The following is a 225,381-nucleotide window of genomic DNA, read 5'->3' on the forward strand; positions in this document are numbered from 1 at the left end:
ATTTATGTTATACCCCAGTTAATGTGCAGGTTAGTAATTAGGCCAGCGAGGAGAGTTGCTGTTTGAGTATAAAGAACCTGGCTTGATGGCTGTGTCTAGTAGGCTGAAATACTGTCTAATTTAAGGATAGTCTACAGAACTACTGTTCTCAATGGCCATCGTTAATCGGAGCATCCTTGCTAAAGATGTGGAACTTAAGAGTGGATGGACTGGAGCTGAATCTTCCACTATAAATTATTGTGAATCCTGCTCCCTTTTTAAAGAAAAATAGCTTTTGCTGAATATGAGCTAGACCTTTCAAACTGTGACATCTGCAATTCCATTTTGAGGCAGGTCTCAGATCAAGAACAAAGTATTCTCTATCTGTGAGGGTGACCAGATAGCTGAGAAATCTATGCCTCAGATAGGAAGGACCCAATTCTCTCTAGGGACATAAGCGTTTCACATCACTACAGTAGCATAAAGTGGGTAGAAGTGGCCCTGAGAGAATATCTATTGTGTAAGGGAGTGCCTCTGCTGTCAGAGCAGCTCAACACTCTTCCCCTTCCAAGCCTCTGGGTAAGGACCAGAGAATATTGGACCTTGGGAGGGGGGAAGAGAAGGGGTCATAGCACACTGCACTCCAACTATTCTTGGCTGCCTCTGGCCATTGAGGGTGTTCTAATTTACACTGGGGGCTGGGTAGGCTCTTGCACAGCCTTAGAACAGACTAAGTCACATTTGCTTCCCACTTCCCTATTGAATCAGAACTTCTGAGAATCAGGGTAAAATAGCCAAGCTTCCTGGAACCAGATCTTAGCAAGGTGAGTTCAGCCCTTCCAGAAATGGGCCTGGATTAATGCAAAGTTACTGTAATTCCAAAATATGGACAATACCTAACCAAAGACTTCATAGTAAGTACTCCCTCAACTTTCTCCACTAAGCCACAAAATGCTTCAGCAACCGAAATGTGCAAATGGAGGAAGCTGCTGCAGTTTAGCAACTACACAAATGCGTCTTACACATGGCTTCCAGAAAAGCAGGAGAGTAAAACTCCATCAAGTGGCATTCTTCAGACCTCCTCACACAAGTGGTATTACCTTATTTCCAAACACCTCCAAACATATTAAAATGCTCAAAACAGCAGCCTGTCACCAAGTTTAGTATTAAAGAAAAGAATCAGGACAGCTAAAAGCAACTAACACAAAACTCCAAACACTGCAATGAGCTTTTTAATTACCTTCTTTAATGAACTAGAGATAATGACTTATTTTAAAAACAAAAATAGCATTAACAATAACATTTGTTTGTAGTAAATTGCTGGACCAGTCAGGGCTGGATCAAAATTCTTAACTTTGTCCTATGGGACTGGATGAATGCAAAGTTGCTGTAATTCCAGAATATTCAACACTTAACTACGTTCATTAATACAACACTATATGAGTCTGGGCTGCCACCTTAAACCCATTTATAAAAGGAAAGTTGGGACAGATGCACCTGCTGAGCAGGTACCTGGGCTGGCTTCTTTTGGTTTCTGCCCCAGACCTGATGTGTTGTATTTCTATGGCATGGACTCATGCCACCAGGAGCCACTGGTGCACAGGCTAAGAAGCCACTGTACGCTGATGAAGTAAAACGGACAAGCAACAGCATTTGCACACGATGGAGCCTTACTGCAGTGGCAAACCACCACCAAAATCCAAAGCCAAGTGATAGGCATGTGGAAACAAATTAGGAAACAGGCCTTTGAAAAAGGGACAGGCCAGACTGAAAGAGGTTGGATCCAGGATAAGTGCAACAACCTGAAATAAATGCCTTTGAGTATGCAGAAGTGGTGCCATATTTCCCAGGGTGGGTGAGAAGTCCTAGAATGTGCTTCCTGAGAGGAGCTCCCCTCTGGCTGAATGCTGGGCCCATACCATTGAGAGCATTTCAGTCTGAGGGCTTTGAAGTAAAGGAAAAGCACTGCATTGCTCAGAGACAAGGCAACACTGTCAGGTCAGTAAAACAGTCTCCCTTTAGATACACCCCCATCCATCGAACTTACAATCTTCCTTTGCAGTTCTGATCCCGGAAAGCTCTAATAGCAGCTGAAGAGACCCAAGATCAGCATCTCTCTGAAATATACTAAGAGTTCTTTCTGGGGTGGTGGATACAGAGGAGAGGGCAGAGAACATGCAACCAGCACTGAAATGGTGGACAATTCCAGGGATGCTGCATTTAGTGACAGCTTCTGTTCAAAAGGAATTAAGTTATCCAAATCTGAACGTTAGCCCCCACCATCAGCCCTGACTCTCCCAGCCCCAATGAGAGAGAGAGAGAATGAATGACAGGGATAGTTTGTGAAGCTCAGTAGTCTGTGGTTAGGACATAGGACAAACAGCTGGGGCAGGGAAGTGGGGGAGGTTCTTTGATTGTACATGAAGATTTTCACATGTTGGTGCTCATTCGGGATTGGCTGTTAGCTGGAGTGAGCTCGCCTTGGCTACCTTCTCGTGGAGGAGACTGCAATAAGAAAACCAAAATACAGCCCTGGTTAATGATGGCCTGGAACTGCCCCTGCACCAGGGCTCTAAACACAGAACACTCCCAAAGAGGGTATGCTCAGCACAAGTAAACCATACAGCAGGGTAGTGACATTCTCAGCTCAGCCTTCCCTCTTTCCCAGCAAGTACTGGGTGGAGGGAGTGAGTCCTACACACCAGGAGCACAAAGCTTGTTTATTTAGTTACAAATAAATCTTACGTTTCAATCATTTTTCTGTTAATAAATCTTTCACTATTTTTACAAAAAAATTTGTTATTCACAAATATTTGCACTACAGTTTACAGATTATGGGTGTTTGCAAACTATTCACTTCAGCTATTCAAGGTGTGTGATTGGTCACCTAACTTGAATCAAATACCCATTCAGAACTTGAATGCCATTTGGCATTTAGCCACAGGGATGAGCGTACTATGGCAGCATCAACAGAATCCCATGAACACTTTATACAGCAGTCAGCCTGCTCTCTCCAGGGCACTGTCCTGCGGAACCATCTCTTGGGCAGGATTGCTCCAGTCAACGTATGTATTTCAATTTCCCTCATGAAAATAAAAAAGTTATGAATAATTAAATCCCTTGTTGTAATTTAACCAGCCACTCAACTACTGACTGGAGTAAATAGTAACCAGGATCTGTCCTGCTAGCTGCAAGCTCCATTCTCTAACATTCTCAGAATCCATCCTCTTGTGGGTAAAGAAAACCTCTTTCCCCAGAGTCCCTAGTCACCAGCTTTTACCCCTCTGTACCACATCATCCAAATGGTTACCATTTACCTCAGATTCCATCACAAAGGGGCCCTTTGCTCACCTTGACGTGTATCTGGTTGCGCAGGACTGCTGCCCGCAGGATCATGGCTTTGGCACGTCGCTGGAACTCTTTGCCCATTAATAAGGACTTTTCAAAGGTGGTGCTGCGCTGATCTACATCCCGAGCATAAAGAATCTGTAAACAACAAGAAGAACTCAACACGGGAACTGGAAATGGACTCAATTACTAGGAAGCTCCTTCCACACAACAGACTGGAAGGAATCTACAGGACTCAAACCCTTGACATATCAGCTAGACAAACACACCCTCACTACAGGCAAATGCAACTTCAACCAGTATTCCAGGGGCAAAGAGAGGGAGAGTGAAGCTGAGTTCTTCAGGAGCTCATCATTAAAAAGTAATGCTCCTGCTGTATTAACCAAGATGGTGGTACAGGAAAGGTGATCAGAGATCTTTAATACTGCATCCCTAGCCAGCTGTTAGCGTCAATCCGCAGCCTAGCACTTGCCATCAGAAACAAACTGAGGTGTGGGGACACTCACTTTGCTATGAGAATCTATTCTGGCATTGATCAGTCCTTCCAGGATCAGCTGGGTCAGCTCATCCTCCAGCGCTGCCACCGTGGTGTTAAATGCTGTAGCCATCTTGCGCATGTCTGCTGACACATAGGGGCTGAAATACTAAGAACCAGAAAATACAGTCAGTTTCCAGGTTCATCCACCCCCACCCCCACTCCTTTGAAACTTTATGGTGAAAGATAGGTCCTACCTCTAACCCTTACCCATTCCTCAGGTTTGCATGGAAATGTTACCTGGATAAGGGCACGATTTCGGATCTGCGTGTAGAGTGTCCTCACATGAGGTGCCAGGTACATATCCAGCAGCAGGTTATCCTACGCAAAAGAAAGAGCAAAATATTAGAAGCTAGAGCAGGAAGCAGGCTGGATAAAAATAATGATTTTTTTTAAATAAATTTTTAAAATTTTGACTAACAAAAAAAACTCTTAAAATTTAAAATAATTATTTTACACATTGCTAGTCCTTTATTTTGTTCCCATTTTATAATCTTAACTTGCTACAATGAATGTTTTGACCTTGTTCCTTAGAAGATCTGGAAAAAGGGGTAAACAGTGAGGTGGCAAAATTTGCAGATGATACAGAATTACTAAAGATAGTTAAGACTGAGGCAGACTGCGAAGAGCTACAAAAGGATCTCTCAAAACTGGGTGACTGGGCAACAAAATGGCAGATGAAATTTAATGTTAATAAATGCAAAGTAATGCACATTGGAAAGCATAATCCCAACTATACATATAAAACGATGGGGTCTAAATTAGCTGTTACCACTCAAGAAAGATCTTGGAGTCACAGTGGATAGTTCTCTGAAAACATCCGCTCAGTGTGCAGCGACAGTCAAAAAAGCTAACAGAATGTTGGGAATAATTAAGAAAGGGATAGATAATAGGACAGAAAATATCATGTTGCCTCTGTATAAATCCATGGTATGCCCACATCTTGAATACTGTGTGCAGATGTGGTCGCCCCATCTCAAAAAAGATATATTGGAATTAGAAAAGGTTCAAAAAAGGGCAACAAAAATGATTAGGGGTATGGAACGGCTTCCATAGGAGGAGAGATTAATAAGACTGGGACTTTTCAGCTTGGAAAAGAGACCGCTAAGGGGAGATACGACTGAGGTCTACAAAATCATGACAGGTGTAGAGAAAGTAGATAAGGAAGTGTTGTTTACTGCTTCTCATAACACAAGAGCTAGGGGTCACCAAATGAAATTAATAGGCAGCAGGTTTAAAACAAATAAAAAGGAAGTATTTCTTCACACAACACACAGTCAACCTGTGGAACTCCTTGCGATATGGTCTTGGCCTTCACAACATCCTAACAGGGTTCAAAAAAGAACCCGATTAATTCATGGAGGATAGGTCCATCAATGGCTATTAGCCAGGATGGGCAGTAATGGTGTCCCTAGCCTCTGTTTGCCAGAAGCTGGAATGAGTGACAGGGGATGGATCACTTGATGATTACCTGTTCTGTTCATTCCCTCTGGGGCACCTGGCATTGGCCACTGTTGGCAGACAGGATCCTGGGCTAGATGGACCTTTGATCTGACCCAGTAGGGCCATTCTTATGTTCTTAAGAGTTACAGATTTTACAAACATTTTTTCCTTTCTATAAAAAGAACACCACAAATTCACACATGAAATTAATGATCAAGTAGACCATGTTATTTTTGGAGCCAGCACCACCTTCCCATATATTGAAACTTCCATAAGGCAAGAAAGCTGAAATGCTTTGACCAGGCTAGACTCCATCAGAGTTTTCTGTCTAAAATCAATAAGATTTGTGCTCTTATGCCCCTTGGATGTTGTTGAAAATCCCACCATTAGCTACTGAGATATGTTCTCATACTGCAGTTGTTGATGAGGCCACGGACTTGGATTTTCAGTATAATTGTGCATTTTCTTGGCAGAAAAATAGTCAATGCAAAGTCTGAAATTTTAGTAACAGTCCAGCAACTAATTAAAGGAACAAGGACAAAACATCCACTGTAAGAATTTAAGTCTATAGAATGGGAAGTAAAGAACTAGCAACATATAAATAAAGATCAATTTAAAAAAATTAAATCCTGATTTTTATTCACTGCCACCTAGAACCAAGAAGCAGAGCAGAAGAGTCCAACATGAAACACCTACAACTTCAGACAAATGTGAACGTACGTTGCTTTTCTTAAGACAAAAGAGAAGAACCCTCAGGCCCTGTGTCACCGTCTCCCCGACGCATCACATGGAAACCTGAGCTCCCACATCCCCCTGCTTCCTCCCCTCCCAGGACTTACTTTCATCTCATCCAGCATCTTCAGGCATGAAGCATATTTGGATTCATAAAACTTGAAGATGATGTCACGCACCTGAGGCTCCAGCTCCAAGAACAGTTTGAAGGAGCTGTAGACACACAGCAGTAGTCAGATGCTGGGACCTGACATTGACACACCCCACCCCACAAACACTACCACCCCAATGCCTGGCTACGAACACTCTCCTCACTGCCCTATGATGCTCCAAGTGTTAACACTCTAGCAGCCTGGACAGCCCGTTTTCTCAGGGGCTAGGATGGACTCAGCATAGCAAAGGTGCCAGGGTCAGTGAAAGCCAAGAGCCTCCTGCCAAAGCCTGTACTGGAGGTCCCCTTCCATAAAATATAGGAAAGTATGTGGAGTGGGGCAGATCAGGACCAAAATAGCATCAGTACTATCAGGGTTGGGCAGCACCAGGCTGCAGCACTATGCTAACCAGCGCTCAGCATCCCTTTTGGGAACACGACCTTTACTCACAGTATGCTGAGAAGCAGGGTAGGGCTGAGCATAACAGATTTTAATCCACAGAGGACACAGATCTCTCCAGGGAGTCCAGCACCTCCAAAGTCCCTCCCACAAATCTCTGCATGCTGTGGACCTCCCCCTGCAAGCCACCTGCCTGTCATGCCAGGGAAGCTGGTTGGTTAGCAGAGAGAGGACAACTCTTTTACCCCCTCAATTTAGGATTGACGCACCCTTATCAGTTAGGGGGTTATTATATTGGATAGTTGAATGGCTGTCATGAATATTTTGGAAGGGATATTAAACATCCCACTTCAAGGTTTAAGCCAATCTTTAACTACTAATGTGGGTGTAGATTATCCCACAACTACTACCGAGAAGTTCTTACACCATCCTTTGAAGCATCTGGTGCTGGCCACTGTCAAGAGAAAGACTGAGCGAGATGGACCTTTGTACGATCCATTCTGACAGTTCCTAGGTTGCTATTATGGAAGTCTCATCTGTGACTAAACTGGTGCCTTTTCATAGAGAAATCCCAACTATCATTTAAGGTTTAGATACCTAACTAAGTGGGGTTCTGGAACTCAGGCCTCACTTCCAACCAGAGACCATTCTTGAGCAAAGCTCCAGTATCCATCCCACAAACTCCTCCCCAGGCATCACTCACCTGCTAGAGATGACATTGCGTTGCAGTTCCTGACGGTCAAAAGTGGCCAGTGCACAGAGGCCACCATACACAGCCACGTTACTAGGAGATAACAACTAGAGAGGGACAGAGATCGAGACCAGAACTGAAGTATTATTGAATGCTGTAACATGGAGCAAGGCAGAGCTAAGCCCCCAGACCCATCCCTCCCACAGCAAGAATACAGGTTGACCCTTGACAAATACAGTGGGACCAAGTGAAAAACATGGACACTCCCCAAATCAGGCTTCACTCAGACCCCAAAAGCTGGAATAATGCCCAGCAGCCAGCCTTTCAATTCCGTTATCTGAACTCCCCTAAATTCAGTTCCCTGCTCCACCACAGACTTCCTGTGTGACCTTGGGCAGATTCCTTTATAACTCAGTTCCCCCATCTGTAAAATGGGGATAATCCTGTTTGCCAAATACATTACAGATTGTGGGCTCGGATACTACCATGATGGGGGCCCATAAGTACCTTACACAGACAGATACTGTACATAGCTTCCCCTCTGACCCCTGCACACAGCCCCCTCTTAGTCCTCTTACCTCAGGGAAGTCACAGTGATCAAATGAGGCCAACAAGAAGCACTTTGCTGCCTGCTTGTATTTCCGAGCTGCTAGTTCAGCTAAGCCTATGAATAAGACTTAGTTAGTTCTTTGTCCACTACCATACATGTACTAGTTAGGACATAAATAAGAAATATGGAAAAGTGGAGTGGGCACCAGGATCCCGAGGAGTTGCTAGAGCCCCACAGTTTCAGGGAAGCAGACACTGTCAGTTAAGTAAGTGACATTCTAGAGACTGAAATGAACTGCCCTAAGGACCCTGGGCTTGGAAAGTTTGGGGAGGGGCAGGAACCAGTCAGGGATGGGAACTCCAGGATGGTTCCCTGCTCAAAACTTGTCAACTGTGTTTGCATCCTGCCAAGAGAACATGAAGTACAGAGACCAGTGAGAACATTCTGAGCACTCCTTGGCTGGGTGAGAGGCATTCTCGACTTCACTGAAGCCCCAGGAATGGCAAACGGGCGAGAAGACTGCCCGGTGGCATCCAGGAAGCAGAGGAACTCACTCACCTGCTGCACACTTCAGCTTGGTGAGAATCGCCTGTGTCTGGCTGTCCCTCTCTCCTCTTTGCTAGAGGGTGAAAGGAGCAGGAGTGAGTGACTTATACAGATCCCTTAACCATACTGGGGGAAGCCGATCTGCTCTGGGAGCTCCCTTTCATCTCAGCAGCAGGATCCCCAGATAGCCCTAGGGATATTAAAACCCAGGAACCCATTTGGGAAGGTAGGCAGCATTCTCAATAGGAAGGTAGTTTCACCCCACTCCCTTAGGGAAGGCCACAAGAACACCATTCACACAGTGCCCAGCCTTTGGCTAATGGCAAACACGGGACAGAGGTGGTCAAATGAGAGGTAAAGTGCTCCAGGCACAAGTCATTGTGGAGATAAAAGGGGCGGTGGAGCCCAGAGAGGAGAGTATACCAAGCAGCGGGATGGGACTGACAGTCTGATTAGCTGGAGAACACTGGCTTGTGTGTGAATTTGAGCAATGAGGAAAGGAAACATGCATGGAGCAAGTCCAATAGAGAGTGAGGAAAGGAAGAGGGGAGGTCTGGCCAACCCTGACTGAAGAGGTACAGAGCAGACAGAGGAAACATCTGAGAACTGTAAGGGAAAGAAACCTCTTACCTCTGCAATTTCTGGGGTGGACTCCGCCTTGCTTACGTAGCTCAGAACGTGGGACCAATTCTGAAGGTAAACGCTAACCTGCGAGGAGGCAATCAGACAAACAACAGTGCAATGGAAACAAATCAGAGCACAAGCAAATAGTGCTACCTGCTGGCTGACCAATGTCATTTCAGAGATAGAAAGGTGTAACTCATCTATGTGAGAGGGACTCCTCTGTGGATTGTACGATTCCCTCGCTGCATGGCTCCCTACCTTGATGACATTGAGGCACATGTTAATGACGTGCTTAGCGCTGGTACAGTAATCACGGGCTCGTGAGTAACACTTGAGGGCATTGCTGAGGTCCCCACAGTCAAGGTAGTGATCACCCAGGTCATCGTGGCCTCTCCTGGAGAGAAGGATGAGAAGAGCAGTGAGCTGCATACTCAGGCAGAAAATCTCAAAAAAGTGCAGGGTTCCGTTTGACTGTGGGAAAGAGAGGCACAAAGCTTGTCTGTGCCACTCAAACGGACATTGCACCCAGCCCCATCTAATGCAGCCCAGGCCCTGAGCTATATTCTCCCAGGGAAGCAGAATGCTCTTTCCCACTCCAGTCGAGCCTTTCCCTCCTCACCTGATGCTCTCCTTGATTGAATTTCCTTTGTAGTTTTTCAGATCCGTATCCAGCTTTTCCAGTTTGAGAAGGGCTTTCTTCCGTGTGGCCTCAACCCATGCTGTATCAAGAGGAGGGGGCTCAATCCCACCATCAGGGACAGCATCAGGGGTGTTCTGCAGCTCTCTGAAAGTCAAGCCAATAAGAGTCTGAATTGGGCTGTTAAACTATAACCTCTCCAATGCAGGGACCTGCTATTTATGTGGCACAGTTCCCCTGGCATACAGCACCATGCATTACAAGAGAAACCATCTAAACAATAAGTAGGCAAGAGGAAACGGAAAGCCCATAATCAGTAGTGAAAATCTGCATTCTAATTGGATTTTAAAAGTTGCCTTGTTTTTTGTCACAGCCAGTTAAAAAACCCTCTTCCTCCAAAAAAGTGTTCCTTTTACAGATATGCTCTGAACAAGCGGGTTCCTGACTAATTGAAAAATAGAGTGAGCCTATTCCATAAATCCGATTCTAGCGAGTCAGTAATGGTGCTGTGAGCCACTAACCCACTTCGCAAGCATCAAGAGTCACCAAACCTACTTCAAGCACCTCCATACAAGATACAAAGCGTGCACACTTTCCTACACTTTGCTATCTTCCTAACTGGTTTCAACCAGTTAGACAGCAACATGCAAATGACTTCAGGACCAGGCTAAAGAAGGAAGGCCACAATACCCCCAGTCTTTAAATGAAGTGCCCATAGGTCAGCCACATATGGAAAAGCAGCTCCAGAGAATGGCCTAATTCCACCTCTCTCAGATCAGTGCTTCCTGCTTGAATTGAATTCCCCTCTCCCAAGATTTATGTTAACTGAGGTAGACACACAACTTAACCAGTTTAAAACCCATTCTGTTCCACTGACATTTCCTCCCAAACCCACAAGAAACCAATAAGCATCAATACATTGCCATGCAAGGTAGTAAGATTCTACACACAATAGAAGGGTCCCATCCAATGCAGATCAATCAAGAAATCATGTCATGTGCATCATAACTGCACTGTAAAGATCAAGATGGGAACTGTGGATAAATAAGGAAAGTATCAAGGCTAATCACTAACAACCAAAGCTCATCAGCCAGGCTGCAATTTGTGAAAGGCTAAGTCAGAGAAGTGAACATTTAAACAGGGGTTTTTGATGTAGAGAATGCAGAACACCCAATAGAAGCTGAATTTCCAAACCTCCCCAAGGCACAGATCTCTCTGTGTGTCAGAGCAAAAGCAACCCTATCCCTTTCTTCCCAGCCAGAGGTGGCTTTGCATGCCGCTGAATGCATGGCTGCAGTGGGGAAGGGGTGTAAGCAGTCTGCCAGATATTAAACTCTGAATTTAACTCTGTTTTTACAGAAGGCATCTATGTACATAAGGCATTTGAGAACAGCTACAAGTTCTAGCCTGTCTTCAACATCCATGTTTAACCTTTACTAATGTGAAAGATCAGAGAGAGAACAGACCCTTCTGTGTATTTCATCTCTAAGAAAGCACTAAGCCCAAGGTGTAGGCAGGGTCAATTCACTGGAATGTGATGTCAGATTCCCATCTAATCTCCACGAGGAGTATTTTGCCGTTACACACAATCTCCTCTTTCACAGAGGTTTTCCTGTGCTGCATTTGCCCTGATATGGTCAAAGAAGCACTCCAGATTCCCACCACCTCCTGGTACCTGGTGGCCTCAGACAGTTTTCGGTGGATTTCCTCATACACATCAACATTGAAAGTTCTTTGGACGAATGACAGCGCCATCTTGAGGGCCTCCACCCGCAGCTGCGGACAGTGGTCAGCAATGAACTGCAACCGCTCAATCCGCATCAAGCCGCTGTAACTAGATGCATACTGCTCCAAATCCTGCAAACAAAACCCAGGCCCAGAGAGAGCATCACTAATACAAATACCAGAGTGGCCCACAAGCCCCCAACCTCCTCTTGTCCTGCAGAGTCTGTTCCTGCAGCCCAACCCCACTTGAAAACATTAAACCACTCAGCAGAACATGAAAATTACTCATTCTCCATTTCTGCCTCCCTCCAGGTTTTAGAGAGACAAGTGTGGGGGGTGAGGTCATATCTTTTATTGGACCAACTTCTGTTGGTGAGACAGACAGAAGCTTTTGAGCTTGAACAGAGCTCTTCTTCAGGTCCCAGAGCCTGGGCTCCATGCTGAGCTTGAACAGCTACACTGCAATTAAAGAGCTCCATAGCCCAACCCCTGAAAGTCCAAGTCAACTGACATGGGCCACCCATGGGTGTTTAACTGCAGTGTAGACATACCCTAGAATACCCTGTTTTCAATTACTAATTACTTTGTTGATTTTAACCATTCAAACTTCCAAGACATGTTTGCCTCAGGCTGAATTATTATTTTAAATTTCAGCCATTTCTGAAAACAAAGGTAAGGGAAAGGACATTCTTTAACATGGGCAAAACAATTCTTGGGGCTCTTCAACTGAGAATCTCCAGCGCCCCCATGCTTTGGAGGAGGGAATTTATATATGGCAGGAAGATGACTTTTGTATACTTGTGAAAATCTGCCCAAATTTGGCTAAGATTTGAACCTTTTGGGGGGAGTGGGGGGAGAGGGAGAGCAGAGTTGCAGTTTGCACATGCTCAGAAGACTTGCCAGAACTTCACAGCTATTGTCCCAAAAAATTCTGTCTGCACTGAGTATGCTCTAGCCAAGACTGAGCAGGACTTTCTGTGACAGGTTGGACCCCCAGTTCATGATGCCACCTGATATACTGGGGTCCCACTAAGCCCGCCTGTTCCACCAGCCTAGGCTTCCTCACCCTGTCTTTGGTGGGCCAGGCCCTCAAGTCTTCTCTAGCACACACACAGGGAAGGCCACACCCAGCTGCAGACACAGACTGAAATCAGCTCTCTGGGGGAGGATTCAGCTCAGGGATTTACCCAGCACTCACGTGTACACCTCCTTTGGGGTGCAAACCCAAAATAATATGGTCTTGCACTGTACAGCACAAGCTCATAAAAAAATCACCCCCTCTCAATGTGGAGGGAGATATGCACATGTTTTTGCACATCCTCCCACCCCCCCCGATATGAATTGTACAAACCGGTTTACAGAAAACAAAGACAAGTTTATTAACTACAAAATACGTATTTTAAGTGATAAGGGATAGCAAACAGATCAAAGCAGATTACTGAGCAAACAAAACAAAAACACACAAACTAGACTTAGTACATTAAAGAAATTGACTACAAATAGTAATTTCTCACCCTAAATGTTTTATGCAGGTTGCAGAGTTTCTCAAACTGCATTGCTTGCAGCTTAAATCTCCAGGTATACCCTTCCCAGGCTGACCTCTCTCAGCCTGGGTCCCAGTACTGCTCCCCAGATCAGTCTTAGGTGTTTCCAGCAGTCATCCTGGGCAGGGATTCAGTGAAGAATCGGCAACCTTGATTGACTCATTTCCCAGCCATAAACAGGATTTACATACGGTGGGAAACTCTTGTTTCCTAGTCTGCTCCCCATCCCCCATTCAGTGGAAAATCATCAGCTCAAGATGTCCTGTACCAGGTGACATGGTCACATGACCTTGCAGTGTCAAAGCAACCATGAGACAAGATTTATTTGTAATGTCCACAGGAAAGAATCCCAGGAAGATGGGAGATCAGCATCTTCAGAGACCCATTCCATTGTCTTTCCTAATGGCCCATTCAGCCTGATTGCCTACTGTCTGGTCGGCATTTCCCAGATGCAAACACTTTTGCAATTGATACACAGCTTATATTCCTAACTTCAGATACAGCAATGATACATGCATACAAATAGGATAATCATATTCAGTAAATCAACCTTTCCAATTATATGTTTTATGCAAGATAGGTCTTGTGAAATATCTTAGTTATGCATTCATATTATAAACAATATTTTTATGAAGAATATGGGGTCCAGTGTCACACTTTCCCTGAAACAGTTGCAGCTCTGGGATACTGCAGGGCAGGTACGGTTCAAGTCTGGGTTCAGGCACCGGAAGAGAAACTGTCTCTCCTTACGCTTTCAGTGCTCCCACTGCTGACACCCAGGCAGTTGAAAGCTGCCTGAACCAAAAAATGAGGAGAGGAGGAGAGGCCAGGGGAGGGGAGGAGGCCTGGGAGCCAAGGAGGGAAATGAGTAGATGGCTAGGGATAGCAGCGCTAAGGAACTGGGAATCAGTGGAGAGAGATTTGACATGGAATCAGTATGCAGAGGAGAACTGGGACAGAGAGGAGAAGCTGGAGTACTAAAGACAGACATTGCCTAGGACCAGTGAAGAGAATGGGACTTGGGAAGAAACAAGACTGGGACAGGGCTGAAAGAGTCAAGCCAGCAACAGAACAAACGGAAAGGTCTTTGACTCCTGGAACACACTCCCCTCCAGAGCCTGGAATTGAACGCATCATTCTGTTGCCGTCTGCAATTACCTGTGAAACCCATTGCCAAAGTGCGCCTCACTGCCTTCTAGTGCCAATACATACAGAGCAGGACAACCTACTACTGCTACCTGTTACTCCATTAGTTCAAGTGGTAGACATTTGTGCAGTGGCTCTCCAAAGGTTCAAATCCATCTGATTACCTGTGTGGGTGTGTCAATATGTTATCACAGATAGGGATTGCTTTTTCTCAAATCTAGGAAATTACACAAACCAAAATGGCATTAAAAGAACACTATTAAGGTTGCGAAGTGAAGCACTCAAACATCCTGAAATGCCAAAGTTAAGGTTTCCCTTGTGTTTATGTGTTATGATACAGGCTTAATTACATGATCACATCTATTTTTTTCCCCCACAGGACCCTTGCCTAATAAATGCACAGGATGAATCTGCTCTAGGTTGTGTAAGATGACTCCCACTTCATTTTCTGCATAAGTTGGAAGTAGTACTTGTGGTTGCCAGGAGAGCTAAAAGCCCTCTCCCTCAACTGAGTGGGAGGGGCCATGGACCCAGGCCACATTGGAAGACCTGTACCTAGTGCAGTTCTGGGAAAACAGCAGACCTAAGCCTGCCCATAGCTAATGGAAGAAGCACAGCGAATAAGTCAGAGGACTGCAGGAAGAAAAGGATGGTCTCATGGTAAAGACAGCAGAATACTGCCCTGGAGAATTGCATTCTATCAGTGCCTCTTCACCAGAGAGCCTATGTGATGCCAGACAAGTCACTTAAAGCAAACTTTTCACAGCTGGCTAGTAATTGTGTGTTCTTCATTTTACAGATGCCAGTCTTGGTCTGATTTTGCAGAAGAGCTGAGCACTCACATTTGCAACTGAAACCAATGGGAGATGTGCTCTGAACATATATAATGCTACATACACTGAAAAATCAGGTCCTAGATCTCTCAAATTGGGCACTCAAAGTTAGTGGACATGTTTGACCTTAATCTCTCTGTCTCGTTCCCTATAAAATGAGGATAATACTTCCCCCTCATCTCACAGAGGTGTTGAAAAAAAACATTTGTGAAGCATTGAGGTATTGGAGTGAGAATATCAAATTCATGAGGAAATTATTAATTCTGTCTTCGGAGCAGGGTTTGAACAGTGTGCAGACAATAAGGGCAGGGGCCACACACTGAAGAATGAGGAACAAACAAAATATTGAATAGCTGTTCATTAAGTGAGCACTATCCATTTTGTGCCTTGAATGAGGCTGGGGGGGCCTGTGGGGAAAAAATGGATGTGATCATGTAATTAAAGACTACCATAATGCACACTCACAAGAGCAACCTTAATTTTGGCATTTCCAGATGTTTGAGTGCTTGACTTCGCAACCTTAATAGTGTTCTTTTAATGCCATTTTTGTTTAGAGTGCTTGATGCCATTTTCTAACTTTGGAGTGCTTGACTTTACAATCTTCATTTTTTGTAATATTATATTTTGACTGTTTATTTGTATCCTCTTCAGAGGCTGGGCCTTATCCACCATCCTTGCAAAGTTAATAAAATAAACTGAAGTTGGTCAATATCTCAGAAAAAAAGAGGAGTGGCTGTTGAAGGCTGTACCGGAAATGGTACAGGATCAGAATGTTCTGCCTTCTGACATGCGGCGAATGCAGCCCTTCCAAACTCTTTAGCTTTGACAATTCCAGCCAGTTTCAGCTGGAAGGCTTGAGACCCAAGAATAAAAACCCCATTATAATTATACCCTTAAAGAAACATGGCTAACACCACCTCAAAGTAAAGAGTAAGCCTGAGAAGAAAGGCAGATTCACCTACTGGTATCAGAGGGATTCACTAAGCCAGCGTTCCTCAAATGAAGCCACTGTGGCCATTCACGGCTACCAGGGGTTTTCCTACGGCCACAACAGTCTCCTGGGCAGAGATGGGGAAGAGGGCAAAGCAGCACCCCCTCCCTGCAGTGCTCAGAAGCAGGCTTCTCCCTCCCTCCCCCACTTCAGCCACACACACACCCCCCCCTCAGCCACAGGGTCTGGGGGTGGGCTTAACTCTCCTCCCCCGGCTGTGGGGCTCTTGCTTCAGCCTCCCCCCAAGCTTCAGCTGTGGGGCTTTGCCACCCCCCACCCCACACACACACACCCTGAATCCAGCTGTAGGGCTCTGGCTCTTGGCTTCAGCCCAGAGCAGTGGGGCTTCCGAAGGGCCAGCCTTACAGGGTGCAGTGGTCAAGAGGCAAGGAGCAGGGTACGAGGCTATGGATAGGCACTTGGGGCAATGGGGATCCATGGGAGGGGGGGAGGCAGCAGCGGCCAAAGGCACCAAAATACAACTCTACATTATTTTTATGACTGGATCTGAAAAAAACCTACATTAGTAAATTACAATGATTTGGACATGTATATGTACATATATATTTGTTTTTCCTAAAGTTAACTAGGTCTTTCAGGAAAGTTTGTCAGAATGGCCACCAGCAAGAGTTGGTGGCTGCACTCCGAGGCCACCAAAAAATTTGTTGTGAGAACACGTGCACTAAGCCATTTCAGAATAGAAGTTACATCAAGGCTAATAATACAGTGCACCACCAATATGACCCAGGAGATGCAAGAAAGATTAGCATAGGAAAAGAGGCTATGGGAGAGCTCATTGTTATCTATCACCTCCCACACAGGAGTTGCTGTCAGACTGCTGTTTAAAGATTTACAGGAGGGAAATGAGAGTAGAGTATTCTATAGAGCCTTCAAGAGGAGAGGCCAAGCACAAACATCTCTCTGCCCCCCAATTAGTACATACCAGAGTGGGGTTTTCCACCACATAGTTGATATCAGGTGCATTCTGCTGATCCTCTTGTGGGTCTACGTCAATCTGCATAGGCTCCACTGCGCCCTGCGACAGAAAATATGGGGTCAAATATGGTTCATTCACATCCCCACAGGAAACAGCTTGCTCAAAGATGGGTTCACAATCAAGACAGATTCCACTTAAACACACATGTAATGGAGAAATGAAGACATTGCTCTTGAAAAATCTTCTCTTTAGGATCTTACCCCACACACAATCCCATTCCTCAGAATTAAAGGCTCCTCCAGAGTGAGAACTGCTCACTACCATTCACACACAACAACACTTTTCCTCTTTCAGTAACTTTTCAAACAAGAAAATGCAAGAGCATGAGAATATTTTCTAAACATGTTGCAGCATCACACAGATGCATGGCATATTCCAAAAGACATCCTGCTGCTCTCTTCTGAGCAGGGTCAGGCAGGTCATCCACTGAGGGACAGCACTACAAATGGGGCTTGGAAATACCCAATGCGCACCCATACACCACACCAGCAACTCTCTGAAACTAATACCTTTCTCTCTGGGATCTTGTTTGTTTGTTTTTTTTAAAAAGTCTCTAGCTGTTCTGGTTCGGGGGTGGGGGCGGGGTGAACCATAAATACCATGAACAAAGTAAGAGCTGCAGACAGGGTCTGCAGAAAACCTGGAACAGTAGCTGTCGGAGGTGTGAACTGCCCCATTCATCTCTATGAAGAATTAACACATGCTTCAGGTAAAGTTTTGTCTACGCACGGAAATTTATTGCTATATAGTTACAATGCCCTGTGTGCAAATTTATTCTGGAATAAGAGTGCCTTTTTCCAGCATAGCATGTCACTTTGAAAGCAACATAAACTATACTGGAAAAAGGCATACTTATTCCAGAATAAGCGTGTCCAGCTGAGGTGTTATACTGATGTAACTATACAGTGGTATAATTATACTGCTATAGTTCTACTTGTCAATTTCCCTGTGTAGACAAGCCCTTGGACTGGAAAGAGTCAAAAGATGCACAGAAGGAATTGCAAGCAACGACCCTTTTTGATGCCATAAATCAGTAGTGCTTTGGAGATAACCACCATATTCCCCCCACCCCATGGTCATATTCAAGCCTCACCCAGGGGACCCAAACTGAAGGATGCCAGCAAAAGCAAAAAGCACCGAGAATCGTATTTTACATAAAAACGGCCACACTGGGTCTGACCAAAAGTCCATCTATCCCAGTGTCCTGTCTTCCAACAAAAAGAAAAAGAGGACTTGTGGTATCTTAGAGACTAACAAATTTATTTGAGCATAAGCTTTCGTGAGCTACAGCTCACTCCATCGGATGCATCAAAAGCTTATGCTCAAATACATTTGTTAGTCTCTAAGGTGCCACAAGTCCTCCTTTTCTTTTTGCGGATACAGACTAACACGGCTGCTACTCTGAAACCTGTCTTCCAACAGTAGCCAATGCCAGGTGCCCCAGAGGCAATGAACAGAACAGATAATCACTTAAGTGATCCATCACCTGTCGCCAGTTCCCAGTTTCTGGCAAACAAACAAACAGGTGCACAATCTACTGCAAGCAAGGTCTGATTTTGGCGATTCACATGGGCAGAGCCTAGCGTACCACCAACTTTTCTTCCCACCAATCTGACCTGACTAGAAATTTATCCCATATTTTCATAGACTCTCCTCTTCCCCAGGAATGAAGGGTAAAAAGTGAAAAAATTTTAAAGGGGGTCAGGGACGTTCCAGAATTCCTAGTTCTAAAAAACCCATTGGTTTTCCCCCATTTGCTCTGACATACTGCACAACTCCAAAGTACACAACGCTGACATGATTTGAGTGACAAGAAGATTGAAGTGAACTCTCCCAAGGCCCAAAGTAAAAGCAAGCCAAGATAAGTATACAGAGGAGTGTTTTTCAGTTGCCATAGAAGAGAGAGACTGCCAGGGATTATATACACCAGTGCTCAGGACAACAATATGTACAAATCAAGCTGGGAAAAGCCTATGTACAGAACCGAAACAGTCCTCTTCCATCACTATAAGGGGCAATACCCTGCATCACCCCCACCCATGAGATTCCTCTTTCCCCTGCTACTCCGAGACAGGGAGAAGTGCCTTTACCACAGTAACTTTGCATTAGGATTCTGAAGAGAATGCACACAATCGGTTGTTGTTCTAAAATTGGTTATTCATTTTTCAGAGAGTCATAGTTTTTGTACAAACATTCACCATCACAGAGTAGTTAAAACTCAATTCACTCTCACTCACTCCCCAAGTTTTTCTGAACCCACATGAGTGCCCTCTTTTTTAAGGTACCTCATAAAGCAGTGTACAAGCTGACAAGCTGGCACTCAAGCTGAAGTCTCCTGCTGTACTCGGAAGGAAGAGGTCTGACCTACTGCTGTGGGGAGTGCAGTATAGATCTGTCACTGATGAAGAAGCTGAGCTGGGAGCTGAGCTATCCCTCATCCTGTCCTGACTCTCTGCACCCCCTCTCCCTGACACAGAACTTGCCGGCTGCTAAAGGGAAGAAAGACAGTTAACTTGCAGAGGGATCCACTGGGCAGTCCCTAGACAGTCCTATGATTAGCATTCCTACTCCCTTTGGGGTTTGAACAGTGGCTTATGGGTTCTTACATTCTTACCTCTTCACTGCAAGCCTTCACTTCCTCTCTACCTGCTGATTTACTGGGCCACATTCCCTTACCTCAGGAACTTACATGTAACTGGCACACAATGAATATTGCTTTAGAAATAAATAGACTTGAAAGAAGCCCAGCAAAGCTGCTATAATTACTGGGAATATTGTCCCTTCCCTCAACATACTTGTTTGCATGTTGTTCATGTAATGAGTGGTATAAGCAAGCTAGATTAATCTCCCTGAATTTTCTGCTAACCAGCTGTTTCAAAAGACCAGGTCCAGCTCTGTTGGCAGGTATGTTCAACTCCTATAGAAAGATCAGCAGTCAGGAGAAGTTTAGCATCATAGTCCAATAAAATAAAAGATAGCTAAAGCATAGTTCTCAGAAAGTAGAATAAAGTAACCAGCAGCTACTGTAACGTACATGTTATATTGCAGAGTGGCGCTAGCAAGAACTATTGTCGTATATAACAGGGGTGGCCAAACTGTAGGAGCCACATGTGGCTTTTACCATTAAAGCGCAGTTCCCCCCCCCCCCCGCGTTCTCCACCAACCAGACTGGCAGAAGGGGGAGCTCAGGACCTCTGCCTTGCAGCAGAGCGGTGGGGTAGGGGCTTCTGCCCAGCGGGGAGGGGAGTCTCAGGGGTTTTGCCCCATATGGTGCACCTGCTAGGGCAAGGGGCTTCAACAGGAGTAGGGCTGAAGCTGCCGGGGCAAGCGGCTCCCACAGAGATGAAGCCCCAAGCTCCAGCAGAGGAGCCCCAGCTCTCGAACTTCGGGGGATTGTCATATGGGGCTGGGAAGGTCAGTAAGTTTGCCCCCGCCCCACGTACAGAAAGTCACTAGAATGGGACCAGAATATTCTGCAACTACTTTCATTTGGGGACCGTAGAAGCCAGCAGCTACACATCCTGAAGGGAGACGGCAGGAGGCGAAACAGCTCCAGGAAATATTAGAAGACAGAGTTTTCAACAGGCCGAGCCAATGCATCCCGAGGCAGGGCTGCGAAGGCGCCTGCACCCAAGGGCCACGGTGAAACACAGCCGCGAGCCACCGGCCAAGCCGAACAGCTCCGGGCGGCGGCCCCGCGCTCCCCCGCCGGAGAGCCGCCCCAGGCCAGGCCGCGCCGCGGGCCCCTGAGGACGGAACAGGCGGCGGCCCAGGGGCTGCGCCAGCCCGAGGCCTGCAGGCGCCTCTCGCGCAGAGCCCCGGGAGCGAGCGCTCCCCGCCGCGGGCCCCAGCGGCCGCCGCACGGACACCGTGGGCCCGCCCGAGCCGGGCAAGGGGCCGCGCCGCCGGCACCAATGTTTACCCCTCGCCGCCGCCCCGGAGCGTCCCAGGCCGGGGGGCTCGGAGCGGATCCCGGGGGGCCGGGCCGGGCCCGCGCCACAGGACAGCGAGCGGCAGCGCGGCCCCCGCAACCCCGACCCAGCCCTCGGGGGACTTTTTACCTGTAAATTAAAGACCTGGACGGGCAGCGGCATCCTCCCCTCAGAGCCTTCACTTCCGGGTCACGCCTGCTCCGGCCTTCCGGTTAACGTTCACTTCCGGGTCACACAGCCCAGCCTGGGCTCCGGCAGGTGAAGCCCTTAAAGGGCCCGCGGCCCCTCTGCCGCTCGGGAGCTTTCGGACTCCGAGCCGGCCGACGGGGGGAGGAAGGGCGGGGGGGGACACCCCTCCCTGCGGAGAGCGCGGCGGGCAGCTGCTGGGAGAAGCCACGGTCTGGCCGGAGTGACCACCGGGGTGTCCCGAAGCCTGCAGTGCCCCCCTGGGTACCCACGAGACCCACCGAGCGCGGTGCCCCCCGGGCCGTCCCCCGCCCAACGTGAAGTGCCCCCCCGCCCAGGATATTCCCCCACCCCGTGTGATCCCCCACCCGCGGTGCCCCCGGGACATCCCCCACCCAACGTGCAGTGCCCCCCACCCCCACGTCCACCTGAGCCCGCAGCGCCTTCTCCAGGACGCTGAGGGTGACCCGCATTACTGTTCCATGTTCTGTCTGTCTGGGTGCTTGCTGTGCCCATCCTGGACAGCGAGAGCACGGGGAGCACCCTGCAATGCACAGGCCAGCGCCGCAGCCCCAAGGAGCCCATGGGTTCTCAGGGACACAGATCTGACCCGACAGAAGAGGACGCTTGTGCCAAGGCAAATGTCCCAAGCCACCCAAACAGATGAAAGGTAAAATGCATCCAGCTCAGCCTCTTCTGTAATATTTATAGATCAAGCAAAAAGTGAAACAAAAAGATTGACACAACCTGAATGTGTTTAATATGGGGGTTGACACTTTTGGGGAAGTCCCAGGTTGGCATAACAACAAGCTGAAGTATTATAGAAATAGAAGAAAAGTGGAGGAAAACAGTTTCTAGTTGGAATCACTGTATGTGTGTTTTAATTGAGTAATTTTAATGAGGAAAGGTTGCTGCACCTTTCTGGATGGTGCTTTTCCAGGGTCACTCGACAACTTGTTTAGGAGCCTGTGGACAGAACAGTTTGCTGGTGAAGAACAAGGTTTACAGTCATGGCTGTTGCCACCTGCTTGGAGCTCTAACATAGACCCTGAAAAAGAGGAAATCGGTGACCTCAGCACCTACATCTGGTTCTGCTGAATCCTGAACTCCACATGGGATGTGAAACAGAACTGCCTATGACCACACCATTTCTTGGGTGACATCTTCCTTCTTCTTCTTTTTTCTTTCCTATCATTTCCTACTGGTCTTCTATCTAATCACAGTCTGGTTTAGCCAGCCAAGACAAATCCATCTTTTGCAACACTGTTGTAATAAAAAGGCAAGCTGTAAACAATGGTTTTAGCCCAACTAGTAAAAGTTTGCTAAATCTGAGCGTCTAATAAGACCGCATGACTATAACTTTGCAGCAACTGATTTACACACAGAAAACTCCACTGAATAGAAGGTGCTCTTTCTACCTTTGCTAGTTTTTCTTTCTCCCTTCATCTGTGTTTTGTCTTGAAGGAAACAGCAACAGCTTTAAGTGAAGACTGGATGTCTTTCTGAAAGATGTGCTATGGCTCAAATAAAAGCTATGATCTTGATGCAGAGATTAGTAGGTGTGGTTCTTGTGCCTGTGTGCAGATCAGACTAGACGCAGAGGATTATCATGGTTCCTTCTGGCCTTAAAATGTTTGACTGGGAACAAGTCAAGACAGTCTAAACTATTTTTTTCACTTGTCCCCAACGTGGACAGTTAAAATCATCTTTAATACCACTTAAAAAGAAGATCAAACAAGGGACTTCCCCCTTTTAAACTATACAAAGAAAGAGAATAAGGGAAGTTCTTTAAATACAGATTTTACTTAGCTCCTTAAATTTCAAATGCTTTAACTGTTTTTCCTTTTTCTGTGTGTTTAATAAAAAGTTAAGTTTTTAATGGCAGCTGTTACAGTGGAAGTGAATAATAACTTGATAAAAGCCCCCAAAACACAATTAATGGTCTACTGTTGTAGCAACAAGCAAGGGATTTGAAACAAGGTCAGGGAGCGACAGAGATACAATTATCAATACAGCAGTACCTATAACTGAGAATTGGTGTTGGTGTTCGTATGACTGGGATAGTGCTGAGGCTATGGTGACTAGGGACAGCAATGTATGTGCACTGGGGAAAGGATGGCTAGAGAAAAAGAAGTGTCTTGAGGTAGGATGTAAAAGAGGAAAGTGAGGTTTCATGGGGCAGAGGCAAGTAGATGTTCCAGGCATAGAACACACCTAGCTCTGTTGGTTCAGTGGTTTGTAAACAAAATTATACCAAGACTGTGTTGCAAGTCTGTCTCACAGATCCCTCAACCTCTCTTATTCTCTCCTGCAGAGCTGTGATCCATTCTATGTGACGTAATGTCCCAACTGTGCAACATGGCAGGGGCCCTGGGGGCTGAAGAATGACACTTTCCTGCATTGGACTCAATAAGATCTGCTTCCTGCTGTCCGTGACCTTCTGTGCTTTCCTTCTCCTGCTAATCCCCAAATTCCAGACTAACTGGAGACATAGGGGATATCCACAACCCCGTCCACCACCTCCTTTTAATGCTTCCTGCAAAAGTGAGTTCCACCACCATCAGGCAGATCCCAGCTCAACAGACAATTTGGACAGTGAGGGAACTGATAATGCACACAGTGTGAAAGATGAAACTGTAGAAAAATGGGGGGATTACAGCCTACATGCTGGGGGAGCCAGCCTGAAACTTGAGGAGCAGGATGGGAGCCCTACCAGTTCTCTTCACACTATGTTGAAGGACCACCATGGACCTGCAGGTGATTCCATTAAGGAGAATTTGGAGCTGAAGGATATTTTTATTGCTGTGAAAACGACAAGAAAGTATCATAAAACTAGGCTGGACTTGCTCTTCCAAACCTGGATTTCGCAGGTCAAAAGACAGGTGAGAGAGCTTCCTCACAGGGATAGGACAGTTATAGTGGGAAACCCCCTCTCTGTGACTGCAGGTTCAAGATCTGCCATAATCCCACTGCCCTCCATGGTCATGCTGCAATTTCACTCTGTGTATTCCCTACCAGTTCATTAAACCTGTTCTTCCTGCAGGATTAGGAACTGAGTTTCTGTAAATAGTCCATCGGACCAAAAGCCTAAAATGAGCTGCTACTGGATGGTAGAACATTAGTCTGGATGCACAATCTGTCTTCTTGCAGCCTGGGGTCTGTAACTTGTGCAGGAGTGTTCTTGGGATTGATATATGCTTGGATTATTATAACCTTGCGTGTGACTAATAAAACTTTCAAGGCAGACTCTGTTGAGCTTGAAACTAGCAACCAGAGCGGAATCCACAGTGGTGTAAGATAGCATCCCTAAATTCACTTAAAATAAAAGGCTACAGGTCACAGGTCCAGAGAGAAGCTGCAGCTGGAGAAAATGTGCCAAGCTTGGAGGGAGCCATTGCATAGTCATCCACAATTCCTGATGCTAGTGCTGATGTGTCTGAGCCAATAGTTTCAGACTATACGCTCCTCAGTACAGTGACTGGGTCTTCGTATGAGATGTAGCACAGAATCTGTCCCTTAACGTAGAAGTTTCAATGCATTTGTGGAGATTAATAAAATCCTATCCAGATGTTATGAGTCTTCTCCATCTGTCTGGGGCAGGATATTGCTACCAACTGGATCTTTTCACCCTTACTTTCATTCTTCCCCAGAATTCTGTTGATTTCTCTAGGCCCACTGACTATCTGGGGAAATATCCAGTCAAGCGGGTGTGCTATCTTTTAGGATGGGGTGGAAGAGGAGATTGCAGAGGAAGAAAATTCTGAAAAACAGCTTATTCCTGAACTTGGGATGCCTCAGCCCTGCCCTGAGACAGGAGGGTACTTCTGTCTTGGATTCTCTGCTGAAATTGCCAGTGAGGGATCAGTGAATACCGAATATGCTGGTGGTTTTTGTGATGTAGAAACCAATCCAATAGGCAACGGACCAAGTTAACACCAGTTCTTTTCACAATGGCCACTGAAAAATAACTAGATAAATTACTGGCAGTTCTAACTGGGGACTGGGTGAAGCTAAAATTAATCTGTCCATTTCTGAAATCTTTGGAAAGGGAAGCCCCTTTTTTCCTAATGTCTTTGTGTCTCCCACAGACGTTTATATTCACAGATTGGGAGGACCGTGAACTGCGCCTAAGAGCAGGTAAGCCATGTAGTTCAAATGCACACTTGGTCTTTTGACTATGGATGCTGACTTGCTGCCATCCTCTCCCTCGAGGGACCTCATTCTGTGCTGTGCGTGTGATTGATGTTTTCTTCTTTCCTAATTTGGATTTGTAGGAACTTCATCATTCACTGGGTTAATCTTCACATTCACTTTTTTCCTTTCTGTTTGTAAGTTTCAGTGTAACTGTTTGAGGGTTAATGTTCACAATCCCCCTTGTGCACTGTCCCTGTACATGATTCACTTTCCCTGCGGTCTAGCTCCATATTCACGTGCTCTTCACCCTATGTGCTACATGCTCACTCTCTAAGCACCACACACCCTACATGCAGCTCTCTACATGTATATTGCATGTGCACCATGTCCATGTTTCAGGTTTGTGCTCAAGATGTGCACATGCTCTCTCTCCCAGATTATGCATTCACCCCAATCTTGACCATTTTGACCTTCATTTTCTTAGGAGATCACATGATCAACACCAACTGCTCTGCTGTTCACACCCGCCAGGCACTCTGCTGCAAGATGTCTGTGGAATACGATAAATTCCTCGAATCTGGGAGAAAGTATGTGAGACTCATTGTTCCAACTATAGCTTTGTTCACTCCAATGCGGAGTTCAAGGGAAGTCCCAACATTCTTCTTTCTAATTCCAGTAGTGAGTGAGCATGATCCAGGCTGTGATCCCAGAGGGTGGTGGTGATGAGCATAGGGAAGGGGTAGCAGCAGGAAGAGAAGCACTTATACACAAGAGTCAGGTGAAAGGCTATAGGGAAGAAGAGCTCACAAGCGGGCTACTGACTTCAACCTCTCTCCTAGAGTTGGGAAGTATTGGCAACTTTGGCTTCTAACTTCTGCGTTTTCAGTCTGAGGGCTTCTTTTTTCCAGTCGCTTTATCCCAAATCTGAGAGACTAAGATCTTCACTGGAGAGAACTCAGTACATAGAAACTTTACATCGCTTCCTCAGTGCCTCGGCTGAGTGACTGTGTCTGCCCTGCTTTGTCCACAGATGGTTTTGCCATGTGGATGATGACAACTATGTGAATCCACAGAATCTCCTGCGTCTCTTGTCTGCCTTCTCACACAGCCAGGATGTATATGTGGGGAGGCCAAGCCTGGACCACCCCATTGAGGCAGCTGACCATGTCCGGAGTGATGGATCAGTAAGCATGCTCTGTAACTGTCCATTCTATCCCCCTCCCCCCGCCTCCGAGCTGTTAAGAAGGCGAACAGTTCACAACATCCCATGTACAAAACCTCTGAGTTAATTTGCAATTTACAAATGGTCTTGTGAGCTGAACAGGGATTCTTCTCCCTTTACGGGTCGCTGGGGGAGAACAGGCTCTCCCTACTTCAACCTTTGGGCGTGAGGAATGCTCCCTTAGCACCCCTCAGCCAGGTCAGTTTCTTCAGGTATCTCCACTCAGTTCTGGGAGCTACCATCTTGATCCTCCTTTACTTATGATTATTAATCATGTTTTTACAGTAATGCCTAAATACCAACCAAGAATAGGTTTCAGAGTAGCAGCCGTGTTAGTCTGTATTCGCAAAAAGAAAAGGAGTACTTGTGGCACCTTAGAGACTAACATTTATTTGAGCATAAGCTTTCCTGAACTACAGCTCACTTCATTGGATGCATTCAGTGGAAAAACTGAATTTCCACTGAATGCATCCAATGAAGTGAGCTGTAGCTCACGAAAGCTTATGCTCAAATAAATTTGTTAGTCTCTAAGGTGCCACAAGTACTCCTTTTCTTTTAACCAAGAATAGGACTCCATTGTATTAGGCACTGTACAAACACAGCAGTAGTAGCCAGTCCCTGCCCCCAAAGACCTTACAATCAAAACAGACAAGACAGACAGAGGGAAGGGGAAGGGGTAGAACACAGAAGTAGAGTGAACAATGTGATGGCAGCAAACATCATGTTAGTTCCATAGCTTTTGGTGGAGGGAGGTAGTTAGGAGGGGATCTGTGAAATTGAAATAAAGGTGAAGGGAAAGGGGACACTGAAGGGCAGGGAAGAGGAAGGGAACAAGTCACGGGAGAAGAGGGTAAGAGGGACAAGTGTGGTATGAAGCTAATGTGAGGAGATTAAGGGAGAAGCGAGGAGGGAGAGGGCCGGAGCAGACAGCCAATCAGTATAGGCAGGAAAAGTCCAGTCAAAACTGTAGAGTCCTCTGAATGTCAGGCTTACTTTCTAGAAGAGAAACATCCCAGTACTTCGTCTGCTGCCATCCTGAGCTAACCTCCGGGGATTATACCAACGCTCTGTGACTTGGCTGGGAATGGTCACTTCCAGTATTGAGCAGTCATTTCCCTGGAGTCCCAGTGTGTCTCAGTCACAAGATACATGAGCATCTCTATCTTGGGCAGCTGCAAGGTGATAAGAGTTGCCTGATGAGAGAATGTCTAGCTTCCAGGAGTTCAAAGAGGCAGGGGTAGCCCAAAGTCCAGATATTTGCTCAGAGAATGTGTCCAATGTGCTGCAGAGCAGAAGATCGTTTTCCCTACCCAGGCAGATGGGAAAAGCTGAGTATCATTAACAAGTCTCTTTTTTTCTTGTTGCTTTTGCTGTTCACTAGACAACTGTGAAGTTCTGGTTTGCCACAGGTGGAGCAGGGTTCTGTGTCAGCAGGGGCCTTGCCCTGAAGATGAGTCCCTGGGCCAGGTAAATGCACCTCTGTAGCAGAGACCCCATGGCTTTGATAGGATTAAGGGTGCATTTGACTCTCCATCTCCATCCTCTCTCCTGACAGCTTGGGTAACTTCATCAGCACTGCAGAGAGGGTCCGTCTTCCTGATGACTGCACCATCGGTTACATCATCGAGGGGCTGCTAGAAGTGAAGCTGCTGCACAGCCCCTTGTTCCATTCCCATCTGGAGAATCTGCAGCGACTACAAGGCGAGACAGTGCTGCAGCAGGTAAGGGTAAGCCTCATGCCTTGCTCAAAGCAGGCCCTGGCCTTTGAGATGCTCCTCAGTCTGATCAAAAGAAACCATCTCTGCAGGTGCAGCTACCTTCTCCCTGGTTTCCAGGAAAGGCAGATGGTATCAGGCCTGTAATCTCACCATTACTCCAAGCTGCTTATGTAGTTGACCAGGGCAGTCCCATGTCCACCACCTGCATTTGGATAACAGGCACATTTCCATCCTGGCCAGCTGGGTCACCTTTAGTTCTCCCCTTCTCTGACTGTCCCTTCCAGCCCCAAGCATGCTGTTACCTTACCACCTCTGTCTTCTTCCTTTCCATTCCTGAGGCACACGAATGTACACTACACCTATGAAAGCAAGAGATGTGCATTTTCTTCTGGCAAAGTGATTCAGCCTCAGCTTTAATTCATACCAGTAATGGGGACATCATTAAATGTCTGTCTGATCATATATTAAATTATATGGACTCTCTTAAGAGAGTGACTTGTCTGCATATCAAGTGTTAAGTTGCTAAAGAGGTTTCTTCAGTATTGGTTGTGAGTATTGAAATAATTACTTCTACAGCATCTTCTTTGATGGACAATAGGTGGTGCTGTAAAGTGCCTCAAACTAAAATTCCTCCTCTACTTATCTACGTACGCCCTAAACAAGAACACAGTTGCCCACCCACAGAACACTCATTTGAATTGTTCTAACAGTTTTATTAGGCAAACACAGTCAGGGCCACATTCAGGTCTGCTGTAATCACACCAGAAGTAAGCTGTGATGAATCTTGCCCTCCCTTTGTGATTGCCCTTTCTCCTGAGACTAACTTTAACAGCTAATCAGAAAATCTTGTTGTTCGTAAAGATTATCAGAAAACTGAACTCCTAGGTTTTAGACTTAGGAAATGTGTAATGCAGCCTCAGTATGGAAGAATGGTTTTATTGTTAAGACACTGGACTCAGGCTTCAGAGATTTGTTGCCAGCTCTGCCATACTCACAGTGTGATCCTGCACAAGTCATTTAACTTCTCTGTGCCTCCATTTTCCCACTGTGTAAAATGAGGATAATATGACTGATCTAACAGGAGTGTCTGTGAGGATGAATTTATTACTGTTTTGTTAGGCATTCAGACATTATGGTAATGGATGCCACTCTAAAGCTTACACATATAGTTGGTTAGGTGGTATCTTCTCCTCCAAGGCTGCTTATCTAAGCTTTTCTTGTCTCCCTCACTCTGATTTCTTCTTCCTGTTCTGCTTTGGATGGTCAGCAGGTTCTCTCAAAAGGCTTCTATCCTAAGTGAACCATTATGACAATCACCTTTTATGTGTAACTTCTGACACCCAGAGCACCTAGGACATCTCTTTCCCTTTAGATCCTCCTCCTTATCCCTCATTAAGACCTCTTCCACTCAGTCACTCTCCGTTATGTTTCAGGTTCTGACTTTACATTTGCTTTTTCAGGTCACCCTGAGTTATGGGGGCCCTGAGAACAAACACAATGTTGTGAGTGTGGCAGGAGTGTTTGGCTTGCAGCAAGATCCAACCCGGTGAGTACCTGCTTCCAAAACAAATTCCGCTTGCTCTGTCCATACCTACAGACTCCAGAAAACTCAAGCACACAGGCTGGGTCAGCATTTCTTGTATTGCCTCCACACTCCAATTGGGTTATGGCCAATTTCCCTGCAGTTTTGGGACGTATGAACGTTCCAAGAGTTTTAGCTGATGTGTCCCCAAACTGATGAACTCATATCTCATGTTGTCTTCTCATCTTTCTCTTTTCACAGATTCAGATCTGTCCATTGTCTTCTCTACCCTGACACTACCTGGTGTCCCACTAAAAATATACTGTGACCTCAGACCTAACCTTGACATTTGGTATCTTACCTGCACAAGATTGGACAGGATGCTTTTCTTGGAGATGAACAAGAAAAATCTACAAAAGTAAGATCCCCCGATCACTTCATTCCCATGGCAGGAGTGTGAGCCTCATCAGCTGCTGTCTGAAATATCCCAAGGAAGAAACTCTCTTACGCTTTGCTCTCTGATCTTGCAGCTTTTCTTATAATGTCTCGAAGGTTAAGCGCCCCCTCCTACTTCCTGTCTGGTTTTATCCATGCTTTGCTAGTTAAAAGCCCTGTGGCTATCACATGTATGTTTGTACCTTAAAATTAGAGTGGAATGCAGTGCCTGGAATCATAGCACTGGAACTAGTGTTCTGAATAGGGCTTCTAGGGATCAGTCTTTGTGCTGCTGAGATGCCAGGGCAGAATGTAGAGCCCATGGTGGGGAGCGAGGGATTTTTAATTTGGCTCCCTTGGAAGCAGAATGATTCAGGAACAACTTGTTATTTTTTCTTCTCCCAATGTCTGAGCTGTGTGGGAATTTAGCTGAAACATCTGCACTTCCAGTGAGGCAGAGATGTGTTTACCAAGAACAAAATTATGCCAGTCTGCCCTGCATGACAGGCTGAGGACCACATCAGAACCTCTTAAGCATATGTTCTCTCCTTTAGCCCCCCTGGTCTCTTGAGTCTGGCTTCCATGAGGAGAGCACACTTGGATCTCTTTCTGGTTGGAAGATGGTGGTGGTTTTCCATGATGGGCTACAGATCCAAAGGTGCTTGGTCTTGGCTCATACTATTTCCTGGCAGTTTGATACTGAGAGAGATGTTTGTGGGAATACTATTAGGTCCCTCCTCCCAGTGTAATCCACAGCATGGTGCCTGGTTGGCATCTGATCCTGGGTCGCTAAAACAGCCTGCAGCCTCCTTCCTGCTTCTGCAGTCTTGCTGGATCCCAAAGCCTATGTGGGAGGAGAAACCTGGGTTAGCTGCAGTGCCCTCAGGTGCTGTCATCTGCGGCCTTTGACTGGACTTGTGTGATCACCCAGGCCAGTTACATAAATGGACCTTTGAGCTCCAGGCCTGGGGAAGATCTGTGTTCACTTTTCCTCCGCAAGCCAGCCAGGAAGAGGTGCGCTAGAAGAAAGGCCTGCACACTCCCTCCAAATGCGGGGCTCAGCCCCTTGTCTGCAGAGCTTCTGCTGTAGGATTTACCAGTGCTCTGCAAAGGAAAAGGAGTTTGGTTTTGGCGTGGGGAAAGAAGGGACTCCAAAAGTCTGTTGTTTTTCTCTTAGTCCACACTGAGGCTTGCACACTCCATTGCTGGCATGGTTAGGAAGAGCAGTGTCAAAAATTACTTTGCAAGACCCTCCCTTAGTCTCATGGGCCTTTCACAGGCTCTTCACTGGTTCCTGGTCCTAATGACTAACACTGAAATGGGGGGGAAAGCAGCAGAATTACATATTGGCAAATTGTAATTCCAAGCACTGTGACCTGAGCATGGAGCTGTCAGGAAGGAACTCTTGGTTTCTAATTCTGTCTCTGCCACCAATGCACTGTGTGGCCGTGGTTGAGTCATGTGACCTCTCTCATTTGTAAAGTGGGTAGAGTGTATAGGCACACCTCTCAGGTATGCAGTCATGAGGCTTCATGGAGTCGTGTAACTCTTTCTGAAGAGGATTATTCCCATCTCTCCCTAACAAAGACCCTTTAGGGTTTAGCCATGCGTGTTTTGCTGCTTTCTAGAGAGACTAATTCTACTGAGGGATAAGGTCCCGGCCTTCTAGCTGTCACAATCCTGAATCTGTCTCTCTGACTTCTCAGATGTTGTGACCCTTCTTTGCCCTCCTTCATGCTTCCTGATGTGGCACTAACTCCATTCTTTGGCCAAGAGGCCAGGCTGGGAACACTGGAATTGCCAGACTGCATCGGCTCAGTGGTCCATCTAGCCCAGCCTCCTTTCTCAGACAGTGGCCAGAACCAAATGCTACAGGAGATGCCATAATGCGGAATAATCGGTCTGCACCTTAGGTCTCCTCCTGATCCCTTAAGCCTGAATAATATCCCTTCCAAAAATTTTGTCATTAATTACAACTGGATATTCTTGATAGCCATATAAATATCCAGTCCTTTTTGAATCTTAAGTAGTTGGCCACAATGCCTGTCTTCCTGTGGCAAAGAATTCCATAAATTAACGAGTCATTAATGGGACTCTGTGCCTCCAAATGCTGATTAACTGCTTCTTTACTGCAGCATCTGTTCTTGGTCCATGGACTGCCCTGGAATTGCCAGATATACCACATGTGACAGATCAGTTAAGACTAAGGCCTGATCCTACTACTATTGAAATCAATGGCAAAACTCATATTGATTTCAGTAGCACCAGGACGGAGTTTTAAAAGTTTGGTCCAATACTCTTCCTGATTCCCAGGGCTGAGCATGCTACCTCTTTGGCATGCCCACAACGGAAAGGCCTATAGGCTGGACTTCGAAAAGAAATGCATGCCTCCTATATGGCAGTGCAGAGCACTGACCTTTAACAAGTTGTTGTTTGGGCTCCTTTTAAGGTTTTTCATAAATGTTTCTACTAAGGTAGCCGCTGCTGCCATAAGATGGGAGTGTTCCAGACTATCTGGTATGTCTCATCTAAAGTGTTTTCTTTTAATTAAATAAATATTTAAAGGTGGGCCAGGTTTTCAGTGTCCTCTGTTAAGTTCCCTGACATCAGTAGCAATATATGAAGTAAATCTCTAACACTCTACACCAGCAACCTGCCCTGAGCCTCACACACCCTGCAACTATTGCCTTGCGTCAAACTTAGTCCCTACCCAACATCCACCAGCCCCCAAACTTCTGCCAAATCAAAAGCCACCTATGATTTCTTGCTTCAGCCTCCAAAGGGCTGCAAAGAATTGTGGGATTTAGGCAGTTTTGGGGTCCTGGGAGGGAGAAATAGGGTTGAGAAGCAGTGCACTAAATGGTGTTGCCAGACCTGCACTCTCATTACTGCTAGATAAAAATAAACCTGAGTGAGCGGAGGGGCTTAGAAATATTAGAGCATCCTCTTGCCTTCCCATTTAGTTTGTGCAGTATTGCCAAACACCTGTTTGAAGCATTGACCAAAACGTAGAGCAGCTTTGATGCCCCTCAGGAGCCAATAGCTGAGTTAGAAATCATCAGAAATGGCCCTTTGTTTCTAGCAATAAGTTAAAGTAAAGCTAGATGCATGTGCATTAATCAGTGACCGAACAGTCCCTATGCCACAGTTTGTGCCAGAGGCAGACCCTGGACTCCTCCCTGAAATGGTTACCCCTCACCATATCGCATGAAGCAGTTCACGGTGCAGCAGCTGACAGGCTGTGGTTCTGTTACCTTCTCCCCATGAGCTCTGCTTGCTGAGGCTGTTGACCATTGGTCCAGTGTATTATATTGTCCTGTAGGTGCTGCATGATGCCTGTTGAGTCCTTGTAAGACACTGGGCTGAGGGGCTCCACCCCCACAATGGCTGCCAGGAGGCACTTGGGGCCAGCTTGGACACTTGCTGAGGGTTAAGTAGTTTCTAGATACTTCTGGCTGATTTCCTGGACTTCATCATAGCTGTCTCTGCAGCCCACACCAGTGCTGCCCTGTAGTTGGGATTGGCCACCTTAGCCCGGTAGGAATAGTTGTCTCCCTTCATTTTCAGATAAAAGTCCACACCATTGGGATCTTACTCACTGCAGTGCTTCAGCAGGGGGTTGTCAGCAGCCTCCACCCTGCCCACACTGGAGCTGCCAGCTCCTGCTTTATGGCCTCATAGTGGGCCTGTGCTTGCTCTCTGCTTCCCTTCACCCTGTGCTGTGAGTTCTTCAGCTGCTACGAGGCAGAGCGCAGATCCCTTAGCATGAGGTTGTAGGCTTCAGCCAGTAGGAGTCTCTCTCTATGGGTATGTCTACACTACGAAATTAGGTCGAATTTATAGAAGTCGGTTTTTTAGAAATTGTTTTTATATATTCGAGTGTGTGTGTCCCCACACAAAATGCTCTAAGTGCATTAACTCGGCGGAGTGCTTCCACAGTACCAAGGCTAGCGTCGACTTCCGGACTGTTGCACTGTGGGTAGCTATCCCACAGTTCCTGCAGTCTCCGCTGCCCATTGGAATTCTGGGTTGGGATCCCAGTGCTGATGGGGCAAAAAACATTGTCGCGGGTGGTTCTGGGTACATATCATCAGGCCCTCCTACCCTCCCTCCCTCCCTTCCTCTGTGAAAGCAACGGCAGACAATCGTTTTGCGCCTTTTTTCCTGAGTTACCTGTGCAGATGCCATTCCATGGCAAGCATGGACCCCGCTCAACTCACTGTCACCTTATGTCTCCTGGGTGCGGGCAGATGCGGTACTGCATTGCTACACAGCAGCAGCAACCCATTGCCTTGTGGCAGCAGACGGTGCAATAGGCCTGAAAACCATCCTCATTGTGTCCAAGATGCTCCTGGCCGCCTCGGTAAGGTTGGTCAGGAGCACCTGGGCAGACATGGGCACAGGGACTAAATTAGGAGTGACTCGACCAGGTCATTCTCTTTAGTCCTGCAGGCAGTCCTATTGTACCATCTTCTGACGAGCAGCCATGAGATGTGGATGGCTTGCAGTCCTACTGCACCGTCTGCTGCCAGCCAAAGATGTAAAAGATAGATGGAGTGGATCAAAACAAGAAATAGACCAGATTTGTTTTGTATTCATTTGCTCCTCCCTCCCTCCATGAAATCAATGGCCAACAATCGTTTTGGTGAGGTCTGTCAGGGGCACCTTGAAAACTTTAATGGAGATTCAGTCCTGCTTGACATACCAGAGGGAGGGATAGCTTAGTCGGTTGAGCATTGGCCTGCTAAACCCACGGTTTTGAGTTCAATCCTTGAGGGAGCCATTCTGCGTGATAGTTGTTTTTGTTTCTCCTTGATGTAAAGCCACCCCCTTTGTTGATTTTAATTCCCTGTAAGCCATGTCATCAGTCGCCCCTTCCTCCATCAGAGCAATGGCAGACAATCGTTCCGCGCCTTTTTTCTGTGCAGATGCCATACCACGGCAAGCATGGAGCCCGCTCAGATCACTTTGGGAATTAGGAGCACGTTAAACGCTATGCGCATTCTCCAGCAGTATATGCAGCACCAGAACCTGGCAAAGCGAAACCGGGCGAGTAGGCAACGTCAGCGCGGTGACGAGAGTGGTGAGGACATGGACACAGACTTCTCTCAAAGCATGGGCCCTGGCAATGCGGGCATCATGGTGCTAATGGGGCAGGTTCATGCGGTGGAATGCTGATTCTGGACTCGGGAAACATGCACGCTGGTGGGACCGCATAGTGTTGCAGGTCTGGGACGATTCCCAGTGACTGCAAAACTTTTGCATGCATAAGGGCACTTTCATGGAACTTTGTGACTTGCTTTCCCCTGCCCTGAGGCGCAAGAATACCAAGATGAGAGCAGCCCTCACAGTTGAGAAGCGAGTGGCAATAGCCCTGTGGAAGCTTGCAACGCCAGACAGCTACCAGTCAGTTGGGAATCAATTTGGAGTGGTTTCAGAGGAACAGCCGTGTTAGTCTGTATTCACAAAAAGAAAAGGAGTACTTGTGGCACCTTAGAGACTAACCAATTTATTTGAGCATGAGCTTTCGTGAGCTACAGCTCACTTCATCAGATGCATACCGTGGAAACTGCAGCAGACTTTATATACACACAGAGAATATGAAACAATACCTCCTCCCACCCCACTGTCCTGCTGGTAATAGCTTATCTAAAGTGATCAACAGGTGGGCCATTTCCAGCACAAATCCAGGTTTTCTCACCCTCCACCCCCCCACACAAATTCACTCTCCTGCTGGTGCTAGCCCATCCAAAGTGACAACTCTTTACATAATCAAGTCGGGCTATTTCCTGCATAGATCCAGGTTTTCTCACATCCCCTCCACCCCCATACACACACAAACTCACTCTCCTGCTGGTAATAGCTCATCTAAACTGACCACTCTCCAAGTTTAAATCCAAGTTAAACCAGAACATCTGGGGGGCGGGGGGGTAGGAAAAAACAAGAGGAAACAGGCTACCTTGCATAATGACTTAGCCACTCCCAGTCTCTATTTAAGCCTAAATTAATAGTATCCAATTTGCAAATGAATTCCAATTCAGCAGTTTCTCGCTGGAGTCTGGATTTGAAGTTTTTTTGTTTTAAGATAGCGACCTTCATGTCTGTGATTGTGTGACCAGAGAGATTGAAGTGTTCTCCGACTGGTTTATGAATGTTATAATTCTTGACATCTGATTTGTGTCCATTTATTCTTTTACGTAGAGACTGTCCAGTTTGACCAATGTACATGGCAGAGGGGCATTGCTGGCACATGATGGCATATATCACATTGGTGGATGTGCAGGTGAACGAGCCTCTGATAGTGTGGCTGATGTTATTAGGCCCTGTGATGGTATCCCCTGAATAGATATGTGGGCACAATTGGCAACGGGCTTCGTTGCAAGGATAAGTTCCTGGGTTAGTGGTTCTGTTGTGTGGTATGTGGTTGTTGGTGAGTATTTGCTTCAGGTTGCGGGGCTGTCTGTAGGCAAGGACTGGCCTGTCTCCCAAGACTTGTTCATAAACCAGTCGGAGAACACTTCAATCTCTCTGGTCACACAATCACAGACATGAAGGTCGCTATCTTAAAACAAAAAAACTTCAAATCCAGACTCCAGCGAGAAACTGCTGAATTGGAATTCATTTGCAAATTGGATACTATTAATTTAGGCTTAAATAGAGACTGGGAGTGGCTAAGTCATTATGCAAGGTAGCCTGTTTCCTCTTGTTTTTTCCTACCCCCCCGCCCCCCAGATGTTCTGGTTTAACTTGGATTTAAACTTGGAGAGTGGTCAGTTTAGATGAGCTATTACCAGCAGGAGAGTGAGTTTGTGTGTGTATGGGGGTGGAGGGGATGTGAGAAAACCTGGATCTATGCAGGAAATAGCCCGACTTGATTATGTAAAGAGTTGTCACTTTGGATGGGCTAGCACCAGCAGGAGAGTGAATTTGTGTGGGGGGGGTGGAGGGTGAGAAAACCTGGATTTGTGCTGGAAATGGCCCACCTGTTGATCACTTTAGATAAGCTATTACCAGCAGGACAGTGGGGTGGGAGGAGGTATTGTTTCATATTCTCATTCTCTGTGTGTATATAAAGTCTGCTGCAGTTTCCACGGTATGCATCTGATGAAGTGAGCTGTAGCTCACGAAAGCTCATGCTCAAATAAATTGGTTAGTCTCTAAGGTGCCACAAGTACTCCTTTTCAATTTGGAGTGGGCAAATCTACTGTGGGGGCTGCTGTGATGCAAGTAGCCAACGCTATCAAAGATCTGCTGATATCAAGGGTAGTGATCCTGGGAAATGTGCAGGTCATAGTGGATGGCTTTGCTGCAATGGGATTCCCTAACTGTGGTGGGGCCATAGACGGAACGCATATCCCTATCTTGGCACCGGAGCACCAAGCCGCCGAGTACATAAACCGCAAGGGGTACTTTTCAATAGTGCTGCAAGCACTGGTGGATCACAAGGGACGTTTCACCAACATCAATGTGGGATGGCCGGGAAAGATATGTGATGCTCGCATTTTCAGGAACTCTGGTCTGTTTCAAAAGCTGCGGGAAGGGACTTTATTCCCAGACCAGAAAATAACCGTTGGGGATGTTGAAATGCCTATACTTATCCTTGGGGACCCAGCCTACCCCTTAATGTCCTGGCTCATGAAGCCGTATACAGGCAGCCTGGACAGTAGTCAGGAGCTGTTCAACTGCAGGCTCAGCAAGTGCGGAATGGTGGTAGAATGTGCATTTGGATGTTTAAAGGTGCGCTGGTGCAGTTTACTGACTTGGTTAGACCTCAGCAAAACCAATATTCCCACTGTTATTACTGCTTGCTGTGCACTCCACAATATCTGTGAGAGTAAGGGGGAAGATGTTTATGGCGGGGTGGGCAGTTGAGGCAAATCGCCTGGCTGCTGGTTACGCGCAGCCAGACACCAGGGCGGTTAGAAGAGCACAGGAGGGTGCAGTGCGCATCAGAGAAGCTTTGAAAACCAGGCTACGGTGTGAAAGTTCTGTTTGTTTCTCCTTGATGAAACCCCCCACCTCTTAGTTCACTCTACTTCCCTGTAAGCTAACCACCTTCCCCTCCTCCCTTCGATCACCGCTTGCAGAGGCAATAAAGTCATTGTTGCTTCACATTCATGCATTCTTTATTAATTCATCACACAAATAGGGGGATAACTGCCAAGGTAGCCCGGGAGGAGTGGCGGAGGAGGGAAGGACAAGGCCACACAGCACTTTAAAAGTTTAAAACTTATTGAATGCCAGCCTTCTGTTGCTTGGGCAATCCTCTGGGGTGGAGTGGCTGGGTGGCCAGAGGCCCCCCCCACCGCGTTCTTGGGCGTCTAGGTGAGGAGGCTATGGAACTTGGGGAGCAGGGTGGTTGGTTACACAGGGGCTGTAGCAGCAGTCTGTGCTCCTGCTGCCTTTCCTGCAGCTCAGCCATACGCTGGAGCATATTAGTTTGATCCTCCAGCAGCCTCAGCATTGAATCCTGCCTCCTCTCATCACACTGCAGCCACCTTTTAGCTTCAGCCTGCCACTTACTCTCTTCAGCCCGCCACCTCTCCTCCCAGTCATTTTGTGCTTTCCTGCACTCTGACATTGTCTGCCTCCACGCATTCGTCTGTGCTCTGTCAGTGTGGGAGGACAGCATGAGCTCAGAGAACATTTCATCGCAAGTGCATTTTTTTCACCTTCTTATCTTCACCAGCCTCTGGGAAGGAGAAGATCCTGTGATCCTTGAAACACATGCAGCTGGTGGAGAAAAAAAAAGGGACAGTGAGATTTAAAAAGACATTTTATAGAACAATGGGTACACTCTTTCACGGTAAACCTTGCTGTTAACATTACATACATAGCACATGTGCTTTCGTTCCAAGGTCGCATTTTGCCTCCCCCCTCCCCGTGGCTAACAGCAGGGAACATTTCTGTTCAGCCACAGGCAAACAGCCCAGCAGGAACGGGCACCTCTGAATGTCCCCTTAAGAAAAGTACCCTATTTCAACCAGGTGACCATGAATGATATCACTCTCCTGAGGATAACACAGAGGAATAAAGAACGCCAGGAAACATACACTGCAATGCTTTGTTCTACAATGATTCCCAAGTGTGTGTTACTGGTCCGGAGTGGTAAAGTGTCCTACCATGGTGGATGGAATAAGGCTGCCCTCCCCAGAAACCTTTTGCAAAGGCTTTGGGAGTACATCCAGGAGAGCCGCGAATGCCAGGGCAAATTAATCATTAAACATGCTTGCTTTTAAACCATGGATACTATTTTAAACGGTACACTCACCAGAGGTCCCTTCTCTGCCTGGCAGGTCCGGGAGGCAGCCTTGGGTGGGTTCGGGGGGTACTGGCTCCAGGTCCAGGGTGAGAAACAGTTCCTGGCTGTCGGGAAAACTGGTTTCTCCGCGTGCTTGCTGTGAGCTATCTTCCTTGTCCCCAAAACCTGCTTCCGTGTTGCCTCAATCTCCATTGAAGGAATCAAACAACACAGCTGGGGTAGTGGTGGCTGAACCCCCTAAAATGGCATGCAGCTCATCATAGAAGCAGCATGTTTGGGGCTCTGACCCGGAGCAGCCGTTTGACTCTCTGGTTTTCTGTTAGGCTTGCCTCAGCTCCTTCAGTTTCACGCGGCACTGCTTCGGGTCCCTGTTATGGCCTCTGTCCTTCATGCCCTGGGAGATTTTGACAAATGTTTTGGCATTTCGAAAACTGGAACGGAGTTCTAATAACACGGATTCCTCTCCCCATACAGCGATCAGATCCCGTACCTCCCGTTCAGTCCATGCTGGAGCTCTTTTGCGATTCTGGGACTCCATCATGGTCACCTCTGCTGATGAGCTCCGCACTCACCTGCAGCTTGCCATGCTGGCCAAACAGGAAATTGAAATTCAAAAGTTCGCGGTCCTTTTCCTGTCTACCTGGCCAGTGCATCTGTGTTGAGAGTGCTGTCCAGAGCGGTCACAATGGAGCACTCTGGGATAGCTCCTGGAGGTCAATACCGTCTAATTGCGTCCACAATACCCCAAATTCAACCCGGCAAGGCCGATTTCAGCGCTAATCCCCTTGTCGGGGGTGGAGTAAGGAAATCGATTTTAAGAGCCCTTTAAGTCGAAAAAAAGGGCTTCATTGTGTGGACAGGTGCAGGGTTAAATCGATTTAAGGCTGCTAAATTTGACCTCAACTCCTAGTGTGGACCAAGGCTGTGGGAGAGTGGCTCCTTCCATTCTATCACCAGCAGCCATGTCCTTCTGTCTGCCACATTGCTCCATTGCTGCCTGCACCACCCGCTTACACCTCCCCAGCTACAGCAAAGGAAAGGGTCCGGCAGGAGCAATGGCCTGGACCTTGGGCCTACAGAAAGCCCTGCCTGAGTATGGCAGTGGAAGGAAACCCCAAAGATGGAAATGGGCCTCCTGTTCCAGTCCCAGTGTCCTGGTCAGGACAGCAGTGGCCTGTAAGGCCTACTTTCTGCATTCCCCACAGGTCAAGTTATCTCAAAGCAACATACTTGCACCCCTCCCTCTGCTGCCCCTCCCCCCGCCGCATGACGGGGTCTCGCCCCAGGCCAGCTGCGCCCCTCGCTCTGCCGCTCCCCCCCCAAACCCCCCATGGCGGGGTCTCGCCCCGGGCCGGCTGCGCCCCTCGCTCTGCCGCTCCCCTCCCAACCCCCCATGGCGGGGTCGCACCCTGGGCCAGCTGCGCCCCTCGCTCTGCCGCTCCCCCCACCAACCCCCCCATGGCGGGGTCTCGCCCCTCGCTCTGCCGCTCCCCCCCCAACCCCCCTATGGCGGGGTCTCGCCCCTCGCTCTCCCCCAACCCCCCATGGCGGGGTCTCGCCCCTCGCTCTGCCGCTCCCCCCCCACCCCCCCCATGGCGGGGTCTCGCCCCTCGCTCTGCCGCTCCCCCCCCAACCCCCCCATGGCGGGGTCTCGCCCCGGGCCGGCTGCGCCCCTCGCTCTGCCGCTCCCCCCCCAACCCTCCCATGGCGGGGTCTCGCCCCGGGCCGGCTGCGTGGGGCGATGGGCGGGGTGTCGCGCGGGGCGTCGCCCCGGGATGTCCCGTGTCCGGGGTGGGACCCGCGCTCGCCGCCCGCCGGGAATGGAGCCGGATCCGAGCTTCTCGGGCCGCCGGGCCCTGGTGACCGGGGCGGGCAAAGGTAAGACGGGCCCTGGCTGGGCGGGAGGCCCGGCTCGGATCGGCCCGGCTCGGCCCGGCTCTGACCGCCTCTCGCCCCGCAGGAATCGGCCGGGCCGCGGCCCTGGCGCTGAGCGGAGCCGGGGCCCAGGTGGTCGCGCTGAGCCGGACGCAGGCGGACCTGGAGAGCCTGGAGCGGGAGGTAACGGGCCGGGCCCCGCCGAGCGACTGCCCCCGGCCCGGCGCTCCCGCCTCCAACCGCGCTTCCCCCGGGGGCCCGGACACCCCCCAGCGGCCCGGACACCCCCGAGAGTCCCCCCAGCGGCCCGGAAACCCCCCCCCCCCAGGTGCCATCCTCCCCCCAGCGGCCCGGACACCCCCCACTGGCCCGGACACCCCCTAGGGTCCCCCCAGCGGCCCGGACACCCCCCCAGGTGCCATCCTCCCCCCAGCGGCCCGGACACCCCCCACTGGCCCGGACACCCCCGAGAGTCCCCCCAGCAGCCCGGACACCCCCCCCAGGTGCCATCCTCCCCCAGCGGCCCGGACACCCCCCTAGAGTCACCCCAGCCTCCCGGACACCCCTCCAGGTGTCTTCCCTCCACCTTGGTATGGATACCCCCCTTAGGGTCCCCCCAGCGGCCCGCACACCCCCCTACGGTTCCCCCAGGAGCCCAGACACCCCCTTAGGGTTTCCCCTCCAGGTGTCCCGTCCCCCGTCCCCCCCCAGCGGCCCGGACACCCCTCCAGGTCCCTGTCCTCCCCCGCCCCCCCAGTAGCATGGACACCCCTCCAGGTCCCGTCCCCCCCAGCAGCCCAGACATCCCCCAGGGTCCCTGCACTGGCCTGGGCACCCTCTCAGAATCCCCCCAGCAGCCCGGACACCCCCCCCCACTGGCACGGACAACCCCTAGGGTATCCCCAGCGGCCCGGACACCCCCCTCCCAGCGGCCCGGACACCCCCCTAGGGTCCCCCCAGTGGCCCGGATACCCCTCCAGGTGTCATTCCCCCCCCCAGCGGCCAGACACTCCCCCACTGGCCCGGACACCCCCCCTAGGGTCCCCCCAGCAGCCCGGACACCCCCCTAGGGTCCCCCCAGTGGCCCGGATACCCCTCCAGGTGTCATTCCCCCCCCAGCGGCCAGACACTCCCCCACTGGCCCGGACACCCCTCTAGGGTCCCCCAGCAACCCGGACACCCCTCCAGGTCCGTCCCCCCCAGCAGCCCGGACACCCCCGTAGGGTTCCCCCTCCAAGTGTCCCGTTCCCCCCTCCCCAGCGGCCCAGACACCCCCTCACTGGCCCGGACACTCCTCCAGGTCTCGTCCCCCCCAGCAGCCCAGACATCCCCCAGGGTCCCCCCACTGGCCTGGACACCCCCTCAGGATCCCCCCAGCAGCCCAGATACCTTCCACCCTCAGGGGACCCACCCGACCCGGACACCCCCCCTCCAGTCAGGTGGGCCTTCAACCCCCTCCTCCCAGGGGGGTCAGTCCATACACACCCTTCCCTTGTGGGGCCTCCAACCCCCCCATGACCCAGACACCCACCATTCCCTCAAGGGTCCCCCGGGCCCCAACTGTCCTGCTCCAACGACACAGCCTCCGGAGGCCTAACCAACCCACCCTGCCTCAGTGACAGGGGCCTAGATCTCCCTGAGGGCAGTCTCACACCCCAGGGGAGCCTCCTACCCTCCCTGGTGCACTATCATCTTTGGCCCCTCTGCTGTGTCCTCCAGCGTACCGGGATTGAGACACTCTGTGTGGACCTGGGTGATTGGGATGCCACCGAGGCAGCGCTGAGCAAGGTGGGCGCCGTTGACCTGCTGGTAAATAATGCAGCTGTGGCTGTGCTCCAGCCCTTCCTGGAGGTGACCAAGGAGGCCTTCGACAGGTAAGGACTGGCACAAAGCTAATAGCAGCTCCAGGAGCCTGAGCATATGGTAGGGAATGGAGGGAGGCGGGGCAGTACTAAGGGAGAGACTGGGTTCTGCTCTAATAAACACAAGGGCTGCTGGAGACAGAGCCTGTGGTTCTCTCTGGCTCTCCAGTCCCTGCAGCCTGGGGTCAGCACACAGTGGGGATCTGGCCATGTCACACAATAGCCCTCTCTCTCCCTGGTGTAGCGGACCTGCAGAGCCACTGCCCCCACCCCAGGGAGTATGTCAAGGACATTCTGGGGAGTGCCAGGGCACACTTATGCCCCAGCTGTTCTGCAGAACTGAAAGTCAAGGCAACTATCAGAACACTTCTACCCTTTGCCAGGGGCAGAGCTTGCTCATCTGACTGTAGGAAACTAGGTGATGTTCACTCCTCCCTTTGGCAGGCTGGGAGAGAAATAATTCTTTCTGGCAGCACCCAAAGTACTTTTCTCATTTTGGCACACTGGGTATATCTCCACTGGGAAAATGCATTGGGCACAAGGGTCAGTACTGACACAAGGGGAAAAAACCCTACTGAGTCACCCAGACTGCCTCTTACCACTAGGCTAGGGCAGCATAGTCAGAACCAACCCAGAGGGGAGAGTGCCCCCTACTGTTCAACCACACTATTCCCTACAGCCTCTATCCCTAGGTCTCCCATTCAGACATCAGCCTGGCTTCACTTGATGGCCAAGGTATGGAGAGGAAAGAGGATAGGGGAATTCAAGATCTTACCTGGGTGGGAAACAAATTGTTTATTCTTCAGTGCATTCCAACAGCAAAAAATTGTTCTTCAGATGATTCTCTCTGTCATCCCTCTTTCAAACTGGGTGTGAGCTCTCGCAGATGTAGAGGTACATTTCCTCCCTTCTTGGAGGAAACACTTTGGTGGGTAGTACCTTATTCCCAAAGTAAAGAAGAAAAGGTTGTGCAAATGTAGCACCCCAAATGATTAACTGATGGCTAGTAGCTGGGGTATGAAACAGCTGGTCACTTGCTAGTCCAGTTACACCGGGCAAAGAAGGTGAAATTCTGGACTGAGGAAGGAGCAGCATCTCATTGAAGCAAATACAAGGAAATGCTGTGAAATATTTTGTAGGTTTCTTTAGTATTTTGAAGCCTTGTAAAGGTTTGCAGGTGTGGTGTCGCATGCCTGTAATCCCAGCTACGTGGGAGGCAGAGGCTGGGGGATCGCTAGGGTTCTGGGCTGCAGTGCGCTACGCCTGGCCAGCAGGTGGCTGAAGGAATGGCTAACACAACACAAGCAGCGTGTTGTGATCAGTACTCTCTCTGTAAGAGCTGATGAATCGACTGGACAAGGTAAAGGTTTGACTGATCTAGGAGGGGCCACTGGCCGAGACACTTCTGTTTAAATTTTAATAAATGTACTCGGTTAGAAGAGGGTCCCATAGGAAACAACTCAAGGAAGTCCTGGTTATGTTCTTTTCTCTGCTACATGGGGGAGGTACTAACTAAACAGCTTATTTCATCTCCTGTGAATGGTCATTGCTGGGTGTATTGCACCTAGGTGCTCTGTAATGCTAATGGGTTGTGTTTAGATAAGACTAGTTCCAAGGGGGTGAACTTCTCTAGCCAGTTGGACTGGAGTTTATACCCAGTTCCTTTCACAGCTGATCAGTGTTTCTGAGGCCCTGGCAGCACCCAGCCTCCCATTTCCGCCCCCCTCCAGAGCTGCCGCGATGTTGTGTTTCTTTTTCTCTGACTTGGACAATTTTTTTTTATAGGTCTTTCGATGTGAATCTTCGGGCCGTGTTTCATGTTTCCCAGGTGAGAAGGGACTGTGAACTGGAGTGGGGTGCAGCCAGAGATAAGCTGACATTTCAGCTTCCCTGAAGCCATGTGTACAATGGAAATAAAAGTCTTCATTAGGAGCCTTGCCTGCGTCTCCGCTCCTTGTGAGGATCCACAAGAGCCTGACCTTGTTTGTGTATGTTAAACAGGCTGTGCTTGGTGTAGCTGATCCTGCTACACCCCCTAGTTCTGACCATGTCTCTTAGTTCAGAGCTGGGAGGCGATTTGGGTAACTGCTCTGGCAAGATCTTCTAATCCCCCAAGAAGGCACCAACAGTCTGGGTTGGATGAGTCCCCACCACTTGTTCTCTGGTGCTGTGTTTCAGATCATTTCCCGGCAGATGATTGCACGAGGGGTGCAAGGAGCGATAGTGAACGTCTCGAGCCAGGCATCTCAGCGGGCTCTACGGGAGCATGCTGTCTACTGTGAGTGTCTCAGCTTCAGCACACTCCACACCTGCCCATTAATCCATTCATGACCTATAGTAGCGGGAAGCCACAAGCACAGGGACCTGGGTTTGGATGCAGTGAATATGTTGACCTAGTTCAAGCCCAGGAATGGGTGCCAGAAACATGTGTGACCCAGCCCAGGTGCTGTGCACTCAGCTTCTTCCTTCTGTTGGGTTTTATTGAAGGTTCTACAAAAAGTGCCTTAGATATGCTGACCAAGGTGATGGCTCTGGAGCTGGGACCCCACAAGGTAAGACCTAGTCTATGCAAGAGAGCAGGGAAGGTGCAATCTCTGAGATGGGGTGGGAGTGAGCAAGTGGAGACAGTTTCTCTCAGGGTAGTTCAGTTACCTAATGTACTGTTGTTGATGACAGATCCGGGTGAACAGCGTGAACCCCACTGTGGTCATGACTGACATGGGGCAAATTAACTGGAGTGAGCCTCAGAAAGCTGCTGCCATGATCAGTCGAATTCCTCTGGGGAAGTTTGCAGGTCAGTGGTGGGGATTTGTTACTGGGGCTGGCTCCATATTCAGCTCATCTGCACCCTTAGTGCTTCCTTCTAATTGGCTGCTCAGCCACGTGTATCTGCCTCTCTCTGGCTAATGCCCTCCAGGCCCAGGAAGAGCAATGATACAGCTCTGCTCAAAGTTTGTGTCAGAGTCCTTGAAGCAGCTGTAGTGTTTCCACTTGGAGCAAGCAAGAACCAGTCAAGGTTCTCCCCTCCTCCAAAAACTTCCCAACGTGGGTTTGTTTTAGGGTGGGTGGGAGAAATTTTTACCCTCCTCACCAGCAATAGGATTGAGCGCTGGAGGATAACAACACTCGATGCTATGACCCTGTCATCAGCTAACCATCCATCCTGGGAACACAGCAAGGGCTTCTGAATGCCAAGGGACCGGCCACACTGTCTCATTCACTGCACCAGACACAGCCCAGTGCAGGGAGGGAGAAATCTCTCCCCTCTCAGTTATGTCTCCTTATTGGCCAAGAGGACACAACTGGAAGGCAGAATGATGGCAGGCTCTTGAAAGTGTGTAGGTTTCTTTTCCGGCTGCTAGTGCAATTTGTGGGGTGCCTCAGCTGTTGCGCTCTCTCTGTCCTATTCCAGAGGTAGATGATGTGGTGAACAGCATCCTCTTCCTGCTGAGTGACAAGAGCGCTATGACAACAGGTGTCTCGCTGCTGGTTGATGGGGGTTTTCTCGTCTCCTAGGATGATACATCTGCATTGGCATCCCAAGGAGAGAATCATTCCTTAAATGAGCTGTAGCTCACGAAAGCTCATGCTCAAATAAATGTGTTAGTCTCTAAGGTGCCACAAGTCCTCCTGTTCTTTTTGCAGATACAGACTAACCCAGCTGCTACTCTGAAACCTATTGTTACTAAGTGATTCTAAACATGATGGAGAGACAGTGAGTGACTCAGACCACAAGAGGGGAGGGGTAGACGGATATTAACAGGGTTGGGACCTGTCAGAAAAGTGTGGCAGGTCATTCCACTGTTGAAAGCATAGCTGTTCCCTCCAAAAAGCTGTGCTCTCTGCTCCGAACAAAGCCACCACACTCCTTCATGGAGAATGTTTATTGTACCAAAATAAGAGGTGTTTATCTTGTCACTCTACATGATGATTAGAAACAGGACCTGTCTTTGTTCTGACCCTCTCCCCCAAAAACCTTCAAAAGCTCTCCCTGCTCCATCCAAACCGATAAAGCCCAGCACCATACTCCCAGCAGGAAAGGGAGGGAGTAGCTACCAGACTCCTCACTGCCTCTTTTATGGGTTTTGATAGAAAAAAGAGGCAACAACCTCAGCCCTGCTCTGCAGAGACTGGATGAGGGAGGAGAGGCCCCCTGCGAAACATCCTTCTGCCATGACTGATGGGCAGGGAACAGCGCCCAAGGTAGTGCCCTAAAAGGCACTAAGTGCACAGGACTGTTGCACTCACTGAGCTTGACTAGTGATTAGTACTTAATAAAGCTAATAGTAATTCCTTCAGCCTCTGTCTTCTGCTTATTTTCACCACTCCTGGAGTTAGTTATTTGGCTCCCATAAGCCTCTGGCACATCTCCTTAGAGCACCGGTTAGTTAAGTATCACCAGCAATGTGCTGGGGTGAGGAGGCCCCGCTACCCTTCCAGCTGGTTTTGTCATTCACAAACTATCACACAATGGTCCCTACCCCCCCCTTAGGGATTCTTCCCACCTGTCTCCCCCTGTGCGTTACAAGCAGAGGTGCTTCCATCACAGAATGGGTGTCTTAGCTTCTTCAACTTGAAGTTAAGGAGAGCTGCACCTCACTATCTCAGGGAGCTACCCTGCGCCACGCCCCCTGCTCCTCCCCTAGGGGCTGCACAGCATCCACCTAACCTCCCGCCCCCACTGCCCCTTCACATCAACACTGACGTTAAATCAAAGAGACATTTAAAAAACACTGACTTCGTACATGATGAAGGGCCCCACACATCACAGCCCCCTCCAGAAGCACCCAGTGAACACTCAATCTGTTGGAGGAGGATGACAAGGACATGCTGAGTCAGCACCTCGCCAACATCCTCAGAACACAGTGCACTTCTTGCAAGGCTTCTTCACAGGTGGGGGGCACAACACAGCACGGATAGCTTCGTCAAACACTGTCTTCAAGCCCCGCTGTGTCAGGGCTGAGCACTCAAGATACTTCACTGATCCTGTGGGAAGAGAGATCTGTCTCAACCACTCCAAGCCTAGAAAGACCTGGCTTAGACTGTAAACTCTTTGGAGTGGGGACTAGCTTTTTGTTCCATATTTCTTCACTGCCTACCACAGTAGTGACCTGGTCCACAACTAGGGCTCCCAGGTGTTACGATAAAAAGTCTCCCCTTGGAAATGACAAGCCAGACCCAGTGAGGAGCTCCAGCTCTCGTCAGAATAGGTATCCAAGACTTACCAATCTCCCGTGCCATGGCCAGGCCCTGGGGATAGGTTATGGGGGCCAGTTTCTTATCACGCAACCTTTCAATGGTGTCCTTGTCATCCCTCAAGTCCAGCTTGGTGCCCACCAGGATGATGGGAGTATTAGGACAGTGGTGCCGGACCTCTGGGTACCACTAAAACAGAGTAGTTCACTGAGAACTGTCAGAGACAGTAGGGGAAAGAATCTTGCAGCATAATTAATCAGTTGCTCATTAATTAGGTATATAGTGCCCCAATGCACTATACTGAAATACTAGTAACAGTCAGCACAGAAGACAGTTTTATACGTAGCTCTTAAACCATTTTATAAAGAGAAGTCAATACAACTGGGGAAACTGAGGCACAGAGGGAATGCTGCACAGCAAGTCAGTGGCACAGCTGGGGATAGTAGACAGGTCTCCTGCCCCATTTGCTATCCCATGCTGCCTCCCTTTGCCACATGTTTGTTTCTAGGACGCTCTCTGCTTTATCTAAATCTCAGAAGGCCGGGACATAGCCAAAGGAAGTGTGGCTGATGCGGCTCAGGCACCTCCTCCACTCTGCAGCTGCCTCCTCTCCTCTGGTTTTCATAGGAGGGCTTGACAAAACTCCATTCGAGAGATTTCAGCTTTGTCTCCGAGGGGCAGGGACTGTTGCTTATGCTCATCCAACTATATTGACCTTGAGCTATGCTTGTGCCAAGACCCAGTGCTGCCAATGACAAGATTACATGGTACAGCAGTGGGTCTGTCTGCCCCTCATGAGGGCAAGGGACCTTGCCATTCCTCCTCCCCCCGAAAAAGAAGAAAGCGAGTTACCTTGGCTCGGACATTCTCAAATGAGGCTGGACTCACCAGGGAGAAGCAGATCAAGAAGACATCCTGTGAGGGGACAACAGCATTAACCACTAGGAAAGGATCCAGCAGCAACAGCCAAGGACTAGTGGGGCATCAGTCAGGGACAGTTAGCCCCTACCCCCGCAGAGCACTGGAGAGGGGTAAGGAAAGCCCTCCATTGAAAGACCAAAAATAGATGACATTTCTGTGGGGGCAGCTCCTCAGCTACCAATCAGAGCACCATGCTGTACTCCAGGGGTCGACTACCTATGGCACGCATGCCAAAGACGGCATGCGAGCCGATTTTTAATGGCACGCTGCTGCCTGCTGGGTCCCAGCCGCCGGCCCCGCTCAGCCCGCTGCTGAACCCTGGCTGGCAGCGGGCTGAGCAGGGCCGGCAGCCAGGACCCTGGCAGGCAGCAGTGTGCCATTAAAAATCTTGCCCGCCCCGGCCCGCTCTTCTCCGCCCCCCGCCCCCACGGGGGCAGGGTGAAGAAGCTTGGTCCTGCCGGCTACTGCTGCAGGGCAGGCAAGCTCCCCCCTCCCCCCGCCTCTTCCCCCAGCGTGCTGGATCCCTGCCACCGATCAGCTGATGGCCCTTGCGATGGAGGGGGAGAAGCGGAGCCGCAGCACGCTCCAGGGCAGAGGCAGAGAAGAGGTGGGAACGGGGACTTGGGGAAGGGGGGTGGAATCAGGGCATATCCCCTCCAGCCCCCTGCCGTGAGCCACTCTAGGCAGGGGGCTGGGAGCACGCCCACGACCCTAGCCCACACCCCCAGCCCTCTGCCCTGACCCCTGCACCCCACCACGATCCCAGCCCTGACTCCAGCACCCCCCACAGATACCCAGCTGCTGCCCTGACTCCTGCACCCCCCACACATACCCAGCCCCCCACAACCTATAGCTCTGACTCTTGCACCCCCCACATTCCCACCCCCATCCCTCGCACAAAACAGGAGCACCTGCACCCCTCGCACCAAATGGGAGCTGCCCAGGTAAGCACTCCACACCCAAACCTCCTGCCCCAACCCTGACCCCCTCCCTCATGCTAGCTCCTGGCCAGACCCTACATCCCAACCTGCTCCTTCACCCCCAGCCCTGTGCTCAGTGCACTCCCACCCTCAGCTCAGTGCAGAGAGAGAGAGGAAGAGAATGGCCTAGAACCAGGGAGAAGGTAGGTACCCACCCTATGTGGGCAGGGCTGGGACCCCAGACCGGCAGCGGGCTGAGCCGCTCTGCCCACTGCCAGTCTGGGGTTCTGGCTGCCGGTCCCTTGCCAGCTGGGGTCCCGGCCGCAGGCCCCGCTCAGCCTGCTGCCAGCCTAGGTGAACGGAACCCCAGGCTGGCAGCAGGCTCAGCGGGCCGGCGGCGTAAGATCAGCATTTTAATTTAATTTTAAATGAAGCTTCTTAAACATTCTGAAAACCTTGTTTACTTTACATACGACAATAGTTTAGTTATATAATATACAGACTTATCGAGAGAGACCTTCTAAAAAACGTTAATATGTATGACTGGCACGCGAAACCTTAAATTACAGTGAATAAATGAAGACTCGGCACACCACTTCTGAAAAGTTGCCGACCCCTGCTGTACTTAATTTCCCTCTCTCCTCCACATGCCCCCCAGCACATTAGTGGTCTGCAAATGCCCCAAAACAAACTGTAGGCTTTTGCACTTCAAATGGCCCCCAGAAAGCAGCAGGAATCACCTGTTCTCTTTATCATACAGGACCTCAAGGTAGCATCTCCAGTGATGCAAACACAAACTCCCAGCTTCAGAAACTGGGAACCTGTCAAAGAGAAGCAAAGGGTGTACCCAGAGACCACCCCGCCCACAATGCAGGGAGCAGAACGAGGCCAGCCCAGGCTGTTCACTCACCGTCTGAGGGTAGGAGAGGGGCCGCAGTCGGTCATAGTCCTCTTGTCCTGCTGTATCCCAGAGACCCAGGTTCACTGGCTTCCCATCCACCATGACATTGGCAGAGTAATTATCAAACCTGCCACAGGAAGAATCCCTGTTACTGACAACAAGGGAACCCATTACAAGAACACAATCCCAGGGTGGGGTAGAAGGGAATTGTCCAGGGCTTAATTTGTAATGAAAGGTGTGGGGGCTCAGGGAATAAGGTGCTGGGGCTCAAGTAATTTTTTTACATTCATAATTGATTCAGCAAGCCCAGAGGTGCCAGGGCTCTGAACTGCCAAACCCAGAGGTGCTGGGGCTCAGCCCCGGCAAGCCCTGGCACAAAATAAGCCCTGGAATCATCACATGATAATAATTCGCACCCCCACACCCCTCTTAACAACTGTGCAAAGAGCACAGTGCCAATACTCACACAGTGGGGATATACTCTCCAGGGAAGGCATTAGTGGTGTAACTGATCAGCAGGCAGGTCTTCCCTACAGCCCTGCAGAGGGGGAAAGGGCAGAGCATGATGCGGATGAATGGGAGAGTCCACGGGAGAAAAGGGTACAAGCAGCAAGTTGGAGCTTTAGTCAGTGAAAAGGCAGAAGTGTGCTGCCCAGAATCTCCAGCACTCTCGGGGTCCGGGACCAGGCCTGAACATACCAAGCGCTGTGTCCTTGCATACATCTGACCATGTTCCAACAGGGAGCTATTCCTGACTAGAGCACCACTTTCAAAGATTGCTACCTCACGCTCAAACGTGTTTATTGGCATAACCAGGGACATGTGGTGACACCAGCCTCCAAGGCTCTGGCCCAAGCAGCTACAGCATCCAGGCCCCAACCAGAATGGGGCTTTAAATCATGTGACTTCCCATTACTGCCTTCCTCAACAAAACACTTCGCGCTGGCCAAGGGTCAACTTTTCCTTGTTGCTCCTTTATGGAAAGCATTTCTGATAAGTCAAGGCAGGCACGCTGGAACAATGTGTATAATGCAGGGATGGGCAAACTTTTTGGCCCGAGGGCCACATCGGGGTATCAAAATGTACGAAGGGCGAGGTAAGGAAGGCTGTGCCTCCCTAAACAGCCTGGCCCCCGCCCCCTATCCGCCCCCTTCAGAACCCCTGACCCATCCAACCCCCCTGCTCCTTGTCCCCTGACTGCCCCCGCCTGGGACCCCCGCCCCTAACCGCCCCCTGGGACCCCACCTCCTATCTACCCCTTCCCCCCTCTTCCCTGCCCCCCCCCCAAACCTCCACCCCATCCAACCGCCACCTGCTCCCTGTCCCCTGACTTCCCCCCGGACCTCCTGCCCCTTATCCAACCCCCCGGCCCTGGCCCCCTTATCATGCTGCTCAGAGCAGCATGTCTGGGAGCCATGCCGCCCAGCCGGAGCGTGCAGCCCCACCGCCCAGAGCTCTGCCCACATGGCTGGGGGGGAGGGGGGACAGCGGGGGAGTGGCCGGGGCTAGCCTCCCTAGCTGGGAGCTTAGGGGCCAGGTAGGACAGTCCTGTGGGCCGGATGTGGCCCGCAGGCCGTAGTGTGCCCACCTCTGGTATAATGGAGGTGCTGAGAGCCACTGAACCAAAGTGTAAATCCTGCATATAATGGAAACCACTTCCAGCCAGGGGGTGTGGCAGCATGCCCAGCACCCCTAGTTCCAGCACCGATGAGTCAAGGGAATTGCCTTCTTGTCCCACTCAGTGATTTGAACACTGAAGCAGAACAGCTTTCCCCATCATAGGGATGAAATACAGGCATTATTGCATCAGATCCAGGGGACAAAGACCTGAACAGGAAGTAAGGAGACCTGGTTCTCGTCTTGGCTCTGCCACTGACCTGCTGTGGACAAGTCACTTCCCCTCTCTAGGCCTGTTTCCCTGCCAACGCTCTGTATGTCTTGTCTATTTAGACCGTCAACTCTCTGGGGCACAGCTTCCCACCTACTCTGTATTTGTACAATGGCTGGGGCCCTTGGGAGTTATTGTATTACAAATCCCAACAATAAGAATCCAGCTCCATCTCCTGTCTCCAGCAGCGGCCAGTACCAGTTGCTTCAGAGGAAGGTGCTAAATCATATTATCTTGACTAACGGCTGCTGGGGAGTAGGGACATGAAGTAAATGACAACCCCAAAGACCTCAGCCGCTCATTATTATGGCCTTTCTCAGACCATCTCACCCCAATTTCTACGGAGTTAGAGTGCCCACAACTGACGGCAAATGTTCTTCTTCAGGCCTGCCTAGCACTTTGTCCGCCCCAGATCCCTTCCATTGTTCACAGCCACATGTGAATTTGGCCAGTCTTCCTGCATTTTGCATTTCACACTGTGGCATGATATGCTCAGATGCCAGGTCTCCCACATAATTCAGATCTTGTTGTTTGGGGCAGCAATGCAGTAGGGGAAGGCCGGGGATGGGAGATACAGGACCGGGGGGCGCTGCAGGGGGAACACAGGCCTGGAGAGAGGGGGAAGGCTGGGGAGGGACAGAGCAGGGGGTGCTGCAAGGGGGGGGGAACAGAGGGCTGGAGGAGCGCTGCAGGGGAGGGAGATATAGGACCAGACGGTGAGGCGGGGGTGGGAGGGAAAGGCTGGGGAGAGGAGACACAGGGCGGGGGGGGAAGCCGGGGGGCGATGCGGGGGGGGGGGGGGAGGAGACACAGGGCCGGGGGGGGGGAAGCCGGGAGGGCGATGCGGGGGGGAAGGGGACACAGGGCTGGGGGGGGAAGCCAGGGGGGCGATGCGGGGGGGAAGGGGACACAGGGCCGGGGGAAGCCGGGGGGCGATGCGGGGGGGGGGGGGGAAGGAGACACGGGGCCGGGGGAGATAGCCGGGGGGCGATGTGCAGGGGGAAGGAGACACAGGGCCGGGGGGGGAAGCTGGGGGGCGATGCGGGGGGGGGGGGGGGGGAAAGGAGACACAGGGCCATTGGGGGAAGCCGGGGGGCGATGCGGGGGGGGAAGGAGACACAGGGCCGGGGGGGAAGCCGGGGGGCGATGCGGGGGGGGGGGAAAGGAGACACAGGGCCATTGGGGGAAGCCGGGGGGCGATGCGGGGGGGGAAGGAGACACAGGGCCGGGGGGGAAGCCGGGGGGCGATGCGGGGGGGGGGGGAGGAGACACAGGGCCGGGGGGGCGATGCAGGGGGGGGAAGGGGACACAGGGCCGGGGGGGAAGCCGGGGGGCGATGCGGGGGGGGGAAGGAGATACAGGGCCATTGGGGGAAGCCGGGGGGCAATGCGTGGGGGGGAAGGAGACACAGGGCCGGGGGGCGAAGGAGACACAGGGCCATTGGGGGAAGCCGGGGGGGCGATGCAGGGGGGGGAAGGGGACACAGGGCCGGGGGGGAAGCCGGGGGGCGATGCGGGGGGGGGAAGGAGATACAGGGCCATTGGGGGAAACCGGGGGGCAATGCGTGGGGGGGAAGGAGACACAGGGCCGGGGGGCGAAGGAGACACAGGGCCATTGGGGGAAGCCGGGGGGGCGATGCAGGGGGGGGAAGGGGACACAGGGCCGGGGGGGAAGCCGGGGGGCGATGCGGGGGGGGGGGAAGGAGATACAGGGCCATTGGGGGAAGCCGGGGGGCAATGCGTGGGGGGGAAGGAGACACAGGGCCAGGGGGGGAAGCCGGGGGGCGATGCGGGGGGGGGGGAAGGAGACACAGGGCCGGGGGGGAAGCCGGGGGGGCCATGGGGGGGAAGGAGACAAAGGGTCGGGGGAGCAGCCGGGGGGGCGATGGGGGGGGGAAGGAGACACAGGGCCGGGGGGGGAAGCCGGGGGGCGATGCGGGGGGGGGGAAGGAGACACAGGGCCGGGGGGGAAGCCGGGGGGGCGATGGGGGGGGAAGGAGACAAAGGGTCGGGGGAGCAGCCGGGGGGGCGATGCGCGGGGGGAAGGGGCCGTTCAGGGGGCGTCTGGGTCGCGGCGCGGCGCTGCCGGCGGCTGGGACCCACCCGGGGCTTTCTGGTCTCTCGGGCCCGCCTCGCCCCCTGCGCCCGGGCCCCGCTCCCCGGCCCCGGCCCCCGGCGCTCACCCGTCTCCCACCACCACACATTTGATCGCCTGCATCTGCCCCGGGATGGCGGCGCCTCCGCGATTCCGCCGCAGTGAGACCGGAGCCGGGCGGGGCCGAGGAGCCGAGCGCAGCCGAGCCCCCGGCGGGGGGAGCCGAAGCCGGGGCCGCGGCAGCCTCCGCCCCCCGAGCCCCGCGCCCGCCCCCGGCCCCGGCCCGGGGGAGCCAGCGCTGCTCCGCTGGCAGGCAGGGCTCCCTGGTCCCAGGGTGGGGGAACGCCCGGCCCCGGGCCCAGCACCCTGCCCTCATGGGGCAGGGAGTTCCGCAGGCCACCTCTCCTGTGTGCACATACGAGAAATCTGCAATCGGGACAGAGGTTGGACGTCAGCCCACACCGCCCCCCGCCCCCCCCGCAGTGAGCCGGACACGGCGCAGGGCGAAGGGCAGGGAGTCGAGGCCTAGGCGGGGAGGAGGGACAGGCACTGGCCCCTAGGGATAGTGGAGGGGTGGGGACGTGCAAAGAGGCTGAGGAGAAACTCAAGCCCGGCGGGGGAGTTCAGATGCTAGCACGGAACCAGGCCTCAGTCGCCCAGTGAAAGTGGATCCTTTCCGAAGCTAGTGCAAACTCTACCTCTGTGACTTCCTGGATCAGGCTCCGGAGCTGGGGTTGGTTCCCAGGGAGGTAGAGCAACCGGTACCTCCTCAGCACCCTAGGGGTGGGGCGACTGGCTGACGCCTCCGGCACCCACGGTTCAGAGGTCGCCGAAGGGGAACTTTTCGGCTGACTGGTGCCGGGAGCAGGACCTGCTGCGTGATGGGGATTGGCGTGAGGATCGGCGGTGTAATTGGGAGCACTGGCGCAACCTGGAGCAGTGCCCTCATTCCACCGACAGCGCTGAGTGATGGAACATCGCCGGTTTGCCTCGAGACCGTGCCACGCGTTGCAGTACCGGAGGCTTGGCTCGAAGGACCGGGGTGCTGTCATGGCGATGAGGTCCCTCTCAGCCTCAGTGGTGTCCAGGGTGGATGGCAATTCCACCACCTCAATGATCTAGCTTGGAGAGTCCAACCGCACCGGACTGGACGGTCCCCCTTGTGGGGCCGAAGTCAACAGGGCCAGCCCCACGGTTTTCGGCCCTCGGTGCTCCTCTCTGGGCCGTGCCCCATGGGCCAGCTCTAAAGGGGTGGGTCTCTGAGTCGGAGATCCACTCCTCCCCTGCTTCTGGTGCCGCTTCTGCACCAGGGAGTCGGACCAGGGCCAGGTCGATCCCGACGATTCTGGTGCTGGGGGCTGGCGGGGCAGCAGGTCTCTCCCAGAGTCCTCTCATGGTGCCACTTCTACCACTGCCACCAGGGCGCTGCGCACCGATGAGCTTGGTGCTGGCTGCGGTCTAAGCGCTGCCTCCATAAGGAGCTGCTTGAGGTGAAAGTCTCGCCCCTTTTTTGTTCTGGGGCAGAACCCTTTACAAATCCTGCACTTGGCCGCTTGGCGTGCTTCCCCCAAGTGCCATGGGGTTCACCCGTTGGCATGGGCTCGTTGCAGGACTTGCAGGCATGGACTTAGGCATGTAAGTCCCCCAAGGAGAACGCAGTCGGGGTGGAAAGTAAACGCCCCCGTCCAACATTGTCGGGCTCAACAGGTAGTGATCAATGGCTCCATATCTAGTTGGCAGCCGGTATCAAGTGGAGTACCCCAAGGGTCGGTCCTGGGGCCGGTTTTGTTCAATATCTTCATAAATGATCTGGAGGATGGTGTGGATTGCACTCTCAGCAAATTTGCGGATGATACTAAACTGGGAGGAGTGGTAGATACGCTGGAGGGGAGGGATAGGATACAGAAAGACCTGGACAAATTGGAGGATTGGGCCAAAAGAAATCTGATGAGGTTCAATAAGGATAAGTGCAGGGTCCTGCACTTAGGACGGAAGAACCCAATGCACAGCTACAGACTAGGGACCGAATGGCTAGGCAGCAGTTCTGCGGAAAAGGACCTAGGGGTGACAGGGGACGAGAAGCTGGATATGAGTCAGCAGTGTGCCCTTGTTGCCAAGAAGGCCAATGGCATTTTGGGATGTATAAGTAGGGGCATAGCGAGCAGATCGAGGGACGTGATCGTTCCCCTCTATTCGACATTGGTGAGGCCTCATCTGGAGTACTGTGTCCAGTTTTGGGCCCCACACTTCAAGAAGGATGTGGATAAATTGGAGAGAGTCCAGCGAAGGGCAACAAAAATGATTAGGGGACTGGAACACATGAGTTATGAGGAGAGGCTGAGGGAGCTGGGATTGTTTAGCCTGCAGAAGAGAAGAATGAGGGGGGATTTGATAGCTGCTTTCAACTACCTGAAAGGGGGTTCCAAAGAGGATGGCTCTAGACTGTTCTCAATGGTAGCAGATGACAGAACGAGGAGTAATGGTCTCAAGTTGCAGTGGGGGAGGTTTAGATTGGATATTAGGAAAAACTTTTTCACTAAGAGGGTGGTGAAACACTGGAATGCGTTACCTAGGGAGGTGGTAGAATCTCCTTCCTTAGAGGTTTTTAAGGTCAGGCTTGACAAAGCCCTGGCTGGGATGATTTAACTGGGAATTGGTCCTGCTTTGAGCAGGGGGTTGGACTAGATGACCTTCTGGGGTCCCTTCCAACCCTGATATTCTATGATTCTATGAACAGGTAACTAACTACTGACTAGAATTACAATAACTAAGAACTAAACAACTACAAAATACAAAGAGCCCGAATAGAAGCTACGGTAACATGGAGAGCTTGCAAAGCAAGATGCCACAGTTCCCACGGCCATCACGGGCGGTAAGAAGGAACTGAGGAGGCGACGGGTCGGCTGGGGTATATATCCAGCACCATGAAGGCGCCACTCCAGGGGGCTCCACAGCCAACCTGATAGGTGCTGCTAGGTAACGCATTCCAGTATTTCACCACCCTCTTAGTGAAAAAGTTTTTCCTAATATCCAATGTAAACCTCCCCCACTGCAACTTGAGACCATTACTCCTTGTTCTGTCATCTGCTACCATTGAGAACAGTCTAGAGCCATCCTCTTTGGAACCCCCTTTCAGGTAGTTGAAAGCAGCTATCAAATCCCCCCTCATTCTTCTCTTCTGCAGGCTAAACAATCCCAGCTCCCTCAGCCTCTCCTCATAAGTCATGTGTTCCAGTCCCCTAATCATTTTTGTTGCCCTCCGCTGGACTCTTTCCAATTTTTCCACATCCTTCTTGTAGTGTGGGGCCCAAAACTGGACACAGTACTCCAGATGAGGCCTCACCAATGTCAAATAGAGGGGAACTATCACGTCCCTCGAACTGCTAGCAATGCCCCTACTTATACATCCCAAAATGCCATTGGCCTTCTTGGCAACAAGGGCACACTGTTGACTCATATCCAGCTTCTCGTCCACTGTAATCCCTAGGTTCTTTTCTGCAGAACTGCTGCCTAGCCATTCGGTCTCTAGTCTGTAGCGGTGCATTGGATTCTTCCGTCCTAAGTGCAGGACTCTGCACTTGTCCTTGTTGAACCTCATCAGATTTCTTTTGGCCCAATCCTCCAATTTGTCTAGGTCCCTCTGTATCCTATCCCTACCCTCCAGCGTATTTACCTCTCCTCCCAGTTTAGTGTCATCTGCAACCTTGCTGGGGGTGCAATCCACACCATCCTCCAGATCATTAATGAAGATATTGAACAAAACCGGCCCCAGGACCGATGCTTGGGGCACTCCACTTGATACCGGCTGCCAACTAGACATGGAGCCATTGATAACTACCCGTTGAGCCTGACAATCTAGCCAGCTTTCTACCCACCTTATAGTGCATTCATCCAGCCCATACTTCCTTAACTTGCTGACAAGAATACTGTGGGAGACCGTGTCAAAAGCTTTGCTAAAGTCAAGAAACAACACGTCCACTGCTTTCCCTTCATCCACAGAACCAGTTATCTCGTCATAGAAGGCAATTAGATTAGTCAGGCATGACCTTCCCTTGGTCATGGGAATGGGAATTGATATGAGCAATCACTCAAAGAAGAACATTTAAAAACTAATTTAGGGTAAAATTAGTCCCAGTGGCTCTTGCCAGCTCCAGGGGTAAGGCTTACGGTTGTGGGCCAGGGCTGGTATGTACCTTAACTGTGTTTCCTGGCTTACAGAGATTGAGGTATAAGTACATTCAGTGTTTTGGAAGAGCCCAGGAAAGACTCAAGAAGCTCCAGTCCTCTACAGTGAATTTGAGCCACGCCTAGGGGGAAAAAAACCCTCTGATTGGCTGCTCGCCCCACCTGTCTGCTTCTTGCAGCAGAGCAACCAATCAGAGCTGCTGTAGGAGTTCTCTCTCTCTCTCTCTCCTGCTCCCCTCAGCAACCCAGAGCCATTCTCACCAGTGGGACAGGGAGCAGACAAAGCTTAGCACTTCAGAGTGGCTCTGCTCCCTCCTTCCCCTTCTGTGAGAAATGGGACAGCTCCTTTGCCTTTCCCCACAACATTCACCTGGGAAGAGGCAGAGGGTGGTGAAGTTCCCTTTGTCCTGTGCACTGAAGGAGGCAGGGGTCCTTTGGAAAAAACAGGACGTGATTGTGAAATTAAAGACTGTATCGTCAGGGATATGCCGAGGGGGTTGTATTCAGGTTGCACTAGGGGTCTTTTAGTGTAGTTTTTGTAAGTAATTATACAGGCATTAAAAAAAAGTAGATTTTGTTTTCTTTCCACAGACTCAGTCAAACCCCATTAAACATCAGGAGTTTTCGCAGGCTGGCACTCTGAAGCCCAAGGGCACTACCTTCATATGTGTAACTGTTTTTGCCACAGGGTGACTGTTTACAGGGCACTGATCATTGTAGACCAGAGGTTCTCAAAATGGGGGGCACACAGGTATTCTGGGGGCAGCTTGAGAAACTTTGGGGGAAAAGACATATGGTGCATTTAGAGCTGCGTGGTTGGAGCGCCGTGGCTGCTGGCCAGGCGCCCAGCTCTGAAGCCAGCGCTGATATTCTATGATTCTATGAGAGAGCAAACGAGATCACTTTGTTAGGATGCTAGTGGCCTGAGGCCAGGATACGAGAACCATTCACACAGGATTTTGAAAGAGAAAGTCAGAACATAGAGGCTGGATTAGTTTTGCCCTGCCCCATACCCCCAACACTCCAGTCCTCTCCAATACACCAATCCCCTCAAGGTTTCCATCGCTCACCAGTCACTTCTAGTAATTTAGGACAAACAGATAATGAAAAGAAAGTTACCTCTAATTCTGCTTGGGAGGACAGTGTAGGGGTGTTGCACCGCAGCTGGTCTGGTTCATTCTGTTTTTTACTAATGGCCTCCAGGGTCAGGAAGCTTTAAAAGGTAGTAACAATGCAACCTCCACTATGGAACTGCTATTGCAGTTTCCCCCTAATGCGTTTGGCTGGAGAAGTTCCAGCCATCTTGTGCTCAGCTGCAAAGATGCAGGAGTGAGAATCCGCCAGAGATGAGACTTAGATTCCCCTAAATCCAACAATATTCTGCCAAGAACTTAGGGTACATCTGCACTTCAATAAAAAACCCACGGCATCGAGTTTCAGAACCCAGGTCAATTGACTTGGGCTCACAAGGCTTGGGCTGTGAGGCTAAAACTTACAGTTTTAGACATCCAGGTTCAAGCTGGAGCCTGAGCTCTGACACCCACCCCCATCACAGGGTTTCACAACCCAGGTGGCAGCCTGAACCTGAGCATCTGCACTGAAATGTTTAACCTCGCAGCCGGAGTCCCATGAGCCCAAGTCAGCTGAGCTGGGCCAGCCATGGCCATGGATCTTTTATTACAGAGTAGACATACCTTGAGAAGCATCATGTGGGGAGGCCACCCCCAATACAAAGGGCTTCTCCTTTAATCTGCCCATCTACGAAAACTCTCAGAAACCAGTTTTTCCATTTTGAGCAGCTGAGGCTCTGGCCTCTCAGTCAATTACAGCTACTATACAGCTGCTGTCCATGGGCCTCTCCTGGGTCTCAAGGAGAGACTTGGAGCTGAGCAACCACCCTGGGGATTTAATTCCAGGCCCCTTCTGTTTTTAGCTGTGCTCAAAATCTCTAACCTCTAGATGCCCTCAGCTAGTTCTCCATACAGCTGCCCCCTGTTTATTGGCCAGCCCCAGAGGGTCTCCCTGCAGGAAGCACATTACAGAGATCAACACAACAGTTAAGAACAAACATTAGAGTTCCCAAATTTGTTAAAGCATGCAACCAATGATTGCTCAGTATTATAACAAAATGCAAAAGCTCTTTATTTTAAAATAAACCCTGCAAAACAAAGCATGAAAACAAATCAACCCCTAGACCCAGAGAGAAGGACACATACTTCACTTTCATCTTCGTTTTAAAAATGTGCATTAAAATTAATATAAAATCATTCACCATCTCCTACACATTATTTTCTGAAATACTATAGCAATGGAAAGAACAACTCACACCCTCTTCACCAGTTCAAAGCCAAGGAAATAGGCACTGCACAGCTCAGGGACCTTCTGGAGCCAGGAGTTCATTCTTTGCAGCTTGTCACTTTAGTAGGATCCACTGTGACTCCCCCCCACCATGTGGAACTAAATGCTGTTCTCTGCCACGGTCTTGTTAAAGAGGCCCCAGTTTAGGACAGTGGTTTATACTGAGCAAGGACAGGATCTTCCCTACTTTTCGGTATCAACTAGGACTGTAGGGGCTTCAGCCATAGCTAACAATTCATTATCCAGCCTGGTTCTGCAGTCACCTGCCAGCATAGCTGATTTTATTTATTACAAGTATGTCTGTGTCACCCATTACCGTAGTATCTGTGCTCACTGTACTTTGCCTAGAGTGACACAGATGGCTCCCAAGCATGGGATCTGTTTTTGACAGTTCCCCTGTCGAGTGTTGACAAGACTTTCTTTGTGAACAGCCATAGCATCCAAATTAGTGCTGCAGGCGGACACCTCTCTCCCAGGCTCCTACAACATGGTTAGTATCAGTGTGTGGGGCAGATACAGATACACTTATGTTGTGTGACAGGACATAAAAACTGTTTTCAAAGGCTGTTACAGGTTCTACTGTGGACAGAGTCTAACACGGTGAAGTGGGAGAACTCAGTCCTGGCTATCCCTAACCCCACCCTTGGCTAGTTGCTTTCTTCAGACCTCATTGCTGTCAGCAGCAGAATTTCTGAATGGCCTGAGGGATTCTGTGTCTGTGACCCCCTTGTGCTTCCGAGAGGAGTAATACCACTCTCCTAAGAAACCAGGCCTGCTCCGGAAGAAGGAGCTGCACACAGATCACGCCCCCCTATTCCTGACAGCAGGCACCTGGGATTCCTTCGGACATGCTCATTTCCTAGGGCTGAGGGCTCCAAGGGCAGAGCCCTGCACATAGGCCATGATGGCGTTTTGCAGGAAACTAGCTCGTTGGGCCTCCTCTTCCCTCATCCTGGAGATCTCAGCCTCTTTCATCCTCAGCTTCTCCTGGAGAGTAGAGATTTCACTCTCTTTATCCAGCAGGGCCTCTCGGTGGTTACTTGATAACACTGTGCAGAAAGAACCATGTTAGCATAGGGAGTGGGTGTGTCCTTTGGCTCAGGGGGTCAGTACCAGGGAATAACCTGCTGTAGTGGGAGTATGCCTGTGGAGGCAGAGTGGTAACAGACACACACAGCACAGTCTGCTGGAGGCCTTTACCTCTAGCTTTATCTAGTGGGCCCAACAAGACACTGATGGGGCATTTGTGTGCAGATGTGGTATCATGCTCATAGGACTGAGGGTCAAGAGACCTTGGTTCTATCCCCCCCCGCTGTGTGAACTTGAGCACGGCATTTCACTTCTGAGCCTCAGCCTCCCATCTGTAAAATGGGGATAAGAATCCTGAGACACTTCCAGAGGCTCCTGTGCAGTTTAATTCATCGCTATCTGTAGAGCAACTGGAAGGCAGGAAAGAAATATGAGGTGGTATCGTCAAGGGTAACAGCAGGTACCATTCGGCCCCAGACTCTCTAGACCACGGAGCGGGACTAGAGATGACATGACACCTCATACTACTCCCTGCAGTCTGTAAGAGAGATGCTGTATATAACCCCCAACCCCCATGTCCATCACCTTTCAATTGCCTCTCCAGGGCAGCAATCTTCTCTTTCAGCCCTTCCTGTGCTGTCCTTTCAGCCTGCAGGTGTCCAATCTGCTCCTGCAGCTCAACTCTCACTTTGTTCACCTCAGCCACCTTCTCCTGCTCCTTGCCACTCAGGTCCTAGCATACACAGGGCATGAGAGACCAGCAACCTCAGCACACAGTTCTGCATCAATTACTGCCCTAGTACCTGTTGTAGTTCCTCCATGCGCCTCTTGAGCCCTTCGGTTTGCAGGGTCACCTGGCTGACCTTGGCCTGTGCCTCTCCCACTGCCTGCTTCTGCCGAAGGCAGTAGTTCTGAGCTTCATCACGTGACTGTGTCATCAGCCGTAGCTTCTCTTCCAAGTGATCCAGGCGCTGTTGCTGTAAAACACAAGCATGTAGCTTCTCGGCCTCCTGTAAGAGGATTCTCCCCAGCCCAGGGTCACGAGCAGTGACTGGCCTAGCAAGTGTTTGGATGGGAAGCAGAAATTATGCAGTGTGTGGTGGCAAGGAGTCACCAAGGGACACGCCTCTCTTGAATTGAACAGGGGCCAGTGCCTCTTTCTGATGATGGAGACAATGATCTGGTGGAAGGGCTGCCTTTTGGAGGAGTTGTAAAAGCAAGGCCCTAACCACCCACTGAAGATCCCAATGGGCATTTCACAGGGTAGGACTGTTAACACCAGAGTCCTGGACGTGCCCCAGTTCTGGTATTTACATCCTATAGCCTGGGTTCATTTCAGTTTGACACAGCATTCTTCTTCACTTCCTGTCCTAAATGGCTGGGCAGCATTGCTGTATCTGGTTATTCAGCTGCTGCATCCCACCTCAGACATCACAGCACTTATGCAGTGGTGAAGTGTGAGGGGGTGTGTGTGTGTATTTATAAGCTCATAAAGCATTTTAGCTTGGGATGTAAGGTGCTAGAAGAGGTCTGGATCCTGAGGAAGACTCCTGTGCCACACAAGGGGCACCTCACCCTGCATGCTGGTCTCACTGTGGTTTCCACGGGTTTCAAGTCTAGAAAGTAACATTTCTTGTCCAACAACAATAGCCATACAAGAAAAATTCTACCGAGCCTAGAGAACTGCAGCAGCACATGAAGCCTGCAGAAACATAGCAGCGGAGGGATCCACTTGTCTGCCAGGACCTTGAGCATAAGCAGTTAGAATGACACCCTATTACACCATAACCACTAATTCTGTATGTAATGAGTTGGAAGGCGCTGGGCTGTTGGGGACAGGGGTGAGGGTTTTGAGACAACTTGGTATGGAAAGTGCTGATATAGCTTGATGCAGACATCTCAGGTTACTCCCCCTCATGAGTCAGTCAATAATTAGGATAACAAGACCAAGAAGAACAAGTTACTGAACAGATATTGGAGAAAGACACATGCTGGAAAGATAAATCTGCTCCCACCTCCACCGACAGGCCCAGCAGCTGGGTCACGGTCTTACCTCTTCCAGCCTGGCCTGGCCCCGGACTTTGATTAACTCCTCCTCTGCCTGACCTCGCTCAGCAAATGCCGCTGCTTTGACTCGGCTCAGCTCCTATCACAGACACACACGACACACACATTCCAGCCGTGATATCATGCAGCTTCAGGCCACAGATGGGACAGGGCTAAAAGTGATGCAGCCATATCCTTTCCCTTAGGGGCAGGGAGCAAAAGGCATCCCCCACCCTGAAGCTGCCTGGGTCAGTCATTTGATTCACAGATCAAGCTTCAGGTGCAGGTGGGAATGCACCAGACACATTGTTCCAGGGCCAGGGAGCTACAGCCAGGAGGGGCACGGGGGTTGAAAAACCTGATAGTCAAATCAAAATGAAAATAGAATATTTGATATAAAATCTGTGTCCCTTCTCTCTCAGTCTCCTAAGGCAGCCCTTCCCCTGAGGTGCTGTTCTCCATGGGCCTTAGCCCATAGGCAAATACATCACTGCTGTAGGCAACGTTTAATTCCCCTGACTGCGTGCCCAAGCCCTGCTATCTTACCCAGTTTCTGATCCAGGACTCTGTTTGACCTCACGCCACCACTATCCAGTAGAAAGAGTTTTTGTTTAAATGGGATATCAAATGAACAGATGCCTCAGTTCCCTTGTCTTCTCATCTCTGCCCCAGCCCCCACGCCCCACAACACAGTGAGTGTCACAGCCCAGCAGTGGCAAATTTTGTAGAAGCCCCTTGTTAAAATATTGGCAGCACATTCCTGCCACTGCAACTCCACGACAACCAATGACTCCCAGACACACATGCACCCGGACCACTCGCTCTCACCTCTTCCAGCCCAATCCGGGTGGCTTCCAGCCTCTGGATTCTCTCCTGCATGGAATGCTCACTTGCCTCCATGTGATGTGTCATGTGATCCACCTGCAAAGCAGCAGGAGCCATTCCAGTGGGTTTCTGGCACCTTGTTATTCCTGAGATACAGCAGTCACCCAGCACTGAGAATAGCACACTCCTCTCTAGCCAGCTACTGGCAAGAGCAAACAAAGCTTCCTCCTTTCCCAACACCACTCTTCTGTGAGGCTCCAACAAAACTGAGCAGCAATGCCTTTAATAGGAAGCCATAGCTTTGCATACAAATTCCCCCACATTTCTGGAGAAAGGGAGTTGGAGTCAACTCCCAGAAGCTCAGACCACCCTGTAGTTTGGTCCTGGACTGGAGCCAAACACCGGGAAAGGCCCAGGCTCCAGTTGGGATATGGGATGAGGTCTTCCTGAAACAGATCTCTCATGAGATTTCCACACACACCCAAGAACAGTTTGGAAGGTTTTAGTTTTGAGAGACCCAAATCCAATCCAGATCTGATCACAGCCTCCTCATCACTGCCTGTGCCAGTGGAGAATCAGTCCCCAAATCCCAGGGAGGAACTGCTAATAGAGCTGGGACTCTAAGCACCCTGTATTCGCACCATACACACTACTGCAATAATCTTGGTCCAAAATATATTTTGTGAAGCATCATTTGAAAATAAATAACTCACTAGTCAATATCATGGTAAAATATATGTAGCAACATTATACATAAAGTTATGAATTCCCCCTGTATGATGTTACTTGTTCAAAACCAGATAGCCCTGCCAGGGCCAAAGTTGTTAAACAGGCCTACCCTAAACAAAGCAAGGTGTGCTTACCTCAGTTTACATATAGGTAGTAAACAGAACCTTCAAGACAGCATGGGGTGGGAGGAGAGATTGGTAAAAATGCGAATTGTTTGGAGCAGGATTTTAAAACAAAACAAAACAAAACCAACAACAAAACATGGGGCCTCCTTCACCACCAGACTGCAAGCTGCATGTCACTTCCTCACCATTTAAATAAACTTTACTTTGAGGAGTAACCTTCAGAAGAATCCATTACAAAGGTTCACTGGACTATAAAAGAAAGGGGCAGAAAATTCTTCTCTCTTTCACCCAAGAAGATAAAGAAATCAGCATCTTTGGGCTTCTGGAAGAGATCCTGACTGAGAAGGTCAGCCACTGTGGAAGACTGTGGGCGAGAAAAGCTTCTTGAACAATGCCTCAAACCAAACCTTGCTAGATTCAGTTTTAGGCTTGTAGATGTGTATTTTCACTTTTATTTTCTTGTAACCATTTCTAACTTTATCTCTTACACTTGAACTCACTTAAAATCCTGTCTTCTTTTGTTAATAAACTTGTTTTACGATTACTCTAAGCCAGCTGTGTTTGTACTACAGTGAAAGTGAACTTTGGGTAATTTGACAAGCTGGTGGGTTTGATCTCAAAGGAGCAAACAGATCTTATTATTCCTCTGAATGTTGCAGGAGAGGGGTGGACATTTCAGAGCACACAGGTCTGGGGAAGTTCAGGACTGGGGGTGATGTTGGGGGTCACCTGCTAACATTAAACAAGTCTGATAAAGACAAAAGCATGTCTGTGATAACTGCAGGCAGGCTGTTCGATTCAAAATGGTTGAATCAGAGCTCCACAGCACACAGAAGACCAAATGCATGCTGGCTGTGTGCATGTCCCAGACAGGGAGCCACAAGTAGCAGAAACATTTTGAGGCACTCAGGTTATATATAATGCAACAGTGATACAACCTCTCACTGGTGTGAACTGCACCTAGAACATGACAAGAGCCGAGCACTGATCATTGGCCCTGAATTGTACAAATGGGTGTTTGAGACATTTTGTTGTTTGCTCCAGCAAAATATCTTTTTCAGGATAAAAATGACGATGCCACGAGTTCACAGTTACTGCCCTCTGGAGACAGGATCAAAGGACAAATCTCTGACACCCCAGCACACTCCTGAGGGCTGCAGAACCTTGCTGGATGGCCTAGCAGCAGGGTGCCCTGCAATTTCTCCTGCCAGGCTCAGGCCTCAGGCTGACTGGAAAGAGTTTCTATTTTTATAAATGGCCTTTTGTTCCCATGGATGAGCCAGAGGCTGCTGGATCCTCACCTGACATCAACAAACAGTCCCAGTAACTAAACCAAAGGGGTCAGTAGCCCAGAGGCCAGTGGGGAGACTTGGTTCAGTTGCTGCTCTTACCTCTTTCAGTCGAAGGGATTCCATATCTTCCAGGCCCTGTTTAAATCTCTTCTTCTCCATTTCAAGGCGTTCTGGAGGTTAAAAGGGAGCGGATTATCAACCAAGGTTTCCCCCTGGTACTCCACACCTTCCCTTCACATTACATGTCTCACTACAAATCTTTATGCTCGGACTCCAGGGTCTGGCTCCCTAATAACTCAATTCTCTGATTCCCCCCAGGCCTGGCTGCCCAGCTCCTCCACTCACCCTCTGCCTGCGCGACTCGCAGTTTCAGCTCTGCTGTTGTGTTTGTCAAATCTTGCTTCACCTGGAACAGCTGGTCCTGCTGGGCTTTGCACCTTCTCTCTAGCTCATCCACCTGAATGGAAATTACCACCATGAAGTGAAGACAAACAGAGCTTCTGCTTCCACTAGCACTGGGATGGGTGGCTGGCTGTGCACGGCCACTAGGCAGTGGGAGCACAGGAAAGGGTCTGGAAACCTTCACACACTTAGCAAAGTGAAAAGTATGTTGGGAATTCCCTATCCCCATCCCATGTTTCAGCCTAGGCTTGCTCTCCTACCTGGTTTCTTAAAAGCAGGTTTTTCTCATTGGCAGCAGATAGGTGCTGGAGAAGGTTTGTTTCCCGATCAGAAGCTTCCTGCAAACGGAGCCCAGGATTAGGAAAGCCCATCCCAGAACTCCTGAGGCCCCACACCGCCATCCAATACCACTTCAAAATAACCCAAGTGCCCAACACCATCACTTTCTCCCACCCACAGTACAGATCATTCTCCACAGTCACTACTCTGACCTTCACCGTTCACAGCAGTTCATATACGGAACCACCTGACTTCTCATCCCATCCAGCATCCCCTGATACCCCAAACCAGAATGCCACCCACAATCTAATATTGACCAGCCCCCCATCCAGCCCACCTGTTTTTGCTGCCGGAGCTCCTTCAATTGGCACTCGGTCATGCTGGCTTGCTCCTGCTTTGTGGCACTCAGAAGCTCTCCCAGGTTGTGCACTTTCTGCTCAGACAGAGCTAATGCAGCTTCAGTCATCTGCAGCCTACACAACAGAAGGCACAGATGAGATTTTAATCTTTGTCCTCCCAAAAATATATCATAGTCCCAGTGAATTCTCTACACTGGACAGTACAGGATATGCAGCAAGACACAACCTCACAGCAACATAGGAAGAGCCAGAGGATCAGCTTGGGGTCCTCCCAACTCCATCTCTTGTCTCAGACAATGGTCAGCACCAGCTGCTTCAGAGGAAGGAGCAAGAAACTCTGGAATTTGCAATTACAGAATAACTTGCTCATTGGGGCAGTTCCTTCCTACCCCTCATCAGTTAGTGGTTAGCTCAGATCTTGAAGCACAAGGACTTGTATCCCCTAATGTATCTGTATCACGTCTAATGTTACTCATTATCCAGAGATACTGGATCCTTTTTCGCAAAAAGAAAAGGAGTACTTGTGGCACCTTAGAGATTAACCAATTTATTTGAGCATAAGCTTTCGTGAGCTACAGCTCACTTCATCGGATGCATCGGGTGCCACTAGTACTCCTTTTCTTTTTGCGAATACAGACTAACACGGCTGCTACTCTAAAACCTCGATCCTTTTTGGAATCCTACTAAGCTCCTGGCTGCAATGAAAACTTGTGGCAAGAATTTGAGCAGACTAATTTTATGTTGTGTAAGAGAAAGTTACTCACCTTGCAGTAACTGAAGTTCTTCGAGATGTGTGTCCCTGTGGGTGCTCTACTCTAGGTGATGGTGAGTCCTGGCGGCGTTGATTGGAGATCTTTGGTAGCAGTGCCTGGTCGGGACGCACGTGTTCAGCTGGTGTCTCACAGTCTCGTTAGAATCTGTCTGAGTGTGTGCATCCTGCGCCCCCCTCAGTTCCTTCTCTACCATGGAGAAATCATACTAGTACTCCAAAGTAGAGGGGAGAGGGCAGGGAGTGGAGCACCCACAGGGACACACATCTAGAAGAACTTCCTTTACTGCAAGGTGAGTAACTTCCCCTTCTTCTTCGAGTGCTGTCCCTGTGGGTGCTCCACTCTAGGTGAATGTGTAGCAGTACCCACTATGGTCGACAGGACTTTGGAGATGCGGCAGTGAGTACTGTAGAGAGTACTGTATGGCCTACTATGGTGTCTGCCGTGGTATCCTGCGTGATAGCATAGTGTTTGGCAAACGTGTGTTCAGATGACCATGTAGCTGCTTTACAGATGTCAGGAATGGGTATATTATGTAGGAAGGCAACGGATGTCGACATGGCTCAAGTGGAATGAGTTTGAATGCCTTTGGGTGGCTGAATATTTTGGATGCGGTAACAGGATCTGATGCAGTCAAAGATCCACTTGGACAGGCATTGCCTAGAGATAGCCATACCTTTCGATCTTTCGGTAATGGAGACAAAGAGTTGTGGGGACTTACAAAATGGTATAGTCCTGTCTAAATAAAAGGCGATTGCTCGCCTGACGTCGAGAGCATGCAGAGTTGCCTCGTGAGGAGTCTTGTGAGGTTTGGGATAGAAAGTAGGTAAGTATATCGGTTGGTTAAGGTTGAAGGTGGACATCACCTTACGGAGAAATTTAGGATGTGGTGTCAGGGTGACTTTGTCTTTGGAGAAGATGGTGTAGGGAGGATAGGCCATCAGGGCGCTTATTTCTCCTACTCTCCTTGCTGACGTTACTGCAACTAAGAAAGCCACCTTCATGGACATATGAAGAAGAGAGGAGGTAGCCAAGGGCTCGAATGGAGGTTTCATGAGACCGCAAAGAACAAGGTTAAGATTCCATGTAGCTGCCGTTGGATAAATTTCCGGGTAGAGATTTTGTAGGCCTGTGATAAATCACTTTATGATGGGGTGGGTAAAGACTGAGTAGCCTTCTAACAAGTCACGGAAGATGGTAAGTGCCACCAGGTGTACTTTGATGGAGCTGAGCAAGAGTCCATCCTGTTTCAATTTTAGAAGGTAGTCTAGGATGTTAGGGAGGGTTACTGTATGGGGGTGTTGGGTGATTATATGAGCACCAGAAGGAGAAACGTTTCCACTTCTGCAGGCATATCAGTGAAGATAGCCAAGTCAGGTGGGGAGAGCGGCTGTTCGAAGAGTGAGCCCTGTGTATCCAGGAGCGGGGAGTTAGGCTCAGGTGTGAGGTCAGAGGTCACACTGACTGAGAAACTGCTGCTTCTGCTCCCAAGGCTGCGCGGAGCATGATCTGTGCTCAGGCGCATCATTGAGTCTGAGTTTTTCCGGTCTCGTGGGTCACTTGGAGGTGCCCTGCAGGGGGTCCACTGCTGGTGCCGGAGCGGCAGGCAGGCTCAGTGCTGACGTTCTTCCCAGCACCGGGGCAGAGCACTGTCGGCACTGCGTCTGTGTTTGGTGCCAAGTGGACCGGTGCCGAGGAGACTTTCCTGGTACAGGAGATCGGGTCCCTGCCTCTGTGCTCCGCGGAAGCTGCGGCTGAGGCGTTGTGACAGCCTGAGGCGCCTGCCTTCTGCGCTGTCAATACAGAGGGCAAGGATCTCGCAGGACACCCTTTACCCTTGTTAAAGTCTCTCCTCAGAGACTGTTGCGCTTCTTGCGTCTGCTCCTGAGAGGGTGAAACCACGCTCCCAATTGGTTCAGATCTGGCCAGGAAATGTGAAGGAGAGGGTTTCCCAGTCTCCGAAGGCGGCTGCAGAGATCTTTCCATTAATAGCATTTTAAGCCGCAGATCCCTGTCGCAACGAGCCCTGGTCTTAAGGCTCGTACAGTGGAGGCACGTTGTGGGGACGTGTGTTTCGCCAAGGCACTTTGCCGAGCGTGAGTGCCCATCAGACCTTGGCATGGAGTCCTGACAGGAAACACACTTTTTAAATCCTGAAGGCCGGGCATTATGAATTAGAAATGGCAGGGGAGAGTGTCTCAGCGGGAGACAAGCCTGAGGCGAAAAAGTTTTTTGTTTTTTTTTTTAAAACTAAGCAACTAAACTATGTAACTATTCTAAAGGAAGGGAAACAACTGGGATGTTACTAACAACTATTCCTATGTTCTTTGCAACTGTTTCTTAGAGAGACCAGGGAAGAGAATCAGCACTGCCGCGAGTCCCGTCTTCAGCCGAGGACGGTTGAGAAGGAACCGAGGGGGGCGTGGGACGCGCACGCTCAGGCAGATTCTAACGAGACCGCGAGACACCAGCTGAGCGCGTGCATCCTGACCAGGCACTGCTACCGAAGATCTCCAATCAACGGCGCTGGGACACACTGTCACCTAGAATGGAGCACCCACAGGGGCAGCACTCGAAGAACAAAATATTTATCATCAGTTATAAATTTGTTGCCTTTCAATTTTGCTCTTGTAAAAAAGGCTGAATAGAAGCATCTGATTGTGATCGCTGAGCTGTTTACAGGACACTTAGAGAACTTTTTCTTCAGTTGTTACAGTTAATTTATACACCAATAAGGGGCCTGAGTAGCTCCACTTATTCCTTCAATGTCCTGCACCATATATTGCATTTCTCAACAGTGAATTTCATGTACCCACTCACCTAGGTTGTTGGGTCCCTCTTCACTGTCTGTGACAATCATACCTCGCCACACCCCTGCTCTGCTGGCAGAAGTCTGTAGTATAGAACTGGCCTTAAACACACACAGCAAATGGGCCAACTCCCTCCCACTCTGCAAAGACAGACTGCTTGTCCTCAACCCCTGGACAGCCTAGCCCATGTCCTCTCCTCCATACCAGCCCTGCACAGCCCATCTCTTGCCTCCTGCCAGCTCTGCATGGCCGAGCTTCCCATCTACTTAACCACTCAACAGTGATACCAGCTCTTGCAGCTCGTTTCTCAGCTTCTCCCACAAATGCACAGAATGTCCGTACTGTATTCATCTGTCAGGCCACAACCCACCCTCCCTCAAAACCCTGTACAAGATCCACTTCCACAGGGATCAATGCTGATGGGAAATTGCCAATTGACAGCAGTGAGGCAGGTGGCCAGTGGGGATCACTGACATGATTGTTGGATTCCCCCATCACTTCGATAGCTGAGAGTTCAGCTGATATTGACTTAAGTTTTGGGCTTATTTGTTTTTATGGTTTCTCACGTGGGAAGCAAGTCTGATCCCTGATTTGCAAGTGTAGTTGTTGTTGGGGGGAGGGCTTCAGGCACAGGCTTTACAATGTGCTCGCTTTTCCTGTGAGACCTCACATGCCACTCCTCAAAAGTGGACACAGCCACATGGCACAGACCTCTCCATCTAGGTCTGTCCAATGCAACAAGTTCCCAGGTGCCCTGGAAACTGACATGATTAGTGTCCATTTATCTCTCCAGCCTGCAAACTGCTGGGAGCCCATCCCCACAATGGGCTGCCTTGTCACTGTCCCCCTTGACCCACTCCTAAGCCCACCTGCTTGTCTGCTACTTCTTCTAGCGTGCAAGCTCTTTGGGGCAGTCACTGTTTACTACATTTGTGCAGCACGCAGTACAATGGGCCCTGATCCTTACTCAGACCTTTAGATGCTAACAAAATACCAACTGAAATAGTGAGCCAGGTACTCCCTCCTCTCTCCATATCTCTGATCAATACAGCCTACTTCTCATACAACGGAATAACTGGGCAGATTCTTTCCTCCATACTTGGCTTTTAGTGAATTCATGACAGACTGCCGCTCATTCAGGGCTTCCTGTAACTGGCCAACTCGTGCTGCTGATGTCCTGAATTGGGAAAAGAAAAACATTAACATCCCATTCCATCTCAGACTTCCCTCTGAGAACCTGATCTTTCCCCCTATGCGAGGAGGGAGCCAAGAGATTCACTGACCTGCTGCTCCTAGTTATTTCTTCTCTCTGTTTATCAATAGTGTCCATCAAATCCAGGAACTGAGAATGAGACAAACATCAGTCACACTGTGAACTGCATAAGTTTGTGGCATTTAGACCTGCCTCTCCCTACCCTCCCTTTGGGACCGCATGGGGAGCAGCACCAGCTGATCTACTGGAAGAAGCCAAACTGGTGATCTGATGGGTGTCACCACCTGGCTTGACTAGGATCATTGATCAAAGCTAGTGTTCTGTCTCAGAGACTTTGTACCACAGGGAGGGAGAGGATGTGGAAATCACATGTATTAACAATTTCATAAACTGGTAAGTACTGAACTGTCCCAGTAAGAGAAAGAACAGGATGAATGGAAATGAAACCACTGAAATTCTTTGGCTCCCAAAGACAAGTGTGTCAACCAGAGGATGTTTCCAATGCATCTAATCTACCTACTGGTGGATCTGCTCCCAAGGGCAACCCAGCCCCAATCTGCTGTATGATGCTGTGTGCCTACTGCAAGTATGAACGCAGCACGTCAGTATGTGCAAGTGGCTCCTTGGGCCAGGATTCCTGGTACTGTGCTACTTTACAAAGACAATTCGCAGAAAAGCCAGCGTCCATGGCTGCCACATTCAAGCTGCTGAAGCATTAGGAGGCCACTCACCTGCTTAGCCTTCTCCTCCTTCAGACTAAACACCTCCTTACTGAGCACGCGTGTCCGGCTGTGGTTCTCAGCGAGAATGGTCTGGCGATCCTGGTTATGATCCATGGCTTGTTCTGACACAGAGAGAACTAGAGTAGATATGCACATTTCCATAGCAATAGAGCAGTGAGAGGTTCTACAGCAGGATGATACCCAGACCCCTGTGGGCTCCCCATGGACCCCCTTTAGGGAGACTGTTCCCACAATATGGGTGCAATGGATAGAATGAAGGAAGTGTTCTGTGTTAAAGAAATAGCCTCCAAAACCCACAATAACGCAGCTCAGTGGAGGCTGCTTTTGGCAACTTCCAAACTGTACCACAGCCACTACGGGACAATACAAAGCCCCACTGAAGGGGGAGCCCTTCCCTGTTTACATGACACTCCAAGATTGCACTCAATCAAACCCCACCATCTCCTCCCCTAGCTGGTCTCTGCAGGGCAGAACTGGAAAAATTCCAACATATCTCCCCTTAGCACAGTACAGCTCCCTGCAGTACCCGAGTTCAGCACAGCTCCTTCCTTATCAGTAGGCAGGGCCCTAAATGGCTCCTGTCATGGACTGGGAGACATGGGGCTCCTCTGAGATAGCAGCAGCCCCATCACCATCCATATCCCTGTGGTGAGAAGAAGAATGCACACATCTTGCTCACACAACATTGGCCACATACCCACAGCCTTTAGGATGTCACTGGGGACGTTGTTCCCAGCCAGCTCCAGCCTCCTCAAGGTCTTGTTGCTGTGCAGACAGCTCAGTAATGCTCGGCCCCCCAGGAGCCCAATGTTATTCCAACGCAAATCTAGAGAGGCAACAAACCATCACCCTGGCAACTGCACCAGCACCATCAGACCATATTGAATATATTCCTCACACATGGCACCCCTGCACAGTGGGTCAGCTCCCTCCAAGAGCCTCAGCATAAAGCCACCAGTGGGTGTGGTTCACCCATCTGAGAGTGATGGAATGAGAAAGTGATGGACAGTGCAAACATATAGCAAATGCAACTTCATCTACCCTCTCAGCATCCTGCAGAAGGACCTGCAATAAACGCTGCACACACTGCTAAATCTGCGCAAGTCTGCGCAGTCTGCGCATTCTAGCCAGACAAGCCTGCAGGATGTTCCCATCACGTCATTACTCAACAAACCCAACTTCCTTAGAGAGGCTGCCCAGCCCAGAAGCTTGCTTCTAGTCTGAAAGAAAAGAAACTCTCTGCAGAGAGACAACACAGCAGCAGCCTCTGCCCAGTTAGGGAGGGGAAGGGAAATTCTATCAAGGCTTCTATTTGAGGTAGCAGGGCATCTGCACAAAAAAACCTCAGGGCCTGGAATAAGATGCATGAGTCTCAAACGAACAGGACAGTCATAAGCTGGGGGGATGGCTCTTCTCATCAACCCCAAGGGTGGTGCTTCTGCACCAGGTACCCACATTTAGACTCTGTGCTTCCACTCCAGAGTTTCTGGTTAGCCCCTGCTTATCTAAGTCATGAAATCTCTAGCGGCTGCCAGGGCTGCCACTGGCATAGAGTCTCTGAACAGCTCTGGAGTGACTGGAAATGGGTAGGCAGTGCCACAGGCAATGTTCCCTCTAATTTTTCCCATGCATGTGCGGAATGAATTTTATGTGCCCCAATATGGAGGTGATGTGACACATCACCTCCATATTGGGGCACATAACAAAATTCATGCAGTGGGGCCAAAGGGGTTTGGAGTGTGGGAGGGGGGCTCTTGGCTGGGGCATAGGAATGGAGTGCAGGAGGGTGGTGAGGGCTCTGGGGTGGAGCCAGGGGTGAGGGGCTCAGGGCTGGGGCAAAGGGTTGGGATGTGGGGGATGAGGGCTCTGGGGTGGGGCCGGGGATGAGAGGTTTGGGGTTCATGCTGCATCTCTCCCCGCTTCAGCCCCAAGCCCGTGCACAGGGCTTAACAGGCAGCTGCGCGAGACTGCGCAGCTTAGATGGAGCTTAGGCCACAGGTACTACCTGAAAGTGGTAACGAGTCCTGAGGAAGGGGAGTTGCTCTTACCCAGCTCCCGTAGGCTGGAATTGCATTTCAGGGCCAAGGCCAGCTCTCCTGCCCCCTGGTGGTTAATCTGGTTATTGCGCAGATCCAGCCACTGGAGGAAGCGGTTGGCTCCTAGTCCCTGGCAGAAGAGGGAAAAGCCCTCCTCCCACATTCCCAGGCTGTTCCACTCCAAGGTGAGGCTGAGGGGAAAGTTAAACAGGAGTCACAGGTTAATCTACATCCCTAGGAACAAGGAACAGCAAGAGGCTGAAGGGGCTGTCTCAGCTTAGCTCCTGTGGGGACCCAATCACAGGCCCACCCTAGCCAACAAAGACCAGACTCCAAAGAGAAGGGAAAAAGAAAAGGAGTACTTGTGGCACTTTAGAGACTAACAAATTTATTTGAGCATAAGCTTTCATGAGCTAGGCTCTCAAGTGTCCACCCCAGCTCTGGTCCAGCAGAGAAGGAAGCCCCCAACCCTCGCACCCACTCACCCAGTACAGAGTGGACAGACGGGTGGAAGTGACTTTACACCTCACCTTCTGATGGATTTGTTCTGCCTCAGGAGTTTCCCCAAAGCCTCAGCACCCGGAGCTCGCAGGTTATTCCCCTGAAACAAATACCGCAGGTGAGTGGCTTACCGTGTCCCGTTTCATCGCGCCTGATACACAGGGTGGTGCCAAGGCTGAGTTGTGGTTATGATTTATCACATGTGGGTAACACTGGTCCCATGCACACTGCCCACTAAACCCGGGCTCTCCAGCCCCCGTGTGGAAATGCACAAATCCTGCCGGTGACAGTGCCAAATAGAAACAATGCTGCCTGGCCTTACTGTGCTGGGAAACACTTTCCACATGGGGGAGCCAAATACCTCCCATATGGAAACTGTGGTGTCAAATATGATAGTCATTTACCTGTGATAAGAAGGTAGCCTCAGACTCTTGGCATCTTGTGGCCATTTCGACTTTTCACCAGGAAGGGCTCATCTGACAGCAGAGCAAGGCACGATGGATGGGTTTGGGAACTAACTCAGAATGATACCATGTCCTAGCAGAAGGCTGTCTTTATGTTTTGTTTTTGTTTTTTTAAATAAATCTTTTGTTAACACTGTCCCCTGAGGACCTGTGGGAAGTGTGAACTATCCAGGGGCTCCAGATCCCACTGTTCTGCGCACACACACACACACATCCATAACTCAAGCTTGGTTGTCAGTGTTGCAATGTGTATTTCCTTCCCGTGGAAGGAAAAGGCCTAGGTAGGGAGCGTCGAATCGTGGAAGTCAACGAATGGCTACGCAGGTGGTGTCGGAGAGAAGGCTTTGGATTCTTCGACCATGGGATGGTGTTCCAAGAAGGAGTGCTAGGCAGAGACGGGCTCCACTTAACGAAGAGAGGGAAGAGCATCTTCGCGAGCAGGCTGGCTAACCTAGTGAGGAGGGCTTTAAACTAGGTTCACCGGGGGAAGGAGACCAAAGCCCTGAGGTAAGTGGGAAAGCGGGATACCGGGAGGAAGCACAGCCAGGAATGTCTGTGAGGGGAGGGCTCCTGCCTCACACTGGGAATGAGGGGCAATCAACAGGTTATCTCAAGTGCTTATATACAAATGCACAAAGCCTTGGAAACAAGCAGGGAGAACTGGAGGTCCTGGTGATGTCAAAGAACTATGACGTGATCGGAATAACAGAGACTTGGTGGGATAACTCACATGACTGGAGTACTGTCATGGATGGTTATAAACTGTTCAGGAAGGACAGGCAGGGCAGAAAAGGTGGGGGAGTAGCACTGTATGTAAGGGAGCAGTATGACTGCTCAGAGCTCCGGTACGAAACTGCAGAAAAACCTGAGTGTCTCTGGATTAAGTTTAGAAGTGTGTGCAACAAGAGTGATGTAGTGGTGGGAGTCTGCTATAGACCACCGGACCAGGGGGATGAGGTAGATGAGGCTTTCTTCCGGCAGCTCACGGAAGCTACTGGATCGCATGCCCTGATTCTCATGGGTGACTTTAATTTTCCTGATATCTGCTGGGAGAGCAATACAGCGGTGCATAGACAATCCAGGAAGTTTTTGGAAAGCGTAGGGGACAATTTCCTGGCGCAAGTGCTAGAGGAGCCAACTAGGGGGGGGCGCTTTTCTTGACCTGCTGCTCACAAACCGGGTAGAATTAGTGGGGGAAGCAAAAGTGGATGGGAATCTGGGAGGCAGTGACCATGAGTTGGTTGAGTTCAGGATCCTGACACAGGGAAGAAAGGTAAGCAGCACGATACGGACCCTGGACTTCAGGAAAGCAGACTTCGACTCCCTCAGGGAACGGATGGCCAGGATCCCCTGGGGGACTAACTTGAAGGGGAAAGGAGTCCAGGAGAGCTGGCTGTATTTCAAGGAATCCCTGTTGAGGTTACAGGGACAAACCATCCCGATGAGTCGAAAGAATAGTAAATATGGCAGGCGACCAGCTTGGCTTAATGGTGAAATCTTAGCGGATCTTAAACATAAAAAAGAAGCTTACAAGAAGTGGAAGGTTGGACATATGACCAGGGAAGAGTATAAAAATATTGCTCGGGCATGTAGGAATGTTATCAGGAGGGCCAAATCGCACCTGGAGCTGCAGCTAGCCAGAGATGTCAAGAGTAACAAGAAGGGTTTCTTCAGGTATGTTGGCAACAAGAAGAAAGCCAAGGAATGTGTGGGCCCCTTACTGAATGAGGGAGGCAAACTAGTGACAGAGGATGTGGAAAAAGCTAATGTACTCAATGCTTTTTTTGCCTCTGTTTTCACTAACAAGGTCAGCTCCCAGACTGCTACGCTGGGCATCACAAAATGGGGAAGAGATGGACAGCCCTCTGTGGAGATAGAGGTGGTTAGGGACTATTTAGAAAAGCTGGACGTGCACAAGTCCATGGGGCCGGACGAGTTGCATCCGAGAGTGCTGAAGGAACTGGCGGCTGTGATTGCAGAGCCATTGGCCATTATCTTTGAAAACTCGTGGCGAACCGGGGAAGTCCCGGATGACTGGAAAAAGGCTAATGTAGTGCCAATCTTTAAAAAAGGGAAGAAGGAGGATCCTGGGAACTACAGGCCAGTCAGCCTCACTTCAGTCCCTGGAAAAATCATGGAGCAGGTCCTCAAAGAATCAATCCTGAAGCACTTGCATGAGAGGAAAGTGATCAGGAACAGTCAGCATGGATTCACCAAGGGAAGGTCATGTCTGACTAATCTAATCGCCTTCTATGATGAGATTACTGGTTCTGTGGATGAAGGGAAAGCAGTGGATGTATTGTTTCTTGACTTTAGCAAAGCTTTTGACACAGTCTCCCACAGTATTCTTGTCAGCAAGTTAAGGAAGTATGGGCTGGATGAATGCACTACAAGGTGGGTAGAAAGCTGGCTAGATTGTCGGGCTCAACGGGTAGTTATCAATGGCTCCATGTCTAGTTGGCAGCCGGTATCAAGTGGAGTGCCCCAAGGGTCGGTCCTGGGGCCGGTTTTGTTCAATATCTTCATAAATGATCTGGAGGATGGTGTGGATTGCACTCTCAGCAAATTTGCGGATGATACTAAACTGGGAGGAGTGGTAGATACGCTGGAGGGGAGGGATAGGATACAGAAGGACCTAGACAAATTGGAGGATTGGGCCAAAAGAAATCTGATGAGGTTCAATAAGGATAAGTGCAGGGTCCTGCACTTAGGACGGAAAAACCCAATGCACAGCTACAGACTAGGGACCGAATGGCTAGGCAGCAGTTCTGCGGAAAAGGACCTAGGGGTGACAGTGGACGAGAAGCTGGATATGAGTCAGCAGTGTGCCCTTGTTGCCAAGAAGGCCAATGGCATTTTGGGATGTATAAGTAGGGGCATAGCGAGCAGATCGAGGGACGTGATCGTCCCCCTCTATTCGACACTGGTGAGGCCTCATCTGGAGTACTGTGTCCAGTTTTGGGCCCCACACTTCAAGAAGGATGTGGATAAATTGGAGAGAGTCCAGCGAAGGGCAACAAAAATGATTAGGGGTCTGGAACACATGACTTATGAGGAGAGGCTGAGGGAGCTGGGATTGTTTAGCCTGCAGAAGAGAAGAATGAGGGGGGATTTGATAGCTGCTTTCAACTACCTGAAAGGGGGTTCCAAAGAGGATGGCTCTAGACTGTTCTCAATGGTATCAGATGACAGAACGAGGAGTAATGGTCTCAAGCTGCAGTGGGGGAGGTTTAGATTGGATATTAGGAAAAACTTTTTCACTAAGAGGGTGGTGAAACACTGGAATGCGTTACCTAGGGAGGTGGTAGAATCTCCTTCCTTAGAGGTTTTTAAGGTCAGGCTTGACAAAGCCCTGGCTGGGATGATTTAACTGGGAATTGGTCCTGCTTCGAGCAGGGGGTTGGACTAGATGACCTTCTGGGGTCCCTTCCAACCCTTATATTCTATGATTCTATGTGTAGGTAGTCCTCAATCAGAACCCAGATTCTGCTTTGCTAGTATTTTTTAAACACAATTTTGGGCTGTATACATAAAGGCAACATATGATAGACCCAGGGCAGATAGTCCCTTTCACATGCAATTCTGGTATAATAATGTGTTCAGTTCTCCATATCATGTTAATAGAAAGATATTGATAAATTGGAGGGACTTCACAGAAGAGCAATTCAGATAACCAGGGGACTCCTTCACTGATGTTGAAACATTAAAAGACCTAAATATGTCTAGCTTGACCAAGCAGTAGCTAAGAGGGAGACACACAGCAGTAATTGCCCATGAGTAAGTAAAGATGGGCTAGTCTCTATGAGAAAGTTGAACCAGCTGTAGGCAGTGTCTACATGATGAGCACCAGAGCTATAGTGGCACAGGGCACACACTTTCTGCACTGATGGAAGGGTTTCTTCGTCAGTGTAGTTAATCCACCTCCCACGCAGCAGTTGCTAAGTCAACAGAAGAATTTGCATCTACACTGAGGATTAGGTCAATTTAACTATAGTGCTGAGCGGTGTGAATTTCCACTCCCCTGAGCAACATACTAGGTGATCTAAATTTTAAGTTTCAGAGTGGTAGCCGTGTTAGTCTGAATTTTAAGTGTAGATCAGAGTGTAGTTAATGTGGGACTTTAAAGAGATTTAGTTAAACTGGTGCAAAAGGCTATGTGGACACACTTCGGATTAAAACAGATGTCATTCATAGTCAATTAGCAATACTTTTAAAGTAAACTGAACTAAGTCATTATTAAACCAAAATAAACGTGTCCACAGGAGTTTGCACCAGTTTAAATGAATCAGTTTAAAAAACAATTTTATATTAAAAGTATGCAATTTCTGCATGTAGACAAGGCCTTAGCAACGGATTACTAGGAAAACCTTCCCGCCCGTGAGTTCTACCAAGCAGTCTCCCCAAGAGGAGAGCTGTGAGTCCCATCAAGTGAGGCAATTACAATGGACAGGACACCACATTAGGACATGTGTGACAGGGAACAACTCTGCACTGGTCCCTTCTGTTGGTGGCCAGCATGGGACCATCGGGTCTTTCCATCCTAAATTCCCATGAGATCTGCACCTCTGTGCCCTCCTCAGTTGCTTTCTCGGTGTTGAAGGCCAAGTCTTGTGCTAAGAGTTGCTCAAGTAAAGTCAAATAAAGTCACCTTCAAGTCCAAAGATTTTACTACGGTGTTGGAGCAAAGTCCATTCAGCAGATGTCTGACCCCTGTGAAAGAAAAGAAGGTGATTTATATTTCACACAGGACTTCAACCCTCTTGTGGACCTGAACATGAGGTGTCAGTAAACACCTCTTGACCCTGGCACCCCCAGTCAAGGAGAGGTAGCAACAGGTAGAAACTATTTCATTGACAAGTAACTTGAGTGCTGTTGGAAAATGCCAACCTGACCTGGAGACCTCTCTTTACACACAGACCAGCTAGAGCCTGGGTAGAGGCTTCTCACAAGCCCCGCCAGTATGGTCACATCCTTGGTCTGGAGAACCCTCTTCTAGGAGTGAGGGGGGACTTCAGACTCTATGGCTTATTCAGCCCTTGGTCTCTGCTGATAGGGTGGTTTGTGTGATGTAGACGCTTCTCCTCTAGGATTTGGACAGAGATCTCACACAGCATTTGGCTGCTACTGACTTGGCCCACACTGAAACTAGTGATCTGTTCATTCCCTCCGGGGCACCTGGCATTGGCCACTGTTGGAAGACAGGATACTGGGCTAGATGGACCTTTGGTCTGACCCAGTATGGCCGCTCTTATGTATGCTCTTATGGAGAGGGTAAAGGCTCCAAGTCTCTTTTCCAGTCCCCTGAGCCGCCAGAAAGTAAATTCAGCATCTGCAGCTGCCAACAATTCCTCTTGCTGCTATAGGGCTAATTTCCAGCTTGGGTAGATGTACACTTGCTAGCTTTGATCAACTTAGCATACTAAAAATATTAGCAAAGCTGCAGCAGCACTGGTGGCAGCGCAGGATAGCTGCCCGAGTCCAGCCCTCTCAGAGAACTTAGGTATGAACTCAGGTGGCTAGTCCAAGCCGCTACCCATGTGGCCCCAATTACGGTGCTATTTTTAGCACACAAGCTCCATCAAACTTACCTCATGTATGTCTACGTGAGCTGGAAATTACACCACCAGCTGCAGTGTAAACATGCCGTATGAGTGGAAACGTATGACAGACAAGTCCTCCCAGGCAGAGGGAATGTGCTTCTGGCATATGCAGCAGGGCACCAAGGGAATCACCAAAGCACACAATCAGTTTCAAACAACCCTGTGGCCTCATTAGTCCAGCACAGCTAGAGTCACACCTCATGTTCCAAATGCAAACAGCTTCCTCCCACCACCCCCTAATCCTACCTCTTACTAACGTGCGCTCCTGAAGATCTCTGATCATGCTGTGCTCTACAGGGACAACGCAGTGGCAGAAACCCAGTTTTAGACTGTTAAGTGGTTGAGGCAGAGTATTCTCCGTGGTGAGTCCCCTTTCTGCAGAAACCAGAAAGCTGAGCCCAAGCCTGACTGTACAGATCTATATTTAAGACATACTTTTCCGATAAAGCCTTTGCCTAACATCAACACCCACAAAAATTAAAATCCCTGCATATGCATTCATACACCTTGCAATGAGGGATTGGAGAGTAAAAATATTGTTTGAGATTTGAAAGTTTCATCCTAATTGTGTTCAGCATGTCCACTTAACTTTCACTAAGCATGAAAGCAGTGCAAGGAGTTTCTGGGGCTCAGATCTTTTATTCACGCTCACAAAATAGTTTGTATGTGGTCCCAGTAAGCATCTCAGGCCCAGGTCCTGAACAGAACAAGACCCACCACCCACCGTGGCATCACTGGTTGAAACATATGAAGGAGTTTTGCTTTTGTGATAAGATTAGTTAAATAAGAATATATATCAGCTTTCAAAGCTCAAACAACTTGGTGAGGTAAAAAAGTAAAAAATGCAAACAGAACGTGTGGGTTCATCTGGGCTTAGACAATATTCTCTCGGAGACAGATTAGTTCATAGGAGTAAATGTAAGGCCAGGAGATTCAAACATACAAATTCCTATTAGCAAGAATCCTGGATCTAATTCCCTGTGCGTGGGGCTGCAGTTTTGCCCACAAGCACACATTTATTCACTCTTCAAAGCAACTCCCTTAAGATTAAGAATTTGACTTTCAGTGTGAGCCTGACTCCCAGATCTCATGGTTCAGAGGCATAGCACACATGCAAGTCTCTCAGTGTGGGCAAAGAGAGTCCCACCTTCTTCATTCAGCATGCAGTCACTCAGCATGATCTCCGTAAACAGGATCTCGTCCTGTAAAAGCTTCCCTAGAACTCTGCATGTGTCCACAGAAAGACTCTGGGTGGCAAAATCCAAGCGGCTTTGTCCTGGCCCCTCCCGGAGCTCATGTAGCTGCTGTAGGACTGTCTCCTGTGGCTGAGCACCACTCTCCTTACATAACTGAACATAGGCCTTTCGGAACTCTTCCATTGCCACAGCAGGTGCTAATGTCACTCCCTTCCTGTCCTCTGCATGACGAAGGACCAAGCTGGCCTCAGAGAAGAGCAGGGAATGCAGGAAAACCTGGTGGACAGGAAAGGCTTTACTGTGAAAGGCAAGAAGCAGTTATCTCTGGACTATCGTGCATGGTTCTAAGGTCTCTCATAAGCAGGACTGATACAAATAGTGCTCAGAGCCAGAACCAGAGCCATCCCCACCCTATAAACACCCACTTGGAGCCTTGCAAGACACCAGTCCCAACTCCACCCTCCCAGGATAGGGAGAAACTCACTACAGCCTCTTCTCATATACCCGTTGACTGTTACTGGGATACAGCCCCAACCCCTTACAACAGCCACCCCCTACACCCTGTAACTAGGAAGAGTAGAGCATGCTGGGGATTGTAGTTCTGCTCTTCCCCTCTTTTTCCCCCTCCCTCCCTGCCCCAGTAACCAGGGGAGGAGGGCATGCTGGGAGATACAGTACAGAGCCAAATTTAGAATGTTACATGGTGCAGCCCCATCTCAGTAGAGATATTGTCTCCTGCTGCAGAGGCCCCACTGCTCCTCCCATAACATCAGTGTATGGCCAACCTCAAAAGATCAAAAATCATGACACAGACTAAAAAATAATTTTTTAAATCTTTTGATTTAACTCCTTGCAACTCCTCTCCAGTGTGTAAGTGAGAATTTCAAGTTGAAAAGTCAATGCTTAATTGTACACAAAAATGCTCACCTCTCCCAGGTTGCTCTGATGTAGAGGCCCCTTGCCCTTTCTTCACCCTTAAGACTAGGTAACTCCCCAGTCCCCACTGCATATTATTCTTGATTGTCCCCAGACTCATTTCCTACCTTCCCCCTACATTTCCCTTTTCAGCCTTCCTCCCTCCTCTGCCCCCTCTCATATTTTCCTGCCATCCTGCTGTAACCTCACCTTCAGACACAAAAAATCATTGTTATTTTAGAATACACTGTACAAGGACTATAAAATGGAACCGAACAAAGGCCACCGAAGAAAAACAGAGCATTCTCCCTATGGATCAGGTTTTCAAATGATTTTTCAGTGAAGATTTATGTGAACTGCAACGCATGTCTTTACATCAACCACCTTGCTAATTGTTGGAAAACGATCACCCAAGCAGAGCTTTCTACATCTCAGTACAGTGTTTATATTTTCAATCTTAAATATTATTTTTAAATAACTAATTCATTCACATTCAAAGCATATAAACAATAATTTTAAATAGTTTTCTTTGTATAATTTTAACTACAGAAATGTTATCCAGTGATTACAATAAATTATTTACTTTTAAAATCTCATAATTGTCCAAATAGCTACAAATAATATATTTTTATTTTAATTACTCTTCCCTCTCACTGCACCAGGACTTCTCTGCTGGGGACCCAGAAGCACTTCCCCCAACTATCCCCACCCCACCTCCTGCTGCCTCAGGAAGTGCAGCTGCTGGTCCCAGGCAAAGCAGTACTGAAGGGGCGGAGGAGGAGTCAGAGAACAGCTCTGTCTGGGGCAAAGGAGAAGACCACTGCCCCAGAAGCTCTGTTGCAGGCTCCAGGACCCTGCTTGAGCCAGGCAGCAGCTGTTCCCCAGCTCCTCCCTCTCACTACCCCAGGACCCAGTCCTCATCTGTAGGGCCAATCCATACAGGAAGGAAGGGCTCAGTGGCAAGGTACATCTGTGTCATCTTTCACAGAGCTCTGGCTGTTTTTTCAGCCCTGAAAAATCAAGGGAATGGAGAGGCTTCTTACTCCATTAGTAGAGTTCCTCCTGCAAGGACCACAGTCCTGTGATTCACAATTAATTTGCAAGAGTTAGCAATAGTGTTATATTCATGTGGCAACCACAGCAATTGCTCATATGGTGAAGCCCCAGCAAGAAAAAATTTATGTATTATTAACTCTGACACAATACATGTTTTGGTCTTTGGCAGGAAGTTAGTTGCCCTGTCTCTTTTAGCTCTTATTTCACCTCCCCGTGCAGCTGTTCCAATTGCTCAGCTAGAAACATAAAGAACCAGTGCCAAGTGACCAGGAACCACAGCTTGGGAACTTCTGATGCTGAGCATCCATCAAGCCTTAGCCTGCAAATCTCACACAGGAGCAGAACAGCCACAAACCCCAAAGCAAGGCAGGTGCTTAGCAAAACCCCAAGAAAGATGAACCCAACAAAGCCTATCACCACAGCACCACACATGCCCAACACCTACCTTCTGGACTCTTCAGGACAGTGATTTCCTGGAAGCTAACTATCCTGATATCCAGATACACAGGGCTTGAACTGAGCCAACCCTCTCCCAAGACGCCATCTTTACTCTGCAGAATGTCTGCTTTTTTTTTTTTGTTTTTTTTTTTTTAATTCTGTCAAACGTGAACGGAGCGTAAACTGATGCAGCAACAGCTGCCTCAGGCCTGGTCTACACACACAGATTTCGTACCATTTTAATGATGTAGATTGGGGGCGGCGGGCGGCATTTTTTCTTTACTGAAATAGTTAAACGGGTGAAACCCCTAATGTGGCTGTCGCCTCACTGTTATAAAAGTACCTAATGCTCGGACAGTGTATTCCCCTCCACATACGGGAGCACAGCACACCGGCCTCAGGCCCTGCACGCCGCCGCTGCCAGGGCAGCCGCCCGAAGGGCGCCGTATCCCGGTAACGGCACTGGCAGAATTAAAGCGGTGTCGCTTGAGTGCGTGTGGACGAGGCCTGCCGCGGTTGGCAGAGAGCCGGACACCGCAGCTCTGAGGGGCGTTAACGGTCCCTGTCCACCTCCGAGGCGCGGCCTGAGTTCCCGCCCGCCCGCCCGCGACGCCGCTGCTGCGGTCACTGCTCTGCACGGCGGGGGAGGGGCCCGGGTGCCGCCAGGCCACAAACAGACCGGGGGAGGGGCCGCCCGGCCCGCAAACGCCTTCCCGCGCCAGCCTCGCGCTCCCCGCCCCGGCGCGGCTACCGACCTCGGGCTCTTTCCGGGTGTCCCGTGGGCGGGGCTTATCCTGTGGGCGGGGCTAAGAGGCGCCCGCTGACGGCTTCGTCCCGCGCGTGGAAACGGCCTCCCCCATTGGCCCCCGTTCCCGCCCTGCGGCCCCGCCCGACGGCCCAGGGCGAGGCAGCGCGAACCACGGCTCCCAGCATGCACCGCAGATGGGACGGAGCCCGGAAACACCCGCGACTCACGTCCGGGGGCGGGTTCCGCCGCGGGACTACAGCTCCCATGATGCCGCGCGCAGTAGGCGGCCCGCCCCCCCACGGGGTCGCTGCAGGATGGAGAAGCGGGCAGAGAGCGCGAGCGGCTTCAGGAAGGTGCGCGGGGCGGGGCGCGGCGCGGCGCGGCGCGGGCTGTACCAGGTGCCCCGCGCTAACCAGCGGCCCGGGCCGGCGCTCTCGGGTCCAGCCTGGAGCGCGCCGCCGCCCGCCCCCTGTGGCGCAGCGGGCACGCGCTCTGTGAGCTGGCGCGCGCTTCCCGCGCTGTGCGGCAGGGGCCACCCCGCCCCGCCTCAAACCCCGCGCGGGCGGGCGCTGCCGTGGGAGGCTCCGTCTCCTCGTCCCCGGGAGCCCCGTCCCGCCTCCGCCCCGCTGCCGGCGACCCCCAGGCCCTCCCGCGCACGGCAGCGGCCGGTTTCCCCCCAACCGCCCCGCCCGTCCCTGCCGGGCTCGCGCTGCTCGACACCCGCCGGCTCTGGCACCAGGTGGGCACGGGCCGGAGTAGACGGTCAGCGCTTCTCTGGGGCCCCAGCCTGTGAACAGCAGCTCCAGATCCTCCACCTTCCGCCAGCTCCCACCCTGGCCCCCTTCACAAAGCCGTAGGCACGGCTGCGACTCTGAAACCTGAGGTCTCCTGCTTAGCCCTGTCCCCCCATCGTCGCCTCACAGAAGAGCCATTTCTGTTCTCCCTTCTGGTCAGTGGGCTGCTGTCCGCCCTGCCTTCATCTCACTCCCTTCGCTGCTCTCAGCAGCGATGCTCTATCGGCCAGTCAAGGCTGCTAGGTTGTGGCAGGCCTGGTAGGCTAGCACTAGGCCCGTGAGCTCTAGGTGTGGCTTCTTGTGCTGCACTGTGTAGTTTTGTTTTGACCTACCCACTGACTTTTCACTGGTGGTGATAGTCCTCCCTCCTTGTGGCTTCTGCAGGTCCTTCCTTCCTGCTGTCTTTGATCAATTCATTTCTGAGTTCAATCTTGTTTAATGTGTCTGTGCAGATGATATGCAAATCTCTTTCCCTGCCTCAACCTCATCAACTTCTTGCACCCCTTTAACTTTCTGTGCCAAAAACTGGTCATCAGATAGGATGCCCTACACCCAGAGTTATTGCCTAAGGTTTGGTGCCTGGTGTGTTCAGTCCTGGCCTGGTCTCCCAAAAGCAATCTGACAGAGCAGGGATCGTTTGAGGGAGATGGATAACTACAGCCTAGCCAAAACTTAGACTTTACAACAACTTTTAAGATTTACCTTAAACCTAACTGAAAAGATTGCATGGGAATTTCTAAATCCCCTGTAGTAGGTGCAAACCAACCATGGTAGCACTGAGAATCTGACATTGACTTAACTGACTCACAATGAAGAATAATGCAGAACTGTTTCCATGAAAGTAGCCTAAGGTGCAGATAAAGGGGAAAAGTGTTTAAGATTTTTATCAAGATGAAACCTCACAGATAGAAACCACAGCTTTGTGTCATTGGAAGCTGAGAATGGCAGATTTCAGAGACATGAAGCATTCATGTCGATTTAAGTTTTTACATCTTGCTGCCTGTTAGGAATAGGTTTCAGAGTAGCAGCCATGTTAATCTGTATTCGCAAAAAGAAAAGGAGTACTTGTGGCACCTTAGAAACTAACAAATTTATTTGAGCATAAGCTTTCGTGAGCTACAGCTCACTTCCACTGCATGCATCTGATGAAGTGAGCTGTAGCTCACGAAAGCTTATGCTCAAATTTGTTAGTCTCTAAGGTGCCACAAGTACTCCTTTTCTTTCTGTTAGGAATAGAAACACTTGAGGAGATGTGTGTGTAAGCAAATGTTTCCAACCACTGATTCTCATGTGCTGATCAGAAAAGGAAAGTCCTTCTCTCCAAAAACATAATGTGCAGAAATAAGGGATTTAAATATCTATCTATTTGTATTGTGGTAGCACCTAGAAGCCTAGACAAGGCCTGGGTCCTATCTGCTTGGTACTGTACAGATGCTTAGTGAGAGACAATCCCTTTTACACTTGAGCTTGCAACCTAAGTAGTAAACAAGACAAAGGGGTGGGAAGAAAAACACAGATAGAGACAAGTACTGCCTTAGAAGTGGCTGGGGGATTTCCTCCAATTGTGGGATAGGGGAGGACAGGACTGTTTATACAGTTTATGGCCAGGAAAGGCAGGAAAAGGAGCTTAATTTGTTTCTCACTCACCAGTTCTATATCATGTTCCCTTTTCATGCAGGAGACTGTGAACAAAATACTTCATCTCCACTTCAAAGATGACAAAACTCGAGGTACGTGCTTCTCCTGTACTCTCTCTGCAGAGAGCTAGATTCCTACTGAAAATTACCTAGCTGCCAATAGTACATAGTGTAGTTGTAGCTGTGTAGGGTGTTAGAGACACAAGGTGGGTGTGGTCATATCTTTTATTGGACCATCTTCTGTTGGTGAGAGAGACAAGATTTCAAGCCACACAGAGCTCTTCTGAAATTCAGGAATACCAGAGGTGACCAGGAAGCCACCCTGGCTCTGTGTTGGTTCTCGGTTTAAATGGGCAAACACTTGTTCCCTGGATGTACATGCTGTAGTGTTGGCAGTTTCTGCAAGGCAAACACTTGTTCCCTAGATGTACATGCTGTCTAAGGCAGAAGTTCTCCAACTGTGGTCTGCGAGCTCCATTCAGGTGGTCCGCGGATAGTTCCTTCTATAGTGACAGGTTTCAGAGTAACAGCTGTGTTAGTCTGTATTCGCAAAAAGAAAAGGAGTACTTGTGTGGCATCTTAGAGACTAGCCAATTTATTTGAGCATAAGCTTTCGTGACCTACAGCTCACTTCATCGGATGCATCCGATGAAGTGAGCTGTAGCTCACGAAAGCTTATGCTCAAATAAATTGGCTAGTCTCTAAGATGCCACACAAGTACTCCTTTTCTTTTTCCTTCTATGGTGTGCACTTACGAGAAAATGAAGGGCTGCCCGCACTGGTGTGGCTCCACTAATTAGGTGCCTGGACCCTGGAGAAGATGCACATGTAAGGTGAGGTGGTGGCCTTGAGGAAAGAGGGAGTAGGGGGAATTTGGGCCGTGCAAGACTGCGGCGCCAGAGAAAGAGGTGATTTTCTCCAGCTTCAGGGTTGCGGCTGCTGGGGAGAGAATTCCCTCCTTCCCAGCCCAGCTTGGGGGCTGCTGTGGTGGGGGGAGAGATTACTGATATTAAAATGAGTTGCGTGCTTTTATTTGTAGAACAAACACACATTTATTATTTAGTTTTTTATATAACACTTTTATCCAAAGCGCTTTACAATAGTTAGCTAACAGTACAAACAACATTTGGAAAGAGCATTAAGTGGTCCACCGAGACCCTCAGCAATTTTCAGGTGGTCCGTGGGAGGAAAAAAAAGTTTGAGAACCACTGGTCGAAGGCACTAATCTGGCCCCCATTGCCATAGAATCTGAGCAACTTTAATATATTTATCCTCAAGGTAGGGAAGTGCTGTTAGGGAATTAAGACCCAGAGAGACTAAGGGCTTGTCTACATGGGAACACTTAGGAAAATTAAGACTGACTAATGAAAGGTGTGAATTTAAAGTGCATTAGTTAAACTGGATTAAAGCCATAGAACCTTAGGCTTGGAAGGGACCGCAAGAGGTCATCTAATCCAGTCCACTGAACTCACAGCAGGACTAATCTATTATCTAGACCATCCCTGACAGGTGTTTGTCAAACCTGCTCTTAAAAATCTCCAATGGTAGAGATTCCACATCCTGCCTGGACAGCTTATTCCTTGACAGTTGAGAATTTTTTCCTAATGTCCAACCTAAACTGCCCGTGCTGCAATTTAAACCCATTACTTCTTGTCCTGTCCTCCTTGTAACAATCTTTTATGTACTTGAAAACTGTTATGTCCTTCTGTCTTCTCTTCTCTAGACTAAAGAAACCCAATTTTTTTCAATCTTCCCTCACAGGTTATATTTTCTAGACCTTTAATCAATTTTATTGCTCTTCTTTGGACTTTGTCTATATTTTCCAGAACTGGACACAATACTCCAGTTGAGGCCTAATCTGCGCAGAGTAAAATGGAAGAATTACTTCTCGTGTCTTGTTTACAGCACTCCTGCTAATACATCCTAGAATAATGTTTGCTTTTTTTGCAACAGTATTACACTGTTGACTCATGTTTAGCTTGTGATCCACTATGACAAGCTCTTTCTGCAGTACTCCTTCCTAGGCAGTCATTTTCCATTTTGTATGTATGCAACTGATTGTTCCTTCCTAAGTGGAGTACTTTGCATTTTTTCTTATTGAATTTCATCCTATTTTCTTCAGACCATTTCTCCAGTTTGTCCAGATCATTTTGAATTTTAATCCTGTCCTCCAAAGCACTTGCAACCCCTCCCAGCTTGCTATTGTCCACAAACTTTATAAGTGTTCTCTATGCCATTATCTAAATAATTTGATGAAGATATTGAACAGAACTGGACCCAGAACTGATCCCTGCGGGACCCCACTCAATATGCCCATCCAGCTTGACTGTGAACCACACATAACTACTCTGGGAATGGTTTTCCAAACCATTGTCTTTCTCACCAACAGAAGATGGCACCAACCTTATAGTAGCTCCATCTAGGTTGTATTTCCCTAGTTTGTTTATGAGAAAGTCATATGAGACAGTATCAAAGCCATAGGTATTAAAGTAAAGATATACCACATCTACCACTCCCCCTCCCCCCCCCCCATCCACAAAGTTTGTTACTCATCAACGAAAGCTATTAGGTTGGTTTGACATGATTTTTTCTTGACAAAGCCATGCTGACTGTTACTTATCACTTTATTATCTTCTAGGTGTTTGCAAATTGCTTGCTTGATTATTTGCTCTATTATTGTTTCAGGTACTGAAGTTAAGATGACTGGTCTGTAATTCCCCAAGTTGTCCTTATTTCCCTTTTCCAGTCCTCTGGAATCTCTCCTGTCTTCCATGACTTTTCAAAGATTAATTGCTAATGGCTCAGATACCTCCTCAGTCAGCTCCTTGAGTATTCTCTAGGATGTTTTTAATCAGGCCCTTGTAACTTGAAGACATCAAGTTGTCTAAGTAATTTGTAATTTGTTCTTTCCCTATTTTAGCCTTTGATTCTACCTCATTCTCACTGGCATTCACTATGTTAGACATCCAATTGCTACTAACCTTTGTGGTGAAAACAAAAAGTCATTTAACACTTCTGCCATTTCCACATTTTCTGTTATTTTTCTCCCCTCATTGAATAACAGGCCTACCCTGTCCTTGCTCTTCCTCTTGCTTCTAATGTATTTATAGAATGTTTTCTTGTTAATCTTTGTCTCTAGCTATAGTAGAACCTCAGAGTTACAAACACCTCAGGAATGAAGATTGACCGTAACTTTGAACAAAAGGTTACGGTGGCTCTTTCAAAACTTTACAACTGAACATTGACTTAATACAACTTTGAAACTTTACTATGCAGAATAAAAATGCTGCTTTTAGCCATCTTAATTTAAAATGAAACAACCAAATAGTTTCCTTACCTTGTCAAATCTTTTTTTAAACTTTCCCTTATTTTTGTAGTAGTTTACATTTAACACAGTACTGTACTTTTATTTTTTTTTCTCCGCTGCTGCCTGATTGATACTTCCAAATGTGGTGTGCGGTTGACTAGTCAGTTTGTAACTCTGAGGTTCTCCTGTAGTTTAATCTTGTTTTGTGCCTTGGCCTTTCTAATTTTGTCCTTATGTGCTTGTGTGTTTGTTTGTTTATATTCATCCTGTGTAATTTGACCTAGTTTCCACTTCTTGTTGGATTCGAGAAGCAGATCTTCAATGATCTGAAAAAGTCAGGGTGGTCTCTTACCATACTCTATCTTTCCTATGCGGTGGGATAGTTTGCTTTTGTGCCCTTAATAACGTCTCTTTGAAAACTTCCAACTCTCTTGAACTGTTTTTCCCCTTAGACTTGCTTCCCATGAGATCTTACCTACCAATTCCCTGACTTTGCTAAAGTCTGCCTTCTTAATCTGTTATCTTTATTGAGCTGTTCTCCCATTATCTTTGAGCTGTTCTCCCTCCTACCATTCATTAGAATCATGAAGTCTACCATTTCATGATCACTTTCACCTTTGCTGCCTTCTACTTTAAAATTCTCAACCAGTCCCTCCCTCTTTGTCAAAATTAACAGCCTCTCCCCTAGTAGCTTTCTCCATCTTCTGAACTAACAGATTGTCTCCAATACATTTCAAGAACTTGTTGGATAATCCGTGCCCTGCTGTGTTATTTTCCCAACAGATGTCTGGGTAGCTGAAGTCCCCCATCACCACCAAGTCCTGTGCGTTGGATGATTTTATGTGTTTTAAAAAAGCCTCATTCACCTCTTCTTCCTGGTTAGGTGGTCTGTAGTAGATCCTTACTATGACATCACCCTTCTTTTTTACCCCCTTCATCCTTACCCAGAGACTTTCAACAAGTCTGTCTCCTATTTCCATCTTAACCTTGGTCCAATGTGTACATTTTTAATATATAAGGCAACACCACCTCCCTTTTTTCCCCTGCCTGTCCTTCCTGAGCAAGCTGTACCCTTCTATACCCATACTGTATTCCAGCCATGCGTATAGTCCCACTACTGTGATGCCAAGTATGTCATAGTTCTGTTTATTAACTAGCCTTTCAATTTCTTCCTGCTTATTTCCCATACTTCTCACATTAGTATACAGACATCTAAGATACTGATTTGATTTCCCCCTTATGTTCTCTTGTCTGTCTCTTATCCCTGTTATGACAGCCCATGCTCACCCCCAGATTCTGACCTTTCTCCCAAGTCTTCGTGTTTTGGACTTACCTGTGGGCTTTTATCACCCGCCCCCATCAAACCTAGTTTAAAGCCCTCCTCATGAGGTTAGCCAGTCTGTATCCAAAGATGCTTTTCCCCCTCCTCATTAGATGGACCCCTTCTCTGCTTAGCAGATGACAGAATGTAGTTTAGCAGTCCTTCTTTCCAGAACAGCATCCAGTGGTCAAGGAAGTCGAAGCCCTCCTGGCGACACCATCTTCGCAGCCAGGCATTCATTTCTAGGATGGATCTGTCTCTGCCTAGGCCCCTACCCTTGACCAGAAGGATCGAAGAGAACAGCACCTGTGCTCCCAACTCCTTCACCCTTCTCCCAGAGCCCTGTAGTCCACTTCTGGTCTGCTCAGGGTCATACCTCGCAGTATCATTAGTGCCCACATGAATGAGTAGCAGGGGGTAGTAGTCAGAGGGCCAGATGATCCTCAACAATCGTTCCATAATGTCTCAGATACAGGCCCCTGGCAGGCAGCATGCCTCCTGGGATGTCATGTCAGGCCAACAGATTGGCGCCTCTGTCCCCCTCAGAAGAGAGTCACCAACCACCACTAAACTACATTTCTTCCTGGGAGCGGTGGCTGGGATCCTACCAGCCTTAGGGGTGCACGGCTTCTCCTCCTCCTCCAGGGTTGATTCCTCATGGCTCTTGGCAGAGCAGCATAACGGTTCTTCATCGCTATGGTGGGTGGGTGGAGCACGGCCTGCTGCCAGAAGTAACTAGCAGCCAGTGTGCTCCCTGTGACAGCCATGTCCTTCTTCCCTGGTGGCATGACAGCAGTCGTAAAATATCAAGGTTGGAAGGGACCTCAGGAGGTCATCTAGTCTCACCCCCTGCTCAAAGCAGGACCAACCCCAACTAAATCATCCCAGCCAGGGCTTTGTCAAGCCTGACCTTAAAATCCTCTAAGGAAGGAGATTCCACCACCTCCCTACGTAACCCATTCCAGTGCTTTACCACCCTCCTAGTGAAAAAGTTTTTCCAAATATCCAACCTAAACCTCCCCCACTGCAACTTGAGACCATTACTCCTTGTTCTGTCATCTGCTACCACTGAGAACTGTGCAGATCCATCCTCTTTGGAACCCCCTTTCGGGTACTTGAAAGCAGCTATCAAATCCGCCCATATTCTTCTCTTCTGCAGACTAAATAATCCCAGTTCCCTCGGCCTCATAAGTCATGCTCCAGCCCCCTAATCATTTTCGTTGCCCTCTGCTGGACTCTTTCCAATATTTCCACATCCTTGTAGTGTGGGGCCCAAAACTGGACACAGTACTCCAGCTGAGGTCTCAGCAATGCCGAATAGAGGGGAATTATCATGTCCCTCGATCTGCTGGCAATGCTCCTATTTATACAGCCCAAAATGCCGTTTGCCTTCTTGGCAACAAGGGCACACTCTAGTCCTCTCTAGCTGGATAGTTTCCTCAGCCTTTGACATCTCTGTATGAATACTCTCAATGTATTCCTCGTGGGCACGGATGCTCCTCAGGCTAGCCACCTCTTTCTGTAGCTCTACCTGCTTCCTGAAAGATACCACCAGCAGTTACCTTTCCCACTGGATAGTCCCTCTCCAGCCTGGCTTTCTGAGAGTGGGAAATGCAAGCACAGTGTCCGCAAACCCACACCATATGTGAATACTCAGTCAGAATTAAAGTGGTTTAGTTTAATTCACTCAAGGGATTTGCCCAGGGGCAGATGGGAAGTTTGTGGTGGAGCAGGGACTTGAACCCAGGCCTTAAGTTCTAGGCTAATTCCCTAAGCTTGTGCCCATCCTGCCTCCTTCTGTAGCACGTCTTCTGATAACGCCACTTTCCTTTTCCCCTAGTCAGCAGTGATGCTTTGCTGCTAATGGCAGAAATGCTGAACGTATTTGTTCGAGGTAAGTGCTTAGGAGCTGCCCTTTTATTCTCAATACTTGTGGTCGTAGATTTGGGTCAATTAGAAAAGTTGTGGCAGTTCTGGCAAGGCACTTTGCTTGTGCTTTGATGGAGCTTTTCTAAAACTTGCCTCCAGGAAAGGCAATCTTCCATAGAGCTGCTCTTCCTTGGGGTAGTCGGGTTAGCATATCCAGGCTTCTGTGGCAGGACAGTGTAAAGAAACGAGCCTGTTCTGTCAAGTTGCAGGGACCTCACTGCTAGGTTATTATACCTACTCTACCTGTGGAATGGCTTTCTGCTTGTTAGGTGCCACTCCCTAGTGCAACAGCACAAGCCAGTGTGAGTGAAGAGTGGTGAATGGAGAGGAGCCAGCTATCTTCTCAGCTGTGGTTCTATAATGCCATGAAAGACTCCATTTTACATAAGACTGGGATGCTAAAACCAAGAGGGATCTTGAGAAAGTGCTTCCCTTTTACCCTGTGGTTCTGTAACTGCACCCTAAAATCCAGCCCTGTTAGCTTAGGACTTCCCTTTCCACACCTACTTGTGATGTGAGCCTTATCTTGCATGTGTGTCACAGAAGCTGCAGCCCGCGGAGCACGGCAGGCTCAGGCAGAGGACCTGGACAGGGTGGATATCGAACACGTGGAGAAAGTGCTGCCACAGCTGGTATGTAAAGTGCAGTCCCGCTTTCCCAGCTCACAGGAAAAGGATGTGGGCACAGGCCTCTTAATCCCCTTCCTTCAGGGGGATGTTTGACTAGTTAGTAATATCCTTACACCGCTGCTGGGGACCCCACAGATGTGTTAATGACTAGCTTGGAACTGCCTCTTACTGTTATGAGAACTAAAGCAACTGCTGCTTTCTTCTTACAGCTTCTGGATTTTTAGAGGCCTGATCAAGCAGAAAGGGATGCATCAGCTGCTAAGAGGAGAAAGTCCTGATCTGGGAGTTAATCTGATACTGAACGTCTGGACTGGCATCCTGTTTAGCTACGGGGATGGGCACTGTTGTTGCTTCACTATGCCCTTGCCATCTTGCTGCAGTAACTGCTGCTTCCTCACCCCTCTCATCTGAGCAGAGCAAGCTCTCAGCAACTGCAGAGTAAGATGCCATTCTCATTTTGATTGTTGTAGACCAAATGACTATAGCAGGGCATCTTGCCCTCAAAAGCTGGGTCCCATCCTGCTCCTGCAGTAGCAGTTTACAGCCCAGAATGAATAGCATGGCCAGAGCACTGCTACTTTCTCTGCCAGAGAAACAGGTGCCAGCCTGTGTGGAAAGAGTGAGTGGCTGGAAACCTTCCTCTAGCTGTGGGTTCTCATCACCTCAGGAGGCTGCTGTGGCAGGAGTTTAAAGTCCAATTCCATGGCTGTCTGAGTAGTTTAAACAGGAGCTCAGCTGAAGGGATGTGCCAAAAGCAGGTACCTGATTTTTATTTTCTAAATAAACAGTGCCTCTCCCCCAATACTTTCCAGCATTCCTCCAGGGCAGTGACATCAAAGAGTGCTTAGAACCTTTTAACTGTTTGATATTCTTCTCAGAAGCTGCTTCCCTCTGCTATAAATTTGTTCTCACAAAGAAACATCAATAAATCAAAAATAAGTCTCCCTGGCTCAGGCTTTTCACTGCAATTAATCATCGAAAGTCAAGTTGCTTCAAAGACTTGCTCAGCTTCCCCCACCCTCTTCTCTAAATCTTCACAGGCCGAAAGGAAAACTCTTAAAAAGGGACAGAATAACAAACAGCATGTGTGAGAATCCCACATCATGGGACAGCATGTCCCCTTTGCCAGCAGGGGAGAGGGAAGCTGTGAAATAAGAAACCTTACACATGTAGGCAGGACCTACACTGCTGAACCTGGCTTTGTTGGGGAATATTAGGCTTGCTGCTGCAGAAGCAGCTGACACCAACATGTCTGAGAACTAGCTTTCCAGTTGCTTATTGTCTCTTCTTTGTGGGGTCCTTTGTGAAAAGTGGTAGAGATTTCCCAGCTGCCCTGGGTAGCAGGCAAGGAGTGGATGAGCCGGTAGCACTGCTCTCTCCCTTTCAGGCTATGACCACTGGTGATATGAAGGGGGAAGCTTTTGTTGCCTTGTTTGTGTGTTGATCAAGGTCTGCAGATCACAGTTCTACAAGCACCAGGCAGTTTGAGGCTTTATGAAAAGATTACTAGTAGAGGTCAGATCAAATGATGCTTATCTAAGTCATCAGATGCTAAGTAATTCATGCATGACTCAGGTACTGAGCATTGGGAACAAGGACTTCTCATTGTGATTGCCCTGCTGGAAAGCCTGCAGTTGTCAGTGTGTAAGATTGTCTCAGGGTCCAGCTGTTCTTTTCCAGAGAGCACTTACCTTGCCCACCTGTTGCTTTTCTTGCTCCTTCTATAGAAACTGCATGTTAAAGATCCAGCAAGGGTACCCTGTGATGTCAATTCCATGAGCCAGCAAGAAACAGACAGCTGTTCTATAAGTCTACTTCCTTGGGTGAAAGAGGCTAAAGATAACTGCAGAAGTGGAGGTGTGTAACTGGTGGCTGTCAGCATTAACCAACGGCTCCATGAACAGAGGGTTGGTTTATTTGGTAACTGTTGAACGGGACAGCCTTTCACCATCTCACTGATGAGGTACAGTTTGCACAGGGCACAGTCTATTCAGCAGACAAGCTTAGGCAGAGAAGAATTAACTGAATGAGGTAATGTGCATAATTAGCAGTATCAACCCAGAAGTTGAATGCCACCTGCTTCCCAGTGGCACAGCCCATTAGTCACAGTGTAATTGGAGAAGCAAGAGTTATCTTGATTTTAAAATGATTAGAAAGTTCACTTTGGGAATCCAATTAAACCCAGCACTGCTCCTGTGGCTGTTGCTCACCTGCAGTTAAACAGAAATTGTGCCAGGACTTTAGTGTCTCTAAACTTGGTAAAGCAGCAGTTAAACTTCTTCTCTGAAGCACACACACACCATACCCCAGATTAGGCTAGCAGCTGTAGCCTCTCACCCCATCAGTTATTAACCCAGACACTGCCCCAAGACCAGCTCATTATTGCTGGTAGAAGGGGAAAATAGAGAAACCTTTAGTATTTCAATAGGAATATACAGAACACTATTACAGAGCAAAGTATCCTATCAAAGCACTTTCTAACTAGCAGTAAGGCATGTCTCAGGGAATTGCTGCCACATGCAAGCCCTGTAGTAGCATTTCATCATGACTGTAGTATCTAGAAGAGATAAAGGAGGATCAGTGAAATCACAAGGGACAAGCGGTGATAGGAGCTCCTATCAGCCAAGCTTCTGTTATCCATTCTACTGGTGGATGGGTCAAGCAACATTGGCTCATACATGCTACCCATACAGAAATAGCATGCAGTAGCTTCCTGGTCCCAAATGTGTGTGTCATGTGAAGCAGCTCTGTCCCTCAGCCCATCTCACAGTACACACAGTATATTGATTAAGATGGACTATTCCACAAGGAAATGTGAAAGAGCAACTCCCAGCCATCAGCACAGTCCTAGAGGAAACAGCAAAGCAGAAGCAGCTCTAGGATAGGGCACAGTTGGAAGGAAACTCACCAAGCACCTGGACAGAAAAGATGGATTCTATTATTAAACTCTTCCATCCCAGGGTTAATCCCAAAGTAACAATCTTAGAATTAAGTTTAGATTAATCCTTTTCATCCCAGTGGAATCTTGCTGTAGTTTCTCACTTGTGCAACTACTCACATGCCTGGGTGAGCGGTTATTTTCTATGAGAACATTTACTATTTAGAGCAGCAAATAGTCAATTCCCCAGTGCCAGAGGCTGCAGCACACACATCCCATCTGTTCATGTTTGGGTATCACGTAAGAAATCAATCTTCTCTCCCTTACAGCCTGCTCCCTCAGCTTTGAGTTTCCTTTTTCCTCTTCTACCTTTCTTTCATTGCTCCCCCTCCCTCTGATGTTCATCAAAGCATTTGGGAGCATGTGGAAGTAATTAGACCTGAAGGGAAATGTTGGCCAGTCTGGGAGACAATGACAAGTGCCAGGAACTCTGGGTGCCCCTTTCAGCCACTTTGAAGTTCATTCAGATGGTACAAAACTCAGTTTTGCTTTGTTGGGGGAAAAAAAAAAGGTGGGGGGGATGTCAGGCCCAGTGAATAGGGAGCAGGTTCCTGTGAACTGATAAAGAAACAGAACAGTGGGGAAGAAACACATTATCAAAGACCCCGACAAAAAGGCTGCCTGTGGCCACTCTGCTTTATTACATCTACAAATTGTGCAGAGACACACATCGTTCAAGGAAAAAAGTCTGTTCAGGGAAAACAAATGGTGAGAATTATTACCATAACATAGTAACTCTGTCCAACTGGAATTACTGGACTATGAAAAAAAACTTCAAATAAAATACAGCAGCCTGGATATTGTGGCACTACAGACCTCATCTCTATGGCAGGCACATTTCTAAACCTTAACTCACATCCCAACACTGCATATGGGTGAGGCAGAGCATCGTTCCTTACTGTACCCATACTGCAAACACACAGCAAGTCCACTGCAGGCAACATCAAAGCCAAATAAATCAGCAGATGGAGAGTCAAATGAAGAGACCTTTCACTGGATTTTTGCTCTCATTAGAGGAGTAGTTAATTATGTGTAATGGAAATAAAACAGCTTAGTCCAGAGGCATATTCTATAGGCATGTCATTAATAGATACCTGCATTTTTCGTTAACAAGACTCCACCAGTGGAAAACAGACAAGTACAATGAACAAGGAAGTTTTCAACAAAAGCCACTCAGTAAATTGTGAGTTATCTAAACGCTCCTGCAGGACTACCAGCAGCAAGTAGCCACTGCCACACCATAGGGACCAGCCCAGTTCTGGGCAACACTTTACAGCTGTAGGTGAAATTATGAAGCTGATTCCAGCACTAAGATCTTGTTCCAGGCAGCAGAGCAGCCACGCTGCTTCAGGTAACCTCTGAAGACAGAAATTAGAAGGCTTGAGTGTCAAACACCTATAGAAGCAAAGTCAGCAGTCAAGGGATGGCTAGGAAGAATTCTCTCTACCTGCTCCTTTCAGATTACATGCATGCAGTTTCTCCTTCTGGCCCTGCTTCTCTTGCCAGGCAAATGGTCTTACAACACATAGGGCTTTGTCTGCTCACAACAAGATAGAAGTAGCAACATAAAACAGCTATTCTATTTTATTTTTTTAAGAAATAATCATGTTGTTCAGGTCTCTCCAGGACCACCAATGGTTTATTACAAACTTTGTAGCAGTTCAAATGGAAAGAAGTGCAATTGATTCTGCTGCTTCTCAGTCCAGCCAAGTAGTCTTGCATGCCCAGCACCTGGGATGTTTCATCTCTTCCCAGCTGTAAGAAGAAAACATAAGGACGGGCTTATAGCTCTTATTGGAATCCTGTTAGAGAGAAAGGGTGAGGGCTGCTTTTCCAAACCCTACCAGGGTCACAGGGGCTTGTCCTACATACTCGCCCAATCATGTAACGACCTAGCTGAGGCCCTGAACACACTGGGCTCCCCGCTCCAGCTGTACCCAGGCAGTATAATTATAGCACTTTAGCTCAGAGCTTGGTAAGAACTGAATAGGGGAGCCTACAACAACTGTGTGACTTCCAGGGCAGATATGGCTACCCCTCCACTGCCAGACACACTGCTATCCACTCCTACTTGGCTGCTCACAGCCCTCTCAACACTGCAGATCTCTGGCAGGCAGGACAGGTGATTAACATCTTCACTTCTTGCACTACAGACTTTAACCAAATACTCCCCATAGGGCAGAGAAAGGTTCTTTACCCAGCATGGGAATGCATCATGCATATACTGCTTCTGAAGACTCCCATGTACCCTGCATCAAAATCCCAGCGTCATTCTAAAGCAGTTCAGCCATATGGGGGCAAATGGACTAAACCACAGATTTGATATTTCCAGTTACTTGATGCCCTACTTTAAGTTTGCTGGAGCACCTGCCAGAATCAAATGATAAAATTTTGATTTCAAACTCAGATCTCAGCCAGAGATTTTAGCTCTGCTTTGGGGTTTTTTGGAAGGAGAGGAGAGGAGGGGGTTGGTTACAAAAATGTTAGATGGTCTTTTTGAACTTTGCTGACCCATTTTGTGTGAGCATAATTCAAGAACCTCTCTTCCAATTCACATCATGTCCCAGATCTAACCTACCATTTTGACACAGAGATTGATACTATGGATTGTGATAGAAACTCAGTTGCAATCTTAATTACAGAGCGATTGCCACCACTCCATAGCAATAAGCACCAACAATGAAGTATTAATGATAGAATTTTAGCAAGACTGCACAATCAAGACAAAGGGGATGGTTCTGAGATCAACTGTGCCAGCACATGGAAACAACCCAAATAGCTTTTACAGAGGTTCGGGGCCTTTTCTTATCGCAATTGGGACATCAGATCCACATCATGCCCATCAGCAATTAAACTGAATAGTTCTGGGATCACAAGTCATGGCAGTTGATTCCTGCAGTGAGGCTCTGCAGAGGCAGCTTCCACAGAGCAGGAAGGGAAAGCTCTCCCTCTGATCCCAGATGATACCTGGCAGCTTCAGCCACTTTGGTACTTTTTCAGGGGGGCTTCTCACTGGCTGTGAAGCTTCAGAGGCTCTTGCTGGTTCTGGGTTCTCTGCAGTTCTTTTCCCATCTGTCTCCTCTAGCCCAACTGGGGGTGGAACAGCTGTTTCTGAAGCTGGCGGAGCACAAGGGACTAGAGATTTGGACAAGCCTCTGAGAAGAGAAACAAGAAAGCAGAATGAAAGCAAGATTTTCACACTGGTTTCCACATACCCCAGCCCAGTGATTCATCAGGCCCAGGCCTCAAAAGGTTAATCTTCACCCCAGAAGCAAAGGCTTTAGGGCACATACCAGTCTGTAAGCAGATCTTCCAGCTCCTGCCAGATTTAGCAACAGACATGCCTCTCCATTTGAGCAGGATTCACCAAGCTGCAAAGTTGTAAATGAGCCTGAGAGCAGGGGAGTTTTTTTCTGGTGCCTGTAGGTTCTGCTCCTCTCCAGCAGGAGAGGTGTTGATTCCACCCTTCCCTTCCCACAAATGCCCACTCACATTAAGTAGCTTCGCTCACAGTCCCTACCTAGCTACTAGCAAGTCAGCTGTGGAAAGGGACACTGTGGACTCCAGCAGTTCTGGTCTCAAGTAACAATCTGTAAAACAAACCCAAACACATACATTTGTTAAGATAGTATCATCAGCCAGCCTGTAGACACTGTTACTGCAGCACCTCAGAACCACATAGCTCCAGCTAATCCCCCTTTGTGTGCTTCAGTGAGTTTCTGCTTTTTCCCAATACAATAGCCAACATTGTTAGCCACTGGGTGATAGTGACCCTCTCAAGGGATGCTGATTCCCGCCGAACTTCAATGTTCTGATTATTCTTTGCCATTTCTAATCCATCCCTCAAAACTTGTGGTTTTCAGGCACTTGATCTCTGCATCTCAGAGGTTATGTTCTCTGGACCCAGAACTCCCTTTACACCTCTGAGAGAAGCAAACACAAATATTAACAGCACTACAACTATGCCAGAGAATCAGAGACTGTCCATCTCCACAGGAAGTCACAACAGGTTGGTCCCTACAGTACAATTTCTTGTTCTTTGTCTTGTTTAATTTTAAAGCAATGGGATTTCCACACTTCCTTCAGAGACCACCACTCCATGTTTGTCTACTGTGCCTACTCCATAGCCTAAAAATCTCATAAGAAATGCTTCTTGATTTACATTTACAATTATGTTAGTTAACTTGCATTAACTGGCAATCAACTTTGAAACAGAACAAAGCTAGTCTAGACAAGGCCTTAGGGCTTGTCTACAGTTACATTTCATAACAATCTAACTTGTTGGCTCAGGGGTGTGAAAAATCATCCCCCGGAATGCACCAAGTCTGAGTGCTTTAAAGCACTAGTGTAGACAGGCTCCCAGTGCTAATCCCCTCATAGAGGTGGATTACCAGGAGCGCTGGGAGACCTCTCTCCCAGCGCTCAAGCGCGATCATACTCGCACTTCAAAGTGCTGCCATGGGAGCGAGTTTCCAGTGTAGACATACCCTTAGTGATTCACAGTAGGGGCAGAGGTAATGGCAACGCAAGATTCACATAAACCTCATTCCTTCTCCTACCAATGCCACTCAACCCTGAGCTGGAAGTACCACCTCTGGGAAGTTCTCTCTCCAGAATTCACAAGTCTCTCTGCTAACAAAAGGAGCTAATTAGTGCTAATTGTGGGGAATTGTCTGCTAGGAATAGCACAGAGCTACCGCACCCCAGCTCATTTCACCCAACCAAGGAGATTAATGATTTACACTCATTCCAACCTTAGACTGAACACAAACCAGTGCTGCCCATGCAAGGCTCCATATTCCACCCCCAAATACCTGAGCCATCTAACCCTCCTGTCCTTCATTACAGCTTCTCCACTCCCAGCTTTGTTTGAGATCTCTTGTTGGAACAATTCTGAAGCCACGGACACGATTAATCTGGCTAAAATACAGCAGCTGAGGAGCCAGCTGGAGAGAGAGAGAACTCACCTCTGCGCTCCTCAGATCCAAAGTGAATGACAGACGCTGGGAAGAGGTTAGCCTGAAGCAAAAGGAAAAGAGATGGATGAGAAGGGGACAGGGCAAACTGCAGGGCTGTCACAGCCAGCCTGCCTCGGACATTACATACATCTCTAAGGGAAGTCCAATCTCTTCCCCAACCCAGGGCAAAGGCACTGCAGCCATGAAAACATGGGTATTTGCTCATCAACCCTCTCCACCCCCAAAGCACCAATCCCTACTGTGGGCAGCAAAGCCCCTTAAAATAAATGCAACTGTATGAGTTGCAGGAGGGCTGAAACTGAACATGACAGCAGCTCGGACACTTTTTTGCCAGCTATGTCCTGGCTGCATCTTCTGGAGCCCAGTTTAAAATAAAAGCAAATGCAAGCAGGATGGGCAAGCCAATTTTCAGGGTATTGGGTATCATCTACACAGTCATATTTGAGGAGCCTAGGTGGCATTCAGTGACAGCCCCTGGAATCTGCTACTCTCAGTGATTTTCAGCTTCATTCAGAGTTCCTGACTCCCTGTGAGAAGCAGTTTCCCCAGGGGCCATGCTCCACCCCATGTTTATACCATCCCATTGGCATGTGCAGAATAGCCATCTTGTGGGCATCACCCCACCACCAAGCCTGCATCATGCCCCACACTCTCTCCCAGTCTGCATTACTAGGGTCACCAGCTCTTCCTTCCCTCCTTGAGAACACTAGAACATCTCTGGCTTCTGATTCTGGTTTCACTGTTGCTAACAGCTGCCCCTTTCCTCTCCTGGAAGGGAGCCTGAAATGTTCTTCAGTTCCCTGCTTTGGACAGGTCATACTGGCACTGCCTGCCTGAAGAGGCTGAGGATCAATGTTCCATTAATGCAATTAAAGAAGTTGTCTTACAGTCTGCTACAGAGACCAGCTACGATGAAACTGAGGAACTAGCAGTGCTGACTTGAGCTAATCAGTGTGGGGGCTAGTCCTGTGCAAGTCACCACCATATAGTTCCACCACAGTGCACCCTTCAAGTCTCCCTTGCTATTTTAGTCCTGTTCCACAAGCCAGGCCTACAGTCCTCCACCCTGCTCTTCTAGGTTTGCATCTCATTTGGAGAAGCTGCCAATCATACTAGAGAATGCTTAGCCTTAGTGAATTTTACCTACAGAGTGCTATACAAACACAGACTTTGCTTTTTGTTTTGTTCTTTTTAAAGAAAGTTGGGTGTGATGTGAAAATAATGCATCCTGGTCAAGTTGTGGGGAGCAAGTGATTACAGTATTGTCCTATTAGCCACAGATGGACAAGGAACAATGTTTTCAGATTCATAGATATTAAGGCCAGACGGGACCTTTGGCTCATATAGTCTGACATGCTATATATCATAGGCCAGACAATTTCACCCAGTTACCCCGTAGTGAACCAAATAACTTGTCTGACTAAAACATCTCTTTTTTTATCCAGTTTTCATCTGAAGACTGCAAGAGAGGGAGAATCCATCACTTCCCTTGGTAGTTTGTTCCAGTAGTTAATCATTCACTGTTAAAAATCTGTTTTACTTCTAATCTAGTCTGGCTTCAGCTTCCAACCATTGTCCTACCTTTCTTTGGTACATGAAGGAGCTCTTTAGTTAGCACCTGGTATTTTCTCCCTGAGATGGTATTCTTATACTAATCAAGTCACCTCTCAATCTTCTTTTTGATAAGGTAAACCAATTGAGCTCTGCAAGTCTCTCCCTGTAAGACATTTTCTCCAGCCCTCAAATTATTTGTCGCTCTTTTTTGTCCTCTCTCCAAAGTTTCTCTGTCCTTTTTAAAAGTGGACACTAGAACTGGATACAATATTCCAGCATCAGTCTCACCAATGCCAGAAGCAGAGGTAAAATCACCTTCTTACTCCCACTCACTAATCCCCAGTTTATACACCCAAGGACTGCATTAGTCCCTTTTTGCACAGCATCACATTGGGAGTTCTTGTTCAGTTTTTAGTCCACTATGACTCCTAAATCCTTTTTAGAGTCATTGCTTTCCAAGATACAGCCCCTATTCTGTAGGCATGCTCTGCATTCTTTATTCCTACAATGTCTGACCTTGCATGTAGCTGTATTCAACACATTTCGCTTGAATGAGCCCAGCTTACCAAGTGATCCAGATACATTTGTATGACTGGCCTGTCATTTATAATTCTGTCAATCTTTGTGTCATCCACAAATTTTAATCAGCAGTGATTTTATAATTATTTTCAGATCATCAATGAAAATGTTGAATAGCACTGGGGCAGAGAACTGATCCCTGCAGAACCCCACTAGAAACTCCCCCATTCAGTGAGCTATTTTTTTATATCTGTCAGTTAGCCAGTTCTTAATCCATTTAACATGTGCTTTATTGATACTGTATGTTGCTAATTTTTTAACGAGACTGTTGTGCGGTAGTATGTCAAATGCCTTACAAGTCTAAGTATACTACCTCTAGGCAGTTACCTTTACCAATCAATTTGTAATATCGTATAATGAAATCTTTGTGTAAAGAGCCATGATAGAAGAACACTACTGCAATACAAAGTCTGGCCACAGGAATGGGGAGATAGTCAGAATCTAACTACCTCTTCTGAGAATGGCCCAGAGATCTGAGGCTGAATCCCCCGTGTCCCTGACCATCTTGGCTAATAGCCACTGATGGACCTATCCTCCAAGAATTTACATAATTCTTTAATCCAGTTATATTTTTGGCCTTCACAGCATCCCCTGACAACGAGTTCCACAGGTTGACTGTGCGTTGTTTGAAGAAATTTCTTTGTTTGTTTTAAACCTGCCACCTATTAATTTGAATGAGTGACCCCTGGTTTGTGTGTATTGTGAAGGGGTAACCAACACTTCCCTATTCAGGTTCTCTGTACCATCCAGAATTTCATTAATTACTGACCTGTTAGTAATTTACTCATCACCTCTTCATTTATTAAACAAAAAACACACACCTAGGTAGCCTGCAAAGTATACATTCAGATAATATCTTCAACTTCGTCTTCCTCCTCCCCTCCTTCCACGGTCTTTAATGCTCAACTTGTGTCATGTCATTTAGATAGCAAACTCTTTGGGGCGAGAATTATATTTACTGTATGTTCCACTACCTGGTCAAATGTCACAGGACGACAAACTGTAGAGATGCAATTTCTCTACATCTCAAAGGAAAGCTTATTGGAACAGCTAGTTCTAAAGCACACAAGAGGAAAAGCTATTCTCAACTTAGGCCTAGGCCTAAGTAACATGCAGCATCTGGTTCAATTAGTAACAGAGGATGAGGCTCTCAGTAACAGTGACCATAATATAATTAAATTCAAGATTGTAGGGGGGGGGGGGGGAATAAGGTACCAAAAACTAAAACAATGACACTAAATTTCAGAAAGGAAGATCTCAAACTCATGGCATTGATCAAAAAGGCCCTAAACTTAAAAGCAAAGCAAGTAAAATCCCTAGATTTGGCATGGATGTCACTTAAGAAAACAACGGAGTCTCAGAAGGCATACGTACCACTGAGCAAAAAGGGAAGCAGAAAGGCAAGCAGTCAGTCAGCCTGGTAAATAGTAAGAGGTTATTCAAGCCAAACAGTGATCCTTCAGAGTTGGAAAACTAATCTTAGTGAAGCCAATAACAAAGGGATGTGTGAGAAGTAAATTTGAAGGACTAGACTTGAATTAAAAGAGCAAACAGCTAAAGGGACAAAAATAAACATCAAGGAATTACATGAAGTATATCAGAAGCAGGAAACTTCCAAAAGAAGTGGGGGGTCTGGTGGATCACCGGGGGTTAAAAAGAGCAATTAAGAAAAATAAAGAAATTGGCTGAGAAGCAAAATTTATTTGCATCAGTCTTCACCACTAAAGGTGCTGAGGAAGTTCTTATCCGACACCTGATCTTTCCTGGTAATACAGATGAAGTGCTCTCAGAGCTGAGGTAGCAGAAGCCTAGGCGCTGGAGAAAACAAATTAAAAAGCAATAAATCACCAGGTACAGATGGTCCATCCAGGAGTTCTCAAGGAAGTTTTCAAGTTCTCATTCTGAAGAATGAGCTACTATCAAAAATATTAACTGGCCTATTAAATATAGCTACTATTACAATGTTGACCTCTATTTAAAAAGGGCTCTGGGGTCATCTGGGGAATTACAGATCAGTAAAGACTTACCTCTGTTTCTGGCAAATTGGTCAAAATGCTCATTACAAATAGAAACATAAAACACCTGGAAGATCACATGATATGGTCAACAAGCATGGATTCTTCAAAAGAAAATCATACTTTACTAATCCGTTAGAATTCTTTGTTGTGAATAAAAGAGAACTGTTTGACGTAATTTAGTCAAACTTTCAAAAGACCTTTGACAAAGTCCATCATAAAAGGCTAATAAAGAAACCCAGTTGTTGCAGAGTGAGAGGCAAGGTATTGTCATGGAACAAAAACTGGCTAAGAGACGGGAAACAGAGTAGGATTAAATGGTCAGTTTCCATCACGGCAAAAGGTGAACAGCAGGAGCCTTAGGGGTCTGTACTAGGACTGTAGTGTTTAAAATATTTAGTAATGATCTGGAAAGAGAAGTGAGCAGGAAGATTATCCCACATCTGCCTGCTGTGGGATTTCTTGAACCTTCCTTTGAAGCCTCAAATGCTAGGCTTTTCAGAGATGAGATGTGGGCGAGATGGACTATGGATCTAATCCAATGTGGTAATTCCTGTATTCCTATGCATATACAGCACTGAGCTCAAAGGGCCCCTGATCCTGTCTGGAACATCTGAATGCTACTTAGTATAAACATTAAATACAATTATTAACTTCTGGGAAAACGAAATGGCATCACCTATTTTCCTGTCCACAAACTTGAAATGAGAATGTGATCTTACAGCTCTCTGGACTGGGAGACATGAGCACAGAGCAATGGTACTGGTGCCAGCATGTAACATCCAGGAAAAGAGACACCCCCATCCACTAAGTCTGAGCTCCCTCCTAGCAGCCAGGAATTTGTACATCCTCAAATTGACATTTTAGCGGCAGGAAACATTATTTATTAGACCTTTTAACATTTCCTTTGCCAATCAGCAAGACCAAAGCTTGCCTGCTCCAGTCACAAAGGCAGCTCTCCGTAAATGTTGTAATTAAAAAGTACCAGACATGGTTAAGAAACCCCAGAGAAAACTCTTGTGAGAGCTTTGATGTCTCCACTGCATTCGTCTGAAGGGATCCCACTATTTGGAAGGGGTGGCTTAGAAAGGAGTCCCCCGTCCGGCCCCTCCTCACACACAAGCCCCTTTACACACAACATCCTTTTCATGGCAGCTGTGACTTGGAAAATGAGGTTTTTGTAGCGTGTTAGTGTTGGAATTTTTTAATAACCTCCCCTCTCTCTTTTTCCCCTCCCGCCCAATTATAGTGGTGAATAATTAACATTCTGAAGGAGATAACTAAGCACAACATCTCAGAGCTCAAAGCCCTCTTAGTTCAAAGCCCTGCCCTTTTCTCTTCGTTTCCCGTTGCCACCACTAAAACTTCCTTGTCATTCAAGCTCTGGGCACACACATCAAAGCAGCATGTGGGAATGGCCCCAAGGGGTCAGAGAAAATTCATGGCAGGGCCTGTGAGTGAGGCACCAAGAGAGAGGGAGAAACAGACAGACACACTCAACCACACAAACACACAGAGACAGAGCACGCCCTAGTAGGAACCACTACCCTCTTTACTCACAAGCTGATAAATCACCCCAGCTCTAGATTTCAGGCTCCACCTCCGCAACCACTTCCCACCACTGGCAAAACATCAGTCCAAACCCTTTTTATTGGGAGAGAAAAAGGAACTTGATAGCAGGTCACACGTGCAAAAATTGTAGCCTCCTCCCCGTGGCTTATATTACCCCACACATCTTTTCCCTTCCTATGGCTCAGCCGTGACCGATTTCCCTCCCAATTCTTATCCCAAATATATGCCTTTCCCTTCAATTTAGGTACAATATTAGGTCACTGATGTAACCCTTTACTTTGCTTCCTACATGGATCTCAGGTATCAGACCAATTTAATTTGAACCCTCAAGGTTGAATATGATTCATGGGTTAGAAGAAGGCATCCCACTAGCCACACGAATCTTCCAGTCAGCCACAGGCAGGGCACATTCCCCTGGTAGGGACCATGCTCTTTCAGTTATGTAATAGTCTTTAAGTCAGCATCAGATTTAACCACAGGAAAAATCAAGGTACGTTGATATTGGCCATGGAATGTTTTAGCATAAAGATGTGGTGGTTTTAGTATTTGCTCAGTCTAGGAAGGTGCAAAAAATCATACTGTCGCGAAGTCACAGAACTTGTCAGCAGGTCTCTCACGCTGCCAAGTGTTGCATCAATCAACAGTGTCAATACTTGAGTTTCACTCTTATCTCACTTGGCAGAATGTTTTCAGTGAACATTCTTGGGTCATCTCTCATTTTCTCATTTGAGAAGATGCAGCAGCTGTCTCCAGTGTTTGAATCATTGTCTCCAGACTGGATCCCTTCAATGAGTGCTTAGCTCTGCTCTCTTTCCTGAGTAATGCATCAAGAGAACAAGAATTCTCCAGACCTGCTGAGATTACATTCTCCTTTAAGTTCTATGTTATATTAATAAGAATAGAGTCTCACTGGATCAAAAAAGATTAAAACTCTTACAGTCACAGGCCAGGCAACATAGCAAGTAGAATCAAAAGCTATTTGAAACAAGATTTTAGAAACCTGCCATCAGTTGAATGCAAGGAGTTATATTATGAGTGAGTCATCTGCCATTTGCTGTTTTCCATATTCAAAATATTACTATCCAGCAGCCCCATTTCTTTGCTGTGATTTCTGTCCAGAAGTGCAGTGCCAATGTGACTTGGGAGAGGGACTCTATAATCCCACAGATTGAGAATGCTGAAAATCACTTTACACAAGTTACATTTCCAGGATACATACATATTATTAATTGTACTGTAGCAGCAAATAGGAGCCCCAACTGAAATCAAGGCTCCCATTGTGCTACATGTTATGTATACATACAGTAAGAGACACCTTACAATATAAATAAAGACAGACAACAGGTTCTATTATTCCCATTTTAGAGATGGGGAATTGAGGCACAAAGATTAAATGACCTACCCACAGAAAGCGTGTGGCAGAACCAGGAATTAAACCCAGATCTCCCAAGTCCCAGCCCAGGGCTTTTACCAGACAACCAGCCTTCCTCTCCAGAAGAATCCTGGACAGTCCAGTCCAGAAACTTAAAGACAAACCTTAGAGTCCTGGGTCAATTCAGCAAGTCAGACCATTGGGACAGTGGCTCTAGGCAGGTTACATTTTAGGATCAGAAGATATGGGTTGGAAGAGACCTCAGGAGATCATCTAGTCCAACCCCCTGCTCAAAGCAGGACCAACACCAACTAAATCATTCCAGCCAGTACTTTGTCAAGCTGGGCCTTAAAAAGCTCTGAGGATGGAGATTCCACCACCTCTCTAGGTAACCCATTCCAGTGTTTCACCACCCTCCTAGTGAAATAGCTTTTCCTGCTATCCAACCTAGACCTCCCCCACTGCAACTTGAGACCATTACTCTTTGTTCTGTCATCTGCTACCACTGAGAACAGTCTAGATCCATCCTCTTTGGAACCCCCTTTCAGGTATTTGAAAGCAGCTATCAAATCCCCCCCTCATTCTTCTCTTCTGCTGACTAAATAATCCCAGTTCTCTCAGCCTCTCCTCACAAATCATGTGCTCCAGCCCCCTAATCATTTTCGTTGCCCTCCACTGGACTCCTTCCAATTTGTCCACATCCTTTCTGTAGTGGGGGACCCAAAAATGGATGCAGTACTCCAGATGTGGCCTCACAAGTGCTGAATAGAGGGGAATAATCACTTCCCTCCATCTGCTGGCAATGCTCCTACTAATGCAGCCCAATATACCTTTAGCCTTCTTGGCAACAAGGGCACACTGTTGACTCATATCTAGCTTCTCATCCACTATAATCCCCAGGTCCTTTTCTGCAGAATTGCCACTTACTTAGCCAATCAGTCCCCAGCCTGTAGCAGTGCATAGGATTCTTCCATCCTAAGTGAAGGACTCCGCACTTGTCCTTGTTGAACCTCATCAGATTTCTTTTGTCCCAATCCTCCAATTTGTCTGGGTCACTCTTGCCTTCCAGCGTATCTACCTCTCCCCCCAGCTTCATGATGAAGTACGTGAGACACAAATAAGACCAGCTCTCAGGATCATTAAGAATTCTCTCTTGTGAGAGTTAGCAATGGCTGATGGGAGCAGAGCTAGAGAACTTCTGCCGCTGTAAAAGCATGGATGACATAGATAAGGGGTGGCTAGTAAGTACAACACATCAGGCTTACAACTGACTGTTTGCATAGTTGCATATTCAATTTCCTGTAGACAGCCAGTAATCCCAATTCCATGCCCTTCCCAAGTCCTGATGCCCCAAGAATCATGAAAAACAGCAGTGATTCAAATGAGCACCTTTCATGGACACAGTATGCATACAGCAGCTTCAAAATACATAACCTCAACATGTCTAGCACACTTTAGTTTGAGTACTTTAAGAAATGATCCTGAGAGAGGCTGCTCTTCTCAACATCAGAACAGAAGGAAGGACATCCTGACACAGAGGGAGTGACTGTGCTGCAATCTGCCTGGTTCACAAAACTGGTTGAGAAGAAAGTCCTAAGAGGCTGCTGTAACCACATGTAGTCCATGTACATACTGTGTTGAAGGGGAATTTGCACATTCGCCATTGTTCAGTTCTTAAAGTTCAGGTGTTAATTTACATTCCAAGATGACCTGGCAAATTCTTTAGTGATTATCAACTTAAGTTAGATACAGAGAAATCTTAGTAGTTTATCCAGGAAACCAGTGCCACAGCTGCCCCCACAGTATTCACATTCCCCCACTCGGGCAGGGCTGTTCCCAACAGTCCATTCTTTAAGCTTTACAGGTGTCTCACAAAAAGATACATCATCAATTCTCTTGGCATTATTTTTTTCCACAGAGTTTAAAGCCAAAAGCGACCATCAGATCTCCTAGTTTGACCTAATCTATCACAGGCCACCACCACTACCCGACACCCACGCAACAAACCCAACAACCAAAATTAGACCAAAATACTACAGACCACAGGAGACTAAACAATTATATTCCACAGGTAGAGGAGGTGATCCAATGCCTAAGCTTACATCTAGGAAAGCTTCACATTTTGGGCCATCAGTCTAAGAATCCACCCATTACTGACGGAGCAGCCTTTGACTTTGATTCAGAGTAGCAGCCGTGTTAGTCTGCTAAGGTGCCACAAGTACTCCTTTTCTCTTTGACTTTGAGTGATTAGTGATCTGAAGTTCTATTTCACATGTTTAAATACGAAGGCACTCAGAAACCATGGTGGTGAGTGTGGTACACAACATCCAGAAAGCCTTGGAACAGGGTGAGTCGGGTGGGACACTGCACCCCATATTCTTCACCATGATAGATTATGACATAATTGTAATGTATTTTATACAAGATAAGTCATGTGAAGGGGCATTGGAAAAGTTATGATTTGCTGAATATGATTATCCTATTTGTATGCATGTATCATTTTTCTGTCTGAAGGTATGAATGTTGACTGTATAACTGTATTTCAAATGTAGTTACACCTGGGTAACGCCCACTAGACAAGATGCTTTCAGTCTGGATAGTGGGTGGGGAAGGGCTTATTCAGGGGAATGAGCCACTAGCAAAAAACAATAGGCCTTAGGAGAAGCTTATCTCCCACCTGGTAATCCTTCCTGTGATGGCTACAGACAGCCTCCAAGTAATGGCTTCTGTGACTCTACAAGGACATATGATCAGACCACATGTCTCTAGATTCCATTTTGGGATGTCAGTATTTTTCCACAGACTGGTCTGAGAACCAAGCTTTGAAACAAATGGTTCCCGCCATATGCAAAATTTATATAAGGCAGGGAGTGACATCTTGGGTGGGAAGTGAAGAACACCAAATGAAGACTCCTGGAAACACCTGAAGAACAAAGACTGAACTGGGAGAAGTGCTGGACCTAGGCTAAAGGGGTTTCTAGCCTGTGAATAAAACACCTGGATCCAACTGTAAAGCCTGCTTGTATCATCTCTTAGGGTGAGAATCTGCTACTCCTATCCAATCTATTTAGTATGTTAAGCTTAGTTTGCATTTTTTATTTGCTAAGTAATCTGCTTTGATCTGTTTGCTATCACTTATAATCACTTACAATCTATCTTTTGTAGTTAATAAATTTGTTTTTGCTTTATCTAAATGAATGAGTTGGAGTGAAGTGTGTGGGAATCATAACTCAGGGGCAAAGACTGTTGCATGTTCTTCTCCACATTGAGGGAGGAGGCGAATTTTTATGACCTTACGCTGTATAGTTAGTTCCCTGTGCAGTGCAAGATAGTATTGGGTTTATACTCCAGAGGAGGTGCGTGCCTGGAGAGCTGGGAGTTGCCTTAACTGTAGCCTTCCTATGCAGGGGCTGGTCACAAAGCCTGCATGTAACTGCAGCTGGGTGTATCCTTACCTGTATTAGGCTGGTGAAAGTGCAGGCTGGAGGACTTTGCAGCTTGTTACAGGTGTACAGTGTGAGAGGGAGCCCAGGTTGCTGTGTCAGGGGGCTCAGTGGTATCCCAGTTCCAGGTGGCACCCCAGGGGGAACCAGTAACATCAGGGTCTATGGGGCATTGCATATTATGGTATAAATGCCTAAATTAGAGGGATTTTTCCCAGTTAGACCAGCAGCAATGACCCATGAGGACACATTTTTGACTTAGTTTGTACTCTGGAGCACAGAGAGGATCTCAGGCAGTGTTCTCTATCCAGTACTTCTAGTGCGTATCCCCACCCTCCCTCCCCGCATCACACACAAACCCTGAAATGAATGAATGCTGCAAAAATATGCACATTATAACTATGTTGTAATTTGGTTTACTGCATAGGTTCTCAAACTGTGGTCCGCGGATCGTTCCTTCTATGGTGCGCACCCAGGCGGCCGCACACGAGAGAATGAAGGGCTGCCCACCTAATTAGTGGAGCCACACAGGCTTGGCTCCACTAATTAGGTGCCTGGACCCTGAAGAAAATATTCATGTACAGTGAGGTGGTGGCCTTGGGGGAATAGGAGGTGGGGGGGGGCAGTGGGATGAAAAGAGGGGGTAGAGGGAATTTGGGACATGCAGGACTGCAACACCAGAGAAAGAGGCAACTTTCTCCAGCTTCAGGGCTGCAGCTGCCAGGGAGAGAATCCCCTCCTTCCCAGCCCAGCTTGGGGGCTGCCGTAGTGGGGAAGAGACTACTGATATTAAAATGAGTTGTGTGCTTTTATTTGTAGAACAAAAACACGTTAATCATTATTTAGTTTTTTTATATGACACTTTTATCCAAAGCACTTTACAATAGTTAGCGAACAGTACAAACAACATTTGGAAAGATCATTAAGCGGTCCGCCGAGACTCAGCAATTTTCAAGTGGTCAGTGGGAAAAAAAAAGTTTTGAGAACCACTGGTTTACTGAATGAATTCAGAAGCTCTACGATCAGTCAAAGACTCCTGTCTAAGGGGGAACTTGCAGCTGCTAGGATGAGAAGCATTCTTTCCATTATATGATCTGAAATTATTAGAGTGCCACAGGTCTGCTGGTAGTCTGATGTTAAAAGATCAATATGAAAATGAGTGCTTCTAAGGGACAACCATATAGATGCAGAAACCAAAGCGAACAGCATGAAATACTGCACAGCAAGCAAACCCCACCCCACCATCAAACACAGAAACCACCACTTGGGGAAGCCAATGGATCAAAAGCTTCTCTGACAAAAGAGCAAAGAGCATCTCCAGAACGGAAATAAACAGAGCCACAGCCAAAGGGACATTCTGCCTAAATAGCTCTTTCCTGTTTAATACCCCAGAATAAAGTTTCCCAACCGGCAGGCTACAACCACTGAGATGGATACCCTGAGACAAATATCAGCTGGCAGAGGGGTCTGAGGCCAATTAAACTTTATCAGATAAGGTTTGCACATGCTATCTTGACAAGGCTGATAAAGGGAATCCCAGTAGAAGGAGCACTCAGTGACCCACTGCGTGGAGGTCAGAAGGACGTGGCCCCTGAAAATTAACCAAAGAGCTGGAGAGAAACATTTTTAAAGCAGAATTTCTGTGCTAAATCATCTAGTCTGAGGAAGTCCTTAATGCTGCCCACAATGCCTATTTCCTCATACCACCTTTTGGGTGCTGTCATCAGCTCCTCAAAATCAGTGTAAGACACAGGCAGGCACAAAGCTTTATGGGTAAGGCTACGTTTATGTCACAGAGGTCATGGAAGTCACAGAATCTATGACTTCCAGAGGCGACAGACTCCAGAGGGGGGACACACCTCGGGCGCGCGGCTGGGGGTGTCCTGTTTTCTCGTTGGGAAATATGGTCACCCTGCAGCTCCCAGCTGCTGTGAGTGGAGGGGGGCCCCCCTGCTGCTTCCAGCTGTCATGGGCAGAGGAGGAACCCCACAGCTCCCAGCCACCACGGTCGTGATTTTCATGAATTTTTGTTTAGTGCCTGTGACCTGTCCGTGACTTTTACTAAAAATAACCATGACAAAATCTTAGCCTTATTTTATGAGAAGTAAGATTACTACCCAAAATCCTATCTGCCCAGAACATCCTGAACAGACAAGAAATGGTCTAAGACCCCAAACAGTGAAGGTGTGCGCCAGGTTCCAGGCTGTACCAAGAAGGCTGAATTCCAGTGTCTGCCTCACCAGACCAGCCATTGGAAATGCCTCTATGATGGGCTGACCCTGAATGGGATAGGTTTTCTTCTGAACTTATTTTCAAACTGTTGCCAGAACTGCAAGCCCAACAGCAGAGGCGGCTTCACACAACCCAGGGACATTGTCAGCATCGCTAAAGAACAGAAATGCAAATGACACTAACGAAGAAATAGAACCAGAACAGAAGGGACAGAAAGGAACAAACAGCTCCCCTGGAGTCCCTCCCCAGGGTAAAGGCCAGTGGGAGCCTTTCCCGACACTCAGAGAATTCTAAGATCTGATTAGAAAAAATAAGTATTTATATGGAAGAGTATGGGTTCCTTCAGATTCTTTGAAGGTGGGACCATGGCCGTCTGCTCCCTTTACTGCCTCGGCTTTTACAGAGTCTGGGATTCGTACCTTCTGCTCACTGTTTCTCAGCACTAGTTCACAGATCAGTGCTGGAGTCTCTGCTAAGCCCAAGACCTGAGTCATGCCAGTGTCTGTCCCTGGGATGAGGTGGGAGGGAGAGAAGGGAAAAAGCATCTTTGAGAAGTTCAACTAATCTAGAATAGCACAAACAAGCAGCTGGGGCTGTAAGGACCCCTTCGCTGAGCACTGCTGCAAAGAAGCCTGCAGATGATCCAGTTCTGCCCTTGAGAAAGCTATGAAGTAATTCAATGGACATGGGGATAATGCAGCCAGGAAAAACAGCAATAACAAAATATCAAAGCAATGCCTTGAAGTCTTTATAGGTTCCAAAAACTCCATGTTGTTGCCAGTCTGTGCGCTCACCATACTGTAAACACACACACTTCAGAAACAATTCCTTCTACCAGGCTTCCTGGCAAATAAGTTGCCAACATTTGTTTCCCTGATTTTGATTGCAGCCCTTTACTGTGGCTATCAAATTTAATAAATGCTTGTGACTCCAGCAGCCTTATTGGGTGAGTGAAAGAAGTGTCAATAAGACTGTATTCCTCCTCTTGTGCTGGCTCCCAATTCAATATCAAATCCATTGCAAGGTTCTGGCTCTGATTTACAAATCTCTCAATAGAATAAGCCCACTCTATCTCAGAAATCACTCCATCAAGGCAGTTCGGTGTAGAGGGAGAATGATCCAGTGACCAGGGCACTAGCCCAGGATTTGAGTTCAAGTCTCTGCTCTGCTACAGACCTCCTGTGTGACCTTGGGCAAGTCCCTTAATCTCTTTTCTTCAGTTCACCATCTGTACAATGGGGATAACAGCCCTGCTGCACAGGGATGTTGTGAGGATAATACATTAACGAGTGTGAGGTGCTGAGATACTGCAGTAATGGGGACCAGATAAACAGTCAGACGTATTTATCCAGCATACCACATGTTCAAACAGAGGGTGCCAGAGGCAAAGCCTTCTTTACAGCTGACTGAAGACTCTAGAAACCCCTCTGAAAGCTGATCAGGAAGAGCCTCACCATTTTCAGGCCACACTGTCAAACTCCCCTCTGTAGCAGAGCTCAAAGAACAGAAGCTGAAGAAACTGAACCAAACGGACACTGGAGGATCGGCTGCTCTTCTGCATCTTCATCCCATTTTCTGTAACCCACATGTAGAATTGAGACACTATGACATAAGCTGCTTTAGAAAGAGAGAAGACACAAAAATCTGAAGCTGCTTTGCACATGAGCCAACAAGCATCAAACCAGTCCCTGCTCCTCTTCTCCTGGGGTTCTACCACTGTGTCCCATTTCCCCTCTCCCTAGAGTTCAGGCATCCTGACTGGGAAGCATACGTCTAATCCCCAGGAGTGAAAGGAGAAGAACTTAAAAACCAAAGGTCAATAGACTGGCATTTATACAATAGGCTAATCGCAGGCTGAATGGATGGTCTCATATTTATATATAAGTGGTCCCTAAGGATGGGGAGACTCAAATTAAAGCCCTATAACCAAATCTCAATGCACTCTCCCTAACAAGTACCTTTGCTTTTGTCAACTGTCATGTTACTCCTGAAATGAACATACAGCCTAGCAAACGTCCCAGGCAAAATCCATTTATTTTGAGATGTTTGCTGCTGCTCTGATGAGATTTTTGTAAGACAGAATGAATACATAATAGAGCTTGAAAAGATGACAGTTAAATCTGCAATACCGTGTACAATTCTGGTCCCCTCAGTTCCAGAAAGCTGAATTCAGACTGGAGCAGGCGCAGAGAAGGGCTGCTAGGATGATTGGGGGAGTGGAGGGCTCATCTGACCAGAGGAGACTAACGGAGCTTGGCTTGTTCAGCCTAGCAAAGGGAAAGCTCGGAGGGGATCGGATTGCTCTCTATAAACACACTGGGGGTAAACCCCAGGGAGGAAGAGGAGCTATTGACACTAAAGGACAATGCTGGCACCAGAACAAATGGAAATAAACTACCCATGAATACATTTAGGTGGAAAGTAGAAGACCCTTTCTAATATCAGAGGAGGTAGGTTCTGGAACAGTCTCCCAGTAGGAATAGAGGGGGAAAAACAACCCAACTAGTTTTAAAATGGAGCTTGTTATGTTTATGAACAAGATTATACGATAGGGTTCTCTGTGTCAGCAGGGGACTGGAGTCCATGATCTAGGAAGGTCCTTCCAGTCCAATGTCCCTAAATGTTAATGAAGAAATACAGCATTACCAGGCATGAAGATTCTATAGGGCAGGATACATTTGTCTGGGGTTTTTTGAGATTTGGTTTAAACCTCTGCTGGGTTCTACAATAACATAAGGAACATCGCATTAAGTGAAATGTCACAAGGACATGTACACATCTAGCCCCCTTGCTAGCAAGTCACATTGGGTACAAAGCGCTATAAGTGCCTGTTACTATGGCCTGGACACAGAACACTGGGAACAAGGGCTGTACATTTTGGAGGGACAAATATAAAGGATACTTGTATTCACTAAAGCAAGGCAACCCTCCCCCACCATGGAACCACCAAAGAAACTGTTCCTTTGGCCTACTGGCAGCAAGTCAGGCTTAGGGCTTCTAGCTGTTCCTAACAAACATTACCCACATCCTGCTTCTGTTACTGGATGGAGAGAGAAGTCCCACATTCTCGGCCCTTCCATTAGCTGTGCTTCATGCCAGGACACAGCCTCCCTGCTGGGGTAAAGTGCTCCAAGGTCCCCTAAGTGCAGATCTCCACTTCTCCAGTATTGGAGGCCAGAGGCTCTCTGCAGCTTACTCCATCTAACCCTGAAGCCCACCAACCCCAGGGAGCAGCCCTGTCCTCCCACCCCTGTATTCTGACATCTAGTTCTGGGAGTGGGAGCAGATTCCAGCATAGAGGCCTCCCCTCCAAATCTCATATACTGGGTAGAGTTGGGGATAGGAAGCCTCCTCCCTAAGGAAGGCAGAGGCCTAAGCAGAGGCAAAGGCCCCACAGAAACTTCCATCTGGAGCCAAGCCCCATCTAGTGAAGGGTTGGGTGCAGAAGCCTCCTCTCTAAGCCCCATCTCTACAGGAACAGACACAAGCAGCACAAACCTGCTCCCAGACTCAGGATTTCACTACTTGGCAAACAATACTGGAGCATGCCAGCAAGTCAGAGAACGGTGTGCAAATCCTCCTCCCCCACATTGGTGCCCAGACAGGTCCAATAACAAATACACAACCTCTCCTCCTGTTCTGTGCTGGTGTAATTTTACTGAGAGCACCAAGGTTTAGGCGAAGCAGCCTGATTAGTAACAGCAGCCCATAAAAAGGGCATCCAACAATAACAGAATTGCCAAGGACATGAAAGCCAGAGCAGCTTCCGCACCCATTTCTCTCCAGAGAAGAAAGCCCCCTTCAGCCCCTGCCAAGCACTCAGATCTCCGGCGGCAGGGAAAGTCTATCCAAGCAGAAGACATTACAGCATGGAGCCTCCGCTGACTCAAGGCAAAAATTACAGATGAAAGACGATTTATGCTGGTAGCGGGGAGCAAAGTGTCACCCAGAATCAGCCAACCTAAATTGGGACAAGGCACCAGCCTAGTAAGTTAGAACACTGTGGTCTCCAGCAGGCAGACCGAGTAATTGGAAGGGTATGAGGCACTCTGAACAGGAATCACTCCTTCCCAATTGATGCTTCTTCTAAATAAAGTTTTTATAAACACACAGACTCATTCCTGTCTCAACCAGACCATGATGCTACAGAGCTGAGGGCCCCAGGCCTGGGACACAGGCAACATGGCCACTAGCACCAAACTCAACCCCTCCACTCCACAAACCCACTTCTCATAGGAGGCTGTTTTACACCCAGCTATCAATAAACAGCTTCTAGGTTTTAGTATATGTTGCCGAGGTGCCCCTCCCCTAGCTCACATTCCCAACAGCAGGGGGGCAGAGGGAAGAACACACAAGTCTGCTGCCACCAAAGCACTTTAAACAACTTTAAAAACAGGACCACCCCAGGCCTCCTGCCCTCTCCCCTCCCCCTCTTGCCCACACCTTGCCCTTCCCTCTCTCTCCACCTCATTTTAATCCAGTGATATTCAGACCTCAGTGATTCAGGAGCCAAATTAGTCATCATCACCACCCAAAAGAGACACAGGACTGTGAATTCATTGTTTCATTTACACTCTCTCTACAAAAAGAAAAGGAGTACTTGTGGCACCTTAGAGACTAACCAATTTATTTGAGCATAAGCTTTCATGAGCTACAGCTCACTTCATCGGATGCATGCAGTGGAAGTTAGCTGTAGCTCACAAAAGTTTATGCTCAAATAAATTGGTTAGTCTCTAAGGTGCCACAAGTCCTCCTTTTCTTTTTGCGGATACAGACTAACACGGCTGCTACTCTGAAACTCTCTCTACAATTACTCTCACAGCAAAATGACTGACCAAGTATTATTTTATCAACTACAACTGGTTAGCAGCATAATAAAAGCATCCTGATTGGTTAATAATTAAATCACAGTGTTTTAATATCACATGCTGCAAAGAACCGCAAGGGAGACATTAAAGAGCCACTTGCAGCTCTGGAGCCTCAGTCTGAGTGTATCTGCTTTCATCCCTCCACCCAATCTCAGGCCTACATTTCCTTTTGCCTTCTCCCCCTCAAGCCTCCCACTCCAAGCCTGTACCAACTTCTCTCCCCTTCAAACCAATCTTCCTCCTGCTTCCAGGTATGATGATCAGATGTCCCGATTTTACAGGGACAGTCCCAATATTTGGGGCTGTGTCTTATATAGGTGCCTATTACCCCCCACTCCCATCCCGATTTTTCACGCTTGCTATCTGGTCACCCTACTTCCAGGCAACCCGCTCAAAACTGTCACTCCCCTTCTCAGCCCTATACCTTGGCTTCTGCCACCACCATCTAATCATAGCAGTGTCACCAGTCTCAACCCCTGCAGTTCAGATTGTGAAATCATTTCCAATCTATCTTGTTTTCAGTCCTCTCCCCACTCCCTGAAACATTCACATTTGGGGATGGAAACTTTCTGAGAAGAATTTAGGAAACGTTTGGACAAAATCCCGTCAGTTGTTTTCAAGTTAAATTTTTTTTTTTTTTAAATCCTCAATGTAAAAGTATTCCAGCGACCTTCCCTTAGTCCCAGCTTGCTTTTACAAATAGACTCTGATGAGCCAGGCAGGATTTACTAAGTTTTGGAGAAGAACAGGTTTTAACACAACAATTATGAGCTTTTGGAAATGTCATACTGAGTGCATGTAGCATGAAATTCCATGAAGCTGTTAACTGTACAGTTACATACCCATGTCCCACTTCCTGGTGTTTCTACCCCAGCCATCATAGATAAAAATAAAGGTGGATACATACTGCACTGGCAGTGAACTGGGCAGATACTTAATTCCAGGAGTTAATAAACTCAGCTGCTGAAGCAGTGTGTGTAAAATTAAGTGGCTTCAGAGTAGCAGATCCTGTGAGCACACCAAACAGCGTAAGTCATATCTACACCTGAAATGATTTGCCACTACAGCTCTACCGGCAAACCCTCCTACTGTAAACACAGTATGTAACCGCAAAAAAATCTTTACTAGTACAGCTTATAACTGGACTCCTGAACTAAATAAGTTATTCTGGCAAAAGCACTTTTGTGTCAGTAAAAGTGACTACACTGGGATTTTTGCTGGTATATAAGTGTCACCCCCAGACAGACAATGCTATACCAGCAAAAGTTTCTATGTAGACCTGCCAGACCAAGGAGTTCACAACGTCTTTGTTGGTCCACATACTCACCAGGCTTGATTCCCCCCATGGTAAGTCCTCATTTGCACCTATACAGAGTGTGTACAAAGTGCTCTCACTGGTGTAAGTGTTGATTTCTGGTAACTAGCACTTTACACCCTAAAAAAGATTTGGAGGTAGTGGTGGATAATCAGTTGAACATGAGCTTCCAGTGCAGTGCTCTGGCCAAAACATGCTAACGTGATCCTGGGATGCATCAACAGGGTAATCTCAAGTAGGAGTAGAGAGGTTATTTTACCTCTGAATTCGGCACTGGTGTGACCATTGCTGGAATATTGTGTAGAGTTTTGCTGTCCACAATTCAAGAACAATATTGATAAATGTGAGAGGATTCAGAAAAGAGCCACAAGAATGACTGAAGAATTAGAGCATAAATTCATAACTTTGTTAAGACACTAAAAACCATGGACTTAACAGACACACTGATTTATGATTTATTGCAACAATCTATAACTAAGGCTAAGATTTAGTCATGGGTATTTTTAGTAGAAGTCATAGACAGGTCACGGGCAATAAACAAAAATTCACAGGCCTGTGACCTGTCCATAACTTTATAAATACCCATGACTAATCTTAGCTACTCCAGGAGGGTTCTGGGGCCCCGCTGTTGCTCAGGAGAGGGGGCAGGGGCCAGCCGCACAGGCCGCTGCCTGGGGCCACTCCAGCAGCAGCAGTTGCAGAAGTCACGGAGGTCCCCGTATGCATGACTTCTGTGATCTCCGTGACAGACTCACAGCCTTATCTATAACCCACTAACAACCCTAGGAGCTCCTTTCACACTGCCCTGTTCCTCCCTATGACTGGAAGGGTGTTGACAGGGCAATTCACCTTGAATGGTCCCATGAAATGTGTGTGAACTACTTATGTTAACCAATCTGTTCCACATTGTATTTAGCTATGACACCGCTGAGACAGTCTATACTAGAACTTACTTCAGTATAACTTGTGTCGCTCGGCATAGGCGCCAACTCCGTGGGTGCTCCTGGGCTGGAGCACCCAAGGGAAAAAATGGTGGGTGCAGCCCCCCTGTCAAAGCCACTACCTCCCCCCAGCGCCTCCTGCCCACTGGCGGGCCCTGCCAATCAGCACCTCCCCCTCCCTCCCACCACCTCCCACGAATCAGCTGTTTTGAGGCATCAGGAGGCGCTGGGAAGGAGGAGGGAGGAGCAAGGGCACAGCACACTCTGGGGAGGGGGTGGAACTGAGCGGGAAGAGGCAGAGTGGGGGCAGAGCTGGGGTGGGAAGAAGCAGGATGGGGGTGGGGCACTGGGGAAGGGGTGGAGTAGGGTGGAGGCGGGGGGAGCATCCCCAGCAGATTAGAAACTCAGCACCTATGTTGTTCAGCATGATCCATTAAGAAACATAAAAGTTATACCGACCTAAGTGCCAGTGTAGACAGTGCTATGCCTGTGGCAGAGCTTCTCCTGCCGACATAGCTACTGTCTCTTGTGGGAAGTGGAGTGATTAAGCGGACGGGAGAGTCTCTCCCGTTGGCTTAGAGCATCTTCACCAGACGGTGCATCGGTGCAGTTGTGCTGCTAGGCCATGTCTACATTACCACTGATGTCAGCAAAACTTATGTCACTCAGGGGCATGAAAAAAAACCCCGCCCCTGAGCGACAAAAGTTTCGCCCACATAAGTGGTTGTGCGCACAATTCTACATCAGCAGAAGAGCTCCTCCCACCATCCTAGCTACTGCGCTCATTGGGATGGTTTTATTATGTTGACGGGAGAGCTCTTTCCCATCGGCATAGAGCAGCTACACAAGTGATCTTACAGTGGCGGAGCTGCATTGGTATGATTGTGCCGCTGTAAGGTCTCTAGTGCAGACATGGCCCCAATGTAGATGTAGCCTAGTAAGTTTCCCAGACCTAAAGAAAAGCTCTACGTAACTTCAAAAGCTTGTCTCTCTCACCAACAGAAGTTGGTCTAATAAAAGATACCATCACACCAACCTTGTCTCTCTAATATCCTGGGACTGACATGAGGGCTACAACACTGCACATGAAGAATTAGAAAACGTTCCTTATAGCGATAGACTCAAGGAGTTCAATATATTTAGCTTAACAAAAAGGAGGCCAAGGGATGACTTGATTCAATCTGTACTTATCTACATGGGAAAGAATATATAATAGTGGGCTCTTCAGTCTAGCAGAGGTGGTGTAACATGATCCAATGGATGGAAGTCAAAGCTAGACTAATTCAGACTGGAAATAAGATGTACATTTTAAATGGTGAGAGTAATTGACCACTGGAACAATTTACACCAAGGGTAATGGGTGATTCTCCATCGCAGACAATTTTTAAATCAAGATTGGATGTTTTTTCTAAAAGATCAGCTATAGGAACTGTTTTGGGGAAGTTTTATGAACTGTGATTTACAACAGGTCAGACCAGATGATCAAAACGGTCCCTTCTGGCCTTACAATCTATTAATCTATATACCCACTTTGCAGAGGTGTAAGTTATTACACAGGCTGTCAGGCCCATTAGCTAACAAATTCCACTGGTATCAGCAGCTGCTCCAGAACTAGAGAGGCCAAATGATCTGTATTTTTCTCACCATCACCCCTAAAACCGAATGCAAAAATAACTGTGTTAAATGAAACCTAAAAGCTGCAAAATCAAGCACTAAAATGCCAGGAAATTCCAAGAGTTATATTCTCCATAATGTTCACTTGGTCAAGTTGCCCATACCAGACAGAGCAGTTTATATTCCTGCTTTCCTTATTATACATGAAGTTCCATGTATTACTTTTCAGGGTTTCGCGCCCCACAGACCGCACGGGGCTAAGAGTGGGCACGACCTGTGAGTCTGTGACAATGTTATTCATGAATTACCATAAAACCTACAGGGTCTATAAAGTACCTGGGTTAAGAGTGGAACATAGGAATTGTCAGATTGAATCAGCCCCATAGGTATATCTAGTCCAGTATCCTGTCTCCAACAATGGCTAGTACCAGATGCTTCAGAAGAAGGTAAATAAAACACTGCGTCAGGCATATGTGGAAAAATTGGAAAGAGTCCAGCGGAGGGCAACAAAAATGACTGGGGGACTGGAACACATGACTTATGAGGAGAGGCTGAGGGAACTGGGATTGTTTAGTCGCGGAAGAGAAGAATGAGGAGGGATTTGATAGCTGCTTTCAACTACCTGAAAGGGGGTTCCAAAGAGGATGGATCTAGACTGTTCTCAGTGGTAGCTGATGACAGAACAAGGAATAATGGTCTCAAGTTGCAGTGGGGGAGGTTTAGGTTGGATATTAGGAAAAACTTTTTCACTAGAAGGGTGGTGAAACACTGGAATGCGTTACCTAGGGAGGTGGTGGAATCTCCTTCCTTAGATATCTTTAAGGTCAGGCTTGACAAAGCCCTGTCTGGGATGATTTAGTTGGGGATTGGTCCTGCTTTGAGCAGGGGGTTGGACTAGATGACCTCCTGAGGTCTCTTCCAACCGTGATATTCTATGACTCTCTGAATAATTTGTTCTCCATTAATCCCTAATAGTTAAAGACTGGAGCATGAGATTTTATATCCTTTCCAAATCTTGTTAGCAATAGTTAAAACAACTCTGGATATTGCTGTTATCTATATAAGCATCCAATCCCTCTTTGAACCTTGCTAAATTCTGAGCCTCAACAACACCCTGTGGCAATAATTTCCACAGATTACCACCCAGTGTTAAAAATAGCGTTTCTTTTTTTAAACTCAGTTTGGATGGGTCATCTTTCAGTTTTGTTGTGTATACCTTTGGTCTCGTGTTATGAGTCTAGGAAAACAGAAGGTCCTGCTCAACCTTCTCAAGACCATTCATCCTGCAAGAGAAGGCCAAAATGGGAACTGGAGGAAGAAGCTGTAGATGAAGAATGTGACCTATACACCAGAGGAGCTGAAAAGGAAAAGGGAGGAGGGCATAGATTGGGAGTTAAGATATGTCTACACTGAAAATGCTACAGTGCTGAAGCTGCCCTGCTGTAGTGCTTCAGTGTACACTACCTACGCCAAAGGGCGGGGCTCTCCTGTAGGTATAGGTACTCCACCTTCTCGAGAGGCAACAGCTGAGAGACACAGCGATGCTGATGTAAGTTCCCAATGCAGACCAGCCCTTAGAGAGGCAGGTGGGATCAAAAGGGGTTTGTTGGGGGCAGGGATAAAGGGAAGTCAGAAAGCAGAAGGGAAGGTGTCCCTTCTCCCCCCACCCACTCCAGTGGGAATCATCTCCCATTACTTCCCATTTTCCAATCATGTCATTAGAAATTGAATCACAGTTTCGTTTATTTTCCTGGAACTTCCCAGAGCTCCAAACAGAAAAGCTTTCCCCCATTTCCCACCGCAGCACCTGCGTAGAAATCTGAGACAGCGTGATGGGTGGCAGCTGTGGGCAAGTGGCACAAACCGGGGGAAGCGTTGCCCTCACACTGAGTGGGAAAATTTCCCAGTTCAAAGGCACGAGGAGCTTTCCATTGGCATTTCTGTTATTAATTAAAATGCATGAAGCGTCTTTGAAGAGAAAAACGCTCGGCTGGCTGTTTTCCACCAAGACGACATTGTGTGTCTCTCAACACTGACTGTCCCATGCCTGCCTGGGGCTGGGCTGCCAGGCTCAGGTGGAAAAAGCCAGGTCAATACAGACGCAGCAACACTCAGGCAGTGTAGCTGGGTCCAGTGCAATTCCTGAGCCACTGAGCAGCCAGGGCTGTGATCAGTACCAGGAGACTCAGGAAGGCGAGCACACTTGAAACATTCCTTAGTTGTGGCACCTTAGAGTAACACATTTATTTGAGCATAAGTTTTCGTGAGCTACAGCTCACGGATGAATGCATCCGATGAAGTGAGCTGTAGCTCACAAAAGCTTATGCTCAAATAAATGTGTTAGTCTCTAAGGTGCCACAAGTCCTCCTTTTCTTTTTGCAAATACAGACTAACACGGATGCTACTCTGAAACCGTTCCTTAGTTGGGGATCCTAGGCAAAGGCATTGTGACAAGGAGAGGAGCTCAGCCATTAGCAAATCTTGTAGAACCACCATCTTCAGGGCTAACTGTAGCTTTTGATCAAGGCGATTCAGCAGGCTCCAGGCCCAGGAAGGGATCAGGCTGTGGGTGTGAACGCAGGTGCTCATGCTATTTGTCTCCATGCAACAGCTGCACTTGTCTCTCCTCCACATGGCCTGGCTAGGAAGGTGTGGAATTTGGAAAGCTCCATTATAAACAGCTTCAGAGGAGCTCTAATCCCTTCCTAATTCAATATGTCGCCAGAAAGGCGCGCTCTCACATACACTCCGGAAGCAAAATGTCCTATTACTTTCTGCCTCACTCCTCACCTTACAAATGATCTTTGGCATATCACTCTACAAATGACCACACTCTAGTCCTGAAGGGAAGCCCTGTCTATACACAGTGAAGTTGCTAGCAAAGTCAATGGTAGAGCTATTTCACTGTCTCTCTAATAGTTCTTAACTCCAAAGCAGGCTCTGTACTGAGACTTCAGTTAGACCACGTTACCTGGCAAGTGCAAAAGCCTCCAGGCAGAGTCGCCCTAGGGTACAGCGAATAGGGGCGACCGCCCTGGCCCCTGCACTTTGGGGGCCCCTGCACTTCATGAGAAGGTGGGCAGGGAGATGAGGTGGGAGGTGGACGGGGGGGCAAGGAGGAGCCCTGCTACCAACCTCCCGCTCCCCCAAGCACCTCCTGCCTGCCAGCGAGCCCCGCCAATCAGCGCCTCCCCCTCCCCCGCCAGCGCCTATCGCCGATCAGCTGTTTCACAGCATCTGGAGGTGCTGGGGGGAGACGGGGGAAGAGTGAGGGTGGAACGTGCTCGGGGGAGGAGGTGGAACTGAGCGGGGAAGAGGTGGTGTGGGGGTGGGGACTTGGGGGGAGGGAGGGAGTGGGGGCGGGGCCTGAGCAGAGCAGGGGAAGCACCCCCTGGCAGATAGAAACTCACTGCCTAAGTCCCGGGCCCCGCAGCCCCCGAGGGACAGCCCTATCCAGGAATTCCAGACTGCTGGAAAATTCACAACACGGAAAGTGAATCCTCCACAACACCCAGGTCCACCTAAATCAACCTTCCCTAGCCCTGAAATCATCACTAAACCAAGAGAGACTATTTCCAGTGTCAGACCATTAGTCCCTTTACGTCTGGCCTTCTACCTCTTATAATGGCAGGTAAGGGAAACGGTTGATCTCCTCCAGTATTCCACCTCCTGTCACAATGGGTCAGACGACAAGTCCGTCGAGCACAGTAAAGGGCCTCTTGCAATTCTTCAAAGGGCAATTACCCAGACTCTCTTTAGGGCAAGGGTTCTGCTTCACACCTGACTAGAGAACTTAGGCACAACAATTTTCCATTCACCAGACACTGCATTTTGCTGCACACAGGGGACCACTCAGTAAGGAGCTTATGCTCTGGAAACCTGAATCCACTGGCCATAGCTGATCACAAATCTACAGAGGTTATAGTATTATCCAGCCTCCCTCTAGAATTAGTACAGTGCTGGTACAGTGGAGAGAGGGGGAGCATTTCAGACAGGAGAGAAGTAGTACTTACCTGGAAGAGTGTTTCATTCTCATTACTCAAGATGGCTCTGGGAGGTGCAATAACTGAAGTTAAAGAACAAGTTACAATCAGGAAAGCACGTAAACCAGAACAAGCAGCAGCTGGTTTGGGGAAGGACTGTTTCCACTCAAGAGAAGGACACAACCTCACTGTCCACACATGCTTCAACTCAAGTCCAGGCAAGAGTACAGTATGGCTAAAAAAATTAGTCTGAGGTGAGTAGGTTACATCCCTTTGCACTCCTGGGCCGTAGAGAGGAGACACAGTCCTACCTGGGCCAAGTATCAGGGCACCACCCCAAGGGATGGAGGGGAGATGGGCTTTGTACCAGACCATCACTCCAGGGAAAGGCGTGCAAGGGAAGGAATGGGTACAAGAAACCACTGGACTCACACAGGTAAAATGGCAGCTCTGCATCTGCAAGGTGGCTTCTCACAAAGTCTCTCAAAATGCCAACTGTGAAGTGAAGAAGAGAAGGGTTTGCAGGGTGAGGGGGACAGTCCATATGTCACACAAGCCCACCAACACAGCCCATATGCTGGGCAAGGGACACAGCCTGTTCCTCAAATACTCCCCCCTGCATGACAGCAGAGTCTGTATATCAGGTACCTCTCTCTGAAACAAACATCACAGTTGTCACCACTATATCCCTCTCTGGAAAGAGGGAGCAGACCCGCTGGTAGCACCACAGGGTCCCAGCAAAGCAGATAGTGGGTAAATCAGTGCATCAGCCCTTGCTTTCAGCAAAACTCCTCCTCCCCCCATTTCTCCTTTTAGGCCATAAACCGCACTTGGATTTCCAAACACACCTAGTCCTGATGGAGAGCGTACTCTACCTAGGTCTCATATAGCCCACCTCACCATAGTATCTGAGCATTACCTGTCCATCAGTTCCTCCATCCACAGTATCCCCTTGGCCCTCCATTTTGGCTAAGGGATGGAAGGGAGGTCCTGTTTCTCTGAAAGGAGTCAGTGAGCCTTACATTTACTGCTGTAGGCTCACATGGAATCTTCCCGGACACCCCCAGGGTCACTAATTTACACGGAAAATACAGCTCTGTGCACCAGTCACGTCTGTGACGGACTGAATATCCTGAATGAACTTTACTGAATTAAGTCAACTTAATTGAAGTAGCGTTATGACCTTTGGGGTACATTGTATTGGAAATGCAAATGTTTATGTACAACTGAGATTGTACGAACTTTCATTAGGAGGAAAACAAGATTAATGCAATCTATGGAAGGTATGTGGAAGTTCAAAGGTCTTTTTAGATCAATGTGTGTGAAGTGGATTTCCTAGGAAATACCTTGAGGTGAGGGGAATGCAAATTCTCCCCTCCAAAGCCACCTTTTGAAGATATGCCCTGGGAAGAGACCGCCATTGTATACTAATTACCTCCTCCTGGAAACTCTAGATCAAAGACCCCTGATTTGCATCAACTAGTCATGAGGGTGCTTGTTCTGTGCTGAAGTGATGATGAACTTGTAACCACAAGGAAACCCTAGGGTGGGGTTTTGAAAGTCTGTTCTTGCCAGAGCCAGTGCTAGAGTTGGGATGAACTCTGGTAAGCTTTGAGCATGTGCACAGGTTATTATATTGTTTTTAATATCTTTTCTCAGTAGCGCTTTTTATCTTAAGACACAAGTAGTCTTGTTTAGAAAGAGCTGTGTGGTAACTTATGTCTGTAGCAGTCACTCTTATCAGTCTCTGAAGAGAAAGCAAGGGGGTCTGCTTAGGCAGACTGTCTTTCCTGGCAGTAACCCAGTGAAAGTAGGGAACTGCTCAGTCAGGACATACCCTGGTAAGAAGTGAACAAGAAGTTTGGTCTCCATGCAAGAGAGGCAACAGCTGGTGAGCCAGAAGCCTGAGACTGGGTGCCACAGCTGGACCACAGAGTAATAACATCGCCTGTTGTTACAGACCCCAGTTGCTCCCTTCAAAAGGAAGCATCACTAGCTACACAAATGACTGAAGTTGCAGCTGCAACTAGATTGAGGATCTTTGGAACCTTTATTTATTCCTTTGATTCTACTACATGGTATTAACTCGTTACCAAGTTAATTCTTCTGTTATTAACTCTTCTATCCATCCCACCCCCAATGCCCTGGGAACAGGGTGGACAAAAGTCCACACCACACCTGACAAACAGAAGCTTTAAAATCTTGCACCAGACAGTCAGGAAGTCTGGATCTGCAGAGGGTAACAGACACCTAAGACTCTGGTCACCAATTCTCAGGTCTAATGAGACGACAGGTGTTTCCTGGGGCAACATCAAGTAGTCTAATTGGCAATTGATTAGGGGTCTGGAACATATGAGTTATGAGGAGAGGCTGAGGGAGCTGGGATTGTTTAGCCTGCAGAAGAGAAGAATGAGGGGGGATTTGATAGCTGTTTTCAACTACCTGAAAGGGGGTTCCAAAGAGGATGGCTCTAGACTGTTCTCAATGGTAGCAGATGACAGAACGAGGAGTAATGGTCTCAAGTTACAGTGGGGGAGGTTTAGATTGGATATTAGGAAAAACTTTTTCACTATGAGGGTGGTGAAACACTGGAATGCGTTACCTAGGGAGGTGGTAGAATCTCCTTCCTTAGAGGTTTTTAAGGTCAGGCTTGACAAAGCCCTGGCTGGGATGATTTAACTGGGAATTGGTCCTGCTTTGAGCAGGGGGTTGGACTAGATGACCTTCTGGGGTCCCTTCCAACCCTTATATTCTATGATTCTATGATTCTAGGGCACCTGACTCCACCAAAGATGGAGGATCTAAATTAGTAGCAAGGAGAGCAATTGGATGCATACCCTGACATACTCCCTGCAAGAAGCTCTAATTTCCCCACTATTCTGACTGAGCTGAGGACACTTGCTTTTTTGTTTTGGTCTTTGGTAACTTTAGACACAACAGCTAAATCAAGCCTTCTCTCGCACTCTGGCTGGAACAAGCCTCAACTCTAAAGGAACAACACTATGTAGTATGGCAAGAATAGTGTGACCTCAGTAGGGACCCCACAGCTTTTCTGGGATGGCCCCCATCATGCAGTCCTGGAAAAAAGTCCTCTTTCTTTGTAGGTCTGCTAAAGGTGAATGTCTCCAACCCTTTTTATGCAACTCACTGAAGCAACATGAACAGACTGCACTAGCTCCTTACAGAATCACAGAATTGTAGGACTGGAAGGGACCTCGAGAGGCTATCTAATTCAGTGGTTCTCGATCGGGGGTATGCAGAGGTCTTCCAGGGGATACATCAACTCATCTAGATATTTGCCTAGTTTTACAACAGGTTACATAAAAAGCACTAGCGAAGTCAGTACACACTAAAATTTCATATAGACAATGACTTGTTTGTACTGCTCTATATACAATTAAATTTGAGTACAATATTTATATTCTAATTGATTTATTTTATAATTATATGGTAAAAAGGAAAAAAGTCAGCAATTTTTCAGTAATAGTATGTTGTGACACTTTTGGATTTTTATGTCTGATTTTGGAAGCAAATAGCTTTTAACTAAGATGAAACTCGGGGTATGCAAGACAAATCAGACTCCTGAAAGGGGTACAGTACTCTGGAAAAGTTGAGAGCCAGTGATCTAGTCCAGTCCCCTACACTCATGGCAGGACTAAGTATTATCTAGACCAGCGGTGGGTAAACTACGGCCCGCAGGCGGCATCCAGCCCATCAGAGGTTTTAATCTGGCCCTCGAGCTCCTGCTGGGGAGCAGGGTCAGAAGCTTGCCCTGCTCTGTGTGTGCCATGGCTCCGCGGGCTCCGGGAAGCAGCGGCATGTCCCCCCTCCAGCTCCAATTGGAGCTGCAGGGGCGGCGCCTGCAGATGGGGCAGTGCGCAGAATGCCTGGCCGCGCCTCCGCATAGGAGCTGGAGATGGGACATGCAGCTGCTTCTGGGAGCTGCTTGAGCGCCACCTGCACCCCTGACCTCCTCCCGTGCTCCAACTACCAGACCCATCCCTGATCCCCCTCCCACCCTTCGAATCCCTCAGTCCCAGCCCAGAGCGCCTTTCTGTACCCCAAATCCCTCATCCCCAGCCCCACCCCAGAGCCCACACCCCCAGCCAGGGCCTACCCCCCTGCACCCAACCCCCTGCCCCAGTCTGGAGCCCCGTCCCACACCCTGAACTCCTCATTTCTGGCCCCACCCCAGAGCCCTCATCCTATCCTGCACCACAACCCCCCAATTTCGTGAGCATTCATGGGCAATTTCCATACTCAGATGTGGCCCTCGAACCAAAAAGTTTGCCCACCCCTGATCTAGACCATCCCTGACCGGTATTTGTCTAACCTGCTCTTAAAAATCTCCACTGATGGAGATTTCACAACCTCCCTGGGAAATTTATTCCAGTACTTAACCACCATGACAGTTAGGAAGTTTTTCCTAATGTCCAACCTAAACCTCCCTTGCTGCAATTTAAGCCCATTGCTTCTTATCCTATCCTCAGAGGTTAAGGAGAATAATTTTTCTCCCTCCTCCAACAACTTTTTATGTACTTGAAAACTGTTAAGTCCCCTCTCAGTCTTTTCTTCTCCAGACTAAACAAACCCATTTTTTTCAATCTTCCCTCATAGGTCATGTTTTCTAGACCTTTAATCATTTTTGTTGCTCTTCTCTGGACTTTCTCCAATTTGTCCACATCTTTTCTGAAATATGGCGCCCAGAACTGGACACAATACTCCAGCTGAGGCCTAATCAGCACAGAGTAGAACGGAAGAATTACTTCTTGTGTCTTGCTTACAACACTCCTGCTAATACATCCCAGAATGATGTTCGCCTTTTTTTGCAACAGCGTTACACTGTTGACTCATATTTAGCTTGTGGCCCACTATGACCACCAGATCCCTTTCCGCAGTACTCCTTCGTAGGCAGCCATTTCCCATTTTGTATGTGTGCAACTGATTGTTCCTTCCTCAGTGGAGTACTTTGCCTTTTTTTCTTATTGAATTTCATCCTATTTTCTTCAGACCATTTCTCCAATTTGTCTAGATCGTTTTGAAATTTAATCCTATCTTCCAAAGCACTTGCAACCCCTCCCAGCTTGGTGCCATCTTCAAACTTTATAGGTGTACTCTCTATGCCATTATCTAACTCATGGATGAAGATATTGAACAGAACCGGACCCAGAACGGATTGCTGCAGAACCCCACTTGATATGCCTTTCCAGCTTTGACTGTGAACCACTGATAACTATTCTCTAGGAACAGTTTTCCAACTAGTTATGCACCCACCTTTGAAAGGACGCCCACTCGGGTGGGTGGAGATGTGACAGTGCAACTAATTACTGCAGCTTCTTCAGAGCTGTGTCACTCTCCCCAGCAGTGCAGAGATGCCTGGGGCCCCCCTCCTGTAACACTACTTCACAGATGTAAGTGGCACTGCAGGCTATCGTCACCAGACAGACAGAAGCAGGGATGCTCTTACCAGTTTCATTGGGGCGGAAGAACCCTTGCAGAACATGACGGTCTGGGAACTGGACTCTCAGCACAACCTGGTTAGAAACAAAGCTGCATCAGTGAAACCTTCACTCTCAAAGAGCAAGAGCTCCATTTAAATAAGCTAAAGTCAGGGCTCAGGTAGAGACCAGGTTACCTCTGCCTCAAAAGAGGCTCATACAGGATTGACACTCTTCCTGAGAGGCTGCACCCAAGAACGTCAACTATTATTTGTATTGTGGTGGCACCTTGAGACCCCAAATGGGATGAGAACCACACATACACACAGACAGTGACAGCCCCTCTCCAAAGACCTTGCCATTTAATTTGGAACAACATACTATAGGAGTGTAACAGTCAGCAGAGAGAAATGCAGGGAGAGGATGAGGGGAACAGAAGGAAGCTCACATAGTCACACAGACTGCTATAGGCACCACTTGATGCTTCCAAGCCATTTTAAAATAAAGAAAGAGCATAAAAGTGGCCATACTAGGTCAGATCAATGGCCCGTCTAACCCAATATCCTGTCTTCCCAGAGTGGCCAATGCCAGGTGCCCCAGAGGGGAAGAACAGATTAGGGAAATTATCAAGAGATCCATCCTATCATCCAGTCCCAGCATCTGGCAGTCAAAGGTCTAGGTACACACAGAGCAGGAGGTTGCATCCCTGACCATCTTCGCTAATAGCCATTGATGGACCTGTCCTCCATTAACTCACCTAGGTTTTGGGTTTTTTAAAAAAAAACAATTTATAGTTTTGGCCTTCACAACATGCTCTGGCAACAAGCGCCACAGGCTGACTGCGTGTTGTGTGAAGAAGTACTTCCTTTGTTTTAAACCTGCTCCCTATTAATGTCATTGGGTGATCCCTAGTTCTTGTGTTATGTGCAGGGATAAGGAACACGTCCTTATTCACTTTCTCCCCACCAGTCACGACTGTACAGACTCCATAGTCTCCCCCCCGTCGTCTTTTCCAAGCTGAACAGTCCCAGTCTTTTTAATCTCTCCTCATACGGAAGCTGTTTCATACACCTCATCGTTTTTGTTGCCTTTCTCTGTACCTTTTCCAACTCTAGTGTATCTTTTTTGAGATAGAGCGACCAGAACTGCATGCAATATTCATGGCGTGGGTGTACCATGGATTTAATAGTGGCATTATGACATTTTCTGTCTTATTATCATCTATCCCATTCCTTATGGTTCCCAACATTCTGTTAGCTTTTTTAGCTGCCACTGCACTCAGATGTTTTCAGAGAACTATCCACAGTGACCCCAAGATCTTTCTTGAGTGGTGACAGCTAATTCAGACCCCATCATTTTATATGTATAGTTGGGATTATGTTTTCCGACATGCAATACTTCCCATTTATCAACATTGAATTTCATCTGATCGTTTTGTTGCCCAGTCACCCTGTTTTGTGAGATCCCTTGGTAACTTTGCAGTCAGCTTTGGATTTAACTGTCTTGCATAATTTTGTATTGAATAAAATTAATTCTCTCTGCCACTGAATGGAGCCATTATGAGCAGATGATTTCACATGCACATCACCGCAGACATAAGCCACGTCAGACAACTAGGTCCTGTCTACACTTCAGAGTTTTGTCGACGCAAGTTACGCCGACATACAGCCACCATTGTAATTAAACCACTGCTGCATGTCCACACTACGCTCCTTGTGTCTGCGGAGCACACCCACAATAGCAGCTCTTGCACGGACACAGAGAGAAGTGCGCAGTGGGTAGCTATCCCACTATGCAGCTGGCCGCAGGGTTCCTTGGGAAGGGTTTGCAATGCCTTATGGGGTCAGGTACAGCATCACATAATGAGGGTTTCTCAATGCCATCGTTCATGGGCATCCTACTAGATTGCCAGCTACTCTTCAGCTGCCCTGGTAACCTGCACCCCAGCCATCTGTCAGAAAGCATGGATCCTGCACTGTGTTCAGTATTGTGCTGTGCATTATGAACACAAGGATAAAAAAGAGGAGCCCAACAGGTTATTTGGGTGGGGGGTGCCTTGAAGAAGCATTTTAACACTGAGCCACAGTAATGTGTTTTGCTGTAGTGTGCTGAGCTTGGCATTGTTTGTTTGCGCCATGCTAGGAGACTGGTTATCATTGCTGTGTGTGCCCGAAAAGTAACACATCGTAAATCACATTTTAAAGTAGCACTTGGTAATATGAACAAACTGACATTGCTAAACAATAACTCAAGAAGCCCACAGAGGTGGGTGGGTGGGTGTGAGAGAGTGAGAGTGAGTGAGAGAGACACAGACACACAGAGTTGTGGAGAGTGAGTGTGTCAGCATGCTGTCTTTAAGTTCAGACAGCAGCCGGAAGCAACCAATCCTGAGGCAGAAGCTGGTGGGCACAGATAATTGGTGTCCCCCTGCCCCTTCACCCTGGCTCAGCAGATACCGGTACACCAGGGAGCAGAGGGGGACACCCCAGCATCATCCCCTGCCTCACTTCCTGGCTCTGCACAGCGCAAGTCTCTTCCTCCCCATGCCCCAGCAGCAGCCCGCCCACCCTGCCTGCTGATGTGTGCCGGGGAGAGCAGGATTCCACGTTAAAGTTTTGATTTGGTGATTCCCTCTGAGTTCTCCTACAGCCTCCTCTGCCCACAAACCCAGGAGATCCACCCCATCCCCAGTAGTCCAGGCAGGAGTGCATTTGCTGCCGGGAGCCACACGCTCAGCTGGGCAGTAGCTATATGAGCTCTCCACGCTGAGCAGTGTCAAAAACTACCTGGGGCTTTGAAAGGAGAGGAGAACCTGTCTGGGTGGCTGGATGCAGAGCAGTGGAGTTCAAAATGGTAAGCAGAGTGGTCATGGTGAGCATTGTGGGATACCTCCTGGAGGCCAGTTACAGCAATATAATGAACACAGGGTCTACACTGACACTTTGTTGATCTATCTTTGCCGCAAAAATCTCTGCCCTCTTGTCAAGGTGGTTTTATTTTGTTGGCAAAGCAGGAGAGTTTTGTCAGCGGGAGAAGCATTGTAGTGTGTACACCTCCACTGTTATGCCAACAAATCTGTGTAGTGTACAAGGCCTTAGAAACCCTCCCCTAAGAGCAGCTGCAAGCGCTTAGGATCCTGGTGGTCAGAGTTTGGGCCCTGAAGCTATCTGACCACTAAATTTACACTCAGCCAGAAAGAGGAAAAGGAACAAAGGCTACCTTTGGGTAATGCTCTAACTTCTCCTTCATCTGAGCTTCTCTCAAAGATTTTGTCATCAAGGGAGCTTCTTCCAGACGTTTCCTAAATAGGGTGAGAAGGAGATAATCTGTTAGTTCTACCACTAAGATTCATCTTGTTAATGTAAACGTAAGGCAAAAACAGGCCAATGCAGCCAACTGCTGCTCGATGTATTCCCCACTCCCACCTCCATGCCAGCTGTCCTCAGATCCCAGTCCCTTCAGCACACCTTCCTCTCCACCACCAGTAAACCCAGAACTGCACCACCACAGCCACCCTAAAAGCCCAAACCCAGGTCCCTCCACATTCTCTCCTTCCCCATAAAGCTCTGCTCCACTCTTTGTGCATGACCACCACCCACTTTGCAACACTATTCTGAACCAACTCCTAAATCTGCCCATAACATTACCTTGGAACTCCTTTTTGCTTCCAGATATATGAGATCCCAGAACATTTTGAATATTTGTACCAGTACAGGTTCCCTCTTAAGCAGGCTTCATGGATTCTCTGCCATTTCCCCTTTACATAGAACAGGGCTCCAGAGCCTCAGCATCGTTTTAAAAAAAACGAAAAAAAAACAAAACAACCTTTCTAGCCCTCATGGTTGTGAAGAAAACCTTGAGAACATGACCCAACTGACACAATGATGCCTGCCTGACTTTGTAGACAGCCTGAATCAATAACTCAGACAAGTGTAAACATCCCTCTTCACCTCAATCATGGGGTAATAACTCTGAAACCTCAAAGTGACAATTTCACTCTGGACCATGAACTGTTTCACAGTGCATCACTGTAGCAGAATCATTCTGCTAATGTGCTTATCCCACAATCCCAAATTGCCACCCACACATCCCCAGATGCAAAAACCCAAACGACCCCATCCCAGGACTCCCCCATATTGATGATGAAATTAATTCCATAACAATACAAAAATATACAACATATTGAAAACTGGAGACGTGGGGGCAGCATAAAGTCAGTTGAATTTCATATCAAATCAATTCTGTACTGATTAAATGGAAAAGAAGCTGCTGTATAATTCCCAGCCTGCCAATGAATTTCAGGATCTTGCCACAGAAGTTAGGTCCCCCAGCATGCTGCCATCTTCAGTCTATGGCAGCAGGAAGAAGAGCAGCAGGATCACACTATCACACACAAAAACCGAGTTAACCTGGAGTTAAGACTGGAGACACTCAAAATTGCCCTGTGCTCATCCTGCCCTGCCCAAGCAGGAGTTTAGCTCCCAGAATGTAAATCATAGAACAATCACAGAATCATAGAATGGAAGGGAACTCGAGAGGTCATCTAGTCCGGTCCCCTGCACCCGTGGCAGGCCTAATCTAGACCATCCCTGACAGGTGTTTGTCCAATCTGCTCTTAATCTCCAATCATGGAGATTCCACAACCTCCCTAGGCAATTTATTCCAGTGTTTAACCACCCTGACACTTAGGAAGTTTTTCCTAATGTCCAACCTAAATCTCCCTTGCTGCAATTTAAGCCCAAATGTCAAACCAGGAAATGCAGAGTTAAGTCGACACTTCCCATATAACAACTATACCAACTGAACTCTGTCCAAAGAGTCCCCTCAAGGAGATCAGAGTAGCTTACCTCTGCCAACCAACCGCAAGTACTTCCCAGACCAATGATGCTGCACAGACCATAGTGAGGGTAAATTCAATTGTATGAATAGGAATGCAGGGCACAGAGAAAATGGCACACTTGGTTAGGAAGGGGTAATGCATTTCCTAGTTTCCCAACATTTGAGTTCTGGTAATTAAACTCTCCCATTCTGAAAAACCACAAGGAGCACAGAATAGCGCTGAGCTCCCACACTCTTAACTCCTCATAAACAACTTTTTGGCATGTGAATTTTTCTTGGTTTTTGAGAAAGTGGGGGAAGTGAGGAGGTATGATTCAAGGGCAAATGTGGGCAGAACAAAGTGCTGTGGAGAGTTTTCAGGGGCACTTTTCAGATATCAACCAGAGGTACCACTAGGCAGTAAGGAAACCCCTACCAGGGCCCAGAAGAAGCATATCTGACATTACATGAACTCCAGGGTAATAAGTGATACAATATTAATGTGGATAACTAGTCATAGTTTTTGGTTGGATCCATAAAAGCCCAGGTGTATAAACTAAATACAGAAGTCAGGCAAGCAGGGGATTGGAACTCAGAGTCATTGGGATTGCAGATCAACAGTCTAAACCACCAGCTGGGCTGGTGGATGGGTTGCTCACATTTCTCATTCACTGAGTTCTGCCTTGCAGAGCTCAAACTGGCTCTCTAGCGCAAGTCTGTTGACCCAGGCTGCGAGGCTCAATTCCACGGGCTGCACAGACATACCCAAAGTGGCATGCCAATTTCCAGGCCAATCCGTAGAGCCCTGCACAGATACAAATTTATATCCGCGGATGCGGATATAAATCAGTATCCACGGAACCGCAGGGCTCTCCCGGTTCGCGGAAAAAGGAGCAGACCATGGGACCACCACTCCCAGGAGCCAGGGTCCCACATCGGCTGCTCCTCCAGTGCACCTGTACCACTCTCAGCTCACCAGGAGCTGTCCCTGGTCACACTCTTGTGTTCAAGCGGCATGCACACCCCCAGACAGGAGACACAGACAGCTGCGTGGAAGGGCTGGAAGCAGGGCAGGGGGCTACAGCCACGCCGGAGGAGCTGCCAGCACAAGGCGCAGGCTCCTGGGAGTGGTGGTCCCACATTCTGCTCCTTTCGCCACTACAGTTCCTGGGAAAGCCCTGAGGTTCCGCAGATACCAATTTATATCTGTGGATATCCGCATCCATGGATATAAATTTGTATCCATGCAGGGCTCTACCAATCTGAATATCCATGTGGATTTTGGAGCCCTTTGAAAACGCAGTTCTAAGCAGAAAGCTCTGGTCAGCCCTAACTATGATGTTACATGGGCTGCTCCATATTTAAAGGAAGATTATGACTCAAACACTGAATTCAGAGCATTAATTTACTAGGAGGGGAAAGGGTTTATCTTAACTGAATACTTGTTACAAAATAGGATTAAGAGTTCAGAAATTTTCCTATACAGGTCCCCAACTTTTAACAGAATCTGTTCAGGAGCTCACCCAGCTTCTGTTCCTCACACGTTCTTGTCAACTGCTGGAAATGGCCCACCTTGATTATCACTACAAAAGGTGTCCACCACCCTGCTCTCCTGCTGGTAATAGCTCACCTTACCATACACACTGTAAGGAGTGATCAGGTAACACCCATTGTTTCATGTTCTCCGTGTCTTTAAGTCTCCCTACTGTATTTTCCACTGCATGCATCCGATGAAGTGAGCTGTAGCTCACGAAAGCTTATCCTCAAATAAATTGGTTAGTCTCTAAGGTGCCACAAGTACTCCTTTTCTTTTTGTTCAGGAGCTGTAATGCCTTATATCTGTAATAAGTTCAGTATTCCTTCCTTCTCTTTGGGTATCCCCCAGGTGTGGAGCTATGGGTCATCACATCCTAGTTTGGCGTTTATAGTTTGATTTGATTTTCACCTTCTGTCATGTCTCAGATTGATTTATTCCAGCTGGTAACAGAAGGCAATTCTGTCATTAAAATTATAGAGATTTGCTTATTGGCTGCAGTCTGAATCCAACTCCCATTGAAGTCTATGGGAGTCATTTCACTGACTTTAATGGGAGCTGGATCAGGGCCTGTGTCAACATATGACAAACAAATGTATGGACAAGTTGGAACTTCCATGCTTGTTTAGTTACCAGCTATCGTTGTAATGTCAGATCAGAGCACATGCACTGGGGCAGTGTGAAATGTTGTTTCAGCTCTCATGTTTTAGACCCCTGGCATATGAATGCACATCCATCTTTAAAATCAGCAATTATTTGTGGTGGGGAAGGGGAATCCAGTAGCTTTGGTGTAACTGGTTGAAATGTACTTAACAGGTATGACAAGACATGAAATAATTTTAAATCCTGTCCCAATGTGGGCACCATGTGCCCTCCAGTCAGTTTATTTACCTTAGGTTTTTCTATGATGCTCAACACCATAGTATCTAAAAACATCACATGCATTGAAGAATTAATCCTCAACACCCTTGTGAGGCAGGGAAAAATTATCCTCCTTTAAGAGATGGCAGACTGAGGCACAGAGAGACACTGGGCCAGATCCAGAGATCCAATCCATCCCTTATACACTGCTCTGGCAGTGCCAAGGGGCCAGAAGGCAACCAAATCTCCCATGCTGGTGATTCCTCTTACATCACACAATGTACCATGCAGCCACTGGCATTAGGAGTACGTTGGGGGCTGAGAAGGGGCCATTATCACGTAGAATACCATGGAGAAGCCACTAGGCCACTCTAAAATAAACCAAGGCCAGCACACAACCAGCTCTAGGATCAAGGAGTCTTCCTAGTTGGGAAAAGCAAAGAATCTGGCCCAAGGTCACAGAGTAGATCTGTGACTGAACCAGGAACAGAACAAAATCTCCTAAATTCCAGTCTAGTCCCGGAATCCCCAATCCCATTCCTCCCTCCAGCACTCATTATTGGAGTGTCTTCTGTTCTAGTCTGTTGACCAATTCTGTTGTGTTGTTCAGTAGCGAAGCTCTTGATCTGAAAATCACAAATGCCCCAGGTCTGGAACCTAGCATGTTCTGTCCTGGACAGGTGCCAAACTCCTTGCTTAGGCCAATTGATTAACAACAAGATTAAAGCCTGAGATCTCTCAAACCACCAAGGACAGGAGAGTATTTTATAAAACTGGGGAGCCAGAATTCCCAGGTACACAGAGCCCAAGCCATCGATCAGACCAGAACCTTTTCCCTAGAAGTCAGCACAATCTATAGAGAACCAATGCAACACATTCAGAATGGCAAGAGGAGAAGGAGGAACTTCAACTGCTAATGAAAAGAAAACTTGCCTCTCACTCTGCAGCTGGGCCAAGCGTTTCCTCACATCATCCACTGTGACTTCGAAGAACTCATCAGGAAGATCCTGTGGGCCAGCAGACAGTGGCTCCTCCAGGTCTGGATGGCACACGACTGGCTCTCGCTCCAAAAGCTGCAGAGCAGAGAGGGAGCACAGGTTAGACTTGAATGCTATGCCCCAGCTAGCGCCAAAGCATAGCACAAAGAATCAGACCTCAGCATTTGCAAAGTAAGGTCCATTCACAGGATGCATCTCTCTTCTAGAAAAGACCTACCCAAAGGGATCTCTTCACCTACATAATACAAAAGACCTTATATTGTACTGCAGCTCCAGCTAACCACTCCCATGCTATAAGCACCAGGGAGCTACTCCTGTCCCAGTGTCTGTCCACACACACAGATCTTCCCAGTGGTAGAGCACAGCTGCCTTCTCTCCCTGCCCTGGGGCAAAGCATGCTAGCTACCTGGCAGCAGTTCTGCTACAAACACCTGGATGTCTGAATCATCACCAGCCAATCAGATTAGTCAGTTTTGGAACAATTCTAACCCTTTTAGAACCCAGACATTCTAAGGTAGATGAGAATTTGTATGAGACAGAAAAGGAGAAAGTGCTGCAATCTCCAGAGCTGAGAGGCAGGCCAGTGGGAGAACACGAGCTTTTATGGATAATATGCAGTTTTGTAACCAGGAGCCCCTGACAGCCAGTTGCCTGCCTGACATGGCCCAAGACGCCACGATTTAGGATATTCCTATTTACGCAAACCTCTTGGCCCTCTTCTCTCCCACACAGACTCATATACCCTCCAACCAACCTCCAGCACACCCTGCACATGGCCTCCTCTCCCATCCATTCTCCTTACCCATATGTACGGGGCCCCCTGGGAATACAAAGAGTCTCTCAGAGACAACGCAAATTACAAGGCAAGGTTTGCTATGTTTGTGGGCACCAAAGGGTAATTTGAGAAATTAAAAGAGTGAGGTTGCGTGGGTGGGACTCTCAGCTACTTTTAGAAAGTCAAGTGGAGTCAGCTCTAACTAAAGGGTGAAAGAGCCTGATTGCAGCTTTCCCTGGGCTGGTGAAGAGGAGTGCCCAGAGCTGCAGCATTCCCTGGACTGCGAGCACAGGAAGCGTTCCTGAGCTGCCAAACTGCCCTCTTGGAAAGAGACTCCTGCATATCAATCTTCCAGCGCTGTTTACAGAGTTAGTTAACAGCTGCACTGATGCAGCTGTGCCTCTGTAGCGCATCTGGTGAAGATGCTCTATGCCAATGGGAGAGCGCTCTCCCATCAGCATAATTACTCCACCTCTGTGAGAGGCGGAAGCCATGACAGCAGGAGAGCATCTCCTGCCGACATAGCACCAGTATAGACTCCACTTAGGTCAATCTAACTTGCGGCACTCAGGATGGGGTGTGGGTGTCTTTTTCACATCCCGGAATGAGGTGAAATAACTAAGCAGTATTGACAGGTTTCAGAGTAACAGCCGTGTTAGTCTGTATTCGCAAAAAGAAAAGGAGTACTTGTGGCACCTTAGAGAATATAAATAAATTGGTTAGTCTCTAAGGTGCCACAAGTACTCCTTTTCTTTTTAAGCAGTATTGTAGACCTGCCCTGGGTCTCCTTCAAGCCAGGCAGCGGAGGCTACCTCCCTTGCATCATTCTGGGCTTCACATGAACAGGACACTTTGACAAGGCTGTAGATGTGCTTTGAGTTGATCATTGTAGCAAGATCAAATCTAACTACCTCTGTTTGGGAGGATGGCAAAGTGTCCTGCTCATGTGAAGCCCAGAATGATGCAAGGGAGGTAGCCTCCGCTGCCTGGCTTGAAGGAGACCCAGGGCAGGTCTACAATACTGCTTAAAAAGAAAAGGAGTACTTGTGGCACCTTAGAGACTAACCAATTTATTTATATTCTCTAAGGTGCCACAAGTACTCCTTTTCTTTTTAAGCAGTATTGTAGACCTGCCCTGGGTCTCCTTCAAGCCAGGCAGCGGAGGCTACCTCCCTTGCATCATTCTGGGCTTCACATGAACAGGACACTTTGCCATCCTCCCAAACAGAGGTAGTTAGATTTGATCTTGCTACAATGATCAACTCAAAGCACATCTACAGCCTTGTCAAATAGCTCTGTACCCACCAACTCAGGAAAAGCCTGGGGAAAACATATGGGACACGCAACATGCCCTGAAGGTTCTCTGGAATCCCCAGGAGAGAATTTCAGAGCCAAGGGACCTCACTGAGAACACCTCGCCAGGAGTGCCGCATTTAATGTAACTGAGGCTACTAACTCAAGCACCTTGACTAATCACGACGGTAGCAGAATCCCACAAGAAGAGGGTCAGGCAGGGCCCAAACCATTTAGGGCTTTGTACATTAAACCCTTCAGCCAATGCATATCATAGAGCATAGGTGTAACGTCCCCATAGGGATACTCCACTTCAGAGGAGGGCAGTTACGTTCTGGTCCCCCCTGCTCAATTGCTTCTCCCGCTTTGTGTTTAGCTCCTTTGGGCTACAGTCTGCCATAAGAGTCACACAGGCACTGGTTTCCAGACATCTCCATTCAGATAGCAGGAGGCCAAGGTCCTTCTTCGCCAATGTCATTCTCTGTCAGCTAGTCAGAATTACAGATAAATTGTGCAACAAAACCTGTATCATCCAAAAGATAAATTCTCTTATCTCCATGCCCATGTGCTCCAGCACTGCCTCAATACCTGCCACACACTAGTCCAGCAACAAAGCTGTGCACCTGCTGTGGTATGAAATATTCCCATCCTAGAACTTTTTAATCCTTTTCAACAGCACTGAATGCCGAATATCTGAAACAAATTCCGAACACACAAGTATAGAAACAAGCCTCTGAGTTAGTGACTGAACTAGCATAACATTTCTCTCTATAGAATATTCAACTTACACTAGAGATAAGAAATTCCAAGCCTGTCCAAGGGGTCTGCAAAAAAACCAATGCAAACAGAACAAGAATTCCCACCCACTCGACCTTTAAGCCAGACCCCAATAGGACACTAACAGCTCTAAGCTTTAGAGAGAATTGTCGTGGATGAATTTGTGGGGCAGCAGCACATACATGTAGAGCTCCTGCCATTCAGGCCCTACATTTGCACTACCAGTTCCGATGACAGAAACATGAAGAAAGCAGCACATCTTGCTCACACCGGCCTACCACCGAGGTGATCATTTTGCAATAGATGATACAGCCTGAAGAGAGACTGCTACTGAATAATACTTCATCTAGGTAGCTTACGCTCAGTGGTAACATCTGTGCCCCCTCCCACTCCCATCTCTACCCACCCACGCAAACAGTATCTATGGGCTGGAAGGGCCAATCTGTTTCTGTCACTTCACCCAGTCTGTGCTTTACCCAAAGGACAGCAGTTGCCATTTGCTGCTTCTTGTCCCATTGATATTCATTCCATGGGCCTTTCCGAGTCCAGTTGCTCCCATCTCAAGTTTGGGTCAGAAATTATCTCAATTGGCAACTAATAACCTTAAGTATAAGCAGAGTCTGAAAGCTACCTTCCAACCCCCATTCCTGTCAGCAGCATCACCCAACAAGGGGACAGAGTAAATGGCATACACATGTCCCTCTTTACGAGTTCCAAAAGCCTGTGATCTAAGAACACCTGCTATCAATGAAGTCTCCCCACAGATTCATGCCCCTTAGCTTCTGAGAGCCAGAAGCAGCTATGTGTTCTCATAGGCAACGAAGGAGCTGAGGGAGCAACAAGCTAAGGCTGCTCATACAGAGGAGACTGTCAGCTACATCCTAATCCCACCAACTGTGCCCAATCCTGCTGTCCTCACCCCACCTCCACCTCACAGTTTGGTCCAGATTTCTCTGAATGGGAAGTCATGGCAGAGGGAAACAATCATTAGCTGACACTAGGAAGTTCCAATCTCTACTTAGATAATTAATGGGAAGGGCACGTTTTACCTTTCTCAGGCAGAAGCTCCTTCTGGGAAGCTTAGAGCAAAAGCATTATAAATCAGGGAGATGATACACCCTGCAACACCAGTTCTTGGTCATGATCTCCAATATTTGCTGCCCAAAGTTGAGTTCTCAGGCACATCTGATCAACATGCTGGAGCCACCCATCAGGCTTCAGAATGTCTATATGACTCCAACCCACACGAGACACCCAATGTCAGCAAAAATGCCTATCTGAGGTCATCACTTTGGCTCTAAAAAAGGGAGCAGTGGAGGGAGGCTTTAAAAGCTCCCTCTGACTTCAAAGCAAAGTGGTAGGCAGACCCAGCTCCTCTCCCCACTGCAGTGAGCTCTGATCTCCAGGGGAACTTGGAGTAAAGCTACCTTCTAATAATTAATGTTTTGACATCAAAGCCAGCATGCGGCTGGTCTGTAAACCATCCTTAGCCCAGAAATGAAGAGACGCCCGCACAGATTTTATCCAGTCTCTCCCTTTCAATCCAAAAGCCACACACACAGGCACAGCATTAATGGGAAGATTCTTTTACTAAAATGGACCTTTGATGTTTAAAAAAAAAATTGTTTTGTTTTGGGTTTTTTCCTCAGGTCTGAAAAGGGACAAAAAGCAGATGCCATGTGGCCAGCTCTACACTCTGTGTTGCTGCTGGGAGTGAGGAGGGCAGAGAAGGCCAGGAGGGGAGGCGGAAGCTCAGCTTAATCAATCAGCAGCAAAGGCACCCAAGATCAAAGGGCACGAAAGCATCAGTCAAAGTCACATTCTGTTGAACATGAGGGCAGAAACCTCCAGCAGAACCTGCTCCTGAGGCAGCTCTCACAAACTGGGAGTGGGAGGCTGGCTCTAGAAGCAACTCTAACTGGGTAGAACAGCACTACAGTTCTGGTGGAGAGAAGACTTGGGGAGGTAGGAGCAACTAGAGTCCTCCGCTGTGTGAGATCAGAGTCCCACTCAGCTCTCCATGCCTGTCTGAACACCAGGCTGCAGAGCAGCATCCCATATAGCTACAGGCAAGACATGAAAGGGGAGCTAGGTTTGGCCTCACACATCAGCACATGGAGGTGGAGAGAGAGAACGGAGCTGGTGAAGGATGACACCAGCCCTTCTGATTCTTCAGCCATTTCCCTACGGAGGAATGGGAGAGTCCGCTCCCCACTCCGGACTCCCATACAGGAGGAACAGCAGCCAGAGGGAGACAAGCTCAGCCTGGGCAGACAGCACACTGTCCAGCTCTTCAGGCTCAAACCCCTCTCTCTCAGGAGTTCAATTCCGAGGATTAGAAGGGACCAGCCAGTCTGGAGCATACATGAATATTCATAATTTAACTGGAAAAGAACCTGACTGCTACATGATTTGCGGCTCAGGAATCCTTCCAGGGTCTGGCTTCTGTTTCTAGGCAGTGAAACCCTCTCAAGAATGGGGAGCAGCCACAGAGAAACCTGCAAAGGGGGAGATCATGCACACAAGCTCCACCCTGTTGAGCTCCCATGAAGCCAGGCTCTCTCTGAACCTCACCAGACATTTTTCTTGCTACTTCTAAGATTTTATTTGTTTAATTTCTTGACTGGCTCAGGGCTGAGGCCAAAAGGTAAAACTCAAACCTCAAGGATGCCATAGCAGGAAGCATTCAAAAGGAAAGAACAGAGAAGGGGATTCTGTGTAGGGTTAAAAAAAAGTCAGCCCCTGTGTTTGGGAAGTAACCCAAGAGACTATCATCCCCAGCTTCTGGAGAGTGGACCCAGTGACAGCAGGAGAAGTTTTTAATCAAATTGTGAACTCCATTTTGTCTTGTAATCTCCATTTTCTGTTAGGACCTCCATTTTGTATTATGTGCTGAACACATTTAACTTTGCCCAAGGTAAGGTTATTGAATTGCATTCCAGCTAGCCTCCCTCCCCAGGAAAGGTTTTTGACACTGATGGAATATGCTCCTCTAGTCACACCCTACACAGTTATAATAATTTTTGTACAAAATACGCCTTGTAAGGTATCATTTGAAAACTAATAACTTGCTGGTCAATAATATCATGGTGAAATGTATGTAGCAACCTTGTGTGTCAAGTTATGAAATCCCCCCATGGTGATGTTAAAGGCACATGTTCAAACTCATGTAGCCCCGATTAGATATAACTGGTCAACCAGGCCTGTCTTAAACAAAGGGAGTGTGTTTACTTCAGTCTGCATGTAAGTGGTAAACAAAGTCCTCAGACAGCAAGGGGGTGAAGAAAAAAATAAAGAATCTGAATTTCAGCATACACGGGTGAGGAAAAAAACAGCAAGAAGCCTCCTTCTTCCACCCGACTCCATGTTTCCTTGCTCTCAGCTGGAAAGAACTGTATCTAGGGGTCACACTCAGGAACATGCATTTCAAAGGGTGACTGAACTATAAAAGTGAGGGCCAAAAACACCCCACTTTCTCTCTCCCTGTCCATCTCTCTCTTTTCACCTACGAAGACAAAAGAAACAGCCGTTGGACTTTGGGAGGAGATCCTGACCTGAAACTTGGTCAGCAATGCTACTGAAAACCTGTGGTAAGAATTTCACCTTGAATCAAGTTTAGTTTGTTACGTTTAGTATTAGGAAGCGTTTTATCTTTGTTTTTCTTGTCACCATTTCTGACTCTAATGCCTTAATACTTCTACCCACTTAAAACCTCTCTCTTTGTAATGAAACGAGCTTGTTTTATTCTTTTATCAAAACTAATCCAGTGCTGTGAACTGTGTGGGTAACTCCATTTGAGGAGGCAAGCTGCTGTACCTCAATCCCCTTAGAGGTGCAATGGATGATCTCATCTATCTGGACTGTCCAGGAGAGAGCTGGATAGTGCAGAACACATGTTTTGGGGGGAAATCTGAGATTAGAAGTGTGTTGGAGTCACCCTGAATGTAGTAACCAAGGTTGCTGGAAGCTAGAAGGTGGCTGCTGGCTTCAGAGTTGCTGGACAAGTGCTATGGCTTTACAAAGACACTCTTGGTGTGACCTGCAGGCTGACTGTGAGTGACCCAAGTTGGAAGCTACAACAGCAAAGCATTGTAAGGCACCCAAGTTTGCAGGGCAGTGGTGACAGCCCCCTCATTTGTGTAGATTGCACCCCAAAATGTCAGACACCTCATTGAAGGATCATCACTGAGAAGCAGTCAGCTTTGGTCTCTCAACTGCTGGCCCATGAATCAATGGATTTTCTACACAGGGGCACCTGCATGGCCAGTAGATATGCAATTTGTTTGTCAATATGGGCACATGGCTAAAGGGAAAGAGACTGTATTGGGGGTGGGGAGGAAAGAGAATGCTTTTCTGAGCAGGGGGCTAAACACTGCGACTTACAAGCAGGAGTGGGTGGAAAGAGAAGGCAGAAAGAACTTTCGCTTGCCTGAAACACTGAGAAGCCTCGAACTCACAGAAGGGGTGAGATCAGACTTGGGAGGAGCCATCTCAAGACTTTTGTTATTTTTCAAATATCTGTAACTCTCTAGTTCTTTTTAAGAGTAAAGTAACTGTGGTTAAGAAATTTCTTTGCTAAGCCTGTGTTCCTTGCTTTCTTGACACGTTATCCCCGAAGGTGTTAAACCAGAAGCCAGAGTCCCATCTGCTAAGTGGAAATCTGGGGGAGCATATGTAAGCAACTAAGCAGCTTGCAGGGTACAAGATGGTACAAGGCACTGGTTTTGAGGACTAGGGCAGCTGGATTGGAGAGCTGCACGTCCTAGGGAAAGCTCAGACAAATGGTTTGATCCAGGGGAGTCCTCCCTAGAATCCCGGAACTAAAACAGCGACTAGGCTCTACTCAGACCCATTTGGGTTAGAAGCACATGCAACCCAGGATCTAGGTCCACTCACAACAGATTGGTGTCCACACAGAGAGGCACTGGGTCAGGCTGCGAAAGATTTGAAAAGGCCATCCATTCTCCCTGGACACTACCCACAGGTGTATATTTCTAATCATGCAGAAGGTAACAGAGCCTCCACAAGTTACAAGCATATCTGGGGGGAAAAGTACAAGTCTGGCCAGTTAAATCCTATCTTTCCTTTGGCAAAACTACAGAGTGAGTAATAGTGGGAAAGAGCTCAGTGCCCCATTCCTGGAAGCAAGCACGGATTCTGGCTACTGCGCTTAGCGCTGCAGAGAGCGTTTGTCATGCACTTGGCATGACTGGCACTATAGAAACCAGTCCCTTTTTTTAATGCTTCTAACTCAGCCTTGCTGCCTCCATTTGTAAAGGAGACAACACATTTCAAAACCCAGTCCAACTCCTCTGTCCACTGCACAGAGGGCAAGTTCCTAAATCCCCACCACTCATCTATCTCTGGAACATCAGTCAAGCAGTCCAAAAGGCAACAACTCCCCAGCAACACAATGTCCTCAATGTCAGAAGCCACAAGCCCAGTGGGTCAAGTCCTAGGATTACAGGACAGAAAATACTAAAAACTGACAGTTTTCTTTTTCTTGTTAGAAGCCTAATCTCAGGCAAGGCAGGATAAGAGAAAAGCCCCTCTACCCCAGATACCTAAAGAAAGCAAAGCTCCCCTTACCTGCTCTTGCTCCTTTAGCTGTTCTTGGCTGGTCTTAGACTTCTTTGGCTTAGAAGGGCCTCCAGGACTAGAGAGAGATGTTGGCAGCTTTGAAGACAGCACATCTGACACTGGAAAGTCTGCAGCTACAGGGGTCCCCCCCAGACGCTGTCCATCTCCAAAGAAAGGGACAAATGGGGCAGGCGCAGGATCTGAGGGAGGCCACAACTCCCCCAAGCTGGCCTGGGATTTTTTAATCAAGTCCTGCTTATCTGTGCAGTTGTTTAAAGAGAAGGCCACATCTCTGGGGTCCAAGTCCTTTGAAAGCATGCTTGTGTGAGGTAATGGCATATCCACTGCTCCTTCAGTAAAGACCGGGCTCACTGGCAGCTTGCTAAATGGGGCCGCTGTGTCCAGAGCCTCCTCCTGGCCAGAGGAGCCACATTTCTTCATGACAACCCTTAAAAGGAGACACCACAGAAAGAAGTAAAAGCAAAATCATTGACTGGAAGAACTGTCCTCCCCTCCCAAAATGCCCTGGACACAGAGGAGACTGCTGGTCACAAAAGCCCAAACCCCCACAAGGTGCCTCCATAGGAAACCCACAGAAAATAAGTTTTCGTTACTTTGAAGTCAGTTCCAAAGAACCTGAGACCGATGCATTCCCTGGGAGAAAACCCCCCCTCCAGGAAACAGCAACTATCATCTGTACAGCCACCAGTAAATTGAGCAGGTGGATTGGCTAGTAGACACAGAATGAGACCTCCCACATTCTAGCCAGCAAGAGGCATGGCAGGCCCTGTGAGTTTAATATGCCTGAAATCTAAAGTAGGGAAGATGTGGTAGCAGGTTTTGGCCTTTCCTTAGTCAGAGGGACTTTAGCTTTGAATTGTTTGTTTCACTCAAGAGAAAAAACAAATCTGCAAAAGCCCCTTTAATCTGCACATCTGGTCAGTGCCAGGATCTGCAGCTGTGGGAAGCACATCTGGGCAGCAGTTTCAGATAAACAGGCAAATACAATAATTACTGAGTGCCACGATGTTCATCTCTTTGAACTTTTTTTTTTCATGCATTTTTTGGTACTTGAAACAAAACAAATTTACCACTAGAGTGAAAAATTATGAGAGAAGAGGAGGAAAGTTCCCAAACAGGAAGTGCACTTTGCTCCTCCCAACCTGATGATGGCGTTGCCTCCAGTCAGACCAAGTGATTTCAGCGTTGTCCTCTCCAGGGAAGCTCTCCCTGCTATCTGCAACAAGAACAGAGGCAGAGATTTAGGGCATGTACTTACCAGAGGAGGCAGTCAAGGAGACTTTGCCCAGAAACAAATGCATAGCAAGGTCAGCACTGTGCCATCTAGTGGCCAGCTCACAGGCACCCCTTCTGCAGGTGGCATCAAAGCTTCCCACCATAACACCCACCTTCACAGTTCTTACCAAACTTACTCAAATGCTTTGTAGTATTCTTAACCATTCTAGCTGCAAAGTTAACTAGACATAAATGGCCATATCTGAGGAGTTCTTTTCAGGGCCAGTTCCACCCCAGAGGTGGGTTTAAAGGCAACGCCTCTAGGCTCTGAAATCAGATTCCATTCATGTCCCTCCCCTCCCTGACCCACTCCCAGAATAAGGAGGATCTATCCATAGAGTTCAGAAGGAGATGAAGGGGACAGCTGGGGAAGGCAGACTCCAAAATACTCTCACAAAATATTAAACAAAAATATTAATGCTCGAGAGATCAAAACATGGAGAAAAGAAAATATTTACTGAAGTGAAACCACTGTTGTGACTCTTGAACTTTAAGAAAAGTTAAAAAACACCCACAAACAGGTCATTGAGAGCATTTTATGGGCTCAGAGGCCTGAATGGCTCCAGATTATGTTCCAAAGGGGCTTTTTTTCCCATACACACACACACACACACACCAGGCTTTGAAAAGACCAAAGCTCTTCTACTTCCCCTCAAGAAAGCTGGGAGAGGGAACATTTTCCAGGCTGGAAAGCAGTGCTGGGTCTTCCTTATTTTCAGAAACAGAGAAAGGGAGACAGCTGAGAAGAGTTTTCTGACTTACCTCATCTCGCATGTAAATACAGACTGGAGAGAATTCACCATGCTGCTCCACACACTCCCTGCAAGGAAAAGGAAAAGGAAGTGCAGCTGTCCGTACAGCTCAACCTCTCTGAAACCCTTGGAGTGGAACAGCACTAGGTAAGATCAGGGGGCCACATTCTACTCTACGTACAGCAGTGTAAATCCAGAATAACTCCGCAAGGTCAATAACAGCAGAATTTGGCCCAACATGTCCACTATTCCGTCAAAAGCAGACCAATGGAGGGTTTTAAAAAAACAAACAAAGATAAGCTAATTCCTCATCCAGATTTTGAGATAAAGAAAGAAATCAGAAAAGTTGATTTTCTTTGTAACTTTGGGCAAGCCAATCTCCCCATCCACCAGTTCCCCATCTCTAAAACTGGCAACAATTTTTCACAACGCTTTGTTTAGCTTAGGGTATCTATTACAATTTAGATTGTATTCTCTTTGGAGCAGGGACTGTTTCTTACTATGTATGTAAGCATCTAGCACAGAGGTGGGCAAACTACGGCCCGCGGGCCACACCCGGCCCATGCAACCGTCCTGCCCAGCCCCTGAGCTCCCGGCTGGGGAGGATACCCGCCCCTGCCCCTCCCCTGCTGTTCCCCCTCCCCCGCAGCCACGCTGCCAGTGCTCCGGCCCGCCACTCCTGCTGGGCAGCACAGGCGGCAGGGTTGCATGCTCCTGCTGCACTGCGCAGCATGGTAAGGGAGCGGGGGGGCTGGATAAGGGGCAGGGGGTCCCAGGGGACAGTCAGGGGACAGGGTGCAGGGGGAGTTGGATAGGGGTTGGGATCCCGGGGGGTAGTTAGGGGTGGAGCTGTGGATAAGGGGCAGGGCAGTCAGGGGACAGGGAGCAGGGGGAGGTTGGATGGGGCAGAGGTTCTGGGGGGGCGGTCAGGGGATGGGGAACGGGGGGGTTGCATAGGCATGGGAGTCCCAGGGGGCCTGTCAGGGGGCGGGAGAGTGGAGAGGGGACAGGGCAGTCAGGGGACAGGGAACAGGGGGGGTTGGATAGGGGGTGGGGTCCCAAGGGGTGGTCAGGGATGGGGGCGGTGGCTCTGACAGGGGGCAGGACGTGGGAGGGGGTGGGCCAGGCTGTTTGGGGAGGCACAGCCTTCCCTACCCGGCTCGCCATACAGTTTCACAACCCCGATGTGGCCCTCAGGCCAAAAAGTTCGCCCACCCCTGATCTAGCAGAAAGGAGACACAAATAATAAATAATCTAAGGAGGAGAGTGATGCAGTTGTGTCTTGGTACCAGACATACAACATGGACAACAGCATTATTTCATACATCCTGGAGAGCAAGGACTTGAGGAAGCCATAGAGAAGGCAGCTGCAATAGCCAAGGTGTGAGATGAAGACATGGCTAAGAACTTCAGTGAGGCAGGGCACATACCAACAATGTTGCAGAGCTGGTCACAGGCAGTTTGCAGGCAGAGGAGATGAGGGAAATAGGGACTTCAGAGTCAAGGAAGCAGCACAAGTTTTGGACAGCAGAGAAGCAGCCAGAGAACGTGCTGTTTCTCCCCTTTCCCCAAAGAGAAGCACTTTTCTCAGGCCTGGTCTACACTTAACATGTAGGTCAACATAACTACATCACTCAGGGAGGTGAAGAATCCACCCCACTAAGCACTGTAGCTATGCTCACCTAACCCCCAGTGTAGACGCAGCTAGATTGGTGGCAAAATGATTTCATTGACCTAGCTACCGTCACTCGGGGAAGTGGTGTTCCTACAGTGACAGAAAAACCCCTTCCATCACTGTAGGCTGCATCCACACTACAGTTACGCCAGCATAGCTTCAGTGCTATAACTATGCCTCAACAGTCCCTGTAGTGTAGACATGGCCTCAGACATTTAGATCTGAAAGGGCGATTTAATCTCAAATGTACTTCAAGACAGGGAAAGAAGACTGCCAAGAAGGAGGCAGTAAAAGGGGTCCAGTAAAAGGTTTGTATATTTGATAGTCATCAGCACAAAAACAACAGTTATTTACCTTGCAGCAACTCTGGTTCTCTGAGAAGTTTGTCCAGGTACTGGTAGCGTGCATGTGTCTCCTGTGCTCAAGGTCAGAATCTTTTGATCAGCAGTGTCTATGTGGGCCATGCCCTGCATGTCCTTGTGCTCCACCTCAGCCTGACAGCATGCAGGGCAGAGCAGCCCCAACCAGGTCTCAGTTCCCTCACTAATTCAGAATCCCAGCAGAGAGAGACTCCGAAGGAGTCATGGGATCAACATGGATAAAACATCTCTAAGAACTAGTTACTGCTGCCAAATCTCCATTTGAAAAGGTTTGCTGGCATACCTATGACGTCAAACCTTCCCAATGCAGACACATCTTATACTGGAAAAAGCACAATTGCAAATATTGTTTATACTAGTTCAGTGAACAAAATAAGCTATATCTGCTCTGCAGATTTCTGGTATAGGAATGTCTCTTAGGCAAACTACAGTGACTGCCTGAGCAATAGTTGAGTGTGATTCAATTCCTGATGAAGGGGTAGACTAGCTAACTAATGTAATACTGTAATGCATTGGGTAATCCAAGAGGATAATCTCAGAGGAGAGACTAGTTGGCCCTGCACAGTTTTTCCCCAATGCCACAAATAAAGAGGAGGATTATCAAGTGGCTTTGTTTTATTCAAGTAATATAGCAGGGCACTGGGAAAATTTATAGTATGCAGTTTGCCTTCCCTAGGTTCAAGTGGAGTTTGGAGAGGAAAACTGAGAAACTGATACTTTGGGTTTAAATTACAATCCGACATCACCTTAATGAGGACTTTAGGATGGGGTCTCAGCATTACTTTATCCCTGTGGATGGACTACTGTGTATGGAGGACATGCCATTAATACTTGGATCTCACCAGCCCTTCTGGCTGATGTGATAGCTACCAGAAAGTCTGTTTTCAGGGTGAAATGGTGAAGAAAGCACTTAGTTAAAGATTTGAAGGAGAGTGCCAGAAGGCCCACCAGAACTATATTAAGATCCCAATACGTGGGAGGTTCCTGAATGGGGGTGGGGGGAGATAGGCATAAACCAGCCCTTTTATAACAATGGGACGAGAACACTATGAGTTTGAACAGGAAGGTGGCAAGTTGAAACGGCATCTAACTGGACCCTGACAGAGCTGACAGTGAAGCCCGATAGCTTAAAATGGAGTATGTAATCTAGAATGGGTTAGGACTTTGTTGTGAAGCCCAGATGGAAAAAATCTCTGCAAGATCAGTCTACAGATCAAAGTGGAAGAGGGCTCCTGCTCAATATCAATAATCCTTGGACTTCTGTGGAATAGTCGCCATCCGTTATGCTCGGCCAGCTAACTTTCAAGCAGTCACGTGAAGAGACATGGGGTCTGGGTGCAAAATTTTTCCCTGATTCTAGGAACATAAGTATGGAAGATTGAGGCGAGAGATCTGCAGAGGTCTGTGAGCCAGTAATGTTTGGCCCAATAAAGAGCTGTAAGTATCACTGTGGCAACAGCCTGGCTGATGTTCATTACGACCAGCGTATGACGGGATGGGGGAAAGACCTCTACAGAAAGATGATGGAGGCTAGTATCACAATTCTGAATCTGAGTCAATGAATGTGTTTTGTTGCCTCAGATCTAGGATAGGGCACATTCCCCCTTTTCTTTTGGGAGTAAGGAAGTAGCTGAAATAGAAACCCTTCTCTCTGAACTCCTGAGATGGTGCTTCTCTGGCTCCTACTTGAAATAAAGAACCCACTTCTTCCCTCAATTGTCTCCCCGAGATAGGTCCCTAAGAGGGACAAGAGACAGGAGGCAAGAACTGGAATTCTATGGAGTGGTCTTTGGCAATAATCTCCAGGAACAAATGTTCTGAAATAATCCCAGTTTGTGCCTGAGAAAAATAGGAAAGGTGTCAACTAAAAATGGCAAAAAGAGAAAGGCAAGTTGTGGCGGAACTGGTATACAGCTTTCAATAGGAGCATCAAACCTGCTGTTTGGGAGCTAATGCAAGGTGGATGCTGGTAAAAGAAGAGGGGCTCTCTTGTGGGTGTGTAATGACTAATCCATATGGGAACTGACAAGATCCGGTCCTTCAAAGTAAAGATCTTCAATCGTAATTTGGATTTCTCTAGGAATCCCTGAGGACAAGTGCCTCCTATACTGAATCCCTGGTGACCATAGGGGGCTGTAGGTGTTTTTTTTTTAATCAAGGTAATCACAAGGGAAAAGTTGTTGGATGACCAGAAAAGGGAAACAGCTTGACTCTGAGGAAAAAGAAAAAGAAATATATTTGCTCTGGATGTGCTGCTGTCCTCCCCTTGGTAAGAGGGGAAGGTACTGGTGCTAGGGGCTTCTTAGGATTTCTCATTACTGGGGAAACCAGTACCTGTAGCAATGGTACCAAAGGCAGTGTCTGGAACTCTAAATCTGTAGCTAGTAATCAATAATAACGTGGCATCATTAGACTCTGGCATTATCACCAGGTCCAGTACCATGGATATCAGTACTGTAGCCAAGAGGGAACTGTTGCTGGTTCCACCCTTTGGTACTGCGGTTGATTTGGCTTCAGTCAGTGCTGGAGGAAGCAAAGGGTCCACCACAGTGGCCAGCACTGAGTGATAAGGCTTGTGGGTCCAAGATTTAGAAGAGTCAGTAGGTTCATGATTCTTTCCTCCTGCTCTAGGAAAGAAGCATGGTGCTCTGAGTCATCCCTGATACTGTCCTCTACCTGCCCTGCCTTGAGGTGGTACCAGTCTTCAGTGCTCAGGTTTCAACTCGCATACAGCTTGATATGAGGGACTGAAGACAGCATGTCAAAGGAGTAGAAGTTTTCTCCTCAGGAGTAGCGAAAGGAGCTTTGGGGTAGAATTCCTACTTACTGGGCCACTGAAGGAACTGGATTTCTGAGAGAATGTTCCTTTTTTGAATCAGCGGGCTGTCCTTCTGAATCCAATACACCTCTTGCTCCAACAGAAAGAGTTTTAACAGTATCTCTGAAGTGGCAGGTTCTGTGGGAGAAGGACCAGCACCCTGAACAATGGTCCAGAATACAGCCCACACCCAAACAAAAAAAGGCAACAGTTATATTCATCCATTAAGAGACTAAGACCACTGAATATACGCAGAACTTGAAGCACAAGGGTTTGAACTCAGCCATTTAGCACTAAGGCACTGATGCACTAAACTGAAGAAAATTAGTCAAAATCGACTAAAATAAAACAAGGAGCTGCCAAAGGCAGGAAAATGTTCCTATCTAACAGGTTCTGAAGAGAGGCTGCTGCATGGCACCAGATGCAAGCCATCAAATTCCATCTTGCTGCCATGGGCAGTAAGACCAAATTCACAGGTTGATCCCAACCATTTGAGTTGAATTCATTCTAACCCTTCCTGGCAAGGAGTTTTGTAGCTAGAGTTCCATTACTGAGAATGCTCTGGCCCCAGGAGCAAGTAGTTTAAATGTAACTCTCTCTAGCTACTGTGTTCCTGTGACACACCGCTGCCTTGGAGATACATGAAGGGTAAGACAGACTCTGAGGTAGCTGTGTCATAGTCTGTTAAAGGCTTTGATTTTGAGACTCAGACCCTTTAATTCTGCTCTCAAATGACAGTGAAGTACATGTAGCACACGTGTGACATGCTCAAAATCAGCCTTTGTAGTTTAGAAAGCTCCTGCTGCATGCTGGGTACAGCCCCAAACAGTGATTTGCAGTAACCTCACCTGGAGGTGAAGACAACCTAAGCCCCAAAGGAAAGCTCTCAGGCTAGAGGAGGAGGCACCGTTTCCTGATCAGGCACAGATGAACGAAATAATTCTTTAGCACTGTAGCAATCTGTGCATCTAGGAGGAAAGTCCAGCACAACCCCACAGTGACACACTTCTTTCAACATGTGAGCTGATTCTGTTGATCACAGGTGAAATCTAAGGAACTTCCAAATACCATGTGCCTCCCCATCCCTACTAGAATCACTCTTCTCTTTCCTGAGCAGAGCTTGTGCCAACTATTCTTCATGTAACCGCAGATCTCTTCCAGGCATGGAATGACCAACAGTGTTGAAGGCCACAGAGAGATCCAGCAGTTTCAGCACAAAGGTTTGTTTCTCATCCAGAACCAGAGGGAAGCCATCCATCAGCAACAGCAAGACTTTCTGTCCTGCAGCCTGGTCTGAAATCAGTGTCAGGGGTGTGGGGTGACAGCAGAGGACATATGCTTCTGGAGCTTGGATGCCACCACCTTCCAGATAACCATGCCAGGAAAAGGGAGATTGGAGGCTGGACAGTAATTGATGGGTGAGTGCATAGGGCTCCTAGAGTAAGATGTGAACATCTTGCTGGTGCATGGGGACTGAATTTCCAGGATCTCTCCCTCTGCACAGAACTGACCAGATCATAGGTTAACACTGGAGAGAGACCATTTCAGTTTTGAGGAAAATTCAGTTGTGTTAATAGGCATTAATAGTAAAATAACTAAATTTTAAGAGTTCAGTATTTGGATTTGAAGTAGTATTTGGATTCATCGCAAAATCAGTAGAGTTAGCAGAAAAGCACTTCAGCTCTCTGCATCGTCCCAGCAAGGCTTCAACATGGGGCAGGTTACAGTCAATCCCTTTAGTATTTCAGTGCAAGAGCTAGGGCTGTAAACTTTCTGTTCTCAGCCCTCAGATTATGAAAGGTGAGGGCTCTTCTGCCAAATCCTTCCTTATCCATCACCAAGAGCCAATAAATGATCCAAAATGGGGCTGCCAAGGGTTCAACACAGACTTACGGACCAGCAATCAATTGCCCTCTGTAGGGAGGGAGAGTTGCATGCAGAGATCTGAAGGAATCCAAAGTTCATTTCCTCACTTAGAATCATGCATAACACAGTTACTCTCAAGGACACTGGGTGACCAAGGGCCAGTACGACAGGTAAGCTCAAGCCTGAAGGTCCCAGAAAAACAGGCCTGTTTCAGGAGACTGCAATCAAGAAATCACATGGAACAGGGAAGCAGGATCAAGCAAAGAACAATAGCTGGGCCTTGCTCACACTCCACCCACACTGCAAAAGCTCCATCCAAACCCCTTGAGGAGTCCAATGTTTCTGCTGAAGGGAAGGGTCCAGAACTGAGATAGTTACCATGGCTGCTATGAACATTCCCACTGCTAGGTTTCTGTATTAGCACAGGTCCCCCTTTCAGAGATTTTGTCTCAGGCAGCCTTCTAGGCTTTCAAGATACAGTCGGTCTCCTGGTTTTCCTTGTCCCTCTCTGGCCATTCTTTTAGCAACTCTTTCAGCAGGTCCTTCTCTGATGCTCTGTGCGGGTTTCCCCAGGGCTCCATCTTTGGCCCTTTTTTCTTCTCATTTTACACCCTATCTATAGATGATCTGATCAGCGTACATGGTTTCAGCTACCTGCCACGTTCTGATGACTCGCAAACTCTCTCCCCTCCATCATTAAACTCTCTCCTTCTATCCAATCCTGCATACCAGCCTCTAAACACCACCTCTTAGATGTCTCCTTATCTGAAACTGAACATGGGCAAAATCATACTTTTTATCTTCCCACCAAACAACTCTACTCTCCTTTTTCTTCGCTGTTACCACCACCATCCTCCACAGGTCTGCAACTTGGGGGCGACCTTTCATTCCTCCCACCTCCCTTACCCCAACACATACAGCCCGTTCCAAGTCCTGCCACTTCTCTCCAGGATTCATCCTTCTCTCTCCATTCTCACAGTCAAATCTTTCATTCAGGCCCTCACTATATGCCTCCTTAATTACTACAATAGCCTCTATTCTGGCCTGTAACAAGGCACTGGTAGTTGGGACATGTGTTACAATCCTTGGGCCCTTTAAGAGCAAGCATTCTGGGACCCTACACCATTGTTGTGCCACCTCTGGAAGGGACCATCTAACATCCCTGCTGTAAGGGAAAAGATCACCGACCCAAGAGAGGCTAGGGAAAGGACCATCCAGTCCCTAGGAAGCAAGCTGTGGACAACCTGCAGCAAGGGCCAAAGGACTACCAAGACCAGGGAGGATAGCAGTGTACAATTTGTGTTTTGAAACTTGTTTTGTTAACCCCCCAAAAGGGCATACTAAAATGGAGAACTGGCCAGAGGCCTCATCATTCAAACTCCAAATTCCTTAACTATCAGGAGAGATGGCAGACTACCAGCTGGAAGAGGAGGAAACTGAGGCATGGTGGCACCCTATCAAAAAGACCTACTTTATAGTGAACAAGTTGGACTTGTATACATTATCTATTGTTATTTCCCTTCCCCTGACCTCTGTCTACATGTTTGTTCTTAGATTGTGAGCTCCTTGGATCAAAGCACATTCTTTTTATAGTGGGTACTACCGCAAATAAACAACAGCACAGGGTCAGAGTGACAGAATGTTCTTCACAAACACCAGGGCAAACAAACACTGTTTAAGTGAAAGAATTTACAGAAACAGAGGAAGCTGCCAGATGGGCAGGAGTGGGAGAGAGAAAAGGGACAGCATCCCCTAATCCTGCTGCCAGAGGTGGGGTGTGCAGGACCACGTGCCTCAATCCAGTCTCTGTAGGGCAGACACAAATCAAAGATCCAAGAGATTTGTTTTTGTGTAACTGCTGGAAGCCAGCAGGCTCCTCCTCCAACGGCTGCTAATCCATTACGTGCATTCACTGAGGCAAGCAGACACATCAAACACACTGCTATTTCTTTGATGTGCTGTTCTTCAGAAGGGGAAAGCAGGCAGATTAGATTCTCTCATGTAGTAATCTGACAGGACCTGTAAACATCTTGTGCAAGGAGTGCAGCACATTGAGAGGAGGAGCAGCCTGCAATAGCTTCCAGACTTTCTTCAGACTCAATTAGCAGAGATGGACATTGGAGACCCGAGGGAAATTCCAGTGGGTTTAGAAGACTTCCCTTTATGCATTTCAGGCGGCAGAGCTCTCCAGGAAAACATCTCCAAAGGGAAAGCCCAAGGAAGGATGCAGCAAAAGCCAACGAACGGAGAATTAACTTATGCTACCAGGACCCACGCAGAAGTAACCATAAGTCAGTGACTTCAGCCAAGAGACCATCAGTCCAAATGTTACATGACCAAGTCACATATGGCATCTTTACTGCTTCCTGCATTTAATGAAAAGTCCATCCAAACTGCTGATCTCACCTCCCAGAGGGCAGGAAATCCCACCTGTGTCTGATGGGGTGAAGTTAATAATTCTTAACACTTCTGTAGCACTTTACATCTTCAAAGAGCTGTATGTACATTAACTATTAAGTTGGCATTACAATAACCCACAGCAAATGAGACCACTCCATGAAACCAAATCACACAAGAAAGAGCTCACATTTTTAACTGAGGAAAAACTAGTTGACGTGTGAGCGAGCTGTAGAGAGGTTATTTATCACTCACTGCACATAGATGGCTTCCCCACTAGACAGCAGGTATTTCCACTGTTAAGAGGGGGCCTTCCTTATAACATTACTGACACCCCTGGGTCTTAGCTCCTTAACACAAGATTGAAATGCCGTCGGCTCTATCGGGGGTGGGGTATTTAAACCCTCGAGGGCAGTGGCAGTGAGACAGGACATGTGTATGTGTCCGGCCCCTTCCTGTCTCATATTCCACCCCCTCCAATCATTCTAGTCAGTTCTGACTGACAGCACTGAGGTAGAGCTCTCAAAGGCCAAGGCAGATCCAAATATGATCAACATGTGATCAAAAGAAATATTCCTTAAAAAAACAGAACTAAGAAAAACATCTCAAAGAGATAATCCTCCAGACTTTTGAAAGGAGGTGAGTGGAGCAGTAAGAGCCCTCCAAGAGCATAATCTCAGAGACAAACGAAGTTTTCTCTTCTCTAATGACATCACAGGAGCACAATCAGTACTCTTGAAAAGGAAGAAGCATGAGGGACGTCCAAAAAGACAAGTGAGTAAAGCTGTAACAAGTGACATTGCTAAGGACAATACCAACAGTGTGAACAGAGAGGGTTTAGGGAGCTGACTGTTTTAGAGAAGAGGACTACAAATACCTCATGATAATCAGGCTCAGCATTCAAGCCTGAAGATGAAACAACAATTAAAGAAAACATTTAAGATGTGACCAACTGAAAATGAGATATCCCAAAAGAAAAACTTGTTTGGGGTTAAGAGAGTTCAGCCTCCGCCTACCCTGGAGCTACTACAAAACAGGAGTCCCTTCCTGCATCCCAATCCAAGCAATGCTGCTTTGGTAAATGTGTAGAGAGGAGACCATATCGCAGCATTGCATATGTACAGGATGAAAACACATCTGAGGCAGGCAGTGGTGGCCACCTCACCTCAAACTGAGTGAGCCTTGCCATGACTATTTCTTGACACGACCATGTAGACACAGTCTTCTTACTGACAACACTGCCCAGTGAACTGATGTCAGAAAACAAGAAGTTGGTTTGTCCTTTTATTTGACCCAAGTATTTTTTGACACAAAGCATGCGGGGAAGTGGGTAGGAAGAGATTGGCCTCTGCTGTCCATCACTGGAAGAAGAGCCTCTTCTTGATCCAGAAATCATTCATGAGGAGCTAACATGGATCAGCTGCAGTGCACCTACAGTCTTATTCACTTCCCTGCCAGGTACACTACTATAAGGAATCTTTTGTGGGATGCAGGAGGTTTACATATCCATATAGGTTCCAGTGCCTCTTTGCTTGTTTATGTAAGATAAGGAGACCTAATTATCTGTTTGAACCAGGATCACATTTATTAGGTCTCCAAAGGTCCTTAATGCAGACAGAACCATCCTTGTCTCCAGAACATTTTTGTGCTACTGCCGTTCCTGGAGGGACTAAATTCCCATGGTGAGAAGTCCACATCCATGGATTCTTCTGTTACATACATCTGTGGTCACACTATGAACAGGTGGTGTTTGGAAGTCTGCTTCTAATTACGGATAGTCCCTAGACTGGGACAAGGGCAGAAAGTCCTGGGGGGAGGGGGGGGTGTCACCCATTACCAGGATGATGCAAGAGTCTCTGTGATACTAGAACGTACAGAGGGGAAAATTTAAACTCAGGAAGGCTTGGTGTGTGACTACTGGAAGGGAATCTGGCTCACGCTTTACCCAGGTACCTGCCCTTACAATTTAAAAACAAAAACCTAAGTGCTACAGGAGTTCTCCCAGTCTCACATGAAGGAGCTAAGACCCAAAAGTGAGAATCCTACACGTATGTTATCTTTAGAATGGATGTTTTGGGTTACGAGAGCCATTCAATTTACTGTAGTTTAGTTTAATCTTAACAATAGTGCCTCCCCAGTCACCAGCATGTCAGCTTTCTTGTCCTTCTGAGACGGGTACTCAGGCAGCTGTTTTAGTATCAAACATCTTTGTTTTCTTTTGTCCTTAGTCTGAATTGCCTTAAAGGACCTGTTTTTGGATTGTGCATTCAGCCAACCCAAACAACTTTCTTCCCATGTATCAAACAAGGGAGAGACCTAAAAAGCAACGATTACTTCCCCTCAGAACCTGTGCCAAAGGGAAGCTCTTCAGGACTAGTGTGTATTATGCAGTTTCTTGGGCCCTAGCAAAGACAGCGTATTCCAATGATAGAGGAGCAATCAGCAAGCTTCAGGTTTTCAGTAGCCCCCAGCCACTGGCTGGCAAAGGATTGATGCTGCCCTCTAACACTCCCAGAAATGATGCAAAGTTCTGCTCTGAAAAATTACATTGAGGACTGTCTCCACAGCCCAAGGCCAGCCTGCCTGAGCCACAGCATGTAGCTCTCTCAGTTCATAACCACATCCGCTCATAGGGGACACTTTATCCTCCATTTGCAGCTTTAGTAAATATACTAATTCAGTAATTCAGTCTATGCCAGGAATTGCCTGAATTTCCACATATTTTAACTCCTCAATTGGTCCCACTATCAAAGGGACTTTAAAAGCAATGACAGGTTTCAGAGTAGCAGCCGTGTTAGTCTGTATTCGCAAAAAGAAATTTTAGTCTCCAAGGCGCCACAAGTACTCCTTTACTTTTTAGAAGCAATGAGACCAAAAGTATTTGGAAAACCTGCATACGAGCTCCTCCAGCACCCAGCTCTGAGGAATGGGGGGAAGGAGAGGAGTTTCCTTCCCACCTGGCCCCCAACTCCTTAGATCACATTCCTGTAGAGATCTTATGCATCAATTATCACATGAAATTAAAAATGTTAATCATACACGGTTGACATGGACTAAGACATTCATCTGCATGCTGTTACTCATCAGATTATTCCAAATGACCTTTTATTTCCTAGAAGCCCTAGTGTCAGAGCTCTGGGAGCCTTTGGAGGGTTTGGCATGATACTGAATCACTTACTTTTTTTAGATGGGTATTTGAATGGTTTCAATAGTCAAACCAGCTTCCAGTTACACAACATTGCAGCATAGCATCTGCACCATGGTGCAAGAGCTTCAAATGCAACAGAAACTCTCCCATCAAGTTAGAAAAAGCCCAGAGCACCAGCCAGAAAGTGGGAACTGAGCAAATGAAAGAATAAAATAAGCAGACAAGGCCAGAAGAGACAGCACATTAGCAAAAGGTAAATCCTGCTAAAAAAACGGGAAGCTGAAATCCTCCATACTACTCCTGGCAGAATTGACAGAATTTGCCTCAGCTTCAAGAGGCTCAGCCTTCCAAAGCCACAAACAAAAATGAAATCAAAGAGCAGAACTGTCTTTGGAGTAGAGTTTATTAGTTTGACATTTTTAAAAAATGCTGCTATTGTTCTTGAGTCAACTAAAGACGGAAGGAGCCGCGGAATGCAGACTGCAGCAAAGCCGAGGCAAACTACAGAAACTTCTTAACCCTTAGAAATATGTATGACGTTCTTTCTAGCTAGAGCAAGACAGCAGGAGCAGGCATGAAACCCTGCTCTTTAAACAAGACCTAGTCAATGGTTTGAAAATGCCACTTTAGCCTGTACTCCAGGCTTCCCCAAAGCGTTCAGAGGAAACCAGCCGTTTGTTCAAGAAAGAACCCCACTTGTCCGAACACGTGGAACTGCCAGAGCAGACACACCAGTGGTACATCTAGTCCAGCCCCCACCTCTGGCAGTAGCAAATACTTCAATGTAAGTCCCCATAATGGACACATACAGTAACAGGTCCAAAGGGAAGTTTATTCCCAGCCTCAGGGAGTTAGTGGTTGCTTTATATTCTGAAGCAAGAAGTTACATTCTCTCTTTTATCCTGGTCTAACTATGAATCAATGTAATTTAATAAGACATGTGCAGAATGTAAGAGAGTGGAGAGCACAATAAAAACACATATAATTTCTAGAAATCTCCAAGTGTCTTTTGACAATGTCTAAAAGTGGTAGCTATCCATCCTTCTTCAGCTGACTGTTGGAAGTGTCCCTGGAAACAAGCCCTTTCCCTTCTACATGCCTCATTGCTCACCTGGTTTGTGTAAAATGGCTGAGAATTTCCCACAGGGTCTTGCCAGAGTGAAAGGTGTCTTGTAACCGGGAACCACTGTTCAACTGCAATGCAATCTGAACCTAAAGGGGAAAATCCACTGTTAAGGACAGGGAAGAAATTCAATTTCTTCACAATTTTTTTTTAAGGTACTTCATCTCTAGGACCTCCTATCCAAGGCTGAATCAATCATCTTACAAACATTAAGGAATTACTTCACAAGCCCCAGGAGCTATATGTCAATATCATTTCCAATTTACAGTTAGTGAGAAAAAAGGATAGGCAAGATAACTTGCCCAAAATCATATAGAGAGAGACAATGGCAGAGCTGTGAATAGAACTTTAGAGTCCTGACTTCCAGTCCTGTGTTTTTATTTATGTTCCTGACTGGCAGCCATCAGGGTCATTCTGAACTTCAAAACATTAATTCCAAAGACGTGACTTGAGAATACAGTGATACCATCTCAGAGACTGTTCTTGGTTCCAGATTTTCTCCCGAAATATAAGGCAGTAATGTACAGTTTGTAACTCCCACCCCAAATGTAATACTGGGGGAGGGTTGGGGGGATGCCTAAAACAGCTATCCCTATGAGCAGAAATGAGTTATGAATGATACTGTGATTCTGTGAAGGGGTGGCCACAGTATGGAATTCTCGATGTTTGCAACGCTCCCACAAGACCAGCAGAAAGCACTCTGAAGATGCATGGAGGCTGGGGCACACCTAAGGGTTGCTTTAAAAGCAAATTTTTAGAAACCGTAGTGTGAATAGAAATATTTAACTTTTTTTAAATGCCATGTAAACGTCTTTTATTGGGGATTGTTGGGATTTAAACCTTCCCCTGCATTGCTGGAAACCTAATACAACCATATTTTAGTTAAATATCCACAGAGTGAAACTAACCACTCCGCTTTCAGTCCCCCAGCCAAGAGAGCACAGTTAGTTTTGATTCTTTCCATTTGAATAGTCTCAGATGGGTCGATTCTTTTAATGCGACACTGACATGACCTGCACAGATACAGTGCATGGTGCTGTCAGATTTTTATTCAGGGGCACACAAGCTAAATTTCCTCACACTCATGCATGGGCAAACACAATAAAACTTGACTGACCATCGTGGTCCAAATCCTCCTCTCCTATAGTGAAAGCCTTAAGAGGAGATCACTTGCAAAGGAACTCCACTAGAAAATCCTTGAGAAGAATTCACCACATCTTCCCATTGAGGAGCACGGTTTGCTTCCTGGAAAAACTGCCCCAAAACCTGGCTGATTCTAGAGCTATTCATGCAAAGGCTCTGTTCCCCTGCAGCAATGGTGGCCCCCAGCAGTCCCCTTAGTTCCTGCGAGTATAGTTCTAGTGGAGCCATGCTGGAAGCAATTCCTTCTAGCCATAGCTTCCCCTAGGTCCCTTGGGCTGCATTAAATCTTATGATTTTTTGTTAACTTCTGAAGTCCCTCCTGCCCCCTTAGCCCTGCACTGCGCCGACAATGGACTGCACAGGATCCAGGGAGAAGATAGTACCACAGAGGCACCCAAACCCCAATCACAGAGGGCTGAGATCTATCTCTGGAGGACCCTCAACCGGCAGATTTCAGCGGGACGATTTGGGTAATGACTGAGCCAGGCCACAGAAAAGCTGCAGTGGGGGAGATTTAGGTTGGAGATTAGGAAAACCTTTTTCACTAGGAGGGTGGTGAAGCACAGGAATGGGTTACCCAGGGAGGTGGTGGAATCTCCTTCCTTAGAGGTTTTTAAGGTCCGGCTTGACAAAGCCCTGGCTGGGATGATTTAGTTGGGGATCGGTTCTGCTATGAGCAGGGGGTTGGACTAGATGACCTCCTGAGGTCCCTTCCAACCCTGATATTCTATGCCAAGAGGAAAGATTTCCATCGCCAAAAATAGCGTTCCTATAGTTTGCTTTATGGGAAGACAATTTCTAAGCATAAGTCTGGAAGGATAATTATTTATAATAAACAATACTTTGTCTCTAGTGCCTCTTCTCTGAGGTTAGAATCATAGAATATCAGGGTTGGAAGGGACCTCAGGAGGCCATCTAGTCCAACCCCTGCTCAAAGCAGGACCATTCTTCTCTTCTGTAGACTAAACATCCCCAGTTCCCTCAGCCTCTCCTCATAAGTCATGTGTTCCAGTCCCCTAATTATTTTTGTTGCCCTCCGCTGGACTCTCTCCAATTTTTCCACATCCTTGTAGTGTCGGGCCCAAAACTGGACACAGTACTCCAGATGAGGCCTCACCAATGTCGAATAGCGAGGAATGATCACGTCCCTCGATCTGCTAGCAATGCCCCTACATATACATCCCAAAATGCCATTGGCCTTCTTGGCAACAACGGCACACTGTTGACTCATATCCAGTTTCTCGTCCACTGTAACCTCTAGGTCCTTTTCTGCCGAACTGCTGCCGAGCCATTCGGTCCCTAGTCTGTAGCAGTGCATTGGATTCTTCCATCCTAAGTGCAGGACTCTGCACTTGTCCTTGTTGAACCTCGTCAGATTTCTTTTGGCCCAATCCTCCAATTTGTCTAGGGCCCTCTATATCCTATCCCTACCCTCCAGCGTATCTACCTCTCTTCCTAGTTTAGTGTCATCTGCAAACTTGCTGAGGGTGCAATCCACACCATCCTCCAGATCATTTATGAAGATACTGAACAAAACTGGCCCGAGGACTGACCCCTGGGCCACTCCACTTGATACCGGCTGCCAACTAGACATGGAGCCATTGACCACTACCCATTCAGCCCGACAATCTAGCCAACTTTCTATCCACCTTATAGTCCATTCATCCAGCCCATACTTCTTTAACTTGCTGGCAAGAATACTGTAGGAGACCGTGTCAAAAGCTTTGCTAAAGTCAAGGAACAACACGTCCACTGCTTCCCCCTCATCCACAGAGCCAGTTATCTCATCACAGAAGGCAATTAGATTAGTCAGGCATGAATTGCCCTTGGTGAATCCATGCTGACTGTTCCTGATCACTTTCCTCTCCTCTAAGTGGTTCAGAATTGATTCCTTGAGGACCTGCTCCATGATTTTTCCAGGGACTGAGGTGAGGCTGACTGGCCTGTAGTTCCCAGGATCCTCCTCCTTCCCTTTTTTAAAGATGGGCACTACATTAGCCTTTTTCCAGTTGTCCGGGACTTCCCCCGATCGCCATGAGTTTTCGAAGATAATGGCCAATGGCTCTACAATCACATCCGCCAACTCCTTTAGCACTCTCGGATGCCGCACATCCGGCGCCATGGACTTGTGCCTGTCCAGCTTTTCTACATAGTCCCGAACCACTTCTTTCTCCACAGAGGGCTGGTCACCTCCTCCCCATGCTGTGCTGCCCAGTGCAGTAGTCTGGGAGCTGACCTTGTTCATGAAGACAGAGGCAAAATAAGCATTGAGTACATTAGCTTTATCCACATCCCCTGTCACTAGGTTGCTTCCCTCATTCACTAAGGGGCCCACGCTTTCCTTGACTTTCTTCTTGTTGCTAACATACCTGAAGAAACCCTTCTTGTTACTCTTAACATCTCTTGCTAGCTGCAACTCCAGGTGTGAGCTGGCCTTCCTGATTTCATTCCTGCATGACCGAGCAATATTTTTATACTCTTTCCTGGTCATTTGTCCAGTCTTCCACTTCTTGTAAACTTCTTTTGTGTGTTTAAGATCAGCAAGGATTTCACTGTTAAGCCAAGCTGGTTGCCTGCCATATTTACTATTCTTTCTACACATCAGGATGGTTTGTCCCTGTAACCTCAATAAGGATTCTTTAAGGTTCTCAAAGTGCTTTATAAAGGAGAGGTCAATATCATCATCCTCATTTTACAGATAGACAAACTCAGGCCCAGAGATGTTAAGTGATTTGCCCAAAGCCTCACAGTGAGTAGGTAGCAGAATGAGAATTAGAACCCAAATCTCCAGAATCCCAGTTCTCTGCACTATACCTGCATCAAAGTACAACATGCAGATTAACTCAGAAGACACACTACCGCGTTCACAGATCTCTCTTCGATTCATGGCTAAACAAACAAACTGCATTTTCAAACCGTTCTGGAAATCAAGAGCCTTCTTTACAGGCAGCAAATGGGCTCAAAATACTGAATACATTCCAATGATCTGTTAATTTGAATTCTACGTAATAGCACACATTTAGGGCATGAATTCCATAGTTTAAGATTATCTCTTGTGAATGTTCTGTCTCCTGCACTCACATGTCTCTCCATATCTGTCAATGGTTTTACTGTTCTTATAGAATGCATCTGTGAAAGGAAGTCACAGGTGCTGAAAGACCTCAATCTCTCAGGTAACCAGGGCCAATCCCATAGAGGGCTTTGAGTATCAGGACAAAAGACCTTGAACTGGACTCACAGAAGACAGTGTAGAGTTCCGGGTGACCTGTTTTAGTAAGCAGACGAACTACTGTGTTTTTTTAACTAGTTGAAGCTTTTACAGAGCATGGGGCTTCATTGCTAAATAAAATGAGTTGCAATAACCCATACTGGTAATCACGAACTCCAGGGTCAGGTCTGTGGCGAGAATGAAGCTGCTCCTCTTCTCCCAGGATTTTTCTTTCCCCTGTGCTTGATGGCAGCCAAGCACAGCACCAAAGGAGGAGATGGACCTTGGACTATTGGTTGATCACAGGAGGACTATGAGCCGCCAATGTGATATGGCCGTGAAAAAGCTAATGCGGTCTTGGGATGCATCAGGCGAGGTATTTCCAGTAGAGATAAGGAGGTTTTAGTACTGTTATACAAGGCACTGGTGAGACCTCATTTGGAATACTGGGTGCAGTTATGGTCTCCCATGTTTAAGAAGGATGAATTCAAACTGGAACAGGTACAGAGAAGGACTACTAGGATGATCCGAGGAATGGAAAACCTGTCTTATGAAAGGAGACTCAAGGAGCTTGGCTTGTTTAGCCTAACCAAAAGAAGGTTGAGGGGAGATAAGACTGCTCTCTATAAATATATCAGAGAGATAAATACCGGAGAGGGAGAGGAATTATTTAAGCTCAATACCAGTGTGGACACAAGAACAAATGGATATAAACTGGTCATCGGGAAGTTTAGACTTGAAATTAGACGAAGGTTTCTAACCATCAGAGGGGTGAATTTTTGGAAGAGCCTTCCAAGGGAAGCAGTGGGGGCAAAAGACCTATCTGGCTTCAAGATTAAACTCAATAAGTTTATGGAGGAGATGGTATGATGGGATAACATGATTTTGGCAATTAACTGATCTTTAAATATTCATGGTAAATAGGCCCAATGGCTTGTGATAGGATGTTAAATGGGATGGGATCTGAGTTACTACAGAGAATTCGTTCCTGGGTATCTGGCTGGTGATTCTTGCCCATATACTCAGGGTTCAGCTGATTGCCATATTTGGGGTCAGGAAGGAATTTTCCTCCAGGGCAGACTGGAAGAGGCCCTGGAGGTTCTTCACCTTCCTCTGCAGCATGGGGCATAGGTCACTTGCTGGAGGATTTCCTGCTCCTTGAAGTCTTTAAACCATGATTTGAGGACTTCAATAGCTCAGACATAGGTGAGAGGTTTATCACAGGAGTGGGTCGGCGCCTGTGTTGTGCAGGAGGTCAGACTAGATGATCATAAGGGTTCCTTCTGACCTTAATAGCTATGAATCAAAGCCTCTGCAAAACTAAAGGCAGATCTATCAGGGATTGATTTATTGCGTCTCGTCTAGACACGATCAATCAATCCCCAAACGCGCTCCCCATCAACTCCAGAACTCCAGCTCGTGAGAGGTGGAAGCGGAGTAGATGGGGGAGTGGCAGCAGTCGACTCGCTGCCGTCCTCATGGCCAGGTAAGTCGACCTAAGATACGCCGTAGCTGAAGTTGTGTATCTTAGGTTGACCCTGCCCCCGCAGTGTAGACCAGGGCTAAGATCCACTTGAGGCTGAGGAAAAGGTGCTGAGAGGCCCTACACAGATTTCCTCAGTACCAGGGAAGCTGCTGGAACCAGAGTGTCCCAAGAGAATGAAGCCCTTTCGTGCCAAGAGAGTGTCTCGGCACCCTCATGAAGTGCCTACCTACTTAATACCAGGTTTCTTAGACACCCAAGTTCCTGGCACCAATAAAGGACCCACACTAATATGGTCCTTAGGCCAATTCAGATTTCTAAGTGCTCATTTCTCAAGGCCAGTTAGGCCTTGATACCAGAAGATTTACTCTGTACAGTCATCAGCCCCAGACCAATCTGGCACAGTCTTCTTTGGCACCAGGGACACTGAAGTCAAAGGCAGCCACCTCTGTCCATTCACAGGAACAGAAGACTGATCCAGTATCAGAATGAATAACTGGTCTCATAAGACCTCCTCAGTAAGGATGACCTAGACCCTCCATGACCTTCTGGTGCGGGCACAGACTGAGCATCAGTTTGGGGAATGGGCTTCCCTCAGGCACAACAAACAGCAATTGAGCACATCCACATGTGGGACCATGGAGGTACAACACACATCACTTCAATCCACTCTTATTCACAAAAAGAAAAGGAGGACTTGCGGCACCTTAGAGACTAACAAATTTATTTGAGCATAAGCTTTCGTGAGCTACAGCTCACTTCATAGGATGCATTTAGTGGAAAATACAGTGGGGAGATTTATATACATAGAGAACATGAAACAATGGGTGTTACCATACACACTGTAACGAGGGTGATCACTTAAGGTGAGCTATTACCAGCAGGAGAGAAAAAAACCTTCTGAAGTGATAATCAAGGTGGACCATTTCCAGCAGTTGACAAGAACGTCTGAGGAACAGTGGGGGGAAGGGCAGGAATAAACATGGGGAAATAGTTTTACTTTGTGTAATGACCCATCCACTCCCAGCCTCTATTCAAGCCTAAGTTAATTGTATCCAGTTTGCAAATTAATTCCAATTCAGCAGTCTCTCGTTGGAGTCTGTTTTTGAAGTTTTTTTGTTGAAGAATTGCAACTTTTAGGTCTGTAATCGAGTGTCCACACAAGAGATCCACTTCCCAGACACTACAGAGCTAATAAGCGATGGTCACATAAACACCACCCTATACCGGAAACCTACTGACCGCTATTCCTACCTACATGCCTCCAGCTTTCATCCAGACCACACCACACGATCCATTGTCTACAGCCAAGCTCTACGATACAACCGCATTTGCTCCAACCCCTCAGACAGAGACAAACACCTATAGGATCTCTATCAAGCGTTCTTACAACTACAATACCCACCTGCGGAAGTGAAGAAACAGATTGACAGAGCCAGAAGAGTACCCAGAAGTCACCTACTACAGGACAGGCCCAACAAAGAAAATAACAGAACGCCACTAGCCATCACCTTCAGCCCCCACTAAAACCTCTCCAACGCATCATCAAGGATCTACAACCTATCCTGAAGGATGACCCATCACTCTCACAGATCTTGGGAGACAGGCCAGTCCTTGCTTACAGACAGCCCCCCAAACTGAAGCAAATACTCACCAGCAACCACATACCACACAACTGAACCACTAACCCAGGAACTTATCCTTGCAAGAAAGCCCGTTGCCAACTGCGTCCACATATCTATTCAGGGGACACCATCAGAGGGCCTAATCACATCAGCCACACTATCAGAGGCTCATTCACCTGCACATCTACCAATGTGATATATGCCATCATGTGCCAGCAGTGCCCCTCTGCCATGTACATTGGTCAAACTAGACAGTCTCTATGTAAAAGAATAAATGGACACCAATCAGACGTCAAGAATTATAACATTGAAAAGCCAGTTGGAGAACACTTTAATCTCTCTGGTCACTCGATTAGAGACCTAAAAGTTGCAATTCTTCAACAAAAAAAATTCAAAAACAGACTCCAACGAGACACTGCTGAATTGGAATTAATTTGCAAACTGGATACAATTAACTTAGGCTTGAATAGAGACAGAGTGGATGAGTCATTACACAAAGTAAAACTATTTTCCCATGTTTATTCCCCCACACACACACACACTGTTCCTCAGACATTCTTATCAACTGCTGGAAATCGCCCACCTTGATTATCACTACACTGACACCATCAGAGGGCCTAATCACATCAGCCACATTATCAGAGGCTCATTCACCTGCACATCTACCAATGTGATATATGCCATCATGTGCCAGCAATGCCCCTCTGCCATGTACAGCTCACGAAAGCTTATGCTCAAATAAATTTGTTAGTCTCTAAGGTGCCACAAGTACTCCTTTTCTTTTTGCGAATACAGACTAACATGGCTGAAACTCTGAATACTCTGACACCTGTCAGTATTCAAGATGTGGGCGTACCATGGATTTATATAAGTGCAATAAGATATTCTCCATCTTATTCTCTATCCCTTTTTTAAGGATTCCTAAAATCCCGTTTGCTTTTTTGACTGCCGCTGCACACTCCATGGACATCTTCAGAGAACTATCCACGATGACTCCAAGATCTTTCTCCTGACTAGTTGTAGCTAAATTAGCCCCCATCATATTGTCTGTATAGTTGGGGTTATTTTTTCCAACGTGCATTACTTTACATTTATCCACATTAAATTTCATTTGCCATTTTGTTGCCTAATCACTTAGTTTTGTGAGATCTTTTTGAATTTCTTCACAGTCTGCTTTGGTCTTAACCATCTTGAGCAGTTTAATATCTGCTGCAAACTTTGCCACCTCACTGTTTACTCCTTTCTCCAGATCATTTATGAATAAGTTGAATAGGATTGGTCCTAGGACTGACCCTTGGGAAACACCTCTAGTTACCCCTCTCCATTCTGAAAATTTACCATTTATTCCTACCCTTTGTTCCCTGTCTTTTACTAGTTCTCAATCCATGGAAGGATCTTCCCTTATCCCATGGCAACTTAAGTAGCTTATGATCACTGGTTCAAAGCTTCCCTTTTGTTCTCAATCAGTTCCTCCGTATCAGTAAGTAGCAGACTGAGACAGGAGGCGGCGTTGGTTGCCTCTAGTTGTAAACTCCACTTTTTGGGTGGCAAGTGAACTTCTAACATAGGTAGCTTGTTGATGATGCACCTATTTGGCTGCACTGTTACCGAGAATCCCCCATAGGGCAGTATCCCATGATTTCTAGCGAACCATGGCTTTCACCAGCCCCATAAAACCAAAATTACCCAAGGAATCAGAGAATGTGAACAACCTCAAAAGGTCACGCACACAGAACATCAACAAATGCTTTCTTCCTATATATCTAGGTTTTTATACAAACCTTCCACCATAGTGCCTGAGCAGCTTGAGGGAAACAGAGACAAGAGAGTCAAGCCAAATATTTTAGCATATTTTCCTTTTCAAAGGAGGGTTAAAAAAAGGAGACAATCTACAACAAATTCCTTTGTGGCATGTGTTTGCTATCTACCTCAGGTCCTGCTCTTGTAATACTGCTAAGAGACAGGAACCTTCCTGCACAGAAGAAACAGTGAGCATTATCAGCCACTACATGGTAGCTAAGTAGTTTCATCCCATCACTAACACAGTCTCCTATTTTCTTCTTTGCCAGAGACCAGCCTTAGATTATCCTCAGCTACAGATGTGTGCTGACAGCTGACATCACCATGCTACAAGAATCCTGCCCAGAAATTCAAACTGGCAATTACATCAGTTTTTGGGCAACAGTTCAAAGCCAAAAATGTCACGAAAGTCACAGTCAGTCAATTAAAAACTCTTTTCAAAAATCCCAGGCTGCATATAAAATACTACAGAGAATGGTGCCAAATAGTTGCTAAGTTTACAAATGTGCATAAAAGATGGATGGCTGTATCTCTACGTTAGTTCTTTGTAATAGTGCCTTCCTTCCCCATCCACACCACATAGGAATCTGGTGGGCACTGCTCTGCAGATATGTTCTAGAGGGGTCAAGGATCCTTACAAACAAATGCTGATGATAAATCCCAGACCAATTACCATTCTACTTCCCAGACATCCAATTTGTTGAACAAATCAGTGATTTATCAAATCCAGGATCCAGTCTCTAGAATTGACTACCCCAGTGCCAAATGTGTCAGGGGAAACCACATCTCCTCACGTTCACAAACCTCCACATCGGCCCAAGCTACCATACCATGGGGAACACAGAGTGGGAATTCATCCCCAAGCCTGTGGAAATCAGCCCACACCATTAAGCATAAGGTTGGATTGCCTCCATTGCAGCACATAATTACTAATGTCAATTCTGCTCATGAAATTATCCAGAGATTTGAAAACCCAAGTGCCATCGCACCGCGCCTGGGGGAGGTCGCCGTGAACTGAGCCATCCCCGGTACTGACAGCCAGTTGCGACCTGACGTGGTAGTCACCGACAAGGCCCAGAAAAAGATCATCCTCGTCGACATCACGGTCTCCTTCGAGAACAGGACCCTGGCCTTCCGCGAAGCCCGAGCTCGTAAGCTGGAAAAATATGCCCCCCTGACCGACACCCTGAGAGCGAAGGGCTACAAGGTGCACATGGATGCCCTGATCGTCGAAGCCCTGGGCGCTTGGGACCCCTGCAACAAGCATGTGCTGCGGACCTGTGGGATCGGTCGACACTACGCACGGCTCATGCAGCGCCTCATGGTCTCGGACACCATCCGATGGTCCAGGGACATCTATATCAAACACATCACCGGCCACCGACAGTACCAGGAGGTGTGAACCGGTACGACATCCTACATCAACTATGGGAAAGGACTGAGAGACTTTTTCCATTGGACCATATGAACTGGAACCATAAACTCACTGAACATTAAACCCATCAAATGAGGGTAGATCCTGGGGCCGGTTTTGTTCAATATCTTCATTAATGATCTGGAGGATGGTGTGGATTGCACACTCAGCAAGATGACACTAAACTGGGAGGAGTGGTAGATATGCTGGAGGGTAGGGATAGGATACAGAGGGACCTAGACAAATTGGAGGATTGGGCCAAAAGAAATCTGACGAGGTTCAACAACGACAAGTGCAGAGTCCTGCACTTAGGACGGAGGAATCCAATGCACCGCTACAGACTAGGGACCGAATGGCTCGGCAGCAGTTCTGCAGAGAAGGACCTAGAGGTGACAGTGGATGAGAAGCTGGATATGAGTCAACAGTGTGCCCTTGTTGCCAAGAAGGACAATGGCATTTTGGGATGTATAAGTAGGGGCATTGCCAGCAGATCAAGGGACGTGATCGTTCCCCTCTATTCAACACTGGTGAGGCCTCATCTGGAGTACTGTGTCCAGTTTTGGGCCCCACACTACAAGAAGGATGTGGAGAAATTGGAGGGAGTTCAGCGAAGGGCAACAAAAATGATTAGGGGTCTGGAACACATGACTTATGAGGAGAGGCTGAGGGAACTGGGATTGTTTAGTCTACGGAAGAGAAGAACAACGGGGACCTGATACTGCTTTTAACTACCTGAAAGGTAGATCCAAAGAGGATGGATCTAGACTATTCTAGATCAAGATCTATTCTAGGACAAGGAGTAATGGTCTCAAGTTGCAGTGGGGGAGATTTAGGTTGGATATTAGGAAAAACTTTTTCACTAGGAGGCTGGAATGCATTGCCTAGGGAGGTGCTGGAATCCCCTTCCTTAGAAGTTTTTAAGGTCAGGCTTGACAAAGTCCTGGCTGGGATGATTTAGTTGGGGATTGGTCCTGCTCTGAGCAGGGGGTTGGACTAGATGACCTCCAGAGGTCCCTTCCAACCCTGATATTCTATGAGATCCATCCTAATCATCGTATCCACTCATTATACTCCACACCTGAACATAGCCATTATATGGACAACATACCCCCATATCTCAATGTCTGTACTTTGACCCATTTAACTTTTACCCCCAATCGGGGAGATTGCAGATTATGTATTCCTTACGCCACCCGTTCCTAAACCGAATTTCACACCCCTTGATAATCTGTACCTTATTCCCTGATAACCAGAAACTTCTATGCTTAAACTCTGTACCGTTTTCTTTTTACTTCAACATTATCTTAATAAAATTATTAAATCTGACACTGGCAGGGAGTTCTTTTGGCCAACTACGTATTGTACAATGTATTTTCTTATACTGGCTTTATACCATTAAATTCCATACCTTGTTGTTCTTGCATTATGGGATGGGAACTCTGTTTACATTCCACCCTTCAAGATCTTAAAAGCAAGAGTCTTTGGAATAGTAACTGTCTTTTTTTAATTACTTCTCTGTACAATGCCCGGCCCCAAAAAGGCCTGATCCCTCTAGACCGTACTGTAATATAAATAAATAAATATCTTAAATCTCTTGTAGCTCAGCGTTTCTCAAACTGAGGTCCACGGTCCCCAAGGGTACTCCAGGGGATCCACGGGCCCCACTGATCAACTCCTCCTCCTCCCACTATTTCCTGGAGGTTACTGAAGCCAAACTAGAAGATTTTAGATGCTAAAAGTGCGGCAGCACAGTGGGGTTAAGGCAGGTTCCCTGCTTGCCCTGGCTCCACGCTGCTCCCAGAAGTGGCCGGCACATCCCTGCGACCCCTGGAGGGGCGGGGACAAGTGGGTCTCTGCGAGCTACCCCCACCCCGAGCACCAACTCTGCAGCTCCTTTGGCCGGGAACTGCGACCAATGGGAGCTGTGGGGGCAGTGCCTACAGGCAGGGGCAGCACAGGGAGACCCCCCTGATCCCCCCACCTAGGAGTCACTGCCAGGGAGATGTGCCGGTCACTTTCAGGAGCCACCCAAAATAAACACCACCCAGCCGGAGCTTTCTTCTTCCACAAAGTGAAAAGTAAAGTCACTGAAGCAATGCATAAAATGGGAGGTTGGGGGGGGGGGGGGTCATGCAGAGGACAAGTGTGGATACATGATAACATCCCCAAGTCCAACACAGCCTGCTAGAGCAAAGGCTCACAAACTTTTTCACAATATGGACCACAACTCTATACAGACAGGTTTCAGAGTAGGAGCCGTGTTAGTCTGTATTCGCAAAAAGAAAAGGAGTACTTGTGGCACCTTAGAGACTAACAAATTTATTTGAGCATAAGCTTTCATCGGATGAAGTGAGCTGTAGCTCACGAAAGCTTATGCTCAAATAAATTTGTTAGTCTCTAAGGTGCCACAATTACTCCTTGTCTATACAGACAATAGCTCATGGATATCTGCCTTTATGTATGAATCATATAACATTACTGGAACTTCAGCAAATGCCTATGAAGAAATATAACATTAGGGATAGTAGTCTTCCATCACAATTTAGCAGATGAAAATAAAAAGAAACCAGCATCATGTGTTCTGTCACAAAGTTTGAGAACCTCCGTGACAAAATATCCATAGGGATCACAGTGACAGACAATTTAATATTTGCAGACTCCATTTCAGCAAGATCACACAGTATCCATTTCTAATAATAAAATACAGGGTAATTTTTTTTTTAATTTATTTAATACTATTTTTTCTTAATTTACTGCAAATAAGCATTTAGCTGCCACAGCAATAAATACTTTACAAATCTGTAATACAAACATCATAAGGAGAATAAAAGTGGCCAAGGGAGTTATTCCAGCATTTTATAAAACTAGGGCTGTCAATTAATCGCAGTTAACTCAAGCAATTAACTCAAAAAAATTAACAGTGATTAAAAAAATTAATCACAATTAATCGCAGTTTTAATCACACTGTTAAATACCAATTGAAATTTATTAGTTTGTATATTTTTCTACATTTTCAAATATATTGATTTCTATTTCAACACAGAATACAAAGTGTATAGGGCTCACATTATATATTATAAATATTTGCACTGTAAAAATAAAAATAGTATTTTTCAATTCACTTAATACAAGTACTGTAGTGCAATCTCTATCATGAAAGTTGAACTTACAAATGTAGAATTATGAACACACAAAAAACTGCATTCAAAAATAAAAGAATGTCAAACTTTAGAGCCTACAAGTCCACGCAGTCCTACTTCTCGTTCAGCCAATCGCTCAGACAAACAAGTTTGTTTACATGTGCGGGAGATAATGCTGCCCACTTCTTGTTTACAATGTCACCTGAATGTGAGAACATGTGTTTGCATGGCACTGTTTTAGCTGGTGTTGCAAGATATTTACGCGCCAGACGTGCTAATGAGTCATATATCCCTTCATGCTTCAACCACCATTCCAGAGGACATGCATTCATGCTGATGATGGGTTCTGCTCAATAACCATCCAAAGCAGTGCAGACCAACGCATGTTCATTTTCATCATCTGAGTCAGATACCACCAGCAGAAGGTTGATTTTCTTTTTTGGTGGTTTGGGTTCTGTAGTTTCTGCATCAGAGTTTCTCTCTTTTAAGACTTCTGAAAGCATGCTTCACGCCTCACCCCAATAGATTTTGGAAGACACTTCAGATATTTAAACCTTGGATCGAGTGCTATAGCAATCTTTAGAATCCCACATTAATACCTTCTTTGCATTTTGTCAAACCTGCAGTGAAAGTGTTCTTAAAACAAACAACATGGTGGGTCATCATCCAAGACTGCTATAACATGAAATATACGGCAGAATGTAGGTAAAATACAGAGCAGGAGACATACAATTCTCCCCCAAGGAGTTCAGTCACAAATTTAATTAACACATTGTTTTTTTTAACGAGCGTCATCATCACTATGGAAGCATGTCCTCTGGCACGGTGGCCAAAGCATGAAGTGGCATATGAATGTTTAGCATATCTGGCACATAAATATCTTGCAACGCCAGCTACAAAATTGCCACGCGAATGCATGTTCTCACTTTCGGATGACATTGTAAACAAGAAGCGGGCAGCACTGTCTCCTGCACATGTAAACAAACTTGTTGTATAAGCAACTGACTGAACAAGAAGTAGGACTGAGTGGACTTATAGACTCTAAAGTTTGACATTTATTTTTCAAAAATAAATATAGAGTGAGCACTGTACACTGTATTGTGTTGAAAGTGAAATCAATGTATTTTAAAAAGTGGAAAACATCCAAAATATTTAAGTATTCTATTACTGTTTAACAGCGCAATTAATTTTTATAATTGTAAGATTAATCGTGATTAATTTTCGTAATCACTTGACAGCCCTACAATATATAAATGGGCTATCTGACCCACTGCTGAACACAGCCACCTTTGAGATAAAACTTGGAAGTTGTCTGAGTGCACAGTAAAACAACAGTAAAAAAAACGCAGAATAAGAAGTGAAAAAGAATCCTGTAACAATTTGAGATTGCAGGCGGAATTTAGGGTAGCAGAATATAATTCCTGAAACAAAAATTAGGTCAGGAAAATGGCCTCAATTTCTGGACAAAATGATGTGGAATCTTTAATGACTACAGATGATCAGAACCTTAGTTTTATATCTCACCTAAAAAAATTTCCCCCTCCAATAGCATGTCCTAGCATAAGGTTGGGACACTGATTGTAAATGGGGAGTGTCAACTACTGAATCACCAACACTACCTTCTGCAGCACCTGAGCATTCTTTGGGTGGTTTCCAATCCAAGTACTGGCCAAGGCTGACCATCCTCATTAGTTGTATGTAGTGTTGTTGTACCTGTGTTGGTCCCAGGATATTAGAGACACAAAGTGGGTGAAGTAATATCTTTTATGGGACCAAATTCTGTTGGTGAGAGAGACAAGCTTTTGAGCTTACACAGGGCAATGGGGTTCAAAAAAGAACTAGATAAATTCATGGAGGATATGTCCATGAATGAACATTAGCTAGGATGGGCAGGGATGCAAAACCATGCTCAGAAGTGTCCCTAGCCTCAGTTTGCCAGGAGCTGGGAATGAGCGACAGGGGATGGATCACTTGATGATTATCTGTTCTATTCATTCCCTTTGAAGCACCTGGCACTGGCCACTGTCAGAAGACAGGATACTGGGCTGGATGAACCTTTGGCCTGACCCAGTATGACCGTTCGTATGTTCAATAAAATATTACCTCACTCATCTGGTCTCTCATTCTTATTTGATCCGACAAGATCAAACCCAGTATGGCTGCAAACTAAATAAACTTAGTTCATGTTGTGAAATTGACATACTCTGTTTTCAGTTCCCGCTCTGTTACGAGTGATTGGCACCACCTCCAGCTTGGCATTGTTGGGCAATTTGGCAAATCTCCACTGCAGAGAAAGATCTAGCACAGACCTCTGAAATCTGCAAAAGAAACAAGCCCAAGAAGGAGATCAGGTAAAACCACATACTTCCCCTCAGATCATTACAGAGATTTCTAGCAATACACTGCCTAGAGCAGGAAAAAAACTCTGCACTTCTCCATAGGTTGATGAAGCGTCATGGGTTGGAGTCTATGGTGCAAAGCTGTAATTTTAGTAAGCAAACCCACAAAAAATAATTCAGCATACTGAAAATGTGCAGATTGGTGGTGGAGGTCATAGACTTTGCAAGAACTCACGGTTCTCATCTCTTCTCCCAAGACTATAAGGAAGAGGTAGAATACAAGTGAACAGGCTAGGCAACACATGGGGTAGAAAGTAATAGGAATGGTGGAATTGTCACCTTTATGGAGATCTGGAGGTGGAGGCCTGGTTCAGAATACAGTAACTCCTCACTTAACGTTGTAGTTATGGTCCTGAAAAATGTGACTTTAAGTGAAACGATGTTAAGCGAATCCAATTTCCCCATAAGAATGAATGTAAATGGGGGGGGTTAGGTTCCAGGGAAATTTTTTTTTTGCCATACAGTACATTACATTATAGTTGGGAGGTGCCCCTGCCTTACCCCACACAGGCACAGCCCACTGGCACTGGAGACAATGAGGCAGCCAAGGAGGCTGAAGGTGCTGTAGGCTAGGAGAAGCAAGTTGCGTAGCAGCTTCCCCTACTCTGCAAGCACCAGGGGCAGGGGGCCTCAACCATCGGCCCGCCCACTCCACCCCTTCCCCCAAGCCCCCACCCTTAACCCACCTTTTCTTCCCCCGCTCCTCCCCCTTTACTCCACTTGCAGTGTCCTCGCTCCTCCCCCTTCCCTCCCCTGCCTCATGCCCGCGGCAATCAACTGGCTTGCAGCGTTCAGGAGGCAGGAGCAAGGACACAGCACACAGGCTCCCCCTCCCTCCCCTACCTCCTGAACACCGCAAGCCAGCTGAATGCCGCGGGCAGGAGGCAGAAAAGGGAAGGGGGAGACACGCCACGTCCTCGCTCCTCCCCCCTCCCTCCTGACCACGGCAAGAACAGAATATAAGAATGGCCATACTGGGTCAGACCAAAGGTCCATCCAGCCCAGTATCCTGTCTCCCAACAGTGGCCAATGCCAGGTGCCCCAAAGGGAGTGAACCTAACAGGTAATTATCTAGTGATCTCTCTCCTGCCATCCATCTCCACCCTCTGACAAACAGAGGCTAGGGACACGCCTTACCCATCCTGGCTAATAGCCATTAATGGACTTAACCTTCATGAATGTATCCAGTTCTCTTTTAAACCCTGTTATAATCCTAGCCTTCACAACCTCCTCAGGCAAAAAGTTCCACATGTTGACTGTGCGCTGAGTGAAGAAGAACTTACTTTTATTTGTTTTAAACCTGTTGCCAATTAATTTCATTTGGTGGCCCCTAGTTCTTATATTATGAGAACAATAACTTTTTCTTATTCACTTTCTCCACACCACTCATTATTCTATACACCTCTATCATATCCCCCCTTAGTCTCCTCTTTTCCAAGCTGAAAAGTCCTAGCCTCTTTAATCTCTCCTCATATGGGACCCATTCCAAACCCCTAATCATTTTAGTTGCCCTTTTCTGAACCTTTTCTAATGCCAGTATATCTTTTTTGAGATGAGGGGACCACATCTGTAAGCAGTATTCAAGATGCGGGCATACCATGGATTTATATAAGGGTAATAATATATTCTCCGTCTTATTCTCTATCCCTTTTTTAATGATACCTAAAATCCCATTTGCTTTTTTGACTGCTGCTGCACACTGCGCGGACGTTTTCAGAGAACTACCCACAATGACATCAAGAACTTTCTCCTGATTAGTTGTAGCTAAATTAGCTCCCATCATATTGTCTGTATAGTTGGGGTTATTTTTTCCAACGTGCATTACTTTACATTTATCCACATTAAATTTCATTTGCCATTTTGTTGCCTAATCACTTAGTTTTGTGAGATCTTTTTGAATTTCTTCACAGTCTGCTTTGGTCTTAACTATCTTGAGTAGTTTAGTATCTGCTGCAAACTTTGCCACCTCACTGTTTACCCCTTTCTCCAGATCATTTATGAATAAGTTGAATAGGATTAGTCCTAGGACTGACCCTTGGGGAACACCTCTAGTTACCCCTCTCCATTCTGAAAATTTACCATTTATTCCTACCCTTTGTTCCCTGTCTTTTAACCAGTTCCCAATCCATGAAAGGATCTTCCCTCTTATCCCATGACAACTTAATTTACATAAGACCCTTTGGTGAGGGACCTTGTCAAAGGCTTTCTGGAAATCTAAGTACACTATGTCCACTGGATCCCCCTTGTCCACATGGCTGTTGACCCCCTCAAAGAACTCTAATAGATTAGTAAGACATGATCTCCCTTTACAGAAGCCATATTGACTTTTGCGCAGCAATTTATGTTCTTCTGTGTGTCTGACAATTTTATTCTTTACTGTTGTTTCTACTAATTTGCCCAGTACTGACATTAGAGTTACCGGTCTGTAATTGTCAGGATCACCTCTAGAGCCCTTCTTAAATATTGCCGTTACATAAGCTATCTTCCAGTCATTGGGTACAGTAGCTGATTTAAAGGACAGTTTACAAACCATAGTTAATAGTTCCACAATTTCACATTTGCATTCTTTCAGAACCCGTAGGTGAGTGTCATCTGGTCCCGGTGACTTGTTACTGTTCAGTTTCTCAATGAATTCCAAAACCTCCTCTAGTGACAGTTCAATCTGTGACAATTCCTCAGATTTGTCACCTACAAAAGATGGTTCAGGTCTGGGAATCTCCCTAACATCCTCAGCCTGAAGACTCAAGCAATCAGCTGGCTTGCGAGGTTTGGGGAGGCGGGGGGAGCCTGCACACAGAGTCCTTGCTCCTCTCCCCTCCCTCCTGAAGCTGCAAGCCAGCTGACTGCCGTGGGCAGGAGGGGGAAGGCACTGATCGGCACACTCTGCTGGCGGGCAGGAGGCATTTTGGCGGGGGGGGGGCACATAGGGGAGCTGATAGGGGGCTGCCAGCTGTGCACAAAGCAAGCAGCCAAATGACATTATAGCAAAGCACTGCACAACTTCAAATGGAGCTTGTTCTGTAATTGAGCAGGGATGTAAGAGCGAAACAATGTTAAGCGAGAGGACGTTAAGTGGGGAGTTACTGTATAAACATCCATTTTGAAGTTTTTGAACAAAGCAGTACGCCAGGCCTGTAGGCATCTTTACAGCAGCCTGAAACACTCCGTGTATACGCTGCCGTAACACCAACTGGGAGAAACTAACAAACCGTGAAAGCAGCCAAGGCAAGTCTGCCTGCTGTTCCGGCGCCTGCTCCCTCCCAGCCTCAAAGCGCAGCCACTGACAGGCCGGCGCCTGCTGATGCGGGACTCGGCCGGAGCCCCAGAGACGGCTCTGGGCTGCCCTGTGGAGCCGCCGCCCGCCCGCGCAGGAACGGCCCGGGCAGCTCGCCGGGCAGCTCGCCGCTGAGCTCGCTCGTCCTGCGCGGCGCACGGAGCACGCAGAGCCGGGCGGGCACGTCCACCGCACGGCGGCAAGGGCGCGGGGGGCCCCGGCCCGCGGCGCCCAGGGCGAGCCCGCTGTCCGCTCGGAGGGGGCCAGGCACGGAGAGGGCGCGTCCACCCCGGCCGAGACTCACTTCAGATCGTACTCGCCGGCATCGAAGTTCTGCCTCCCGCAAGCTTCCTCCAGAACCTGCGGGGACAGAAGGGCCGTCAGCGGGCGGGGCGCCGCAAGGGGCGGCCCGGGGCTGCTCGCAGCGGGCCTCGCTCCGCGGGTACCACCCCCCCGCCCGGGGCCGCCTCCCGCCGGGCAGGACCGACCTGGAGCAGCGTGGTGCCGGGCCCCACCCGCACCGCGACCCGCCGCCCGTTCGGCGCCAGCACCGAGACCGCGAAGCCCCGCCCGCCGGCGGCCGCCGCCATCTTCCCTCGCCCAGGCCCGGTCTCCCCGCCCCCCGCCGCCAGAGCGAGCCGCGGGGGGCGGGGCCCAGGCACGGACCGCCCTGCGCTCGGCGCCCCGCGCGCCTTGCCGCCAACGCCTGGCCCCTCCCTCGCCGCCGCGCCTGCGCGGTCGCCAACATTCACCGCGCAGTACGCATGCGCCTAGCCCCACCCCCTCAGCGCCTCGTCCCCGCAAGGCTTCGTGCGTCCCGCTGCTCCCTCCCCTCCCCCACACAGCGCCCCTCCTCCTGCACCCCCCTAGCCCCTCCCCTCACACAGCCCCCCACCTCCGGCACCCCTGCCCCTCCTATTCCCCAACAGCCCCCCTCCTCCTGCACCCCCAGCCCCTCCTCTCACACAGCTCCCCTCTTCCTGTACCCCCACCCCCCCATTCCCTAACAGCCCCCCTCCTCCTGCACCCCCAGCCCCTCCTATTCCCCAACAGCCCCCCTCCTCCTGCACCCCCAGCCCCTCCTCTCACACAGCTCCCCTCTTCCTGTACCCCCACCCCCCCATTCCCTAAAAGCCCCCCTCCTCCTGCACCCCCAGCCCCTCCTCTCACACAGCTCCCCTCTTCCTGTACCCCCACCCCCCCATTCCCTAAAAGCCCCCCTCCTGCACCCCCAGCCCCTCCTCTCACACAGCTCCCCTCTTCCTGCACCCCCAGCCCCTCCCCTGGTACCCCCCTGACCCTCCTATTCCCCAACAGCCCCCCTCCTCCTGCACCCCCCAGCCCCTCCCCTGGCACCCCCAGCCCCTTCCATTCCCCAACAGCCCCCCTCCTCCTGCACCCCAGCCCCTCCTCTCACACAGCTCCCCTCCTCCTGCACCCCCAGCCCCTCCCCTGGTACCCCCCTGACCCTCCCATTCCCCAACAGCCCCCCTCCTCCTGCACCCCCAGCCCCTCCTCTCACACAGCTCCCCTCTTCCTGTACCCCCACCCCCCCATTCCCTAAAAGCCCCCCTCCTCCTGCACCCCCAGCCCCTCCTCTCACACAGCACCCCTCTTCCTGCACCCCAGCCCCTCCCCTGGTACCCCCCTGACCCTCCTATTCCCCAACAGCCCCCCTCCTCCTGCACCCCCAGCCCCTCCTCTCACACAGCTCCCCTCTTCCTGTACCCCCACCCCCCCATTCCCTAAAAGCCCCCCTCCTCCTGCACCCCCAGCCCCTCCTCTCACACAGCACCCCTCTTCCTGCACCCCCAGCCCCTCCCCTGGTACCCCCCTGACCCTCCCATTCCCCAACAGCCCCCCTCCTCCTGCACCCCCAGCCCCTCCTCTCACACAGCTCCCCTCTTCCTGTACCCCCACCCCCCCATTCCCTAACAGCCCCCCTCCTCCTGCACCCCCAGCCCCTCCTATTCCCCAACAGCCCCCCTCCTCCTGCACCCCCAGCCCCTCCTCTCACACAGCTCCCCTCTTCCTGTACCCCCACCCCCCCATTCCCTAAAAGCCCCCCTCCTCCTGCACCCCCAGCCCCTCCTCTCACACAGCTCCCCTCTTCCTGTACCCCCACCCCCCCATTCCCTAAAAGCCCCCCTCCTCCTGCACCCCCAGCCCCTCCTCTCACACAGCTCCCCTCTTCCTGCACCCCCAGCCCCTCCCCTGGTACCCCCCTGACCCTCCTATTCCCCAACAGCCCCCCTCCTCCTGCACCCCCCAGCCCCTCCCCTGGCACCCCCAGCCCTTTCCATTCCCCAACAGCCCCCCTCCTCCTGCACCCCAGCCCCTCCTCTCACACAGCTCCCCTCCTCCTGCACCCCCAGCCCCTCCTCTCACACAGCTCCCCTCTTCCTGTACCCCCAGCCCCCCCATTCCCCAACAGCCTCCCTCCTCCTGCACCCCCCAGCCCCTCCCATTCCCCAACAGCCCTCCTCCTCCTGCACCCCTGCCCCTCCCCTCACATAGACCCCCTCCTCCTGCACCCCCAGCCCCTCCTCTCACACAGCTCCCCTCTTCCTCTACCCCCAGCCCCCCCATTTCCCAACAGCCCCCCTCCTCCTGCACCCCTGCCCCTCCCTTCACATAGACCCCCTCCTCCTGCACCCCCAGCCCCTCCTCTCACACAGCTCCCCTCTTCCTATACCCCCACCCCCCCATTCCCCAACAGCCCCCCTCCTCCTGCACCCCCAGCCCCTCCTATTCCCCAACAGCCCCCCTCCTCCTGCACCCCCCAGCCCCTCCCCTCACATAGACCCCCTCCTCCTGCACCCCTGCCTCTCCCCTCACATAGACCCCCTCCTCCTGCACCCCCAGCCCATCCTCTCACACAGCTCCCCTCTTCCTCTACCCCCAGCCCCCCCATTTCCCAACAGCCCCCCTCCTCCTGCACCCCTGCCCCTCCCTTCACATAGACCCCCTCCTCCTGCACCCCCAGCCCCTCCTCTCACACAGCTCCCCTCTTCCTGTACCCCAGCCCCTCCCATTCCCCAACAGCCCCCTCCTCCTGCACCCCTGCCCCTCCCCTCACATAGCCCCCCTCCTCCTGCACCCCAGCCCCTCCCCTGGTACCCCCCTGACCCTCCCATTCCCCAATAGCCCCCCTCTTCCTGCACCCCCAGCCCCTCCTCTCACACAGCTCCCCTCTTCCTGTACCCCCACCCCCCCATTCCCCAACAGCCCCCCTCCTCCTGCACCCCCAGCCCCTCCTATTCCCCAACAGCCCCCCTCCTCCTGCACCCCCAGCCCCTCCCCTCACATAGACCCCCTCCTCCTGCACCCCTGCCTCTCCCCTCACATAGACCCCCTCCTCCTGCACCCCCAGCCCCTCCTCTCACACAGCACCCCTCTTCCTGCACCCCCAGCCCCTCCCCTGGTACCCCCCTGACCCTCCCATTCCCCAACAGCCCCCCTCCTCCTCCTGCACCCCCAGCCCCTCCTCTCACACAGCTCCCCTCTTCCTGTACCCCCACCCCCCCATTCCCCAACAGCCCCCCTCCTCCTGCACCCCCAGCCCCTCCTATTCCCCAACAGCCCCCCTCCTCCTGCACCCCCCAGCCCCTCCCTTCACATAGACCCCCTCCTCCTGCACCCCTGCCTCTCCGCTCACATAGACCCCCTCCTCCTGCACCCCCAGCTCCCCCATTCCCCAACAGCCCCCCTCCTCCTGCACCCCCCAGCCCCTCCCCTGGCACCCCCAGCCCCTCCCATTCCCCAACAGCCCCCCTCCTCCTGCACCCCTGCCCCTCCTCTCACACAGCTCCCCTCCTCCTGCACCCCAGCCCCTCCTCTCACACAGCTCCCCCCCTCCTGCACCCCCAGCCCCTCCTCTCACACAGCTCCCCTCTTCCTGTACCCCCAGCCCCCCCATTCCCCAACAGCCTCCCTCCTCCTGCACCCCCCAGCCCCTCCCATTCCCCAACAGCCCCCCTCCTCCTGCACCCCTGCCCCTCCCCTCACATAGACCCCCTCCTCCTGCACCCCCAGCCCCTCCTCTCACACAGCTCCCCTCTTCCTGTACCCCCAGCCCCTCCCATTCCCCAACAGCCCCCTCCTCCTGCACCCCTGCCCCTCCCCTCACATAGCCCCCCTCCTCCTGCACCCCCAGACCCTCCTCTCACACAGCTCCCCTCTTCCTGTACCCCCAGCCCCCCCATTCCCCAACAGCCCCCCTCCTCCTGCACCCCCCAGCCCCTCCCCTCACACAGCCCCCCTCCTCCTGCACCCCCCAGCCCCTCCCCTCACACAGCCCCCCTCCTCCGGCACCCCCCCAGCCCCTCCTATTCTCCCACACAACTCCCCTCCTCCTGCACCCCCAGACCCTCCTCTCACACAGCCCCCCACCTCCGGCACCCCTGCCCCTCCTATTCCCCAACACCCCCTCTCCTCCTGCACCCCCAGCCCCTCCTCTCACACAGCTCCCCTCTTCCTGTACCCCCACCCCCCCATTTCCCTAACAACCCCCCTCCTCCTGCACACCCAGCCCCTCCTCTCACACAGCACCCCTCTTCCTGCACCCCCAGCCCCTCCCCTGGTACCCCCCTGACCCTCCCATTCCCCAACAGCCCCCCTCCTCCTGCACCCCCAGCCCCTCCTCTCACACAGCTCCCCTCTTCCTGTACCCCCACCCCCCCATTCCCCAACAGCCCCCCTCCTCCTGCACCCCCAGCCCCTCCTATTCCCCAACAGCCCCCCTCCTCCTGCACCCCCAGCCCCTCCCCTCACATAGACCCCCTCCTCCTGCACCCCTGCCTCTCCCCTCACATAGACCCCCTCCTCCTGCACCCCCAGCCCCCCCATTCCCCAACAGCCCCCCTCCTCCTGCACCCCCCAGCCCCTCCCCTGGTACCCCCTGACCCTCCTATTCCCCAACAGCCCCCCTCCTCCTGCACCCCCCAGCCCCTCCCCTGGCACCCCCAGCCCCTTCCATTCCCCAACAGCCCTCCTCCTCCTGCACCCCAGCCCCTCCTCTCACACAGCTCCCCTCCTCCTGCACCCCAGCCCCTCCTCTCACACAGCTCCCCTCTTCCTGTACCCCCAGCCCCCCCATTCCCCAACAGCCTCCCTCCTCCTGCACCCCCCAGCCCCTCCCATTCCCCAACAGCCCTCCTCCTCCTGCACCCCTGCCCCTCCCCTCACATAGACCCCCTCCTCCTGCACCCCCAGCCCCTCCTCTCACACAGCTCCCCTCTTCCTGTACCCCCAGCCCCTCCCATTCCCCAACAGCCCCCTCCTCCTGCACCCCTGCCCCTCCTCTCACACAGCTCGCCTCTTCCTCTACCCCCAGCTCCCCCATTTCCCAACAGCCCCCCTCCTCCTGCACCCCAGCCCCTCCTCTCACACAGCTCGCCTCTTCCTATACCCCCACCCCCCCATTCCCCAACAGCCCCCCTCCTCCTGCACCCCCAGCCCCTCCTATTCCCCAACAGCCCCCCTCCTCCTGCACCCCCAGCCCCTCCTATTCCCCAACAGCCCCCCTCCTCCTGCACCCCCCAGCCCCTCCCCTCACATAGACCCCCTCCTCCTGCACCCCTGCCTCTCCCCTCACATAGACCCCCTCCTCCTGCACCCCCAACCCCTCCTCTCACACAGCTCCCCTCTTCCTATACCCCCACCCCCCCATTTCCCAACAGCCCCCCTCCTCCTGCACCCCTGCCCCTCCCTTCACATAGACCCCCTCCTCCTGCACCCCCAGCCCCTCCTCTCACACAGCTCCCCTCTTCCTGTACCCCAGCCCCTCCCATTCCCCAACAGCCCCCTCCTCCAGCACCCTCTGCCCCTCCCCCTCTACCCTCTTACACAACTTCCTGCATCTGCCCCTCCTCTACACAAATCCCCCTGCTAAAAGCTCATCCCTTCCCTTGTACCCCCTTTTCTACACAGCTCACAGCTCATCCCTTCCCTCCCCCTTTTCTACACAGCTCATCCCTTCCCTCCTCACCCATCTCCTCCTTTATACAGCTCTGCCCTGGCATCCCCACACATTGCTGCTTCCCCCATAACTCACACCCCCTCCACTCTCACAGCATGCTCTCTCCACAGTTCCCCTTCCCCTGCTCTCCGCCTGCTGCATATCTCACTCATCCCCCTATCATCCCATGCTTGCAGCTCACTACTTCCTCAAAGTTCATTCCCTGCCCACACTGCTCAGTCCCCCACAGCCTACACCTCCTCACCCACAGCTGTCAGGCCATGTCTACATTACAAACTTCGGGTGACACAAGTCACATCGGCATAAAATCACCACAGTTAGTATATTGCTTGTGCGCCTGTGCATGTCTGCTTGCATCAGCGCTGCACATACTCACCAGCAGTGTTTGTGTCAATGCAGTGTGTGGTGCGCCATCAATAGGTATCCCAGTGTACAACCTGCCACCATTCCGCGCACTGCCTTTTGGGAAGTTGTGGCAATCTAGGGTGGGGCAGAAACAAGTCATGCAGGGGTGACTGGGACCAAAGGATCAACTTCCCAGCATGCAACTGACTCCATCCCATAATGTCACCTTTATCCCATAATTTTTGCCCCTTTTCTAAAAATCCCTTCCCGTTTGTCTGCCATCTCTGACAGAAGCATGGAGCCTGCCCAGCTCTGCACTATTGTCATAAATGTTGCAAATGCATAGGACTCATGATCCTCTGGTGTTTGCAGAGCCATGAGAAGAACCAATTCAGCAGGAAACATCATGAGTTCATGGAGGACAGATTGCTGTGGGATCCAGCAAGAACCAATTCAAGGTTATTGGTAGTGTTCACAGAGCAGCTCCAGATGGTGGAATGTTGCTTCTGGGCCCAACAAACAAGCACTGACTGGAGGGAATCTCATTGTAATGCAGCCTTGGGACAATGAGCACTTATCTGTAGAACATTCAGATCTGCAAGGCCACATTCCTGGATCTGTGTGCCAAGCTTGCCCCAGACCTCTAGCACAGGGACACTAGAATGAGAGCCACATTGACAGCGGAGAAGCGAGTGTGATCACACTGTGAAAACTTGCAACGCCAGATTGCTACCACTGAGTGGGAAATCATTCTGGAGTTGGAAAATCCACTGCAGCGGCTGTTGCCATGGAAGTGTGCAGGGCCATTGATCATCTCCTGCTACACAGGACTGCGACTCTCAGCAATGTGCAGGGACTAGTGGATGGATTTGCAGCAATGGGATTCCCAAACTCTGGTGGAGTGATGAAATGGCATAAATGTGTATTCTGGCACCACCTTGTCCCACAGAGTTTGACAGAAAGGACTACTTTTCTACGGTTATGCAAGTGTTGATGGATTATTGTGGATGCTTCCTGTTGGCTGGTCAGGGAAGGTGTATGATGCTCACATCTTTAAAAAAAAGAGAACTGTTCAGAAAGCTACAAAAAGGGACTTTCTTTCCTGACCCTTGGATTACTATTGGCAATGCTGAAATGTCACTAGTGATGCTGGGGGACCCACTCCATCCTCTGGCTCATGAAGCCATACACCAGCCACCTTGACAGTTCCAAGGAAAGATTCAGCTATCAGTTCAGCAGGTGCAGAATGACATTTGAATCTGCTTTTGGGAGATTATACGACGCCAGTGTTCCTTCACTCACACAATTGGATCTCAGTGAGAAAAATATTTCAATGGTTATAGCTGCGTGTTGTGTCCTGTGTCATACTGGTGATGCAAACAGGGAAATGTTGCTGCCAGGCAGAGATGGAGCACCTGTCTGCTGAGTTTGAACAGCCAGACATAAGAGCTGTTAAAGAGCTCAATATGGAGCTATAAGGCTAGAGGGAGGCCTTGAAAGATCACTTAAACAGTCAACTGCAGAAATATGGTGTGGTGGACTGTGGTGTACCTGGCCCTGAAATTTTAGCAGCTATGAGGAATTGTCTCTCTTTTTAAGTAGGCCCTCTAGTTAGAGCATGCTCTGCAGCTGCTGAGGGATGGGTCCCCTCACTATTGCTCCCCATATCCCGTAGCCTTAGCATGGTGTCAGTACACACCATCACAGCTGTGAGTTTGCCATTGAACCTATAAGTTCTAATACCCTGTGCAAGAACAGGTAGTGGGCACTTTAAATAGTATGAAGTAATAAAGTTTATTTACCAACAAATAGATTTGTATTGCATACTAAAACCAGTGCAAAAAATGTGTAGACAAACAAATACAAGAAACATTTCTGAAATTAACAGAACAGGACTTAACAAGGAGAAAGAATATTCACATCCATTTCAGTTATACATACACTGAGCTGTGAGAAGGAAAGGAGTACTTGTGGCACCTTAGAGACTAACCAATTTATTTGAGCATGAGCTGTGAGAGTCACAGTTGCTGTATGTAAAGCAGTGATTCTCCTTCTTGTCCCCTGGCATGGAGTGGTTTGGATATGGACATAGCCCCTTGATGTCATGTGGAATGTGGGAAGCGGGAAGGGAGGTGTTGAAATGGAGTACTCCATTGACTATAAAGGAAGGAAAGCCTGTGGATCAACAAGAATCTGCAGCATTTGTGTTTAGTGCTAGAGAAGCCCCATTATGTCCTAATCCATCTCCCTAATACAGCTCCTGAGCCCTTCTCCCGGCTGCTCTTTCCCTCTCCATAAAGTCTGAAATATTCACACTCGGGGCCTTCTGTTCATGGTCCGATGCTGCTCTGGCTTGCAGAATCTCGCTGAACATATCTTCCTATGTCCTCTTCTTTTCTCTCCTTATCAAGGTCAAGCATTCTGCAAGTGTGGAGAGGGTACCCCTCAAGACCACAAAGGCAGCAGTTACAGATAAAACACAGAGGTAACATATGTATAGTCACAACAGAAAACGAAAGTTAAGTTTCAGCACTCCCTTTGCTTGCTCCCCTAACATTTTAAACAAGATGTTTATTGACACTTCAGCTTCAAAACACCTGTACAAAGCACTGCTCTTCAGCCCCAGCCATGGTGAGTGTGGCCTTCAGGGGTGTTGGGGAGGGGGGAAGAGAAGGAATTCTTGTATTTAACAAAATTTCAGACCCTATTTCCCTAGGTACACGTGCAGGGTAATGGCTCTGAGCACTGGCACTGTTTTCCACAGGTGGTGGTGATTTTAGCTGATCTCACTCCCGAGGGTAACAAAGGCACAGAGGACAGCTGTTCCTGGTGTTTTGAAGCCAGCTGGGCCTGAATGCCACGAGTCTGTTTACTGCAGTGGTGCCTGTCTGCTGAAGTCACTGCAGAGTGGCACAGCAAAGTGTCCTACTGCAGAGGAACAAATAACCCTAAAAACCCTTGGGAGAGGATTGCAGAGTACCTCCATGAAAGTTTAATTGAGATTTCTCAGAAGGATTCCAGGGACATCTCTGACAGGTTTCAGAGTAGCAACCGTGTTAGTCTGTATTTGCAAAAAGAAAAGGAGGACTTGTGGCACCTTAGAGACTAACCAATTTATTTGAGCATAAGCTCCGATGAAGTGAGCTGTAGCTCACGAAAGCTTATGCTCAAATAAATTTGTTAGTCTCTAACGTGCCACAAGTCCTCCTTTTCTTTTTAGGGACATCTCTGTTCATGATCAGTATGCCCTGCATACTCCCCTTTCCCTCCCCCCACTCCAGCTTAACTCTACAAGGGAATGAAAAGAGAATGCTACCTCGGTCTGTTGCACTGCTACTTCCCTAGTATATGTAGCAGCCGTGTTAGTCTGTATCTGCAAAAAGAAAAGGAGGACTTGTGGCACCTTAGAGACTAACACATTTATTTGAGCATAAGCTTTCTTGAGCTACAGCTCACTTCACAAAAGCTTATGCTCAGATAAATTTGTTAGTCTCTAAGGTGCCTGCCACAAGTCCTCCTTTTCTTTTTTTAGTAGGAGTAAGTTAATGAAAAGTCAATACCTGCTACATCCAGGTTGGGTGTCATCTGTACATTGAAACATTGTATCATTTGTTGCCCCTGCTACGTTGGTTATGTCTGCACTGCCAAAAAAGGAGTGATTTCACAGCGAGATTGCTGGCGATCCCTCGAGGATGATCTCTTTCACAGATTTTATTTTTCATGGGTCCTTTGGTGACTGAGGAGTCCGATCCTTGAGCCACAGGCTTGTTGGTAGACATTGCAAGTGATAATTGAAGACAGGGCTGGGCTGCGATTGCTGTGTGACAGTTGTCTTTCCTTTCTTTTCTGGCGTTTTTCCTGTGACCAGGCAAGGCGATTTTCCTCAAAAGTGGACGTTCCCTCTCTGACAAGTCTTTGCTGGTTATCCCTGTCCTGGGCTGCTGTCTCCCAGTGTCACAGCGCGTGGTGTCAATGCCACATCTCTTGATGTTTATCTTAAGGGTGTCTTTAAAGCGTTTCTTTTGGCCTCCCCATTTCTTTTCTCCTTTGATGAGTTGGGCGTACGGCAATTGTTCTGATAAGCGTCCATCAGGCATGCACACACAGTACCTGGGCTACCTCAGCTGGAGCTGGATAATCAGGGCCTCAACACTGACGATGCTGGCCTCTGTGAGGACACCGACATTAGTGCGATGATCCTCCCGCTTTATGTTCGAGGATCTTCCAAAGAAAGTGCTGGTGTTGGCGTTCCAGATTTTTCAGGTGTTTTCTGTAGGTCACCCAAGTCTCACAGCCGCAGAGGAGAGTTGGTATTATCCCCGCTTTATAAACTAGAAATATAGTGTGTGTTCTGATGTTGTGATTGTCGAACACCCAGTGAGTCAGTCTGCAAAAGGCAAGGCTGGCACAGCAAATTCTGTACTGAATCTCAACATCTATGTCTGCCCTCTGTGAGAGACGGCTGCCAAGACAGGCAAAGTGGTCTACATCTCCTAGTTCTTCTTTGTCGATACAGATCTTCCTTGTGGAGTCTGACCATTGAACATGGGCAAAACAAAAGTTCTCCACCAGCCAGTCCCTGGTCAGAGTCAGCCCCAGGCTTTTGTAAGCTTCAGAGAAGCACTTAAGGGCTGTTTGAAGATCCTCCTTTGAGTGTGCAATTACAGCACAGTCATCTGCCTACTGGAGTTCAGTTATTGTTGCCGATATTACTTTAGTTCTGGCACGGAGATGAGAAAGGTTGAAGAGATTGCTGTCAATCCAATATTGGATGCCAATGCCCCCAGGTAGACGGTCTTCTTAGGTTAGGAACTTGACGGTTAACTGCACTGCCATCCATGATGTCTTCATGGCAGTTGACAGAGCATAAGAGAGCAGTGAGGGATCCATCAGTGATGTTATCTGATAAAATACGACCATGTAGTTCATTGTTGCTACCATTGTTATAGAATTGCAACAAATCTCATACAAAGTATGAGAAGTAAAGTGTCTATGGAAAGGTTATGATCTGCTGAATATGTATCATTTTTGTATTTGAGGTTATGAGTATTGGCTCTGTACCTGTGTTTCAGATGTATTTGCTCCTATGGTAAAACCCACAAGGAGTTTAGCCTGCACATCTTGAAGGAACTATTCAGGTTAAACGGTACATCAAGGAACATTTAACTCACAATGGACTGGGGAAGACACCTATCTACACTTAATGGACTTACCTGTGATGGCTTCTACTATGACTAAGCGAAAGCATGCATGGACATGTGACTTGCCCATGTGACTCCAAACACCATCTTGTTCCTTTTAATTTTCCACAAGGAAAACAATGGGTTTCTCTTCACTTGGCAGAAGCTATAAAAGGTCCTGGAACCATCTCCATTTGGCCTTTCTTGCTCAAACCTCTGGACTATGAACTTGTACTAATGCAGGTGTTCTCAAACCAGGGATCAGGACCCCCCAGGGGGTCACAAGGCTATTACATGGGGTGGGGTCACAAGCTGTCAGCCTCCACTTCAAACCCCGCTTTGCCTCCAGCATTTATAATGGTGTTATAAATTAAAAACACTTTTTATATATTTAAGGGGGGAGGGGTTGCCCACAGAGGATTGCTGTGTGAAAGGGGTCACCAGTGCAAAAGTTTGAGAGCCACTGTACTAATGGGAAGGAGTACTTGTGGCACCTTAGAGACTAACCAATTTATTTGAGCATGAGCTTTCATGAGCTACAGCTCACTTCATCAGGTGCATCTGATGAAGTGAGCTGTAGCTCACGAAAGCTCATGCTCAAATAAATTGGTTAGTCTCTAAGGTGCCACAAGTACTCCTTTTCTTTTTGCGAATACAGACTAACACGGCTGTTCCTCTGAAACCTGTACTAATGGGAACATTCTAACCAAAGGACTGAGGACCTTCCAATGATTTGGATGCAACCAGAGACTTGACTTAAGCCAGCAGTTTATTCCATCACCGCTACAAGCCTGATCCAAGAACTTTGCAATTATTGCATGTATTTGATTCCTTTAACCAATTTTAACTCACCTTTCTTTTTATAAATAAACCTTTAGATCCTAAAGGATTGGCAACAGCTCTCCCCCACCCCAGGGCTAGAAGCTGTGGCCTGAGTGGGTGTGATCTGTCAGCTGCAAGGGACCAATCAGATGCAGATGCAGGGGAGGCACCAATTGGGGCTCTTTCTGAACTGCAATGTCTGCTCCACAAAAAACCCAGACATTGCTTTTTTTTTTTTTTTGATCCTCTGTCCGGGCGGATTTTTCAAATAAGAGGCAATATGTGGGAAAACCCCAGACATATGGTAACCCTACTTATCAGTCACAGCAGACCCAAATCCTTCTTACCTATTATCACTCACTCTTGCACCCCTAAACACCCCAACTCCCCAGGGAGCTTTTGCATGTATGATTTATTTTCTTTTTAAAATAGTTTGTTCTTTCTGAATATTCTGCTGTACTCAGATTACATTTATCCAAAGAAAAACCCTGACAGAGGCAGCTTTGTGCTAAGTGTTTACAGTTCATTCTCAGAGTTTCAGACTTGAAAGTTACAGGATAAGAGAGGTGTTAAGTGGCCCTGGATGTTCTCAGCTGAGAGAGAATACCAGATGCAGATGAATACAGCCTGAAACAATAGCTCTGAGATGTGTGAACAACCCCATTCCTGTCAGTGGGTGTGCCCTTCCCCCATCCCCACTACAGGAAGGTTTCTGATGTGTCAAGCATAGATGAGAAGCTGAGTGTCCAGTGTCAGCCATGTGTTCCTGGTGCATGCTCTATGCCTGTTCTAAGCACCACACCCAGATACCCAGCTCACACAGGGGAGGAAGAGGGGGCTGCCAGGGGTCAGGGAAACCCAGATCGCAGTGGATGCGGTGTGTGTGTAGGGACAGGGGCTCAGACACTCCATATTCTGGCACACAAAGAATGGAAGAATGTGGGTGTGACAGGTGCTCCCCCAATTTTCCTCCAGTCCCTATGTCACTCACCCCCATGTCCCCTTCTCCATGCCCTTCCCCCTCACCTGAGCCGCCCCACACAACTGCTCTCACCTCCCCTACCACTCATCTCCACTTATCCCTCTCCCCTCAGTGCAGCCCCAAACTCCTTGCCTCTATTCCCCCACCACCTAAAATGTCCCTCCTCTGCCAGAAAGCATTTGCATATTTAATTTTAAACAAATACTTTGATCATATTCCCCCAAAATACACACCCACCTCCCTGCCCAAGCCAGATTTTAGCAATATGCCTCCTAACCTTTTCCAGATTTCTGCCTAAAGTGGGACTCAAACTGACAGTGGCTAATGTGAGGAGGGGGTCAGGTTCAAAGGACTACTGCTTAGCCCCTTGAGTTAGCCAGCTGGTATGAAACTTTAAAAGCTAAAAATTCTATTAATGCCTCTGCCAGCATATATTTAGTATAATTAATTTGGTGCCAGAATTAACACATGAGGCTTGTGACAAATGCAAACTGGAGAAGCAAAATCTTTTTGAAATAACCTTTTAATTACATCTTCCCCAAAGGGCTGGTGGGCAGCATGCATGCTGTGGGGGTAACCTTTGGGTGTTGGACACCATGGTGTGATAATCTGAGCCCTTACTCAGAAACCCCTTGGTCAAATGGTCCAAATTTGGGTCACTACAAGCCCTTAGGTCTTATCTACACTGGGCAAACTTCATAGACATATTTGACTACCAATGTAGCTCTGCCAGCATTAGCAGTGGTGAAAAGTTATAGTGTAGATGAAATTCAGGCATTTTTACCACTCTCATCTAACAGTGCGTAGGTTGCTATTCCTATAATTGTTAAGGTCAATGTATATATGGCAATAACATCATGAGTATTCATACAGTCATAGGGTATGTCTACACTACGAAATTAGGTCGAATTTATAGAAGTCGGTTTTGTAGAAAGCGTTTTTATACAGTCGATTGTGTGTGTCCCAACACAAATGCTCTAAGTGCATTTAGTTGGCGGAGTGTGTCCACAGTACCGAGGCAACCGTTGACTTCCGGAGCATTGCACTGTGGGTAGCTACCCCACAGTTCCCGCAGTCTCCGCCGCCCATTTGAATTCTGGGTAGAAATCCCAGTGCCTGATGGGGCTAAAACATTGTCGCGGGTGGTTCTGGGTACATATGTCACGGAGTTCCTGGGCGATGCTCTGGAACTGCTCCCCATGAAGCCAGTCAGGACTCTGGGGCAGTCGCCTTTCTGTGAGCAGCCTGTCTTCAGGACACACAGCTCACACAGCTTCCACCTTCCTGGGTCTGACCTCGGAGCATTCAGCATCCTCTGCCTCTCCGTGCGCTTCCCACAGCGAGTCCGCTCAGGCGGTGCTCCTGGGGAAGCCAGAGGGTCCTGCACCCCAACTTCGCAGTCAGACGGGACTCTCAGCCAGCCAGTAAAACAGAAGGTTTATTAGACGACAGGAACATGGTCTAAAACAGAGCTTGCAGGTGCAGAGAACGGGACCCCTCAGCTGGGTCCATTCTGGGGGGCAGTGAGCCAGACAACCACGTCTGCACTTCACTCCATGTCCCAGCCAGCCCCAAACTGAAAAACCCCTCCAGCCCCTCCTCCTCTGGGCTTTGTTCCTTTCCCGGGCCAGGAGGTCACCTGATTCCTTTGTTCTCCAACCCTTCAGCTCTCACCTTGCAGGGGGGAAGGGCCCAGGCCATCAGTTGCCAGGAAACAGGGTGTCGGCCATTCTCTGTGTCCAGACTCCTGCACACACATGCCCTCTAGGGCACTGCAATGATCATACACCCTTACCCCACCACCTAGATACTTAAGAACTGCCTAGGGGAAACTGAGGCACCCCCACACTATTCAGAGGAAACATTAAGAACAGTCCCACTTCGTCACATCTCTCCCCCCTTCGAGATCGAACTGAGCGGGGTCACTTTAGCCGGTGATCTGGGGAAGTTCGAAGCCACCAACGTTCCCATGGATGCCCCAGCATCTCTCCCATTCCTTGGTAGGAGTTACACCAGGCCCTTCCAGTTTCACGCCCTCCCTTAGGTCAGGGGTGGTCGATAGCACTCGCAGGCCGCATGTGGGAAGGTTTATGCAGCCCATGCCCTTTGGCCACCCCAAGAATGTCTCCCCATTGACCATCACCTTCTACTCCCACTGGAGGTCCGGGGGGCCTGGCCCCAGGAAACTCCACACAGACATATAGGTTGGGGTCAGGAGTGGGAGCCTGTCCACATCCCCAACCACCTGGCTGACGGAGTCTATGGCCTTGGGACCCAGCAAGGGAGCTAGACACCGGGGCTTTTCCGCAGGGTCCCCTTGGTTCAAATCGCCAGCCTGCTCAAAGGCAGTGAGGTGGGCATCCACACCCCCCCCCCCTCCTTAACCAGGGGCAGCAATTTAGTCTCGAGGTTCCCTGCGGAACTGGCCCCCCGGGATCTATCCCCACTCACCCCGGGGAGGTCCCCTAGGCCTCTCCGCCCCACCACCGCCAGTTCATGCTGCTGCTGCTTCTGCAGCTCTTTCTCGGGCTCTCGCTGTCTCCCACGGTCCTCTTGCTCTCTCAGACTCAGCTCCAATCCCGTCCGTCTCGATCCCCCGATGGGGAACCCGATCATGAAGACCCTCGTCTGGTCGGGGACAGGAGTCTTGGCGATGCCTGGCTCCCGCTTCAGCTGCTCCCAGATCCTGCTATAGCCCCAGTTGGGGTCAGGAATCTGTTCCTTAGAGCGGTCATCCTCCTCCAGCTGCACGATTAACTCTGCTTTGGTGAACTTTCCAATGCTCAACCCTCTCTTTCTGCACAGGGTTACAATGTCCTTCTTAAGGAGACGGTGACAGGCCATCACTCCGCTCCTCCCAAGTTGTTGTGGACTCACAGGCCCGTGTGTTCTCAGCTCCCCACGGTTTCCAGGGAGAACCCCTAGTGTGCCAGCCCTTCTCAAGGTCACCACCTCTTTGCCAGGGTCGAGCTGCAGACTCCTCCGCCCCTGAGACTGCTCACTGCAGTCCCCAGGGGGACCCCATTACTGCACAGTACTTCTCGCTGGTCACACACTCCCAGGGGTTAACCGCCCCCCGAAACCGCTCCTCTCTGAGCCTTCAGCAGGCCTGGTCCTCGGCAATCCCCCTTCGTGTTACTGCTCCCCAGTCACTTACTGCAGGAAGCGCCATCCACGGGGTGCAGTAGATCCCACCGCTGCCACCAGTTGTCACGGAGTTCCTGGGCGATGCTCTGGAACTGCTCCCCATGAAGCCAGTCAGGACTCTGGGGCAGTCGCCTTTCTGTGAGCAGCCTGTCTTCAGGACACACAGCTCACACAGCTTCCACCTTCCTGGGTCTGACCTCGGAGCATTCAGCATCCTCTGCCTCTCCGTGCGCTTCCCACAGCGAGTCCGCTCAGGCGGTGCTCCTGGGGAAGCCAGAGGGTCCTGCACCCCAACTTCGCAGTCAGACGGGACTCTCAGCCAGCCAGTAAAACAGAAGGTTTATTAGACGACAGGAACATGGTCTAAAACAGAGCTTGCAGGTGCAGAGAACGGGACCCCTCAGCTGGGTCCATTCTGGGGGGCAGTGAGCCAGACAACCACGTCTGCACTTCACTCCATGTCCCAGCCAGCCCCAAACTGAAAAACCCCTCCAGCCCCTCCTCCTCTGGGCTTTGTTCCTTTCCCGGGCCAGGAGGTCACCTGATTCCTTTGTTCTCCAACCCTTCAGCTCTCACCTTGCAGGGGGGAAGGGCCCAGGCCATCAGTTGCCAGGAAACAGGGTGTCGGCCATTCTCTGTGTCCAGACTCCTGCACACACATGCCCTCTAGGGCACTGCAATGATCATACACCCTTACCCCACCACCTAGATACTTAAGAACTGCCTAGGGGAAACTGAGGCACCCCCACACTATTCAGAGGAAACATTAAGAACAGTCCCACTTCGTCACAACATATCGTCGGGCCCCCCTTCCCTCCCTCCCTCCGTGAAAGCAAGGGCAGACAATTGTTTTGTGCCTTTTTTCTTGAGTTACCTGTGCAGACGCCATTCCACGGCAACCATGGAGCCCGCTCAGCTAACAGTCACCGTCTGTCTCCTGGGTCCTGGCAGACACGGTACTGCATTGCTACACAGCAACAATTTATTGCCTTTTGGCAGCAGACAGTGCAGTATGACTGGTAGCCATCGTCAACATAGTCCAGGGTGCTCTTTTATCCGACCTCGATGAGGTCAGGGGCGCCTGGGCAAACATGGGAGTGATTCAGCCAAGTCATTTCCCTTTTAAGTTTTGTTTCATGGCTATTCAGTCCTACCAGCAGTGCTCTGTTTTTTAATCTGCAGCCAGCAGAAGAGGATGGCCAGCAGTCAATGCACTGTCTTCTGCCGAGCACCCAGGAGATGACGATGGCTAGCGGTCGTACTACACAGTCTGCTGCCAGCAAGATGTATAAAGATGAAGTGGATCAAAACAAGAAATAGACTAGATTTTGTTTTGTATTCATTTTCTCCTCCCTCCCTCCCCGAAATCAAAGGCCTGCTAAACCCAGTTTTGAGTTCTATCCTTGAGGTTTTGAGTTCTATCCTTGAGGGGGCCATTTTGTTTCTCGCAAAGCCACCACCTTTGTTGATTTTAATTCCCTGTAAGCCAACCCTGTAAGCCATGTCGTCAGTCGCCCCTCCCTCCATCAGAGCAACGGCAGACAATCGTTCCACACCTTTTTTCTGTGCAGATGCCATACCATGGCAAGCATGGAGCCGGCTCAGATCACTTTGGCAATTAGGAGCACATTAAACACCACACGCATTATCCAGCAGTATATGCAGCACCAGAACCTGGCAAAGCGATACTGGGCGAGGAGGCGACGTCAGCGCGGTGATGAGAGTGATGAGGACATGGACACAGACTTCTCTCAAAGCATGGGCCCTGGCAATGTGGGCATCATGGTGCTAATGGGGCAGGTTCATGCGGTGGAACGCCGATTCTGGGCTTGGGAAACAAGCACAGACTGGTGGGACCGCATAGAGCTGCGGGTCTGGGACGATTCTCAGTGGCTGCGAAACTTTCGCATGCATAAGGGCACTTTCATGGAACTTTGTGACTTGCTTTCCCCTGCCCTGTGGCGCAAGAATACCAAGATGTGAGCAGCCCTCACAGTTGAGAAGCGAGTGGCAATAGCTCTGTGGAAGCAACGCCAGATAGCTACCGGTCAGTTGGGAATCAATTTGGAGTGGGCAAATCTGTGGGGGCTGCTGTGATGCAAGTAGCCAACGCTATCAAAGATCTGCTGATATCAAGGGTAGTGACCCTGGGAAATGTGCAGGTCATAGTGGATGGCTTTGCTGCAATGGGATTCCCTAACTGTGGTGGGGCCATAGATGGAACCCATATCCCTATCTTGGGACCGGACCACCAGGGCAGCCAGGACATAAACCGCAAGGGGTACTTTTCAATAGTGCTGCAAGCACTGGTGGATCACAAGGGACGTTTCACCAACATCCCTGGCTGGGATGATTTTCGAAATATGGATAGCAGAACTGGACAGAGTATCCCAGAAATAGGATCACTAAAGCTGTATATAAGAGGTTATGCCACCTCCCTACTCCTAGTTTATATTCTCCTCTTATACATCCAAGGATTGCATTAATCTTCTGAGCCGGAAGCTCATATTCAATTGAGTATCAACTGTGAAAACTACATCAGTTTCAGAGTCTCTTTTCCAGCATACAGTCCCCCATCTTATAAGTGTGATTCAAACTTTCAGCCCAGAAGGCTGTACCCTTGTTGTGTGTGTGTGCCCTTGTTGTTAGTGTGCCCTTGTTGCCAAGAAGGCCAATGGCATTTTGGGATGTAGAAGTAGGGGCATAGCGAGCAGATCGAGGGACGTGATCGTTCCCCTCTATTCGACATTGGTGAGGCCTCATCTGGAGTACTGTGTCCAGTTTTGGGCCCCACACTACAAGAAGGATGTGGATAAATTGGAGAGAGTCCAGCGAAGGGCAACAAAAATGATTAGGGGTCTGGAACACATGACTTATGAGGAGAGGCTGAGGGAACTGGGATTGTTTAGTCTGCGGAAGAGAAGAATGAGGGGGGATTTGATAGCTGCTTTCAACTACCTGAGAGGTGGTTCCAGAGGGGATGGTTCTAGACTATTCTCAGTGGTGGAAGAGGACAGGACAAGGAGTAATGGTCTCAAGTTGCAGTGGGGGAGGTTTAGGTTGGATATTAGGAAAAACTTTTTCACTAGGAGAGTGGTGAAACACTGGAATGCGTTGCCTAGGGAGGTGGTGGAATCTCCTTCCTTAGAAGTTTTTAAGGTCAGGCTTGACAAAGCCCTGGCTGGGATGATTTAATTGGGGATGGGTCCTGCTTTTGAGCAGGGGGTTGGACTAGATGACCTACTGAGGTCCCTTCCAACCCTGATATTCTATGATTCTAAGGGACCATCATGATCACCTAGGCCAGGGGTAGTCAATAGGCAGATCATGGTCCAAATCCAGACTGCCAAACACTTTTGAACAGACCCCGAAATCTTTTTATTTACTTATTAATTTCTCTGAAGTCTGGACCTTAACAATAATTGGCTACCCCTGATCTAGGCTGACCTCCTGCACCTGAAAGGCCACAGAACCTCACCCATCCACTCTGTAATAGACCCCAATCTCTGGTTGGGTTACTGAAGTCCTCAAATATTGATTTAAAGGCTACAAGTTACAGAGAATCCACCATTTACTCTAGTTCACACCACCAAATCACCTGTGTCCCAGGCAGCAGAGGAAGGTGAAAAAATGCTAGGGTCTCTGTAAATCTGACGTGGGGGAAAATTCTTTCCCAACTCCAGATATGGCAATCAGACCCTGAGCATGTGGGTGAGGCTCACCAGCCAGACACTTGGGCAAGAATTCTCTGTAATAATGCAGAGCCCTCCCCGTCTAGGGTTCCATCTCTAGTCATTGGAGATTTTTGCTACTAGTAGTCATAGATGGGCCATATGTCACTGTAGACTAGTGACTCTCAACCTTTTCAGACTACTGTACCGCTCTCAGGAGTCTGATTTGTCTTGCATACCCCCAAGTTTTCACCTCACTTCAAAAACTACTTGCTTACAAAATCAGATGAAAATACAAACGTGTCAAAGTTAAAGAAAAATTGCCTGCTTTCTCCTTTTCACCAATTATAAAATAAATCATTTGGAATGTTAAGTATTGTACTTACATTTCAGTGTAGAGTATATAGGGCAGTATAAACAAGTCATTGTCTGTACGAAATTTTAGTTTGTACTGATTTCGATAGTACTTTTTATGTAGCCTGTTGCAAAACTAGGCAAATATCTAGATGTACCCCCTAGAAAACCTCTGCCTACCCCCAGGGGTACACACCCCCAGCTGAGAACCATTGCTGTAGACAAACTCATCATACCATCAGCTCCATAAACTTATCAAGTTTAACAGTATTGAAAAAAGTAAGTTGTTTTGCCCCCACTGCTCCCCCTAGGAGTTTGTTCCAGACCTTAATGCCTCTGATGGTCAGAAACCTCCATCTAATTTCAAGCTTAAACTTGTTGATGGCCAGTTTATATCCATTTGTTCTTGTGCAAACATTGGCCCTTAACATAAATAACTCCTCTCCCTCCCTGGAGTTTATCCCTCTGATGTATTTATAGAGAGCAATCATATCTCCCCCCAGCTTTCGGCTGGCTAAGCTAAACAAGTGAAGCTCCTTAAGTCTCCTCTTATAAGGAAAAGTCTCCATTACTTGAATTAATCTCTCTTAAACATGAGAGACCAGAATTGCACACAGTATTCCATATGAGGTCTCACCAGTGCCTTTTACAATGGTAATAACACTTCCCTATCTCTACTGGAAATACCTAGGATTGCATTAACCTTTTTCAGGGCCCCAACACACTGGCAGCTGATAATCAGCCTGTGATCAATTTCTCCTCCTCTGTCACTTCCAACTGATAAATTCTCAGTTTATAGCAAACATTTTTGTTGTTAGTGCAAAGTGCAATGTCTATTTTCTCTGGGCTTGGAGCACCCACAGGAAAAAAAAGAAAAAATAGTGGGTGCACCCAACAGCAGCCCCACCAATCAGCTCCTCCTCCCACCGCCTACTGCCCGCCAATGAACAGCTGTTCAGCACCAGGCAGGCAGCGGGGCGGGGGGGGAATAGAGAAGAGAACGGGAGGCAGGAAGAGTTGGAATGAGGGTGGGATGCACTCAGGGGAGAGGATGGAATGGGGCAGAGCCTTGGGGCAAGGTGTGGAGTGAGGGTGGGGGCAGAGCACGGGTTGAGCACCACTGGGGGTGAAAAACAATCAGAAAGTCAGCACCTGTGATTCTCTCTCTCAGGGATTAATGTGGTTCAGCCCTCTGGCTGGGTCATTCTGGAGTTCACTAGCCTTTCAGGGTATCCAAATCCACCTATAATTGGTCAGGCCCTGAGCTGGCTTTGTCCAGATGGCGTCTTACTCTCACTCAGCACCACCAGGGCCCACAGTACAGTCTTCCCAAATTAAGGAGAACCTCAAAACAAAAGTCCTCTTCAGCCACACCTTTGCCCCTCCTAGGTTCTTCTCCAGTCACACGCTTTCTTTGCGGAAAGAGAAAAGGAGTACTTGTGGCACCTTAGAGACTAACCAATTTATTTGAGCATGAGCTTTGGTGAGCTACAGCTCACTTCATCAGATCTTCATCTGATGAAGTGAGCTGTAGCTCACGAAAGCTCATGCTCAAATAAATTGGTTAGTCTCTAAGGTGCCACAAGTACTCCTTTTCTTTTTGCGAATACAGACTAACACGGCTGTTCCTCTGAAACCTTTCTTTGCGGAGTAACTGGTCCCAGGACTTCTTCCTCAAGCCCCTCAGCAGAATTTGAAACTACAAACAAACCAGACACTACTGAAGCCTCTTCCTCCCTCTCCAGGCCCACATCTCCCCACTCTTGGAGTCTCTTCAGTTCCCTATTGCTTTTCAGAAACACTGGCCCCAGGGCTGTCTCCCTGGAGCCGGAGCCTGAGCCTTGTTCCAGGACCCACCACAGGCCCTACCTCCACCCGTAGCAATGTTCCTTTTATGCTTCCCCAGGCTTCTCTTATCGACAGCCAGAGACCTGATTTTAGCCACATGACCCATTTGTCACATTTCAGAGTAGCAGCCGTGTCAGTCACATGACATCACTCATTACTACTCATTCTGTGGAAATGAGTTAAATTTGTCACAGGTGGACTGGGGCCCATCTCCTCTTAAAGGCCCAGCCATTTTATGACAGGATGGATTGGGGACAAATCTCTATAGTTTTCAAATTGTCCTTAATCTTAAGGGTGGAAAAGAGAGAGGTGGTGTGAAGACACATATCTTCTTTCAAACTACAGTCAGTGTCTGGAACACAGTGAGTATTTGCCTTCCCATTAATTAATATCTTAGCCCTGGTCTACACTAGGACTTTAGGTCGAATTTAGCAGCGTTAAATCGATGTAAACCTGCACCCGTCCACACAATGAAGCCCTTTATTTCGACTTAAAGGGCTCTTAAAATCGATTTCCTTACTCCACCCCTGACAAGTGGATTAGCGCTTAAATCGACGTTGCCGGCTCGAATTTGGGGTACTGTGGACACAATTCGATGGTATTGGCCTCCGGGAGCTATCCCAGAGTGCTCCATTGTGACCGCTCTGGACAGCACTCTCAACTCAGATGCACTGGCCAGGTAGACAGGAAAAGAACCGCGAACTTTTGAATCTCATTTCCTGTTTGGCCAGCGTGGCAAGCTGCAGGTGACCATGCAGAGCTCATCAGCACAGGTGACCATGATGGAGTCCCAGAATCGCAAAAGAGCTCCAGCATGGACCAAACGGGAGGTACGGGATCTGATCGCTGTTTGGGGAGAGGAATCCGTGCTATCAGAACTCCGATCCAGTTTTCGAAATGCCAAAACCTTTGTGAAAATCTCCCAGGGCATGAAGGACAGAGGCCATAACAGGGACCCGAAGCAGTGCCGCGTGAAACTGAAGGAGCTGAGGCAAGCCTACCAGAAAACCAGAGAGGCGAACAGCCGCTCTGGGTCAGAGCCCCAAACATGCCACTTCTATGATGAGCTGCATGCCATTTTAGGGGGTTCAGCCACCACTACCCCAACTGTGTTGTTTGACTCCTTCAATGGAGATGGAGGCAATACGGAAGCAGGTTTTGGGGACGAAGAAGATGATGAGGAGGAGGAGGTTGTAGATAGCTCACAGCAAGCAAGCGGAGAAACCGGTTTTCCCGACAGCCAGGAACTGTTTCTCACCCTAGACCTGGAGCCAGTACCCCCCGAACCCACCCAAGGCTGCCTCCTGGACCCAGCAGGCAGAGAAGGGACCTCTGGTGAGTGTACCTTTTAAAATACTATACATGGTTTAAAAGCAAGCATGTGAAAGGATTACTTTGCCCTGGCATTTGCGGTTCTCCTAGATGTAGTCCTAAAGCCTTTGCAAAAGGTTTCTGGGGAGGGCAGCCTTATTGCATCCTTCATGGTAGGACACTTTACCACTCCAGGCCAGTAACATGTACTCGGGAATCACTGTAGAACAAAGCATTGCAGTGTATGTTTGCCGGCATTCAAACAACATCCGTTCTTTATCTCTCTGTGTTATCCTCAGGAGAGTGAGATATCATTCATGGTCACCTGGTTGAAATAGAGTGCTTTTCTTCAGGGGACACTCAGAGGAGCCCATTCCTGCTGGGCTGTTTGCCTGTGGCTAAACAGAAATGTTCCCCGCTGTTAGCCACAGGGAGGGGGGAAGGTTGAGGGGGTAGTCACGCGGTGGGAGGAGGCAAAATGCGACCTTGTAACGAAAGCACATGTGCTATGTATGTAATGTTAACAGCAAGGTTTACCCTGAAAGAGTGTAGCCACTGTTTTATAAAATGTGTCTTTTTAAATACCGCTGTCCCTTTTTTTTTCTCCACCAGCTGCATGTGTTTCAATGATCACAGGATCTTCTCCTTCCCAGAGGCTAGTGAAGCTTAGAAAGAAAAAAAAACGCACTCGCGATGAAATGTTCTCCGAGCTCATGCTGTCCTCCCACACTGACAGAGCACAGACGAATGCGTGGAGGCAAATAATGTCAGAGTGCAGGAAAGCACAAAATGACCGGGAGGAGAGGTGGCGGGCTGAAGAGAGTAAGTGGCGGGCTGAAGAGAGTAAGTGGCGGGCTGAAGACAGGGCTGAAGCTCAAATGTGGCGGCAGCGTGATGAGAGGAGGCAGGATTCAATGCTGAGGCTGCTGCAGGACCAAACCAGTATGCTCCAGTGTATGGTTGAGCTGCAGCAAAGGCAGCTGGAGCACAGACTGCCACTGCAGCCCCTCTGTAACCAACCGCCCTCCTCCCCAAGTTCCATAGCCTCCACACCCAGACGCCCAAGAACGCAGTGGGGGGGCCTCCGGCCAACCAGCCACTCCACCACAGAGGATTGCCCAAAAAAAAGAAGGCTGTCATTCAATAAATTTTAAAGTTGTAAACTTTTAAAGTGCTGTGCTTAAAGTGCTGTGTGGCATTTTCCTTCCCTCCTCCACCACCCCTCCTGGGCTACCTTGGTAGTCATCCCCCTATTTGTGTGATGAATGAATAAAGAATGCATGAATGTGAAGCAACAATGACTTTATTGCCTCTGCAAGCGGTGATTGAAGGGAGGAGGGGCGGGTGGTTAGCTTACAGGGAAGTAGAGTGAACAAAGGGGCGGGGGGTTTCATCAAGGAGAAACAAACAGAACTTTCACACCGTAGCCTGGCCAGTCATGAAACTGGTTTCAAAGCTTCTCTGATGCATACCGCGCCCTCCTGTGCTCTTCTAACCGCCCTGGTGTCTGGCTGCGCGTAACCAGCAGCCAGGCGATTTGCCTCAACCTCCCACCCCGCCATAAACGTCTCCCCCTTACTCTCACAGATATTGTGGAGCACACAGCAAGCAGCAATAACAGTGGGAATATTGGTTTCGCTGAGGTCTAAGTGAGTGAGTAAACTGCGCCAGCGCGCCTTTAAACGTCCAAATGCACATTCTACCACCATTCTGCACTTGCTCAGCCTGTAGTTGAACAGCTCCTGACTACTGTCCAGGCTGCCTGTGTACGGCTTCATGAGCCATGGCATTAAGGGGTAGGCTGGGTCCCCAAGGATACATATAGGCATTTCAACATCCCCAACAGTTATTTTCTGGTCTGGGAATAAAGTCCCTTCCTGCAGCTTTTGAAACAGACCAGAGTTCCTGAAGATGCGAGCATCATGCACCTTTCCCGGCCATCCCACGTTGATGTTGGTGAAACGTCCCTTGTGATCCACCAGAGCTTGCAGCACTATTGAAAAGTACCCCTTGCGGTTTATGTACTCGGCGGCTTGGTGCTCCGGTGCCAAGATAGGGATATGGGTTCCGTCTATAGCCCCACCACAGTTAGGGAATCCCATTGCAGCAAAGCCATCCACTATGACCTGCACATTTCCCAGGGTCACTACCCTTGATATCAGCAGATCTTTGATTGTGTGGGCTACTTGCATCACAGCAGCCCCCACAGTAGATTTGCCCACTCCAATTTGATTCCCAACTGACCGGTAGCTGTCTGGCGTTGCAAGCTTCCACAGGGCTATCGCCACTCGCTTCTCAACTGTGAGGGCTGCTCTCATCTTGGTATTCATGCGCCTCAGGGCAGGGGAAAGCAAGTCACAAAGTTCCATGAAAGTGCCCTTACGCATGCGAAAGTTTCGCAGCCACTGGGAATCGTCCCAGACCTGCAACACTATGCGGTCCCACCAGTCTGTGCTTTTTTCCCGAGCCCAGAATCGGCGTTCCACAGCATGAACCTGCCCCATTAGCACCATGATGCATGCATTGGCAGAGAAATCTGTGTCCATGTCCTGATCACTCACGTGACCACGCTGACGTCGCCTCCTCGCCCGGTATCGCTTTGCCAGGTTCTGGTGCTGCATATACTGCTGGATAATGCGTGTGGTGTTTAATGTGCTCCTAATTGCCAAAGTGAGCTGAGCGGCCTCCATGCTTGCCTTGGTATGGCGTCCGCACAGAAAAAAGGCGCGGAACGATTGTCTGCCGTTACTCTGACGGAGGGAGGGGCGACTGACGACACGGCTTACAGGGTTGGCTTCAGGGAGCTAAAATCAACAAAGGGGGTGCCTGTACATCAAGGAGTATTTCAGGCAGGACTTCACGGAGGGTTCCAATAAGAAATGGTGCACCTAAGTTATCGTTCTTATTGGAACAAGGAGGTTAGCCTGGCCTCTGATTGATACATGGCTAGATTTACCTCGCTGCACCTTCTCTGTGAGTGACTGCAGTGTGACCTAGAGGAATGAGTCCCCTAGACAGGGGAGGAGGCAAATGAGTACAAAACAAATCTGGTCTATTTCTTGTTTTGACCCACTCCATCTATCTTTTACATCTTTGGCTGGCAGCAGACGGTGCAGAAGGACTGCATGCCATCCACATCTCATGGCTGCTCGGCAGAAGATGGTACAGTACGACTGCTAGCCATCCTCATCTCTTGCCTGCCTGGCAGAAGATGGTACAATACGACTGCTAGCAATCCTCATCTCTTGCCTGCCTGGCAGAAGATGGTACAGTACGACTGCTAGCAGTCCGTATCGCCTGCCCGCTCACCATAAGACGGTTCAATAGGACTGACTGCAGGACTAAAGAGAATGACCTGGTCAAGTCACTCCAAATTTAGTCCCTGCGCCCATGTCTGCCCAGGCGCTCCCAGCCGACGTGGCCAGGAGCACCTCGGACACGACGAGGACGACTACCAGTCGTATTGCACCGTCTGCTGCCAGAAGGCAATGGGTTGCTGCTACTGTGCAGCAAAGCCGTACCGCGTCTGTCAGCACCCAGGAGACATAGGGTGACGGTTACCTGAGCGGGCTCCATGCTTGCCGTGGTATGGCGTCTGCACAGGTAACTCAGGAAAAAAGGCGCGAAATGATTGTCTGCCCTTGCTTTCACGGAGGGAGGGAGGGAATGGGGGCCTGACGATACGTACCCAGAACCACCCGCGACAATGTTTTAGCCCCATCAGAGTGCTCCATTGTGACTCTCAGATGCCCGATTGTTTGCCGTTGCTCTGATGCCGGGAGGGGCGACTGAGGACACGGCTTACAGGGTTGGCTTCAGGGAGCTAAAATCAACAAAGGGGGTGGCTTTACATCAAGGAGTATTTCAGGCAGGACTTCACGGAGGATTCCAATAAGAAATGGTGCACCTAAGTTATTGTCCTTATTGGAACAAGAAGGTTAGCCTGGCCTCTGATTGATACATGGCTAGATTTACCTCGCTGCACCTTCTCTGTGAGTGACTGCAGTGTGACCTAGAAGAATGAGTCCCCTAGACAGGGGAGGGGGGGAAGCAAATGAGTACAAAACAAATCTGGTCTATTTCTTGTTTTGATCCACTCCATCTATCTTTTACATCTTTGGCTGGCAGCAGACGGTGCAGAAGGACTGCATGCCATCCACATCTCATGGCTGCTCGGCAGAAGATGGTACAGTACGACTGCTAGCAGTCCGTATCGCCTGCCCGCTCACCATAAGACGGTTCAATAGGACTGACTGCAGGACTAAAGAGAATGACCTGGTCAAGTCACTCCAAATTTAGTCCCTGCGCCCATGTCTGCCCAGGCGCTCCCAGCCGACGTGGCCAGGAGCACCTCGGACATGACGATGACGGCTACCAGTCGTACTGTACCGTCTGCTGCCACAAGGCAAGGGGTTGCTGCTACTGTGTAGCAATGCCGTACCGCGTCTGTCAGCACCCAGGAGACATAGGGTGACGGTTACCTGAGCGGGCTCCATGCTTGCCGTGGTATGGCGTCTGCACAGGTAACTCAGGAAAAAAGGCGCGAAATGATTGTCTGCCCTTGCTTTCACGGAGGGAGGGAGGGAACGGGGGCCTGACGATATGTACCCAGAACCACCCACGACAATGTTTTAGCCCCATCAGGCATTGGGATCTCAACCCAGAATTCCAATGGGCAGCGGAGACTGCGGGAACTGTGGGATAGCCACCCACAGTGCAACGCTCCGGAAGTCGACTCTAGCCTCGGTACTGTGGAAGCACTCCGCCGAGTTAATGCACTTAACGCACTTAGAGCATTTTCTGTGGGGACACACACACTCGAATATATAAAACCGATTTCTAAAAAACCGACTTCTATAAATTCGACCTTATTCCGTAGTGTAGACATACCCTTAGTGGTAAGTAGAGAGTGATGAAACAGATGCTTTTTTGCATTAAGTTGGCCATGTAAACATTAGTGATTATTCAGAAGCAGAGCAATAACCCAATTCAAAAGGACAGTCTTGCTTCTTACAAGGCATGTGGAACTTGGGCTTGTTTCCTCATCCACTAAAGATGTGGGATGGTCCCTATTGTCTGTCTGAAGCATGCAGCTGTTTCCTATTTTACATCTGAAAGTGGCGTATCCCTAAGAAAAGTTAGAAAGACACTCTTTGAAGTAACTTAAGCTGAATATTTCCAAGTTACAGGCTTGGTGAGATGCATCTAGTTTCCAAAGGCTGTGGTAATCAGAAAAGTTGCAAGGAGGTTAAAGGTCATGTTTCATATCCAGAGCCACTTCTATTTTCAAATACTTGTATGAAATTAGAAGCATCAGGGCAGAGGGAAGGGATTACAACCTGGAGCTCATTAAGGCTCTACAGAGGAGGATGAATTAATCAAGGAACAGCTGAAAATACCAAACAATTCACATTTCTCCCACTAACAGGATCAATGTGATGCCTCCAAATATCCCCTTCAATTCTCACCAAAATGATGTATCCTCTATCTCTCCCCCCACCACCCCACCCCCACACAAAACTGCGTCTGCAAACATTCTAATCCTTTTACATTTCACTGGAGACTACAGACAAGGAACTCGAGTGACCTTGAGCTAGAAACACTTTGAAGCTGTAAACATTTCATATCACATACGGATATGTATAGTGGGTACGTCTGTGTGCACGTGTGTATATGTATGTGTGCGTGTGTATACTGTGACAGGGTCGGGCCAGATGGCTATAGGAGAGTAACAGAAGGGAGATATATTAGCCCCAGGCTAAGTAGGTCCCTTTTCCCTGGGTAAGGTAACAGGGAAGGTTCCAGAACAATCAGGAACCTTCTGGAGACAATTAAGCCAGGCTGCATGAATGAAGGCTAATCAGGGCACCTGGGTTTTAAAAAAGAGCTCACTTCAGTTTGTGGTGTGCGTGTGAGGAGCTGGGAGCAAGAGACACTAGGAGCTGAGAGTGAGAACGCGGACTGTTGGAGGACTGAGGTGTACAAGCATTATCAGACACCAGGAGGAAGGTCCTGTGGTGAGGATAAAGAAGGTGTTGGGAGGAGGCCATGGGGAAGTAGCCCAGGGAGTTGCAGCTGTCACACAGCTGTTCCAGGAGGCACTCTAGACAGCTGCATTCCATAGGGCTCTGGGCTGGAACCCAGAGTAGAAGGCGGGCCCGGGTTCCCCCCAAGCCTCCCAACTCCTGGTCAAACACAGGAGTCGTCGACCTGGACTGTGGGTTCAGAAAAACGGCCAAGCTGAGGGCTGCCGTGAAGCTCCAAGGTGAGCAAATCCGCCAATAAGCACAAGACCTACCAAGGTAGAGCAGGAACTTTGTCACAATATCTATATATATATATACACGTGCACACACACACACACGTCCAATAATAACGGAATTTGATAAGCCCATACATTTACTGCTAGTTGTGGGGGATGGGGGAGTTCTGTTTCATCAGAATGGACAGAAAATCTACTAAGAGAATTTAAAATATACTGTGGCTGATTTCAAGTTTAAAAAAATAACCACACAGGGAAACAGTTATTTACCCTAGAGTACTTGTGATCCTTCAAAAAGTATTCCTTCTGGAAACCAGCACTTGTTTCACCAGGGTCACTTGTAGCACTGAAAATTCAGAGCAAAAGTTATAACAGGGACATGGAGATTCAATTGACACAGCTCTATCCACTGCACCTCACAGTCAATGACAGTAGAACTGTGAAGAAGAGGAGTAAGTGGACAAGTCATGTGGCTATGCAGAGACAAGACCCTACTTATTGATAAGTTTCCTTCCTCTTGGAGTGGCATAGAATATCAGGGTTGGAAGGGATCTCAGGTGGTCATCTAGTCCAACCCCCTGCTCAAAGCAGGACCAATCCCCAACTAAATCATCCCAGCCAGGGCTTTGTCAAGCTGGACCTTAAAAACCTCTAAGGAAGGAGATTCCACCACCTCCCTACGTAACCCATTCCAGTGTTTCACCACCCTCCTCGTGAAAAAGTTTTTCCTAATATCCAACCTAAACCTCCCCCACTGCAACTTGAGACCATTACCCCTTGTTCTGTCATCTGGTACCACTGAGAACAGTCTAGATCCATCCTCTTTGGAACCCCCTTTCAGGTAGTTGAAAGCTGCTATCAAATCCCCCCTCATTCTTCTCTTCTGCAGTCTAAACAATCCCAGTTCCCTTAGCCTCGCCTCTTAAAGTCATGTGTTCCAGTCCCCTAGTCATTTTTGTTGCCCTCCGCTGGACTCTTTCCAATTTTTCCACATCCTTCTTGTAGTGTGGGGCCCAAAACTGGACACAGTACTCCAAATGAGGCCTCACCAATGCTGAATAGAGGGGAAGGATCATGTCAGGGCTGGCTCTAGGTTTTTTGCCACCCCAAGCTAAAAAATTTTTGGCTGCCCCTCCTTTTTTTGGGGGGGCTTTTACATATTTGCACTTTGCGATTTTTGTTGTTGTTTTGTTTTGACTTCTTTTTTTTTATTTTAAACAGAGAATTTGTAGTTAGTGAAATAAAATAATTTCCTACTAGTGTACTCATTTAATTTTAACAAAATCACAATTACAAACCATTTGGGTTCAACTATACACTGTAATGAAAAACGTTAACTCTCTCCTTGATTGTTGACTTTTTAAAAATACTTATTTGAAGTACAAGCTGGTTTTTCTAACTCTTTTTGCCATTTCCCTCTTTGTTGCCGGTAGGCAGCACCGGAAAGTCATTTTCGTTTTTGTCCCAGCATTTTAGCCCTATAACCACCGGCACCGACATGACATGGAAATTGGCGCGAATGGCGCCGATAGGGCGGCACAGTACACACAAGTAATCGTGAGTCCTGATTTAATCAATAACCGTTAACGTTTACACATTTACGCATGTTCACATTATGAGTGACCATGTCACGAGGTGACACAATATTTTTCACATCATGCTCCTATCGCACTACTGGAGATTTTTTTGATCATCATGTATTTTTTTTTCGTACATTGGTGGATTTTTCTGAAAAAAAAGGATGGCCAGAACGCTGCCCCTAGAAATGTGCTGCCCCAAGCCTGTGCTTGCTGTGCTGGTGCCTAGAGCCGGTCCTGGATCACGTCCCTCGATCTGCTGGCAATGCCCCTACTTACGCAGCCCAAAATGCCATTGGCCTTCTTGGCAACAAGGGCACACTGTTGACTCATATCCAGCTTCTCGTCCACTGCCACCCCTAGGTCCTTTTCCGCTTGTGCATATTCCCAATTGTGAGCAATACAAACCCCACCAAGGAGTTCTAGTTAAATAAGGACTGCAGGTAGGGTTGCCAACTTTCTAATCACAGAAAACCAAACACACCTGCTGGGCCCCCTTCTCCAAGGCCCCGCCCCAGCATGCTCCATCCCCCTCCCTCTGTCTCTTGTTCTCCCCCACCCTCACTCACTTTCACTGGGCTGGGGCAAGGGGTTCAGGTACAGGGGGAGTGAGGACTCCGGCGGGGGGACTCTGTGGTGGGGCTGGGGATGAGGAGTTTGGGGTACAGAAGGTTGGGGATGTGTGTGAGGGCTCTGGCTGGGGGTGTGGGCTCTGGGGTGGGACTAGGGACAAGGGATTTGGGGTGCAGGAAGAGGCTCCGGGCTGTTGGGATGTTGTGGGGGTGCGGGGTACAGGATCCGGAAGGAAGTTTGGGTGCAGATGATAAATGATCTGGAAAAAGGGGTAAACAGCAAGATGGCAAAGTTTGCAGAGGATACAAAACTACTCAAGATACTTAAGTCCAAAGCTGACCGTGAAGAGTTACAAAGGGCTCTCACAATACTGAGTGACTGGGCAACAAAATGACAGATTAAATTCAATGTTGATAAATGCAAAGTAATGCACATTGGAAAACATAATCCCCACTATACATACAAAATGATGGGGTCTGAATTAGCTGCTACCACCCAAGGAAGATCTTGGAGTCATTGTAGATGATTCTCTGAAAACATCTGTTCTATGTGCAGTGGCAGTCAAAAAAGTGAACAGAATGTTAGGCACCTTTAGGAAAAGGATAGATAAGAAGACAGAAAATATCATAAAGCCACTATATAAAGCCATGGTAAATCCACACCTTGAATACTGTGCGCAGTTCTGGCACTCCCACCCCCATCTTAAAATAGATATATTAGAATTGGAAAAGGTACAGAGAAGGGCAACAACAATTATTAAGGCTATGGCACAGCTTCCATATGGAGGAGAGATTTAAAAGACCAGGACTATTAAGGCTAGAAAAGAGATGACTAGGGGAGTGTGACAAGGTGCTCTACTCTTCACAGTATGGCACCTCCTCCTGGCTGTTCTGAGAATTAGGTTCACAAGCTCGACACCCCTACCCACAGTTGCATGCTGTCCCTCCATCCTTCTTTCTCCATCTACAGCCCCCTCTCTCGCTGCAGGAGCTGTCTCTTTGTGACATGGCCCTCTAGCCAGGTCACTCAGAATTTCCCCCTTCTAGGATAGAGTCCTTCAAAGTCTCTTCTGCTCAAGGGGCATCCAGCAGTCCTCATGCCTAGTGCCCTGATCCTGTCACTTCTGCAGTGACCCAGGCAGTCTTCCAGTTCACTGCCCTGCCACTGCTCCTTCCCCAGTGGCAAACAGGGGAACCCTCTACTCTGAGATCCAGCCCAGGGACCCTACAATATGCAGTCAATGTCGGTCCAGTCCCCAGCCTTGCTATGTCCTACCCCACAGGTTCTCTTCTCCACACAGCTCTCTTCAGGATGTGCCCTTTCCTTCAGGCTATGCCAGGCCCCCAGGGTCTTACTCTTTCCCTAGGTTCCCTCCTTCTCTCTCTATTAAACAAAGGGTTGACCACAAACTTCCTCCCAGCAGCCTTTGCTGCTGGCAGCTTCCTGAGTTTATGTTAGCCTATCCTACCTCTACTCAAATGAGCGTCCTCCTAATTAGAGCTTTCCTCTCACCCTTAATTCTCCCAGCTTGCAGCCTAATTGGCTGATTGGGACCACCTGGCCTACCTCAGCCCTCTTTGAGCTAGAGTTGCCAGGTATCCAGTTTTTGACTGGAACACCTGGTTGAAAAAGGGTCCTGGCGGCTCCAATCAGCCCTGCCGACCGAGCCGTTAAAAGTCCAGTTGGCAGCACAACGGAGGCCCGGGGCTAACTCTGCAGAGCTCTTGGAAGTGGCCACTAGGTCCCTGCAGCCCCTAGAAGCATGGGCGGCCAGGGTGGCTCCACGCACTACCCCCACCCCAAAGGCCTGCTCCGCAGCTCCCATTGGCCAGGAACCGCGACCAATGGGAGCTGCGGGGACGGTGCCTGCAGGCGCAAGGGTAGTGCACACAGTGAGGAGCTTCCCTGGCTGCCCATGTTTCTAGGGCAGGGGTGGGCAAACTTTTTGGCCCGAGGGCCATATCGGGGGTGCGAAACTGTATGGAGGGCCAGGTAGGAAAGGCTGTGCCTCCCCAAACAGCCTGCCCCCCGCCTCCTATCCACCCCCTCTCACTTCCCATCCCCTGCCTGGCCCCCTCAAAACACCCCGACCCATCCAACCACCCCCCCCGCTCCTTGTCCCCTTACCACCCCCTTCCGGGACCCTCACCCCTAACTGCCCCCTGGGACCCTACCCCACCCCCTATCTAAACCTCCCCGCTCCCCTGACTGCCCCCCCAGAACCTCTGCCCTATCCAACCGCCCCGTTCCCCGCATCCAAACAACCTTAACTCTCCCCTGCAAATACCATATAATTATGTGATTAAGGCATTTTAGTTCTTGTGGACCCAGATTAGATTAAACTGATTTAAAAGTAGATGTTTTTCTTTTTCCCCTGATGGTGTCACTATATGGCAGAGTGGAGACTGTTTGGTTCATTGTGCACTTCCCTATCTGAATTTGTTTGTCTGTGTTTTAACAAATAAATTTGTTAGTCTCTAAAGTGCCACAAGTGCTACTCCTTTTCTTTTTGTGTTTTAAGTGTATTCCTTTTATAATCCGTCGTTTGGGGATGTAATATTTTTTATCCTTAAATTATTGTTATGTGCTCTCAACCCTAACTCCATCTGAACATAGTTTTTTGCCTGGGATTTTTTTTTTAATTATTAAAAATGTCATACATGATGAATACTAACCCCTCCAAAACACACACACAAAGAAAATGCTACGGTGAGATAGTCCTCATGATCTGATACTAAATAATACCAAACTTAAATCACTTTTAAAATGTTAACTTTTAAGAACAATTCACCAGTATACTAGAGAAGCATAAATCAGCCATAGCACACTGGCTAGTTAGGCTGGGTTTCTAGCTGCTTTGCATCTCCATAGCAGCAAAAAAGAGTCAACGTGTACTGGTGGATCTGATCCTTAATTTGCAATTACTCTATTGGTTTAGAGGGCTAAGTTACAGAGACTGGTGTTATGGAAAAGAAGAGGTTGGAGAGCTCAACATCTGCACTTTGAGGTCTCCCCCATGCTCCTGTCTCAATTCCCCCGGACAGTGCTTCACTGTGTGCAGTGGAACCACTAGCATGTGGCCACGGAACCTTTAAAGAGCAGCAGCATCAGATGGACTCATGAGAACTTTGGACACGAGTCCAGTCTTCCTCATACCATCGATTAATTACAACCAATAGAACTGCTGTATGCAAATGATTTGTAGGGGAAGAGTGATCAGTGGAGTAAAAATGGATCCATTTAAGTTACCTGAGACATTGACCTGACTTTGCCTGTAGTCTATATAACCATAACAATTACACCCAACAGCCATTAATAACTTTAGCTTAATTACACCTAAATTTCTTCAAATGTAGCCTACAAATAAGGTTTAAGTGAAGTTTAACTATGAGGAAACTTTGATGAGTCTATGCCATTTATTTGTGACAAATAAAAGTCTGATACAGATGCTACATATCTTAAAGGACCCATCTGAAAATTATTTTTAATAAACTAACAGATTTACTTGTAAATTCTCAAGAATTTTTTTCTGCACTCAGAGTGAACGCTGGAAGTTCAGAGAGGATACACTGTAGTTTTCATACAGAACAATGAGGTTGAATCTCTCAAAATGGAACTCAGCCTTCATGATGGAACCATGACTGGTGCCTCCATGAAGAAAGTTGCTGATTTGATTTGGGTATTTTTAATTTCCTTTTGTACGTATATGTACGGTGTTAGATTTTAACTGTACTGTCTGTATCCTGCATCCTTTTCTCACATGAGTAGTCCCAGACTGATCTCAGGTCCCAACTCAAGGCACACCCCTCCTGATTTCCTGGCCATGCAGACTCCCCAGCTGGCATTTCCTTGTTTGGGGGCTATGCTGACCACTTACAGCGGCTTTTCCACAGACAGCTTTGGTCTGCCCTGAGCTAGCCCCTTTGCTTTTGAGTGAGCTGGGGACTATGTCAAGACTTCAAAGAGAGTAACAGAGCCCAGAGAGCTGTGACTGATATCACAGCTGGGGTGGGGTGCTGATGCTGTAGGGCAGAGAGGATCTAGTAGGCTCCAAAACTCAGAGATAACTCAGCGGTGCTCACAGCCCTGCACCTTATGTGTGGTCTAACCGTTGGCAGGGGCTCCCAAGGCACAAGCACTGGGCAGGCCCCCAGGTGGAAGGACTGGTGTAGGTTCTGTCCCCACAGCAGCAGCAAAAAGCAGGGCACTGGCTGTCCCACTGCCTATTCAGGTAAGGCCCTGCAGTGCCCACCGTCATGGGGGGGGCGGCAGGGCCAAACACGAGTGGTGCTGCAACCCTCATATGCCAGGCTGCAATGCCACTCACTCAATTTTGGCCCATGACTCCCAACATGGGGGAGTGGGGCCAACCCTAAGTGGGCAGGGGGGTGGCCAGCTCTGCCCCTCCTCGATGCAGCCATAGAGCCAGCTCCTGCCCACAGGTACCCCACTCTAGGGCCCTGCGTGGCCTTGCCCCAATTCCAGCAGCTCTCTGCTTGCAGGACTCGCTCAGAGAGTGCATCAAGACCTGCTGACAAGTATGGGGAGCTGCAGTTAGTGCCCACCCAGGGGAGCCAGCCGGGAGAGGGGCAGTGAGGAGCCTTGTGGGGAGGGGACAGGCATGAGGAGGTTCTGTTTTGTGTACCAGGTGAAAAAATTCTGGGGGTGCTATTGGGATAACTTCAAGTGAAATAGACAAAGGAGCCACCCTCACCAATAATTAAAGAGGTACTGACCATCCTTGGAGGAATCATAGAATCATAGAATATAAGGGATGGAAGGGACCCCAGAAGGTCATCTAGTCCAACCCCCTGCTCGAAGCAGGACCAATTCCCAGTTAAATCATCCCAGCCAGGGCTTTGTCAAGCCTGACCTTAAAAACCTCTAAGGAAGGAGATTCTACCACCTCCCTAGGTAACGCATTCCAGTGTTTCACCACCCTCTTAGTGAAAAAGTTTTTCCTAATATCCAATCTAAACCTCCCCCACTGCAACTTGAGACCATTACTCCTCGTTCTGTCATCTGCTACCATTGAGAACAGTCTAGAGCCATCCTCTTTGGAACCCCCTTTCAGGTAGTTGAAAGCAGCTATCAAATCCCCCCTCATTCTTCTCTTCTGCAGGCTAAACAATCCCAGCTCCCTCAGCCTCTCCTCATAACTCATGTGTTCCAGACCCCTAATCATTTTTGTTGCCCTTCGCTGGACTCTCTCCAATTTATCCACATCCTTCTTGAAGTGTGGGGCCCAAAACTGGACACAGTACTCCAGATGAGGCCTCACCAATGTCGAATAGAGGGGAACGATCATGTCCCTCGATCTGCTCGCTATGCCCCTACTTATACATCCCAAAATGCCATTGGCCTTCTTGGCAACAAGGGCACACTGCTGACTCATATCCAGCTTCTCGTCCACTGTCACCCCTAGGTCCTTTTCCGCAGAACTGCTGCCTAGCCATTCGGTCCCTAGTCTGTAGCTGTGCATTGGGTTCTTCCGTCCTAAGTGCAGGACCCTGCACTTATCCTTATTGAACCTCATCAGATTTCTTTTGGCCCAATCCTCTAATTTGTCTAGGTCCTTCTGTATCCTACCCCTCCCCTCCAGCGTATCTACCACTCCTCCCAGTTTAGTATCATCCGCAAATTTGCTGAGAGTGCAATCCACACCATCCTCCAGATCATTTATGAAGATATTGAACAAAACCGGCCCCAGGACCGACCCTTGGGGCACTCCACTTGATACCGGCTGCCAACTAGACATGGAGCCATTGATAACTACCCGTTGAGCCCAACAATCTAGCCAGCTTTCTACCCACCTTATAGTGCATTCTTCCAGCCCATACTGCCTTAACTTGCTGACAAGAATACTGTGGGAGACCGTGTCAAAAGCTTTGCTAAAGTCAAGAAACAATACATCCACTGCTTTCCCTTCATCCACAGAACCAGTAATCTCATCATAAAAGGCGATTAGATTAGTCAGGCATGACCTTCCCTTGGTGAATCCATGCTGGCTGTTCCTGATCACTTTCCTCTCATGCAAGTGCTTCAGGATTGATTCTTTGAGGACCTGCTCCATGATTTTTCCAGGGACTGAGGTGAGGCTGACTGGCCTGTAGTTCCCAGGATCCTCCTTCTTCCCTTTTTTAAAGATTGGCACTACATTACATTGCATTACACTACATTGGCACTACAGCGAGCCCAGCCGCGGAGAGGAGGTGAGGCGCGGCTGGGCACTT

At 48.4% G+C, this 225,381-nt stretch overlaps 7 protein-coding genes and 1 long non-coding RNA gene across 24 annotated transcripts; 3 read left to right on the forward strand and 5 right to left on the reverse strand.

The window, feature by feature from the left end:
• Nucleotides 1–1,203: 1,203 nt before the first annotated feature.
• Nucleotides 1,204–21,040, reverse strand: GPS1 (G protein pathway suppressor 1). Of its 2 annotated transcripts, none has more exons than XM_048817786.2 (14): nucleotides 20,934–21,040; nucleotides 16,819–16,911; nucleotides 11,312–11,493; nucleotides 9,619–9,783; nucleotides 9,258–9,393; nucleotides 9,006–9,083; nucleotides 8,388–8,448; nucleotides 7,858–7,943; nucleotides 7,292–7,386; nucleotides 6,145–6,250; nucleotides 4,103–4,183; nucleotides 3,834–3,971; nucleotides 3,331–3,465; nucleotides 1,204–2,484 (listed from the first exon to the last, which is right to left on the reverse strand). In XM_048817786.2, the coding sequence occupies exons 1-14, from the start codon at nucleotides 20,964–20,966 to the stop codon at nucleotides 2,410–2,412; spliced, it is 1,464 nt and encodes a 487-aa protein (XP_048673743.1). In that variant the 5' UTR covers nucleotides 20,967–21,040; the 3' UTR covers nucleotides 1,204–2,409. The 2 variants fall into 2 exon arrangements, with proteins under 2 accessions (XP_048673743.1, XP_048673742.1); XM_048817785.2 differs by lacking the exon at nucleotides 20,934–21,040 and adding an exon at nucleotides 19,158–19,369.
• A 31-nt stretch (nucleotides 21,041–21,071) lies between these two features.
• On the forward strand, nucleotides 21,072–35,546 carry RFNG (RFNG O-fucosylpeptide 3-beta-N-acetylglucosaminyltransferase). 3 transcript variants are annotated; one of them, XR_007352458.2, is made up of 10 exons: nucleotides 21,072–21,660; nucleotides 23,305–23,872; nucleotides 25,079–25,127; nucleotides 25,609–25,711; nucleotides 26,155–26,308; nucleotides 27,728–27,813; nucleotides 27,902–28,067; nucleotides 29,525–29,610; nucleotides 29,848–30,004; nucleotides 34,950–35,546. XR_007352458.2 is itself a non-coding variant. In XM_048817793.2 (10 exons), the coding sequence occupies exons 3-10, from the start codon at nucleotides 23,375–23,377 to the stop codon at nucleotides 29,912–29,914; spliced, it is 1,209 nt and encodes a 402-aa protein (XP_048673750.2). In that variant the 5' UTR covers nucleotides 21,072–21,660; nucleotides 21,931–22,146; nucleotides 23,305–23,374; the 3' UTR covers nucleotides 29,915–32,590. The 3 variants fall into 3 exon arrangements, 2 of the variants coding, with proteins under 2 accessions (XP_048673750.2, XP_048673748.2); XM_048817793.2 differs by lacking the exon at nucleotides 34,950–35,546 and adding an exon at nucleotides 21,931–22,146 and having other exon boundaries at nucleotides 29,848–32,590; XM_048817791.2 differs by lacking the exon at nucleotides 34,950–35,546 and having other exon boundaries at nucleotides 29,848–32,590.
• Nucleotides 35,547–38,122: 2,576 nt separating this feature from the next.
• LOC125621190 (uncharacterized) lies at nucleotides 38,123–40,561 on the reverse strand. The gene is made up of 2 exons (XR_007352457.2): nucleotides 39,293–40,561; nucleotides 38,123–38,754 (listed from the first exon to the last, which is right to left on the reverse strand). It is a non-coding gene; the product is annotated as an uncharacterized LOC125621190 (long non-coding RNA).
• Nucleotides 40,562–41,001: 440 nt separating this feature from the next.
• Nucleotides 41,002–47,318, forward strand: DCXR (dicarbonyl and L-xylulose reductase). Of its 2 annotated transcripts, none has more exons than XM_048817777.2 (8): nucleotides 41,002–41,161; nucleotides 41,244–41,341; nucleotides 42,878–43,032; nucleotides 44,806–44,848; nucleotides 45,199–45,298; nucleotides 45,508–45,572; nucleotides 45,697–45,814; nucleotides 46,433–47,318. In XM_048817777.2, the coding sequence occupies exons 1-8, from the start codon at nucleotides 41,059–41,061 to the stop codon at nucleotides 46,534–46,536; spliced, it is 786 nt and encodes a 261-aa protein (XP_048673734.1). In that variant the 5' UTR covers nucleotides 41,002–41,058; the 3' UTR covers nucleotides 46,537–47,318. The 2 variants fall into 2 exon arrangements, with proteins under 2 accessions (XP_048673734.1, XP_048673735.1); XM_048817778.2 differs by having other exon boundaries at nucleotides 47,113–47,318.
• Nucleotides 46,890–55,172, reverse strand: RAC3 (Rac family small GTPase 3). The gene is made up of 6 exons (XM_048817779.2): nucleotides 55,029–55,172; nucleotides 51,425–51,496; nucleotides 50,968–51,085; nucleotides 49,069–49,131; nucleotides 48,246–48,405; nucleotides 46,890–48,006 (listed from the first exon to the last, which is right to left on the reverse strand). Exons 1-6 carry the CDS (start codon nucleotides 55,061–55,063, stop codon nucleotides 47,876–47,878), a joined length of 579 nt encoding a protein of 192 aa, XP_048673736.1. The 5' UTR covers nucleotides 55,064–55,172; the 3' UTR covers nucleotides 46,890–47,875.
• A 6,071-nt stretch (nucleotides 55,173–61,243) lies between these two features.
• LRRC45 (leucine rich repeat containing 45) lies at nucleotides 61,244–87,161 on the reverse strand. Of its 7 annotated transcripts, none has more exons than XM_048818136.2 (19): nucleotides 87,067–87,161; nucleotides 83,854–84,178; nucleotides 82,953–83,081; nucleotides 81,755–81,816; nucleotides 76,672–76,742; nucleotides 76,154–76,332; nucleotides 74,803–74,931; nucleotides 74,094–74,206; nucleotides 73,433–73,491; nucleotides 73,249–73,326; nucleotides 68,548–68,683; nucleotides 68,192–68,269; nucleotides 67,875–67,986; nucleotides 67,629–67,699; nucleotides 65,387–65,479; nucleotides 64,566–64,658; nucleotides 63,316–63,489; nucleotides 63,098–63,245; nucleotides 61,244–62,532 (listed from the first exon to the last, which is right to left on the reverse strand). In XM_048818136.2, exons 2-19 carry the CDS (start codon nucleotides 84,083–84,085, stop codon nucleotides 62,336–62,338), a joined length of 2,154 nt encoding a protein of 717 aa, XP_048674093.1. In that variant the 5' UTR covers nucleotides 84,086–84,178; nucleotides 87,067–87,161; the 3' UTR covers nucleotides 61,244–62,335. The 7 variants fall into 7 exon arrangements, with proteins under 7 accessions (XP_048674093.1, XP_048674094.1, XP_048674091.1 ...); XM_048818137.2 differs by lacking the exon at nucleotides 87,067–87,161 and adding an exon at nucleotides 86,655–87,060; XM_048818134.2 differs by lacking the exon at nucleotides 87,067–87,161 and adding an exon at nucleotides 86,547–87,060.
• A 66-nt stretch (nucleotides 87,162–87,227) lies between these two features.
• Nucleotides 87,228–97,618, forward strand: CENPX (centromere protein X). Its single transcript, XM_048818150.2, is given in 6 exon segments — nucleotides 87,228–87,351; nucleotides 87,354–87,412; nucleotides 89,532–89,583; nucleotides 95,959–96,012; nucleotides 96,591–96,679; nucleotides 96,886–97,618. Coding segments are annotated over 6 exon segments (378 nt in total). The 5' UTR covers nucleotides 87,228–87,242; the 3' UTR covers nucleotides 96,901–97,618.
• A 2,614-nt stretch (nucleotides 97,619–100,232) lies between these two features.
• ASPSCR1 (ASPSCR1 tether for SLC2A4, UBX domain containing) lies at nucleotides 100,233–187,859 on the reverse strand. Of its 7 annotated transcripts, XM_048818142.2 has the most exons (17): nucleotides 187,585–187,739; nucleotides 187,401–187,456; nucleotides 183,627–183,741; nucleotides 167,599–167,699; nucleotides 159,086–159,214; nucleotides 154,214–154,271; nucleotides 153,319–153,392; nucleotides 152,165–152,603; nucleotides 143,666–143,805; nucleotides 138,739–138,820; nucleotides 135,549–135,615; nucleotides 130,514–130,576; nucleotides 130,112–130,164; nucleotides 104,582–104,633; nucleotides 103,135–103,204; nucleotides 102,582–102,769; nucleotides 100,233–101,369 (listed from the first exon to the last, which is right to left on the reverse strand). In XM_048818142.2, exons 1-17 carry the CDS (start codon nucleotides 187,684–187,686, stop codon nucleotides 101,356–101,358), a joined length of 1,803 nt encoding a protein of 600 aa, XP_048674099.2. In that variant the 5' UTR covers nucleotides 187,687–187,739; the 3' UTR covers nucleotides 100,233–101,355. The 7 variants fall into 7 exon arrangements, with proteins under 7 accessions (XP_048674099.2, XP_048674098.2, XP_048674102.2 ...); XM_048818141.2 differs by lacking the exon at nucleotides 187,401–187,456 and having other exon boundaries at nucleotides 187,585–187,859; XM_048818145.2 differs by lacking the exon at nucleotides 159,086–159,214 and having other exon boundaries at nucleotides 187,585–187,735.
• Between the last annotated feature and the right edge of the window lie 37,522 nt (nucleotides 187,860–225,381).

This window comes from Caretta caretta, chromosome 14, assembly GCF_965140235.1.
Source record: "Caretta caretta isolate rCarCar2 chromosome 14, rCarCar1.hap1, whole genome shotgun sequence".
Lineage (NCBI taxonomy): Eukaryota > Metazoa > Chordata > Testudines > Cheloniidae > Caretta > Caretta caretta.

What these genes read in the sequence shown, in the direction of transcription:
- DCXR (XM_048817777.2), top strand. Translation starts at nt 41,059, where the DNA reads ATGTCCCGTGTCCGGGGTGGGACCCGCGCTCGCCGCCCGCCGGGAATG. An exon ending in CCGTGTTTCATGTTTCCCAG is followed by an intron (nt 44,849 to 45,198) that starts GTGAGAAGGGAC and finishes GCTGTGTTTCAG; the next exon opens with ATCATTTCCCGGCAGATGAT. An exon ending in TGGAGCTGGGACCCCACAAG is followed by an intron (nt 45,573 to 45,696) that starts GTAAGACCTAGT and finishes TGTTGATGACAG; the next exon opens with ATCCGGGTGAACAGCGTGAA.
- ASPSCR1 (XM_048818141.2), bottom strand. Translation starts at nt 187,844, where the DNA reads ATGTTGGCGACCGCGCAGGCGCGGCGGCGAGGGAGGGGCCAGGCGTTG. An exon ending in GGAGGCAACGCCATCATCAG is followed by an intron (nt 152,604 to 153,318) that starts GTTGGGAGGAGC and finishes TCTCCTTTTAAG; the next exon opens with GGTTGTCATGAAGAAATGTG. An exon ending in CTTCCGCCCCAATGAAACTG is followed by an intron (nt 130,577 to 135,548) that starts GTAAGAGCATCC and finishes TTCACTTCACAG; the next exon opens with TTGGCATTTTGAGAGACTTT.
- LRRC45 (XM_048818134.2), bottom strand. An exon ending in GGAGCGCACGTTAGTAAGAG is followed by an intron (nt 81,817 to 82,952) that starts GTAGGATTAGGG and finishes TTTCTTTCACAG; the next exon opens with GGGTCAGACATCTGCTGAAT. An exon ending in CAGAACAAATCCATCAGAAG is followed by an intron (nt 76,333 to 76,671) that starts GTGAGGTGTAAA and finishes CTTTCCCCTCAG; the next exon opens with CCTCACCTTGGAGTGGAACA.
- GPS1 (XM_048817785.2), bottom strand. Translation starts at nt 19,310, where the DNA reads ATGAGGGATAGCTCAGCTCCCAGCTCAGCTTCTTCATCAGTGACAGAT. An exon ending in ATCACTGTGACTTCCCTGAG is followed by an intron (nt 7,387 to 7,857) that starts GTAAGAGGACTA and finishes GTCCCTCTCTAG; the next exon opens with TTGTTATCTCCTAGTAACGT. An exon ending in GAAATCGTGCCCTTATCCAG is followed by an intron (nt 3,972 to 4,102) that starts GTAACATTTCCA and finishes TCTGGTTCTTAG; the next exon opens with TATTTCAGCCCCTATGTGTC.
- RAC3 (XM_048817779.2), bottom strand. Translation starts at nt 55,063, where the DNA reads ATGCAGGCGATCAAATGTGTGGTGGTGGGAGACGG. An exon ending in TGTGTGGTGGTGGGAGACGG is followed by an intron (nt 51,497 to 55,028) that starts GTGAGCGCCGGG and finishes CCCCCTCTGCAG; the next exon opens with GGCTGTAGGGAAGACCTGCC. An exon ending in CCCTCTCCTACCCTCAGACG is followed by an intron (nt 49,132 to 50,967) that starts GTGAGTGAACAG and finishes GTCCCCTCACAG; the next exon opens with GATGTCTTCTTGATCTGCTT.
- RFNG (XM_048817793.2), top strand. Translation starts at nt 23,375, where the DNA reads ATGACACTTTCCTGCATTGGACTCAATAAGATCTGCTTCCTGCTGTCC. An exon ending in ATGTCCGGAGTGATGGATCA is followed by an intron (nt 26,309 to 27,727) that starts GTAAGCATGCTC and finishes GCTGTTCACTAG; the next exon opens with ACAACTGTGAAGTTCTGGTT. An exon ending in TTGCAGCAAGATCCAACCCG is followed by an intron (nt 29,611 to 29,847) that starts GTGAGTACCTGC and finishes CTCTTTTCACAG; the next exon opens with ATTCAGATCTGTCCATTGTC.